At 40.5% G+C, this 288,358-nt stretch overlaps 14 protein-coding genes and 3 long non-coding RNA genes across 33 annotated transcripts; 11 read left to right on the top strand and 6 right to left on the bottom strand.

Annotated features, from left to right (window-relative positions):
- The first annotated feature begins 59,185 nt into the window (after positions 1-59,185).
- On the top strand, positions 59,186-64,214 carry LOC122875346 (zona pellucida sperm-binding protein 3-like). Its single transcript, XM_044194333.1, has 9 exons — positions 59,186-59,364; positions 59,929-60,236; positions 61,353-61,471; positions 61,606-61,709; positions 62,430-62,607; positions 62,939-63,056; positions 63,225-63,307; positions 63,887-63,957; positions 64,115-64,214. The coding sequence occupies exons 1-9, from the start codon at positions 59,202-59,204 to the stop codon at positions 64,174-64,176; spliced, it is 1,206 nt and encodes a 401-aa protein (XP_044050268.1). The 5' UTR covers positions 59,186-59,201; the 3' UTR covers positions 64,177-64,214.
- A 7,786-nt stretch (positions 64,215-72,000) lies between these two features.
- LOC122874805 (ceramide kinase-like) lies at positions 72,001-94,628 on the top strand. Of its 2 annotated transcripts, XM_044193179.1 has the most exons (14): positions 72,001-72,381; positions 77,920-77,958; positions 81,910-82,050; positions 82,512-82,634; positions 82,725-82,850; positions 82,948-83,014; positions 83,251-83,396; positions 84,684-84,758; positions 86,156-86,308; positions 87,612-87,717; positions 88,122-88,201; positions 88,867-89,072; positions 89,299-89,519; positions 89,620-94,628. In XM_044193179.1, exons 1-14 carry the CDS (start codon positions 72,246-72,248, stop codon positions 89,705-89,707), a joined length of 1,707 nt encoding a protein of 568 aa, XP_044049114.1. In that variant the 5' UTR covers positions 72,001-72,245; the 3' UTR covers positions 89,708-94,628. The 2 variants fall into 2 exon arrangements, with proteins under 2 accessions (XP_044049114.1, XP_044049116.1); XM_044193181.1 differs by lacking the exon at positions 77,920-77,958.
- On the bottom strand, positions 76,090-81,901 carry LOC122874806. Of its 2 annotated transcripts, XR_006377684.1 has the most exons (4): positions 81,050-81,901; positions 79,512-80,157; positions 76,453-76,641; positions 76,090-76,342 (listed from the first exon to the last, which is right to left on the bottom strand). It is a non-coding gene; the product is annotated as an uncharacterized LOC122874806 (long non-coding RNA). The 2 variants fall into 2 exon arrangements; XR_006377683.1 differs by lacking the exon at positions 79,512-80,157.
- Positions 94,629-108,977: 14,349 nt separating the features above from the next.
- LOC122874674 (cadherin-related family member 5-like) lies at positions 108,978-125,982 on the top strand. Of its 6 annotated transcripts, none has more exons than XM_044192860.1 (15): positions 108,978-109,136; positions 111,685-111,863; positions 111,968-112,024; positions 112,283-112,372; positions 113,133-113,219; positions 113,442-113,543; positions 114,219-114,404; positions 115,145-115,235; positions 115,353-115,450; positions 116,884-117,087; positions 118,524-118,634; positions 118,723-118,789; positions 120,513-120,629; positions 122,413-122,582; positions 123,317-125,982. In XM_044192860.1, the coding sequence occupies exons 1-15, from the start codon at positions 109,046-109,048 to the stop codon at positions 123,860-123,862; spliced, it is 2,196 nt and encodes a 731-aa protein (XP_044048795.1). In that variant the 5' UTR covers positions 108,978-109,045; the 3' UTR covers positions 123,863-125,982. The 6 variants fall into 6 exon arrangements, with proteins under 6 accessions (XP_044048795.1, XP_044048794.1, XP_044048792.1 ...); XM_044192859.1 differs by having other exon boundaries at positions 120,513-120,707; XM_044192857.1 differs by having other exon boundaries at positions 120,513-120,746.
- Positions 125,983-128,873: 2,891 nt separating this feature from the next.
- On the bottom strand, positions 128,874-149,213 carry LOC122874675 (GRAM domain-containing protein 4-like). The gene is made up of 19 exons (XM_044192863.1): positions 149,075-149,213; positions 145,493-145,736; positions 144,334-144,439; positions 142,350-142,470; positions 142,156-142,229; positions 140,142-140,274; positions 139,922-139,947; positions 139,560-139,651; positions 138,570-138,661; positions 137,641-137,689; positions 137,211-137,282; positions 137,076-137,119; positions 136,875-136,984; positions 136,168-136,322; positions 134,043-134,190; positions 133,390-133,483; positions 131,047-131,137; positions 129,975-130,043; positions 128,874-129,270 (listed from the first exon to the last, which is right to left on the bottom strand). The coding sequence occupies exons 2-19, from the start codon at positions 145,676-145,678 to the stop codon at positions 129,163-129,165; spliced, it is 1,770 nt and encodes a 589-aa protein (XP_044048798.1). The 5' UTR covers positions 145,679-145,736; positions 149,075-149,213; the 3' UTR covers positions 128,874-129,162.
- An 82-nt stretch (positions 149,214-149,295) lies between these two features.
- LOC122874676 (cytosolic 5'-nucleotidase 1B) lies at positions 149,296-154,319 on the top strand. 6 transcript variants are annotated; one of them, XM_044192865.1, is made up of 7 exons: positions 149,296-149,436; positions 149,533-149,589; positions 150,710-150,823; positions 151,502-151,637; positions 151,887-152,009; positions 152,907-153,037; positions 153,177-154,319. In XM_044192865.1, exons 2-7 carry the CDS (start codon positions 149,554-149,556, stop codon positions 153,420-153,422), a joined length of 786 nt encoding a protein of 261 aa, XP_044048800.1. In that variant the 5' UTR covers positions 149,296-149,436; positions 149,533-149,553; the 3' UTR covers positions 153,423-154,319. The 6 variants fall into 6 exon arrangements, with proteins under 6 accessions (XP_044048800.1, XP_044048805.1, XP_044048802.1 ...); XM_044192867.1 differs by having other exon boundaries at positions 149,368-149,436; positions 150,662-150,823; XM_044192870.1 differs by lacking the exon at positions 150,710-150,823.
- Positions 154,320-161,117: 6,798 nt separating this feature from the next.
- On the top strand, positions 161,118-174,197 carry LOC122874666 (D(4) dopamine receptor-like). The gene is made up of 4 exons (XM_044192849.1): positions 161,118-162,028; positions 167,448-167,560; positions 170,243-170,832; positions 173,673-174,197. Exons 1-4 carry the CDS (start codon positions 161,786-161,788, stop codon positions 173,888-173,890), a joined length of 1,164 nt encoding a protein of 387 aa, XP_044048784.1. The 5' UTR covers positions 161,118-161,785; the 3' UTR covers positions 173,891-174,197.
- Positions 162,111-168,823, bottom strand: LOC122874672. The gene is made up of 3 exons (XR_006377654.1): positions 167,924-168,823; positions 167,428-167,572; positions 162,111-164,308 (listed from the first exon to the last, which is right to left on the bottom strand). It is a non-coding gene; the product is annotated as an uncharacterized LOC122874672 (long non-coding RNA).
- A 2,341-nt stretch (positions 174,198-176,538) lies between the features above and the next one.
- deaf1 (DEAF1 transcription factor) lies at positions 176,539-195,247 on the bottom strand. Of its 3 annotated transcripts, none has more exons than XM_044192846.1 (13): positions 194,773-195,240; positions 193,588-193,685; positions 192,319-192,445; positions 191,998-192,147; positions 189,367-189,506; positions 189,144-189,209; positions 187,569-187,613; positions 186,007-186,130; positions 185,399-185,536; positions 179,504-179,778; positions 179,265-179,363; positions 178,366-178,455; positions 176,539-177,233 (listed from the first exon to the last, which is right to left on the bottom strand). In XM_044192846.1, the coding sequence occupies exons 1-13, from the start codon at positions 194,963-194,965 to the stop codon at positions 177,132-177,134; spliced, it is 1,647 nt and encodes a 548-aa protein (XP_044048781.1). In that variant the 5' UTR covers positions 194,966-195,240; the 3' UTR covers positions 176,539-177,131. The 3 variants fall into 3 exon arrangements, with proteins under 3 accessions (XP_044048781.1, XP_044048782.1, XP_044048783.1); XM_044192847.1 differs by lacking the exon at positions 194,773-195,240 and adding an exon at positions 194,543-194,730; XM_044192848.1 differs by lacking the exon at positions 179,265-179,363 and having other exon boundaries at positions 194,773-195,247.
- A 669-nt stretch (positions 195,248-195,916) lies between these two features.
- Positions 195,917-202,192, bottom strand: bet1l (Bet1 golgi vesicular membrane trafficking protein-like). The gene is made up of 4 exons (XM_044192855.1): positions 202,057-202,192; positions 198,731-198,816; positions 198,317-198,373; positions 195,917-197,505 (listed from the first exon to the last, which is right to left on the bottom strand). Exons 1-4 carry the CDS (start codon positions 202,073-202,075, stop codon positions 197,338-197,340), a joined length of 330 nt encoding a protein of 109 aa, XP_044048790.1. The 5' UTR covers positions 202,076-202,192; the 3' UTR covers positions 195,917-197,337.
- Positions 200,447-231,427, top strand: LOC122874663 (plasma membrane calcium-transporting ATPase 1-like). Of its 2 annotated transcripts, none has more exons than XM_044192841.1 (21): positions 200,447-200,603; positions 206,215-206,506; positions 210,329-210,526; positions 212,246-212,503; positions 213,186-213,311; positions 214,421-214,624; positions 215,745-215,771; positions 218,471-218,614; positions 220,302-220,516; positions 220,911-221,153; positions 221,902-222,143; positions 222,221-222,458; positions 223,214-223,393; positions 223,788-223,875; positions 224,254-224,360; positions 225,220-225,411; positions 226,381-226,594; positions 228,033-228,244; positions 228,351-228,458; positions 229,059-229,247; positions 230,506-231,427. In XM_044192841.1, the coding sequence occupies exons 2-21, from the start codon at positions 206,311-206,313 to the stop codon at positions 230,887-230,889; spliced, it is 3,765 nt and encodes a 1,254-aa protein (XP_044048776.1). In that variant the 5' UTR covers positions 200,447-200,603; positions 206,215-206,310; the 3' UTR covers positions 230,890-231,427. The 2 variants fall into 2 exon arrangements, with proteins under 2 accessions (XP_044048776.1, XP_044048777.1); XM_044192842.1 differs by lacking the exon at positions 200,447-200,603 and adding an exon at positions 203,760-204,484.
- LOC122874673 lies at positions 203,697-208,422 on the bottom strand. The gene is made up of 2 exons (XR_006377655.1): positions 208,069-208,422; positions 203,697-203,773 (listed from the first exon to the last, which is right to left on the bottom strand). It is a non-coding gene; the product is annotated as an uncharacterized LOC122874673 (long non-coding RNA).
- Positions 231,428-235,780: 4,353 nt separating the features above from the next.
- On the top strand, positions 235,781-253,936 carry gtse1 (G-2 and S-phase expressed 1). 2 transcript variants are annotated; one of them, XM_044192844.1, is made up of 15 exons: positions 235,781-235,916; positions 236,182-236,251; positions 236,352-236,409; positions 238,328-238,982; positions 240,015-240,176; positions 240,354-240,489; positions 241,456-241,854; positions 242,583-242,637; positions 243,831-244,058; positions 244,198-244,423; positions 246,909-247,025; positions 248,478-251,581; positions 251,825-252,074; positions 252,914-253,051; positions 253,377-253,936. In XM_044192844.1, the coding sequence occupies exons 2-12, from the start codon at positions 236,230-236,232 to the stop codon at positions 248,562-248,564; spliced, it is 2,145 nt and encodes a 714-aa protein (XP_044048779.1). In that variant the 5' UTR covers positions 235,781-235,916; positions 236,182-236,229; the 3' UTR covers positions 248,565-251,581; positions 251,825-252,074; positions 252,914-253,051; positions 253,377-253,936. The 2 variants fall into 2 exon arrangements, with proteins under 2 accessions (XP_044048779.1, XP_044048780.1); XM_044192845.1 differs by having other exon boundaries at positions 235,809-235,916; positions 236,212-236,251.
- Positions 253,937-260,106: 6,170 nt separating this feature from the next.
- On the top strand, positions 260,107-262,765 carry LOC122874667. Its single transcript, XM_044192850.1, has 4 exons — positions 260,107-260,382; positions 260,626-260,875; positions 261,715-261,852; positions 262,206-262,765. The coding sequence occupies exons 1-4, from the start codon at positions 260,210-260,212 to the stop codon at positions 262,473-262,475; spliced, it is 831 nt and encodes a 276-aa protein (XP_044048785.1). The 5' UTR covers positions 260,107-260,209; the 3' UTR covers positions 262,476-262,765.
- A 5,436-nt stretch (positions 262,766-268,201) lies between these two features.
- On the top strand, positions 268,202-270,687 carry LOC122874669. The gene is made up of 4 exons (XM_044192853.1): positions 268,202-268,515; positions 268,759-269,008; positions 269,652-269,789; positions 270,139-270,687. The coding sequence occupies exons 1-4, from the start codon at positions 268,343-268,345 to the stop codon at positions 270,406-270,408; spliced, it is 831 nt and encodes a 276-aa protein (XP_044048788.1). The 5' UTR covers positions 268,202-268,342; the 3' UTR covers positions 270,409-270,687.
- Positions 270,688-278,056: 7,369 nt separating this feature from the next.
- On the top strand, positions 278,057-280,738 carry LOC122874668. Its single transcript, XM_044192852.1, has 4 exons — positions 278,057-278,370; positions 278,614-278,863; positions 279,703-279,840; positions 280,190-280,738. Exons 1-4 carry the CDS (start codon positions 278,198-278,200, stop codon positions 280,457-280,459), a joined length of 831 nt encoding a protein of 276 aa, XP_044048787.1. The 5' UTR covers positions 278,057-278,197; the 3' UTR covers positions 280,460-280,738.
- A 3,430-nt stretch (positions 280,739-284,168) lies between these two features.
- On the top strand, positions 284,169-288,055 carry LOC122874670. The gene is made up of 4 exons (XM_044192854.1): positions 284,169-284,480; positions 284,724-284,973; positions 285,400-285,537; positions 286,249-288,055. Exons 1-4 carry the CDS (start codon positions 284,308-284,310, stop codon positions 286,516-286,518), a joined length of 831 nt encoding a protein of 276 aa, XP_044048789.1. The 5' UTR covers positions 284,169-284,307; the 3' UTR covers positions 286,519-288,055.
- Positions 288,056-288,358: the final 303 nt, after the last annotated feature.

The following is a 288,358-nucleotide window of genomic DNA, read 5'->3' as shown; positions in this document are numbered from 1 at the left end:
GCCAATATATCCATGCAGAAGGAATGAGTCTAGAACTGCAACTCCACAGGCCTTATTGAGGTAGTTTAACGTCATGGAGGAAAGCCTGGTCATTGCTGTGGTCATTCTCTGCCTTTATGACCTGACAACAGACAGCAGACCGCTTGGTTTGTGTAGTTTGGTTTTCATAATTAGTGAAACTGTCCAACAATGGTGACTGTTAAGCATTTTTGTGATCATGAGTGACAAAGCCCCCTGATAATGCTGTGTTTTTGAGGAGAGAAAATGGCATTTTACGTTATAATCAACATCAACAAATAATAAATACATTTTTCTTCGTGGAAAACACAACAAATTATACATTGTATGTCAATGTATGTTGTGTTTTCAACTGGTCTGAATAGAATGGATCAAAGGCTTATATATTTTGTTCAGTGTAATAGTCACAGAAAAATATATAAATAAAAAAATGAGTACATTGTCAAAGTTAGGGGACCTTCGTCGTCATGGTTACAATATTAACCTGAATAATAATAGCTGAAAATATAAAAATTCAAACAACTAGTATGAACCGCACCCTCTCCTGGCTCTGAATACAGATACACATAGTAGCTTTGTACATAATATAATATAAATATAGGTACAGTATATAGGTAAATACAATGTACATAAAAATATGAAAAAATATATAGTGTTATGGGTATATAACACTACATATTCCAAACTTCAGTTTTGTTTCCCAGTACTGTACCCCATAGATACCCAGTATTTATAAAAACTAAAATTTTTAAAAAGTATCATTTATTTCTCCTTTTCACTAAAATGCTCCCTTGTTCCCTATAGTGTTGTTTTCTTCCATTGTACCTACATTTAAGTGCAGGAACCAGTAAGTATTTTATTAGTACCTGATTCATACAACGAAATTATACTATAGATCATGGGCTATATATCATGTGTTACCTTGTTATGTATCATAACATATATAATATATTGTATACCTGTTGGGATCAGTAAAAGGATGTTCTGTATGAACATTAAAGTGAGAGCTATCTGGAAACATTAATTTACCAAATCATTTTTCATTTCTTGAGCACACTTTTTTTCAAACATCACCTCTTTGTTCAGTGTTTGGAGATGAATGATTGCAGATAAAACTGGTTGTTGATGGAGATGTTTGATGATGACAGCAGCAGCAGTGTGTCTCTGCTCTCTGAATGACGGCTGATTGATCGTTCAGCTTTAGGCGAGGCAGCTTTATTTATAGAGCACATTTCATTACAAAGAAACTCAGTGTGCTTTACATTTAAAAAAGAGACATAAAAACATCAAGCATATGCAACACAGTGGTTTAACAATAAAAATAATAAAAAACAACATATATTTATACATACCCACAATACCTACACTAACACAGATTCATAGGACTGAGAAAACAGGAGGGTTTTGAGCTTAGCTTCAAATGTAGATACATTTTTTATAGATCGCACCTTTACCAGCTCCTGATCTTATTCTGGGTACAACCAGAATGCCACTGTCTGAAGACCTGAGAGGTCTGACAGGGGTATATTCTGTGAACTTTAGAGGCTCCAGGTTACGTTCAGACTCTTATCAAAGCTCTCAGCACCTCTTGTCTGTCAGACGGACTCCATCACCGCTGCCCTCCTGCTCGGATGAGGATCTGTCTCCGTCAGGTCACGCTCTCTGGGCCTCTGGCGGCGGTGATTATTGCTGATGTTTTCCTGCCATCGATTGGCTTTCCACAGAGCCGTCAGTCAGCGACCAGAGGGGTCGTATGAGAAAAGTCTGGAGAGAGAGAGATCAACGCAAACGCTGTCAGGACTCATCTGGCGTCTGTAACGGAACAGGAAATGAAAACTGTCTGTTTGACAGGATGGAGAGATGAAGATAGTTCAGTCAAAACAGAAAAGGTCTGAAATTAACACCTCACACATAACTGTGACCACAAACTCCAGCCTACATGGAGGAAGTTGAATCTAAAATATCACTGCATCTGTCTGAAGGTAACCTAAAGCAACAGTCTGGATCTGTACAGCTATCTGGAGATCCAGAGCATGTTTAGCCTAGCTTAGCACAAAGACTGAAAGCAGGGGGAAACTGGTCGCCTAGCTCCATCAAAAAAAGAACAAAGCCACCTTCCAACAACAAGTCTGTCTGATTTACATGTTGTATCTATTTCTTTAACAGGTCTAGAAATAGAAATGTAAAAAGTAGACATTGTGGTTTTAGCAGCAGTTAGTGTTAGCTGGGTGCACTGACTGTACGCAACATCTCAGAGGTCCTGAACTCATAATGGGGTCTGCCAGGCTCTAGAAGTCTCAGAGTTTTTTCACCTGGATATTCTGATTTCACTTCGGCTCTTTATAAGAACCATTGGAGGGTAACAGATGTCACAGCAAGGATGAACAAAATTCATGAACTTAAAACATTTCGGCCATTTCAAGCTTAGGATAGGCCCCTGTTTAAATTAACCAAGACTGTACAACGGATTTCTTAGTAGTGGTGAACCCATAAAATGGTGTCCTTCACTGATTAAGTGGGAAAGTTTTGTTGTAACATAACAGACACAAGGCCGGGTTTCTGATAGACAGTCACAGTCAATCAGCGAGCGCAATAAACACATTTCCAACAGGTTGCGCTAAAAGGTTATCTTCACGAATATTACTGAAACACTACCTGAGCAGAAAGGGTAGTTCTGCTAAGAGGTCAAACCGATTTTAATCTCTATAAACAGATATTTGTAGGCAAGGGACAAGATTTTCGTATCAGAAGTGTTCTGGTTTCCGTTTGTAGTCCAAGTAGTATTGACCAATCACGTTTGAGCGGGCTTTGGTTGGCTGCAGGTAAACAGCCAAAAGAGGCGGAACGCACTGGCCAAAATGCAGCCTGGGAACCCATCAGCTATTGTCTGACGATGATTTAGCTTTTTATCAATCTCAGAACCCTAGAACAGAAAAGATGCAACATTTACATTGAACTGTATGTGAATGCCAAACAAAAGTTAACACCATTAACTGTTTCCTGGTTGGTTTTCAGAACAAACTGAAATTCTGCTGTTTGCAGAACGAACACTGAGGTAGTTTTTTTTTTGGTCCAAATGTGCATGAACGGAGAGAAGTGTGTCATCTTTCTTTCGTGAAGAATAAAGTGTAAAGCCCATTAAAAACCCTCTGGGGGTCTCTGTGTGTATTTCATGGAAATCAGCTCCATGTGTGCTTTGCCATCAAAACTCCTCCAGACTGTGTTCCAAAGATTTTCAGCAGGAGCGAAGGAAGCAGGGGAAACAAATGCAAATTCACACAAAAAAAAACTGCACACAATCAACGAGAACGACACAGCTGGCTTTGAAACGAGGAGCGATTCTCTTCAATGGAGAATCTCCTTCTCTAACTCAGAGCTGAGGATCAGTGTATGTTTGTTTCTTTAGTGGCTGGGTTTCATTTTGTTCCTGCAGGAGCCAAATTAACTCAGCAGCAGGGACAGATTCACTCTGACAAACGCTGTTCATTTGGTGATGAGCAGAAAGCGTGTGGAGCCGGCAGAGAGATTGTACCTGCGATTAATGAGAGTCCTCGATTCACAGCAAAACACAAAGACACACACACACACACACACACGCACATTTTTTTCCTTTCTATACTACTGAGACACCTCATTTAACACACTTTCAAACATCCCCTCAAATGTGCGCGCCTTGGCCAGCCTCGGGGGTTTGTGTAACAATGTCCCCGGTTTTCGTCTGGCCGGGTGCGTTTGTAACTTGTCGTCCCCCTTTTCATGTTCTGCATTGGCCTGTTTTGATGTTTTGTGATCGTTTCGTTAGAGAAGGATAAAGTCTGGTTCCTTTCAGTGTCTGATTATTGAATCATCAGGTCATGATCGAGCCTGATCTGATGAAAGTTCAACTACAAAAAATAAGATTTCTTTTTCTCACTGTGTGTATAAACAAGTCTAAGAGCTACAGCCATGCTAGCAGCTCTGTGAGGCTGTACTTAGTTATAGTAATGCTTTGAGCTAAATGCTATGACAATGTTAACATGCTGATGTTTAGCAGGTGTAATGTTTACCATGTTCACCATCTTAATGTTAGCATGTTTGCTAATTGCTAATTGTATTGGACAAATTCAAATTTTGACCTGATGATGGCACTAGAGGAAAAGTCAGGAGATCATCAAAGTCAGTAGGATTCCTCCTCTAGGGAACATGAATGTCTGTGTAAACTTTCACGACAATCTATCCAATAGTTGTTGAGATATTTCAGTCTGGACCAAAGTGGTTCACCAACCTTTAACCTACATATTTTGGTGCTTTCTTGGTCTGCAGTAGAATTTAAAATATCTGCACTAAAGTCAGGATCCAGAGACACAGAACTTGTCACTATAAGCTGCTATTGATTATTTCCTCTCGAAAGTCTCCAGTCTGAACCTACCGGCTGTCAGACTCCACCTCCTCCGTCTGAAACAGCTTCATCACCTTCAGGATGTTTCTCTGACGCGCAGTGAAGTTCAGCCAGCTGGAAACCTGTTCGATGGCTTTCAGCATGTGACACGTGAAGATGACATTTACTCAAAGCGGACCAACCTCATCTGATGTGGACCTGCTCTGCGTTTTCACTCTGACCTTTAGAAATGTTTGTCACATGTAAACCCTGTGACCATAGACTGAACACACTTTTAGGTTTAGCCCAAAATTATTTGGTAAAAATTGATAATGAGCATTTTTTTCTGAACCAAGAAACCATCTTGACAGTGTCTGACTTTGACACCAGAGACCACTGTTCACATCCTGTCTCCTACCAGCTGTCAAAGTTGGTCTACCATCTTTCTCTAAACTTAACTAAGTAGGTTTTGTGCCTAAACCAAACCAAACCTTAACCATAGAGGTGTCAGATCACAAAACAATAAAATGGGTCGTTTTGAAAGGCCCTGACATATTTGAACCTTCGGGTATAAGGACTTGATGCTTGATGACATCATTAATGTCTGCCTTCTCTTACTGTTATCCAATCAGCAGCACAGGATGGATGTGCAAGAACAAAAGAGATTTCAATGATATTTGAGGAGTGTATGTAGACCCCATGTACACTGAGCCACTTCGTGTGTCTTGAATGTATCACATCATTAAAACAGCCAAGTGTAAATTTGGCCACATACTTTTGAACGACGACTGAGTCATATCCTGTAATTAAGGAGTGTTATATCAGAATCGTGTAACCACATTTGTGTGTGAGTGTGAAATATGAGTCTCTGACAGCAGCAGCCTGATTACACACAGCAGCAGTAAAAACTTAAGTATCAGTGATTAAACACGACACATTTTATCACCGTGTGAGTTAGTGAATCACAGCAGACTGAAACCTGCAGACTGGTCATCTCAGATCTGCAGATCAAATATATTAAACTTCTGCAGGTTTCAGCTGAACGGAAACAAGAAAATCACATCTGCAAACTGCAGCTCAGCCACATGTGGAGGGATGTTCATTACCAGTTTGTTTTGTCTCTCTATTTTGGTCCTACGTCCACACTAAGCCAGCATTTTTCACACCTGACAAGACAGCTTTTCAAAAATCTTAAAATAGGCCTTGCGTGTTCTGTCGTCTGACACAATCAACATAAATACAGGTTAAAGATGACAGCTCTATGCTGACATTTAAAATGAGCTTAAGCTGAAAGATCTGAATGCTTCTTCTCAGTTGCATGGAAGGCCAAAACACATTGCACTTTCAAAATTTAGCCCGCTTGGTATCCAGTGAGTGTTATATTGGACTCCCAGTGGATGCTTTTCTAAAGAGTTTGCCAAGTCAAGACACCACCAGTGTGTTTTGATGCAAAGTATATGCTGTTGGTTACAATACCTTGAGAAGCGAATGGCTCGCGTCTTTGAGGAAATGAATAGTGGTGAACTTTGCGCTGCATCGCACCGCAAGTGCTGCTGTTGCTGGGCCAAGCAAAGGTGAAGTTAGCACTGGTTAAGCTAGTTAAATTTGGGCTACTTCTATGCTGATTTTGCAAGTTCGAGGCTCTGACTGGGTATATTGGTGTGAGTCAAATATGGCGACACTGATCAAGTACAGGTGTGTTTGTCCAGATGGAGCGAAGAGGGAGATGACCAAACACCAACTTGCCAATACTATTGCCAACAGATTTTGTTTTCACACATAAACTGCGTTTTGAGTATGGATGTTGTCCCAGATTAGTCAAGATTTTGTTCTCTTTGTTCATTGTAAAAATCTATTGTTCTTTCATTCTATCATTCTGTGTGTCTATTGAAGATGTAATAACCAGCAAAGTTTAAAAAAAAAACACCTTTTAAAATAAAAATCTTTTATTCTTCTGACCTTTCTGCTTCATATTTGCAAAGAGACGTAACCATGCATTAAAGGATTCATTTCCAGTTCTGCCTGCAGTAAAGATGAGCGATGGATTTTTTAACAAACCATCTTAAAAACAAGCAGAGACAATTCAAAGAGCCATCGCTCCTGCAGATATTGCAGCTGTAAAACAACGCTGGGACGTAAACACCGCCTGGACGGACTGAGAGCGAACACCAGATCAGTTCTTCAGCCGGCGGAAAGAGAGCTGAAACAATAAATGTGCCCATAAAAAGAGGACCACGCAGTGAATGAAACTGGCCTCAGGTCAGCAGTGAGCACATTTCATCCAAATTCAATCTGAAATTTACATTCTGTTTCCGGTCATTGCTATGCAGAGCACAGAGTTTCTCAAGGCAACGCATAAAATATCCGAGAGAACTGAACTCAAACTCGACTGCATGTTTCTTTCTTCAACTCTCACTCAGTTTTTCTCTGCAGAATCCCAGCAGGAAAATGTGCAGAAATTAGAAATATAATTTAAAAATAATCTCTTTTGTTTGTCTTTTAATCTGTCAAGATGCATGTATTCTTAGCAAATATTTGCACTCCAAAATAAAATACATTCCTCCAGCAGTGATGTTGAATTTCAGCCAGCTGATAGTGGAGCTGCAGAATAGATTATCTTTATGATATCAGGAGCCCATTTTAATACAGTAATATAAGGCTGAAAGCTCACACAAAAAAATAAAACAGAACAATTATGATCAATGATCAACCCTGTCTCCTAGTAATTACTTACTAATAATTTGACAGAAAACGTTTGAGAACCACTGGTTTAGGCACAGGATTCAAGAAAGATGGTGGTCTTGGTTAAAGTGCTTTTGTTGCCTAAACCTAAATATTAACATTTATATAAAAACCTGTTCAGATATCTACACACTTTAGAAATCTGCAGTAACGTGATTCTGTACAGATTTTCAAACTACATTTCCCTCAGAGGTTGACGACTGTATTTCAGGTGAATTTCTCTCTCACAGGTTAACTTCAGAGCTGAGGGGAAGCCCCTCGTGCCCTCGTCCTGACCCCGCCCCCTGCTGCGTCCCTCCTTATCATCTAATAGGCACATTATTCAACCGGCATCTCCAAAGGTCCTGCTGCAGCTGGATTTATGGTTCTGCTTTAAGTCAGAGGTAGAGCAGCACATTAGGCAGATCAGAGCGGCCTGTGTGGAATTATTACGCTCACTTTACTGCACAGGAGGAGGATTAATTAAAGGAAACACAGAGGTGATACATCAGCAGGCCGTCACTTCATTTCCCCCCGCAGACACAGACTGTGGTTATACTAAACACTATACTAAACACAGTGTGAGGCTGCTGCACTAAGAGAGTATCAGTAGTACATAAAGAACTGCACCAGAAAGAGTCTTCATTGCAGTACAACAAGGTTTCAAATATCAGGCTTAATTTTTCAATGCAGTCCTGCTGAATAATATCACACAGCTCCTGCTGCCATTGTGAAATGTATTAGACTTAATCAAGAGCAAACTTTATGTTTAGGTTTTATACTTTCATTCACACAGAGTTGGAAATAAGCTACTATAAAATAAGACACTTAGATTTTTGGCATATAAACTTCTGTTAAACTTTGGTGAGGCTCATGATGCCTATTTCAATTTATTTATTTATTTATTTATATAGCACCAATTCATAACAGAAATTATCTCATTGCACTTTTCCTTTAGAGCAGGTCTAGACCGTACTCTTACGTACTACAGAGACCCAACAAATCATGAGCAAGCACTTTGGCACGAGCAACAGTGGCAAGGAAAAACTTCCTTTTAAGAGGCAGAAACCTCGGGCAGAACCAGACTCAGTGGTGGAAATGTGGAGATGGTGTCTGCCTCCTGAACCCAGGGGGGACCTGATTCCACAGGAGAGGACCTTGATAACTGAAGGCTCTGGCTCCCAGTCTACTTTTGGAGACTCTAGGAACAGAAGTAACCCTGCATCCTAGGAGCGCAGTGTTCTAGTCGGGTAATAAGGCATTATGAGATCTTTAAGATACAATGGTGCCTGACCATTAAGAGCTTTGTAGGTGAGGAGAAGGATTTTAAATTCTATTCTGGATTTTACAGGGAGCCAGTGCAGAGGAGCTAATATTGGAAAAATATTATCTCTTTTCCTAGTTCTTGTCAGCACACGTGCCACAGCATTCTGGATCAACTGGAGTGTCTTAAGGAACTTATTCAGGCAGCCTGATAATAAGGAATTGCAATAATCCAGCCTAGAAGTAACAAATGCATGCACTAGTTTTTCGGCATCATTTTGAGACAGGATGTGCCTGATTTTTGCAATGTTATGTAGGTGAAAGAAGGCAGTCCTTGAAGTTTGTTTCATGTGGGAATTAAAGGACAAATCCTGATCAAAGATAACTCCGAGGTTCCTTACGGTGGTGCTGGAGGCCAGGGCAATGTCATCTGGAGTAACTATATCTTAAGATAATGTGTCTCGGAGGTTTTTGAGGCCAAGTACAAAAACTTCAGTTTAACATCAGAAAATTGCAGGTCATCCAGGTTTTTATGTCCTTAAGGCATGCTTAAAGTTTAGCTAACTGATTAGTTTCCTCTGGCTTGATCGATAGATATAATTGGGTATCAGCCGCATAACATTGAAAGTTTATGGAGTGTTTCCTAATAATATTGCCTAGAGGAAGCATATATAAGGTGAACAGAATTGGTCCAAGCACAGAACCTTGCAGAACTCTGTGATTTACTTTGGCGTGCACGGAGGATTCATTGTTAACATGTACAAACTGAGAACGATCTGATAGACAGGACTTAAAGCAGCTTAATGCCAATTAAATGTTCTAGTCTCTGTAATAGGATGTGATGGTCAGTGGTATTGAAGGCAGCACTAAGGTCTAACAAGACAAGTACAGAGACAAGGCCATTGTCTGATGCAATTAAAAGGTCATCTGTAATTTTCACCAGTGCTGTCCTGACTGACAATCCTCAAATAAACTATTGTTATTTAAAACGTCACACAAATGATTGGCGACTGCCTTCTCAAGGATCTTAGAGAGAAAGAAGGTTAGATATACAGTAGGTCTATAGTTGGCTAAAACCCCTGGATCAAGAGCGGGCTTTTTAAGAAGAGGTTTAAGGTTTAACACTGTGCAGTCTAAATATATATCAGGTTTTACAGCTGTTTCTAAGGTTCCTGTGTTTGAAAATAAATCGGTACCAGATGAGGGCAGGATGTGATGAATTTTTTCTCAAATAGTTAAAATGTCATCATTAAAGAAGCTCATAAAGTCGTTACTTCTGAGGGCTATAGGAATACATGCCTCAATAGAGCTGTGACTCTCATCAGTAGCAGAGATGGTTGGTAGTGGGACATCCCACACAGATCATTAGGCTATGTTTAATTAGCTCCACGCTTTCAGTTCTGTTAGCGCTGTACCACACTGCCATAAAACTAGAGTTGTTAACTTGTTAACTGTCCACTTCATCAGCCATTTATAACACAGTGACATCCTGAACACTGAGAAAGAGAGTTTAAAGACAAACTGAGTGTCTTTGTTATTGTGCATTTTCTAAATTTGTTAGCTAGCTAGCTGAGAGCATGCTAGCATTAGCCCACCATTAGCCAAAAAACATTTCTTACTACCAAAAAGAAAGTGAGACAGCAAAAATGCATTTGTGCGTTCTTGTGTAACACGTGGTGCTGGAAGCTTGGTGATGTGGTGACTAATTGGGGCTAGTTGCCTAGTAGCTAACTGCTAGCATGCTAGAGCTGTAGCCAGCCACAGAAGCCAAAAGATAGGTTAGGTTTGCTAGGTTGCTTACTAGAAAAAAGTGCTAGTGTTACAGTAGGTCACCACAATAGTCAAAACAAATGTTGACATTTGAGAGTTCATGTAAAATTGGCTGCAACATCACAACTAGGGCTGCAACTAACAATTATTTTCATTATTATTATTAAGTGTTTATTTTGTCAGACCAACTGTCCAAAACCCAAATACATTCGGTTTATAATCACAGAAGACGAACACAGCAAAAATGTTTATGTGCTTTCATGTGAAACAGGTGGTGCTGAAGGCTTGGTGACCTGCTTATGGGGCTAGTTGGGGAGCTAGCCACTAATATGCTAGTGCCAGCTATAGAAGCCAACACAGAGCTTAGGTTTGCTAGGTTGCAAGCTAAAAGAGAGAACAAGCTAACAAAAGCCAGTCAAGCAAAAGCTAGCTGGCTTGCTAAGCTAGCTAGCTTTCTACTTACCAGGTCTTTGTTTTCGATGGTCAGCGTTGTCCTGATGGTTTGAAATCGAGCGACGACGCAAATTCACGCATTGAACGAAGAGAACGCAAGCGAGTCCCGCAGATTACGACGAGTTCAGATTTCTTTAAACCTCACACACATTCATCACAATCACACTTTGTCACATACCTTTGTCAACCCCAAATGGGGTTCGATCCCACGTCGCCTCGTCGCAGGTCGGTGTCTTTCCCCACTGGACCATTTTCAGCGCTGAGCGGCATAAACAAACAGAGAGAGAAAGAAGATCAGACTGAAGGAGGAATTTGCAGAAAATTCACCTTCATGAATCTAGAGAGAACAAACTGAAGTCCAGTTCAAACTGTCAGCCTGCAGACTAAAATAATGTAGTGTAGTGAGTCAGACTGGATGTTTATTCTGATGTTTCAGATGTGTGTGAGTGCACATTGTGATTGAAAGTCCTAATAACTCCACATGTTAACAAGCGGCGTAATAACCTAGAATTTATGGGTTCAAAACCTGGTTGGAAATGCTAATTTAGTTTTCTCTGTCCAAAATCACATTTTCTACATTAGAATTTAACCAGGAAGCATTTATATCTAGATTATTTAGGCTGATCTGATGATAGGATTTTTAGTTTTATAGCCCATCTGAGCACCATGAGACACTCTCTCTGGCTCCATTGCCTCACATTATTATCAGATTACTCCATTTGTAGTTGAAAATCAAACCATTTCTTCACTGCTGTCATGGCATCCTGTTTTACGATGATGTCATTTGAACTCAAATCTAATTAGTGTGTGTGAGTGCTGATAAACCTGATAAAGGCCTCATAGCTCACTGAGTTAAGCACTAGTCTGAAAGTGTCAAGGTTGTGTGTTCAATTCCTCTCTAGAATTTATGACATGTATCTTGTCAAATAAGGAATGAGGATCCAACAAAGAAAAATTACTCATTTATATCCAGTGTTGTTTTTATTTCTTAAAGATTTTCCATCAGAATTAAAGGTCCAGTGTGTTACATTTAGTGGGAGCTATTGGCAGAAATGGAATATAATATTTATATGTTTTCATTAGTGTATCATCACCTGAAAATAAGAATCGTTGTGTTTTCATTACCTTAGAATAAGCCGTTGTTATCTACGGAGGGAGCGGGTCCCCTTCCTGCCTGCAGTGGCGGTTAAACCCAGAGGAGGAACCTGTGCAGGATGTTGATGATGCTCCCTGGCAGCTAATTTGTCTGAGGATGAGCAATAAACAAAAGAGCAAATGGAGCTCTTCTCTGATAAGACTTTGATTCATCCTGTTCTCTTATCACCTGCTTTTCAGTCTCACCTGCAGCAGGCCTTATTTCCACCGACACACCAAACCTTTGCCGCCGCCATTTATCTGAAGAGTTTACATACAAAGCAGATGGGAAGACAGGCAATGTGTGTCACAGACGATGATATCTGGGGGGAATTACACTGACAGTTATGTGGATAAAAACATACACTTTGAAATGACTTCACACCTGTTGCACAGAGGATTTAAACCCAGTTAGCAAGCATATCTAATGGCCACATGTGAAAAATGTACATGTATTTCTTTAGTTGCACAGTCATCAAAATACTCCAAATAAATTTACAGTATGTCTAATCAAAAGGCCCAAATGAACCAAAGGGAATGTGGATGTCTTTTCATTAAACTGGAAGCAGTTATGCCAGAGAAAAGGATAGAAGGAAAAAAGGCATAACATGTCATTATCATTTTAAATATGTTATTAATAAAGGCTAAAACAACACCTTTGGGCAGGGGATTTACCTGCCACCTACCAAGACACCACTACACCACCGATCGTTATAGTCTTGAATCTGTTCTGCTTCTCAAAATAATGAGGACCAAACAATACTGTCCTCTACTGGAAACGTCCTTTGAATTTACAGTTTTCTGGAAATGATAAGAAATGACTACTGGACACTTAAAGTAAATCTTTGTCAATTTTAATGTGAAGAAAAACTAAACTTTGCTTTCTTTTTCACACTCAGCTGTGATTTGATTTGGTTATGCGAACCAGATTAATCACATCAAAGTTGTGCAAATTTGACATTAGGTGGCACTACAACACATTTTTCCATTAACTCACCAGTGCATTGTTTAAATGTCACCACCAGTAATAATACAAAAAATAAGAAACAAAATAATAAGAAACTTTATTTGTACAGCACAATTCATAGATAAAATGCAACATGCCGTACATAAAAACAAATAATCATGACATTTACTATGAAACAAGGATAAATAGAAAATAAAGTTAAATTAAAAAATAATAATTGGTGGGTAAAAGCACTTTAGCAGAAAGCAATGTTAAAAATATGTCTTTTCTGAGTGGTTTTCTGAGTTAATGAAAAGCTGACTTTTTAGAGATATGTGGTTCTCACAGGACAGCAATGCTACAAACATATGATGATCTTATAGACCATGATGCATTGCTGTAGATTAAACTACCCAACAGTATATATAGCAGCAGTAAAATGCAACATACACATTAATGCAGCAATAATATGAATCCAGAAACATCAGATATAATAGGAAAACACTGACATGGAACATTTTACTGCACAATGAGTACTCTTACTTTTGATACTTTAAGTAAATTCTGATAATACTCACATACTTTTACTTAAGTAAGGTTTTGAATGCAGGACTTTTACTTGTAGTGGAGTATTTTCACATTGTGGTTTTAGTACTTTTACTTTGACAGGTCTCTATCAATGAGATTAACCTCATTAAATAAAGTCAGAGAAGTTGATAATATGACAATGAGAAATAAGACAGTGTTAAAAGGGACAGGTCACCCAAAAATCAAAAATACATATTTTCCCTCTTACCTGTAGTGCTGTTTATCCATCTAGATTGTTTTAGTGTGAGTTGGAGATATTTTAGAGATGTCTGCCTTTTTGGAATATAATGGAACTACATTATATTCAAGCCGAGTGCCATCCAGTTCCAATATATTCGAGAGAAGGCAGACATCTCTACGGCCGATATCTCCAAAACTCCGCAACTCACACCAAAACAATCTAGATGGATAAACAGCACTACGGCAAAGAGGAAAAGTATGTATTTTTGATTTTTGGGTGAACTGTTCCTTTAAACTCTCCAGTCTGACTGAAAGTAGTGGACACACTCAATGACTCAGTCCATACAGCAGCATGGATATTAACTGACTGAACCTGCTCAGTGTTTCAGTGTTCAGCAGCGACTCATCGCTATAATTTAATCAGCTGCAGCTTCATATTTCTTCAGCAGAGAAACTGTAGCAGCAGCTCATTTCACAAATGAATTCATGGGAAGGTTACAAATGAGCTTTATTTCTTATTTCTAAATGGACATACTGGATCCAACAGTACTCCTGTAAATTGAAAACTTGACAGAGACACTGAATTAAAACAAATTCTGCTTTTAAAGGAGAGTTTGCATTTTTACAGATTGAGCCCTCTGAATTTAAAGATAAAATAAGATTGCATTTTTGAAATAGTTTCTAGGAATGTGTCAGCTGTGTGGATAATGTTGATTATTAATATTATATGATTATTATGGGTATGGGAATAGTGGGATATTTAGGAGTGAAAGTGTTCAGCTTACTGGTGTTTACTGGGTTACACTTTATTTGGATAGTCCACCTACAGATAGTGTATAGAGTATTTGTAACATTTCAACAGCTTATTAGTTGAGATTCAGCAATTCAACTGTTTCACAAATAAAACTGTTTTCTAGGTTTGGTTAGGTTTAGGCACAAAAAACATCTTGGTTAGCGTATGTTCATGAATTGTCATATAACTGTTAAACATTTAGTTCAAATTAGCTTTCATCGTATTTATCAAACTGAATGTTCAGAGCAGCTATTAGATCCCACAAGGATCGATACTTATTTGGTCTGTGTATGTGTGAATCTGATTCAGAGAGCCGTGTGTGCAGTGTGTTGTTGAAGGGAAGTGGATTAACAAATATATTTCAAATACATTCCTGCAAACATTCACCCTGAACTCAAACTGTTCAGATTTGTGCTGTAATAAGATTTCAGGATAAATGTCAGCATGGATTAACTTGTCACTTCGAAACAGTAGGAAAAGTTCACGGCCTTGTTCTCTGCTCGGTCAAGGTGTTTCATCTCAGTCAGCCTCTGAGCAAGGCACTGATCCCCACACTGCCTCCAGCAGCAGGTGGAGCTGTACTGGGCAGCTCCCACAGGGAAAGGGTCAAATTAAATGCAGCAAATACTTGTAGTTTTTTAGGTGCACCTGATAGATGGAATATGAACATATGACATCTAATTTGCTGCTTTAATGTTTTATTGTTATGAAAGACAATTTTATGAAATCCAGATTAGACTTGAACCCACCACTTCTGTGTTACAAAACTGCTGTTAATGAAGTGAGCTACCAGGAGTATTCAGATGCTGCTCAGGTGAGAACATCATGAAAGATGATGCCATGACAGTGATCAAGAAATTGTAAGATTTTCAACTGTGGAGGGAGTAATCTCATAATAATAACCAGAGTGGTGCTCAGATGGGCCTATCTCTAAAATTAGAAATCATATCGTCTGATCAACCTAAATAATGTGGATGTAAATGTTTCTTGGTTAGACTCACAGAAAAATGTTTTTGTAAAAGAGAAACCCACATAAAGTATTATACTTGCAAACAGGACTTGAACCCACTATCTCTGTATTTGTAATACTTGCTTATTTGTCATGTGAGTTATTATGATTTTCGGCTGTAGTGGCTCTCACACAGACAATAATTATAACTGAAGTAGGCCATGACAGCAATCAAGACGTGATAATATTTTAAACTGTGGAGCGAAGACTCCACATTGATGATACTGATAATAATGGGAGGCAATGGAGAGTTTCCCACGGTGCTCGGATGGCTTCTCTCTAAACCTATACATCTTATCATCATAGCAACCTAAATAATCTGGATAGAAATGTTTTTTGGTTAGATTCTAATGAAGAAAAATGTTTTTGCAAAAGAGAAAAATTTTAAGAGGAATTGAACCAACAACCTTGGAGTTACAAACCAGTTAATTAAGTAACTAAGCTACCAGATCTAATGCTGACCAGGGCTTTAATCAGAAACATCAGAATAAAGAGTATGACTCTACCATATCTACATTATTTCAGTCTGCAGGCTGACTGCAGTCTGAACTGGACTTCAGTTTGTTATTTTGTCAGTTTGAATGTTTCAGTTTGAATCTCTGTTCAGTCTGAAGTTTGTAAAGTTTTTTCTATCCTTCAGTCTGATCTTTTTCTCTCTCTGGTGTTTTATTTTTTTCATCAGCGCTGAAAATGGTCCAGTGGGGAAAGACCCTGACCTGCGACAAGGAGGCGTGGGATCGAACCCCAGTTGGGGTTAACAAAGGTATGTGACAAAGTGTGATTGTGATGAATGTGTGTGGGGTTTAAAGAAATCTGAACTCATCGTAATCTGCGGGACTCGCTTTCGTTCTCTTCGTTCAATGCGTGAATTTGCATCGTCGCTCGATTTCAAACCATCAGGACAACGCTGACCATCGAGAACAAAGACCTGGTAAGTAGCTAGCTAGCTTAACAAGCCAGCTAGCTATTGTTAACTTTTTCTCTCTTTTAACTTGTAAGCAACCTAGCAAACCTAAGCTATGTTTTGGCTTCTATAGCTGGCTAGCACTGGCCAAGAAGGTCACCAAGCCTTCAGCACTACCTGCTTCACATGAAAGCACAAATACATTTTTGCTGTGTAGTCGTTTAGTAAATTACTCAAATACCAGCAATTTAACCAGCAGCTATTTTGAAAATGTGTGAATTGTTTAAGTCATTTTTTAAGGAAAAATGCCAAAAATTTGTTGGTTCCAGCTTCTAAAATATGAATATTTGCTGGACGTCTTCATCTTCTGTCATTATAATCCGAATGTATTTGGGTTTTGGACTGTTAGTCTGACAAAATAAGCACTTAAAATATGCCAACTTGGGCTTCGGCAAGTTGTGATGGGTGATTTTTAATAATGATTCTTTGTTTACTTTACTTTGACTAGACCTATATGTTATACATTTAGTTTGAGTTGTGTACTTACATCATCCCAAGTGTTTCCAACAATGTTCAAACTTAACTTAACTCTAACTTTATTCAATAATGGTGCGTTTCATTTGGTCGCCTGTCAATGCCCCTTTACCCCCTCTAGTTGCTATAACTTCCGCAACCACAAGATGATACGTCAGAGAGTGAGGAAGGAAGTCAGCGAGCTAGCTAGCCAGCCGCTCTATTGTTCACCAGTGTTTGTTCTGCTGACTTGTGATGGAGCATGATTATTCATTACCGTCTGCTGCGTGTTCTGTCGTCGAAGCTGTCCCTGTAAAACTTTAACACATTACCACGTCCGTGAACATAATTTCGGCAATGGTGGTTGTTTAACAATGAAGACAACAACTCCCATGATCCCACACTACTTCACGACGTCATCAAAGTCCGTCTTTTGTTATTGTTTTGATTGAGAGACCCCTAGCGGCAGAAATTACATACTGTGCGTTTAATTGATAAAATAATCAACAGATTATTCAATAGTGAAAATAATTGTTAGTTGCAGCTTATTTTACATAAACTCTCTGACATCAATGTTGCTTTGTGCTACTGTGACTACTGTAAATGTTCACACATCTCAGAGGGTCCCTCCAAAGTCCTGGTTCATTCTGCCCCTAGGGGGGCGCCACAAGTAAAAGTTTATATCTCATAAGTGACAGCAAGATTTTTTTCTGAAATTGTTTTGACATGATCAATATGGAGGCCTGAAGTCTTCAATATTAAGTAGATAAATAAGACATTATACGACATATAATAATAATAATAAATAATAAAACTTTATTTATAGAGCACTTATCAAAGCAAAGTACAAAGTGCTTCACAAGAAAAATAAAATACCACAGTGAATGACAAAATATAAAGAAATAAAACACATAAAATACACAAAAGCAATAAAGTAAACAGTAAAATAAACAGCCAGTTCAGGTAAAATCAGGATCTGCTTTCAGATAAAAATGTGTTTTGAGACGAGACTTAAACGAAGACACTGACTCAGACAACCTAATTTCTTCGGGCAGGTTGTTCCAGAGCCAGCCATATAATCTGGAGCCAGGCCATGAAGAGCCTTAAAAGTAATCAACAAGATCTTAAAATCAATCCTAAAACCAACAGGGAGCCAATGTAAAGAGGCTGAAACAGGTGTGATGTGGTCGAACCTCTTCGTCCTGGTTAACAGCCGAGCAGCTGAGTTCTGTACAGTCTGCAGTCGTTTCAAAGTTTTTTGATTATGACAAGTGAACAGGCTGTTACAGTAATCGAGGCGTGAGGAGATAAAAGCATGTACAACAGTTTCTGCATCACTAAGATTTAAAATAGATCGTATTTTTGCAATATTTCTGAGGTGATAGAAACATGATTGGACAAGCTTAGTGATATGTTGCTCAAAACATAAATTGCTATCAAACAGGACACCAAGATTTCTTGCAACAGGCTTGATATGTTTTATACATTTCTTCATTTCTAATAGATAAGAGATAAATAAGGAATAAACACAGAAAACAATTTAATATAACCATGAAATTGTGAAATAATCCAATAAATGTTTAAAACTAAGCTCATTTTTCTATCTAACATAAGACAAGTCTTTCACATCCAGTAAAGATTCATCTTTTCAAATCAAAGTTCCGTCCAACCAAAAAATGTTTACATATTGTAAAGGAAGGAGGAGGAAAATAATTGTAGAGAACAAAGAGGAGGAGGAAGGATCAGTAAGAAGAAATTGTGTAAATGTGTTTGATAAGGCAAATTTTTCATCCAATATTTTCTGACTGAATCAGATTACAGACGAAATATTAAAAGAGTGAAAAATGTTTTGTTTCAAAAATAGAGTGAAATGACTGTAATGAGTAGATATTAGGATCAGTGCACATCTGCTGCACAAGACTTAAATAGCTCCAGTCTTTAATAACTCCACCATCACGAACCACCATCACATAAAACTGCTGTACATGAAGGAGCACGCAGCTCTACTCTACATAAAAGAGACAGAAAGTGAGATTATTTGGATGGTTTCTGTCCAGTTGCATCTTTAAGGAAGCATACATTTAAGTGCTCAAGACCACAACTGTGGGCATTGGGACAGACCCATAGGCTGCGATGAAGATCCAGAAGTAAGAAAACCTCATTGAAAATCATACTGACATTTGTAACAACGCTAATAACTAAAAACACAGCCTTGGAGCGGAGCCTTTCTCAACGTGTGTCGCGTGGATCTCTTCTTATGTTTAGATGAGGATGGTAGATTTTTGAAAAAACAATCTAATATCGTTGTATATTAAATATTATTATATTATAATATTATTTTCTTTTTTAGTTGCCTTCAACTAACACCATTTCCCTGAAGCCCTAGACCATGAGATAAAGGGTCACAGCTCAACAAAACTTAGATATGTCTGTAATAACAGCAGGACAGACAGCAGAGATCACAGCGAAAACATTGGGAAAATGACTTTAGAGGAGAGCCTTGGGGAGTTTTATGGATGTGGACGAAACCAAGTTACGATGACTTAAATATCCCCACTGGTAGCCTAAATTTTCATGGGAGCTGTAGTTTTTTCTGTGCTCACAAAGTAATCGCTGTTTAACTTTGAACGTTAAAATCGCAAAGGTTTCAGTTTCTAACAGCAAGCGCTGCAGTGGAGCTGATTTGTGTTCAAATATGGAAAGTAATGTTGAATGAGAGATTGCATTGAGTTACAGGCATGATGTCATGACTTCAATTCTTTTGCTAAGTAAAGAAGAGACTGTTCTTGTAAGTCCGTTATTTCTCATATTTTAATATTTATGTTCATCAAAGAGAAGAGTGTTTTGTTAAAGCAGCATCTGTAGCCTAGCTGCTGCACAGATGACTGTTTATACTGTATCTTGTTAAATTGCCAATGTTGCACTGTATTGATGTTTGATTTGAGTGATGAATCTTGATTTAGTTTTTTGTGTAAAAGGTTGAACTTACAGTGTAGCCTAAGGAATATAAAGCAAGTACTAAATATGTCTTACCTGTTAAATTAAAGCTGTTAACCTGGGAAAATACGGACTTACAGGTCTTTTTTTAGATTATTTTTAAAGCATTTCTGCTTTATTTGAAAGTCACAGCAGGGAAAGACAGGGGAGGTAGGATGACATGCAGCAAGCAGGGGCCTGGATTCGAACCCACACCACTGCGGTAAGAGCTCAGCCGTGATATGTGGTACTCACTCTACCAGGTGAGCTACTGGGGTTTAACTTAAACAAACAATACCTAGTTGACAAAGCTAAGTTGAAACTAGATGGAAATGATTATTTGAACAAACTAAAATAACCTATTGTGACCAAGAAAATGAATTTCAAAAAAGGAGGTTTGAGTGTAACTTTCCCGGCTTCCACCTGGGAATGTATTGCATGTGTATTCTAAGTGTATGTTTTGTTGTTAATTGTCAGTAAACTGCCGGCTTGTTAATTTAAAGGCTCTAGTCTCTTATCAATCACTAACAATATGGGCGATTGAACTAAACAAGATTCATGTTAGCAAAATAGCCTTGCTAGCATCAGAGCACTTTTGTTTGTTTATGTCACCACATGAATCATATTCATGCAACTTTAGGTCAGCTCAACACCTAGTATTTCTGTCTAGACCAACCGACAAACCAACATTGCCATCCCTAGAGCCGCTAGCATGGCTAATAATAAGAAATGATAATTACTGGACAAATTAAGGTAGATTTAACGGATTATCTGAGTTTTTATGGGACAGAGACCACTAACTAGATTAGACTAAAACTGATGGAGACCAAACCAGAGCTAAAAGGAGAGTGAATATCGGACTCATATTCATCAGGTGGACACAAACAGGACTCCAATAGGATGATCATGTTGGTCTGTGTCTGCTGGATGTGGAAATAGGCAGCTGCTTGCTAAAATTTTAGCCACAACTACTTTATTAGCTGATAGTATGTCAGATGTTGTGATAACAGACTGTTCTGCTGCTCCCAAGTGGACTTAAAATCCATTAATGCAGGTTTAAGGATAAAGCATTCTTCCACAAAATCCTGGTGTGTGTGTCATCCTTTTTTCTTTTTTTTTTATCCTTTGAGATTTTGGATTAAAGCGTCCTGCCTCCATGCTGAGCAGCTAAATGAGCCTCTAGATTCAGCAACCAAAAAGCTCTAAGAACTCTCCGCCGTGTTCACGGCAGAGGGAGAAAAAGCTGAGAAATCCTGGCAAAAAAAAAAAAAAAAAACTAAAGGAAATAAAGACACAGACAACTTGTGAAATTCTGATGAATCGCAGGAGGGGGTACTAATGCTCCAAATACTGATTAGCCACTCTGGACGTCTGTGCATGAGCCTGTTTAACATTTAAATTTGATAAAGTTATTGAACTTGTTAGTATAAAAGACGACAGTATCTTTAATTTCCTCTATTTTCACTGACAGATGTTCCTGTGTATCATCAGTCTGATGGTCTGACTGCAGCTGCACCGACACTAATGTTACCAGCAGGAGCTCCATAAATCCATCACTGATACTGACTGATTGGTCTGCCACGTCGCCTCCTGGAGCTCTAAACAGCAGCTTCCAGCAGTCAGATAACAACCGTCATCGTCTCAGCAGCAGCAGAAATAGCAGAACCATTATCCTGCTGTGTGTTATCAGGGACGGATGAGGAGGCAGGATATCAGCTCCTAATCCCCCACACACACACACACACACACACACACACCGCTGTCGCTTGCACCGCCGCCACCAAACACTGCAGAAGGAAGGCAGAGGAAAATGGATTCTTCACGCTCACTGCCAAAACATTCCTCCTCCTCCTGCTCCAGGCCAACAGTTTGGTGAAAAATGAAACCTTGGCAGGAGAGAAAGTAGAAGTGGAGCTCTCTGACCACAAACAAACAATCAGTCTGACTTTTAATTAAAGTAAAGAGAGACAAACTTCTCTGTTTCAAGAAGGCGAGGGAGCTGGAAATGATGTACAGTACTGCCAACCACACACACACACACACACACACACACACACACACACACACAGTATTCACTTTATAGGTGAGTTTAATCTAACTCCCATATCTTCTACTGTAGGAGTCCATTTCTGCCAGCAAAAGTAAAAAATAGATGAAAAGTTAGGAATGACAAAAATACAAATACCCACAGAGTCCACATCATGACTTTTTAAAAACAAATTGTGACTTTTTAAATCAATATTATGAAACGGAGTGTACTTGTACAGCGCCTTTCTAGTCTTCCGACCAGTACTTCACACACTGATGGCAGAAATGCTCATCAGCACAAAGAAACTAATTAATCAGTCACACAGATACAGCCCTTGACATGAGGGGTGGGAGAAGCCACGATGTGATAATCTAAATCTTCTGAGATGAGTATAAATTTACTAAATCACTTTTTATGTCAAAATTATTAAATTACTTCTTAAATCAAGATTATGATATTAAGTCAAAGTTATGAGATAAGTCAGAAACTTGGCTTTCTAAGTAAAAAGTATTTGAAAATGTAAGTTTAATTATTCAAATGATTGCTATCAACACTTTTGGGATAGTAAGTAAGTAAACATTTCTCATATATTCCATAATTTTGACTTTTATTTTTATAATTTAAAAGTTTTCATCTATTGTTTTTCCAAAAATGAGCTTCCGTAGCTACCAAGTATGAAATGAATCATCGGCCTGTGAAATGTTTTGTCATTCTGCAGGTTCAGTTTAGCTTCTTAAATAATGAAAACTGAAAAAAAAAGAGCACAGAGTCTGTGCAGCTGAGGTGGAAAATCCTCCAGAGAGGTTTGTAAAAATGTCAAAGAGGAGGAGACGCAGGAGGTGAAGATAACCAACAATGACACAGATGGCAGCAGGTTTCTGACCTTTGAACGCTTCAGAGAACTTTGCGACATGTGAAACTGTGCAGGAAGGATGGCGTCGCCACGGATACTCCAGACAACTGTGAAAAACAGAGCCGGAGTTGACCAGCCGATTACAGTCAAAACACTTGGAATACTGGAACCAGCAAGTGCTCCGAATTAAATGGATAAAAAATTATAAAAATGCATCGTAGCTGCCCTTCAGAACGACACATAGAACCGCTGATGATGTCACTATCAACAGGACGACATCATTTCTCAGTGCTTTCCAATACCGTTACAAATGACTGTTCTGATCTTACAACGCTGTGATTAAAGCGGCTATAATCGATATTTTTACAACAACAACATATCAAATGACAATATCAACAAACAATGTGAAAGGTGTCACTCATAGTGATGAACCTGCAGAATTATCACCTGAATCTGCAGCTCCCCTCGGCTTTACAGAGCTTTGTAGTGAGTTTCAGCTCAGTTTTGTTTAGCTGATGAAGATGATTCAGCATATTCAAGAGGTCGTCTTAGCTGCAGCGACACGACTGGTGCAATCCGTAGTAGCAGGTAGCAGTTGCCATCACAACTGAAACTGCTTTGTCATGCTTACATGCAGTGTGCTGTGGACTAGCTACATGAACTAACTAAAGAACAAAATGTGTTTGTTAACCTCGGGGTTTCAATGCGGAAGTCCCGCTGCAGGTTTGACCGTTTCCAAGGTTTAACTAGTCAGACTCTGTGCACGAACGTTTAGAGAAGTTAACGCAAAACTTCTCTAAAGTGTTAAAAAAATGGTAAAACATGGTAAATTTGATCATTTTCTTCCAGACTACTCATCAATTCTTTTTTGCCTTATAGCCTATAAAGCATATAAGATTTGATAGCGAGCCCAGCAATAAAAATAAAAAATAAAAAATAAAATACTTACTCACAAACATGGGTAGGAAAACCTTGGAAAATTAGTTTCATCGTTTTACATATTAGCCTAACACAAACATTACAAATTAACAGATTGGGTTTTTTTTAAATGAATGATTCACTGATCGACAAACATGTTGTGTCAGTTCGAATTTGGTTTATCTAATTGGGCCCACTTGACCGCAAATTCCTGGGCTGCTTTCTGTTGCCCGTCCGCCCCTGGGCCGGCTGCAACTTTACTGTTTTGGTTCACTCTCACCGCTCTCACAGCATCGTTTTCAGAGAAAAAGCTGTAAAAAACCCACTGCAAAGTTCCACACGGTGGAACTGGACCTACAACCTTTCATCTTCCGAAGCAGCTGGACACAGGGCGCCTGCAGCTCTAACTCAGGATGTATGGAGACATAACCAAGGATTCTCCATGTAGCACAGTCCCAGAGACGGCCTTACGTCTTGCCAAACTACATCCAGAGAAGGAGAAAACCTTGTAAAGCTCTGCCTCTGTCTTCCCATATCAGTGGCATCATCAGAGAGATTGTTTCTGCAGACATGGATGCACAGAACGATGACTCACAGTGACTTTTTGCACAACTGTAACACACATGCCCTGATGAAGGACTTTATTATCATCACACCAGAGCACAAAAGCAACTACATAAGGGAAACTGCCATCAGCACCTCAAAATGTAGAATAATTGAATTGAGAGTGGTTGTTGACTGGAGTGCTTTTGAAATATCAACTTCCTCATTAGTTAGTCATGTACAATCTGTCGCGATTGTTTTTATTTTTACTCAGTCTGCCCCTCCAGCCACCGTGATTCTGAGGGACTTTCCAGACCTGCCATTCTCCACCGGTCCACCAGATGTCCTCACACTTCCCACCTGACTCCCACATCCACCTGCTCACCTGTTCCCATCCCCACCTGCTCACACACCTGCTTATTAACTCAGCAGTCCTTCAGTGTGTATAAGTGCAGCTCACCAGCCCTTTCCCTTCGCCAGGTGCTCACGTTGTCAGCGCTGTGCAGCCATCCGCTCCTGCTCCTGTTTTCCTGTTTTCCTGCACCTGATATCTGCTGCCTGTTTACGACCTGCCATTTTGTTCGGACTGCCTTCTCGTGACTGTAAGCCTCTTAATTTGAACATCGATTTAGTAAATTCCTTTTTCTTCGACCTGTTCTGTCTCAGTGTCCTCAATCCCATTGCCTCTGTGGCATAATCATACATTTTGAAAAAAATAACAATCGTTAAAGAAGCAATAATACTGACGTTATGTCCACTGTTGAAAAGTTGTTTTTGTTAAGGATTTGTTTCAATTTTGTCATATTTTACGATAATATTAACATAGTAGCTTGAATGACAGTGACATAGTGCTTGTGATATTGCTGTTATTGTGTGGCCTGCCCTGGAGCGACGTTGTGTCTGTCATGACTCGAGTGACTCCGGCTCTCTTACACTGTTATGGGTGCTGTGCCTGTTCATTCTGATTATTAAAGTACTTTAACTATTTTCTTATTGTCAGCAAGTATGACATTATGTCATGGTTTTGTTAAGGTGTGATTTGATAATATAGTAATAGAGAAGCGAAGAGGAAAAAGGTCAAAGTTTGGTCGAAAGTGCTGCGTCGCTGACTCAAAACTATGCAGAAGCCTCCTGTGATAAACACCATCCTCCATGTTGGTCCTCTGACTTCGCTGCTGTTTAATCACTCAGACTGACTGTCACTCAGAATCTTTTCTTCCTGCTGATATGAATCATTTGTAACCCGTCTGCCAACAGCTGATGTATGAATAAAGATTTAATCCCTGCAGTTGACACTTAAAGTGATGATTGTGATTCTGTTTACAAAATTAATGAGGGAACCATTGCTGCCAAACACCAACAGTCTGTCTATGAAGCTGGACTCTGCTCTGATTGATTTATTCATACAGTGGTTTTGAAGTTATTCTGAGTTAATAAATGTTGATCAGTCAGAGCCGACAGGTTGCGTACTTTATTAGGAGAAACACTTAAACTGTATAGATGTTTATCAGTGATTTAAAGTCATGAAGGATTATATGTGGAGCATTTTTACAATGTTGTTGTCATTATCCCTAAGAGTCTGATGAAGATGATTGGTCACCTTTATCTCACACCTCCACATGAAGACTGCATTTCCCATCAAACTGAGACTGAGAAATGTCTGAAGCTTAAACCAAAATTTTAATCCTTCGGTGTCTCTGAAAACCTAAAAATCGCCAAATATGGAGAAATATAATTTTCGCTGGACAGTGCAAAATAATTATTGTAGGTTTTCCTTCATTCCATCTCGTCACCTGTCTGTCTGCGTGTCACTGTTTGCAGCTTTGATGATTTTATTTATGACATTTTAAGTCAAGGCGAGAACATGAATATCAATAGATCAAAGGTGTGTGTGCGTTTGTCTTCTTCTTCTTCTTCTTCTTCTTCTTCTTCTTCTTCTTCTTCTTCTTCCAGCAAGTCACAGGGTGTAAAGACACTCTATCCCAGGACGGATGAGGAATATGTAAGTATTTAATGTTCATTTTGAAATGAAATCCTCCTAACTGAAGCTGCAGTGGAAGAAACCTCACTGATGCAAACTGAATAATCTGCAGCCTCATACGCAGCTTTGCTTCCTCTTCGCTCTGTTTATCATAAACTAAAGAGCCTTAGATGAAGATGATGACTCACCTGTCTCACACATGAAGACTAAGTTTTCCATCTTTTCTATTGCCTCCTGGCATTAGTTGATTATTATTATTTGTCAAAAACATGCCCACACTGTCAGACTTTAGTAGTTTTGTTTCATAACAAAGTCTGAAGATTATTGAAAGTACCATAAATCCTCAAATAAAAGTCAGTATTCAAATAATGAGAATCATTTCAAACAATAGCCAAACAGCAGATGAACAAATAAAGGCAGTAAGTCTATAATAAAATATTTACGGGAATAGAATTTATAATGGCTTAGAAGTGTTTTTTGTATTTAATTATGTATTGCAACTTCTTCATTTTGTCACTTATTTGTATATTGTTTGTATATATATTGTATCTCAGTACAATTTATAGTCACTATTTAGTATTTATTTCATTTTGTATTTAGATACACATAAGTACACATTGTTCAGCTTTTTAAGGTTACTTCTCAATATCTGTTCTTGTATATTATATTTTGCTGCTGTGACAGTTTATTTGCTCTTATCATAAATACATTTTAATGTCCGCTTCCACAGCAGTAATTCCATCAGTGCAACGACATGTCATTGTCACCACTCTGCTGAAAACACATTTTAGCAATAATACTGTTTTTATTTAGTAATTATTTCCAGTTGCTTCTATTGTGCTATGTTTTTCAACTCTATTATTTTACAGGCAATGAAACTCGACACTTCCTGCTGATGTTTCACATTAGACGCCCTCAGGAAAGGGAGGGATTGTGCCCCTTTGAGATGCTGGAAGTGTCAATTTCCCTGAGCGATCACAAAACAGCAAAGTAGAGCTACTGAAATTCAGAGTAGCAGAGTGGTGAGTATGACAGGAGTCTGTTGTACTGATGGAATTAGTTTTGTGGAAATGTACGTTATACTGAATTTATCAAGACAACAGGTAAGCATGGAGGAAATGTTGAGTTTGCATTAACAGCGAGCAGATCAGAAAACAGGGAGACTTCTTACAAAAATATGATCAAATATACTTATAAAACGGTTGAAATTAGAAATAAAGGTCTGTCTTTAACATAAACCTGTTTCCGAACTTGGCGAGTATTTGAAAACTTTTGTTTCTTACTTAATAAAATGGACATTTTTGTCACTTTAAGCACCACCGATTGAAAGACGTTAACCTCCGATGTACTGCTGATTAACTGAGTGAAACCATCTGGATGGACGGCCTCCTGGTTGAGAAGAAACCTGAAACCGTCCCTTTAAACCAGCCGGGCAGAGCTGAACGTCCCTCCTCTGATCCAACCTGAGGTTTTCATTCTCAGAGTTTCCTTGAAATAATCGAAGAGTTTGTTTTGGGAAGTGGAGTGCTGCAGCCGCTGGATGATCCTGTTTCCTGAGAACTCACAGCGTTAAAAATTAAACACTCATCAAAAATTAAAGAGCTGCACTGTGTGTGTGTGTGTGTGTGTGTGTGTGTGTGTGAAGCTCTGCTGATGCTACAGTCTCTGTTACTGCAGCTCACACTGATCCGGATAAAATGTTCAGTTCAAAGCTGCTGTCAACAAAAAATATTCTTCACTAACATTTGATGATAACGCTGAAACTGAAACATCAGCAAATGTTCTTAAAGGAATAGTATGACATTTTGGGAAATACGCTTATTCGCTTTCTTGCCAATAGTTAAATGAGAAGATTGATACCACTTTCATGTCTGTACGATGAAAAACAGCTGGCTAACTTAGCTTAGCATAAAGACTGAAAACAGAGGGAAACAGCTAGCCTGGCTCTGTCTGAAAAGCTCACTAATTAATTAATGTAGCCTATTGCATGTTTGTTTAATCAGTACAAAAAACAAAGTCTAAAAACATCAATATACCTTTTTACGGGGCAGTTATGAGCAGTTGCTAGGCAACCAGCAGTGACTCTAGGAAGTTACTGGTCAGAGCCAAAAAATACTCATAATTGTACATAATCCCCCCGTAAATCAGGAAATTATTGTACTTACACTGTAGTCTTTGTACAAATTAAAGAAACAAGATATACCATGTTAATTAGTGAGTTTTAGTAGTGCTGGTTGGTGGATTTTGTTACCTTTGCACAGAGCCAGGCTAGCTGTTTCCGCCTGTTTCCAGTCTTTGTGCTAAGCTAACCAGCTGCTGGCTGTAGCTTCATCTTTAACAGACATATATGAGAGTGGTATCAATCCTCTCATCTAACTCTCAGAAAGAAAGCGAACAAGACTATTTCCCAAGATGTCAAACCTTTCCTTGAACCCAACCAGTACTTGGATTATAATAATATAAAAGGTGCCAGTACCCTGAACCTTCAGGGCTGTTGGTGGTGGTGGTGGTGGAATGTAACTAAGTGGGGGGTTGAAACACACCTGTAAAATCTGTTAAACTGTGACTGTGTTTCCGTCTTCTTTCTTGTGTTTTAGTATCTGATGACCTGAGACTTTAAACTGCGGTCCGGCTCGGTGTGCACAGATACAACTTGTGTGTTAAGTGAGGAGCTGAGTGAAACGTCATTACTGCGAATAATGACTCGCTGAAGGCGCTCGTGGCCTTCGCCTTATTAGAGCGCTGATGATGACACCTCCAGCAGATAGAACAGAGAGGAGTGACGGGGGGCCAGAGGAAGACCAGGATCCAATTACCGCCAGCGCTGAAAGCTCTCTGTGGGCGAGCAGCAGCCTTTTTTCCAGGCGGCGGTGGTTGTGGAAGGTTTTTGTCATCAAGGTCAGCAGCTCAGAGCTCTGAGACAGAGGGTTTTTCAGTTCAGAGAGGGAAAAAAAACATCTGTATGTTTCATCTCTGTTAGAGGTCAGACATGACATCCTGGTACTGGATACACACATGTAATCCTTTTAAAAGCAGTCCAGCTGCCGTGACCTTTTACCTTGTCTGTCTGTGTGAGAAAGAATACAAGAAGAAGAGAGAGCGAGAAACTACATGCGGAGGATGTCCTTGAAAAAACATGTTACACCACCTTTATTAAACTACCATGAGCCTTCAATTAAAGGCATCTTCATCTTTGAATCTTTGAATCTTGTTTTTCCAAGCTGGACTAATCAATATTTTTGATACTTACACTGAATGAATTTACTAATTAGCAGCTCTATGGTGTGGAATATTAGGCGAAAAAAAGAGAAAGAAGTCAATATTTTACGAATGAGGTCATGATTATATCGTTTGGATTTTGATGATCTAATACTCACATGAGCCAGCTGTCATCCTGCTTCTCACTGTTAGCAGAGACTCCAGTCTGCAGTGTAGTTCATACAAGCCACTGATGAACCAGAGAATTACACTGAATAACTACCAGATAAAAGTTAAGTTTCAGTTTCACCTTTCTCTCTCTTTTCGATGAGTTGGTATACGGTTAAACATTGTATTGTTGAGTTCATTTCCATTCCTACTAACAACGCCAGTTCACCAAAGTCGAGCAGCCTACTGGCGTCCAACCCTGGTCAAGAGGAGGGTCATGAAAGTGGGTCAGCTGACACGCGTTGAACCAATCAGAACCAGAATCAGGATCAGCTTTATTGCCAAGTAGGTTTACACATACAAGGAATTTGCTTTGGTATTTTGGTGCAAAACAATAAACATAGAAAAACTCCTGACGCAGGTTTAACCCGCGTCACTGTGTCGGTCTGAATGGGGAATTATTTCATCGCTCCTCGCTTGACCTGAAAATCGATCCATAACAAAGGCCTCATTTACACTTTCAAGTCAATAAAATCTACATGAAATTTAAGACACTTTCATTTACACTTAGCCACATATATGTGTCTCCGTTGGCCAGATCACAAATGTGATTACAATCCGTCTTTGTTTTCCCTGCGGTACATGCAAATCAGGGTCGTCCCTCCTCCAGTCCTGAAGGAGGGGGTATCACACCTGAAGCTGTTTGGTAACTGACAAAAACACCAAAAGAAGAATAACTTCTGCACTTTGCCAGTTACAATTACAGTTTAGCTAGCTTTAGCCAACAACCATCCATCAACTAACACAAACACGTGAATGAATCGTATTTCTGAATTACGAGCGAGACAAAAGTTTTATCGTCTTCACGGCTCTAACTCACGCTGCTCCCTCAACCCATACAGATCAATGCTCTCTCACCCCACACAGATCAATGCTTCCTCCAGCCTCATATTGATCAGTGGTTGAACTAATCAGGGATCAGATGAAAGCTACAGCAGCTCAATTCGCCTTGTATTTGATCGTAGGCTATGTGTAAAAATGGCCGGAGCAGTATTCCTTGTTGCTTTGATGAGCCAGAGAACTAATTATTTCAGTGTAATTTTACTGTAACTTTAGCTGCCGTTATCACACGGACAGAGGAGACAAACAATGGATGTATGAAGAAAATTAGACAGTGAGTGAATATTTCCACACACTGCTTACTGACATGGTTACATTATGAGAGCAGTAAAGATTACGTATGTGTCTTGGAGAGATGGATGCATTTACACCTTTTCTGGCTATAATGCATCTCAAACCAGCTCCTGAGGTGGTTTTCAGTCTGTTTTGAATGCTTCTTGAATGCGTTTACACTTTTTGAGAGATCAGATAGTTAGTCGATCCGCCCAAGAGTGTAAATGGGATCAATAATAAAATCTGAACTTTGTAACCAGTGACAATTAGTAGTTTTTAAATGCAGCGTGTCCACTGATATCCTCAGTAGGAATCACTATATTAAAGTGTTTCATCACACTTTTAACCTCACAGTTCATTTGTTTTAGCTCCTCTACAGCTTCATCAGCGACATCGTCATCGTCACAGCAGTAAGAAAAAAACACAGATTTCTTTAAAATCTCTATCTGCAGTTGGTTTCTGTGTGCTGGTTTCAGTGTTTCTCTGATAGGAATCTGATGATTTGGTGTCCTCAGAAAACCAAACACAGCACACTAACGGAGAAAAAAATCCAGGAAAAAAATCCAATTCTGCTTCCTTCAAACAACCATTTTTATTTGAGTCAATTCTTTCTTTTCCTTTCCTCCATCTGTTGAAGGAATGAGACGGTTTAACATATTATCATTACAGCTGCAGAGAGATACAGTCACTGTGTTAAAAAGCTGTTTGACCTGCTGGAAGAACAAATGTGATGATAATCTAAGATGGATTTAATTTGGTTTTATCATCAGCCGTTATCCCCCTTACTCTATTACCTAGCTACATCTATTTAAACTGGAACAAGATTTTAAAACTTGAACAATGATAAAAACACTCTTTAAATTATCATTTAAAATTACAGTGAAAGTTTAAAAAGTCCTTATATGTTGTTCAGACTGTAATTACAAGTCGAAGTTGTGAAGTGTACCTTGGGATATTCCAAGGAGGACAGCGCATGCGGTGTGTTAGTTGGGCAGCACACCTGCTACGGACAGATGCCTGTTTCTGAGATCCTGTTTTCCTTGCTGCCTCTCAACTGAAGTATAGCGTTTGTGTTACGTGTGACCTCTGTTTTGCAGAGTATGATAAAATAGTTGCCCAAGGTTGATGTATAAGTTAGTAATAAATGACGAGCATTGTGGAAACCCCAGTACCAGCGTGCTTGTGAGTTTTCTTCCATGCTCTTCAAGCTACCTCAACTAAGAAACACAGACCCAAACTGTTACAACAGCCTGTGACTAGTGATTTTCTAATATTTCTTACAGCTTCGATCTCTCCCATCTGGTGAAAGAAGCTTAAGAAGTGTCACTGAACTGGTGACAAAATGGCTGCCAAGCCTTCATCACTGACAGTTAAATCTAAATAAAATCCAACATTAACGATTGAACTACTTATTAAAATAGGGAGTTTCTTCAGGTTCATTTATAGGGAATCTGAGTTAGTTTCTTAGTTAGTCTAGTTTAACCTGCAAGAGTTTCAGATGGCTCTTGTAATGTGTTTGGAAATAAATTCCTAACCCCATTAGCGTCTAAAAATAGACAGAGTTAACAAGAGTGAGTTTATTCCAGTGTCTGTCCACAAATTAATTCATTCATTTGGGTGATTGTTAACTGAACTTTTGCAACTGCATTCTCTTTTGTCACACAATCCTGAGAGCCATTGAATGCAGCATTGGCCAGTCTGGCCATTGACCTAAAAAGGTCAGCGATGATTTGTTCTGCCTCTCTTTGTCTCCTGGAATCCTTCACTGCGGCAGACGGCCGTGGCTGTCTTCCTCTCGGTTTCTGCTCACCAGCAGACACCCACCTGAACTCTCTCCTCTGGGCTTCGCTGTGTAATCTGCTGGAGGAGAAACACGCAGCAGAACCGAAAGTCTTTGATCTTACTGCAGCGACACGAGAGCCTGCTAGATTTCTGCAACAAAGTTTAGCGCAAACGGCTGCCACACACAAAGCCTGCCAGCTAACTTTAAGAAGCACGAAGCAAGTTAATGCAACACAGTTGGCAACAGAGTAAAGAGTAAAGTCGGACATGCCTCTGATGCCTTTACTGCTGAAACGGACAAAATCGTCTGTCGAACAGCCAAGACACAGGAACAGAAACTGACGTTAGCTTGTTGTGTTTACGTTACCTTAAAATAAGCCGTTTTTATCTACAGAAGGAGCGTGTCCCCTTCCACGGCGGTCGCCATGTTGCACCATCATTTCTTTCTACAGTAGCCCAGAACGGACAAACCAATCACTGGCTCTAGATAGGGCCATTCACGTTTTTCGTGAGTTTCGCGGCCAGCATAGTTTCTTCTACACGCTTGAACAGGAGGATGATCTGTGCGGAATTCAAATGGTTGCAAATTGCAATTTCAACACTAGATGCCACTAAATCCTACATACTGGACCTTTAATGCTTAAAAAAGACTTTAACAACAAACGTGTCTTGGTTAATAATATGTAGACCGTCACTTTAATTTATAGAGAATAACTATACTGTATACTGTAACTATAATCTCAATGTTTGTCAGAAAAGTCAAGATATTTTCCTCAAATCATTCAGACCGTTTCTGCAGTAGAGGTGATTTAGGTTCATTCTTATATTTCATACACTCACACACAGTTGTTTATTTTATGTCCTCAGAGTATCAACTGAGTTTGGGTTGGATGTTGTGAACCAGAAGCTCCTCCATCAGCATCCCGTCGCCTCGTTCAAACAGCTTCAGGCAGCCTGGCGGTGAATCTCTGCTGTTAGAAACAAGCTGCTCTCCTCTGTGTTAACTGAAGTCTGCTGAGTGTTTGTTCCACAGACGAACGCAGCTCAGCGTGAATATGAAGTGGAGAAGAAGACTCACTGATGTCTTAAAGAGCAGTTTTCTGTCAGAGGAAGAGGCAGCAGTGTGAGAGCAGATGCTCAGCAAGAGGCAGGCGACTCTCCGGAGACTGAAAAATAACAAAGAGAAGAACTCAGCGTGTTAAACTCTGGTGTTTAATGCGTCTCTGTGACAGAGGACTCTGAGGTCGTCTGATGCAGAGCAGTTTGAAAATGCTTCAGCGGACGTTAAAGTTACATGCTTCGTGTACATCATGATTTATTCACTAAATCTGTTTCCGTTACATTTTTCTTTCATCAATACAACTTTTCCACCTCAGTCAAGTGAAAAACTTTTTTTAGAGCCGTCTTTTTAGAATTATTTTTGTTTGGTGTCTCTTTATTCTGATGTTTTAGCCACAGATTTGTACAATATTCTCTGTTTTTTAGTCCTGGTTTTGTCCAATACTATGTGGTATTTTAGTCTGTTTTGCCTGATATTCTATGTTTTTTAGCCACAGTTTTATTCGATAGTCTCTGTTTTTAGCCCTGGTTTTGTCAGATATTTTATGTTTTTTTGCCCCAGTTTTTTTTTATATTATCTGGTGTCAGTCCTGTTTTGTTTTTCCCCAGTTTTGTGATATTCTTAGTTGTTTTAGACCTGGTTTTGTCCAATATTCTATGTTTTTAGCCCTGGTTTTATTCGATAGTCTCTTGTGTTTTAGGCCCGGTTTTGTCCAGTACTCAGAAACACTCACACAGAAACACACTGACTCTCCTTCCTCTGTCCACCAATTGATCAATATCTTTCTCCCCCCTCATCCTCCTCTCTCTGACCCCTCTTCATTTGCAGCACTTAATCTTTGACCTCTGTATGGATCCAGACCTCTTCAGTTCATTTTGTCCTCACCGAGAGCCTGTATTGTTCTCTGGCACCAGCAAACATCCAATTTAAACACTCAGAGGACAAAGGTTAATGGGATCAAGAGCTGATCAGAAGTGTCAGATTAACTGTGGGGATATTGATTACTATAGATGTAAAAACACAGAAGGAGAAAACACAGACACACAGCTGACTGTCTCTGGAGACAAATTAACCCAAAAACGTCAATAAAGCTTCAGTTTGTCCTGGATTATCTCTCCCAGTCACTCTGATCAATATCTAAAGATGGTAAGAAATGTTACTGTTGGGACTCCACAGATGAATTCATTAATTTGGGTTATTGTTAACTGAACTTTTGTTAGGAGACTGCATTCTCTTTTGTCACACAATCCAATCCAGAGCCATTGAACGCAGCATTGGCCAGTCTGACCATTGACCTAAAAAGGTCAGCGATGATTTGTTCTGCCTCTCTTTGTCTCCTGGAATCCTTCACTGCGGCAGACGGCCGTGGCTGTCTCCCTCTCAGCGTCTGCTCACCATCAGACACCCACCTGAACTCTCTCCTCCGGGCTTCGCCGTGTAATCTGCTCGGAGCAGAAACGCGCAGCAGAACCGAAAGTCTTTGATGTTACTGCAGCGACACGAGAGCCTGCTAGATCTCTGCAACAAAGTTTAGCGCAAATGGCTGCCACACACAAAGCCTGCCAGCTAAGAAGCATGAAGCAAGTTAATGCTGATCTGTTAACTCTGTAATGACAACCACAGGCGGAGCGACCGGCTTCCTCCGATCTCTACAAGCAGACACTGCACAGCAAAAGACGCTTCCACAGTGGAACCACAATTCTTCCCAGCTTGGCTCGTCCACAACAGACTGACTGCCAGCTAACAGCAATACCAATGCCACCTCTCTTTCCCTCCCACAGATGGGTAAGGTTAACAACTGGGCATGGCATAGAGTAACAGTGTATATAGCTAAGCAAAGGACTGTTTAACTTTTGTACATGTGACATTACTGATGTGTTTTCATTGGTTTTATTGTTGTGATCTTCTCCATGGTTAACGTGAGGTTATTATTATAACTGTAGTTCTCAGCCACCACTAAGTTGATGTTAGTTTATGTTATGCTCCACAGAGACAGAGTCTTTGCATGCTAACTAACGCCTTTTAACTTGGCACTGTTATCCTGAACAGATCATACACATACACCTCTAGTTTGGCCCTTAAAGACAACCACACCCGGCGGAGAGAAACTTTAAAGCTCCCACTTCACATGTTCCTTTGTTTCTGACCACCTGGGTTCATGCTCGTGCACGCGAGACACACACACACACACACACACTTTGTTCTGTAGTTTAGTGTATTTAGAGTTAGTCTTCATATTGTGTGTTTTTGCTTTGTTTATCTTTTTAAATAAATGCTTGTGTATAATTATGCTGGTTTCTTTAATGTTGCACAAGAGTGGGTAATCTGTTGAACTCAAAATCCTTAAACCTACTAGCTATTAATGGTCATTTTGGTTATAGTTATTAATTTAATTATTAATCTGAGTTCCAAATTGATAGTTTAGTGTATTTTATGAGACGCAATCAAATAATTGGCTGTCATTTCTCTTCTTTAGGAAGAGTGGTGCCCCCGAGGAAATTATTCATTAAAGTTATTTATGATTATCTTTGATAATTCTGATAGCCATAATTAATTGATCACACCTACACAAGTGGGTGTAGGTGCATTGTGTAGTAAATCCTAACATTACACTGAACTGAGCCTGAAGCCACAGAGACACCAGTGATCCTACCTGTTAGCTTTTTATATTAGAGTTCATTAATTCAGTATAAACGTAATAACCTGTTTTGGCAGGTTGCATGCTGTCCGTTTGTAGTCTCCAAGCCCACGCCGAGATAACTCTGATGACATCACTATGACATCATCAGAGTTATTTTCTCAGTCTTGAATAAGCTCCTCCAGAGCCACAGAAAACTTTATACATTCGTTTTCACAGACTAAGGAGGCCTGTTATGACGCGTCAAGGGGTGGCCGAGACACAACATCATGTGCGCGTTTACATGCACTTAAGTAACTAGGTTACTCAGAGAAATCTGGTTTCTTCTGGTCTCCAGATACAACCTGGTCTGGACAGAGCGATAAATCTGCAGGTTGAAATCCTGCAGATTTATCCTTGACCAATAAACTGATCAGGTGGAAAGTAAGTGGCGTTCCCATTGAACTCCATCTCCAGCCTCTGCAACACCTGTGCAGGTTAAACGCAGGATGTGCTGCTATTTGTGTCTCGTTGTCTCACCTCGTTGCTCCTGAGCTGCGACACGTCGTCGACACACAGCGGACATACTGAGTATGTCTAATCATGCAGCATTTTCTGCTTAACATCACGGTGAACAACACAGAGGAGGTCTGACTCCACTGGACCAGCTGGAGACAAGACGGCGGCGTCCATTTATAATATATCATCGCTGTCTGTTTAAGAATTCACACCGGCTCATATGTAACAGCTGGTGTGACGTCACAGGGTTCACTTAGCTGCCGGGGGGCAGTTAGCTGAGGTCAGACCAAGGCCAACCAATCAGCTTTCATTATTCACACGTTTGTAAGGAGAAAAGTGTGTTCGTCTGATCGCCGCTGTCACATTGGATTCGACTTTGGTCTCTTCTTCCTGTCAGTTTCCTCCACAGTTATCTCTTTTCCACAGTGACAAAGAAACAGGAAGTACGAACAGATTCACTGAGCTTGAAGCAGCACCTGGAGGGTTTGAAGAGTGAGTTAATGTTCAGGACCAGTGTTTTCATTTCTGGATATGCTCAAGAAAGACTTTCCGAGCATGTCCAAGCAGTTTGACTCTCTGAGAGATAAAACCTGTTCAGCTGCAACTCATGTTGTGGCATGAGAAACTCAAGCAGCCCAAAGTGACCAATCACAGTTCTTTTTACTGAACTACATTTGTCTGACAGCTATAGCTACTAGTTACTTATTAGATTACAATTCATATCAATTCAGTAAAATCAAATCAGTCAGTTTCATACCCTTCCTGTGCAGTGAAAACCATGGATCTCCAAATTTGGTGATTTTGAATTAGAATGAAAAATGAAGTGTTTCCTTCTGGGTTGAGAAAATTCTCCCACTTCTTGAGCTAAATAAACTATTTTAAACACCAAAATGGAAAATGCATCGTCACAAAGCTGAAGACAGGGCTGTCTTTTTAGAGAAACGTGGTTCTCACAGGACAGCAAGGCTACAAACATATGATGATCTTATTGAATATGATGTATTGCTGTAACTACCCAACAGTATATAAAGCAGTTAAACATCTACAGCAGTAAAATGCAACATACACATTAATGCAGCAGTAATATTAATCCAGAAACATCAGATATAATAGGAAAACACTGACAGGGAGCATTTTACTGCACAATGAGTACTTTTACTTTTGATACTTTAAGTACATTTTGCTGATAATACTCACATACTTTTACGTAAGTAAGATTTTGAATGCAGGATTTTTACTTGTAGTGGAGTATTTTCACAGTGTGGTATTAGTACTTTTACTTCAGTATAAAGGATCTGAAAACTTCTTCTACCACTGACCTGTTACATGATTAGATTTCGAGGCATCCTGAGTTTTTGAGTCTTTAAACTCGTGTTTAACTACAGTTACAGGCAGCATTATGTTTCCTCCAAAATATGTTAGCTGGTGGTAAATGGACTGCATTTACAAAGCACTTTTCTACGTTAATGGAAAAAGCACTTTCCATGACTTCTCAGTGATTTTAAACTGTATTAGGGATGTTGATAAGTGTTTCAGTGACTCTAACCCGTCACTGTGTCTGTACATTTCATCTCTGTCTGTCTCAGACCGAGCAGCTTTTTTTCTTTCTCCCAACTCATCCTCATTAGTGCTTCGTACAGGAGTCCTGTTGGCAAGGTCACCGTTGCCCCGGTAACGCTTTGCTAGCAGGACAATGCTGAGAATAATGATGAGGCCTATCAGAGCGACATCAGCAGCATCAGGAGATAAAAAATCCACTGAGAGGAAAAAACAACTTTATCAAGAAGATTAGAGCCTGAAGGAGAGAGGAGGAGAGTTAGTGAGGGGGGATCAGTGTGTTCAGGTCCAGGTCCTGTTCTGTCAGTGTCAGCAGTTTGAGTCTGGACTTTGTCACACTGTGTGTGTCTCTCTGCACACTGAGGTCTTAAGGAGGTGGTCGGGCTCCATGGACAGGCGCGTGATCACTGTTTGTTTCCCGTCTTCGTTTCTTTTAATCATAACCACATGGTTATAAGGAGGGAAATGACAGATGGAGGACTTTTTGACTGTTTTAGTTTCACTCGATTGGAAAAACAGCTTGTACTTGTAATAAATGTAATGAAATTCATTATTGATGAAAATTGCTTAAATGTTTTGATGAAGTCCAATAACAGTAAAGCTTTTAAGAAGTGAAAAATGCAGACTTGTGTCAAATCATTAGCAATCAAATCAGGCCGACTCAGTGATCCACTTCCTGTGGCTGTATTCCTTTCTTTTGTCTTTGAGGTTCATCTCTGCAGCTTCTCTCTGTCTGCTCTGATTTCTGTCACACTGTATGTGTGTTGATTGACTGATCAGTCAGCTTCAGGTAGCTTGGCTCTCTGTAAAGTGCTTCAAAACATATTCCTTCAGGCTGCACTAAGCAATAGCTTCAAGACAAAGAAGCTGAAGTTCGTACAACAGCTGTATCGTTTGTAGTTATCCTGTGTCTCTTTGTGGTCGTTTTGCATCTGTTTGTGGTCGTTGTGTGTCTGTGGTTGTCTTGTGTCTCTTTGTAGTGTGTCTCTGTGGTCCTTTTGCGGTGCTGCAAGGTCATTTTGTGTCTCTGTGGTTGTTTTGCGTCTCTTTGTAATCGTTTTAGATCTCTTTGTAGTCATTTCATGTCTCTTTGTAGTCATTTTTCACCTCTTTGTAGTTTGGATCTTGTCATTTTGTGTCTCTGTGGTTGTTTTGTATCTCTTTGTATCTCTTTTTGCTCATGGTTGTTTTGCTCCTCGTGCAACAAGTCTGTACATGTTTTAAAGTCTTTACAGTGAGCACCATAAACCTGCAGAAGTCACAGAATAACATTTGTACATCAACATTCATGATTACAGTAAATATTAAATATTCTCCTCACACAGGAGCATCTCTTCACTCTGTGAGGTTTACTGTGTGTAATTAACCATGCCGTCATTCATCATTTATCACACACTGACGATACAGCAGCTCCTGTTTGATGCATAAAATCAAACTCCTCCTCTGTAATCTGCTGATCTGCCTGAGTCAACTCTGCTAACAGCCTGTACAAACTCCAACAAACCTCTGAATTATTGATCTGGACCCAGTGTTTCCTCTCATCAGCTGCGGTTCCCTCTGATATCAGATCAGTACGCTTCAGACCACACAGTCGCTCAGCAGCAGCAGAGTGTTCAAACTCAGCTGCTCTGTCTTTTATCACAGAGTTTCACCTGTGAAGGTCACAGCAGCTCAGCAGTTTCAGTGGATGCAGCTGTAGTACAACAGGCTTCTTCTTCTACAGAAAGAGTTAATGTCATCCTTTGATGACTTTGATGTAACGGGTTTATCTGGGGAGCTGCTTTTTTCAGGAGATCATTTGACACAATATTTCAATTTTCAATAAGTGTATTTCCATCCACCTGTTTTAATGTGCTGAGGTGGAAAAGTTGGTGTATCGATAAAAACAAATCTGATCACAACAGATCTGCGAGGGGACTGTAACATTCCACCATATGAGGTTCAACTGGCGCTCTGTTAACTACGTCATCTCATTGCACCTTCTTCTTCTGCAGTGGTTTAATGGCACTAGAACTTTAGCGCCACTAGCTGTTTGTGTCCGTAAATCATCTACTAATTTTCACAGTTTAACATTCACATTTTAACAGTAAAGGACGGAAACGTGCATTCATTTGCGTTTTCTTTTGTTCTGGAAATTTGGTTAAAATTTGTGCTTCATTTGGATGGAAACGTGACTAATGATGCCTGTCTGGTGTGAAAGACACATATCGCAAAAAATCTATGAACTTAAAAAGACTAAAAATGTATTTATTTTATTTTACACAAAGACTTAATAGTCCATCACTTGTCTATAATCTGAGGTCTTGAGGTTGTACTTCTCTTTTTCATCACAAATGCTCACAAAAACGTAAAGATACTCTTTAGATCCAAAAGGTCTGTTTGTATTGTTTATTTATCTGTGTGTACAGATTTTCATGCCATATGTTTTCCTGACCGTCTACACTATATGGGGCTCTGGGAGCAAAAAGTGACCGAAACATGCACTTAATGTTTCTGATTATGTTATTTCCATAAAACACCATTCTACTAGTTTTCTTAAAATGAATGGTTGATGAAAAGTAAATTGGTTCATTCAGAGATGGTGGGGTCCAGTTCATGTACAGGCTGTATTTGTTTCTTTTTTCTTTGAGGTTCATCGCTGCAGCTCCTCTCTGTCTGCTCTGATTTCTGTCAGACAGTATGCGTCGACTGATTCATTATTGATCAGTCAGATTCAGGTTGGCTCCCTGTAAAGTCCTTCAGGCTGCACTAAGCAATAGCTTTAAGACAAAGAAGATGACGTTCATGCAACTTTGTAGCTGTAATTTAAAAACAGAAATGTTTTTCTGCTTACAAAGGAAGGTGACCAAAACTTTAAGGACAGCTGGTTTTAAGATTCACATGTTACGATGTTGGAACTGAACATACTGTATTCCCCCAAATAATAACCTCTCTCGTTGCAGCTCTTCACCGTGTCTAAGTCAATATTTCATCATCTGCTGTTTGATTCATGCTCTGCAGACAGACAGGAAGTGAAGTGTGTGGTTGGTGGCGGTGGCTCACGTTTGTTGACTCGCTGGGGAAACCCGGCGCCCTCAGAGGAGATGATGTGTTTGATGTGTGAGGCTGGTTTGTCATGTCGGCATCTGTGTTCGCGCCTGTTAATGTCACATCAAACACTGATAAGACACAAAGGATGATGGGAGGGGGAAATCGTGCGTTAAATGCTGTGACCGGGGAGGGACGTGCTGACGGTGTCTTCACCTGTCAATAGTCACTCAGGTGATGTTTGATTGACAGGTGGTATTTAAAAACATTTACATCTGACACCAACATGACATCACATTCTGTGTCTACACTGTAAAAAACTTTCCGTCAGCGGCAGCATCTCGCCGTAAACATGTAAACGTCATCAGAAGCTGTGAGTCGTCGTCTGCCGCTGACTCAGAGCGTCTCCTGCTGAAAGTTTAACGCCTGCAGGAGCTACACTCCCCACGTCTCAGCCAATCACAGACGTCCTGCTGAGATTATTAGCTGTCGTCATGCTGTCAGACGGCAGGAAGTGCCGTCTGCCGGCGACGCAGTGTGAGACCCCAGCACGACAGACAGACGTGGAGTCGCCTCGGGCAAAGTCACGACCAGAAGACGACAACACCGCGGTGAGGAGAGGACATGATGATGACATCAGAGCTGAGACAGCTGCAGTGAGGAAACACAGTTGGTTGTCCCTCGGTGACTGAAAACGATGATAATTAATTATTAATTAATGACCTATCAATACAAGACCTACAAAACACTACTTCAGTGCAAGACTTTTGCACAATCCCTACTCACCTTACACGATCATGCAAACACACACACATAGATGCATGCCTGACCTATAAAATGTGTGTGTGCACCAATTTATAGGTCATACTTTCACAATAACATTTCTTACGCACAACAACATAAAGTTAGATAAACTACTGTAATCCTGTAAATAAGCTGTTGAGCTTTTTTGCCGTGTTTTAAACATGATGTTTCCCGGTGGCGATGTGAGGCTGCAGGATCTCAGGACCAGCGGTGTTCAGTACATGTTTGAACGAATCTTTAAACACCAAATCTTCAAAGTGAACTGAGTGTGCTGAACGAATCAGTAGCTTTCAGCAGTGGAGCTGCTCACTGAGCGCTGTTACCCTGCAGTGACACATTGCACGTTACGTCCTTGATGAAAGCTGATTAAAAGACTGCGAAAGCCACAAAAACAATCATGATGCGGCTGCTGACCTATTAACCTTATAAACAGTGGTTGTATTGACTAAACTGAACATAAGAGTCAGAATCTGCGCTGAGCGTCTTGGAAAAGTATAAGAATAATGTAAAAGGTTTTCCACCTGGCTCGAGGACCAAAAAGACTGCTGACAAAACACAAACAGTATGAAAATACTATAATATTATTTCTCTTTACCTTTGATACACGACTGTCATATTTCACATTAAAATATAAATCCTAGGCAGGCACCAAATTAAGCCACGCAACAAAGAAATAATAAAATGTTGGCGAGGCAGTGAATCTGATATCCACACTGTAGTTTGTTCTGTTTAAATGTACTTTGTGGTATGTGCAGGCGTTTCCTCCTCATTCTCCATCAACGGCGTCTTGGATAAAGCAATCAGCCCGACAGCAGCTGCTGATATTTATGATCCTCGTCATCCAGTCAGCAGCAGGAAACACATCACTTTTATGGAGGGGGCATTAATACGACTGTTATTCAGGGATTTATGAGTCCATCCTATAGCGGACGTTTGTCCCAGCAGGCACTAAAATGCACCACAGTGTAATAACCTGCTTAAGATGTTCACCAGCAGACTGTAAAACCTCACTGTATAAGAGACGAGGTGTGGAGGTCAGAGTCTAGAAACATGGTGTTTGTTGATGTTTGAAATAGTGATCATATTGTATCATCACTACAAGCTAAAGGAACAGTTCATCCCAAAATCCAAAATACACATTTTCCCTCTCACCTGTAGTGCTGTTTATCCATCTAGATTGTTTTGGTGTGAGTTGCCGAGTTCTGGAGATATCGGCCGTAGAGATGTCTGCCTTTTTTGAATATAATGGGACTACATGGCACTCGGCTTGTGGTGCTCAAAGCTCCAAAATACATTCGAAAAACTCAACAGCAACGTCTCTTTCCAGACCTCGTGACCCGGTTACTCAAGATAATCCACAGATTTGTTGTGAGCGGTTTCATGTGGGAACTATTTTCTTTCTACGGATAGTTCCTACATGAAACTGCTCACAACAAGCCAAGTGCCATATAGTCCCATTACATTCAAAAAAAGCAGACATCTCTATGGCCGATATCTCACCAAAACAATCTAAATGGATAAACAGCGCTACAGGTAAGAGGAAAAGTATGTATTTCTGATTTTGGGGTGAACTGTCCCTTAAGTAAACATTCAATGGAGGTCTGTCCACCAGGTGTAATGAAGGACTGTAATGTGTTCTGTCAGTTACAACACTGTATGATTCTGTCTCTAGCTGCATCTTTTTTTTTTCTTTAAGGCAAAAGTTGAACATTTTGGGAAATCTGCTTTCCTGCTGAGAGTTAGATGAGAAGTTCAATACCACGCTCATATTTATCCATTAAATATGAAGATACAACCAGCAGCTGGTTAGCGTAGCTTAGCATAAAGACTGGAAACAGTTGGAAAGAGCTCGCCTGGCTCTGTTTAACGGGTTAAAAAAATAATCCGCCCTGAAGCTCACTAATTAACATGTTGTATCTCGTTTGTTTAATCAGTAGAAGTAACAAAATGTACCAGAGTATTTCTTGGCTCTGAGCAGTTGCCAAACAACCAGCAGAGACTCCAGGAAGTTACTGCTCCTGTCCAAGAAATAGTCCGGCACATAACCCCCCGTAAAACAGCAAATTGTGGTTTTAACACAAACGAGATATAACCTGTTAATCGGCGAGCTTTAGAGATGCTGGTAGACATTTTTCTTTTTTTTCAGATAAGAATTGTTTTAAAACAGGACATACTGGTTTTAGAAGGTTTGCATGTAGGTGACGTTTACATTTGTGTGACAGTTTATACACTGAGAAAGCACAGAAGGTTGTGTGGTTGATGGATTCAAACAGAAAGAGAGCAAGCAATTAAAAGATGTCCAGTTTAATCAGCTTCTTATTATGAACTATAACAACACAGACAGTGGGTGTGGGTCACTTTTTGAAATATAACATTGGTCTTTCTGGAAATGGGCTGCTATCAAATGGACAAACCTTTTTTTTTTCTCTAGGTTGTTTTATGTTCACAAGAAATTCAACTGATGAGTTTTTCCCAAAAGAACAGACCTCCAGAATTCGTGACTCAGCATGCAGCTCTGAGTGTTTGCTGTGACTCGGGTAAATATCTGTGTTATTCACCGACTGAGAGAGGTGACATGGATCTAATTGGCCCTCTGAGGATGCGATGCAGACACTCTCATAAACCCTCCTGAGCTCAATTACAGCCACAGATGTCTGCAGGGTCCGACTGCAGCGCTGATCGATAAGTCATAGTGTGAGGGAAGAAGCTCACTGATGGGTCTGTGTATCGATTCACAGGAGCTACTTTTCTCATCATCATGACTCCTCTCGGCATGTATGAACATAAACATGTGAGAATGATCGACACCAGATCTGAGACAGTATCTGAGACAGGACTGAAGACGCTGATTCACCAAACAACAGCCGTGCTAGCAGCTCTGTGAGGCTATATTTGGGCACAGTGGTACTTGAACTAAATACTAACTAGCTTCATGCTAGCATGCTAACAATTGAAATGATAATTACATTGCATAGATGCCTACACTGGGTTTAGACCAGGTTAGACTGGGTTTAGACCAGGTTAGACTGGTTTTAGACCAGGTTAGACTGGGTTTAGACCAGGTTAGACTGGTTTTAGACCAGGGTAGACTGGGTTTAGTCCAGGTTAGACTGGGTTTAGAGCTGATGAGACTCAATTCAAACCAGGTTAGATTGGGTTTAGGCCAGAATACACTGGGATTAGACCAGGGTAGACTGTCTTTAGGACAGATTAGACTGGGTCTAAAACTGAATCCCTGCCTGCTTGCTGTGGATAGTTTGTTGCTGGAAATCTCAGGAAAAGTTTTCAAAACTGCAGCTGGTGTAACCGAGCGTCTCAATACTTCTGAGCAGACAGAGGGCGTCTGAGTTTTCTCAGTGGATGGATCAATATTTATTATAAAATGAGATTCTGCTCAAAGTCTGCAGGTGAGTTTGTCAACTGGAATGAGCTCATTACCTCAGCGGAGTGAGACATCCAATCACTGTCTGTCTGTCTGACTTCTGACTTTGAGAACACACACACAGCAAGGTGAAGATCAGTGTGAGCTTCAATACAACTCTTCTCCAGTACGACGTGCTTTACTTGTCCATTATCAGGCTGGTCACTCCAATGAAGGGCAGGTAGGTGATCTGAATTTTAATCATCTCAATAATGACTCATAATATTCAGTGAGTTCACACACAAACAAAATATTCCTGATTCAGAGAGTTTTCTTCACCTTGTTGTCTCCCTGTTGAAGAGAAATCTCCAACGTCAAACACTCCTCACGTCCAGTTAATTTGTTCATCTCAGGAATCAGTGATTGGTGTTTGGATGTTTGTGTGTGTGTGTGTGTGTGCTAGAAGCTGCTAAATGTGTCCTGTGTGTACGATCACACGGGAGCATCATGGGAAATGTCAGTTTGAATAATGGACTTTGACAGGCGGTTTGGGGTTTTGGAGGTTTGTGTGCAGCCTGTAACAGCAGTGACATCTCTAAACTGCCTTCAAACATTCATTCATCTGTCTGTTGAAGCTGATGTTTGTTTACCCATCAGTGCTGCCTGAGATGAGCCTGCTATCTCCTTACAAAAAAAGCACATGTGAAATTCACACTTTCACATGTAAAATATGTTTTTTCACATGTTCAGTGCTAGTGCTGACTCAAAATTCGTCCAGTATTTGAGAATTAAATGCTGCGTCCCGTATTGAATAAAAAAAATGTGTCCCGTATTTTTATAACAACGTTCCAAACACGTCTGTCACACAAGAACACTGAAAATAACATTCATGAACAAAGTAAAACACAGGAAATAGTGAAACGAGCAAATTCGTAGCAGAACTCCCTGTGCAAACGTCTCAACCAAACCCTATCTGTCCCATCACGGTTGGCCCTAGTTACAGAGCCAGCGCGCCCCATTTGATAATGTCTACCCCTGATACAATACCACCAAAGCGTAAAACGTTTGTAAAAATATAGGCGGGAGTGGGAGCAGGAAAATATGATTCCACAGCCAACTGCAAGCTATGTCTGCGAACGTTTTCTGTCGCTCATGGTGGCCTGGCGGACGTCAGGCAGAGCAACGTTCACGTGATAGCTACTTTTAATGTTTCAATTATGATGTGATTTGTTTATGGATATTAAGTTAAAAAGTCAAATAAATAAACCAATAAATATAGTGCCTGTGTGAAGAAAATAAACAATTGGTCAACCCATGTGGAAAATCCCGCTTCAATACTAATGGGTTAAAAGTAAAGTAAGTTAGTGTTTAGAGAAAACCCAAACTTTTTCACTTAAAAATATATTATTCTCAGATTAGTAAAGTTTTTTGCAGATTTCTGTGTATTCTGCAAATATAATGTGACAGTGTTTATTTTATATTTGAAGAATATGGTGCTACACATTGGTTGATCATTAAACATGTCTTATTTTTATTTTAGCCGAACCAGCATTCACACAACACTCGATACTATTCAATCTCATTAACAATTTGTCCTCCCAGTCCTCCCCTCTAGGTTAACACAGGTGTACCACACCGTTAAGCCCAACCTCAGCTGCAACAGTGCTGACTGTGCACACATGCTCAACCAAAAGCAAATAGCTCTCGGGAGAACAAAGGCAGAAGCTATAGTCAAAGACATCCTTGCTCGGAAGGCATAGCTGATGTTGTCAATCTCTTAACATCAGGCGAACCCCTACCACTCTCCATACAAACAGACGTCTCCAGTAAGCAGAACAGGAAGACGTTTCCCCTTGCTGTCCAAGTCTTCAGGCCAGAAAGTGGGGTCACCAACAAGATGCTCGATTTCACAGAGTCAGCAGCAGGGATTGTAGACAACTTTCTACAATCTCTTGATAAATTTGGTTTATCAATAGATCAGGTGACAGCGTTTAACTCTCTCAACCAGCTCACTGCAGATGTGGAGAATGTTGTGCTGAAGTCATACAGCTTCTTCTCTACATCTGCCAAGAGGAGATAGTCACATGCCAATTCTGTGATGTGAAGTTACAACAAGGTGGCTCTCCCTCAATCCAGCCATCACCCGGGGTGAATTCGCCAGGCTGATCAGAGCATTTTAAAGCTCAGTGAAGATTCAACTGAGGAAGATGGCGACGTTGTGGAGGTTTACCTACTTTTCTGCAATAACATCCTCTCCCTCTTTGAAGATTTGTAAAGAAGCTGGAAAGCGATTCAACCACTTGTGTTGAGTTATATTACATCATGCAGAACTTCAAGCAAAAACTCACACAGAGACAGGACGGCCAGTTCAACGGCTGCATAACGCACGGGAAGCTGCCTTTCTTAACACGGCCATGTGATGGTTTTGGGGTTGTGTATATTCCTGTTTTATTTTGAAATACTCTCCTCTCCATGTGTGTTGTAGTTTTACTTCCTGTCTTTGTTTGTTTTTCCCTCCAGTTTTGTCTGTCTGTCCTGATTCGTTGCACCTGTGTCTAGTTGTCCTTCCCTCAGCGAGTATTTAGTCAGTGTGTCTCTTGCGCTCCTTGTCGGTTCGTCCTTTGTTCCTCGTGTCAAGCGTCCCGGCCTTGTTCTGGTGTTGAGTTCGCCTGATGGTTTTTAATTTTTGCTTTGTGTTTCCTGGACCTTGCTCACTGATTTTTTTTTTTTCTGCCTGCCCTTGGATTTGTTGTGATGATGTCTGGACTGTTTTTGGTTTGTTAGTCTTTTTGGATGTGACGTTTTGCCTGCCTCACCATCCCATAAGCTTTGTCCCTTTTTTGTTTGTTTGATAAGTATTACTGAACTGTACAGCTCTGCTCCTAGCATCTGCACATAGGTCCTATTCCCTGTGTTCCTGAGTACCCTACTTGATACACACCGTAACGGGTAATCTCATACATTGAAAAATGGTTTGACTTTTCGAACAATAAGCCTGCAGCCTCTCTCTCTGCACCATGGCATGCTCCCCTTCAGGGGTATTGAGAGGGTCACTGGTAAACACAAACCTCATCCTTAAAGTCTGAAGTGTTTTTATTAACAATGAACATTAGAAAAAAATAGAAATTTACTGACTTTATGCATGAATCTCTGTGCTTTCTTGAAACGGTGTCATTAATTCTAATTTACTGGCACTAAATACTAAAATAATCCAAGAAATATAATCAGGAAAATAGTTTAAAAACAGTAGGTTGAAAACAATCTTGACGGTTGTGGCCCTGAGGGATGGTGGTGGTGGTGGGGGACATTATTTTTCTGACAACCCTAGGTACAAGTACCCCTGGTTGGAAATCACTGAACTACATGAACTGACGAGCTAACCACTAACATGCTAACCAGCCCGAGAATATGTTAGAGCAAGTCAGTTACAATAGCTCCAGCAGCTTCTTTCTATTTCCTCTGTGTTGATCCGTTTACTGGCATTTCTCTAAACTGTACATTATTTAATTCAATAAAGAGTTATTGAAGAGAGGAAAAAAGCTCTCAGCTTGTTAGTGTGGTTGCTAACGGGATTAGCATTGACTCCTATCTTGTCCACATCTATTCAACCAGGTTTTTATTCACGTCACATGTTCTCGAGGAGTTAAGAAAACAGAAAACATGGTCCTGAGTTTGCTGCACTCAATTTATTGTCTCCGGCTCACAGTGGGACACTCTGAGCCGGAGACAATACATTTAAAAAGTGGAAAAGAAACTGTTTGATCCAATAAATCACAGTGTGGAAGAACCTGAAGTGTTTCTTGTGACAGAGTTTTCAACAAGCGACGCTGCGTTGCAATCACAGCCGAGGCCTTGAAGAAACGTTTGGAGGGCGGACGTGTTTTATTGCAGGTGGAGGACGCACCATCTCCAGGCTGCTCAGACGTCACCATGAACAGACTTCTGATACAAATGTCAACGTTCGTCTCCAACGCTCCACCTTCAATCTGTATCCGGACACCACGCCGCTGTCACCACCTCGCCTCGGCTGTCCATCACACCTTGCAGGGATATTATTGTTCTGACGCAGGTGGAGCGGCGGCCGCTCTGATGACAGATGAGCCTTCCTGCTCAGAGAGGACACCATGGAAAAAACAAAAATCCAGCCCTGGAGAAATGAGAACCTGGAGTGTGGCTGTCAGAGATTAACAGCTGTCCACTGTCAGATAACATGAAATATCATCAGACAGAGAACAGAGAAAACTGTCTGACATTAAATCTGGCTTCTCTGCTGAGGGTCAATGTAAAGGCCCTTTACCTACCTCTCAAAATATTCTCTCTCCACAGAGTTAATGTGGATTTACACTGATGACTTTATTCTCATACCTTTTCTCGTTTTGTGTCTGTAGTCGAACGAAGAGGGTAAAAACTTCAGAATACTTGCGTAGCCCTTCAAAACATGGGTAGAAGGGAAGAAGGGGAAAAACTAATAGAAGAAGAATGGAGAGAGACAGAGTGGTTAAAGCTCCTCGTGGAGTTATCACCAAATAACATTGGGCCTCATGCAGGAACATTTTCTTATTTTTATCTTAAACCTCTCTCACTTTTTACTGTGAGGTTTGTTCATGTGACTGTTTCAAGTCAGATTCCACGAACTTGTCATAAATTGGTTGTTTCAGCCTGACGAGTGCCGCAAGTTCATGAGATCTGATCTGACCTTTTCTGCTCAGTTTGTGGGCAAGTTTCATTCACAAACATTTTACACCGCAGAGCTTCAAGTCGTGTTGTTAAAAATCAGCAGACAAGTTTACAAACAAATTCAGCACCGTCCATATAGTGGTATCAGCGGAAACAAAAAAACTGAAAATATTAATAGTACCGCTGCCAATGATGTGTTATCAGAGCAGCGCTGCACTGTGTGTGTGAGGTAATGGTTTGACATGAAGTTAGATGCTAAAAAACATCTTTCTAAAGCAAAGCGGTCTCTGACTAATAGGAGCGGCAGTGACAGAGTCTCGGAGATATTAGATGAGAGAATATCAAAGCCTACAGTAGGTGAAGTTACACTGTCGGGTGCAACAGAAGATGATGTTGGACGGCGACCTGCATAAAGACCCTGAGGCAGCTGTAATGTGTGTAAGTTTGTGTGCTGAAATATGCCAATAAAAATCACTAAATCTAAAAAGCCTCTTAGGAATGGCAGGCCATGTTGTTGATGTTTGTTTTAGTTGTTCAGATGTAATTCAGATTAAGGCATTATGATTCTTAAACAAGTGTTTTTTTGCTGTGGACAGAAGCAGACTATCTGTACAATAAGTGTCTTTAGTACCTAAGAGAAATTTCTAAATACTAAGAAAATTGGCGAATGCCACAAATTCTTTTAAAACACTCGAACGTTCCACTTAAGAAAAAGTCTATTCTTGTTCAAGGTCTCTTTGCAGAACTTTCTTATACAAGAATTCAGCGACAGAAGAAAAGATAGTGTTGCTGTTACTGTTGCTCTATTTGCTGCTGTTCTGTCCAGGATTTCACTGGTCAAACACTCATTTATAGGAGAGAAATTTCACAGGAAACAACACAACTTTTTACCATCACACAAATTTATATCACATGAAGGTACAGGCAGTGGTGGAGGAAGTATTCAGATCCTTTCCTTAAGTAAAAGCACTGATCCCACACTGTAAAAATACTCTGTTACAAGTAAAAGTCCTGCATTGAAAATGTTACTTAAGTAAAAGTATGTAAGTATAATCAAAATGTACTTAAAGTATTAAAAGTAAAAGCACTCAAACCAGAAAAATGTCCCATGTGACTGTTATACTATTTTATATCATTAGATTATTATTACTCATACATTAAAAGCAGGATTTTATTGCTGTAGCTGGTTGAGGTGGAGGTCATTTTGATTATGGATTCATCTGCTGATTATTTTCTCCATTAATCGATTGATTGTTTGGCTTGTAAAAATTCAGAAAATATTGAGAAATGCCGTCACAATGACCCAGAGCCCAAAGTGACGCCTTCACAATGCTTGTTGTGTCCAACCAGTAGTCCAAACTGGACACGCTGGAACCATGAAATGTTTTTACATGAAAAATGATTATCAAAATAGTTGCCAATATATTTTCTGTCAATTGGCTAATTGATTAATCGACTAATCATTTCAGCTGTACTTGTATATACTGTTATATACTGTAAAAAACAAAACATCACATTTTATAAGCTCTTCATAGGTTTTTATGTAAAACCTGAGCCTGCAAAACAACCAGCTGAGTAGAAGTAGAAAGTAGAAGTAGAAAGGAAAAATGATTTCCCTTGTAGCTCGCTGCCATCGGTGTGTGTGACCTGGTGAATTTGAGTAAATCGCCATATAAATCGATACATTTACCTGCAAATATCTCGCACAAAGCTTCAGATTTGATGTGGAAATACCTGAACACAGCTTCACTGTGTAACACCAGAGAAACCAGTTAACAGGTGAAGTCAGAAGCTCTAACAAACAGGTGCCTCAATATGAGTTAAGGTTGTTTCTCGGCAGTTTGGGGACCGAGGAGCCTCGACAGATAATGAGGTTTGAAGCTCTTTAATAAGAGGCAGATTTCTAATAAATTAGTGCTAATAGCTCACTATTTATATCAGACTAATGTGGCATAATGAGATAGGCCCTCAATTACAGCATGTTTCATTATATAATTGATGTTCATCCTCGTTTCATTTCATTCAGAGACACAGAGAGAGAGGAGGGCTCAGCCTGCAGGATGAAAAATGTTTAAAGTTTAAAGAATCGCCTGAAGAAATGAAAGTTTCACAGAGAGAACACTCACTCTGCTCAGGTTAATGAAACACCAACACAAGGAGTCAAGTGCCTCTATTACGAACTTTAATCTAAAGCGAACAATGAGCTGAACCTCACTGTAAAGCTCCGTAAAGCCGAGCGAAGCTGCAGCTTCAGGTGATAATTCTCGAAAGGTTCATCACTACGATCGACGCCCTTAATACAATGTTTTCACATTGTCATTTGATGCATTGTTAGTATAAAAATATGGATTATAGCCTCTTTAAGTGCATCACTTAAAGAGGATTAAATTAGTTATTTTCCACCACTGGATGTCAGAAGTGTCTTGGCAGTTCAGTGCGTCACCGAGTCACCTTGAAACCGTTGCACATGTCCACCGTCACAGGATACAACACTGCACGTTAACACCGATCAGTCCTGGTGCATCATCATACAGTACAGTAAGTGTTCATAAAGTGCCCATGATTCTGCAGTAGACAGCAGGGATTTATTCTGGCAGAAACATTTCTTCAGACAGACTGCAGCTTTGATGTGCACTAAACCAACAGCAGAAAAGCACTCAGAGCCAGACGAGTCACTCCGTCTCCTCTGAACATCTCTTTTTCAATTAAATCAGCGGCTTCCTCACTGACCAGCCATAACCCTAACCCACAATCCCTCTGCAGCCCTTCCAAACAGGCCAGATTCAGCAGACTGAGATCCGCTGATGTCAGATCGTCTTCCAGCCGACCGCAAAGACGCCAAGAAGATCAGACAGACAGAAGCGCTGGTCTGAGTCCAAGTCCCGTCTGAACCTCCAAATCTGCATTCAAAAAGTCTGAAGGTTCAGACACGGAAATCATCACAGACCAGGACCCTGAAATGCAACAAGAACCTCAAACTGCCTCAGCAGACGGTGACAGAGGTCAGAGGTCAACCAGACAGCAGGTCAGAACACAGGAAGGCTTTTTACTAAAATATGATCATATATACTTATAAAACGGGGAGATTGGGAATACAAGACCTGTTCCGTCCATACAACATGAATTCATTTTCACTGCTCCAAATGAAAAAAAAAAAAAAAAACCCAGCTGTCTTTCTCCACAGTGATGTGATTATCAATGTCATTATCGGCAGTTATCGCTCTGCCAGCTGCAGGTAAACAGGACCACATCACCAACACATGCGTGAATACAAATACGTATTAATGCAGGAGGATATTTACATAAAACTGAGACGCCTCATTTAACAGAGTGTGGAGAGACGGATGAAGCCTGGCAGACAACACACAGGGAGGAAAAAACAAAGAAACTCTCTTTATGAAAATGAAACCCTTAATTTTTATTACCTTAAAAGTACCATTATTTTATCCACGAAACTTCAGATGACTCACATCAGCCACAGTTCTTCAGTCAAAGCCACTAAAAGAACATTGAACAGTCCAGTTCTGAGGATTAAACGATTGAAAATGTTCCCTCTCCGAAGCAGCTCTGAAATCATGATCTTTGTCTTTATTCCCTGTTAAGATATCTTATTAAAGCTGGTCAGCGTGCTGATCAGCCCTGATCATCCTCCGCACATACAGGATGCAGGAGGTTTTCTGGATTTAAAAGCTACGCGGCTTAAACTCAGAGACTGTCAAGAGATCGACTTTTCTCTGTCACTCTGCAGTGTTGACAGTAGATTATATACAGTAATTATTGTGAGTTTTAATTAATCCTGATTGTGATTGATTCCCCTCAGGGGTTCTTTGATTTAGTTTTTGATTAACACAAGTTTGAGTGACGAGGATAATTGATGAAAAGGGATCATTGAAGAGTTTTCTGTCCAAGCTGAGCCGTATATTTTTTTAACGACAATTTATCTGAGAAATGAGCTGATGGGTCATAAACACACGAGGAAATAAGAACCTTTTAAAAATGTTCCAGGAACACTGCAGTTTAACATTCCCACGTAAGTACCAAACAATTTAGAAAAGGTTCCTGTGTGGTCATTTCTAAAAACAATATGAATCAATGTTCTAGGAACTAAATCTGCCCCGAAAGCCCTATTAAGTTCACAGTGTGGCAGTTGGTTTGTGTTAATTTGATGGACTGTAAATTTGGGAGTATGCTCATAATCATATGAAACAATAAGAGCATTAAACCTGCAATAACTGATTTTTTTGTCCACTTGGCGGCAGCAGAAACAAGTTGTCGACACAACATTGAACACTGACAAATGAACTTGTTAGCAATCAAGCTTATTTACACATGCAGCAGTTACAGAGCAACATCATTCATTTGGAGTCGTGTTTGTGTCCACCTGATGTCTTTTTTGGTCTCTACCAACTGCTGAGGGAAATATCTGACTCTAGCAGTCTTGCACTACTACCTGTCTTGTTCCAGCCCAGGATCCAAGGAATTGTGCATTTATATTGGACTCATCACAATTTACATCCAGTACCAACATTCAGTGCCACTACAGGAAGTAGTGTGTTGTAGTAGTGTGTGCAGAAGATGCTGTGTGAAGTCTGATGAATGCCCTCAAGTGATGTCACTTGAGTCAGTGTCAGTTGGGGCTGAAGACTACAAGTTTGAAAGTGAAAACAATCTGTTGGTGTGGAGTTAGAAAGAACTTAGTTTACCAGACCTCTGTAGCCCATTCCTCATCTCTGTTTGAGGCTAGCAGCTCGAGGCTACATTAGCCGCTACTAGCATAAGACAACCAAGTCTTCGAACCTAACAGTCGGCGGCCGAGTTGCACTGTGGGTAATGCAGGTGCCAGGTTTCAACAAGAAAGAACAATGCGTTAAATATAAAAGACGAGTGGAGCACTCTTTTAAACCTTCAGACATTAGAACTTAAATTACTAAAGGATACTTTAAATGTCATTATAAATCCTTCCCTGTCCTCTGAACACCGTGTTGGTTTACTTTTTTTTCTCCCAGTGTCAGTCCTCTTTGTTTCACATGAATAATAAAGTTGAGCTGAAACATGTTTTGACTTCTTCAGGTCCTGAAGGAGCTTCCAGCTCTCAGAGTCGATGATGGAGAGTAAAGAGATGAGGGCCGCTGAGTCATCAGAGGCTAAACATCCCGCTCTTCTTCTTCTGCTCCTCCTGGACTTCCTGTCTCCTTCCATCTGCTCGTCCCGAGCTGCTCTCCAGTTTATCCCAGACATGTCAGACTGTCTGTGTTCTGCTCCACCCTCTGCACTGCAGCAGTGAGGATCTTACAGCGAGGATCTAATGTTAAAAAGCTTTCAGACACAGGAACGTCTGTCTGTCTGTCAGCAGGAAGTTTCTGGAAAAAGCAGCTCCTGGGGTTTCTGGTTTGATGAGACATCAAGATGACGACGATGATGGGAGTCGTGCAGATGTTCAGCAAATGGTCCGCCAGGCGAGAAATTAACAAAAGTTTTTGGGGCAAAGTAGCTTGTTGAGTTTTTCCAAATGTATTTTTTTGGCGCTTTGATCACCAAGTGCCATATAGTCCCATTATATTCAAAAAATGCAGACTCTACGGCGGATATTTCCAAAACTCTGCAACTCATACCAAAACAATCTAGATAGATAAATAGCACTACAGGTAAGGGGAAAAGTATGCGTTTTTGATTTGGGGGTGAACTGTCCCTTTAACAAATCAAACGTCTGATCCAAGTTAGCTGGAATGAGATTTAACGGCCATTTTAGCAAGATAACATCCTGTCAGCCTTGTTAGTTAAACTATGTTTGAAGAACGGGGCCTTATTTTTAATGACATTATGAGTTAAGGTGTGTCCTTCCACACTTTATATAACAAACTGCGCACTACATCTACATGGGAGAAGTTAGTCTTCAAGGCCTTCTGCCACGTGCACTGTGCCTGCTGCTGTTTATTCTGGATTTGATTTACTTTAGTGTTTGGTGGTGAATATGTTCGCAGCTCTGTTTAAAATGGTTCATAAAACCAGACACAAAGTGCCAGTTGGTGTATTTCTGACTCAATGTGACTGTAGGAGTCAGACTGCAGAGGGGGAATGTGATTATGGGATGGATGGTCGAGGTCAGAGGTCAAACAGAAAGTGCGGCGCTCAGCAGATTCCACAACAGCGCTCGCTTGTCTTCTGACGACCTCTGACCTTGTCTGTCCGAGCAGCTACCTCCACACACAAACCGTACACACACAAACACGCAGTACAAAGTATATTAAATGAAAAAGTAAAAGCCTGTCCGTCTGTGTGTCCTATTCCTATTTAAATCTGCACAGATTTTAATGCTAAGCTTCCAATTTCTTTTACCAATCACTGCTGATTTCTTATATTCGTATTTAACTGTTGCTCAGAGGGATCTTTGTCTCTTCCTGCCCTATCAGTTGTCAGTCTGGTTGAACCATTGTTCAGCGTTTTGTTCTCCATGTACAAAACATGACTTTTTTTTGCAAAACATTCACACAAAATAACATCTGTTTGTAAAAAGGACTTTCTACAACCTAAAAGCGTGAAAGACCATTCAAAAATATAGTGTTCCTCTCATCCATCTGACTGTGCCGGATCAAGCTTTTGTGGCAGCCGACTCCAAACATTTGAGCAGTAGTGTATATATAGTTTTATACTTATACTTCATCTATGTGCATAATTTTCACCTTTTTTACAATATTTAAAAGAAGACTTAAAACGCGTATTTTAGAACTTTTTTCTTTTACCTAAATCTTTACTATATTTTACCTCACCCACAGTATTTATTAACTGTTAATTAAAATAATTGTTTGTTGTTAAATGTCTCTTTAATTTGTTGTCTGTTTAAAAAAATCGCTGCTTTGTTTTAAATGGTTCTCTATTCCATCTGTCTTATTATGGATGTTTTTTCATCTTTCATAAATAACATTGTATTGCATCTGTTTGTATGAAATGTGCTATATAAATAAAGTATTATTATTATTATTATTTTTATTATTATTATTATATCATCTTTGTTCCTTTGCCTGTGACCAGCCCCATCACAGCAGAGTTTTGTCGTCTAAAAACTCTCAGCTCCTTCATCAAGGTCGTTCCAAAAACTTGCTGCCATCATCATCATTAACAAACTGCTTCGTTTTCGAGAAAAAAAAAAAAAAAAAAAACAGCCACGTCTGCGTAAAAATAACACGACATTAAACTTAAACGACTGAACCCTTATACACACACACACACACACACACGCACACACACCTCGTTCCTCTGGCTGTTAGCGGTTAATAAATAAAGGAAATGAGCAGAGAGAGCTCATTAATATCAGTGAAGGTGAGCAGCTAACAGCCCCAGGAGGCTGTGGCAGTTTATACAGGAAATGAATTGAAGGAGACGACCAGAGCTAATGCTAATGCTACACACACACACACACACACACACACACACACACACACACACACTGGTTTCCTGGTGGTCAGACTCTCTCCTATAAAGGCTATTCAAACAATACAACATCAAGTCCAAAATATATCTTTCAGACCTTCATTGTCTGCAACAAAATGCATAAACCACAAAACATGTTCTGTATGATATGGAGACATCAGACAAATAATTAATTAGTCCTTCTCACCTTCTTTTCCAGGCTTTAAAGACAAACTTATCAAAATACATTTTTCATCGTCTGTACACCAGAATATTTCAGGGTTTTGTCGAGCCATTTTCTGACACTATTTAATCATCATAGCATGAACGGTACAAAAGAAAATGGGACTTACTTTCAGAAATGTTTACACATATGAACATATATATCAAACATTTGAATATATATGTTTACACATATAAAAATGTCTGTACATTAAGTCATATAAGCATGAACAATATGACTTACAACTACAGTATGTAGCCCACAGGTAACATGAAGTGTCATATGCAATTTTCAGTTTATATTAAAATATTACATGGATGTTTTCTATTTCACAGAGGTAAAGAAAAGAATTACTAATAATATCTCTTGTTTTATTACACCGACTTCTTTATTTAATCAAAATATGGAGACAGTCTGATGCGGTTTTAAATACATGGACAGAGAAGTGTTTGGAATATTTGTCTCTTGTCTCAGCTGGATGGATGTTTAATTAATATTAAGAGCAATATATGTATATATATACCTCATATATCAGAATTTATTTGACACAAATATATACAAAAATATATATAATATATATTTATATTTGTGAAAATACATTGGAGTCTTTTTTTGTAGATTTTGAAATACATGTGGTAAATATATATATGTAGTGCTACATACTATATGTCACTTATATGTGTATATGACAGACATTTACATATATATCAGCCTACTTACAAAAAGTATTTAAAACTTATATTATATATAACTTGCATGTCAGATTTTTCTATGGCCTTTCTCTCTTCACTTTTTCCTCCTCCACCTTCTCTTCCCTCTCAGGACCTCCATCACCAGGAAACCAGTGTGTGTGTGTGTGTGTGTGTGTGTGTGTGTGTGTGTGTGTGTGTGTGTAGCGTTAGCATGAGTGTTAGTGTGACCTTGGCTGGACTAATTATTTATATTGAGGACACAGAGGGAGAGCACATTTTTCTGCCTCTAATGATTCATAAACAATTTTAACAGGATGAACTTGATCAGGACCTTAATTAGTCTGTGACACACACACACACACACACACGCACACACATACACGCACGCATGCACACTACATACTCAAATCTGTTATATGGCCATTTATGTAAATCATATTTCAGTGGAAGTCAGATAAATATCAAGTTACCACTATCTCCATCATATACCACCACCTTGTAATCACATGACTGTTGAAAACTCTGGATAAAACTAGTAAGTGTACCTTTAGCTGCAACTAAAGGTCCAAACATCAGCAGGGTTAGTGCGTTAATATTCCAGATATTTAGACCACATTTAATCAAACTCTTTTGTTAGAATCTTTGAAGGCTCAAAGACCAGTTTCCTTACAATGTTTTATTTTCTGGCTTAAAATAAACTGCATATGGGGAAACGTATGGGGATAAAAGTGTCTGCCTGCTTACTCCATCAAATAGAAATGTTCTACGTCTGCTGCATCATTTTAGATTAATTTCCCCAAAATTCAGCCAGACAGATTCGGCACATCCGGAAACTAGAGTTTAAATGTGTTTGAATGAAGCTCAGGTGAGTCTCTGCAGGTTGGTGCAGGTGAACGAGGCGCACCTGGAGAACCATCAGGTCAATCAGATGGCGGGCGGAGCCAAACTTCAGCTCTACAAAACCACCTGCTGCACGGGTGAGTCCGTATGAAACAGAATAAACTCATCAACATGATGGTGTCCATCCGAGTGGTTTTCTGCCTGTTCTGTGGAGCTTTAGCAGCAGCTCAGGATTTAAACTGGAACAGTTACCCTGCAGTCAGCAGGTTTGGAGACCGGCGTCCAAACTACCCTGTCCGTGAACCAGCAGGTAGACCTGATCCACCCCACAGGAATTACTTCAACACTCACTGTTTTAGTATCTGATGAAAAGTAATGGATTGTTTTATTAATGTGATTGAACATTTTTAACACTCAACTATGATTTAATGCGTTGCTCAGTAGAAACACTGAAACTCAACTGATTCAGTCATTTTTATGTTCCTGGTTCAGTGACTGATGCTCAGATTGGAGTCAATGTTAAAGTTTCAAAACTAAAAACCTGCAAGCTCAACAATGCACTGAATAAGTGTTATTACTTGAGTTTCAGCATTAGATGGAGTGAACTTTAACTGGCTGGTGAGACCGGCAGGTAGTTGGTGGGACAAGCCACACAAAGGTAGATTTATGCTTTAAAGGAAGTGTTTTAAACGGTATGTTTATTTTCTTTACAAGAGAAAAGACCTCAATGATGACGACAAACTGCTTGTTGTTGTCCTGGTAATGATTTTAAAGCTGACTCAATTAATCAATTGACAAACAGTTGTCATACCCATTTAAAAAAAAAAAAAAAAAAAAAAAAACTAATCAAACTGATATCCCTCCCTCCTCCCAGCTGTCTTCCAGGAGAAGCAGAGTTTCCATAAACCGTTGTCTTGGAGGTTTCCGGCTCCACCGGCTGAAGAGGAGCCTCACTTCCCTCCAGGCTTTGAGCTGAAGGCCCCGACAGCAGCCAACAGCGTCAGCGCCGTCTGCGGGGAGCGCTCCATCCGGGTGGTGGCCAAGAAAGACCTGCTGGGGATCGGTAAACCTGTCCAGGCTGCAGACCTCACGCTGGGAGGATGTACTGCCACATGGGAAGATCCCGAAGCTCAGGTCCTGGTCTTTGAGTCAGAGCTGCACGACTGTGGCAGCCAGCTGCTGGTGAGGGTTTTACAGAGCCTGTCCCCCCAAAAATATAGCTGTATAGGTCGTCTGTGTAAGCAGCTTATTAAGACCATGGATGTATTATTAGAACTGGATACCGGACCCAAAGATGGCGCCTATTCATTCCAATGAGGAGTGTTCGCCTGGCACAAACGCCAAAGTTTTCTACCTTCCGGGTTTACTTCTGGGGTATGCGGTCCACTAAAAATGCGCAGTAGTGTTCCCGCTCGGCCCATAGACTTTGACATTGTGATGTCACAGATATTTAAATCGCTTTTCTCAGCTTGAAGAGAATTTTTACAAATATAAAACTGCCATGGCTCAGTCATAATTGACCTTGTTTGCAGTTCAAGGTGTCCTGTCAACAGTTTTACAGACTTCTTTTCTAATGGTGGCCTATGGGGGGGGGAATGCTTTTTGGGCCACAGGGGCAGTTGCAATACTGCAACACCCTGACATATTATCAAATAGTATTTGTGGTTATCATGTTAGCAAAAAGCTGCCTACTTCAACATCCAACAAACTGAGTCGGGTTTGTTTCTACGTGATGAATGTAAGTCCCAAAATCACTCTGATTTTGGTCTCTATCGACTCCTGAGAAATATCGGGCTTTTTAGCAGTTAGATGTTAAACTTTCTTCACCAGCTAAAACCATAACTGTCTATTTGCTGCTGGAAATGCTGAGACTGACTCAAACAGTAAATCTGCTGTAAAACCAAAACTAGAAGCTAAAAGTGGCTTTAAAAAGCTGCAGAGTTGATGACAATTCTGTAGGTTCACAACTACCTGAGACACTTTAACACTAGTTGCAGAATCAGGGAGAATTTTTTTATTTTTTTTAAATCGCTCAATGTTTTTAAAAGCTACTTTCAGTGCTAGCACACTATTGGACAACATGAAGGATGATGTATTGTTGGGTATCTTATTCTTTTTTTAATGTCTTTTATTTGCCTCTTGAAATGTGTTAATCATGGTCCAACCACATAAAGCTGCACTTTGTTTTGGAAAGTGCTGTATAAACGAAGTTTATTTGATTAGTGTTTGTATGATTTTAATAGAACTTTTACTGTCGTCACGCTTGACCCTTAAGGTGTTCAGTAAACTGTGTTTCAGATGTCTGAGGACTCGTTCATCTACACCTTCACGCTGCTCCACACTCCCAGTCCTCTGGGAGACAGTCCCATCATCCGAACCGCAGACGTCACAGTCAGCATCCAGTGTCACTACCAGAGGTCAGTTTACACGACTGAACCTGAACAAGTTGTTTGGGCCTGAGTTTGTCATTTTTAGTGTATGTTGCACTGACTTGGTTTTTGCTTTTAGAAAACACCAAAGTGGGTTAGATTATTGCTGTTTTGTTTTTCAGGAAACATGATGTGAGCAGCGGGGAGTTGAAGCCGACCTGGACTCCGTTCAGTGTCACCAAAACGTCAGAGGAAAATCTCTATTTCTCTTTCAGACTCATGACTGGTGGGTGTCTGTTCCAACTTCACAAATGACTGAAGTTTTTTAGTGTCCTGGTAGTACACATTCATATCCAGTTCTTTTAATAACCAAACTTTTGTGATCCTTTGTAATGTTTTTATGTCAAGTCTGTCAGTTTTAGTTTCAAAATCAGCAGTGGAAGAAGTATTCAAATCATTTACTTAACAGTAGCAATACCAAAGTATTAAAATACTCATTTACAAGTAAGTCTGGCATTCAAAATGTCACTTTTTTTTAAAGTATAGACATTGGCAACAAAATGTACTTAAAGTATCAAAAGTAAATGTATTTATAATGCAGAATGGCTAGTCATTGTTATACTATTGTAGTAGTAAATTATTTATGTATTATGTACATGGTGCTTTAATGGTCTTGACGGAGAGTGCTAATAAGAGCTTCATATACTTTTGGTAGTTGAATCTGTAACAGTGGATCATACTTTATAAGATGTTTCTAAACATGTAAAACCTTAATTTGAAAGGTAACTATATAGCGCTTAAATAAATGTACTGGAGTAGAAGTATAAAGTAGCATAAAATGGAAACACTTATGAGGTGCTTTAATTGATTAAATGTATTGTCAGTCCGTTGGTCTCATAATAGAAAACAGTATTTAGCATCCTGTTGGATTACCTCTAAACTTTAAAATAAAGGTTAGCTTCTGCTCTCAACAGTCCTGTCTTTTTCTTTTTGTCCTTTCTCTCAGACGATTGGCAGTTCTCTCGTCCGTCCGCTCAGTTCGTGCTGGGAGACACGATGAAGTTTGAAGTTTCAGTCAAACAGTTTTATCATGTCCCACTCAGAGTGTTCGTGGACACCTGTGTGGCCACCGTGGTCCCAAACATTGACACCGTCCCTCGATACACTTTCCTGGGAAACAACGGGTCAGTTTAAAAACCACTACAGTACAGTAAACTCCCCCTCCACTCAAATGCCCACCTTAAATCTGTTTTGTGTGATTTTTGTGACATAACTAGTTTGGAAGCCAATCGTGGTCCAATTTTCAACTTGCAAGTGTTACATAAATTTAATATTCAGAGTAGTGTGTGGGGGGGGGGTTTGTTTGATAAATATACATGTCTGGATGGATCTTAAATTAATTTTTTGTGTCCCTTGAACACTATTAATTTATTCACGCCGTAGCCTGTCTTCCCACACATCTTTCCTCGTATCTGTATCGGTCAGTTGTCTGACAGTCCTCTGTGTTGCCTTCAGGTGTCTGTTTGACAGTCAGCTGACAGGCTCTGCCTCTCGGTTCCTGCCTCGGTCTCAGGACGACAGACTGCAGTTTGAGGTGGAGGCGTTCAGGTTCCAGCAGGACGACAGCGGCGTGGTGAGACTCAAACACACACTGCACATTTCATTTTTATTTTATTTTTACTGCTGATTAGAAATTAACTGCTGTTACCATTTCTAATTGGTTTCCTTCCTTCAGTCAGCTGTTGGCTTCAGTTAATTTCTGACAAACTTAGATGAACACCTCTTTGCTTTGTCTCTTTAGATCTACATCACCTGCAATCTGAAAGCCACATCAGCTGCTGCAGCTGTTGATGCCACCAACAAGGCCTGTTCATTCTCCAATGGGTGAGACACCACCAACACTACAACTCCCATCATCCTTTCTGCTGCAAACACTACAAATACAATCATTCTCAGTGGGTTTAAATGACTTGGATTTTTAACTGACTGTTTTGGTGCTGAAATAGTACAAAGCACAGATTTCAGAAGTTAAATTCTTAAATTTTATTTGTGCTTCAGTGAGACATTCTGCACATGTAACAAACATTACCATCATTTAAGATATCTTTAGATTTTCGGCTGAGGTTCCTGTCCAGACAGCTGAATGCATATATATTCCACTTAAATTAGTCAAATATTAAGGACAATGTCATATTCCACTCAGAAATTATATTTCTTTGTAAGAAATATGTACATTTGGAGATGTGTATAGTTTTAAATAGGTGCCAACTTTGATATCAAACAGTCATCGTAAATAAGGTGACAATCAAGTTTTTCAGGTAAAATTGAACTACTTGGCACCTGCTGCAGGGAATATCAAGCACTGACCGCTGAAGGATAAAAGTCTCCTGATGTGAAGAGATGAGAGAATCTGAAACCTTTTTGAGGTTTTTATCTGTAAGAAGCTGAGCTTTTGATTGACAGGTGGCGAGAGGCCAGTGGCAGCCATCACAGCTGTACCTGCTGCAATACAAACTGTCACCTGACTGGAACAGGTAAGTGGGTGCACTCCAAAACCCAGTGGTGGAGGAAGTACTCACATCTTTAATTTTTTTTTATTTAATAAAAAAATAATAATTTAAAGGTACAAATCAAAGGGAACCTCTAATGTGTTAAACATTAAGGGGTTGGTGTCATGTTTCTGTGTTGCAGGTGCTCAGTGGGAACAGGAAACAGCTGTTGGACCAATCACAGTGAAGGAGAGACCTCTATAGTGAGAGAATGAAATGAGATTAAAGCTCTTATGATGAAACTGTTTGTTCTCGTGGTTAAATCAGAAGAAACGCTAAAACATGATTGAAACTACAACTGAGTTTCCAAATTGCTGCTGCAGTAGGTCCATGTTGGAGAAAAGTATTGATTTGTTAATACAAATTATGCTGTCAACAGTTTACTGCACGTAACTGTTAATGACTGACAGCTGTAATCTGATAATTAGATAATAAATGGCCCAACAGAGCAGAATGCAGCCTGCCCATACATCTGACTGGCACACACAGGTACTTCACAAAATGTCATATTGCCTATGCCTATTGCCTATTTTTATTTATTTTTTTTGGGGGGGGGAACCAAAGATTCGACATGTTTGGTTACAATCTTTACAAGTTTATTTACATTCCTTTCATATTAAACAAGCCTTGGTTTTATAGACGCGTCTAATGATTTTTGTGACGTGAAACCTTGGCTTTTAAATTAAGGTCTATCAGCCCTCATGCTCCTTCAGTCTTCCCCATTCCCAACACAGTGGCCAGACGTTGCTTATCCGGACATCTATACATATTTGAATCACCAGGTATCATTAGGCTAAGTGTCTGTAAATAACCAAGCTGTTAATAACAAACTATGATCTGGCCTGAGAGTTAGTGGGACGATGTCATGTTTGCTGCTGCTATACTGTAGCCTGACTGTACTCCAGCAGCCTCCCACTCAATCTATAACGTGAGCTAGCCATCAGTAGTAGGGCCTAACTGTCACAGCAGCATTTCACTATTTATTACACTGAGTTTATATTCACGTACCTCAAATCTCACTGTGAAAGCTTTATTTAGTATTTCTTGTTTCACTGTAGTTTCTCACATTAACACAGTGAAGCACTACTCTTTGCCCCCAAAAGGGGTCGAAGCCTTGCCTCTTGATGACAGCAGCCAAAGTCTGTTGTCAATGTACAGTATTTTAACCCTCGCAGAACAGTGTGGTCATACAATCCTGAGTTGTCTAAATTTTTCTCTACCATCTATCCCGTATGACCTGAACGTGGCACTAACCTGTTAGCAGGCTGGTTCCTGCGGAGTTTGGGGGTTCCCGGCTTCTCGACTGATTGCACTAAATCTCCCAATTACCTAGAAAAATCTGTGGTCTGAGACGATAATTAGTTTATAGATCTGTGTGTGTGATCAATAGCTAGTTCCACCATTGCACTCCTGTTTAATTATAGATTCTTCTGGAGGAGTGAACACACAAAGATTTAAATTAAACTCCAGTGGAAACTTTGTATAGCTAGAACAAATCTTCAACAGAACAAAGAGGACACTGTGAAATGAAAATACAACAGAAGGTTGAGACAATTTTTCTCTGGTAAATAAAACCCACTGCAACTAAATATTGTATTAACATCTTATTAAATAAAGTCAAACCATTTCGTACCACTATGAATCAAGTATTAATCCTTAATTTTCCCCCTGAAAACATCAGATGGAGAGCTGTTAATTTGAAATGGTAAAAACTAAAACCATTAAAATGCTGTATTTTTGCAAGTAAGCCCTTAACACAAAGGGTGCAGAACTTTTCCCTTAATTTACACATTGTAAATATTTGACAAATCATTAATCAGTTAAATGTGTTAAGGTAAAAAGGGCAATTTCCTGAGCCCTTAATTATCTAAGGTCAAATTTCGTTCCCCATAGTTGCTGCTAGCATTAAACTGGTGTTATCTGTTCTGTTTGTCTCCTACACATCAACTCTGAATATGGATTAAAGGGACAGTTCACCCCAAAATCAAATGCATATTTTCCCCCTTACCTGTAGTGCTGTTATCCATCTAGATAGTTTTGGAAGTATTGGAAGAGATGTATGCATTTTTTCTTTTTTAATACAATGGGACCAGCACCACAAGTCGAGTGCCATGTAGTCCCATTTTTATATTCAAAAAATGCAGATATCTCTACGACCGATATCTCAAACTCGGCAACTCGCACCAAAACAATATAGATGGATAAATAGCACTACCATAGACTGTGTATATAAAGATGGATGACATGACAGCCCCCTGTAAGCCAAGCCAAAACATCTGGATCTAGGTCATAAACCCCGCCGCCTCCATGTTAGCGGATGGGACATGAGCCATCGTTCACTCCCGCGAGAGTTGACGATGCTCACGCGTTGTTCTGTTCTACGGCACCTGGCATGCCAGCGTTTTAGGTCTCAGATTTTTGAAACGACACATTAAACTGAAGCATCCGGCCAGTCTTGGGGAAATATCTGAGAGTGAACGATGATCACAAGAAATCATCAACAAAGGGTAAGACCACGAGGCAACGGCCGCAACGTTCCTCCACCCAAGTCAAGCCGCGGCATTTTGTAAAGGAAAAGAAACGGAAGAAAGTGACATGAACTAGTTCATTTTAATGTGTGAACTGAACTTTGAGCTAACTCTTGTGACGTGTACAGTACCTGAGGCCGTATTCACAAAGGATCTTATCTTACCACTAGGAGTCCTAAATGGCCCTGGAAGTTCCTAACTTAGTTACCTCTTAAGAGCTTTTCACAAAGCTGCTGAGAGCAACTTTTTTTTTTTACTGAGAACTGCTGAGATAAGAGAAGAGGCGGAGTTGACCCAGTTACTATGGAAGACGACATGTCTGCAGTGATTGGCTGTCAGTTAATGTGAAATTAAATATTCATTAATACCTAGGAGCGTAAGAAACTAAATAAATTGGACGGACAGACATGTATTATATTTGCTTGCTTTTTAAAAATCAGTTCTCCAAACAAATCTTTTATACTTTGAGATAATAAAGAACTTTATTTATACAGTACATTTCAAAACAAAGTTACAAAGTGTTTTACAGTAAAACATTATATAGATATAAAACAAGATAAAATAGCACCAATTTTACCTCGTAAACCAGCACTGGCCATGAAATCAACTTTATTCTTTGAATTCAGCCGGTGTTGTTCTACACTTGAAACAATTTGTACAAACAAATTGGGGTCTGAAGAGCGCTTTTTTTATTTTTATAAATAAGTGAAGACGTTTGTTGATATTCCAAGTTCATCAGCGCTGGAAACTGATCTTTTTCTAACGTCCAAGCAGTGGAGAGTTGTGCCAACCATCACCTCTGTTATTGGATTGTTTTTCACTTTGTTCATGAGCTGATTGGATCTTTATGAACTTGCCGCCATCCAAATATATTGCTTTTAAAAGTTGTATTTTTCCAAAACGCTGGCATGAACATGCGAATTACCTGCCGCACATCACTGACTGAGCAGCTCTGGACTGCATCTAACTTCTACTTTAACGCTAAAATGTTTTGTGACTTACTCTTAGACCAAAAACCGAGGAGTCTTACAGTTAGGACTGACACGCCCCTGTACTCCGTTAACGTACTGTGACCTTTGACCTTCAGTCTGACCCGTCTGGTCTCTGATCCTGCACATCTCCTCCTCATGCTGTGGTGAGCAGAGTTTACTCGACAGCTGCTCTGCCACTTTGCCCATCGTCCATTTAAGATGACATCACCTGAGTGGACGCCGCTGGAGAGACTGTCATCATTCATCACAGGGAGGGCGGAGCAAAGGGCTCACCATCTATTTTCTATATATAACCCTGACCTACACCCTCCTCGTTCCCTCGCCGCGGCCTGAGCGTCTGAGGCAGCAGCATCCATCACGGGCCGGAGAGGAGCTTCCTGTCGGACTCATCCGTCTCTGCTCTCCATCTCTCGGGAGGAGAGGACAACTTCTGGCTGTGTGACCTGAAACTGAGAGGTCACAGGGTCAAACTCGACGACAAAATAAAACTTCAAAATAATAGTCTTTAACACTCTTCGACGAAAACTCAGTGATGAACCTGAAATCCTGTCACACTGATTATTTTATTTTGTCTTTATTAATTTATTCATTATTTACTCAGACAAATTACATTCAACCAAAACTTATTAGTTCACATTATTTTGTCCACGACCATTCAAAGACGTGTTTCCTTACCTGCAAATGCTTTATTCCTCTGAGGAAAACCTACAGTTCCTTGGTTTTAACCACAGAGAGTAACTACAGAAGTTGAGAAAAGGGTTTCAAGTTTTCAGGTTGGAAACTGTAACAGGATCCCCTTCAGACATGTTTTAAGACATAAAAATACTCTGCTTGGAATAATAATTTGTGTCTGATATGTTTTTTTCCATAAAAAAGGTAACTTGCCTTGTTAAAATTACACCTATTCCTTCACCCTCATTGAAAAATCCAAAATCTATGAATATTTTTCATTTCAAAAGTTTAACTGTGAGCCTCCTGCTTCACTGAAAAGTCCATTCTTAGTTTGAAGTTTCAACATCACACTTGTGTAAGCTGCATATTGGACCATAATTGGTTTCCAACCTAGTTGTAACGTCACAAAGTCATGCTGTTCGTACATGTTTTCAACTCAGATTTACGGTGAGCACAGAGAAACGTTCCTCCTTCGGCAGATGAATGTGAAAACAAACTCTGATCAGCTTCAGCGTCCAGAGATTCAACAGATTCAGTTTCATCAGGACAATGACAGACAGACAAACAGGCTGAATGTCAAGAGGTTTATTTATCAACGTCTCATTGAAGACAGAAAATTACATTTCTAACAATGCAGAGACAAAGAGAGAGCCTCCTGAGAAAATCCAGTTTTAATAATCCGCTGCTGACGCCACACTAATCATCAACAACAGGTTTAAAATGACAATATCCAGCTGCTTTTATACTAAAACCTGGAATATACCATATAGCATCATATGAACCTTCATTTAATGTTTTCCCTGCCTCCTGGACTTGTGGGTAAAATTAATTAAATGTAACACGAGTGAAAACTAAGCCCAGCAGACTGAGTGGACTTATAGGAATATGGTAAAACATCCTCTACAAAAAGGTATGTAGGGAAATTAAAATCAATAGGATTTCATTGAGTTGTTCAGTTCAGATTCAGCTGACGGTTAAAACTGTTGGAGCTGAGATTAACAGCCATTTGGCATTTTATTGGGTCAAAGCTAAACTCATATCAAAGCCATAAAATCTGAAACAGAAAACAGCATCTCAGAGAAACTCAACACACAGAGCGGTGAGTGCAGCAGCAGCTCCCCCTGCTGCCTCTGAATTAAACTTCCTCATTTGAAATGAAACTGGAGTGGCATCCTGGGAAACCTGGAACTGTCTTTCCAATCATGGAAACATCCTGGAAAATAAAGAGCGAGCAGCAGTGAGTTGATGTCAGTCGATGGTGACATCAAGCTTCGTTTGTTTGTCTTGTTACATAAAAGTCACATAAATGTTTTTGTTTTCATCAAATAAATTAAAAGAAAATATATGAAGTTAGTTTTTTTTTTAAGAAAAGCTCCATAGTCAAGTCATTTATTTATAGAGCACCATTAAAACCAACAAATGTTGACCAAGGTGTCAAAGTTCTGGTCGCTGCTCAAGTGGCAGAGCACACTGGCTCTTTTTCACCATAGTTTTATGTTGTTTTTTTATCAATGGTTTTATTTTGCGAATATATATTTAGTGTGTTTTGGTTAACAGCGTTGGTTGATCTGGATGGGAGCATTTCCATGTTTTTATCGATGAATAAATTGGACCTTTGAACCTTTCAATGTGCTGTACAGAGAAAGGTAAAAAAAAAAACAATTGAATAATGAAAACAAAAATAAATAGGTAAATAACAGTAACCAAATTAAAGCGTATTTTATATTCACATTACTAATTAAGGACAGTTGTAAAAAGACGGGTCTTGAGATGGGATTTAAAGTACAAGCTCACATTTTTCCAATTTTATCTTAAAACGATATTAACATGCCCATATGTACATTAAAAGAATTATTGGTTTCTGTAAGCATTCCTCTTGTCCACACAGAGATCCCTTGTTAAGGCAATTTTAATGTAAATGATGGGAGACAAAATCCACAGTCCTCGTTCGTTTCGTGCGAAAGCTAAAATGAGGCTTCAGCAGTCTTACAGTCTTCAGTTTTACAAATCCTGTATGCTGTTGCATGCTGGGGCAGCAGGTTGAGGGTAGCGGACGCCAAAAGACTCAATAAACTGATCCGTAAGGCCGGTGACATTGTGGGGGTGGAGCTGGACTCTCTGGCGGTGGTGTCAGAGAGGAGGATGCTGGCCAAACTACATGCCATCTTGGACAGTGTCTCCCACCCGCTCCATGACGTGCTGGCTAAACAAAGGAGCACCTTCAGCGGAAGACTCATCCCACCAAAAAGCACCACAGAGCGCCACAGGAAGTCATTCCTGCCTGTGGCCATCAAACTATTTAACTCCTCCCTCTAAGAGTTAGTCTGTATGACCTTAAGTCACTAAACTGGACATTGATCATTACATCTCCGCCATAATTAATAATAATTGTGCAATATTCTGTTTACTACTCCCGTGCAATATTAGTTTTCCCTTGTTAGTTTTTTCTTATTTATTGTTACTGATACTATATACCTCAATTACTCTCGACAGTACATGCACCTCCGCGTATTACTATTATTTATTACATAATTAGTGACATTGTATTTTATACTGTACTTTCATCACCAACCAGTAAACCCACTTGGTACTCGACACTTAGTTTATCTTATACTTATACCGACCTGATACTTAATTTATTTCTGACCAGTTTTATAGTGTTTATAGTGTATCATATCGTTTTCTAGTACTTTCTCCTGTGTGCACTGACGTAAAGGCGAGCTACTGTAACAAAGAGTTTCCCTACGGGGATCAATAAAGTATTTCTGATTCTGATTCTGAAATCAGTTTCCAAAGTTTGTCTTTTTGGTACAATATTCCCTCTTTGTGCTTCCACAGACAGTGTTTCCAGAGCCGCAGCAAAGAGGCATAGTAACACAAAGAGGGAATGTTTTACTTCAACACTCAGACTGCTGAAGCCTCATATTATCTTAAGCTGAACTTAAGACTTTTACACACAGAGAGGACTGTGGATTTTGTCCCCCATCACTTACATTGAAATTACTTTAAGAACAGATTTCTTTGCGGCCAGTTTGGACAGCAGGAACAGTTAGCAACCAGTAACTTTGTCAATGTGCACACAGGCATGTCAGTATTGTGTTAAGATAGACTTGAAAAAGTGTGAACCTGTCATTTAAAAGTGATCAGTGGTAAACAGTAAACAATTATGTGATAAACTTGTAAAATAGAATCTAGATTAAAGATTAAACCAGGCGTTTCTAGTTGGGTCTCCTTTTCACACTTCAGATGTCTGTAAGTTGTTAGCAGTTCCAGAAAGAGACATTTCCCCTCCAAACTCCTCACATGGTTTCATTTAAATAACTCTCCTAACATGGTAAGGTTATTCAAGATTTCACAAAAAAGAAAAGGTTATAGAAAAGTAAAAAAGAAAACAGAACTTTTTATTCTTTCCTCTTCCATTAATCATCTCACGACCCCTCAGATTTATCTTGAGACCCTTTATAGGGTTCCGACCCGTAGGTTGGGAACCCCTGGACTTAACTAGCTAACTGCTCGAGCAGCTACCACAGTAAAACAATTTTGGTAAGATATGAACAGCTTAGAAAAAGATTAATGACATACAGTTTCTTGACAAAAATCGCATCAATATTGCGACCGTATACTATCCAAATTGAAATTCAATTTAGAATTTTTGTTGAGTATCTAATTTTCTGATAATAAAGTTGTTAATGCCACACCAAAAGGCTTGAATAACAGTACAATCTCAAAATAGGTGAATTCCGGTAAGAAACCGCTTTCTGTCAGACAAAACTTGAACGCACCACCAGCTCCCTCCTACTTCCGTTATGAAACCGCTTTGTCAGACAAAACTTGAACGCACCACCAGGCCCCTCCTACTTCCGGTAAGAAACCGCTATCTGTCAGACAAAACATCCCGAGCTGAGATCCGCTACACGGACGCACTTTTACTGATACCGCTCCTGTTTGACAGTCGTTTATTTTCGGGTTTTGGAGCCTCTTCGGGCACACACAGAGAGCATGCCCGGACAGAGGTAACCGTACCCGGGCTGTCGCTGCCCCCTCAGCCGGCTGAAGGACGGAGCAGGACGGACAGACGCAGATGGAGAGGCCGGGCAGGCTGCTGCTGCTGTCCGAGCTCCGCGTCAGAAACGCCGCGTACGATGTGAGTTTGAGCCGGTCACTGCTCACCTGGAAGAGACGGATCTCCAGCCCGGTGTACCACCCGTTTAGACCCAGTAAGACCCGGATAATCTGTGTATCTTTACCTCTCTGTCTGTCTGTCGGCCTTAAACTCACCGCGACATCCTGTTAGATAAACAAAGGACATACAGAGGACATGTTGGACATGTTTGGACCTGTAGATAACATACGTGTTAATGTACAAAACATGATGTAGTCCGGACTGCAGTGTGCGAACTACGAACTATACTATAGCTTTAGGGGGAGCTCACTTTTTCTTTTTTTTACGAGAGGGCGCTTTCTTGCTGCTGCTGCTGCAAAAAAAACAAAAAACATTTAAAGCTGCAAGCATATAGGCCTACTTACTTTGTGTCATCAGATATATAATAATCAGCCACGTCCAACCTCCACACGGGTATCAAAATCAAACAAGCCAACTATAGCAGGGCACAGTATCCTCTGCAGGGTTAAAGTTACCCATCACATACAGACGAGCACAGTCATTTCTCGGTACAATTCAGACATCAAATGCGAGGGTCACAACAAACCAACCTGCAACAGCACACACATGCATGAGCATTGAGAATGGCAACAAAGATAGTCCTCATCAACACCCATAGCATACAATAGGCCGCAGTGCTAACAGTGAATAAAGACCACAGAGGCCTGTTTTTTTGCTTGATCTTTACGTTCAAGTTTACAATATTGCGCCGCCACGCTCCGATGGCGATGGCAAGAATAGCACTGTATCTTTTGTTAATTAGCGATGAATCACCCTCGTGCATGAGTCATATACATCAACAGCATAATTTTACTCACGATGCATGCTTATGAAGATACAGAAAAATAGAAATGCATGGCAAAAAAGCATATTGTCAATATTTTAGAGACCCCCCCCCCCAACAAAAAAAAATTATTCACAAGTCACCCTGCTGGACTGTAATAATAAGTGAGACATTATATATGGGGCTTCATAACACACATCTAGTCTGACACTCAATATGTGGAGGCCACACTGAGGCTGCAGGCAAGGAGGAGGAGCAATACAAACCAAACCTCATACGTTTTTTACAGTATTCTAAATACAGGGAAATATGGAGAAATACAGGAGATAAAATGTGTTTTTAAAGAACTAAACAATATCATTTGAAATAGTTCTCACAGCACGGGTGGTTTAGTGGGGGTCCTTGGCAAACCCTCATATATTCTCTAACTGATAATGTAAATTATATTTGGGAGGTTACTTCTGCCCTCTGTTTCTTTGACATGAACTGCCTACTGGACAGATGTGGAATGTAACTAAGTACAATTTTGCTTTTATGCTACAATTCAGAGGCAAATATTGTACTTTTTACTCCACTACATTTATTTGACATTAGTTATTTTACAGATTCAGATTATTAATACATAATATAAATCAGCTAATGAATGATGATGTATTGTTATAGATTAAGCCACCAGGCAGTATATAAAGTAGCTGAAATTAGCCCCAACTTTACCAGCTGCAACGTTAGTGATGCTTACACATTAACGTTACAGTAATTATAATCCAGTGATATAATATGTATTATTCTGAAATGGGCCATTCTGCATAATGAGTACTTTTACTTTTGGTATATTTTAAGCATATTTTAATGCCAATACATAAGCAGTAAGATTTTGAATGCAGGACTTTTACACTGTGGTATTGCTACTTTTACTTAAGTAAAAGATCTGAGTACTTCTTCCACCGCTGTTACTGGACCAGCCAGTGGTGGCAAATAACGGAGTACATTTCCTCATGTACTGTACTTTGAGGTACCAGTTAGTGAAGAAGAAGACTGCTAGAAAGTAAACATGGATGTAAACAATGTAGGTTTTAAAATATTAATAATAATGATGCATGTTTATTAGACCTCAGTGATACACACAATGAGTTTTGGTGAGTAACACTGAACGTAACATAAGTTTGATTACAAGAAAACTCCACAGGGCCCCTTTAAATATAATTTTGAGGTAGCCTACTTGTACCTAATGTGAGTATTTCCATTTTATGCTACTTTATACTTTTTACCACACTACATTTCTCTAACATTGCTAGTTAGTGATTCACAGATTAGGATTTTACATACAAAACATACCAGCAGTTACGAAAGAATGACGCAGTGTTCTTGAATAAACAGTATATAAAGTAGCTTAAATGAGCTCAACCAGCTGCAACATTAAAATGTTGCTTAAATGAAGTAATAATCCAGTAATATAATACACCGACATGTGAATTTCAGTCAGACTCGAGTCGTTAATCTAATGACATTAAACTCAACTTGACAAAATCAAAAAAGACTTTGACTTTAACACCAATAACTGACTTCACGTGGACGTCAGCCTTTTGACTATGAATGACTTGATATCCTCCCAAAACTATGGAATAAAAATGATGGTAATTTTTCTGATTACACATATACAGTACTTTAAATTAGGGATGCACTGATCGGACATGAGGTGCCTGATTCAAACCGAATACAGTTTCTTTGTCCGTGTCTTTATAAAATTCTGTGCTTCTGCTTTCCCTTATATTCGACTGCAGATGAACCTCAGATTATCACATTCATCTGAAAAGACTCTGCTGTAGTTGATAACAGATTCACTATACTAACTGCTTAAAAATATTTATTGGGAGTACATTTGTGGGGGGCGCATAATGACTCATTTAGGACTGGAAACAAAAAGCTGAGGAGCTGGACCTCCTACCCCTGCTAATATATGTAATAATATAATGCTCTTAAAGAGGTCGTTCTGCATTTCAATAAGGAGAGATCAAGTGGAAGTGTATAACAACATTTATAAAAAGACTTTGGCGATTAGACTCCATCAATGTGAAGCATCTTCATTAAGCAGAGGCCCATATGAAGAGAGGAGAGAGGACAGGAGTCTAGCTGCTGCTGGTGGTGCTGGTGGTGGTGGTGGTGGAGTAAAACCAGGTGGTGCTTAATGGAAACTTTCAGCTGAATCTCCCTGGACATCCTGGAGGTCATGGTGGTGATGAAGACAGAATAGCACTGGTATTTAAAGAACAGCATCTAAGGCTTGATTGGCTTGAGGAGCGCAGGCAGAAAGATCATTGGTCAGATATGATGTCGTCATAACCGTGAATTTAGGGACTTCGACAGCGTTGGGAAGCGAAAGTGACGGAGAAGACAAGAACAGGAGGACGTGGCAGAGATTCACCCACAGAGGATTGAAGGCAGAATGTGAGAGAAAGCTTTTCCAGCCAAAGCTTCACGAGTACTTTCACTGTCAATGGAGCACATTTTACTGTTCATTTGTCTTTACTTTTATGTACATTCTTTGACATTTTAGTATTGCTACTTTTCCGTACTGGATGTGATTAAGAAGTGAGGTGGCTGCACCGTCTCGCTCCCTCTGTCTTTAATGTTTGCTTGCATCATAATCTTTGCGGTGAGTCGATGAGGGAAATACCAGTGACTGGTTCTGCTCGTAGTTTCGGGGGGTTCAGCCTTTAAAAGGAGTTTATCTTCAGGTGTTTTGCGATGAATGCTTTATGTTCCCTTTAGTTTTTTCTTTAAGGACGGCCGCTGTGATAACTGTGTTACCTTGTGGCTCCAAAACCAGAGATTCTCAGCAACAAGTGTGTTTTAGGTTCACAGTAACTTTTCAAGTGATGGAGAAAAGTCTGTTAATCTGCAGAGCTTGTGATAAAGTAGGTGCTTTGACGGTATTTTGTAAGATATTGATGAATGGCTCAGTAATAATAATGATAATAATAACATAATAATAATCTTTATTTATCGAGCACACAAGTGTGACAGTCGCTCACTGAGCGACATCGTCTTCATCAGCAGTCCCTGTCTGTTCATCTAGGTGTGTCCTCAGTCAGACAGGGGAGCTGCGTTCAGAAAATGCTAACTGACTTATTTCAATTGTATTCAGAGCTGGAAGGTTTCAGATCAGACCGCCTCAGGGTTCACTGTGACCTGCGGACTGACTGCAGGCTGCTTCATCGGAATTGATCCTAAACTGATCCAGAATCAGAAAGTGACCTTATTTACACTGAATGTGTCAACAGGTACAGATTACACTTTGTAGAAACAACAGGATTTGAAGCTCTGTGATTGGATGTTTCTTACCGAAATGCATTTTGGGAGTTGTAGGCAACTTCTCTCCTTCCGTTTTTATGTCCGCAGGCTTTTGACAGAGTTTGGTGTCAGCAGGTTGAAGCTCCTTCCTGTCTTCTCTGATTCAGCTGTTTATCGTCCACATAGCTTTGTGTTTCTGTTGTTATGGTGACAACAGAAATACCTGCTTTTTGTGTAAACCTGAAACAGACAGCGATATGTGTGTGTCTGACCTGCTTTCCGTCTGCTGCTGCGAGGACCTGCTGCTATTTTCATAACATTTACTAAGTTTTAAACGACATATTAATGTCAACATATAATATGACATTAATTGCACACACTGTAATGACTATATACACACGCACACACACACATATCTATATCACCAGTATATTGAAATTTCCCTGTTTGTGTGTGTATATTTTATAACCTGACTGGATTTTTGAGGCCGATAACGATAAAAACCTAATGTATCGGCCGATAGTAATGTTTAAACATATAACGTAAACGAACAATCTTGATACAGATCCCTTAGATTTGTTTTGTTTTTTAAATTGTGATCAGTATACATACTGCGACATTTCACAGTGTAAAAATAAACGTGTCAGTGCTCTCTGGTGGTCAAACTGTGTAATGGAGACACCGGTTCTAATTGACCTCAAACCTAGTTTGGCATTTCTTTACTGCAATTTCTTGTTCCTTATCGGCCGACAAACACGCATAACTTTTAATATACTGTTGACAGGGCACAGTGCTGAAAACATTTACATTACGTTTATTTTGTTTATCTATGGATGGCAGTGTTTGTTCTGTCGGTGCACCACTTTGGTTCAAACTCATATCTTTATCGCTATTGGATAGATTAACATGAATTTTCACTTTGGTTATCCCTTAACTTTTCATGAGGTCAAAATTTCACTTTGTCCAACACTTTGGTTTATGAACAAAAACCTACGAAACAAATGACATTACCATCAGCGTCAACTGCACTTTGTCTTTAGCGCTAATTAGCAAATGTTAGCGTGCTAACACACTAAACTATGATGGTGAACGTGGTGGCTGGATTAAAAGGCACAAGTTCAAAGAAGGTACGCCATTAATTCCTATGAAAGATGCTCATTGGGCTCATTGAGCATGCTCACTGCAGTCCTTCTCCAGCCGAGCCGGTTCAGACTTCCTGTTGGCTCCCCGCACACATGAATGGGGAAAAATAATTTAATCAAACAGCTCGTCTAGACTTTCCAAATGTTACTGGACAGAAGGGATCTAATTCTGATAATAAGAGTAAAATACTTCATTTTACACTCTATTTTAATGATTTAACTAACTGCTTTATTTTTAACTTATAACCTTTTACTGCCTCTTGTTAGTTTGGGACTCCGTCCTGTGGAGGTCCACCACAGTTGACTCTGGTTCTAACAGTCTCCTGGGTGAACCCTGCTCTGTGGAGTGTTTGGTAACTGTGTGGTTCTCCTGCAGGGTTTTGTGTTCCTTCGTTCCCTCGTCGACCAGACTCAGGTAGGAGACTTTGCTCCCACAATGCAGTGGGGCACCCACACCTGCCGACTGCAGGTTTAGTGATTGTGGTGCTGCTGTTAAAACATGTTTCTGTGTTTGATGGCTGAACTATGAACTCTGTTTGTGTGTTCCCAAACTGAATCTGCAGTTATGTTCCAAAATGATGCAAAAATTAAACTTAAAAAATATTCCTTAAGAAAATCAGGAATCTTAAAACCTTAAAAAAGAAACTGGACTTTCTATCCAAATTCCTACTGCTGTCAAACTACTACCATTAGGTTTTTAGTCTTGATTTCATTAAAGATTCATCAAAAATCACATTTTGGAATAAAACTCATGTTTTCAGAGAAGCATCAAAGTGTCAATTTTGGTGCTGTTTTCCATCAACATCAAACCCAGCAGTTATTGCTCCTCGCTGCTCCTGGTTCAGTGTTTCATGTGTAGTTTGGCTGAATAGTTTCAGTAACTCTGCTGCCGTTTCTTCAGTTTGTAGATTAATGAGCTGCTGCTTTCAGAAAAATCCTGTTTAATAAAATGTTCTTTAAAGGAATATTATTCTGTTTGTTTCCGAGAGTGAGATGTTCAGATGGATATCAACCTCATGTCTGTGTGTTAAGTTTGCAGCTGGAGTCAGGAAGTAGTTAGCTTAGCTTAGCATAGTTCCTAACCCCAACCCTTAAAACCACAAACTTTGGTTTTTACAGTTTGTCCTCTTTATGCTAACTCAAGCTGGCAGTCAGAAAGCTGCAAGTAGTAGTTGGTTTGGATTATTATTTATCATTAGTTATTGTTTTCTCGATTAATCGATTAATCATTTAGTCTATGAAAGGTGAAGAAATAGTTTTTTAAAAATCACAATTTCTCAGAGGCCATGGTAATGCCTTCAATTAGCTTGTTTTGTCAGACGAAGCCTCAATAGCGAATCGTCACTTTTGAGAAGCTGAAGCCAGAGAATGTTTGGCATTCTTGCTTGAAAATTACTGAAACAATTAATCGATTATCAAAATAGTTGCAGATTAATTTCCTGTTGATCAACTAACTGATTAATCGACTAATCGTTGCAGCTCTAGTTGTCTCAAATGTTAGAATTTGCTGCTTTTACTTGCCTTGATATTATTGTAAACTGAATGTCTTTGAGTTTTGGACTGTTGGTCACCCTCATCTCTATGAGACTGTGATGGGCATTTTTCATTGTTTTCTGATGTTTTATAGACTCATTAATCGGTCAAGAAAGCAATCTGCAGATGAATCAAATGTGAAAATAATCTTTAGTCCAAATAATGCAGTCCAAGGTGTTGCATGAAAATACAACCAAATGGTTGCTCCACGCCAGATTGTATCCTGTTACGATGCAATGACTTGGCGTGTAAAGATGTGATAACACACGAGAAAATACACGTCTGTAGCCCACTGACTTTCCGATATGCTTCCCTTCACCTGAGACCTGAAGGTACGTGCCCACGGGGGCGTTTTTGGGCGCATTGGACGCATTGGACGCTTGATAGGTGTGCCACTAGTTGTCACGATAGATGATAGACAGGTGCTCTCCTTACCTGAAACACAACAGGAAGCACTTCCTGGCTGCACCTGATTGGACGAACGCTTTCACTCGTGGGCTGTCTGCTCCCGGATTTCGAACCGGACCAACATGGCGGCTCGTTTGGAAACTTTCTTATATTATGAAAATAATTCACCGAAATGTGTTTCTGAAAACTTTTTTTAGTCTAGTTGCTGAATCTGAATCTGTCTTCATTTTAGATCGACAGTGGTTAGTTTAAACGTTTTTGGGAGTTTTGCAGAGGACGCCCCTAATTTACATAAAGTAGCTTAGATTCAACTTTATGCAAATGAGTTGAAACGCAATGCTACGCTACCAGAAGGCTTTGCAGGGCTTTCTACATAGACAATGAATGGAAAGCGTGGAAATGACGGATCCTGTGGACAAGTACCATCAGCCCCTGTGGTGCCTTCAGGTGGAAACAGAACAGCAGAAAAGCAATGATGCTTGATGACATCACAGCACTGCAGTGTCTCGGGTTCATGTGTCCTCGTTACGTCTCATGCTTCTCAGTTTTCCTCCGGTTATCTCCGTGGAAACGGCAGCAAGATTTTACTTCCGAAAGATGATCTGTAGGGCAGAGTTTCCTCCGTCCGCCTTCAGGGTTAACATTTGGCTATGTAACATGTTCAATCAAACATCTGTGAACATATGACACAGATATGAGAGTCAGGTGATCGACAGGTAACCAAAGACCTCAGGTGGTCAGTTAGTAACACGTTGATTTGAATGTCAGGTAGGGACGTTTGTTTTTTGTCTCAGTGTGTCCTGAAGAGTCACAGAAAAAACTCAGAGAAAATGTAAATGTTTCAGTTAAGTTGTAAACCAGTTCACACTGTAGTTTAGTAAGTGTAAAAGACATTCATTTGTATTAAATATATAGACTGTTAACATAAAGGACGTTTGAGAGAATTAAAAGCCTATAAACATTAAAATGTCTTTTCATGTAAATAACTTTCTTTAGCAAATGGTAAAGCAATAACGGGGTAAATTAATTTCAAAACTGAAATCAGTTTTATGTTTTATAAAAGACATAAAATCAAGCAACATCAGTGTGAAATCAGGCAATATTAATATTGTAATATTGCGATTATAAAACAGTTACCAACAAAATAAAACGTGATAAAAATGTATTCATAATGTGGGGCAATTCGCTCTCAAAATAAAAAAACTTTTTGTTAGTGTTATTTCCGTTTCCCTGGAAATACATGGGGTCTGACTAATAACTGGAAAACAATCAGTCACGTCTGTAGAATCCGATGTAATGAAACCTAGTTTACTACTCCAGCAAGTACGCCGACGCTTAGTAACGACCTAGCAACAGTCAACTTGAACTAACGCTTTCTAGAGATCGTGGGATTTCCCAAACTGAATAAATACCACACACATAAACACAAAACTGCCTTGCTAGCTCAATTTTGTTGTAACTAAGATATCTGCTGAAAAAATCATTTTTCCATGGACAGATTTAATTACTACGTCCACGAACTTCACATGTATTTTTAAGCTAGTAGCGCCGTGTCACCGACTCACCGGCGCAGCTGATGGAGGAAGCCGGAACATCAAGGCGGAACAGTTTCCACGTGAAATATTTCCAATAACTTCAGGGCGCTGTGAAGTCCAAAGGTCGAATTTCCAATTATTTATATAACGAAATGTTCTGCATCAATCCATGTTTGTTGGCGTTTAAATTTCAAAAACAACATTTTCACTGCGATCACAAAACTGCTATCACCCTGGCGGAGTAATATTTTTAGTGATGAGCCCGGTGTTGTGTCATGCTGATTTGAGCACGTTCTAAATGTCTAGTTGACCAATCAGATTGCTTGGTCGGAACTACTTGTTGTACAATAAAATATAAATAAGAATAAATAACAATACAATTTTGCAATAAAAACGATGAATCAAAATCCAGTTCTTATATAATGTGCAGGTCATTGAGATTCCTCCTTGACCCGGTCTTCTCTGGTTTTTAGTCTAGACCTGGGAATTACAAAGAACTACCAGAGGATTTCAGGCTGCAATCAGCCTTGTAGTAGGTCAGAGGCCTTGTAGGTCATATTGTAGGGCTGGAAGAACATGGAAGTTGAACCTGGTTTCACTTCAGTTCTCTGTAACACCCAAGGATATAGTTCAGACATTCAAAACCAAAAACAGCTCTTTCTCAACCCACTCCAGGCGACCGTTGGTTTCAGTTTATTTCTTTAAATATCATGTGAAACTTGCTGCAATCAGCATTTTGTTGGCAATGACGTCATTCCTGGAAGTAAAAGTCAACCAGCTGTCTGATGGTGCGTTCATGTGCTGCAGAGAGGCTCCGAGATATCTGATGTACAAACAACTAACAAACTGTGTGTGTGCGTGTGTGTGTGTGTGTGTGTGTGTGTGGTCAGGTGTGGTTCACAGTGTGTCAGTGTCAGAGATCATCTCTGTCAGAGAGGAAGAGGAGGAGAAAAGCAGCAGCAGAAGAGACAATGGCAATTGGAAAAAGATCAAAGAGAGAGAAGGAAAGGACTGCAGGCAGGCCTTCACAGGTAAACACACCTGGAAACACATCTGTACACACACCTGTGAACAGCTGGAAATGCACCTGGAAACACAATAAACAAACACAGATACAAACAGTTAAAATACCAGGAAACACATTAAATACATGTGGAAACACACCTGAAAACAAAGTAAACACATCCGAAAGCACATAAATAAACTTGGAAATACATTAAACTCACCAGGAAACACATCTGGAAACACAGCTGTATGTTCACTCTGTGGATTGACTCAGTGAGTTCTCAGTGCTAACTGAACGAGGCAGCATGAGAATAAATTCTGGAAATATCTCGATAACTTTGCTGACTAAATCTGTCTCTGTAGTTCCTTCACAATAAAAGCACTCCATTGGCTCACAAGCTAAATGTTTTTAATGTGAAGCAGCAATTCAAAACTTAAATGGTGAATTGTAAAATTAATAGTTTGACTTGTGTCTGTTGTGTTTCAGTGTTGTACGTGGACAGGTGTCAGCAGCACCGCTGGCGGTGTGCTGAGGTCACCTTCACGTGTCCAGACGAGGCGCTGTGTCAACGCTGGGTCAGCAGCATCAGAGAGCAGCTCGCCGCTATCAGTACGACTTTACACCAACACACACACACTGTCCAACACACACGTGATTGTTGCCAGAAACTGTCGGTAACATCATTGTTGTTGTCTACAGCCAGCAGACCCAAACACCTGCTGGTCTACATCAACCCGTACGGCGGGAAGCAACAGGGCAAACGCATCTACGAGGAGAAGGTCGCCCCGCTGTTCGCCCAGGCAGACATCTCCACGCACGTCATTGGTACGTCCCGTATCGCTCACTTCCTGTTCGTGGGCTTTCTGTGTCAGGGATTTACATTTAAAGCACACTGTGTGTGTCTGTGTGTTTGTTGTCATAGTGACGGAGTACGCCAATTATGCAAGGGATCACCTGAGGACGGAGGCGGAGCTGAAGAAGTTTGATGGGTGAGACTTCAGATGAATTATTACACGCTGTAATTACATCACAGAGCACAAAATACCTGCAAGACCGCTAATATAGGTGAACCGCCAAAATAAAAGCACCACAGGCTGCTGTCTTGTGTTTTACTGCAGACTTTTTACACTTGACAGTAAACAAATTGATTGTTCAGAGATATTATCTTTGTTTCTGTTTCACTTTTGTAAGCTCCTGCTAACATTTCACTTTGACGCCGGCTCAGGGTGGTGTGTGTCGGAGGGGACGGCATGTTCAGTGAGATCATCCATGGGCTGATCTGGAGGACACAGATCGACGGTGGCGTAGATCCAAACTGTCCGGATGAAACGCTGCTTCCCTGCTCGCTTCGCATTGGAATCATTCCTGCAGGTCAGAAACAATGATGTGACTCCTGCTGAGAAAGAATCAAAAAATAGCGCTTTCATTTTTAGATTTTTGGTTGATCGGATTAAAATGTAGGCAGTGTTGCCTCCATCCTTCAGTGTGGCAACAAAGTGTAGAGGTTGTACAGGTCCATGAGAGGGTTCATTTGGTCCAATCAGGTTCTAGATGTTTTTGAGGAGGTTGTAGAGGTCCTTGAGGAGGCTCCAGGGGTCCTTGAGTGACGTAACGTAGTATGGTTACCTGCAGTTTAACCCTCAGGGGTCCAGGTTCATTTTGGGAAATTTTTGCAGATTTTTTATGCATTCATTTTTATCTTTAACACTTTTTTTTTTTTCAGCACAAACTCAGCTACAAGTCTGACTTTTCATTTTGTCAATTTAACAAAGTATAAAGCTGCCAGGAACCCAAAATACCAAAAAAAGGACACAGGTGCCTATAAAATAGGCAATATTATCATATTATTACAGTTCAAGGTTGTATGTCTGTAAATCACTGAAAATTTGAAAGATTCGGTTATAAAAAGTTATCTTTTTTATGGTCTACAGACATATGAGTTACTGTGTGAAAGCCCCACATCAGCACTTTCGTGTTCAGTGTATTCACTGATGAGCAGATGGACTCCACAGGGTTAATATAGCTTGAGCTCTTATTTGAGCGGTTAAACTGTTGAACTGAAGTATGTTTGAGGTGATATAATTTTAATAGACAGCTGACAGCCAATCAGAGAGCAGGATTCTCCGTCAACGGGGTATAAATGCAGGTACTGACTGTGGCCTCATTTCTCAGTTTGTTCTGTTGTTTGTGTCCTTTTTGTTTTTCTGTTGTTCTGCTTAAGTGCTCTATAAATACGCACACACACACGCACACACACACACGCACACACACGCACACACACACAGAGTCATCAGGGAGACATTCATTCTCTCTGCAGCAGTAGAGGAGAAGCAGCTCACCTGGTTAATTAATGGCTGCTGTGATTGGTGCAGGTTTGTGTTTGGGCAGCAGTGTTGTTGTTGTAAAAATTAGCAATTTTAAAACGTAATATTTAAACAGGCAACATTTGGGAAAATAATCATATTTGATGTTGTCAGCACCATCAGTCCTGCTCTCCACCTCACTGTTAACCGTTCTACACTGTTAAACGTAAAGTGGTTGTTAATGAGGGCAACTAGGCATGAAAAGGTTGACACAAATCTGGTTGCCCGGGGAAACTGGACCTCCATCACAGTCTGCGTTGTGTTCTGTTAACTTTCATCTGTTTATTTGTTTCAGGTTCAACAGACTGTATCTGCTTCGCCACTGTGGGCACCAACGACCCCGTGACCTCTGCACTGCACATCATTGTGGGTCAGTCACGTTGTATCACTACACATCAGCTATAACATGAATCATTTCAGCACCAGACAGGTTATTTAACATGTTATACATAGGACACACACGCGAATAAAATCTAAAACGATCAGAACTCAGGTCATAGGACAAAGAAGGTCCTCTTATAGTAAAAATAAAATGACCCATGTCTACTATAGTAAAGACAAACACTTTTGGATGCACATTCAAATGCTATATATCCACATGTTTCTCACAAAGAGCTGCATCTACGAGTGTAGCTTATGTCCATTTCCCCATTTAAAACCGTTTGTGCAATTTCACCTGTTATGCAAAACTCAAATTTAGAGCTGTAACGAGAAAAAGAGAAAATTAACCATTTTAATAATCGAGTAATAGTTTAACATTAGCACGGTTTCATGTTGTCAAATGAGAAATGCTGCTTTTCCTGGTCTTGCATTATAGTAAAACTGGACATCTTTGGGTTTTGGACTGTTGGTCGGACAAAACGACACATCAGCAGACGCCACCTTGGGGAAACTGGGATGGACATTTTTCACTATTTTTTGATGCTTTGGAGACCACATGATTCATCAAATAATTGAGAAAATGATCAGAGGATTAATCGATAATGAAAATAATCGTTAATTGCAGTCCTATACAAAATAGTTAAAAATTAGCTCCACCTTAACAAACTACAACCCTATTCTAATTTACACACTAGTCTATTTTTTTAACTTGAGAGATGAAAACAGTGTCACATTTTTGAAAAAATACAGATTTTTTAAAAATAGATTTCTGTGTGTGTGTATATAATATAGATGTTTAATATTGATTATATGACTTTAGTTATACAGTGTCATTTTTGCCATTTTGGAAAAACACATCATTATCTCACCAATAGATTCTCCAAATTACACCAATCCTGGATGTTATCTAACATGCCAAATATGGTGCACATCCAACAATAGGTGGCGCTGTAAAGCCTTTTTCCTATTATTATCTCAGGATTATATTGTTCAAATGTCACCAACATAGTCACAATAAATTTGATGAAAATTCATTGATGTACATTACTTTGCTTTCCATGGTGTCATGCTGCCATCTAGTGTTCTTTCAGAAAACAGGCTCTGATCAGGCACTTGATGCACAGTAGGAAGCTCTCTGTGCATGGCCAAATGTACAAAGAAACGTGTGTTAAACCACCTGTTTGAGCCTTATTTAGCAATACTCTTAGCTTCCCTAATACCTTAGGTAAGTAAGGTGGTGGGGTGATTAGATCCTGGTTTACTTGGTTGCAGGTCTAGTTTTTTTAATTGTGTTTCTTAAAACATAGATTTGAGTCTAACATAAAATCATTCCAGGTTAGTATGTTGATTGTGTGTGTTTATGTGTTTGTTTATGCGTGTGTTCAGGAGACTCTCAGCCGATGGACGTCTCCTCGGTTCACCACAATAACACGTTCCTGCGATACTCCGTCTCCCTGCTTGGATACGGTTTCTACGGCGATGTGCTAACTGACAGTGAGAGGAAGAGATGGATGGGACCGGCCAGATACGACCTCTCAGGTAGAAGTCAGATGTTTTCAGGGAAACTCTGTGATGTGATTAGTTACAATTGTGGGAATTGAACCAGCTGCTGTGGTTTGTTAGTGGCCTGTAAGCTTCCTGTAGACTAAACAGAGAAAAAAACATCTCAACAACACACAACGTTTCCATCATCAGACAGAAGAAAGTCATGGATACAACTACAGCTACAAACAGAAGCACTGAGGCAGATAGAACAGAAACAAGCTGGAAGTCTGTCCAGGCTCTCGAGACATTTCTTCATGTTTCAGACCAGTTCTCGTATCGTCAAGGGTGTAGGTCTGGTTTCTGAGAGGGTGAGGGGGTCAAAAATAGTCAAAAAGTAAAGTAAAAATACTATATAAACTATAAACTATATGTAACAAATAACAAATTATAATGAAATTGGTTATGCTCTTCATAACAATGATAGTCCAACAAAATCATTAGAAATGATTATTTGATACAGACCTGATACTTAATGATATATAACGTTGTATTTGCATCTTGAGGCAGAGCTCTGTCCTTAACTACCTTCTCTTTGATTGATGTTCAAGCCTGTTGTCTTACAGAATATTACAATTACACACTGTCAACTATAAATCAAAACATAATACATTTTTTGCTAAAACAAAATGCAGAGCAGGTAGTTTCCTGAGTAATGTCTTCAGGTCTTCTTCTCAGGCTGTGTGCAGCCCCATAATGCAGCCTGAGAGGTGCAGTGTAAAAAAATGTTTTAAAACATCACATGGTAATAATTGAAGGCAACAAATTTAACATTTATTTTGTCTTTTACATTAAATGTTATTAATGTTCCCTGCTTCCCAAAACACAGCCATATTAACTTCCGACTGCTGTAACTGAAGTCTGTAGACAGCAATGAAGTGAACTGTGTGTGTCTGTTTGCAGCACCAGACCTGACTGCATTATGGGGGAAAAGGGCAAAAAAAATAAAAGACAGCTTTCCAGTCAAAATTCTGAAAATAAAACTCATTCGGGATGTCAAGCTGTTCTCCAAAATAAACATCAGAAGTTCAAATTCAAGTTTATTCATATGTCAAGTGTCATATGTATGCAGAGGCATCCTTCTCCTGATTCATACAAACACAGGGCAGGACGGACCCAACAATACAAGTACTGTATGAAAGACATCAGATATGATTGTGGATGAGTATTAGAGCAGGTATAGTAGCAAGGTGTGATTAGTAGGTGAGGTATATGTTCATATGTATATGAACAGTGTACTGATGATGAGGATGAGAGTAATCCTTGGTCGTCCCATCCATCTCTGCTCTGACTCCTGCAGGTGTGAAGATGTTCCTGACTCATCATTACTATGAAGGAACAGTTTCCTTCCTGCCGGCCAGAGGCATCATAGGAACGCCACGGGACGACATCAGGTGTCGATCTGGGTGAGAGAGATACATACAGCTACACAGATGTGAAAATGTGTTTTAATTTCAAAGAAAAGGTCTGGTTCAAGTTAGCTAACGCTTCAGTACAGCAGAGAAAACAGTTAGGTTCAAGTTAGCTAATGTTTCAGTTTAACAGCTAAGATAGTTTGGTTCAGGTACGGTAAGCTAACAGTTTAATTTAACAGCCAACAATATTTGGTCCACTTCAGGTAAGCTGACGGTTCAAGCTTAATAGCCAAAACAGTCTGGTTCAGTTCAGGTTAGCTAACGGTTCTGTATAGCATCTAAAACAGTTTGGTTCAAGTGAGTTTAGTAGCTAAAACAGTTCTGGTTACGTGATCTGATTATCGTTTTATGCCTTTTTTTTTTAAAATAACATCGGTGTGTCTGTAAATTTCCAGCTGTGTGGTTTGTCAGCACAACGGGCAGCTACTTTCAGAGAGAGCTGAGAGATACAAGATGGATGAAGCATCAGACAGCGGTGAGTCCAACAAATCTTCATCCGACGCTTCCAAAATACAGGCTAGATATCCTGTCAAACATACATTTTTACAGGGGTAAACTGCTAGCCTGACTTCATCAAAAGTGATAAAAATATACCTTCCAACAACTCCAAAGATTGATTGATTGATGTTGTATCTTGTATCTTATACAATATATATTTATACCGTGTTTGGAAATAAAAGTGATCCATAAATGGAGCCCTGGGGAACGCCACTGGATAGTCCTGTACACAAGAAATAAAATCACCAGTGGTAACATGAAAAGACATACCGTGCATATAATACCTTTGTAAAGTTGACAAAATTTTACTTCATCCATTTAGTAGCTGTTCTGGAGGTTTCGATCACATTTCCATGGTCAAGAATAAACTTTGAACCTCACCTTTTTAAAGTTATTCAGTATGTTGTGTGACTGTATTAAGATGGATTTCTTGTCTCTTGTTTTTCCTCGCCATTTTATATGTTGCTGAATGCATTTATTGTTGTACTCCTGAAACCCTTTAGTCAATATTGTTTAAATATCAACCTTTTCCTCAATAGAAGCCAGACTCTTGACAACTTGCACACAACCTGGAGTCACGAAGGTTTGGCAGTAGCAACAGGAAGAAAGGTCTAATCTGTCTTTTGGGGGTTTTGGTTCCAGAGAGTGACGGCGAGTGGAGGACAATCCGAGGGAAGTTTCTGGCTATAAACGCTGCCAGTATGAGCTGTGCTTGTCCTCGCAGCCCTAAAGGCCTCTCACCTGCCGCTCACCTGGCCGACGGCACCACCGACCTCATCCTGGTCCGAAAATGTTCCCGCTTTGACTTCCTCAGACACCTCCTCCGACACACCAGCAAAGACGACCAGGTAATAAATCAGTCTTCTGGTTTATGGTCTTTCCACATAATCATAATAAAAAGACTGAAACCTCAGATTTTCTCAGTAGAAACCCAGAGAAGGAAAACCTCAGTTCTCATTGGACAAATTAAACACAGATTTGATCCAGATCCAGAACACCTGGTACAGTTACACCTGCTTTCGTCCAGACCCCCCTCACTGTCTCCTCCTTCTTCCCTTGTTCTGTCTTGACCAGTTTGACCTGACCTTTGTTGAGGTCCACCGGGTGCGGCGTTTCCGCTTCACACCGCGCCACTGCCAGAGTGACTCGGACCTGGAGCTGGACCTGCGGGAGAGCGGCAAACACCAGATCTTCAGCCAGATCTGCCGAGACCACCCGGCTTGCGGCTGTGCCCCTGCCTACAGCAGCTGGAACTGCGATGGCGAAATCCTGACCCACACGGCCATTGACGTCAGGTACCCCGTCCCTCTGGGAGTTTCTTACTTTGCTAAATGTCAAATATTTTAACCCAGGTTAAATTTCTCCTATTTGTCTCCTTTGTTTGTTTTTTCCCAGAGTGCACTGCCAGCTGATCAAGCTGTTTGCACGCGGGATCGAAGAACCAACGGTGTTCGAGGATCTCACCAACCCCTGTGCACTATAGACCTTCGCCCCCATTATTCCCTGTCAGACACTGGAGTCGACGCTCTGTTTCCAGACTCTGCCTACGTCACTGCTGCTGCCGCCATCGAGTTGTGCTGTTACTCAGCAAAGATCAGCAGTATGGAGAGAAACAAAACTTTACTTTCTGGGTCTGAAAGTCCAAAATGATTTCCTCACAGACAGGTAGCGACGTGTAGTTTCCTTAAAACATCCCGACCAGCTTTAAATCTCTTCTCTGGAAACTAGCAGCTGTTTGTAGGAAATAATCAGGAAATTACTGACCCGGAGAGTAAGGCTTCACCCTCAGATTTTGGATTTGTTCTGGGTGATTTAGTGTTTTGATGTGAACAGTTGAATGGTTGCTGGGTGTCTGGCACCTGATTTATTTTAAATATTCAACTCCAGTCCTGAAACCTGCCCTTTTTGATAATATTTCTTCCCCGTAATCCTCAGATCATGACTTGATGATCTGGTTACCTTGAGGTTACAAATGTTGCCTGTTACAGTAACAAAATGTTTAAACAGATGAAAGCTTCTGTAGGTGGAAAACTCAAGTCTGGTTTTAATCTCAAGTCGGGTCTCTTCTTTCTGTTCGTCTTTCTGTGAACTCAGACTTCTTTGGAGCCACATTGGTGTTTTGACTTGGACTCATCTCTGTCTTGTGGCCGTTCTGACTCGGACTTGTCTCAGTTTCATGGGTGTTTTGAGCTGTCACTCAGCAGTTAGGGGTCTTGACTCGGACTGGAACCCATTTAGTCTTGGCTTTGACTTGATAACGAAACTGCCCGGACTTAGACTTGCGGTCTTGACGTGAACTCGACCCCTATTTGGACTTGAACCGGAACCTGCTTTGACTTGGACTTGTCTTAGACGTGACGCAAATAGTCTGTTGACTAATGTCTATATGAATTTTTTTCTGAAAAAAGTTATCTGACTACCGCTGTAGCCTTGGTCTCGAGTCCGGCCTTAAGACGTTTTTTCTATTATCTGACTTGTCTCTGACTTGTGGATGTTTTGACTCGCACTTGTCTCGACTGCAGCCCTGCAGCAGAGAGTTTTTCTATTTATTCAGCATATAAGATAATTAGAAATTGTTACAGAAATGTTACCTTGTTTGCACTTTTTAAATAGTTTTTAATTATTTTAAATATAAATTATCTTGGATTTGGAATTATCTGTTACATGTTTTAAAGATGCCAGACACCTGCCAGTCATTCCTGTTATTTTCTGCTTCTCAAACAGGTCCATTAGAGTTATCTCCAGTCCTCCGCGTTTCCATCGTCTCTCAGGAAGACCTGAGCGCAATCGTAACTATGAAATTGTATTTTTACATATTTCAATTCCCAGCAATTTAGGAAAGAAAATATGACAAATCTCAAATTTTGATTTTAGTCAAGAAAGATTTGTGCAAGTCAAGCTGGTCGTGGCTGAGCAAGCTGAGCAACGCACACATGAATGTTTTTAATCTTCCATTTCTGCTCAATATGCAAATGAACTAAGTCGGAGCAAACACAGCAAATCACGTGAAGAAGTACTGCTTTACCACCAATGTTTCACACACACTGTGCAGATATATATATGTCTTCAAAATGAGCTGAAGTTGTAGCTGTAACTTCAATTTACTCTGTGTGAGGTGATGTTCTGAACTCGTCTGTCGGGTTAATTTTGTTTTGTAAAACCTCAAGATGATCATCTGAGCCTTCCACCAATCAAATAAGATTCACATACAACAAAAGACCAAAAGAACACTAAAGCAGTGGTTCCCAACCTGGGGTTCGGGACCCCAAGTGGTTGCAAAATAAATCTCATACTGCTACACAAACCTATGTTTCATTGACAATTCCCATCAGCCTCAGCTGTAGCATGCTAACACACTAAACTAAGATGGGGAACATCTCAGGGCTAAACATTAGCTTGTTAGCATTTAGGTCAAAGCTAAATGGGTCATAAGTAGCCTTGTTTTAGGGGGTCACAAGCCAAAAAGGTGGGAATCACTGCAATAAAGGGTATCGACGGGGCTCTCCAAGTACTTTTGGCAATATAGATTTAAAATGTTTATCCACAAATACTTCTACTAAAAATGTTCTCAACTGAGTCCAATAAGAAAACTGTTTGTGTATAAATCCATCTCAGTGTGAAAAATGCAGATTATTTCACTTGTTAGATAAAAAACCCGGTTAGGAATGGTATTGTATTGGTGGAAGGTTCATATTATTGGTTTGAAGTTTTGTGAATTCTGGTTTTGTTAAAGGAAAACACACGTTCAGTCTTTTTAATTTTTAAATCATTGTAGGTTTTTAATTTTAAACATTCACAGTGGACAGCTCTGAGCATGTAGTAGCCTGATGTTAACTGTCTCTGTAGCCGCTGCTCACTGTGTCCACAGGCTTTAATTTTTTTTTACAAAATACAATCTACATGTAGCAGCATCATCTGTAATGTTATTTACTAATATTATTCATAGTGAAGATGCATTTTCTCCACTAAGCCTCAGGATGGTGAAGTCAGTCTGTCCAACAGTTTGGTCCACAGATATTTTCAGATCATCATAAAATGTCCCAATTTCATTCCTGCTTTCAAGAGGATGAACCCTTATGATTTTAATGACCCCATGACTTCTCCACCCTCAGGACAAACTGTACATTTTTTAAGCTCTACTACTAAGAATCTCTAAATCATCAGGATGTTGTTTGCAGACATTGCAGCTTGCATTGCAGGCAGTTGTCATTCAAAACATACATTTAATAGATTTGAAAGAATATAACTGTTTCAATTAAATCCATCCGTCAGTGTTTTGAAAAATAATTTTAACTTTGAGATGAACCGGACAGGAAGTCGAGTATGAGCACTGGACTGTCGGACTGTAGATGCTGTTTGTTTGTTTGTTGACCAGCAGTACTGTTTCCTCTCTGCTGAGGTGGAGCTGGACTCAAACTCACGGAGGAGGGAACCAGTAGCAGCTCACGGTGCTCCAAAACACCAACCAATCAGCTACCAGCTTCCTCCTGATCCTAATCTGACCAAATACCAATACCAATGCTGGGGTTTAATGATGTAGCTGCCCGTCTGTCTGTGACAGTTGTAGCTCAGCTTAAGGGTCTTCACAGGTCCAAACTCTTGGACCCAGTCAAAAAACTACCTGTGGAAAACCTACAGGAACCCTACGTGCGTACATTAATTGTCAAGGAGACACAGACCTGATCCAAAAGGGACCTGAAGACAGTCAGAACTGGTCTGATATAAATCAGAGGATAATTAGACCTGTATGTGGTGGACCTGAACAGAGAGAGAACACCAACAATGACAATGTGAACCCAGCCCGATTCGGGTTGCGGGTCAAACCTCGGTTGGTACGAACCGAGTGGACCTGTGAAGACCTTTAGCTCAGCCGTCTGTCTCATGTTGATTTATAATGTATTGATGTACAATCAGAGTCTGAATGTTTGCTGTAAAACCCCCAAACAACAACAAACCAAATGTGTTAAACATGACCGATGACTGAAGTGAAGTTTTAATTAGGAGAGGATAAAAATATTTATTTACATTTAGCAGGCTGTAATTATTAATTAAATGTGTTAGTGCTTTAGTACTATAGATTTAGTGACCGGTCAAACCAGAAACTGGCAAATTCATTTCCATGTTTCCAGGAAGTAGTCTGTGCTGAGAGCTTGGTGACGTAATAAATGCGAGCTACTGTAGCTGGTGAGCTAACTGCTAACATGCTATTTAGCCAGGAACCTGCTGACGCTAGCCAGCCATAATAGCCCACCTAGCTAGCACAGTTACTGACAGGCAGTAGCTAACCTGTCCAGCCAGAATAGCTAGCTGTCACGCTAGCTGGCTTGCTACTAGCTAATGTCGCGTTACGGTTAGGTCACACCAGAAAGTGGCTCAGCGAAAATCATCTGCGCATCTTTTAAGAAAAAGGCGGTGCTGGAATTTTAGTGACGTAGTGAAAATCAAAAACGTGAGGTTTTCTTGTTCTTCACATTCTGCAGACATGCTTTCTAGCAGTTAGCAAGCTAGCTACATCGACAATAACACACAGCTAATGAAGGGAACCCATTAGTATCATGGACTGGTGGGTGACGGCTGACGGTGCTTCATCTCTTTGTGGAGCAGTTTAGACTCCAGCAAAGGTGTCGTATAAGACTGAATGGTGGCACACAGCTGATATGATAGCCTCCTTAATTTTGGACGCCCCAGCTGGCCATTCCCTCAAAGGTCAACACTTTCAAGACGGTTTGAATGTGTCAGTCAGCGCACATTTGCATGTCAAAGTTGAAGTCTACGCAAAGGCTTCTTACAAATTCAATTCACCCTTATTAGTGAATCCACTGATTGCGGAGATCAGACATTGAAATTAACTGAGTTTGTCATGAAATGTTTCTGATATAAATGCTGTTGGGACCTGGACCTTAACGCAGCACAGAGGGAAATATGTAAAAACCCAGATTATAACTGAACAGGCAGAGTTACAGATGTAACCAAATCATGAGAACATCTCGTGTTGTGTTAGGCATATTGCTATCAGCATGTAGAACATGTAGAATGAAGGATTAGCACTGCAAATAATGATTATTTTTAGTATTGATTTAAATGTCTTTCTAATTAGTTATCTCTAAAATGTCAAATACTCAAATGTCCAGCTTTAGTTATCAAAGTCCAAAGTGATTCTTTAAACTCCTTCTTCAAGTTTTACAGAAGAAATGACAACGTTTAGCTCTGTGAAGCTATTTCTTCCGAATTTAAACCTCTCCAACAGGGAATGTTTTTATTTTCAACACTGTAGTTTAATCTGACGCTGAAAACTAGTTTGATCTAGTGAATCAGTCGACCTCTAGCTGTAATCTGAGCTGTAACTCATCTTTACCTTCTGCTGTAGCTGTTTCATTATCAGGAATTAAAAACTTATTCAACTCTTCCGTCTACACAATGATGATTTTATTCTTAACATCAGACCTCAGTGTTTGTTTCTGCTGCATGTTTGATTTAAATTTAGTCTCATTTATTTATTTTTTAATTAATCATGCTCATTCATTCATTCATTCATTTTTTTATTTCTCTTTTGGACCCTGATACTTTAACACTTGTGAGCAAAAAAACGCAAACATTTGAATTTTTCCAAACATTAGTACATATTTATATAATTATTACATTCAAATCTTAATTTTATCACTTTTCAAACCAGTTAATTAAACAAATCTTGGTTTAATGAGCTTAATTTGAACTGATACATGTAACTATGAAACTGTGTTTCCTTTAAAACCTTCAGGTGCGTGACGCCCCTGCATCACTGTAATTGTTTTGTGTAACACGTTTCTTTAACACCCTCGATTTGAATATTTCCAAGCACTATATAAACATTAAAGTGGTTTATAACAAACTATAACGTAGTTGTACACAGATATAAGACATTTTTTAGTGTTTATTAATGTGCAGTATTTGTCCACAATTATACCTTCTCCTGTGGAAACACATTTTATATTATTACAACTGTGTTTCACTATATTGTCATTCATCATCTGTTTAGCATCCACTTATGTTTATATACCGCTCATAAATGCTAGGGGCGGTTAAAATAAAGTGCTACCCAAAATGGAAAATTACTGTCATTGAATTAGAAAGCCTAAAGTGTTGAATGGTTTCCATAGCAACAACCATCAGTGGACGGGTGCCGTGTCAAAGCAGGTGTGTGTGTGTCTGTGTGAACAGGTTATAAATGTGAAAACATCCTGTTTCTCTACCAACCAAAACCCCCCAAAACTATTTATTCAGAGACCAAAAGTCCAAAAAGTTTTAAGGCATAAATAAATAAATATCAAACACTCGTCGTCTTTTCTACATCTGAATTTCTCCCTTTCATTCGTTCACTACATCTAACTCAAACATCAGAGCAGTGGTGGAGAGAGTAGTTAGATGTCTACTTCAAGGGCGTAACATCGCTTTGAAAGGGGGAGGGGGGGTAAAGCAATACAGCAGGGGTCTGTGGGTCCTCCCCAGGACAAAAAAAAGATTTGAATACCATTTTCTACATTTCTACATGCTTTTATCACATTCTCAGCTACAGTTGTATGCAAAAGTTTAGGAACCCCTGACAATTTCCATGATTTTCATTTATAAATATTTGGGTGTTTGGATCAGCAATTTCATTTTGATCTATCAAATAACTGAAGGACACAGTAATATTTCAGTAGTGAAATGAGATTTATTGGATTAACAGAAAATGTGCAATATGCATCAAAACGAAATTAGACAGGTGCATAAATTTGGGCACCCTTGTCATTTTGTTGATTTGAATACCTGTAACTACTTAGCACTGATTAATTGGAACACACAATTGGTTTGGTGAGCTCATTAAGCCTTGAGCTTCATAGACAGGTGCATCCAATCATGAGAAAAGGTATTTAAGGTGGCCAATTGAAAGTTGTTGTTCTCTTTGACTCTCCTCTGAAGAGTGGCAACATGGGGGCCTCAAAACAACTCTCAAACGACCTGAAAAAAGATTGTTCTACATTATAGTTTAGGGGAGGCTACAAAAGTTATCATGAGAAATATAAGCTGTCAGTGTCCACTGTGAGGAACATAGTGAGGAAATGGAGGACCACAGGCACAGTTCTTGTTAAGGCCAGAAGTGGCAGGCCACATAAAATATTGGAGAGGCAAAGGCGAAGGATGGTGAGAACGGTCAAAAACAGCCCACAGACCACCTCCAAAGACCTACAACATCCACTTGCTGCAGATGGTGTCACTGTGCATCGTTCAACAATTCAGCGCACTTTGCACAAGGAGAAGCTGTATGGGAGAGTGATGTGAAAGAAGCCTTTTCTGCACACACGCCACAAACGGAGTCGCTTGAGGTATGCAAACACACATTTGGACAAGCCAGCTTCATTTTGGAATAAGGTGCTGTGGACTGATGAAACAAAGATTGAGTTATTTGGTCATAACAAGGGGCGTTATGCAAAAGAACACAACGTTCCAAGAAAAACACTTGCTACCCACAGTAAAATTTGGTGGAGGTTCCATCATGCTGTGGGGTTGTGTGGCCAGTGCCGGTACTGGGAATCTGGTTAAAGTTGAGGGTCGCATGGATTCCACTCAATATCAGCAGATTCTTGAGAATAATGTTGAGGAATCAGTCACAAAGTTGAAGTTACGCGGGGCTGGATATTTCAACAAGACAACGACCCAAAACACTGCCCAAAATCTACTCTGGCCTTTATGCAGAGGAACAAGTACAATGTTCTGGAATGGCCATCCCAGTCCCCAGACCTGAATATCATTGAACATCTGTGGGGTGATTTGAAGCGGGCTGTCCATGCTCGGCAACCATCAAACCTAACTGAACTGGAGATGTTTTGTAAGGAGGAATGGTCCAAAATACATTCATCCAGAATCCAGACACTCATTACAGGCTATAGGAAGCGTCTAGAGGCTGTTATTTCTGCTAAAGGAGGCTCTACTAAATATTGATGTGATTTTTCTGTTTGGGTGCTCAAATTTATGCACCTGTCTAATTTCGTTTTGATGCATATTGCACATTTTCTGTTAATCCAATAAATCTCATTTCACTACTGAAATATTACTGTGTCCTTCAGTTATTTGATAGATCAAAATGAAATTGCTGATCCAAACACCCAAATATTTATAAATGAAAATCATGGAAATTGTCAGGGGTTCCTAAACTTTTGCATACAACTGTACTTAAAAGAAACACATTATGATTAAGATGCTATCATGCATAGGTTAATCATTCCGCCAGAAAAGTGGTAAATATACATGAGAAAAAGCCGTCGTACTCTCTGCATGTTCAACCCAGAACCCTACTGAACATCACATGCTGTGGTAGATCTCTGGCACTTTATTTATGGCTCCATCAGCGGATAATGTTAATAATTTTACGAAGTCACACACTGTCAATAGTTTTATCATGATCACTGTAAATGAATGTGTTAGCTTTTGTTTATGTCAATGTCTAGTACTCTTTATTATGAGGAGTACATTATGATTATACCTTCTCACTAACTCAAAATACATGCCTTTTTAAAAAAAATAACATTGTATAGCTACTATCTCATTTGTCTTCAATTTAATGGCTTATATAGGAACATAACCCTTCGTACCTTTATGACACAAAAAGTCCTTTATGAACACATTTTACCTCCTTTTTTAAAAATCCATATAACGGTGATTTGTAATTTTTACACTTTGTTTTTGTACAGATTGAGCAAATGAGATATAACATGTTAATTAGTGAACTTCAGAGGTGCTAGAAGGTGGATTTTATTACTGTGTAAGTACTGATAAGCCTCGGAGCCTTTCAGATTGTTGATCGCTTCACCATCAGTGGTGGAAAGTAACTAAGTACATATACATATACTTTAGACTTCTACTCCACTACATTTCAGAGGGAAATATTGTACATTTTATTTGTTTTACTTGTTTATTTGTTAACTTAAAGGGACAGTTCACCCCAAAATCAAAAATACATACTTTTCCTCCTTCCTGTAGTGCTATTTATCCACCTAGATTGTTTTTGTGTGAGTTGCTGAGTTTTGGAGATATCGGCCGTAGAGATGTCTGCCTTTTTTTGATATAATGGGACTATATGGCACTCAGCCTGTGGTGCTCAAAGCGGCAAAAAAATATATTTGAAAAACTCAGCAGCAACGTCTCTATCCAGACATCATGACCCGGTTACTCAAGATAATCCACAGATTTGTTGTGAGCAGCTTCATGTAGGAACTATTTTCTGTGTGATCTGAGTAGGCTACTTCTTTCACCACTGACCGTCTAAACGTGCTACGTTAACCGAGGCTACTTCTTCAGGTCGTCCTCCCACCCCTCGCTAGAAGGCAGAGTTATGATCACGGTATCCCATTTAAGGTGTAGCAGGCTGTGTTCCCACATCATTTACTTCCCCCAAATCTCTAAGAAAAGGGAAGACACCTTTAGCATACCACTCACTCTCACAGATGCCGGTTCAGGGGAAGGAATAACCGGAAGTTGTGCCCATAATTTACGCAAAATATCATGAAACTAGGAATTAAAACCAAGTAACAAAACAACAAGAATGTTTGCAACCATTGTCATCTAAGTAATAAGATATAGAAGAGGCCTGCACAAAAATTATAGACTATCTGAACCCACAAAGAAGCACAAGTCTTCTAATAATCCTCAGAGGTCAAATTCCCCATTGAGAACAGTTGTGAGCAAACAGAAGCACAAATCACAGTAATAAAAAGATATGAGCGTGTGTTTGTGGATCAATACTCTGTATTGATGTGAGGATGATTTCATGTGAACAAACAGCAGGCAGCTCTCACAGGTGATTAGAGCTCATTAAGGAAGTCAGATCCAATAATTTCATTAAGATTTCAGGAAGCAAACAAACCGACGCTGCGGCTGGAAAATCTGATTCCTGACTCCATGTGTTGACATGGTAAATAATCAGACCAATACAATCAGAGGGAAGTCTGTCGGAGGGTCGATACCTGAGGGGGTACAAAAGGAGGCGACCGGGACCCTAACAGCCAGTCTGTAGGTCTGATCCGGTCTGATCTGGTCTCTGAGCAGGATCTGTCCAGGTGAGTCTCTTCATACATTGACTGGAGATTATTATAATAATAATAATAACAATAAACTTTATTTGTATAGCACCTTTCATACAAGAAATGCAGCTTTACAACAAAGAAAATGACATGTACCGAGTGCTTCACGTGAAAGACAGAATGAACATAAAAACAGGGATGGATGCGATAAAGATGGAAAATAAAACCCACTTGATAATAATAGTAAAAATAAAATTAAAATAAAGATAAAAATAGAATGCATAACATAAGATGGAAAATAAAACCCACTAAATAATAATAATAATATAAATAAAGTTAAAAAATAGAATACATAGAATGCATAAAATCACATAAATACAGTATTTTAAAAGTAGTAAAAGCAGTTCTACTTCGTTTAGTGCAGAGTTTCCGGCTTGTATCAGGAAAGTCACAGCTAATTAAAGGCTAAAGTGAAGAGATATGTTTTTAGCTTGCTTTTTAAAAATATTTAGCGAGCTGGCTTCTCTGATAATAGGTAGTGATGTTCCATAGCTTTGGGGAGTAATTGACAACAATAATAATAATAATTAATAATAATAATAATAATAACGTTACTTGTATAGCATATCTCATGCAAAGATGCAGGCTTCACAAGACTTTAGATCAATATTAAACAACACAGGCAGTAGATCCGTTATAGTGTTCTTTCGCTGAGCTAAACTTTGACCACCTTTTATTACTTTATGCTGTCGTTTCCTTCCAGAAACAAAATTCAACCTCAGAAATGTTTAAAACTGGATGAATATAAAAGCGTAACATGGTTGTATTTGAGTTTTGCCTCTGCTTTGTTTTTTAAATTTGACACAGTTAGTCTGTTAATATCTCTGTTAATATCTGTTTTTCTGATTTACATGTAAATTTTGTATATTTTTGTAAACTTTCAGGTTATCACACTGTTAGAAATGTTCTCATTGTGTTGGTGAGGTTTTAAAAGTATGTGGTTGTCTTTATGAGGTTTTTTAAAAAAAATTAAGAATCACTCTATAGTCCAAAAGTATGTGGACAGATGAACATTTCAGCCATTTATGATCGATGAACAAGTCATTCTAAAACCAATGGCATTAATCTGCTGCTATAACAGCTTCTACTCTTCTGTGAATGCTTTCCACCAGAACCTGGCTATATATAGAAATATTATATCAGTTATAAATGTGTACTAAAAATAGTTTTGTAGAAGTAATCTTAGTTTTATAAGCTTGTACATTAAAGTTTGTACCTGTAAACTCTATTGAAAGATTTAAAAGTCAGGTTTGTGCTTGCAGGTTTAGTTTTTTGGGTTTTGCAAGTTTGTGCATTCAGTTGCAGACGTACAAGCTTACTTTACAAGCTGCAAAGCAATAAGTTGCATCAGGTGTGTTTATCACGTGATTGATCAAATTATGTAGCTAATGCTGCATTCATGTCATATGGGGTGGAAGGCAGAGATAGGAAAGATTCCTGTGTTAACGACTTCACATCATCAAGGCAATTGTATGATTACAGACTTGGTCGTGTTAGGGTTAAAATACAGTGCACTGAGAATATACCACACTATCCATTAACTTTGGGTTTAATTACATTGAACGATGGTCTTTGGCTGATGTGAGGCATCAATGGTTTTGAGGCAATTCCCTATTATTAAATGCCAAGTCGGATATATTGGAGCTTTCAGAAAAGCTTCCCAGTCGTAATTATGACTTGGACGTTGCCGTGAAAAGTTTCAGAAGAAGAAACTTGTAATTATGATAACATTGGTTGTAGCAGCTCCAAGGACACTGATTGGGCAGAATGTCCTGCCCTCTCACTCTTGTGAACGCCCCATTTTATTTATGAAGCTTTGAGCACAAAACTTCCTGATGTAGCAAACCTGTCAGTCTGAAAGGTTCATCCCAAAGGTGTTGGATCGGGTTGAGGTCAGGGCTCTGTGCAGTTCTTCCACCAGTCCTGTATGGACCTGGCTTTGTGTACGGGGGCGTTGTCATGTTGAAACAGGAAAGGGACAAACACAAAATGTTGTCTAAAATGTAATTTTATGCTGCAGCACTAAGATTTCCTTTCACTGGAACTAAGCAGCCTAGACTAAAGAAGCAGACCAAAAGGACACTGAAGGACGTGTTTGAAAAATCAACTTGTCTCCTCAGGAAATCATCATCATCCTCATCTTCGTCATCCTCATGATGCCGTCCATCAGTGTGACTCAGGTGTTCCTGCTGTTGGCCCTCCTCCACCTCACCACATCCCTTCCTGTCAGGTACCCTCACCTGAACACACGTCACAGACACTGCAGAAAAGTCACAAATCTCATTTATCCCTGAAAACCCACAAACCAAAGTGATTTGTATTAAACACTAACAGTATAAAACATTTAGGAATGATTTTATCATCTTGTTTAGTGTCGGATTTCCTCTGCATATGTTCTCCATTAAAAAGAAATCCTCCTTTCATTCTCTTCTAGAGAAAAAGACTTTTTTTCTGATATTGTTCTTTGTATTTGTTTAAATGTTGTGTGTCTTCCTGTCATGTGACCTCAGGGATGACGATGAGGTGCAGAGTTTCCTGACTCAGATCAGACACCTGAACGCACCGTGGTCTCTGTCGGGGATGAACTCTGCAGATGTTCTGCTCGAGGACAGACTCAGGTGAGTTTACACCAAAAGAAGGAAAAACCAAAGAAAACTTTTACACTTTTTTGGTCAAGAAAATGAATCCTCACTTCCCCGTGGAGCTTGTAGCTCTTATAGGCACAAATGCAACAAAGTCAAGGTTTAAATTGTCCCTTAAATCAGCACTAGTCAAAATTTTTTATAATAACAATGCATAAAACAAAGTGACAACAATATGACAATATGAAAGGAGTCGCTCGTAGTGATGAACCTACAGAGAATCATCACCTGAATCTGCAGCTCCCCTCGGCTTTACAGAGCTTTATCATGAGTATTTATCTGTGCGGCTCACAACTTCACTGTTTTGGTTCACTCTCACCGCTCTCATAGCTCGTTTTCAGCTCTGATAAACCCACTGTTCACTACCTGCTCAGCAGCAAACAGCAGACAGACACAGTTAGAGACGAGCTGGTGAACATAGTGGAGCATTTAGCAGCTAAAGAGGCAGATATTTCCCTCAGGAGTTAGTGGAGAGTAAAAACAGCTAAAAGAGGGAGAATATTGAACTTACATTCGTCAAGTGCAGAGACACAACTCCAAATGAATGATCATGTTGCTCTGTAACTGCTGGATGTGTAAATAAGCAACTGTTTGATATCAAGTTCAACATAAAAACTTAAAAGGTGATGCTATGTCAATGTTGTGTTCACAACTTGTTTCTGCTGTCACCAAGTGGTGAAAAAAAGCAGTTACTGCAGGTTTGACCTTATTTAAATTTAGGAAAAAACATATTTCTCCACTCTGTCTTTCAGTATTACATATTTTCAGAACCATGTTGTTGCAGCTTTTCATCGAAGCTCTGTGAAGTTTCCACCGAGTGAAATATTCAAACAGACAAACAAATGGCTGTCTCATTCCATCAGATGTAAATATTATTCACGTCTGCTACATCCTTTTAGACACATTTCTCCAAAATCCAGCCAGACATCTTTGATATCTTTAGAAACTATGGGATCTCCATCAGAGTTTAAAGCAAGACTATGATGCGAGACTTCATGCAAATGAAGTGGTAGTGTATGCTCATCCCAGCAAGATATGAGGTGTGTAGGCAAAAAGGCAAAGACATCTTCAAATGAAGCCATAATATCAAAATGTAGTAATTGTACTTAATAAATTGCCTTATTGGTCGCATCTATTTAGTGTGCGGGCATCTTTTACTCTTGAGCTAAATTTGGATAGACATTGCTATGTCAGTTTCTCTTCTTGTTTTTTGATTGGATTTGATTTCACATTATTATCAGAATATTTTCTGAAATTTGTCTTGCGTCTCAAGACGTACACTGTTTCACATACATAACAAAAACACAACATTTAACCAAAACAAATACCACAAACATATATTACATCAGATATTACAAATAAGTGGCTGCAGTACAATCAACTTAATCGCTCCCTTTTACATTCAGTGCTTAGTCTGTAACACTGAGGCCTACTGAGAACCCAAACTCTGATTTAACAGTTTGACAGACTGAGGAACAAAAGAGTTCTTTAACCAGTCAGTCAAGCCTGTGGGACTCTAAAGCTTCTGTTGTGCAACTGTTAAGTAGGTTTTAGCATTTAGCATTACACCATAATTGTCACTCTTGGCCACAGTGGCTGCTGTTCAGCAGAAGTTACACAATCTACATAATCTTGCTGTAAATAAAGTTTTCTGAGTTTGAACAAACAACCTGAATTTGTTAAGATGGAGACAGCAGAGGGTTAAAAAGTAAATATCAGCATCTGATTGTTGGTCAGCACTGATCAAATACTTGATCACCTTCTGTTTGAGTCTGCAGGCTTCATCATTTCAGACTAGATAGATAGATAGTGTTTCATTTATAAACAAAACCACATGAGGTCAAAGAGATAATTAAGAGAATAGTAATAAAAACATAAATAACTAGAAACTAAAGTTAAACAGAGCTAATTTTCAAGTCTTCAGTAGCAAGCAGATGATTGATGTCATCTTCTTGTCTGTCTTGGACTATGGTGATGTTATCTATTGACACGCCTCTGCCTCCACTCTTAAACCTCTGGATTCAGTTTATCTCTCCGCCCTAAGATTTATAACCTGTGACAATTATTCTACTCATCATTGCATCTTGTATGAAAAGGCTGGGTGGGCATTTCTAACAGTAAGATGTGACAGGCATTGGTTTCTATTTATTTATAAAGCCCTTAATGGCAACTTGCCTCAATATATCACTTCCTTATTAAACTGGTCCCACAGTCATAATTTGACTCGTTCTATTGACTGGCTGATGCTCGGTGTCCCGTATGGAATCACTAAATTTGGGAAACTTTGGGAAAGCTTTTGGTTTTTGTGCTGCACACACTTGGAACATTTTACAACACACACTAAAACAATACAACTCAACACATTTGTACCTATGGGTCAATTTAAAACCATGATTACAAACTGCTCCGCACTTGATTGTAACTCTTTTTAACTGTGTTATGTTGCTGTCTGTTTGTTTTCTCGTTAATTATTTTTGTGTGTATTTATTCTGTTTTGTGCTCCGACATCATTGAAAATGAGGGCATGCCCTCAATGATTCCTCGAGATTTAAAGGTTGAATGAATGTTTATGTGTCTATGCCAATCCATATTGATGATTGCTAATGTGATTGTGTTTCAGGCAGCTGCTGTCTTCAGGTCTGGACCGCAGGAGGCAGTTGGGAGACATCGAGTTCTCCAACAGATACGCAGAGTTCCTGCGATCTAAAGCCAAACACAGCTCCATCTGCGCCTTCCTGCGCCGCATGCAGAGCGTCAAGAAGAGGTGTGTGACTTCAGACACTTCAGACACATTATAACAACAGTCACACATGTTATAGTATAACAACTGTGATAAAACACACAGAAACACTCAAGGGCGTAATTCCCACTGGGGATTGGGGGACTCCTCACCTTTAAGTTTTAATTTTTATTTACTCACTAAAATCTCTAAGATGCCAAAATCCAGAGGAGAGAAGAGAGATGTTGATAAAAAATGTTGATATGTTCATCTAGGTCACTTTCAATTATTACTGTGCATTCATAGTGAACAACAGGTAAACATGGAGGAAATGTTGAGTTTGTATCAACAGCAAATTAGAACAGGAACAGATCAGAAAACAGGGATGCTTCTTACTAAAATGTGATCAAATATACTTGACAATTAGAAATTAAGGCCTGTCTCTAATATAAGACTGTTTCAAACAAAGGCCTGGTTCTCTCTGCAGGTGAGGTGAATAAAAGCCCTGGACACTATTTGAGAATTTACATTATAAAATCTTTCTGTGGTCAGTTTCTCCAAAACTGACCACAGAAACTCCAAATAATAGTTTCCTTTTCTAACCACATATCAACTTATCCTGTTACAACAAGAAAGGTTTCTTCCTATTATTAGTATTAGTATTAAAATATAATTTGGTAGGTTCTAATAATAAGAGAAACATGATAAAAATAGCTTGTTATTACTGAGAAAAATGTCGTTATAATGAGAACATGAGTTATGATGACAGTTAATCTTTCCTCTCCAGCAGTGTTTAACCATCACTGTGTTTTCGTCCACAGCGGGGTGGGAGGAGACACGGAGAGGGTGAACCTGCTGCTGAATCAGTACATGTGTCCGTCTGTCTACAACAACTGGCCGACCGACCTGTAGAAGACACTCAGCGTAGACAGAGAGAGATTAAAGCTGATGTTAGAAGGAAAAACATGTTACTAATGTTCTGAATAAAGCTCTTTATATGCAGCTGTTATCATATTTAATGTGGATATCTTTGTTATTAAAATACGTTTTATGAAGTACTTTAGGTGTTTAGTGTGTTTGATAACTCTGTACTCACACCACTCATACACTACATTCAGTTTGATGAAATGACTGTATTAATTAGGACTGTCATACTGATTTATTGATATCAGTGAAAGAAGCTGACAATTCTGATGCATTGATATTTAAAAAGAGACTAAAAGTGTAACTAAGAACAAAGTTTGTCCTGAGGGTGGGACTAGAAAAAAGATTACAATCAAATAGAGAGAGACATTACAATCTAAAGGGTTCCTACTCAGGGAAGCAGGAATGGGATCAGGACATTTGAGGACAATCTCATCAGTAGTGGTTATTCTGCCTCTGAACAGCTGACAACAGTTACTTGATGGACAACCATCACCATCTCTCATCAACATCATGTTTCCACCGCAGCAACTTTCCCAGGAGACCAAGAACCTTTTGAGGAACTCAAGAACTAAACCAGTATTTCAACTGGAGGAACCAGGGGGTAAATTTAGTTCCTGTAGGATAGTTCCAGGGGGCAAAAAAGTCCCTGCTCTGGCGGTAGTACTTACCAAAGGTTCGGGAACTTCAGGGCTGACAGTCATTGATTGGTCAAACACAGACACCACAGCTGCTTCAACTTGTGTACCGCTTCATTTACAAAACAAGGAAGTAGTTTTGTATCGATATTAGGACAAGGGTCGGACATTTCTTATTGTTTATGGCGGTTACGTTCTAAAGCAGAAATAAATCACCATCAAACACTCAGCAGTTTGTCAACTGTGGAGACAGACGCTCTGGAGTTTTCAGTCTCCTTTTCCACCTCTGCATGTCTCCTTTTCATTCATTCATTACATTCAACTCAAACATCAGAGCTACACAACAGTAAATACAAACAACAACAGGATGACTCTGTATTATATTTTTTTAAATCCGCCACAGGTCTAATTTTCCTAATTGTCATGGTTCTTCAGATGCGATGGAAACGCAAACAGGGAATACTCAAAAGGGACTTTTAGTTCCTAGTTTAGTTCTTTAGATTAGTTCCTCTGATTCCATAGTACCGGGAACTTTTTGGTCTAAAAGGGGCTATCCTCAGACATCTATGAAAACTCTCAGTCATCCAGGTCATGGTAGAACTAGAAGTACTGAGTCAAGGACAACTGGACTTGCTTTAGATCCTTGAAGACATTTGTATTCTCATTCGAAAGTCTTCTTCAATTCAGACCTTGAACGGCGAACGTCAAGAATGTAAAGCAAGTCCAATTACCCTTGACTAGGCGCTTCTAGATAAGCCATCCTCAGACCTGCTGCTGACGGCCAAATATTAAAATAGGTAGTTTTGAGATATATATAATTATAATTTGTGTATGTGTATCTCCCTCCATGCTGCTGAAAACATCAGCATTACAAGACATTGACTCTATTTACACCTGGTATGCAATCTTTATCTGGATATCCTATCTGGATAAAGAAAAGCGCTAATGCTGATCTGTCAGACCACATCTGGAGATGGTCACATGCTCACATTGTGATTGGATCTCAGCCAGGTGTAAATTCAATCCTGACAGCGTGACCATATTCTTTAGGAAAAAATCCGCTTAAAAAGTTTAAAGGTCACCTAACTCTACCTCTTCGTGCTAGCTTAAGCAGGCCCAAATATGTATATTAAAATCAAATCAGATCCACAGCAGAATTGAGATAAGGATGATGCGTATTAATACCAGCTATAAATGGATTGGATATTACTGTCTACATAATGTATCCAGATATAGATCACACGTTAATACCATCCATGAGTTGAAGGTTTATCAGACACCAAAACACTGCACAGAGGTTTATAATACTCTGGAAAGTTATCACAGTGACAATCATTTTATCCTGCGTCTCCACTATCACCAGGTAAACAGTAGAAATACAGTGTTCACGTTACAAAGTAATCTATCTGGATGTGTCCTTGCAGGTGTTTGATTGGCCAACAAGATCCTTTTGGATGGGCAGCCCATCCGCTCAGCCAAGCCCAGAGACACTCCAGCAGCGAAGAGCAGCTCCGGAGGAGAAGTGACCGCGAGAGGAGAAGCAGCAAGCCGGGCAGGAGGGACTGCGACAGCTGAAGAGGTCGGTGTGTTTACCGGGGGAAACTACAGCTCACAATCCGCTGTATCAGCACCGCCGCTGGCTGTTTGTTTTACAAACCAGCCCAAGGAAAACACAGACACAACCAGAGCCACACATAATACAGGCTCTATGCTTGACACAAACTATTAACGATTAACATTTCCCGTTACTCAACACTCTGATTAACAAGGCTGGTCTATTGTGCTGGCTCTCTGTTTATACACTTATCTTGTGCGCACGAATTAATCAAAACGTGGGAACGAATGGTATCCTGTGGGCACGCAATACCATTTCAGGCACTCGATGTAGTAAAACGTGGCCTCAACATATATATATATATATATATATATATATATTTCTCTCTATGGCCACTCTGGGGCTCTGTACAAAATAACTAGAGTTAATGCTGTTAATCTTGAGTTGATTTTGAACGTTTTTGTAACATTAATTAAAAGCCTTTACAGTACGCTTTGCCCTTTAAGAGAGTTGTTCAACAGAAACTCAAATGTTCCCTTTGATGGAGTCCCTGTAGCAATTTGTATGCCCAACCATGCCCTAAAGATTACCCATAAACACCTGCGCTACTGAGGGTTTGATTGGAAAATCTCTGAGTGGCCTAAAAGCTGCAGAGCTCTCACAGAACCAAGGTTACAGTGAAACCACACATAATGGTTTGAGTGGAACAAGTTAACATTTAGGACATTTTAAAGCAGTACTAGTAGTAGTAACAGTAGTAGTAGTTTGGATATTAGCATTTTGGATATGTAAAACCGAAATCTAACCTTCCACATTCAATATATTCATGATGTCTACGTTTTCTTTTCTGTATTTATGTGTTGTGTTTGTTCCATCATTGTTGTCAAACATAAATGGAAACCTGGACACATGAACTCTTGATAAAGGGAGGGTGGAGAAGAGGATCATAGAGGTCATGCTAATATGAAGACATTAGTTGATAGTAAACTTAATTAATGTTATAATAAATTTTTTCCACTTCTGTATATGTGTAATATGATTAATATGTGTAATGATATACCTCAAGTCAAACCAATCAAATAAAAGACAATTAGTCACCAAAAAAAAGATCTTATATGACTTCCCAACAAACAGATGTGTGTGTTATGTTTTTATGATGGGGAAAAGTCCACTGCAGCCATAAAGCCAAGCAGATAAGCAGAAAACAGTGACAGACGAGGATCAGTTCAGACAGGACAGACGGAGACATGGACAGGATTCATCCACACTTCACTGTGAGGACGTCCTTCAGCTTTTTACTTCTGATTCTGCTTCAACCGTCCACTGAGGCCCAGAACAGTGAGTACTGAAATATCCTGGTTCATCTGAGGCTCGTTTGTTATATCTGACTGATGTCACTTTGCAGGAAGTAATGGACAGTAACAGTGTGCTAACTGGTACATGTTGTGTAGACAGACCACTTCTAAGTATTCACAATGTGTAAATTTAGATAAACAATGTACAGGTGGAATAAAACCAGAGGAAGAGCTCAGGTGACTGAAACAGGAAGTAGTTTGACATTGAAACAGCGCAGTGGATAGTATGTGTGTGGAGGCCAGAGAAGTGAGACATTTACCACAAGCACTGATGTCCAATTTTCTTTTTAATATAGGATTATTAATGTTATCAATTTTGTTGATTAGAAAATTCTCAAATAGTGTAAGGGGCCTTTATTAAGCAGCAGCTGAATGTAAGTTTGATAATAAGTATGAGTGTAAAGTCAACAAAACTGCTACTGAACTTTGTTCAGTTACACTGTCTGTACTGACACTGCAATTGAAATAAGTCAACTGAAATCAAAACACTGTTGCAGAAAGTGACGTTTCACCTAGAGCACCATTCAGATACAATGGGAGAATACTTAAGACCTGTAGGCTAATCAAATATGCTCCAAGCTGGCTTGCTGGGCAGTATAGGCAAAAGCTGTCAACGGCCTAAGCTAATAAGTAATTGCAAAAGCACCCTCCATGATTCAGTGGATTATGTAACTTGTGTTTCCTCCTGCTCAGACCAACTCATTAGCAGAGGGTCATACTCAGACCTCTTCAAAATCTGTCGTATTTTCCCACAGCTGGCGCAGTGTGGATACTTTCTTTATTCAAACACTGGGATTTAACAATAACTGGTAATAAATGGTTCACAGTTTATACTGTGAGATCATTTGCATAATATTGGCTGACTAGAAAACCTCTTCTTTATTAGGTTGTTGTGAGATTTAAAGGTGGGGTATACAATTCTAATCCAATGCACGTCTTTTTGTCAAATTCAGCAAATACCTCCTCACGATCCGCTAGCTGTCCGTTCAGTGTGTGCACTGAAAAGAAAATCTGGTGTTTGTACACAGCCCTGGCTCTGTAAATGGGAAATAAACAAAGTGGCTCGGACCGGGCCACACAACACTATTCCAGCCATGATTTGTGTGTCAGGTAACATTAAAAGACTTGCCCACGGACATTCAGCTTACTTTCTAGTTGTGCCAAGATATGCTGTTGTTGTGATGTTAGCTATAGCAGCAGGAGAGTTGTGAGTATCGTTGTCTGGAGCTGCTGTGCTGGCTTCACAGCAGCAACTGTAGCAATAGTTTGCCAACCCACAACCAACCTAGCTAACATTAGTTGCATGCTGTGTCGTTGTTCTATGTCATGGTATTTGTCATAGTATTGAATTTCTCCAGAATTTAAGGACTGTTTAAGAACTTTGTCAGTTGGATAAATAAGGGCTTATATTTTGCATATGGTCTTGTTTAAGTCTATTGGACGTCATTGACATAAATGGTGCTTTTCAAACATGCATAGGAGGAGCAGAACCGCCACGTTTAAATGTATTATTTTGCCAATATTTACCATGTAGCTTGCAGAACTATTACTAACTGTCAAAGTATTTTTCCTACCTGTGTTTCCTGTACCGTTACCCTCTGTGATTGGCTTAGGTTATGTTTAGGCGTTGAATAGTTGCTGGGAATATGGTAAGGTTGGGTTGAGGTTAAGCACAGCAGAAAGCGAGTAGTTGGTGATGTGGATACATTTGGGCTCAAGCTAAGGTAAAGGGAAACACAAAGTCATTGAGAAACAGAATATGGCACTACACAGGTATCCATGCCAGCAATGGTGGCACCAATATACATCAGCTGTCTGTTCACTGTCGGTCACATTTTCTGTGCTGCTCCTTGCCTGTCAACATTTCAACATGAAAATGAGCTTTACAATATAAATACATAGAAAATAATTAGCTTAAATTTGTGAGAGTTTCTGGAGAACTTCCATTTCAGTGAAAACATTCTGCTGACGGCAACACCTGAGCAGTTACGAGTTTCTGTTACGAACAACCAGCAGTAATTTCCATATCAAGTGAACGCAGCATAAAATCACACTCTATATTTAACTTATATGGTGCAACTAGTTTTTACTAAGTTGTAGCATAATTCCTCCACTCTGGTCATACTACGTTTGAACTTACTCATGATGCAACAGTCTGCAGGCATTTAATTCTAATTTCCCTTGGTTTATTAAGCATATTTGATTATATTTTAGTTTGTTAGTTTACTGAGTTTGTCTCAGTACATACTGGGTCTGATACGGAAGCCCTGACGGGCAAGTGAGAAAAAAAAAACCCTCTTGTGATCTATCTTTTTCACTTGCCTCTCAGGGCTTCGGTAGTCTGAATGTATAGAAGTTTTTTGTGTTTTCGAGCATTAAGATAACACTCCGATCTCTGTACTAGACACGCAGAGATGAAACTGCTATGCGTTTTCTAATCTGACTCTGGAGAAGAAAGAGAACAAACAGGATTTACTAAATGTTGGTGTCTCTTTAACTGTGACACCTGTGTTCTTCTTCTCTCCCACCAGTCTGTTCTGCTCCTTCACCTGTGGAGTTTGCAGAAAACAACAGCGTGGGTGACGTTGTGGCGGTGATTACTGTCCAACCAGGAGTGACCATCAAGTTCAGTCCTCCCCCTGCAAACCCCGACAACCCCTTCAGGCTCGAAGGAAACAACCTGATAGCTGAAAGGGTGTTGGACTATGAGGTACTGCAGGTCATGACCAACCAGATCCCAACCCACATCTCAGTTTAGATAATAGTCTGTGAAAAATCCTGACTGTTGAGCATGAAGTTTGTTTGTTTTTTCAGACTGTAAAAAATCACGTAGCCTCTGTCACCTGCACTGAAACAGCCACAGGCCTCCAGGTAAAACTGTCTTCATACACTAAACATATTAAACTGAAATGGGCTTTTAATTTTTCACTCTGTGCTGTAATCAAACTGTCATCACAGAGTCGGGCTCTACATGCATCTCAAAGACAGATGTTCGAATTTTGTGTCTTTGATTTATTTCATATTCTTAATAATTTTAGTCATACAATATTTTGTAATAAATATGCAATAATGGTTACAATAAACAATAATGTAAAATCGATAGCAAAATAAGTTATGTTATGTTTTCAGTTGGGCATCAGCATTATCGTACTTGTCACCAATGTGAATGATAACCCTCCAGTCTTTGATCGGAACCCCTACGATGTCAGTGTCAATGAGGTAAGAGTCTGATAAATACCTTTAACTAAACAGGAATTATTGTTCATCATTGTAGTTTTTTTGTTTGTTTGTTGCCTTACAGAAGCAACATTTTTTGACCTGACCTCCTAACCTCCAAGTTTCTCTGAATTCATGTATTTGCAACCATTATCTCCTGTTTTGATTGCAGATACTCCTGATATTGCGTTTGTAATTAAAGTACACTACATGGCCAGAAGTATGTCGACACCATGTCCATATTTTTTAACGTACTTTGGTCTGGAGCTGATTTTCATGGTTTGGCTCCAATGAAAGAAAATCTGAATGCTACAGCATACAATCATATTTTAGACTCTAGTGCGCTTCCATCGTTGTGTCAACGGTGACTGCGAGCCAGACCTGATCACCCAACATCAGTGTTTGCCCTCACTTATGCTCTTGTGGCTGAATGGGAGCAAATCCCTGCAGCCAGGTTCAACATCTGGTGAAAAGACTGAAACCAGAAGAGTGGAAGCTGTTATAACAGCAGATTATTGCCACAGTTTTGGAATCTGCAATGTTCAGTTGTCCACATACTTTTGGCCATGTAGAGTATGAATAGGAACCTTATAGTATTGGTTTAGTTAGGTCTGTTGATGATGTAAGTGTCAGAGACACAGGACTGATCAGTGTTGTTGCTGCTAATTGAGGGTTGCTCCAGTGAATAATTCATTGAAATGTTGAAAACTGTGTTTCATGTTAATATTTCATCACACTGACTGTTTGCACCGTTTTGTCCCAGATGTCTCCTGTAGGCACAACTGTGGGCCGCTTCTTTGCCACGGACTTAGACGAGCAAGCGATCTACTACACACTGACGCCTGAATCTGTGAGACCTCGTGTTTATTTTTCTTCTCTCTCAGACGTTTAGATAAATCCTCTTGTTGTTTGTCTTCCCCAGAGTCAGATGAGAGATTAATTTAATCTCCAGTACAGGGATGTGTCCAGGACGTGTTTAGCCTAGCCTAGCACAAAGACTGGAAGCAGGGGGAAACTGCTAGCTCAAGAGGCAGATCTAAACAGTTTTTATTGTCCTGTTTGATTTCTGCAGAATGGCTTTAAACTGAAGTCACCCACCAACCCAGATCTCCTCGTTGAGACACCTCTCGACTACGACAAAGTAAAAAATGTCCAACTGATATTATACGCTCAGGTGAGTACTGCTAACTGCTGGTTCTAAACACTGATTTCCTTCTTCCAACTCAATGAAATCAAATATTTCTTTCACTCTTTCGAGGCCAGGCATGCTCTCTTAAACATTAATTCAGACATCAAATGAACATGGGGCGGCTATGGCTCAGCAGGTTGAGCGGGTCGTCCACTAATCACAGGGTTCGATTCCCGTCTTCTCCTGTCCACATGTCGAAGTGTTCAGACACTTAACCCTCCTGAATTGCTTCTGATGATCAGGCCAGTGCCTTGCATGCTAGCTTGCTGCCATTAGTGTGTGAATTAGAGGCTGTAACTGTAAAGTACTTTGGATAAACATGCATATATAAATGTCCACAGTCCAAACAGATATTACTTCAGTAAGGTATGGAATCTTCTTAAGTCGATCAGCATGCTAATTCATTACTTTTAGCTGGAGTAATGGCGTAGTGTCTAACTTTGATAAAAGCAAGTTAGCTGGAAACATTTGGGGAATAAAAGAGTTGTGCGACATGCTTATTTTGATCAAATTTAAAGCCCCCACACACCTATCATCCACCCACACAGATGTTTTTGCCTGTTACACCTCTTCTCAGGACTGTATCCGACATTGGTCTTGACTGACACCCCATTGTACTGAAATAATCAGGTTCTGATTGACGTTTCTTTTTTTTTTAAGGACACCCCATTGGCACTGGCCAATAGCAAGGCTTCGTTCACTGCCAACACCACCATCATGGTCACCATCTTAGACGTGGACAACAGACCGCCGTGGTTCCAGCCCTGCACCAAGCACGAGATGGGGGGGGCTTTGATCTGCCAGAGCGCCGGCTACACCAGCAAGGTCATCTTAAACGAACAAGAGGTGCGACACTTCCGTTGTGACAACTCTTTATCTGGAAAGTCCAGAGAACTGGACTATTTTATCCAAAAGGAGCTAATCAGTGAGCTCCCTGACTGAAGGTCCGGATAGGCTTGAAACAAACTAGTTGGACTGTCATCTCGGTCCGACCACGTCTAAAGTCAAAGTGTTTCTATCTGTTGTAAATATCCACATTGGAAGGTCTGGTGAAAGGCCTGCCATCATGGCCTCCTCCTGGCTGCATCCCTCTGTCTCCCCAATCTCTCTCCAACAACTCTGTGTCTTTTGTGTGTCTTTGTAGACTCGACGCCCTCAATCATACAAATGGGGATAACAGCGCAGACTTTCAGACTGTCCCTCCTCGAAGACATTCATGTTGTTGCACGTAGTTGAACATACGAAAAGAGACAGAAGTAGTTGTGAGAAGAATGAAAAAAGAGAGCTAGAGAGAGAACCCCTACTTTCACACCTCCACACACCTGGCCAATCATTGCATAAAGTGCGCGTGATTGTTGGATTGTCGGTTTCAGACAAAAACTGTCGGATGCAGCCGCAGCCAGTTCTTTCTGTCGGAAAGTAGGTTTTAGATGCTTTTAGACAATCTGACAAGCACTTTGTTTGAAGCACGCTGAGGTCTTAATACATCCCCTAAAGTCTGTTCTCCACTGTGCACATGCTAAGATGACTTTCACCACTGTGTTAGACACATGAGGATGATCATCAGAGTGTTTTCTCCTCTGCAGACCGGAGTGTTACCACTGAAACCAGGACCGCTTTACGCCATTGACGGAGACTCTGGGATAAATGAGGAGATAATGTACTCGTTCCTGAGCGGTAAGCAGCCATGATTATCATAAACAGTGGTTTGTTTTTCAGTCTGCCGTCTATGACCGCAGAAAGAAGTTGTTGATTATTGGCAGGTGGAAGCAGCTCAGTCTGTCTGTGTTTTAGGAAATGGTGACGGTCTGTTTGAGATCGGCCCGAACACGGGGAACATCAGCATGCTGAAGCCAGCCGACGTATTGGGGACGATCAGTCTGACAGTGCTGGTAAAGACAAAACATTCACTTGCTTTTATCCATTTTGTTTAAACGATGACATCTTTGTGTCTCTGTTACTTCTTGATCTGTGTTGTTGCCTAATGTTGCAACCAAATGGTCTTTTGGGTTTGTAATAACTGAAATGAAAGAAACACAGAGTTGTAACATGTATCCTAGACAAACAGCTCGGTTAGCTCGGTTTTAACTTAGACACCTAGAACATCTTTTCACCAAGGCCATAGCTACCGCTGAGGACACTAAGGTCATGTCCTCAGTCATGTTTCTGGGAATTTGAAGGGTTTATAATGACATGAAAAGGAGTTTACATTCTACAATTAATCATGTTACACTTGTTGGGTTTTATAAAGTCTGATCTAATATATTTTAGACTAAATCTCTTCAAGTCCAGCTGAAATTAAATTGCTTTTTTTTTGTCTGCTACAGCAAACAAATCTGCTCTGTAAATCAATAAATGTCCTGTTTTCCCCTTTGAGAAAAAATCTGAAACCAAAAGGGAGACATTTATATTTTTCAAACACACAAACAACCCCTCCAGCCGGTTGAGATAAAAAAGGAGCATTTCCGGCATTTCCGACATTTCCTCATTTTCCTCTTTTAATAATAAAAAATTATTAGGGCTGCAACTAACAATTATTTTCATTATCAATTCATTTGTTGATTATTTTCTTGACTAATCGATTAATCATTTGGTCCATAAAATGTCCTAAAATAGCACAACATGCTCATTACAACTTTGCAAAGTCCAAGTTTCACGTCTTCAGATTGCTTGTTTTGTCCGATCAACAGTCCAAAACCAAACATAATCAGTTTAATATCATAGAAGACTAAGAAAACCAGCATATATTCATATTTTAGATGCTCGTACCGGTGACTTTGGGGCATTTTAACTTAACAAATGACTTAAATGAGTATTTGGTTATGCAAAATAGTAATAGCTCTATTACCAACACATTAAAAAAAAACATGTCAACATTATTTTTGATTGCAAAAAGGGACAACTAAATGTGATTTCACTCGGACTTTAAAATGTAACACTAAGTAACTTTAAATAAAATGGTTTTAGTAGTCTCCATTAAAATTACATACCTGGCAGTATGGAGAAGGTTTTGAAACATCATTTAGACCATAATGCAAGGAGATAATCAAATTAACAGAAAACCTAATTGAATGGTTAAATTAATAAATAATGTAAAGTTTTGTAAGTTGTTTACAAATTTACTGAGTTTGGTTGGTGGGTAGTCAAAAATGTCTTAAATGTCAAATGTGGATTTCTGCTGGGACACCTGACTTAAGTATTTCTAACTGGTTACACTCCTGCTTTTCACCTGTAAAATCACCAAACCTGAGCTCTTTGTTGTTAGAAACAAGACAGTCTGCGTCTGTTTTTTGAGTCTTCCATCAGGAATGTTTTTCTCTCCCAGGCTGCTCAGAAGAGGAACAGTTATCAGTTTGCCACCACCACCGTCACAGTCAGCGTTCAGGTGAAGAGTCTCCACCGTCCAAAGTTTCAGAGGCCTCAGTACGAAGGCATCATCACTGCAGTGGGTACCATGGCGATGGACCCGAAGAACAAGGACGAGCCGCTGCGGATTGTCGCCACAGATGATGACTACGCTGCTACTGGGGTAAAACACTGATTCCAGACTCTGTACACTTCTTTAATTATAGTCTAGTAACAGAGTTTGTTTCCATCCACCTGTTTTTATGCTCATTTTCAATTTGTGCATGAAAAACCTGAGTGGAAACGCTGAAAATTTGAACTGAAAAAAAGTTTTTACGCTTGGCTGAGGTGGAAAAATTGATAAATTAATAAAAGTAAAATGCAATGGAAACAGACTTGGCATGCGACTTAAAGTGAAGGCTCACCCCAAAATCTCCAAAACTCGGCAACTGACACCAAAACAATCTAGATGGATAAATAGCACTACAGGTAAGAGGAAAAATATGTATCTTTGATTTTGGGGTGAACTGTCACTTTAAATGTCCACTGGTGAGACAAAAAATTGAGTCAGACGGAAACTTCAGATCTGTGTGGACCGATGAAGAGGCCATCACCTCGCACGTGAAACATTTGTTATACACGACACAGACAGAAATTTCCATCGTGTTTTCCACATCATTTTCGTTTGTTTGAGGTTTGACTGAAGCTCTTTTAACTACGTCATCTCGTTGCCCCTCTTCTCCTGCAATGGTTCTAATGGCACCCAAGTGGAGAATTAGCGCCACCAACTGTTTATCTCGATAAACCAACTCTTAATATTCACATAATATCTTTTAAATATTTTCCAGAAATTCAGTTCAAATTTACACTAAATTTGGAGAGAAACTTAACTTCAGACATCTGGTTTTTATTAAAGGTAAATTCTGGTTTCAATCTAGTTTTTGTACTTTTGTCAATCATTTCTACCACTAATAATAACATTGTACTCACCAACTTAATAGCTGAGATCTGGGAACACAGTGACAGTCAAGAAAAACGATCAGACAGGCTGCGAACAAACCACAAACGAAAATCAAACACTTTATTTAGAGGTCAAACTGAAAGTGAGCGCACCTGAAATGTCAGGAATAATCCCTCATTGCACAGGAAAACTGTGCCCACAGCTACAGTAAGTACAGTAGTAGGTCAAAGGTGAAGCAGGAAGTCAGTCTGTAAACTGTGATGGATGTTTACTACTGACGGTTTGGATAAACGTTTCACCATTCAACTTCGTTTACTCTTACAAATAAGTGTGGCTAACCGGTGGCTCTGAATACATTTACATTTAATATTAAACCTTTAAACCTTAAACCTGATGGCAGCATATTTAAGATGTGGGCGCTGATTCAGAAGTCTGGTACCAGACTACTTTGCATTGACAGCTCAACGTCTTTGTTAAACCCTCTTAACTTCAGCTAACTGCGCTGCCTGACGCAGCTTCATTGTGAACTAGAAGTGGTGGGCTACTGTTTAACTGAATATTCATTTTGTATCAGTTTTGTGTGTTTGATGACTGAGGAAGCCTTTAGGAGTTTTCTGTCTACTTGATGTGCAGCACTAACCTTTCGTCTGTTCAAACAGGGTCTAAATCCTCACATCACTTACTACATTAATGGGAGCAGTGATTTCTCCATCCTTGACGGCTATCTGTTCATGACTAAGGATCTCCCAGAGGCCACATTATCTCTGCAAGTGAGTTTACAAATTTAGTAAAACGTTTAAAAAGTGACTGATTGATAGATTTCTTACTAAGCACTCAACTTCATCTTCGTACTTCCAGGTGGTGGCAACAGACAAGACTAACGAAGAATCAGCTACAGCTCAGCTCGTAGTGGAGGTGACATCAGGTAGGAATAAAACCTTCACAGAGGGCTCTACTAAAGACTGAAAGGTAGTCAACAAAAACCTTCTGGCTCTTCTTCACCTATGGCTCAATGCAGCATTAACCTCCAATGTACTGCATGACCATCAAATACATGCAAACATGAGTGCCAGAATGAAACATTGTAACACTGTGCAAATTAGCTGCTTACCTCTCCAGACCAAAAACATCCCTGCCTTTTCATTTTTGATCAATTTCTGGTTCACGATTGGCCCATTTCCACCACAGAACTTTTCCAGGAACCTTTTTATGAATTCAGGAAATTTACCGGCATTTCAACCGGAGGAACCAGGGTGGAAATTTAGTACCTGGGTAGCTCGTTGGGACTGTCTCATCCATTGCATGGGAGACAGAGGCTGACTCTTCTCTGTTTCTGAATTGTGTCACATATTGACTGTGACACAGTCCTGTGGTTGGTCTGCTCTGATGTCACTGAAGTTCACTTGGAAGGGGTCAAATACCTTTTTATACAGTCTTGGTGCAGCTGTTTGGAACACAGTGTTTGATAGGCAGCGTCCTCATCAGCTTAACTTAACCAGACTGAATGGGCCAACACACCAGAGTTTGTTTAAACCGCACCAGTTGAGGTGTGAATTGAAAAGTGAATTTCAGAGGCAGCGTGGTCGTGTAAAGTAGTGAACATATGTGACCCAAAGCTGGTTTGCTCCAGGTGGTGTGAGTAGAGGTGAAGCTGTATGATTCCACTTCATGAACGTATACAGAAAAACTAAAGGGAACATCTGAAGTTCCTGCTAAGATTCAAGATCAGTCCAGGGGTCTCATTTATCAACCATTTGTATGCACAGTTTTTGCATAAACTATGAGTGCTGACGTTTCCACATAGAGGATGTCATTTATCAATTTGAGAATGTGCGCTCCTGAACATGCGTATGCAGAAACCCCTGGTGGGAGAAAAGGAGCCTAACTTCAAACAAGCACACAAGAAAATAATATAGGATTGCTGAAGGGCCGCTGGCTGAGGTGTACTGCCCTCGTCCTGTGGCGAGTGACCATTTCCTTTTAACGTCTGCTACAGTTCTAACTTCTAGTATTTACTTAATTTGTTACATGCGGCCAAGCCGTGTCCTTCTCTGTGACAGTACGTCTGTAAAACGTGCCAAATAATATTATTTGGTTTTGTGCTACTTCATCAATTAGTACCTCCCCATCATTGTCAGTAAAGTTTCTCTTCTTGGCCCTTGCTATAGTTCATTATATACACAACAGTTCGGTCTTGAACTTTTGTAGGCATCCAAAGGGAAGATATTAAACATTCATACAGTAGCTGATTTGTAGTGTTCCTTTATGTAAATGCGTACAGCTGTACAAAGTGTGTGGGATTCGTTGATAGCACGTAGCTGTGTGCGCACACATTTGATAAATACCAATTTGTTTGTATATTAACTGTCCTTTCTCACAGCTGTAGAACTCTTTCTACACACTGCTTGATCAATGAGGCCCGAGGTTTGAGCTTCCACCAAACAAATTACACAGGAACTCTTTCAGAGCACATGTCGGTACCGTTGGGTCCATTGGCTGTTTGTGGCCTATTTTTTAAAAACCCTCCAGCAGTCTGGTTTGTGCAAATAAATCATGGTGAAAATTCACTTTGTGTCCACTCTGAAGCACCTTTGAGGTTCAGAGAAAACAGGGACATGAAGTCAAACCAAAGTGTGCTCTCCTCCCAGGTCTCACCACCACCAGTTTGCCTCTGAGCACCACAGACAGTATGACCACGACGTCCATGGGGGAATCCACCACCAACAGCAAGACCACTGAAGATATCGTATCCACCACAAACCCAAGTACGTCCACTGCCAGCACCGTCTCAAGTACCATCCCCAGCACAACCAGTGAAAACATCATCTCCACCACTAACTCCAGTATGTCCACTGAAGGCAGTGTTTCAACCACTAATCCCGGTATGACCAGTGAAGGCAGCATTTCCACCACTAATCCCAGTTTGACCAGTGAAGGCAGCATTTCCACCATTAATCCCAGTTTGACCAGTGAAGGCAGCATTTCCACCACTAATCCCAGTTTGACCAGTGAAGAAAGCATCTCCACAGCCAGCACAGCTCACTCTCACACAGGTGGTCACACTTTTCTCTCAGTGGCTTCAGTCATATCAAATGTTTTTCCGTTGAGGGAAATTAAGCTAAAATGAGAGTGATCCTCACCTGGTTAATAAAAAACACAACCCCACACATTATTAAAAAAACAAAGTGAAGGAGAGGCCATCTGGAAGGCATTTTCTTGTCATATGTAGTGTGAGGTGTAGCTGCCTACTTTGACCAGAAAAGGTGTCTTCTTGTTGACATTCAGAGTGACCAACCACAGAGCTCTGCTTTGTCGTGCAGTGACAGCAGTCAGGTCTGAAAGGGTGCAACCAGATTTAAAAAGACCTACCTGGAACTCATCTTGGAGCTCAATGCTAAGCTAGCTCAAAGTTCTCAAGTAATAATGAAATCTACCTTAAAAAACAAACATGTTTGGAGACTTTGTAGTGAGTCTGTTGTAGACTGTTTCTCAGACTTGAAGTTTATTCACTGGGCAAGTCTAGCCTTACAAAACCTTCGTAATTTGTGTCTACACCAAAGCAACATAACAGCCCAAACCCAAGTAAGTTCCTGTTGAGTAAGCACGCCCTGAAGCAGAGACATGATAATCGTTTAAATTTCTCCTGAGCAGATATCTAGGTTGTCTGGATTTGTTTTGACTTTCCTTAGGAACTCAGTCTTGTGTCCCCTTTAAAATTGTGTTCTCGATTTATACATGAGCTTTATGTTGTGTAATATTATTTCAGAAGTGCTATTATATTTACCTGTGATGTTTGAATCACAAATAGCTACCTTCTGAATGCACTGTTGATGAAAAACCACCCAGTAATGCAAGAGTAGCTAGCTGTTTTTGAATCTGGCACACAGCTTGTAGCACATTTCAGCCCCTTTTCTTTACAAACTGTAGAGTAGAAGTAAAGTAGGTCAGTAAAATTTAACTAAGTAAAGTTTAAAATAAAGTTTCCCCTGGAAGTCATTCTGCGAAATCTAATGGTTGTCGACTATTAGCATTGACGTTAGCTACTAGATTGTTAGCTTTAGCTTTAGCAGCTGGACTGTTAGCTTGTTCTTGGTTAGTTTGACTGTATCTTTAGTTAGCTTATAGATTGTTAGCTTTGATTTTGGTTAGCTAAAAAACTTTTTCAACTTTGGTTAGCAATTACTGTTAGCTTCTTATATATCCTGCCTTAATGGCTTAATTACATAGACTATAGGCTTAAACTTTTGTCAGCTACTATATTGTTAAGTTTGACTTAAGTTAGCTGGATCCATGTTAGCTTTGACCTGTTTAACTTCTAGACTGTTAGCTTGACTTTGGTTAGCTTCTAGACTGTTTGATTCAGATGTTTGAATCAAATGTTTGCATTGTTCATGAGTGGCCTAAATATGGCAATTAATATAGTGTCCAATGTCTAATTTGCTACTCCTTTGTCAAAATGAATTAGATTTTAGTCACATTCAAGATTCACAGTTTCAGAGTTAGCTATTTTTTGGTGACATCTGTATTTAGTGACCTTTGTTCCTGCAGTGATCATACCGTCGGGTGGCTATGGGCCAGCGGACATGGCAGCGCTCGGTGCGACCCTGGGTGTCCTGCTGTTCATCTGTCTGGTGGTCATCGGAGTGCTTGCCTTTTGCTTTTGGAGAGAGAAAGCAGACTGGAGAAAGATTTACGAAGCCAGCATGTTCCAAAGCTCTGTAAGTTCAAAGTTCGAAAGGTTGTTAAGTATTCAGAGTAAGGGCAAGTACAGGAAGTAGAGAAACGTTTTCCCACCATCCACATTGTACGTACCACTTCGCTAAAGTGACACATATGTTTTAACAGATCTAGCTTTTTGGAATCTGTCTGTCTGTCCAACACTTTGGTCCAGAGACAGATATCTCTACAACTACCTGTCAGATTTCCATCAAAGTTTCTGTGGATATTCATGGCTCCCAGAGGATGAGTCCTACTTTTGGTCATCCCGCTTTCCTCTAGGACCATCTTTAGGACAAAACGTCCATTTGCACTCAAGAAATCTGAATCTAATGAGCAGATTCATGTGTGCGGAGAGCCAACATGAAGTCAGCTGGCTCGGCCAGCGGGAGCCTCAGACTCACATGCTCTCAACCCAGTGAGCAACTTTCATAGGACTGAATGGAGTGCTATCTCTGAGCGCGGTATCCAGTTCTCCTTAATACATCCATCAGTACCTTTCTAAAAAGGCACCAAACCTGTTGAGACTTGCTGTCTTAAGGATAAACTCAGGGAACAAACGTTCATTGGAAGCCACAGTACTGCATATAAAGCTTTTTGCAAGGTCCTATCATTTATCATATTGTGAGATGCCTTGTAATGAACACTGCAGCCTCCGGTGTTCACCAGCAAGGCTTTACACTTTTAATCTTGTTTTTAACTGTCTTCTCTCCCTGACTGTGTTGTCCTTCCACAGCTGGGTCAAAGCTCAGGCGGTCATAAGGAGGTCACCGAGTACACCAATGATTCCTTCCAGAACGATGAAGATGGAGACAGCACTGGCTCTGGTGGTCCAGAGGGGGTAAGTGTAACGGATGGTGGAGAGCCACGGAAAGCGGCAAGGGACATTCCGCTCTATCAGGCCATTGTGAAGTCTTCGGTGCCACTGCATGACGACACCAGCGAAGCAGGCTCGGACAAGGCCGACAACGAGAAGGAGGTGAAACCCATCCTGACCAAGGAGAGACGCATGGACGAGGGATACAAGTCAGTCTGGTTTAAGGAGGACATCGACCCTGACGCCAAGGAGGAGGTGGTCATTATCCCAGACAGCAGAGAGGACGACAGCGAGGAGGAAGACGAGGAAGAGTCATCCAGCAGCAGAGAGGAGGATGAAAACGACAACCCACGGATAAAAAAGGTTTTCTTTAACGATGCCGATCTGGACAGTGGACTTGGCGTGAAGATGGAGGATCCAGCGGAGGACTCAGATGGTGACGCAGTGTTGACCGTTGATCTGTGAGAGGTGCCAAAAGGAAAGACAAGAAAAAGAACACACCCATAGTAAAATCTAATGAATTTATCAGCATTCAGTCCTGCAAACACTCGGCCTTATCAGTCCATTACAGAGGACCAGTGACACAGAACCAGGACTGAACACACCTTATGGAAAGATAAAAACAAGTAAATAAAGATCTGAATTAATTTAATTCATAAACCTCAACCTTGTGTGTCAACATTAGATTTTAAGTAAATTGAACCTTTTACGGCTTTTATTCTTTATGTAAATACTTCATGGGTCATAATTAACAGTGTAACCTGATTAAGGATATGTTCGTGTATAAAAGGAGTTTGAGGCTGCTGAGATCGGTGTAGTGGAAATGCCGGAATGACCAACGTTTTTGTGGATCCCCAGTGGTCTCTGCTAGTATTGCAGGGGGTCTGTGGAAGATTTTTGAAATAAATAGGCATCCATGAGTTTTATATTAATATAATAGATGGTAACAGCAGGAGGTATCAGCTCTCACTGTATTTAAACACTGGTTATGTTCATCTTTCTTTTAAATAATTAGGTTTGTTTAGTCTTTTAGCCTTTCCCTCTAGTTTTGTAACACTTATATTTTGCAGTAGAGCTACTAGTAAACATGGTTTGAAACGGAAAAGTCTGGGAAATGAACCTAACTTACCAGAGTTACTAATATTTTGGGTTAATTATTTACTGGTTGTGTCGGTTGCTTAGTGCTGACAGATGAATACATCATGTTGTGTAAAACTAGAAATGTAGAGAGAGAAACATCAGGTGATTAAACAGAAACATCTGCTTTTGCTGTCTGTGATAATAAAACCATCCCTGCTGATACTGAAGACTGTAAAACATTACGACTGAAACAAACTCTGAACTTCCATTTAATAATCCACAGCAGTTATCAGAAACGTTCGTCAGCAGATGAACTGAAAGAATTAACGCTTGTGTTGAAAACTGTAAATAAGTCTGTTGTTTGTCTCAAACCAAGATGAAGAAAATATTGTATATTAATAATAATAATAATAATAATAATAAACCTTAAAACTGAGGAATAAGGTAGTTTAAAATTCCTGTCTTCCAACTTTTGATTGTTTAGTCATCTAAAAAAATAACAACTTAATGAGGCCAACTTTCCTTCTGAAACCACAGAGGAAGAATCCAACCTCCTGGTGGTGATACCAACAGGCTGAAGCAGGTACTGCAGAGAAACAACAACGGGAGACTGAGTTGTTTGACATTTGATTTTACTCAAATAAAAAAAAAAAAAGTACATCACATTTTAACAACAGAAATCATTCATTTCATTTAAAAAATTACACCTGTTTGTACAATGACACAATTTTATAAAACCATTAAATCCGAAAAGACACAACAGGTCGACAGAGAAAAGTTCACAGCGTTAACTTTACAGAACGGAAACAAAACCTGAGAAACCACAAACAAACTCAGGACGATTAGGAGTTAGGAAAGGCGTAAAACAAAAAATGCTGAATGAGGCAACATGGCGTTAAACAACTGGCATCAATATAGCAAAAAATTAAACAGTTCAAACTTTTTTTTAATAAGAAACAAAATGAAAAACTACAAAAGACAAAAGATTTGGCAACGAAAGAGCTTTGTGAGGCCCGATCGCACCAATGAGAAAGATCCATCAAAACTGCGTGTTTGAATAAACAAAAATGTGTTACTGGCTCGAGGAGGAAACAAACTGCTTTCCTTTATGCTGGATGTTTAATGTGCAGGTTAGAAAAAAAAAGGTCAAATTTGTAAGTTTTCATTGAAATGGCGTGAATTTGATGTGAAATAAAAGTGATAAATGCTGGTATGTTAGTACATGCGGTACAAAAACTACATTTACAGACCGGTGGTGACTGGCAGAAACACACTATTTTAAAATCTACATAGCTGCACTTTAGCTGGCTAGCAAACACTTAATCAGGCTGAAAAATTTTGTGTCAAACTTAAAAAGCCTGACAGGTGTTATGGAGAAAAATTAGCTAGGGTTAGAAAAAAAGCTAGTTAAATAGAAGCTAAACGTATCCGGAAAAAATGTCAATATTTCAGCTTTTTTTAAGCCTCTTAGCTTATTGGCTATGAAAGAAAAAACTTGCATTTCAGGGGAATGTGTTGTTTCAATGGTTTAGCTTTAGCTGATTAGCTTCAAGCTAGGAGAAACACTAAAGTTGAGGTTAATCGGGGAAAAAGTCGATATTTAATGTCAGTGTGCTTTTTTTAAAGCTTCTTAGATTATTGATTGTGAAAGAAAACTACTACTTTTCAGCTTTTAGCTAAGACAAAAAAAGCTAATAGCAGAGGTTAATTTTGTGGTTTATATTAAATGTTGCACAGAAACTAGTTTCAAAACATTCATATAGGATACAGTCTCTCAACATACTGTAATATTAACGGACTGTAAGGCTTAGCTGCTAAGGACAATACAGTTATATAATGAAGTTTTCACAATTCCCTGAAGACACTAATGTAAATTAATAAGAGGTTTAAATATGTTTATCTGCTAATAACAACTGATTTCAAATTAAGGATTTGCAGCTCTTTTTTTTTTTTTTTTTTAGACCAAACGATTAAATTCAATTCAATTAAATTCTGAAAATATCAGCCAATCAGTATTATTAGATTAATAAGCTGCAGCTCCAATTTAAAAGTTCAGTTTTGGTGAGTGTTGGCTCTAGGGGGAGCAACCCTAACCCCAGAGAATGATGAAAGGTTTTGTGACTTAAATGATTAATCGACTATCAAAATTGTTGTTAATTTTCTGCTTCATTTTAGCACTAACACATTGTGTAGTAAACCTTCCAGTGTAATTGAGTGCCTATGGGATTTTTCCATTGGATTTTGGATAATTGCAGTAAATAAGCTCTGTGGCAAACAAAAGTTTATGACACATGTTTTGTTCACCAAGATAAGCATAAATGGGATCACCAGAATTAAAGAGCTAACGTTAGGCTACAAACATAATACACCGCGGTCGCATGACTTCAACGTCACTACCACTAAGCTTCCAACTTGTAATTAGATTTTTCACGCTAACCTCTTCTACAAAAGTATTTCCTCTAGGAGTGACCTAGAATAGTTTGCAAGAGTGCGAGTATAAACCATGGATGTATAATACATCACACAAACTTGACAAAACGAGGCTGTAAAGCCGGACTAGTGAGTAGATGAGTTTATGTGTTCGGCGTGATGACATTTAATGTCCCCAATAACCTCTGTAGTGTCATTTAGCCACTTGTTAGCAAACGCCTTTTTTAAGACACGTAAAAGCTTCAAAATGCAAGAGTGAGGTATTTACTTACGTATTTTATGTCATAGAACAAAACGTGAAAATCTCTTAAGCTTCTGTTTTCCACAGACCTAATTTCAGGCAAAAAACCCATTCAAAAAACCCATTGACTTCGAGACGAGAGAACCAGAAGTGCTAAAATGCTAACTCATTTCCGGGTTTTAGGACTCATTCCTGCAACACTCATACTGTATATATCAGTGTAATAAGACGGTGTAGTCCCTCATTCGTCCAGGAGTGTTCTATTGTAGAAAAGGTTTTAGTCGTAGTCATCTGGACACTGTTTTCAGAATCGAGATGTTTCGGCTCCCATCCGGAAGTCATTCTCAATTGTGAAAATGGTCTGAGAACTCAGAAATGTAAGCTACTCTGTGTTGCTTAAGCCCTGCCCTCAGGGAGGAGTTATCCTGAGTGTCTGCTGTTTACCCTGCCTAGTTTCACCTGAAACTGCCCTTCTTTTGTTTCCACTTAGAATCTTCACCTCAATGTCTTCAAATGAGTGGTTTGTAGCTCATTTGAAGATAGTGAGGTGAAGATTCTAAGTAGAGAGAAGAGTTGGTTTGAAAAAGGAGTCAAAGAAGCCATTTTTGTGAAAAAAGAAAACCCCTCTTTAAAACAGAAATGGTGGTCTGAGATTCAACTTGCCAACCGTTTACCACGGTGTATTAACACCATGGTCAAGCCAATCATATGTTAATCAGGTACTTAACAGTGATGAGGGAGGTGCAGCCAGAAAACAATAGGCCTGATTACTGATTACTGGGCCATCATGGAAACAAAAGAAGGGCAGTTTCAGGTGAAACTAGGCAGGGTAATCAGCAGACACTCAGGAAGACTCCTCCCTGAGGGCAGGGCTTAAGCAACACAGAGTAGCTTAAATTTCTGAGTTCTCAGACCATTTTCACAATTGAGAATGACTTCCAGATGGGAGCCGAAACGTCTTGATTCTGAAAACAGTGTCCAGATGACTACGACTGAAACCTTTTCTACAATAGAACTCCAATACACTCCTGGACGAATGAGGGACTACACCGTCTCATATCAGTGTAATATACATTTATGGAAGTAAACTGTAAATTACACAACAAGGTGTTCAGTTGAACAACCTGCAGTGATCAAACTCAAATGTAGCACTTCTTAGATCATAAACCGCTGATTTTTCTCTAAGAACAAAACAACTGTAGTTTGAAAGAAAACTTTTTCAGTTTCCCTGCCGATGTTTCACATTAAAAGCCTACCAAGTATAAGGGAGGGATTGTGCCCTTGGAAGGCTTTTAATATGAAGCATTCGTGCACAGGTTGAGCTTCTCAGGGATAAAATTAAAACAAACCAAAAAAGAAAAACTGCAAAGTAGAAGCAACCATTTTCAGCAGAGTAGTGAGAATGACACGAGTGTTGTTGTACTGATGGAATTAATGCTGTGGAAATGTACATTATACTGAATTCAAGTTATTCTGGAATGAATAAATATCAAGTGAGACATTATAGTACAGGTAACCCCGCCATCCTCAATGTTTTTACCCGGTCATTATTTGTTTATTTGTGCCATTATTTAAAAACCATTAACTTGAGAATTTATGGTAAATCAACACTCAGGAGTGACAAAAAGTGGTCTGTTTTATGGCAACTTTCTGTAAAACTATTTAAGAACAATTGATTGTATTCGTTTGGATGATTCTGACATGAAATCTGTAATTTGTTGGAATCGGCTGATATTAATATAATATTAAACAGTGATTTAATGTCACTGAATCATTTAGTTTGATGACTGAAGAGGTAACCCTAATCATACGAAAGCAGAACTGCAGCGGTTTGAAGATGTCACTGGTGAAAAAAGTGACAGTGTTAATGCCATGGACAGTACTTTTTTCATTCCAGTGTGGAATTTTTGCGGGCACTGTATAGTGCATTTCCACACTCAGACACCCAAATAAAATGGCAGACAGTAAATATAGTGCACTATATAGTAAATAGGGAGTGATTTTTGAACACAGCCTATGGCTCTGGGTTGGTGGCTGTAGCCATGGTAACGATCTTCAGGTACTGAGTGTTGATGACGTCGAAGGCCTCGTCTCTGTGGATCATCGCACCGAACACCATCGGCTGCAACAGAACAGAAGGAAAATCAGCTAAGCTCTGAAATACATGGGGCTCTGACACGGCGCGTCAGCTGCAGCATGCCCGCAGCAGAGTGCGTCCATTATATTCAACTGAAGCTGCTCATCTCTATTTTTACGCAACTGCTCTATTTTTTTTCTCTGAGGCTACGCGGCCCTCCAACAGGTAAAAACTACATCGAACTGTGTAAAAAATGAGTACAATCTGTTTGAAAATGATTAAAACAAATACCTCATTGTACCAGAGGCAATGCGACGCAGCAGCGCAATCTTGGGAGTGTTTTTACATTTCACATTAAAATAAATCAATCAAATCAATGCGTATCCATGATCCTGTAGTTTAAACGATCCAGTTAATCAATTCACTGCATGATCACTTGGCAAAACTCAATATGCACACAGTGAAGCTGGCACGCAACCACACGCTACAAAGACGGAGTCTGTGTAGCAGGTAAAAAACCCAGCTCCTGCCCCGCCATCGTGACGCATGGCCCCATATGTTTCACCCCACACCAGGTGTTCTGTAAGCCGACGCCACCATCACTGTAAATTAATCAGTTTGGCTTTGTGTTCATTTAAACTGCAGTCTGACTCACAGGACTGATGTCACCACAGGTGAAGACATGAACACACATCAGATCAGGTCAGAGTGCCCGCCCCCTGGCGAGGCTCCTCCCCCTGAGCTCTTACCTTCAGGGTGGATGGCGTCGCTATGGAGATACCCATCCCAGAACCAGGAAGCACAGACAGAACTTTGTACTGTGAAGGACAGAGAAGTATATTCAAATAAACTTTATTTGCAAGAATCAACATCAGTTACTGTTGCAAAAGAAAGTTTATAACACAACATTAAAAAAAAAAAACAATATAAAATACAAACAGAAACCAAACACTAATTAATAACAGGAACAAGTCATAAGGAATATACAGTATAATGTATAAAGCTGCCATGTCTGCAGCAGACAGTCCCCCCTTATACGCTCACAGACTTTATGCACACTTTCCATAAGTCCGCAACTCTGCAGACTTTGCAATAGCGTTGTGACGTTAAAGTGGAGGAATTGGGCATTATAAAAAAAGAAAAACATGGAATGAGTCAGTGGATTTTCCTTTTAATTATAAACGCACATGTTGTTTACCATTACAATATGTGTGTGGTTAGACTTCAAATATGTTGATTTGCACTATTATCTTCTTGTTTACAATTTACAGAAACAGTTTGAGTTGTATATAGACCCTGTATGTTGTTGTTCACTGTTTCTTTTCATATATATTTATATACACACATCTATTTTGTTTGGTATGTACGTAATAGTTCTGTTTATTTTTTACCTCTCTTTGTTCAGCTTTGTTGTCTTTGTGTTTAGCTGTATGTCCATTTCTATCTTCCTGTAAATTGTTGTTGGAACTGTGTGTAACACTGAGATTCAAATTGTGTGTGCGTGTTCACACGCTTGGCCAATAAAGCTGATTCTGATTCTTCTGATTCACCAACAAGCAAACAACAAACACTCCAGTTCATTAAACTACAGACAGTGTGATATTTCAGCCTCACATTTTACTGTGCATAGAAACGTCTCTGTCCAGATTACGTGGTTTGCCAAAGTGTTGTCCCGTTCATCAGACAGCGTTTGGAGGCCTCACACCTTCCTGCACTCACACACTTTCAGTGATGTAACAACTGACGTTGATTAAAGTCTGTGACGGTTCAGTGCTCAGGGCTTAGGGAGGACATTGGAACAGAACCAGAGACTCTGCATACCTTCTGGATGTCGGTGATGTCTTTGAGTTTGATGACTTTGTTCCTCTTGGAGGATCCAGACCTGGAGCTGGAGCTCTCGAAACACAGATGCCTGAGGAGACAGAGGAGATTCAGTTAACACTCCTTTTACACAGACTGACTCAAAGACTGGAACAGAGACAGGAAATGAACTAATTGCTGTTTTAATGAAGTCTAACAACCTGCATGCATAATCACACATTGTAGCTCCTGATTGGTTAAACAGCTTTTCTCTCAATCAGAAGTTGATTTAGCTGTTTGACCTTTTGGACTAACGTGATGTAAGCTGCTACAGTCTCACTGAAGATTACACAAGAAGCTTTAACTAAACAGCTGGAACAAACTATGACAACATGCAGAAAAACACAGACATTTACAGTTTTTAGTGACATATTTTAGTATTTTAGTCACTGAAGAAAACTAGATTAAAATACTTTTGACTAAGACTAACAAATTTGAATCAAATATACATTTAATATACATTTTTGGTCAGAAGACCAGCAATAAATCAAAATCAGCAGCCAAATTAACACTGCTGTACGCAAGTTAAACACCAGCAGGAGATGAACTACGTAACCTACTCAGTCAGAGCTGAGTAATGACATGCTCAATAGTAAATGTGACGCACACAGAAGATGTGGACATGTTTTATGTATAAGCAAGAAAAAATACATCAGAAGTGTATGTAAATATATTTTAATGCCGTACAGGCATTTCAGGGGGGCTGTAAGCTAGTTTTGAGTAGTGTTTTGTTTGTTTTTACCTCAGAACTGTCGTCTAGCATCACCTGTAGGTCCTGCTATCAAGGCGGTCGGACAACTTGTTTACTTTGTTTGTACCTGCTCCTTATTTATTTAAAATGGAAAAGTCAGAGCTCCAGGTTTACTAGTTTTACATTGTACAGCAAGCTGATAAACAAAATTTTATGAATACGGAAGTTTTTTTGTTTATTTGGCATATTGAACGTCATTTGCTACAATTGAAAGCCTGAAATGTCATCCAAATTAGTTTTTTGTTTTATAGCTGTTACGTTAGAAAAAGAGAATATGTGGCCATATAAAGTATGAAAATACTGTAATAAATTCTGCAGCGAAGAGTCAATGCAACAACCAATGTTTTCCTGCCTGCTCATTTAACCTTTTTCATCAGATTAATTGACCTAGATGTGGTCGCATGCAACATAAACACAGCCAAAAGTCCCAGAATCATGAAAGATAGACTGTGAATGAGACATCAGACCGTCAACCATCATAACTGCGTCACATGACTTTCAGTACAGCTGTGACAGATGTTTCACAACGACATTCTCAATCTCTGTTCAAATGTGTCCAGACCATAGACTGTATATAAAGATGGACGACCTGACAGCTCCCCAAAAGTGAAGCCAAAACCTCTCGATCGCCCCCTGGTGGCTGGCTGCAGTATAGGTCATAAACCCCGCCCCCTCCATGTTAGCAGATGGGACATGAGCCAAACTAAAAGATTTAAAGTACACGTGACAAATACATTTTTTCCCAAAGATGGTTTCTGTCATTTTAGGTAGTTCTTATCACACTGATGTATGCTCAAGTGTTTGTTTTTCTGATAAGTTTGGTTTTAATTTGTTATTTGATGCTATAGAAACAGGGTTTCATGTCATGATTGACAGCTGAACTCTGCGATTGAGTCAGCCGGGTGCGTGGGCGGGACCTTAATACCGACCCTGATCACTACTGCACAGATTCTGGCTCCAAATGACGTCCCCAGCGCAAGATGGCAGCTCCCGTATCCCGGATTTTTTGGCTTCATTTTTGTCCAGTGGGAGGAAGTGGAGACGCGTCGTCGATCTTTATATACAGTCTGTGGTCCAGACAGAAATTGAAGCGCGAGAAAATGGCTGCTGCACCGTTTGTGACCATTTATTCGTTCCAAACATCAAATGTACCAACTGTACAGACGTTAGCTGTAAGCTAGCTAGAAATGGACGCACTTCTTCCATCGCATCTGTGGTCGGCATTGTCCTCCAGTCCCTCTCTTTTTTTCCCCCCCATCATCTCTGTCCATTTATGAAGTAGATTCATGAAGCCCCGGGATTTCACTCAAGTTGACACATTTCTAACAACACGTCTTCGCCTCAGTTCACGCCGCCCCAGGGCGAATTCACGTCTAACCCTCGCTTCACTCCATTGCCTTTGTATGCGATCACGCCGCCTCTGAAATTCAAGTTCTGTATGAGCAAACCTTTAAAAGGAGTGTAAATTTACTCCATGTAAATCCATATCACATGTAGGTACCTCAGTGAAAAGAGTAACAGTAAAATAACCTGATCTGACGTGAAGGACTTACTTCTCAGTGACGTAGAGGACTCCGTTGCGGATGTAGTCTGTCGGTGTCTTCCTGTCTCTGTTGATGAGGCAGCAGCGCCAGCCGTTCTCACACACTGAGACAATAACACACAAAAAAAAAAAAAAAAAAAAAACAGGGTCAGTTTACGTCACTGGCTGCAGGTAAGGCCATGTCCTTTTTATGGAAATTTGGGGGTTTTAGCGGACTGGGAGGAGTTTACATTACACATGGTGGTTATTACTCAGTATATTTAATTTTGACGTTTTTAAGGACCATAAATTAATAAAGAATTCAGTATTTCCCATCAGAGTTTAATTCCTGACACTGTGAAGACTTCAAAAATTAAACCTTTAAACCTTCATGTTTGGAGATAAAACTTATAATTCAACATTTAACTGAATAAATACTGCATTGGGAGACTTAATTTGACTTAAGACCTCAGTATTCCTAAAATCTTGGCTACGGCCCTGACTGCAACCTGCAGGATCAGTGCAGAATGAGAACCTGATTGGACCTGACAGATAGGTTCAATCTGCTGACGCGCTCTGACGCATGAAGGGTAGTGAAAAAAATCGGGTATAAAATCGTTTTTTTTCTTTCAGTCTGAATCTGAAGCCGAAATAATAACTTGTGACGATGGATTTTGTCTGTACCTGTCAGAGGGCGCTCACTCTCCGGCAGGTTGAAGACTTCGTGAAAAGCTCCTCTCTTGGTGCTGTAGTATCGTCCTCCGTCCTCGTCCCGGCTGACACCCAGAGGAGCTGCAGCGCCTAAGGTGCTTCGGCCCCCGGACACAGGAACCTTAACAGTTGGACAAAAGGGGGGTGGGGCAGATACTGGATTAGCAAATCAGCAGCAGGCGAGGTACTGCAGTGACTGTGACAGTGTTTATTACAGCCACAATGTGAACAAACAACATCCTGATGATTTTGTGAGTCTTACCAGTAGTGGAACTAAAAATGTAAAGTTTGTCCTGAGGGTGGCGCTACAGGAAAGAACCACCATAAACATTCATTCATTCACTCACTACTCACAATATATCTCAATATATTTCTCGCTTTTTCCCTGATGATCTGAATAACTTAAATTTGTTGCTAGTCGCTTTTTAGAAATAAAGTCGCTAAGAGGGTCTAAAAAGTCGCTAAAACTAGTGAGAAAGTCGGCAAGTTGGCAGAAAAGCAGCAATTTTATCACATTCGCTCCCTGATCGACACATGACATGAACTGTTTTTAATGTGTAATGTGACCTTGTCGATGTGTTTGTTTTACTAACTGCTTGTCTGTTTTTTATGTAGTTGTTTCTTGTGTTTGGTGATATATTCTATTCTACTGTACCCCGACTACTTCTGCCTGTACGGTTGCCATGGGCGTCAAATGACGCACTACTCTACATGACAACGCCACTGTGTTTTGCACTTTAAAGGATTTGTTCAGTGAAACTTGAAGCAAAAGTCCAGAAATTTGTACAAGATCCAACTTTGAGTTTAAAATTGAGTTTAAAAATAAAAGAAATTAAAAAACATTTCAGGTAACGCAAAAGTTGGGTAGGAAAACAAATATTTTGGGTAAGACGCAACCCAAATCAAACCTGAAAATTCAGCTACAAGCTCCAAAATTTGGGTAAAACCCTGAAAATTCAAGTAAGATCTGACTGAAGTTTGTCCTGAAGGAGGCGCTAGAGGAAAGGTCATGGGGTCATTAAAATCTAGCGGGAGAGCAGGAAAGAGATCGGGACATTTACTTACAATCTGAGCAGTTGGTGTTGGGATATCTCACTCCAGAATAAAGTTTTAACAGACAGGTCAGACTATCACTATCTCTATTGATCAGTTCTGCCAGAGGAGTAACAGTAGCTGATTGGTTACATTCACTGATGTCAGTGTCAGACATGACCTCTAACTACAGTACACACTACTGTGACTGTAAATACACACAACACACACACACATCAGGATCCTACCTGTTCACACTCAGACAGCTGAGAGAGAAAAACAACAACAGAGAACTGAAACCAGACCAGAGACCACCTACTGGGACCGGTAAGAAGCAGTAACATACTGATCCAGTTTGTGCTGGCTTTGTGATCCTGAAACCAGGACGTATCTGAGCTGATGCTTCCTCTGCGGATCTCAGATGTTTCAGTTACTTCTGAAAATGAGTCTGAGGTTCATAAAAAACTGTAAACATTTCACATTTTGTTCTATGAAACAATTTAACTTTCTATTCAAGTTTACACACTTAGCTTACTTGAGTATTTTATCTTCAACAAAACGTCTACTGGATACTGTATTATCAAAAGCCCAATGCAGAACTTCCATTGAAAATCTGCTGCATTAACCCTGAGTGGAGCTGACCTCTGGGTTGTCTACAAAAAGACGACATCAGTGGACTGAACTTGTTGAGTTTTGAGTTGTGGCTCACACTGTAACATTCATGATGATATCAAACTCCTCAGGATTTTTTTTTTATTTTAATGTAAAATATCAGAATTTTTGTATTTTATGTCTTGAATTTGTGCCTGAAGCTTTGACGCTGAAGTTGATCAGTTTTAAAATCAGCATAATCAGAGTTTGTATGTAAACGATTGAAACTGACCACCTTGTGTAAAACTAATTAATTTACACATTCCTAGTTTACAGAGTAGCTCTACCCAGGGTAATAATCCTGCTGCGCTGCCATCTAGTGGTTACTACATGCTCTGTTTTCGTGCTTCTGTTTGCTCATTTTTGGGGCATTTTTTGCCTTAATTAGAGCTGTGTGTCTGGAGTTTGGACTGACCCGTCTGCTGGTGGTGTTGCTGCTGCGCTCCTTCAGCTGCAGGTCGGTGGGTAAATTGGTCCAGATGATGTAGGGGGTGTCATAGCGTTGCCTCAGCTTGGGACAACTCTTAAAGATGAAGTCGATGATGAAGAACTTTATACCTGCGTATACACCTGAGGAGGAGGAGGAGGAAGACTCTAATCAGAGACACTCAGCAGTACTGAATCTCACTCGGTGAAATGCAAACGGGACTCTTCAGGGAATATTGGACTTACATTCATCAGATGGACACAAACATCACTCTAATGGGATGATCATGTTGCTCTGTGTCTGCTGGATGCGGAAGTAAGCAGCTGTTTGCTAACATTTTAGCCACAGCTACTATATAAGCTGATAATATGTCAGAGCTGTGTGTCTGTCAGCTTGTTTTTGAGTCTTTTACCATATTTTAGTAACAGTGTGAAGGTGAGGAGCAACAACTAATATAAATCTACTATGTAGACTACAGAACGAAGCAATGAGATATAAATAAGTGGAACAGACTTTATCAAGTCACAGGTAACACAGAATTAAAAACGCTGTTTGTTTTGTTTGAAAGACTGAAAAAGATTAGAAGAAGAATTCATTCATAAGAATTTCATTTTAAAACTCAGTGTGTAGAGTTAAAGCAGATATGCATGTGTATTTCAGGGTGTGTGGTGTCAAGGTCATCAGGTATGATGTACCTATGAAGAATCCCAGCAGTTTGTACGGCAGCAGGCAGGAGGAGATGAAGGCCACCAACAGACCAACGTACAGCTTCTGAGTCAACTCTGGCTGAACCCACATGAACAGACTGCGCACGCACACACACACACACACAGTATTAAAGATCTGGACCATCAGTTCTCTCTGACCTGGAACAAACTGTGTGCAGACAAACTCACTTCTTTATTTTCTCCAGGATGTTGGCCATCTTCCCAAACAGATTCTGTGAGGACGAAACAAAGAACAGTTGTTGTGAAATCTGTCGGCAGGTGTCGGCTCTGACGTGGAGCCTCTGACCGTCCGTCACGTCTCACCTGAGCTTTCTGAGCGACGTCCAGAACCAGCTGGAACTTCTCCGACACAGTCAGGTCTTCTTTAGGAGGCTCCTGGAAAACAGAGGAGACAGTAATGTCGTAAACACTGACACCTGCCGATCACCTGACGTCACCTGCACAGCATCCTGAACAGCTGATATAAAAAGGCACAGTCTGTGATCCAAACGTTAAATGTTCATTAATCTCAATTATTCACCAATCACGTCAATCAAAACAATCATTTTGAATCATTAAACGTAATTTTACAGTGCATGTAATGTGTCAGATCAGCTGTATCCTCCTGTTCACCTGTCCAGGTAGGATGTCAGGTCACTTTTACATTCATCTTTTTCATGTTTAAAGGCAGATTCACGTTTTAAAAACACCGGCTGTGGTAAAGTGCCTGCAGGTGTGAAGAGAGATTTCTCACCACGGGCTCTGAGACTTCAGGTACGATGCTCCACTGGATCCTCCAGCCTCTGAGAGCAGTGCATCATGGGAACATACGGGTACATATGAGATCATTTCAAACTCACTACATATTTAAATTTAAACTGTCAGCCAGTCAGAATACAAACTGATCAAAATCATCAGGTGGTTATAAAACACAGTGAAGGCTCTGTGTGTCAGTACTGAAATAAAAAAACTTTTCTGTGTAACCGAGTTGTTTTTTAAATCCATTCCCTTCCCTGACTGAAGTACTTAACCCCTTAAACTACAAATTTTCCCTGAAACTGAAACTTAACTTTTAGCTGGTAATTACTGGATGTGATTTAGTGTAACAGACCTTTTTGACAGCAGATATTAATGCATGTCATAGCAGGAAAAGCACAGGTTTAATTAATAACACTAAAAACAACCTGCTACTTCCAGGGCCCTGATATTGTGCATGCTGGCTCACTGTCACGGCTTACTGGGAAACTTGATGGAACTGAAACATCGTTAAATTAGTCTCACCTGTGTGTTTCCTGCTATGACAAGTCAAAATGTCTGCCGTGAAAAAGGTCTATTCTCTGGTTCGTCAGTGTATGTGTATATGTAGAAGCAGGGCAACAGCTGTCTCATATCAGTAGACCCACGTCACATGCGCATCTGCTGTCTGAAAGGGGTATTGGTTGAAAAAACGGGCACAAGCCACCAAACTACAAAAAATATTTAAATGGGCGGGGCCTATACCAGGAGATGCATGTCACTGTTGGAAAGATATGATTTAAAAAAAAAAAAAAAACACTCATTGCATTATTATAGCAAAGAATCTGTACTGAACATGGACCTGACGTCAGACCTGATACAAACAGACAAGTTTCTGATCCTGGCTGTGTGATTGGCTGACTGAGAGCGGGCGGGGCTTGCACTGACCTGGCGATGAGGTAATTCAAGGACAAGCGGATGATGGCGAGGAACAGGAACATGGGGATGGCCCAGCCATGCCACGCTGCATACATGTAGACCTGTGGAGAACACACATTTTAACTATTTATTTATGTTCACATAGAAGAGAACAATACAAGGACACAAATATTGGAGGTGCAGTAGAGTACATTCACAAGACCATGGACCAGTGGCTTAGGTCTTCACAATACAAAACATACAGCAGTCCTCAGAGGTATAAGTAGCAGCATCTACGCCGTATATGACGACTACCAATGATAATGGAGACAGCACAGTATTTTGCAAGCTGTTTGGCCCCCTTTTTGGGCATCCCAAGTTGTTGAAGCCCTCTTACAACCAACCTGTGAGTACTGTACGTCCAAGGTTGCCAAATAATTTATGTACAAATAGAAGAGAACACACACACACACACACACACACGAAGCAGTGTGTCTTTATATAGGTAATGAAAAGATGTGAATGGAAACACATGACGGTGAATTCAGTTAAGGTGGCACAGATCAAGATGTATATATATATATATATATATATATATATATATATCATATATATATATATATATAAGATACATTATATATATACATATATATATATATATATATATATATATATATATATATATATATATATATATATATATATATATACATATATATATATATATTACACAATTCAAAAGATGGGAGAGATTTAGAAAATATGGACATGGACTTGAAATTAACCAAATAAAATGAGTATATTGACAATAAGTTGCATTTCCAAAATACCATTATTTGTCTGATGTGCAAAGCGATCCAGAAAAAAACGGTTTCTAATTGTATGAACAATCATATAAAATGTTTTATTGTTCCTTCATCACATTTGTTATCGCTGCGTTGTCGCCCTGTTGGACTGAAACTGAGCTGTTTCTGGTCCGTTCATTACCAACATCAACACACTGTCTATGTGTGGACTCACAATGAAGGCAATGGCCGATGTGTAGACGGAGTACCAGCTGGATAAGGCAGTAAGGTTCCTCTTGAAGTTGGTCACAGGTTTGAATCCTCGTTCTGGAAACACAACAACAGACCAGATGACCAATCACAGACTGAGAATTCATCATGACAGGTAAACCTCAGCTCTGCGTCTTCTGTATGTTTTAAATAAACTATTAAAGAATCTAAAGTGCTTTCCCTAAGTACACAATGTGGCCAAAAGTATGTGGACACCCCTGTTTTCCCTGGTTTTGGTTTATTTGATGCATCAGAACTGTGAATGTGACGTTTTGTGTTGGATGAGCCTCCCACAGCCTTAAAGCTCAATCAGAAAGAAATACTCACTGAGCCGTCTCATGTTTTCAGTCAACCTGTGGATCAGAAACCAGATGTTTTTTTTTAGATTTAAGACAAATGCAGCTCTAACACAATAAAAGAACATACAGTACGTTACAGCTTCAGTTGCTTTAAGTCATTGTGTTAGTAAAAATTTCTATCTGCTGTGTTTTCAAGAAATTACTCCAAAAGTAAGTGTCCTGAATGATTTCTGGATTTCCCTCCTCACCTCTTGGCACTCAGCGGCTCCTCCGTCTCCACCGTCTGCTCCTCCGGTTGGAAGCGGAAGTCCTCGATATAAACGCCAAAACGATCATAAAGCCATTTCAGGAAGCTGTTGGACAGAGTGTCCTTCTGTTTGTCTGAGGATGGGAAAAAGAAAAGAGTCTGATGGAGGTAACCAAGATGTTCATTAATATTTTAAACACATTTATTTATTTATTTCTAAGTTTGTAACCTGGACGAATGAAACCAAAACTCCAATCTCTCTGACTGGAGAGAAACCAGTAGAGGTAAGAAAGGAAATCTGTTTTTTTTACATCACAAAATGTTGCAATGCTAAAACAGAATGACTTGCTAATGAAGGAACGACACTCCTAAATATTTATAAATTCAACTCTGGATGTGTGTTGCACAATAAATTATAAAAATTATCTTGAACTGTAGAACACACACCAGAGACCTGCTACCACATGTGGCAGGTGTTGTGCTCTGTCAAAGCAAAAAGCTGCAGTCTAATTTTTTCAGTTCTATCTTATCTCATGTGTAGAACAACTACCACGTGGTTATTTAAGACTACCTGCAACCGATGAAAACACAGGGTTATTTATGTGAGTTTCCAAGTAGGCGAGCTGAAGCTCTGTTGAGAACTGACGATACAATCTGCAGCTTAAATCAATTTACTTTTGGATTCTGGGTCAGTTTTAGATTCATTCAGCAACTATGGTGAAGTGTTTTGTTCCCCACTGCAACAACGAAGCATTTCACATTTGCTACTGCTCTGATTCACGCCTCTGACTGGCATCACCATGGCAACAGCAGCTGAGGCTCATGGGTGTAATATTTTGAGCCAAAATGACGGACAGGTCATGATGAGTAATTAAAGCTGGTGGACATAACATAAACTATAGGATTGTTACATTATCCATGAGAGTCCCATGCTTCTACACTCAGTGGCCACTTTGTTAGGTACACCTGTAAAATCTAACTGAACCCAATACAACAGCTCCGCCGTAAATTATACCTTTACAAAGATAATAATGTTTTAATTGACACTGTCAGAGACTATTTATTTATTATTGAGGTTGCAGTTTGCAGTGGTGTTGAACTGGACCACATTATTCTGAGAGGTGTTTCTAATGTTTTTCTCACCCCATTTACAAACATGAGGGGGAAAAAATATTAGAAACACATTTTAATATAATGTAGTCCAGCACAACACCACAAACTACAACCTCAATATCAAACATCTAGTCGGAGAGTTTTACCAAAAACTGAACATTATAAGCTTTGTAAAGGAAGAATATGAGGTTTTGTACTGGATTGCATTAGATTGTATAGATGTACCTAATAAAGCGGCCACTGAGTGTAAGTTAAAGGTGGGTTCGGCAATTCTGGAGAAATCCAGTACCTTGACAAATACCATGATATAGAGCGAACAACGACACAGCAGGTAATGTAACTAACGTTAGCTAGGTTGTGGGTTAGCAAACTGTCGCTACAGTTGCTGCTGCGAAGCTAACAGCCAGCACAGCAGCTCCAGACAGCGATACTCACAACTCTCCTGCTACTATAGCTAACATCACAACAACAGCATATCTTGGCAAACTAGAAAGTAAGCTGAATGTCTGTGGGCAAGTCATTTAACGTCACCTGACACACAAATCATGGCTGGAATAGTGTTGTGTGGCCCAGTCTGAACCACTATATTTGTTTCCAATTTACAGAGCCAGGGCTGTGTACAAACACAGAATGGACAGCTAGCGGGCTGTGAGGAAATATTCGCTGAATTTGACAAAAATACATGTACTGGATTAGAATTGCATCCCCCACCTTTAAGTAACATCGAGGAGATCGTTTAAAGACAAGAGAATGGGGGAAAAACACTTCCTGGACCAGCAGCCCCTCCCACTTTACAACTGATTTCTATTGTTCCTACTTAAAACAATTCCTCTTGAGCATGGAGCACACATGAACTCAAAGGCAGAACTTCTGCTAAAAGCGAATGAGTTTTTGCAGCTCACCTGTACCGCTGACTGCCGGTGGGGGAGCGGGTGGGGGCGGGGCTTTAGGTGTCTGAGAAGGTGAGTCTTCAAGACTGTGAAGTGACCAGCAGACAGAAACAACCAGTCAGTCCAGGCATAAAACCACAGGAACAAGCTGCTCTGTCTGATGTCTCAAAGCAGCTCATTAAATAAAGTTTTTTTTTAAAAACAACCTGGATCTCAAGATGTCGTTGATCTTCTGCTCCAGCTCGTTGCATCTGCTGCGCTCCCTCTCCAGCTCCTGTCTCATTGAATCCACGTTGGACTCCTCTTTAAGTTTCCTCAGCTCCTCCTCTGAAACAGATGGACGGTCACATGATCAGGTCTCTGAGAGGAGACTAACTGAGTCCTCTGAGCAGACTGCTGTCAGTGTTGTGAGGCAAAAATAAAGCAGAGAGAGGCGTTTTCAGACTTTTACCGGTCATTTAGAACAGCTCAGTGACATGTTTCCCCTCTACCTGGTGATGTCTACCTTTGGCATCCTTCAGGTGCTTTTTCTTATCTGATTTCCATCCAAGGATTCAAAGTGAACAGATTAAGCGCAGCTGCAAAGTCAGTACACAAGTCAGAGCATTGAAGCATAGATTCACATTTGTCTTAAAACAATACTCCCATGCCCATATGTGCATTTAAACAGTTTTTGGTCGCTGTGATAGTTCATGCCCATACTGGTTGTGCAGAGATCTTCTAACACGGTTCCAGTGTAAGTGATGGGGGACAAAATACTCTTTTTTTTTTTTGGTTAAAAATACATTCTAAACTTCAGCTGAAGCTACTATGAGGCTTCAGCATTTTCAGTTAGCCAATAAAGTGGATATCTTCCAAATGCATGGTCTCTTTAATATGAAATACTTCCCCAGACTGTTTCCTTGCTGAGCTGCAGTGGAGGGATATTGACACAAAGAGAATTTGGTTCTAAAAGCATCAGAACTTTTGAAGATATCCACTTGATTTGACTAACTCAGGCTGCTGATGTCTCATATTAACTTCAGACGATCATGGTAACCACACAATACAGGAGCTGATTTTACTTGGATGCAAGTTCCCTGAATTATATGCCTCTTTATCAGCAGTGAACAAACAGATCAATTAAGAGAAACGGCATTGGAGCAACATGAGCTTCAAAGCTTGATTATCAGGTCTGGGCCAATAAATCACATTTATGATATTAGTTGGCAAAACCTGATATATTAATCGTGTTTTCAGCTGCTATAATTTTAAGCTGCAACCCGCTCGATTTAGCTGTGTGATGAGATTATAGTAGGTGGACAGCGGCAGCCTGTAGCAAATGAGAGTATCCCAGAGTACGGGAGGCAGCGGGAGGCGGGGTAGTTGCACCCTGTTGCCGCCTACTCAAAATACCGAACAGCGACGTGGCTGGGCAGCAGACGCAGCGGTCACCCCTTCCTGTCTAAAAGCACCTTTACAATGTATTTTTACCCAGAGGGAGGACTGTGGATTTTTTCCCCAATCACTTACATTATGAGGGGATCTCTTTATAGACAGTATTGGGAGGAGGGACAATTACAGCGACAAAAAACAGTCTCAATGTGGACATGTGAATATTGTTTTAAGATAGACTAGACCTGTCCTTTAATGGCTGCAGAGCTCATGAATTTAAAATGCAGCCTCTGCAACAGCGATGGATTTTAAAACTTATTTTGAGGTGAAGTCTTAATTAATGACCATCATCCTCTTCTCACAGTCAATCCACAGAAACATTTTAGTTTCATCACTTATTGGAGAACTCTGCTGCCTGTTTTATGACGTCTAACAGTGACCGAGCAGAGTCTGACAAGACATTAAGTTCGGACTCTCGTTTAATTCCTATAAATATTATTAATATTTTTATGGAAGGAAAAACAAGGTCCTTATTCACCACTGTGTCTGTGTGTGTCAGATGAGGTCAGCAGGGTTATTAATAGCTGTGTGTGTGTTTGTGTGTGTGTGAGAGAGTGTGTTACATAAAGCAGACGGGCAGATATTGACGGATTACCCAGCATGCTGTTGTCCTGTGGGGTGTTTGACTTCAGACTGATGTGAGGTTTTTTTATTTTTGAATGCCAAAGTGAAAGACAGTGGTTAATATTATTTATTTGAATCTTTATGAAACCAAAGAAACCCCGCACAGATTGCAGTTCAGGTCAGAATACTCACGTAAGAAGTGTTTCTCTAACAAGGCGATTTCTAGGTGACCTTTGACCTCGTTGAGATCTGTCCTCTGGTCTTCTTGGAGAGCTGCAGAAAATGATCCTGGACCAGCCTGAGAGACAAACACACAGACAGAAATATGAAATAACCAGACAACATAGAAAAGATTATGCAAAAACAGTGAAATAAAATCAGTTACAAATAACTAAACTGAATTAAGATCGTTGAAGCAGGTAATCATCTTTGATAAATGTCAGCCGGTTGGTTCACAGACGTGACAGTGACCTGGGACATGGTTTTTCCTCTATGTGGGGTGCCACAGGGTTCAATCCTGGGTCCTCATTTATTCACACTCTATTAACCTTTACTTAACCAGGGAAGAAGTTATAAATCTCAACAGTAGATGATGGGCCTCCTTCACAAATATTTTTCATATTTTTTCTCCTCAATTTGTTCATAAAAACGGAGTAAGAGAAAGATACGAAACTCTAGGTTTGATTCATGAACTATGTAGATAGATCCCTGATTATTCTTACCCACATAAAAATCAAAAAATAGTGGGTTATGTTGTGTCATGCGGCATCATCTAAAATCAAGCCAATTGTGAAACGTGAAAAATGTGGAAAATACTAACTCTGTTTGAATATTTTATATCTTTGTATAGAACTCACCACAAACCATCACACAAGATTTGAGTGTGCCAGTTATGTTAGGAGTTCAGTTGAGGAGTCCCGACAAATGTTTCTTAATTTCAGATCAAATCTGGGTGAATGAGGCCCAGTATCACACAAAACTTACTTTAAATAAAAGAAAATATAAAAACACCAAGTCACTTTCAAGGCGGCATCATCTCTGTTTATACAAAATCAACAGCTTCATCACAGCGACACAGAGACAACTGGTAGGTTGGTAACAAACCTGCAGTTCAACCCAGTTATTGATAACCCTTATCGGAACAGAAAAAAGCAAACACACTGAAAATACCTGTTGAAATTCTACCAAAATACCTGTTGAAATTCTACCCAGTGTTCAGGCTCGGACAAACCAGCATTTATGACAGAATTTTGTTGATTTTACGGATCAAGATGAGAAAAACATGTTTCTTTTTAAACTCCTGGTTGATATATTTCTCTCCGTCACAGATCAGACAGGTGTGTTTGTGTACCTGAGCGTCACTCTGCTGCTCTCCCTCCGCCTCCCTCAGCTCCTCCAACTCTCTGACAGAGACGCGGGGTTTAATCACAAACTCCTCAGTGCATTCTGTGTCAGACGTGTTGGGCGACTCGGCCAGATCCAGGAACTCGTCTCGTCTCTGGCCCCGGAACCGGATCCTGTCCAGATGCTTCCGCATGGTGGGCGCCGTGGAGCCGGTCTCTACCGGAACATGACTGACGACAGTGCTGCAGAGACTTGAAGAGGAGAGGAACACTGAGAAATGATCCACAAAACATTCAATAATAACCTGTTTTCAATAACCTGATAAATGACTTGTGTTTCCACGGTGAGCATCAGTCAGGTTTTTAGCCACGCTAACAGCACGGCTCTATGGATGAATAAGGAAATATCTCAACAACTATTTCATGGATCGCTATGAACTTTTGTACAGATATTCATGGTTCCCAGATGATGTATCCTAATAACTTTGGTGATTCCCTGACTTTTCCTCTAGCGCCACCAGCAGGTCAAAGTTTTGACTTATCCTGCAAAATATCTCAACATCTACTGGATGGATCGGGGCAAAATTTGGTTCAGACATTCACGGTTCCCAGACAATGTATTTAAATGACTGGTGACTTCCTGACTTTTCCCTCTAGCGCCACCACGAGATTGAAATTTTTGTTTTTTTATTGAAATATCTCAACAACTATTTGATGGGTTGTTGTTGTGAAATTTAGTTCAGACATTCATGATCCCCAGAGGATGAATTGTAACTTTGTTCTCCTGACTTTTCCTCGAGCACCATCATCAGGTCAGAATTTTAATTTGTCCAATATTTTGTTTTGTGACCAAATACCTGCAAAACTATCCTCAGCTGTACTTTGTGTTTAGTGCTATTAGCAAATGTTAGCATGCTAACACATTAAACTAAGATGGAGAACGCTGAACATCAGCATGTTAGCATTGTCATTGTGAGCATGCTAGCATGCTGACATTAGCATTTAGCTCAAAGCATCCCTGGGTACAGCCTCACAGAGCTGCTTGCATGGCTGTAGACTCTTAGCCTTGTTGATAAACTAATAACTGATGTGTTTCCATGAACATCAGACAGATTTTTAATTTCAGTTACACAAACGCATTTGTGTTTATGTAGCAAATTGACAAATTACTCTGATTATCAGTCTACACTAAATGTACTGTGTACACTGTGATTAGTTTTATTTTTCCTAGGTTGCATACTTTGGTCCACATTTTTTTAACAATAGAATGCGTTTTCAGTTTAGCCTATAATTAGCATTCAAGCTATTTTTACTGAAAGCCCGCACAGCAGTACTTTGAGCTAAATGCTAACATGCTCACAAAGACAATGATTACCAAAGTCATTAGGCTTCATCCTCTGGGAACCATGAATGTCTTTACAACATTTTATGACAATCTCTGACAGTTGTTGAAACATTTCAGTCTGGACCAAAGTACTGGACAGACCAAATGACCCATCCCCAGCGCCATGCCGCTAGCAGGGCTAAGGACATTTAAGTTTCCAGGATACATTTTGACATACATCAGATGAATACAAATTTTGCAAGTAACTACATTTACAAGAAATTAATTGAACGAAACCAAAATGAATCAAATCAGGAGTTTTTGATTCTGACATCAGTTCTAACATCTGACACAAGCTGCTGTTCATTTAGATCCCGTGAGATAGTTCAACACATTAACATTGACAGAGACGAAAGCAGAAATCTGACAGTGAGGAGACACTGAACCTGAAACTGGAGTTGGATAAAAAGCAGAAACAACAGACAAAATATAAAAAGTCTGAAAATGGACACACATGTCTTCTGCTTCTAATGAATTTTATGACTGACCTGAATGTGAGGCTCCTTCAACAATAAGTGATCATAAGCTTTGTTTAAACAGGGAGAGTCAGCACTCAATACTACGGCCCACTCCCATCAAGACAAACAGCTGAAGCAGCCAACTGGACGCTCCACTGTGACTTCATCATACTGTTTGTTCAGGGAGGAGGAAATATTTCATCATCTGCTTAATATCCCCCCTGTTCATATTTCATCCTCTGCTCTCCAAACAAAAGACCAAAGAAACATGACTGTAGAGTCTAAAACCTGGACTCTGGGTTTATCACTCACCACCATCTCAGTGTCAGATACTGGATCTCATTATGTGGGACACCTGTCAGTCAACACAGTTTGACATTTTGGGAAATACGCTTATTTGCTTTCTGCCGGAGTGTTAGATGAAAAGATCAATACCACTCTCATATCAGTCTGGTAAATATAATGCCACAGCCAGCAGCCGGTTAGCGTAGCTTAGCATTAAGACTGGAAAGGCAAGCCTGGCTATGTCCAAAGGAAACAAAATCCACCTAGTAGTACCTTTAGAGCTCACTACTAGACGTAGCATCTCATTAGTTTAATCCGTACAAAAACCGAGGTGTAAAAACAACAACTTCCTGTTTTATGGGGGTTATGTGCCGGACTATTTCTTAGCTGGGACCAGTAACTTCCTTGAGTCTCCGCTGGTTGCCTGGCAACTGCTCAGAGGCAAGTCTGGCACATAACCCCAGTAAAATGGTAAATTGTTGTTTTTACATTTCAGTGTTTTTACAGATTAAACAAATAAGATGTATCGTATTTAGAGGTGCTGGTAGGTGGGTTTTGTTACCTTTAGACAGAGCCAGGCTAGCTGTTTCCCCCTGTTTCCAGTCTTTATGCTAAGCTAAGCTAACCAGATGTAGCCTTGTATTTATTGTACAGACATGAGAGTGGTCTAACTCTCCGCCAGGAAAGCAAATAAGCGTACACTGTACTTCACAAAATATTGAACTATTCCTTTAAGCCTAAATATCTTGTGTGAAAACTGTATTGACTTTGTATTCATAGAGAGAAGCTGGGGGTTTTCTCCATTCACTTCAATACAGTCCTCAGTGATAGTGATAGACCGAAGCCGTCTGACTGGTCTGACTGCTCCTAACTATTACTGCCTGATTCTATATCTGTACGACTCCGACACTGTCTGAACATGTAGGACTGACTGCCTACTGACTGCCTGAAAACAGTCAGTTTAATCACGCACTGTCTACTGGCTGACTGACAGACAGACAAAGGGACGGACTGGTCCGACTGCTTCTAATGATTACTGTCTCTGCACACACTCCAGCTCTGTCTGTACAGGTGAGACTGACTGAATTGGTGACTGATTTTAAACTGACTGACAGAGAGTCTTACAGACTGACTGTTGATTAATTGCCACTGACTTTTACCTTTAAATGATTGACTGACTGCTTCACTTGCAGACTGACTGTTTTACTTACTGACTGCTTCTGATCTGAGGCTGTTTTGGGTCTCTGATAACAGAAAATAGCCTCCTTCTGTTCCTGTTCACCACCTGAAGCCGGTGACAGCCAATCAGCTGCTGTTTACCTGCGGACCTCAAGAAGGATCTACAGGAACCCGACCGGTCCGCGGGGTGCAGGTTGTACACACCTAGACACCTCAGAGGACCCCAGATGTAGGAAGTGATGAAGGAAGGGGGGGAAAGAGGGGGCATAGGAGGAGTTTCTCACCGTGAACCGAAGCTGAAGCAAACTTTCACTCCTTCTTTCTTTCCCAGCGGTCCACACCCGTTACAAACCAGCTCCAAACCGGGACAAATCCGCTCCAAACCAGAGCCAGGCTCCTCTCAGACCCGCTCCAGACCAGCCTCCCTCCTCTGACCCGACAGTTAGTCCAGATGTGGTGGTTTTAGGGGGGGGTAAAACCGGACCGTGTTTCTCTACCTGACACAAGAAGCACTGCTGTGGGCGGGGTGGCCGGCGGTAGACAAACAAGGAAGTGACGCCATCACGTTGCGTTCTTAAAGCGAACGTCGGACTTCAGGCAGGCGGAACACAAACAGGCAGTTGTCTGTTTCTGGAGGAACTTTAAAGTAAGTTAGTTTGACAGCTAGTTCGGTGCTAGTTATTGTGTTGTGACGGTGAACAGGTCGATAGAGTCACCTGTTAAGACTGTTTATAACCTGCAGAATTTCAGCTGAGAGGCGGACATGGTCTCCACGATCCGGAACACAGACGTGAAGCAGGTAAGACTCACCTGAGGCAAGTTACTTAGGACTGTCGCACCCCGAAAGACAGTGAGACAGGTGAGATCACATACCTGCAGAAACACTGCCAGCCAGCCCTGACAAACGTTAGAGATATCACACTGTATTTTGTGTCAATTCTCCACCAGATTACATTGAAATAATCAGGTATTTTAATGTCACGTTTCTCATTTCCAATAAAACATCGCGTAAATCTTATAACTCGAGACGCCAGTGTTCTCTGGCAAATTCAGCTAAAACATTATTTACCATGCAGCCCGCTATTGCACTAAAGTTTGAACTCTTTAAGCTTACAAACGCCCAGTCAGAGTGGGAGAAAATTGAATGTGTCAAACATATTTTAAAAGTTAAAATTATATGAAACAATGGCTGTATAGTGTATGTAATGTATGCCGAATTGATGAGCGGGGCCTAATAATTTAAAACACACCGTAAGTCATGTTTTAACTGTGACATACCTTCACCAGTTAGCGACGCAAAGCTAAAATTACATATTTTGAAAATGGATTCGGACCGGAGAATATGAGGCTAAAATTGGGGCAGTGTCTGCAAAGACTCAAGAGAAGATGGCTGCACAGAACAAAACTATTCTTTAAGACGGTGAGAAAATGTACAGTAGCAAAAATCTGTGTACGAATACTTAAAGCTAGGGTTGGAGAAACTAGCAAGAGACAGCTAGATTTTGAAAGTATCCAACCGAAAAAATCCCACCCGGCCTCCGTCCCAAGACACTCCCCAAAAAAACATTTTCACGCGCAATGAAAATGTGTTTTGAGTGCACGTGCGGAGTGCGCGCAGGTAGGTTGGATGGGTTTATCACCAAGTTACAGGCCTGCAACAGCCACAGATCCGGATTTGTTTCTTTGATTGCTGTCGGGATGTAAAGAACATTTAAACAAATATAATAAAACATGTAACCAACTTTAGCTTTAAGTTAAAATGTCTGTATGATGTCAAAGGCCAGGTTTCACTTCAAATTCTGTTATTTTAATTATACTGTAACTGTTCCATGTTGGTTGCCTGTTGGTTCTGTGTCCTGTCTGATTTAAAGGTCAGATAGAAAGTGCAGGTGAAGATGCAGGATCTGTCTCCTCTGCAGAAAGATGCTGATCGCGCAGTGGTTGTCGCGGTAACGTCTCGTGCACTGTTTAAATGTGGAGCTGATGATGGTGGTGAAGTGTACGGCGAGGGCGTGGCTTTCCCGCTGCTGCAGGTCAGAATTAAAAACTGAAAGACATCAATTTAAAACTTTTAGCAACTGTTTGTGTGTAAAGTAGTGATAATCATTCATGCCAAATGGTTTCTATTAACAAAATCCTGTCATTTTGAAGAAGTCTCTGCTGTAAGTCTGCCGATATTCTATATTTTTCTAATTGTCAACAAATCCCATGTGCAGACCCAAACCGACAATGAATTGATCCGGCTGTTTATCCGAAGCCTGATGTATCATACTCCTCTGTGCCATAGAGCTCCATTGTTGTCCGAAATACTCACTGGAGCACCAAATGTGGATTAATCCGCTGCTGAAAATAGTCCCCAACAAATGCGCTATTTCCTCCAGTTTGAGTAATGTTTGCTAAAAACTACAGTGACCAGCTGGAAATTACTGAACTTTTTTTTTTTTTTTTTTTTTTTTTTTTTATATATATATATATAATATATATATATATATATATATATATATATATATATATATATATATATATATATATATATATATATATATATATATATATTTATTTGTGAGCCGTTTTTAGAGATTCACGTCTTCACTCAGAGCCAATGGGCTTGAAGCTCAGAGCCACAGACAGGGTAGGGAAGTCAAAACGTACTGAGAGATTGACTGTGTTAACAAGGTAATCTTAATTCATATACATGTTTTACTCTTCAGGCGCTACAGAGAGTGAATGAACGTCTGCTGGAGGAGAATCCTGCTGAGTCGCTGCTGTTTGATGTCATCCTGATCACCACCAACAGCCAGCAACAGCAGCAGAGCTCCCGCATCATCTCCAGCACCCGACATTACGGTAATCTCACTTTAACCTTCATCTCCAGCACCCGACATTACGGTAATCTCACTTTAACCTTCATCTCCAGCACCCGACATTACGGTAATCTCACTTTAACCTTGATCTCCAGCACCCGACATTACGGTAATCTCACTTTAACCTTCATCTGACAGATTACAGTCAGCAGCAGATCAGTGTTAGAGTTTGTAGTCTTATTGATGACAGCGTTGACTTCCTGTCACGATGTCACCGCCGCCCTGTTTGCAGGTCTCGAAGTCGGCAGGTTCTGTTTTTCCAGCGAGGAGGATTTCATCAAGAGTTTACTGAAAAATAACGTGCAGCTCTTCCTGTCAACAGACAGAAACGAGGCGCAGCGGGCATCACAGAAAGGTCAGGAAGTTTCTTCTTCTCTGTAATTTATTACAGCTGATGTGTGATGGATATGAACCTCTTTGTGAAATCTTTGTGCACGGTTTAGCGGACATTTTTAAGTAAGGCTTCCAGAATATATGCCTGGCATTCAGAATAAAAGCGGTTAATTAAGATAAGTTTAGTCTACAGCCATGCTAGCTGCTCTGAGAGGTTGTACCTAGGTAAAGCGTTGCTTTGAGCTAAATGCTAACATCAGCATGCTAACATGCTCACAGTGACAACACTGTCATGCTGATGTTTAAGGAGGTAAAATGTTTACCATGTTCACCATCTTAGTTTAGCTTGTTAGCATGCTAACATTTGCTTTTTAGCACTGAGCATAAAGCACTATTGAGGCTAATGGGAATGTTATCAGTTTTGCGTAAACTAAAGTATTGGACAAATAAAATTTTGGATCCACCAAAGTTATTACAATTCATCCTGAAGTGAACATGAATGTCTGAACCAAATCCAGTAGTTGAGAAATTTCACTCAAAACCACGAATGTGAGTCTCGTGGTGGCACTAGAGGAAAAGTCACGTGATCACCAAAGTCAGAGGGATTCATCTTCTGGGGAACATGAATTTGTGTACAAAATGTCATGGCAATCCATCAACAAGTTGCTGAGATATTTAAGTTAGGACCAAAGAAATATTACGACTTTCTTTCTCCAAACATTTTTCTCATAAATTTTCTCAAAACCTCAAATTTCTTTTTGCTTAACAGTGGCCCCAATAGTCAATTTATACAGCCCGATATCACAATACTTTATTTTCATGATGTTGAAGTATTGATCTTAAAAAATATTATTAGCAACTTTGGTCGCAACTTGTGTAGTTTCCCGAAGGTGAATCAGTCTCCTTGTCATTGGTCCAGGTGTTCTCTCGGCGCTGCTGGACCAGCAGACGGCTTTCTGTCCGTCAGAGCAGCTCAGAGTCATGTTCTGCGGGGACGCCGTCATCCGGCCCGACACTGGCCCAATGCCGGCGAGCCGTCAGGCTGCTCAGGTGCTCACAGCAACATGCTGCTGATACGTCACCTTTACTTTATAATTCATGCAGAAGATTTTTCCAAAGCTGAGCGTCCTTGAACGTACGCTCAAACCTCTGAGATTTTTAAAGGATAATTTACATTCTTCTTCTGCAGAGTTTCTCGGCTCAGCTGGGCAAGATGCGGGGGAGGTTCAGCATGTTGGAGAGCCCCCTCAGCATCGTCCTGGTGACGTCGCGCGGCGGCAGGGAAAGCTGCGGCGGCGCCCTGCGAGCTCTGCGGTCCCGCGGCTTGAGCGTGGACGAAGCGTACAGCCTGGCCGGGGCCCCACGGGGCCCCATCCTGTCCGTGCTCCGACCTCACTTCCTGCTCAGTGATGGCTTCAGCAGCCTGGAGGAGTGATGACGTCATGAAGGGTTGTACTGTCACATGACCTCACAAAAAACTTCCCTGTGTCTTTGAAACAAGCTGCCAAATCCTCAAACTGAACTCAAAGTAAAAAAGCTGGGGGGGTTTTCAGCTCATTGAGCGTTAAAGAGCCAATCAGTGCTCCAAAGTGAAGCCCCGCCCACCACCAGATTTCTAACCACACGATTGGATGCTGTTACACAGCAGTAAACTGGAGTTTTTGTTGACAAACATGCTTTTTTATTTTTCCTTTCAGAAAAATGTAGCTTTCAAATTGGATGATATAAATAAATCTGGACCAATCATGTGTGTAACTATTACAGTCCAATAGTTTGTAAATTCTACATTAAAAACTCTGTTATTGTGTTTGACCTTTGACCCTTAATGCTGCTGAGCAGAGGCTGTTTGTCTTCTTCAGTTTCATCATTTCAACTTATTTCAAAGAAACTTTCAGCTGTTACTTTGTGTTTTGTGTCTTTGCTTATTGTCTGTATTTAAGACTGTCCACGTCCTCTGCTGCTCCATCACTTCGTTTAACCCCTCATGTCCACAGGATGTGTCCCTGTCTCGTCTACGTCACGGTTCAAACGTCATCTGGAAGTGTTTCAGTCTTTCAGTAGTCTGTTCGTCAGCAGACACATTTCTATGTAGCTCAGAATTGTTTTAAAGACATTTGTTGTGTTTTAAAGCAGACTGATAACAGTGATTTTTTTTTTCTGAAGCACTGTATGTTTAAACAGTGAGATATTACGGGGCCCCAGAGGTCTCAAAAGATAATATTTTTTTGGTGGTAGGTGGCAGAACTTCTGTCTCAGTATACACCTGTGGTCTTGATATATGGATTTGGAAGATATCCAAATATAAAACATTAAAAAGAAAAAGGGAAATACAGTTGTGTGTGTGTGTGTGTGTGTGGTGTGTTTTTGTTGCTGTGATGTTTAAAGAAGACCAGCAGGTGGCAGCAGAGGACTTCAGTCAGTCAATAGTAATTGAGGAGCCTTAATGAGGTGCCCCTGTAGTCTTAGATGCTACAGAGGTCTTTGAGGTTCCAGGGGTCCTTGGGGAGGTTCTAGGGGTCCGGGGACTTGAGAAGGTTCCAGGGGTTGTTCAGGAAGTTGTAGGGTGTCTTGTTGTCCCACAATGCAACACACAGCAGAAATGGAGGAGCTGCACACAGCTGGTCACATGTTGGTGAAACTGATAAACTCAGAAAGAAAAACATCAGCTGTTTGGGAAATTAAGTTATTGGTGACTAACAAAACAAAAATAAATATAACAAAACACAATAACACTCTGTGCTTTACACACATATTTGTACCAAAATAAAAGTCCACTCACATCATGTGACTGGACACAGGAAGTACATGCTATTTACTTGGGGTGTTCTTGTTATGCAGCTGATTTACGCTCTATCCTGAGAAGTCTGTACGATTTGTTTTACGGAGATTTAAAATTTTGTCTGTTGTAATATTTAGTTTTTAATGACTAGTACAGTAGGCGATACGAGGGGGGATGCCATCCCCCTTGTTAAAAATGAACAAATTACCTACTGGGCATAGAGGTCCTTGAGTAGGTTCCAGGAGTCCTTGAGGAGGTCTAGTACTCTTTGAGGATACTCCTGGGGTCCTTGAAAACATTTTATAGATAATAAATGTAATCAAATATAATAGTAAGAGAATCCAGCAGGTTCATGTGATCAGTTCATGTGAGGAGAAGGAGGCTGAGCTGATGTCTTCAGGAGCTGCCGTCTCATCTCTGTTGCCACAAATTAAAACATGTTCAGTGAAATGAAACAGCCCGGTGCGGTGGTCTATTTCTGACAGTCTCATATTGTCTAAATGATCTGGAGCAGAAAACATTTTGTTATCATAATCCTGAGTGAGGTTTTGATGAACGCTGCCATCATCAGCTCTGCCTCCTGAACATTTCTGCTGCTGAAACAGCTGCATGCAGGACGTGTCTGTTCAAAACTTCATAAACTAATTCAGTCTGTTAATGAACACTTTAGATTTTGTTATTTTTCTGAAAGGAGGAGTAGTTTTATTTATTTATTTAGGAATTATCGGTAGAAAGAAAATAGTTCCTACATGAAACTGCTCACAACAAATCTGTGGATTATCTTGAGTATCCGGGTCATGATGTCTGGAAAGAGACGTTGCTGTTGAGTTTTTCAAATGTATTTTTTTTGGCGCTTTGAACACTACAAGCTCAGTTGCATATAGTCCCATTATATTAAAAAAATGCAGACATCTCAACGGCCGATATCTCCACAACTTGGCAACTCACACTTAAACAATCTAGATGAATAAATAGCACTACAGGTAAGAGGAAAAATATGTGTTTTTGATTTTGGGGTGAACTGTCCCTTTAAGGAGTTTGTAGTTTTCTGTGAGGAGCCTTTCAGGAGGTTCCACTGGTCCTTGAGGAGGTTCTAGTTATCACTGAGAAGTATCCACTGGTCCTTGAGGTGGGGCCAGGGGTCCTTCAGCGGGTTCAGTGGCCTTAAAGAAAAATTGGCCTGTTTTCTATAAAGTTCCATAACTTTGCACCCGCCACCTGTTGTAGTGATTCGCGGTAACGAGGACTCGTGCAAAACAACACATATTGAGGCGAGCTGCACAAGCCTCCTTCAGCTTTCCAAACAAACATTATTTTTTCATGAATCATTTCAAATGCTTTTTCTCCAAGTCCGACTGAAAGTAGATGCCATGTTAGCTAACTGCATAGTGATCTTCTTTAGGGGCAACTTACAACGGAGTGCAAAGTCACAATAGTCACATTTATGGGAAATATGCCAAGTTTAAATCCATTTTTCCTTTAAAGCATGAGGGGTCCATTAGGATGATAAGAACATTTGTGGTTTACATGTCTGATTTTTTTTGTTAAATGTCACCAGCAGTCAAAAACAGATGCAACATCAAACTGGTTCACAGCTGCTGGAAGGTAAACTAAACTATACTGTAACTGAATCAAAAATGCAGTTGTGTTTTATTTCTGAAGTCAGACAGGAGGTGTGTCCAGTGTTGCGCCTTGGTCCCTGGAGGTTTGGATGACATCACTGCTCAGCTGATGCAAACAACAAGGCCTCAAAATTAAAAACTCTAATTAAAAATCACCTCGTCGCCTTCAGACCAGAGAGGTGACAAGAGAAAGTCCAGGCCCTCATCAGGCTGCTCAGAGTTGGCTGGAGTCAGCGGGTAGAAACCAGAAAAGTTCTTAGACATTTAACACGAAGCCAAAGAGAGCAAGATTATAGAAAAATAAAGGATCTCAGTGCAAGTGACTCAACCACCAACCAGCTTGTGGCGGTCTCAGGAGGGACCTGGATTCAGAGTAAACCTGATACAAAATCAATAACAACATCAGCTCCACTTCTTTCATTGTCGTCTGTACACAATCGCTGACTTCACTCTCCTACCAAACAGAAATTTTGGTGGTCCCATTGTCGCCTTTTCAGTGACGTATATCTGAAATGTCCAGATTTGTAAAATAAAGTGGAAACACAAGAAGAACCTCATACCAAAAGTTCCTTAAAGTTCAGGTTCTGGGAAGAACCGTGTTTCAAATTGGTGGGTTACTGCAGTCGAGAAGAACTAAAAGTGAACAATGAAGCTTACATTGTAGCTGCTTACGTGTTGGTAAAAAGGAAGTCACTTATATCATGAGACTAACTGCTCCTTCTGCTCTCAGCCACAGGCAGGACGGTCAGGATGGGGGGATGTGATGAAGGAGGAGGAGGAGGAGGAGGATGTTGAAGCATCTGTTGGATCCTGAAGCAAACTAGAGGGCAGCGGCGGTGGGAAAATGATAAAACATGTGAAAACAGTCTGAAAATACTGACTGACTGAGCAACACTGTGAAGGAAACAGTAACAGTTTTTTTACACAAATTGTGGAGAAAAATGTTTTGATCCTGTCTTAACACAGAAGTCTGTCAGAAAAATCTGGCATTTATGACTATTTCATCACATTTTTTATTCATAAAAAACATGAAAATCAAAATCATATCAAAGTTAGTTTCCTTCTTAGCATTGCTCGATCCCATCAGGCAGGATTTTAGAAATACTGAGGTGATGAGTCTAAACTTCCCCACCTGCATAAGAGCTTTGTGATTAGCCACTAACCACACTCTGTACAATTTTTGGAGGATTAAAATTTTATTTATTAATTTACCTGTTCAATTACATTTTCTGTAAATTGTATTTTCCTGCATGATGGTCTAAATGTTATTTTTAATTTTTTCCTAATATTTGTAATTGCATTTGATATTCTTGGACTGAAAATGGTCAAATTTAAAGATACTTTGTCTAAAATATGTATTGGATCTAGCCCTAAAAACCTCATCTCATCAGATCATACACTTAACTTGACAGTACTCATTATTGCACTATTACTTGTATTACTTGTATTATACCGTACATACTTATTAGCCTCTAAATCCACTTGGTACTTACACTTATTTTACCTTTTATACTTATATCCCCTTTGTACTTAATTTATCTTAGCTGTATTATAGTGTATTATATTTTGATTTGCTTAGTACTTCTATTCCAAGTGTGCATCGACGTGATAGTGAGCAGCTGTAACAAAAGAGTTTCCCCTCGGGGATCAATAAAGTATTTCTGATTCTGATTCTGATTAAAACCCTCAAATTCCCAGAAACAACAAGTGGTCGTTCATGTAACAGCCGTAAAAGCACAATTTCTGTAACATCTCGTTGAACTCAGGGCTCACTCGCAGTGACGACACTGCGAGGAAAAACTTTTTTTAGACTGACTGGTTCCTGGAAAATAATTTCAGATTTCCACTGAAGCAGAAAGTCAACTCCACTGATGGATAAAAACATGAAAAACACGTGTATTTTTCTTTAATAACTCAATTTATCAATGAGATGATATTCCGATTCTATAATTTATGAATGTGTGTATATAGGTTCTGTATGTTTGAACAGTGTGTGTAATAATGTGGAGTTTAACAGGTTAAAGAAGATCTCTGTACCAAGACAATGATAAAATAAAAACACTAGACTGAGAACAGTGTCACCTGAAAACAGGTGAGGTCATGTGACTGCATCATCTCATTTGATCTCAGCTCATATTTCCTGAGAGGCAGACTGATGTTCAGATGTTTAGTCTGACCGGCGGCGGTGATTTCTGACTGACTGAGTGAAAACAGCAGCTGAGCTCTGACGTCATGACAGACACTCTGGATCTGAATCATTCATCAATCATCAAACTCATTCATACCTGCTCATACGTCTAATTAACATAAAACACAGAGTGGAAGAGACCGACAGCCTGTCTGCCTGATCAGTACAGTTTCCCTCAGCGACTCAGTGTGACCTCCCTCACTCCGAGGACTATTTTTAGCCACTTGTTAGACAACTTGAGGAGACCCTTATTTTTTATTTAAAGGAACTACAAAATGTGTGAGCCTTTACATTGATACAGTTAAAACTTTTCACATTCCTGTGTGTAGTGAACCAACTCCACTCTTTTATTCTTTGATGCTAATGCTATAAATACAGCAGTGGCCACATGCTAAACCTAAACTACAAGTTAGTGGCCACCTGGCAACACCATGGCAACCACCCGATAACAATGTGGCAACCACCCCAAAAATTCCAGGAACCACTCAGTTACTACCCCCATCCATATATCAACACCATAGCAACCACTCAACAACCACCCCATCAATGTATCAACACCATAGCAACTGCTGTGCAATCGCTCCATCAATGTATCAACACTATAGCAACCACTCAGCAACCACCCCAGCCATATATTGACACCATAGCAACCACTGAGCAACCACCCTAACCATGTATTAACGCCATAGCAACCACTCAGCAACCACCCCAGCCATATATTGACACCATAGCAATCCCACTGCAACCACCTGAGTCATGAGTCATATAATGACACCATAGCAACCACTCTGCAATCACCCTAGCCATTTATCAACGCCACAGTAACCACTCAGCAGTCACCTCAGCCACGTATCAACACCATAGCAACCACTTAGCAATCACTCTAACCATGTATCAACACCATAGCAACCACTCGGCAGCCACCATGGCAACCACTGAACAACCACCCTAGCTATGTTTCAGCACCATAACAACCACTGAGCAACCATCCTAACCATGTATTAACACCATAGTAACCACTCGGCAGCCACCTATAAACACCAGCAACCACCTAGCAACGCCTTAGTAACCATGTACTCCGCACTTTGAAAATGTAAGCAATGACATTCTCAATAACATATTTGGTATTGACAAAAAACAATAGCGACTTTTGCTTAATTGTTCATATTGTTTGTTTATTTTGTGGCTGTAATGAACATTGCAGCCTGTAGGGGGCGAGCACTTTAAACTGGTACTCTGGTTGACCTGTTGCATGTATGATGTCTTTAAGACTTGCTTTAATATGTTTAGTGTTCTTATAAAAAGTGTGCAGTGATTGAGTATGAACATGTGACAGAAGAAAATGGTTTATAATTTCGGTCTGGTTTTAATCTGAGTCTCTTGATTTAAATAAATCCAGATGTTGGGACTAAACAGCAGCAGAGGATTCCTGCAGTTTGCTGTCTGAGTGGGGGATTCCTCCTCTCTGCCTCAGTTTAACCCACAGTCCTTCACTCTACACTGCAGAAAATGTCCCGCCAGCATGTTTTAGCCTCCAAATCTCTCAGAGGCTTTTACTCTGAAACTCTTTAATCCCCACAGACACTTTGGTTCCAGCAAAACTTTATTTAAAATTCAGTAGAGATCACAAAGTTTCCAAAGGTACCAAATCTGTCAAGCTGAATTTTAGGGAAATGTGACTAAAATGTCTTTAATCTGACTGCTGTGTCCTGAATTTAAACACTAGAGATTATGTTTAATTTACATGTTAATTTGTTGCTACTAACACCAGCATTAGATTTATGTCATCTCTTGTTCTCTGTCTTTTATACACAAAATCTGCAAAAACACCGGCTCAATCCATTAATTAATTGATAAATGAATGGATTATTAAATATTAATGTGTCACCTGCATTTAAGGGGTTTTGAATGGGTGAAAAAATTTGAATGAACCAAATAGCATTATAAGAATACCTGAATTTTCACCTTGATTGAGAAATTAAGGCCCTTTTAGGTCATTTAAGGGGCGGCTTTCATATTATTTGGCCCATTATAAAGAATTTTTGCCTTTTTTTAAACTTTAACCGTACAGATAATACATTTAAAAAAAAAACCTAATCCATTAATTGATTGATTAATTACTGGATTGAGCTGGTGTTGCTGCAGATTTAAAATATAATTTATTTACACATAAGATAGAATAATTAAAGGTATTTTAATGGGATGTCCAGTGGATAACTGATGGATAAATCCATGTATTGTAATAGCCTATATAAGGGGTTTTATCTGCACGATTTTAGGATTTTTTTAAGGTGTAAAAATCCCTGACAAGCCACTGATCAGCTGGCCAATTAAGGTGAAAAGTCAGTTCCCTTCATAATACCTTATTCCATTCATATATCCATTAATTTAAACAAAAAAGCAATTTAAATACATTCATTAACATGAAATAATTAAATAATCCAATTAGGCCTAACTGTTAAATAAAGTTGTGGATATTTTTTGCAGCGGTCGCTCCTCTCCTCACACACACACACACACACACGCACACGGACAGATGAACAGACAGACAGACAGTCAGACAGATGGACAAACTATGTCTCCTGCTGGAGCTCAAGGACTGAAGGACACCGCAAAGCGCAGCTGATAAGCGGCTTTAATCGGCTAATTTGGCCGCGGTGGCCTTTGCTGCAGGTGAACACACCGGAGCCGAAAACACCCGCAGTCCGACACACTCACCGCGGTCTGACCGCAGAGACGCTGCGGCCGGTCGTCTCTCAACAACCGGAGCTTTTAACCGAGGAGACATGGAATTCCTCCTCAACTTTCTAATGCATTGAGGATTTGAATGCGCTTTGGATCAACTCCGCCCGAGTGTTTTCATCTTCACGACACAAAATGTTCTGTCTTAAGAAGGCACGCGGAACTTTATCAGCATCTGTTCAATAATTATGAGTTAACGGTGTAAACGCGTTTTCTTTTGTGAATTAGACCAAACTCCACCGGTTTCCATCCTGTGTTTGGCGGAGGGTTTGTTTTTTTGTTGGTTGGTTTGCGTAAATTGCGCACCGGAGCGCTCTGGAGCTCCACGGTACAGTCTGAGTCTCAGTGACACCATGATGAGACCACAGTGCGGAGACCAGAGTCCGGCCCGGCCTTCATGAGAGCCCGCTTGCCGCGCTGCTGCGGCTCGGACCGGCACGGAGCGGAGCGGAGGAGCCGCGGCGGAGATGGAGGCCAACCTGAGCGCGGCGGTGGCGGCCCCGGAGGCGGCCGCGAGGGGACACAACGTGCCGGCGCTGCTGTTCGGGGTGCTGCTGATCGTGGTGATCATCTGCGGGAACCTGCTGGTGTGTCTGAGCGTGTTCACCGAGAAGGCGCTGAAGACCACCACCAACTACTTCATCGTCAGTCTCGCGGTGGCGGATCTGATGCTCGCGGTGCTCGTGCTGCCGCTCTTCGTCTACTCCGAGGTGAGAACACCTGAACCACGCTGTCTGTGGAAATATTAGCTACACTTTACACTTGCTTACAGTTAAATGTTCAAACCTCACAGCTGCAACCAGACCTCCAGGGGCCCCCGACTCTTTTAGGGGCCCCACAGAGCTGCTTGACTTCAGAGTCCAGATGCAGGTCTGTCTGGTCTCGGCACAGCAGGTGTTATGGATTCCAGCATTTTCCTTTCAAATCTGTTTTAAAGAGCCGCTCTCTGCATGGAACATTTAACCATGTAACAAAAAACCCTTAAAACACCCAAATAACCTTAATTTATCCCTGAAAACACCCCAAACACCGTAATTTAGATTAAGGTGGTAACCAGAGATTCTTTAATTTGTCCATTAATTTGGAAAAGCAATAACCAAGCCCCTTAAAAACACTTTTATTTGAAAAGTCCTTAATTTACAAGTTAAGTAGATTTTAAGTAGTAGCCTACTTGACTTTCCCCTTAATTGACATATTAATTAACTGCTGCTGACAGGAATTAGACTGATGTTACCTCTGTTGTTACCTCTTCTACACACCAAATCTGCAGCAACACCAGCTCAATCTATTAATTAATGCACCAATTAATGGATTATAATATATTAAGGGTGTTTTAATTGATTATATGCTTGGTTTAAAGGGTTTTCAGTTATTTAAAAAAAACTCTTAAAATGAACCACAAAGCATGAAAGTCATCACAAAATGTTCACGTTAACTGAAAATTTGAGGATATGTTAAGGCATAAGGGATGGCTGTCATGTCATTTGGTCAGGAGTTGGTAAAGAGTTTTTACACCTTAAAAATCCATTAAACCATGCCTCACCTTAATACATCCATTAATTATCCCCTTAAAATCTCATTAAAAGTATCTTAATTACATCATTATTGTATTGTATGGGTAAATGAATGGGGTTCAGTTTCATAGTGTTCATAAAACAGAGAGAAACAACAGATACATTTTCACACTAGATATTTGTTGCTCAAATCTCGTGACCGTTTGTTCTCACAGTTCAGTTCTTTATTGTCCCACAAGAGGAATGTCTTTTTGCAGCAAAGCAAACATAAACACGGTAAGACAATAAAAGACATTAAAAGTGCTGAGGGATAAGAGAAAGTGCTGAGCTGATGAGGAACCAAGAGAGTTTATGGTATATATGAATTAAGAGCTCTTATTGCACATGGGATAAATAATATCCAGAAACCGTTATCTCTCAAATTCCTGAAAGAGACGATGGTCTGCATTCGCTGTGATGGATTTGTGTTAATAAAAGTGAGATTAAACATTAAGAAACAAGTAAACACAGTAATATACAAATAAAATATACAGATACAATAAATAACATTGTGGTAACATGAGTAAAAGTACCACAGTGTACAAATGGTACAAGTAACGTGGCAGCTGGTAAAGTCCTATCTTAGCCTTTAATAATACATCGTAATTAATCTGAATCAGCAAAGTAACTAAAGTTTGCAAATAAACGAAATGGTGTAAAAAGCACAATATTGTTCTCTGAATTGCAGTGGAGTAGAAGTAGAAGTACCTCAAAATTGTACTTACATGCAGTACTTGAGTAAATGTACTTATGTACAGTGACACCTGCCGATCACAAAATACAGACCAAACATGGCTCATAATTTGTGGATTTCTAACATGTTGCAGAGTGCGTAAAGAGAAGGGAAGAGTTGTTGGAAAGATACAGCTGTGAGGACGTCGGCAGTCGTGTTTGTTTGCAGAAATAAACGATCCTGCACTGCGCTGAGCTTTTACGCTTTTGGAAGGTTTTTCTATTGTTACACTCTTTGCTGAATTTGTGGAAACCTAGAGTATGTTTAGCAATCGCCAAAAACATCATCAGCCCCCTAAAGTTATACAGGAAACTAGTCATCAGCTGAGTCATCGTGAGTATTTAACATGGCCTGAGAGATAAAATGATTAGTCTCCCCGTTAGACCTGGACTTTGGTCGTCTAAATCTCCGCCCGGAGGGGAGAAGCTCTAACTCTCCACACAGAGGATGAAGAGGACACTGCGAAGCACGTCTCTTACGTAAAAATGTGACACAGATCAGGCAGTTTAACACCAGTGATCTTACCGGCCACTTTGACTACATGCCGCAACCTGTTCCTGTCGCCCGTTGAGAGATCACCAAACCAAGTAATAACAGAGGAGGTGATGACTGACTCCACCACGGAGCTGTAGAAGAGCGGAGCTGAACCACGCGCACCTCAAACCAGCTGAGCTTCCGAAGACGTGCAGTCGTTTTTCTTGTAACTGTGGAATAAAAGGAGCAGAGCGGTTTGCAGAGGTGGACGAAGTACTCGGCTCCTTTACTGAAATAAAAGTACTAATACCACAGTGTAGAAAGTTACAAGTAAAAGTCCTGCAGTCAAAAGTAAAAGTACTAACATGAAAGTACTTATATACCAAAAGTAAAAGTACTCATCAGGCAGAATGGCCCATTTCAGAATAATATATATTACATTATTGGATTATAATTATTGATGCATTAATGTGTTCATCACTTTAATGTTGCAGCTGCTAAAGGTGGAGCTCATTCCAGTTACTTTATATACTGCTGGGTAGCTTGTGAATTTCCCCCCTGAGGATCAATAAAGTTGTATCTTTATCTATAATAATACATCATCATTTATTTGTTGAATATATTTTGTATTAAGTTTAAGCAGTTTGACGCGGTTGCAGGAGGAGTTAAAGTTGACATTTATAACGTTTATTATATCTGGTAATAAACCATTTATTACATGTTTATATTCTGCTTATAAATGCTAAATGGGGGGGGGGCACAGCTGTACAAAACCTGCTGCAAGTTGAACCTCTTCAGCTGTCACAGGAAATACAAACATTTTAAAAATGGACGTTTTTCTCCTCAGATCAGGACGTTGGTGTTTTTATTCATTTAAAGCCAAAAACAGCATTTTTGTACTCCTTCCATTTCTCAGCCTCTCAAAGTCTCGTAGCAGCTTAACCAGGTTTCCTAGAAAAATGAAGATTTATTTGAAGTGACTAGGTGCATTTAAGATTTATAATGGATTATATAACATGTAGAATTTAGGTTCGCCTAGAAAAAGTAGTCGCAAAATGCATTTTATTAGATTTTTGAAGGTGTAAAATATGAGAGCTCATCACAGAACAGTAACACAACTACTCAGTGACATCCGGGAGGTTTTTGGTGAAACTGACATCAGCTATGAGCTCACAGCAGCCTCACAACTAATAAATAAAACAGGCGAGAAGATGAACTCAAAGTAGTCAGATCAAACCATGTCACTAATCTTTCTGACTTCACAGGGCTCGAGGGTCAACACCTAGAATGTGACTAGTTCACTAAAGCATCATAAACAATAAATAACATCTATTTAGTGAAGTATTTTACAGCCTCATTTCTCATTAGGGAGAATGTTACTTGGATCATTATAACACCACAGAAGGAGGAGTTACAACTAAGTATGAGCGCTCATTTTGCTTATAATGAACAGGGCTATTGATATGTTGATTGACAGCGAGATACACCAATCGATTCATGTGCAAGCCGCACTTTTAACAGGAGGCGGGACGCCAGCGTTTGAATCAGCTCCCAACCTTTTCTTGTGTGACCCCTGAATACAAAGCAGTGTCTCATCCTAAGTTGCACGTCGTAAAACAGGGAACTGAGTGAACTGTCCCTTTGACCAACCAGTCAGCTCTGAACTCGGGCTGACCTTCTGATGAAGCCCCGCCCCCTGATACCGTTAGCCCCGCCCTTCATGTGACATCACTGAGCAGACTCCAAACACAGAGAAGAAGAGTCTGAAAACTTATTTAATATTATTTACTGTGATTTTATTTGTTCTTTAGAGTCTTGAATGTCTCTTTCACCTGTTTTATTTTACTCTCATTAATTAATTTCACTTTTTTTAATCTTTTCTTTAACTTAATGGTTTCCCAGCGATCACAACTGACAGATAGAGGCAGAAAATTCTCTTCCAGGCAGTCTTTGTCTATCACAGCTCGGCTCTGCTCCAGGGGTCAGAGGTCAGCCGAAGGGGCCCCACAATAACAATGGATTTTAGGTGTTCTTTTTTTGTCCTCTCCCTCTTGTCTTCTTTGTGTCTGTTTATTTATCCTTTCATCAAATGTTTCCTGTTGTTTCCTCCTGACAGTTTATCTTTGTGTGGTTTTTCATCTAAACTTTTTTTGTATCAAAAGTAAAAGCACCAGTGGTGGAATGTACATTTACTCAAATACTTTAGAAATTTGAGGTACTTGTTCTTTACTTGAGTCTTTTCTTTTTTTATGCCACTTTCTACTTCTACTACATTTCAGAGGGAAATACTGGACTTTTTACTGAATTACATTTATCTGACAGCTTTAGTTACTTTAAATTAAGATTTTTTTTTACACAGAACATATGCAGAGCTCATAAAATATGATGCTTTGTTATGAATTAAATTACCCAACAGATTATAGTACAGCTGAAACAATTATGTCGATTAATCAGTTAGTCAAATGTGAAGATTTGCTGCTTTTCCTTTTAATTATTTTAATATTGTTAATAAAGTTGAGGTTTGGACTGTTAGTTGGACACAACAAGCGTTGTCAGGGTGTCACTTTGGGCTCTGGGTCATTGTGACGGCATTTCTCACTATTTTCTGAATTTTTACAAACCAAACAATCAATCGATTAATGGAGAAAATAATCAGCAGATGAATCCATAATGAAAATAATTATTAGTTGCAGTCCGATAAAAAATAGTTCAATATGAGCTCCACCTCAACCAGCTACAGCAGTAAAATCCTGCTTTTACATTAATGCATGAGTAATAATAATCTAATGATATAATATATAATAGTATAACAGTCACATGGGACATTTTTCTGCATTGAGTACTTTTACTTTCAATACTTTAAGTACATTTTCCTGATTATACTTACATACTTTTACTTAAGTAACATTTTCAATGCACTTTTACTTGTAACCGAGAATTTTTACAGTGTGGTATCAGTGCTTTTACTTCAGTAAAGGATCTGAATACTTCCTCCACCACTGAAAAGCACTCATGCAGAAAAAATGTTATATGATATAGCATATAATTGCAATAATTCTTACTGGTGCATTAGTGTGTAAGCAGCGTTTCAATGCAGTAGCAGGATCGCGGATGAGCTCATTTTAATCGTTTTAATGTTTGCAGATGCTTTATTCTGTAACAATGTGTCACATTTTATAAGGTGATCTTAAAATATTCATCTGCAAAGTAACTATGTCAGATAAATGTAGTGGAGTAGAAGTATAAAGTAGTTTAAAGTACTTCAAAGTTACATGATGTATATATGGTATGTCTATGTCTGTACAGTAAATACAGCTGGTATGTTAATGTTGAGTATGAGTGAACGTACTGAGCGTGTTTGTGTCTCAGTTCCAGGACGGCGTGTGGACCCTCAGCACCACCATCTGTGACGGTCTGATGACCATGGACGTGATGCTGTGCACTTCCTCCATCTTCAACCTCTGCGCCATCAGCATCGACAGGTCAGTGCTCACCTGCACAGGTACACACAACAGACAGACTACACTGCAAGGAAGCAACATGTAAACAGTAGGTCAGTCTATGGGGAAATATGATTTAAATGTTGGTATCAGAAGTTAACTCTTTAACTGTGAGGTTTAAACACAGATTTTACACTTTAAAGTCTGTTTCCAGGTGTTGAGGAGTCCTACTGCATATGTGGAAAAAGTTGTTTTAAGCCTTTAGTGTCTCCAGAGGGAGCCGTGTGAAGTCTGATAAATGGCCTCAAGTGATGTCACTTGAGTCAGCGTCGCTTGGTGCTGAAGACGAAAGTTTGTAAATGAAAAAAATGTGTTGGTGTGACAGACAGAAAGAAGTGAGCTCACCAGACCTCTGCGGCCCGCTTTTTATCACGGTAAATTATCTTCAGCTGTAGTGAGGAAGATGCAGATGATTGCAGCCGAACAAACCCTGAAACTCCTGCAGGAATATCAGAGGAGGAGAAGAGGTCAAAGTTCAGCCATAATTCACAGACTCCGTGTCATAGCCAGAGCTTTAATCAGCCCCAGGTCAGGGTCATCCAGCAATAAGCAGCTGATTCATCAAACCAGAACCCTGGGCGGTCTGTCAGAGACACAGAGGACACCTCGCTGAAAGTTTCAACCCTCCATCTGAAGGTCGTCAGGGTCAGACAGTCACGCCACAGTTCACTCTGATGTAGAAATATGATGATGACCTTTTGTCTGTTTCCTGTAAAAATCCCCAAAGAAGAAAACTCAGAGCAGACTGAACAATTTAAAGCCCCAAATGAAGGATGCGTCTGCGGTGATGAACTGCCAGCTTCGCTCTGCGTTCGTTAGTTTGACCCAATGAGATTATTTGAACTCGCGGCTGATATTGAAGGATGAAAATTGGGGCTGCTCCTCAAATCTAACGTCCCAACTCCAGAAAACATGATTACATCAGAGACTGATGGAGGCAGTGAGGCTAATGTGGACTGATGGTGATGATCTTAAGCTTTTTGAAGCAGCTGGCAGCCGTTAGAGGTTGAACTGGATGACAGAGTCTGAATAATTCAACAAGACTGGGCAGGAAACAGATCCGAAAGGTCTGCAGAGAGTCCACCTGCTGCTGCTGTCCACAGGCTGAAGGGGGAAATCTTCTGGTCTCTCTGCAGGTTTGATGGTTTTAACCGCAAACTGACTGATGACCTGCTGTCATTCATGACTTGAACAGGACCAGGGGCCCGAGGGCTGAGAGGGCCCCTGAGCCAGAAGAGCCTCTGAAGTTAGTGTTATAATCTTTTATCCACATCACATGTTTTTCCTCCTGATCATGATCCTCTTTTGACTTGAGGAAATACGATTATTCGCTTTTAGCAGAGAGTTAGATGAGAAGATTGATCCCACCCATGTCTGGCCATTACATATGAAGCTACAGCCAGCAGCCGGTTAGCTTAGCATAAAGACTGGAAACGGTGGGAAACAACTGGTCACAGGACTTTTTTAACATCATCTGTACCACATGTTCAAACAGAACTTGGAAAAACTGTTTTTAAAAACTGTTACAAGTTTTGAGTCATTTCTTTTGAAGATTTTAAAATATTATATTCAAGCATTTTCAATGCTACATGTCATTTTTTTTGTTAGTGTGTAACCACTGTTCAGTGTTTTGGTCCATGCTCATACTGTATATGTTCTGTTGTGCTCAGGTCTCTTGAAAAAGATATTTTGATCTCAATGAGATTACTTAAAGGACATTATGACCTGTCAATCACAAGTGTAACTAATAATTTTATTAATTGCTGCATTGCAATTCTTGCTGGAGGGAAGCATTATTAATGTTATTAGTTCCACCTGTTATTTTCTAGCTGTGAAAGGTTCAATTGTCTGCTGTAAAAAGATTTTTAAAAATTGGTCTGTGAATCTGATTCATTTTGGGACGATAAAGAAACAAGAAGAGTGCACTGATTCTGCAGTAAAACAACCTTCTGCTCAGTCTTAAAGGATTGCAATTATTAATGGAGTCCATGAAGTTTACAGAGCACATTCATGCTCCTCAGAAGATTTAAACAACATATTTATCTCTGTGAGGGAAAGTCAGTTGGCAGCAAGAGGGGGATTGGTATAAAAAATACTGTACTGTTCTCAGTAGAAGCCAAGAAATTCTGACATCAAAAAACATCTAAGATGATCAAATAATAATGAAAACAAATTGCCAGGATAAGTCCACTATATAACCTGTTGAAATGAGGTGTTACCACAAAGAAATCTCTTCAGTAGCGCCACCTGCTGAGAAAATATTAGTATTTCAGCCAACATATCTTAAACTACCTGAAATATAGTTTCAGTCATTCCTGCTCCCCAGAGGATGAACCCTTTAGATTTGAATGACCCTGTGACCTTTCCCTCTAGCACCACCTTCAGGACAAACTTTACATTTTTACCTCCACTACCGGTAAGACCCTAACAACCGTTAAATCATCAAGATGTTCATATTGTGGCTGTAATGAACACTGCAGCCTCTAGGGAACATTAGTAGGATGTCAGAAAGTGCCATCAACTCTAACATGACAAACATTATAAATGAATATCGTGAATAAAACGTTTCCATGAATAATGATGTGGCAGCTCTCAGTTTGTTCAGGCTGTCAGTGATGTCATTTCAGGTGCAGCAGATTGTCAAACTTCTCTCACTTGCTGCAGGTTCATCGCCGTGTTAATCCCTCTCAACTACAACAGGAAGCACGTGGACCTGCGGCAGACAGTGCTGCTGTCGGCCACCTGGATCCTGGCCCTGGCCGTGGCCTCGCCCGTCATGTTCGGCATCAACAACGTGCCGGGCCGCGACCCCAGTGAGTGTAAACTAGAGAACGACGACTACGTCCTGTACTCGTCCGTGTGCTCCTTTTTCATCCCCTGTCCCATCATGCTGCTGCTGTACTTCGGCATGTTCCGCGGCCTGCGGCGCTGGGAGGAGGCTCGTAAAGCCAAGCTGAAGAACAGCATCCAGGCCTGCCGCAAGCTGCAGGAGGCCGCTGCCTCGCTGCCACCACTGGCCTCACTGCCGCCACCGCTGCCGCCCATCATAGAGAGGGAGCTGACGGATACTCCGGATGAGCCGTCCACCTTCCCGTCCCCAGACCGGCCCTTCCACTCGTCAGAGTACAAAGACGGCCCCTTGCGGACGGTCAGCTTCGCAGAGATCAAGTTCAACCCCGACCCTCGCAGGAAGAAGACGGCCAAGATCAACAGCCGGGAGAGGAAGGCCATGAAGGTGCTTCCTGTCGTTGTTGGTGAGTTAGCTTCCTGTTAGTTACATCATCACTACCAGACAAGGCTGGATTACCAACAAACCGAGCAACTAGCCCACAGATTAAGGGCTCCAAAATTCAACAACACTTGTAGTTTTAAGAACAATTTTATTGTGAGCCTGATGAATGCCACCAGCCGAAACTCATCTGTCTCACAAGTTGTGAGTTCTGGGCCTTGGCTGCTGTAGAGTCGGGGGTTTCTGGCACAACTTCACCTGCTTCCAAGGTGCATGGAGCAAGGGTAAAAATTCGTCCAACACTGGTGGCATTTTGGCTTGTGTAGCCTTCGATGGCCACAGACCTGCTGCCCCGGGAAACCACAACTCCAGGTTTACTTTTTGTCGACTGTTTTGTGCTCATTTAAATAGTTTATTTTCAATAAATCAGTACAAACGCTCGGAGCAGCTGCACTTTATTGTAAGCAGTGTTGGGTAAGTTACATGAAAAATGTAATCAACCAACATGTTATACCTGTATTTAACAGATGCAGAAACAGCCCCCAGCCCCTGAACCAACGCCCCTAAAACTGAATATCAAACGATGGCCGACGTGGAAATTTTGCCCGATTCTAAAATTAGTTAGGCGGCAACCAATTCAGGTTTAAAGTCAGGCTTAATCAGTACATTATCTGCCTGGCTTAACACATCCTGGACAAGTTTGTCCACTGAACTCACTGATACGAAACTGTTATCAACCCTCCCTTCCAACTCCTGGTAAAACAGCGAACAAGGCAACCCCCCAAAAAGAGTTTCTGGGATTGGTAACTGTAATGTAATCGCTGAATTTCTCATTGTAATCAATTACACAACTGTTTCAGCCCACAATGTGTTACAGCCCAACACTGATTGTCACACCAACATGTTTCAGCTTGTGGCCTTCATCAGAAAGAACCTGGACCCTGATGAAGACCACAGGCCAAAATGTGTTAGTCTCACAATAAAATTGTTCTTTATACTACTAAGTGCTGTGGAAAGTTTTGACTCCCTACTTTGTTTGACCTCCAGAGAAACAAAGAGGGACTGAAAAGCCATCTGCCAACAGCAACATGTTGGAACAAGGTCACACATGGAACAAACAGTACTCACATGTTAGTTCACAAACATTTAAATGAGGTTTTACAAAGTTACAAAAGATTTAGTAAAAAGTTATCTATCCATCCACCCATACGCTTACATGAATAGTGATATAATGGGCACTGCAGGTACCTAAACGCCTCACCGCCACCTCTGATGTCTGCTCGGAGGCTGCAGGTACCTGAACGCCACACCTCCACCTCTGATGTCTGTTCAGAGGCACGAACACATCAGTTAGAAAAGGTCAGCCTATTAATAGCAGCTAGTGATGGTCCACAGCAGCTAATCCTGCAGCTTCTTAATCTGAAATCCAATTATTACGTAAGCTTGGTCAGACACGATTTTCAGTGTGCAGGTAGTTCTCACGAATCTCTGCTTCATTAACTCACTTGACAGTTCCAGTGGCAGCCTGACAGTAGAGGTTAACGATATAAAGAAAATAACTAATTCTAAATTGTCTGACCAATAAATTATTTTGTATAAATTTAACTCCAGGCCTGTATCGGTGATCTACATAGTTTTAAACATTTAACTACCACTGAGCTACCTGCTGCTACTTGTGTGAAACTGACGTGAGGTGATCACCTACATTAGAAGGTCGCTACTCTTTTGGTTGGTAGGTAGGTAGATGTGGAGGTAGGAAGGTAGACTGGCAGGTCATTGGTAGAGAAATAGGTATGTAGATTTGGACGTAGGTTGGGAGGCATGTAGATGGGTAGGTAGGTGAATTAGTGCAGAGATAGCAAGTTGGCAGACTGGTAGGTAAATTAGGCTGGTTGGTAGGTAGATATGTAGGTCAGTTGGTAGATTGGTAAATAAGTAAGTTGGTAGGTTGGAAGGTGAAGCTCTCCTTCATTAGCTCATCTGACAATTAAGGTGACATCCTGACAGTAGGGCTGAATGCAAGTTGGTAGATTAGTAGACAGGTCATTATAAAAATAAAGCATTCAGCCCAACCTGAGAGCAACGTTCTTACAGATTATCTCAAGATTTAGTGATTTAGTGACCCAACGGCGAGTTGGTAGATCGCTTGGTAGGTTTGTAGGTAGATAGGTATGATGGTTGGTAGGTGTAGGTTGCTAAGTATGATGGCAGGTAGGTAAATTGGTAAGTAAATGATAAGTAGGTAGACTGCTAGGTAAGTTTGTAGGTAAATTGGTAGGTTGGTAGTTAGGTAGGTCAGTTGGTAGGAGGATAGGTGGGTTGGTAATTTGGTAAGTAAGTAAATTAGTTCGTAGGTAGCTAATCTGACTATTCAGGTGGCAACCCTACCAGCAGTCAATTGGTAGATTGGTAGGTAGGTTTTTAGGTAGTTAGGTAAATTAGTAGGTTTGTGAAGTATGTAAGTCATTTGGTGGGTAGGTAGGTGAAGCTTTCCTTCATTAGCTCATCTGACAATTAAGGTGACATCCTGAGAGTAGGGCTGAATGCAAGCTGGTAGATTAGTAGACAGGTCATCATAAAAATAAAGCCTTCAGCCCAACCTGAGAGCAACGTTCTTACAGATTATCTCAAGATTTTCTTTTTGATGGAGCTAGGCTAGCATTTCCCCCTGCTTCTTATCTTTGTGCTACGCTAGGCTAAACATGTCCTGTACTGGTCGCACAGAGATTAAATTGATATCCATCTGAAACATCTGACTCTGGGTAGAAAGGGTTTTACCTAAATGCTGGTAAAATCAAAGTGAGGTTCTTGGTGTTTCTGTCTGACTGTAGACAAACTCTTCTGATTCTTCTTCTTCTCCTGCAGGTGCCTTCCTGTTCTGCTGGACTCCCTTCTTTGTCCTCCACACGATGCGAGCTCGCTGTAAGGACTGCTACGTCCCACCAGCCCTGATGAGCGTGGTGACGTGGCTCGGCTACGTCAACAGCGCTCTCAACCCCGTCATCTACACAGTCTTTAACACCGAGTTCAGAAACTTCTTCAAAAAGTTCCTGCACCGCCTCTTCTCCATGAACGCCCGATGAGGACGCCGCTGCTGCATGGGCGATTTTTAAATGCACAATAGCTGCAAGAGTCACTACTGACTGTTGATTTATTGTCTGTAGTCTGTGTATGTTTCTATCATTTCCTTCCTCTGTGAGGTTTTTATTTTTCTACATGTGACGACAGCAAAGTTTGTTTGAGCTTCATGTTTCCTGTGAAGAAGCTTCAGTCTGAGGAACAAACTGTTCAGAGGATCAGCGACACATCTACATCACACAACCGACAAGAACTGATTTTATATGTTGAAATTCATCATTTCAGAATAAAGGTTTTCACACAAAAAAGCTGGTTGTTAAACTGTGCGTTTGTGGAGCGACGCAGACAGAACAACTGTGGTCTGTAGCTGATTTTAAAGATCAGGTCGAGTTCGAGCTTGAGAAACTTCTGTTTGTGGTCACATCAACCAGATGATCAGATATTTGGAAAATGGTGCTAATACGCAGGTATAACGTGTGTACTCACCTCTGTGCAGGGGTATTCACCATTTATCTACCTAAAATACCAAATATATGAGTCAGTATCCTGCAGAGTAAGGCTGCAGCCAATCATGTTACCATCTTTCATATAACCTGAATTCAGTTTTTAAGGTAGTGCCTCCTCCAAGGCAAAATGTGTACCTCCCTAACAAAGCAGCAAACCCCACTAGGAAGTGCTGTCTGAAGGATAAACTCAGAGAACTAAAGTCTCTTCGGTTACTGACGGTCTGTAACTGGCAAACTTCATGTAGGAGGACGAAATGAATGAGTAGCTAGTTTATTGTCCACACACACACACAACTTAACGAACACACCAAAGCTCATTATTAAACTACGTCAGAGCTGCTCAGCATATTCCAGACAGAGTCCAGAGTGACCAGGGTCCCTGCAGGATCTGCACCTCCACAATGTCATCTAAAGGTCATTAAAGTTTGATGATGTAAAGTCTGAGACAACAAACAGACGTGAAGCTTTAAAAGCTTCTCAGCAGATTTAATCAGATTCAAAAGAGCTGAAATCTCAGAGGACAGACTGACAGCAACACACACACACACACACACACAGAGCGTGTGATGCCCATGGTGTTTCTTTCAGATCTTTTTAAAACTCCTGACCCCACCCCCTGCAGAGGTGGGTGGAGCTTTGGGCTTTTGTCTGTAATGCTTTGCAATGTTAAAGGATAGGTTCACCATTTTTTTCTAGTCTGTCTTAAAACAGTACTCACATGCCCGCCGTAGCTACATTGAAACATCATTCCTCCTGTTCATACTGGCCGTTAAGCAGTGGTGAAAGAAGTACTCAAAGTAAGCAATCCCACAGAAATACTCTGTTACAAGTAAAAGTCATTCGAAATTCTACTTGAGTAAAAGTACATACGTTTTACCAGCAAAATGTATTCAAAGTATCAAAAGTACTCACTATGTCTTCAAGGTCTTGAAAGATGATATATCCTAAAGTTTTATCCAAAAGTAAAAGTACCCAATGTGCAGAATGGCCCCTTTCAGTGGATTATAAATAGTGATGCATTATATGTAAGTATCACTTTGATGAAGCAGCTGGTAAAGGTGGAGCTGATGTCAACTGATTACTGGGTAGTTTAAAGTAATCGATAAAAATACGTCGTAATTTATTAGTTGATTATATTTTGTACTATTAATCTGAATCTACAAAGTGCCTAGTAACTAATGTTATCAAATAAATGTAGTGGAGGAAAAAGTTCAATATTTCCCTCTGAAATGTAGTGGAGTAGAAGTATAGAAGTAGCACAAAATGGAAATACTTAAGTACAAGTACCTCAAAATTGTAGTTAAGTACAGCATTTAAATATACTTAGTTACATTCCACCTCTGCCATTAAGAGACACTTTCCTAACACGCTTCCAGTTGAAGAGATGGGGGACTAAATCCACATTCCTCCTTCAAAAATGAGACTTCAGCAGTCTGAGTTACAAAAAGGGAGAATTTCGTACTAAAATAACTTTGGAAGATACTCACTTGATTTGTCTACACAGCATGTTAGCAGAGCAGAAGCAACACAGGATGCATTTAGGTGCAGTATTGAGGTCACCCATCACTTACACTGAAATCGCTTTGGGAAGTGATGTCTTCAGGGCCAGTATGAACAGGAGGAATGATTAGAACACGCAAAACCTGTTTCAATGTTCACATGAGCACCTGACTACCGTTTGAAGAGAGAAGATTTGAAATTTGAATAATTGTGAACTTATCCTTTAAAGGAGACGTTAGAAGAAGCTGCAGCTTCCTTCTGTTAAGGTTCCCTACATTTACAGTTCAGGTGACGTGACCGTTAATGTAGGAAATGTCCCCTTCACTGTCAGCGAGCAGCAGCAGACACCTGAGCGCCGCTGGGACTGAAACGCAGCGGAATCAAATGTCATCATTCATCAGGAGTCGCTCTGTCAGAGCACCTGACTGCTGACTGTCAGAAATATTAAAACTCTCGCTTCAGCTGTTACACATATGAAAATAAAAGATAAACGTGAAACAGAAAACACACATCTGTCTGCTTTTTTTTTTACCTCTGAAACTCCAGTAGGATAAAAATAAACCTGAAATTTGGATTTCATTAATAAATTAACTTATTAAATAAACATCTGAGGAGATGAGGGAAGAAAAGATGTCATGAACACACAGTCAGACAGGAAGCATAGCTGATTTAATGTCCAGTTTGTAATGATTATAGATCAGTGAAGAAGCTGATTTAAAATCTTAAAAAACATCTTGATACCTCAAAGAAAACCTTCCATGTTTTTCATTTATCATCTGTTAGTGATTGGTTGTTTTTTATTTATTTTGTTCTGGTTTACTGGAGGGAAAACTTGTCAGAATGAAAATTTAAACTGGATTTGATACACTACATGGCCAAAAGTATGTGGACAGCCAAACCTTCCAGCCATGTATGTAGCCCTGCAGAGGGCATTGATATATACAGTATATTCCTTAGCAGATGAAGTGTATTGGAGGTTATGAGGGAAAACACCCAACTTCTCTGTACAAATATAAAGTCCGTGCAGTTTTTATAAATAAAGTTCAGCTCTCAGGAGATCCGAGACCTTCTTTTCATGTCGTTCTAAGGGGAAACTTTCACAATAAAAGTTCCAGAGAGGAGATTTTAAGTCTTCAGAACAGATGTGTTTAGAATAATCTCCTATTTGCCCCACGAGGACTTCCTGTCCGATGACCTCACTGACACACCGCTCATGTTTTCATGCAGACTGAGGACACCTTCATTTCACTTTATCCATGTCGATGGTTGTGACTGGCTCCTCCTCCTGAACAGCCACGCCCCCTGCTGACTGACAGCAGGTGTGCTGATGATCCTTCCAGTCCTGCAGTGAAAAAACAAACTGATTTAGATTACAGATCGTTTATATTCATACATTTCTTTTTACTGTCATCCTGATTAAGTCTCCATAACAGCTGATTATCAGGGCCCGTATTTATCAACCATCTCAGAGAAGGAAATCAGTCCTAACTGTCAGAGTGACGCATTTTTGGTCCTAGTACTATCTCGGCTAATATTTAGGGGAGCTCCAAATGTGTCCTGAGCTGTTAGGAGTCGCCAGGAGATGGTGTTCAGGCAGAGCTTTTAATAAATGCTTGATGACATTGTGCTTAGTAAAAGATACTGTTTTGATGAAGACTTATATAACAGATTTATTTTTGTACCTCATAATGTGCACTATGAGGTTCTGCATGTGCAATACTGCACAATATATGTAAGATGCACTAATAAAGGCATTGGGACGTGACTGGACAGGGATGGAGTCAAATTACCTATAGGCTATTATTTTAATTAATATTTATTTTCCAATGTTTGCTTAAAGTCTATTATGTAAATGGTGTATTGGTAAATATCATTATAAGATTAAGCTATTTATAAATTTTGGCATCATACTGTTGCATATATAATCATGGTAACTAATTACCTACGTTTGCTTATACACATAAAACCTACTCAAAAAGTGGTGCAATTGTCTGAATTCCCATTTGTACCCTCGTGTAATACTCCAAACCGTAACTGTCACACACACACACACACACACATTTACAAAACACAGCAGACTATGTAAAGACCTGGCTCCAAACAGCTAACAGCTGCTAATGGCTAATAAATAAAGCTAATGTAATTTGTGCCTGTGAAAGAAATGTACAAAAAACATTGCGTTTTTCATTTACATACTTTAATTACATTTCATCTTTTTCCATGTGAGTTTCTTAACAAATCAATGTCTGTCAAATTGTGTTAAAAATGTTATTTGTGATTTTAGAATCACACTTTTGTGTTTATTTCTGATTTTGTGGCGTAGCTTATGATATCTGTCGTATGATGTTTGTCTCTTAGTGTTATAGCTGCTATAGTGTTTTGTCAGTGTAAAAAAAAAAAAGAAAAAAAAAAGAGAGGTTAAATTAAATTAAAAACATGACTGTACTCCAGAGGATCGTTCAGGTGAGTCTTACCTTCCTCTGACAGAAGGTGGAGCAGTAGTTGACCTTGTGACAGCCTGTACACTCACTCATTGCCACCCGACCACAGTTCACACACATTTGCTGCAGAGCAAAAACAGGAGAACACATAAGAACCCGTGAGGACACGGGAGAACAGAACAGATAACAGGAAAATAAGTAATAATAAGATTAACTCAGAAAAGTGGATTTAGATTTGAGTTACTCTTTAAAAGAGATTTGACAGGCAGATTTGACCTGATATTAGTTCTGACAAAGAAACGTAGAATCTGATAAATGTTTATGTTATGGGCAGTGGTAGCCTAAAAGTTAGAGAAGCGGCCTCGTGACTGTTTCCGATCCCCCTGATGATGTCACAGTGATGTCATCAGTGTTATCTCAGCTTGGGCTTGGAGACTACAAATCTATCCTGCGCTACAAACTGGGGGTGTGGCGTTTAAAAGACGTGGCTGTTTACCAGGCAGGGAAGGGGTAATGAAAGAGTTGCATTATGGGAAATGTAGGATCCAGTGATTTTGGAGCTTGAGCTATAGATACTAGGGACTAAAAGTCAGGATATCTCAGGTGGGAGTACTGCTTTAAGGTTTGCTATTCGTAAAATTTAAGGAATTTTAAGACGTGTGTGCGTGTATGGACATGTATTACTCATGTTGTGGGGACATACATCTGTTTACACGGTGACATTGTGGGGACTCGACTTCCTTTTGGGGAGAAAACACAAGTCCCCATAATGTAAATAATTAAATATTAGGGTGAAGACTTGATTTAAAGTTAGGGTAAGGTTAGGTTTAGGTTAAGGGTAGGTCTCCAGGAAATTAATGCAAGCCAATGTAATGTCCTCTGAAGTGACGTAAATACGACTGTGTGTGTGTGTGTGTGTGTGTGTGTCATACGTTAATGATGATCTCAGTGATGTCAGAGCTCCTCTTGGTCTCTGAGTCGTCCGGCTGCTGAAACGAGATCTGGTTCTGAAACGGCTGACTGAGACCACACTGCACACACACACACACACACACACACAGTCAGTAACTCAGTAATAAAGTCATCGCCTCATTTCTATTTGTATTATTATTGTCTTTTATCATGTGTAATAATTTAATTTCTGATTGAGGCTATTGGTGTGTGTTCTCACCTCCTTCCTGCCTCCCTGACCTTTGACCCCTGCAGACTCTCCTCCAGAGTTTTTGGCCTGTTCGATCAGAGCCTTCAGCTGCTGGACGTTGCTCAGCAGCGTGTTGGCCATCTCCTCCAGGTACAGCCAGGTGTTCTTCTGCCCCTCGCTTACCGCCGGCCCCGCCCCCCCTACAGGCCCCACCTCCAGCCCGGCCGACGGAGACGCCGCCGCCACAGTCATCTTGGCCTGAACCGGCTGAGGAGACACGGCCAGCGCCGGCAACGCCGTCAGCACTGAGAGAGAAGAGAGATTTGTTTTAATATTCTTTTGGTCCTTTTTTTGTTGATACAGGACAGTAGAGCTGACAGGAAATGAGAGGAGAAAGAACAGGCAAAACAAAAGTGAATGGTCAGATTAAAACTAGAGACGCTGAGATTACATGGTCTTAAACTCCACAACTACAGACACCATAATACACTAGCACACTACACTGTTTCACACCAAGAAACGACTGCTGTCTGTGGACTTGTACTACTGTAGTAAAGAAAGACACTATAATAAACATTATTAGGGATGCATCTAATGATTATTTTCAGTATCAATTAAGCTGTCAAAGATTTTTTTTATTAATCGTTTTGTTTATAAAATGTCAGTAATAGTAGTAGTAAAAAATGTCCATCCCAGTTTCCCAGTCGAAGGTGACATCTTCAGATGTTTTGTTTTGTCCGACCAACAGTCCAAAACCCAAAAACATTTACTTTAAAGCAAAAAAGCAGCAAATCCTCTGAAAAAGTGATACCAGAGAAGGGTTGGAGTTTATGATGAAGATTAATCGATTTAGAGACTGAACAAAAAGTTCCCCAGTGCATCCCTGAACAGGCTCACTTTTCTGGGGCCTTTCTGATTCAGTATTTGAAATAACATTTAGTCAATACAGACATTTTTTTTACACTTTAAACTGCAAATTCAAAAATTGCAGGTAAAATGTATTGTTACATATGTATTTGTATCATTCTTGTAGCCGATGGTGGACTGTGGATCTACACACGTATCGAATCATCTGACTACAGAGTAATTTAACAGTTTAATCTTGTCTTTGCTGACTTACAGTGGTTTAACTTCTGACCTTGCTGCAGTGATGTAAAGGTGTACTTCAGGACTCCATGACATCACTATTGGGTGTGGTTACAGGGGCAGCAAAGCATACTTCTGACCACACCCGACCACAGAAACCTGGTTACTGTTGGCTTCCTGCAGTAATCTGATTTCTGAAATGTCACGTAAACCACGAACCTGGTTTATATCCTATCCACCCAAGACACACGCAGTGGCTCGGTGTAAATGTGGTAGATGATACCAACTCGTGAACATTTGCTTGAACATTAGAAAACCTGGTCCACATGTTGAGTGTGTGCAGAAGCAGTTCGCAGACCAACAGAAGGCCCCACAAACATCTATGTAGAATCAAACAGAGCAGGTGGTCTGAACAGATCCAGGTCAATGTCTGTGCGTCCTCTATACATTTACTCCTGACCTACATACACAATATATTCCTGCGGCGGTGGAGTCACCGACAGCTGGGAGCTCCGCTGCGAACAGACGAGTCCAGAAATAACTGCACATCCATCTCAACATGTCCTGGGGAAAGCGTGTGTGTGTGTATGTGTGTTCTCACAGGTAAATGGAGGTATGTTGTTCTCATCAGTGTTCAGAGAATATTCAGTAACATTTGCACTGGACTCCTATTTTCCTACTAATCTGCTGGAAAATGTTTTCTAGAAAGAAGCTGCTGTGTGACTGTTAAATTTTAGGTCATTTGGTAGGATTATAAAAGTTTTCAGTTGGTACAGTTGGTAGCAAGGGTACAATTTCCACTGGGGATGGGGGAACAAAAAACCCTATTTTTGTCCTCCTCACTTTTATAGTTTCAGGTTGATTTTCTTACTAAAATCTCTCTCAACACTGTTCTCTTACTGACCTGCCACTATAATGCAGATGGGATGAGAGAGGAGCTGTTGATGTGTTCATCTGAGTAGCCTTCAATTATTACCATGCGCTTAACGAGCAGCAGCGAGTGCTTTGCAGACTTTTTCTGCCCTGAGGTTTGCCTCTCAGGCTTACCCTACCTTACTGGTGGAGCTCGTGTCCTCCTCCTTAACGAACTGTGCAAGGGTTTCCCCCGCATCGCTGCTGACCTGCAGCCTATCCATCATCATCATCATCATCATCAGCTAGCCTGGGCTGAAAAGGTGAGCAGTACTACCCAGGGCTGAAAAGAATACTTCAAAAGAGTACTGTACCTGTTTTTGGCACATTTTCCAGTTAAAATAATTTAAAATGTATTTTTATTTACTGTTAATACTCTTTGTTGTAAAGGTGCAAATACAACATTATCAGAAAGTATCAGGTCTCGATCAAGGAAACTAAACATGATTTAAGTAGGGTTAGTGAATTAATAATAAAGAAATGTATTCATATATTTATTTTGTTATACTACCATTATTAGTTCTACTTCTGAGCAAACAAACGCCCTTGGTTGGTGGAGTGTTTTTAAAAAAGGAACCTCAGATGTTTTATTATCAGATTACCTGCACTTTACAACCACAATGGAAACTTTTAGTTAAACAACAGTTACATATGAAGCTTTACTTGGTTACCAGGTGAATCTGTCAGTTTCACTTTATATTCACTCTCCAGGTCATATTCCTAAAAATGAATGCAGTTCTTTCTCTCCTGGATATTAATGTTGCTTATTCGTTAACTCCACCAACCTGTGCGACGTGGTTCTGTCCTGAATTAAAGCGTCTTGTCTGTCCAAACATTCTGTCTGCTGGTTTTTATTCTTTATCTTGTGGTCGGTCTACGGCAGCAGACACTTTACGTCCCCTATTGTTTCGCTGCTGAAAATAAATAAAGGACGAGGAACAGATCCAACAGCTTCATTTGTTTATTTTAAAAATCATGGAGTTATTTAAAATCTGACATCAGTTTTAGACCGTCATGTGGATTTTTGACAGATTCATCACTGAATTCAGTTTGAATCTGTGCATTCAAATTGACGTACCTGAATCTTTCAATTATTTTCTGACGCACATCTCTTCATCTGACACACACACACACACACACACACACACACACACACACAGGGTGCTTCATTAACCTCAGGGTGAAGGACAGAGAGACACTGCTGACAGCTGGATCCCCCTGTGTGTGTGTGTGTGTGTGTGTGTGTGTGTGTGGGTGTGTGTGTGTGTGTGTGTGTGTGTGTGTGTGTGTGTTTCCCAGCAGTCATGAAGACATCAGCTGCCTTCCGGCCAATCAGAACAGTCCCAGTGATAATTAAAGTTCCAATCAGTAACCGTTTCTAACATTTAAATTACAGATATTTTCATATTTCTAATAGTTTGAGTTCTGGATGAAATATCACCAGTTTGTGTGTTTTGTCAGCATATCATAACAGAAAATATCAGCCTTAGAAAACATTAATAACTCAGATTTTAACAGAGGAGTGAAGAGATGTGGGAGATCTCTGATTGGTCCTTTAAAGAGGAGGTTAGGATCGGACAGAGAAATCAGTCACACAGCGCTCACACACACACACTGAGCTGGCCTCTCCTGAGAGCTCATTACAGCAGCACGACAGCCAATCAGAAAGCAGCTGCGGTGCTTCCCTGATGTCTGATAGGATGAATGATGGGCTGCAGGCCAGCGGCAGTGCGGGAGATTGTGGGGGAGACCCCTCCACAGATCATTAAGGAGGAGGACACATAAAACATCCTGGACAACTGAGAGACGCAAAAACAGAAACCAAACACAGAGACGCAACCCTACTGCTGTTACAGTTCAATATAGTTTTTTATTTCATACTTTTTGTTTTATTTGTGGTGCTGGCACTTAATTTTGAATTTCAGTGAAGTTTACTGTCCAAGATGTACTGTTATATTAGCTGTAAAGTTTATTTTTACACTGTAGAATAGTAACTGTACATATCTCGGTCAGTATTCTTTAACAACCACATATACGGATCTTTATCAGAAATGTTTGTTACAAATGTAATATCGACAGATATATTACCAGTTTTTGAACTCTCACGCAGTTTATCTTAACACTCCTAGTAATTAACTGATAAGTTATAATTTAGCTGTTAGTTTAGTTTAAATTCTGTTCAGAGCTGAAACAAGTAGTCCACTATTTCAGCTATTTTAATCATTGATGAATCTTTTCAATTATTTATAAACAAACTCCAAACATTATCTGCTGTCGGTCTCAATGAGTGGAATTCCTGCTTTCCCCTATTTAAATAATTGTAAACTGAATTTCTTTGGGTTTTGGACCGTTGGTCGAATAAAATAAGACATCTGACAAAACCAAATATAAAGATCGTTTTCACAAATGTTTCTTATGTGTTTATGGTAAAAAAAAATTAATATCAGCTGCCTGTGGCATCCTGGTTAAAGGATAGGTTCACATTTTTTAAGTCTAACTTAAAACAATACTGACATGCCGATATGTACATTTAAATAGTTTTTGGTCTCTGTAATTCAAGTCAATTAAGTCAAGTCAATTTTATTTATATAGCCCGATATCACAAATCGGCCTCAGGGGGCTTCGCAATCTGTACAGCATACGACACCCTCTGTCCTTAAACCCTCGACCCTAATCATTCCTCCCGTCCATACTGGCCGCAAAGAGGTGCCTTCTTAAAGTGATGTAAGTGACGGGGGACAAAATCCACAGTCCTCATTCTAGGCACCTCGTTCTAAGTTAAGCTGAAGCTAACACAAGGCTTCAGCAGTCCAAAGTTACAGTTGGTGGATTTCACCGTTTCGGGTTTGACTGGCGCTCATTTAATTACGCCATCTTATTGTGCCCTCTTCTTCTGTAGTGTTTTAATGGCACCGGACTGGAGAATTAGCGCCACCAGATGTTTATCTCGACAAACTCTTAATAATCGCATAACGGTAGTGGATGGAAACACGCATTAATTTGCATTTACTTTTGCTGATTTTCTCAAAATACGGTTAAAATTTGCACTACATTTGGATGGAAACCTGGCTAGTGTTTTCTTACTGAGCCGTAGGGGAGGGATAATAACACTAGCAGGAATTTGGTACTTAAAAGACTTCAAAGATTTTCAAAGACACCCAAAGTATTTGTCTAACTCAAACTGCTGAAGCCTCATATCAGCCTTAGCTTAACTTTTTAATGCATTTTTGCAAAAGAAGGACTGTGTATTTTGCTCCCCATCACTTACACTGAAATCGCTTTAAGAACGTGATCTTCAACTGTACATATGGACATGTCAGTATTGTTTTAAGACTTAACCTAACCAGGGACCATTGTTGCATGATGCATGGTATACACTGTCTCTCTCCCCATGTTTCCTCTCTCTGTATTAAAACTATATTATTATAATTTTATCAGATTTTTAATCTCTCCAATATCAATATTGGTATTGGTCTCAAAGATCTGGTATCAGTCAGGCTCTACCTGTTCACACAGGTGAACTTACCTGACCTGGCAGTTCATTGTTAAACTGCCAGTTGAGATCACTGGGTTGTTGTTGCATCACCGTGTCTCAGCAAGGAAGCTGCTGATTCAAATATCACGAACCACCGACGTAAAAGCCAGGTCGTCACTAAAACTACAAAAAACTACTAATCTCGTAATTATGACTTACTATCTTCATAATAATAAGAATACTATCTTATAATTACGAGATTATTGTGAGATAGTTTTCTTGTCATTTATGAGATTTGGATCTCCTTGTTATGAGATTTTTTGGTCATAATTATGAGATTTTTTCTTTGGTGAATGCAATGGGCTTCTGTAAAAAAAAAAAAAACTTTGGTTTGATGAAACCTGAACAGATAATGGACAGACGGACAGTATGATAACAGTGATGGACGGTACCTGCTGTGCTGGCAAACACCTCGCTCTGCGCTGAGCCTTCTGAGATGATGGCAGCGGCAGCGCCGGCGTCGCCCGTTGGAGTGCGGTCAAAGGTCAAGGTGCCGGAGGTGGTGAACTGTCCTGACGGGGACACTGTGACTGTTAGTGGAGGACAGACGTGTCAGCCATGTTTGGACAGTCAGACACTTCTAAAGTCAAAGTTTAAATATTCATACCACAGATCTGATGGAAACTCCAGGACATTCAATAACTTTCAATGACTGTTCATGTCTTATTCAGAGGACCACCAACTACTGAACAGGCAGTATGTTCATCAATATTTCATCTCAATATTCGCATTTCAGTATTTGAATTTACTTCAGAGGTGCTTTACAGGATGATGTGACTAGAATTTTAGGGGCATTTTCAAGGGGTCAAAGGTCTAGAAATGAAAACTAATCTGAAGGATATTTTTCCTCCTTAACCCTGAATCTATAAAATCACGTGATTTAACAGACATAAACCTGCTGATCCTGAACCACAAACTATCTTTTCTCTTCTTCTGCTGTGTGACAACAAGGCTCCACCGCTCCTCCAATCACACATCAGACTGAGGTCACCTGACGTACATGTGGTCCCCGGGGCCAGTGTGATGTTTTTGGTGGCAGGAAGTTCCTTTTTGGGGGGGATGACCGGAGGCTCGGTGTCCTTCTTCCGTCTCTTGTACGGGACGAAGAGGCGGACTGGACCAGTCTGAACCGAGCAGCGAGGACACAGAGAGACGGATGAAATCAACACAACGTCCAACAAACAGTGACGATGCTTTCAATCAGAGACGGTGACATGAAAAACAAGAGTCTCAATCCTGATTCAAAATCATAGATGGAAAATCATGGATAAAAGAAAGGCTGTTTGCTGACAGTCTTACCATAATGTTACCATGACAACAAGAAGTCAGCTGAAGTCGGCTGTTAACGCAAACGAATAGAACATCAATTTTACAAAGTAGTTTAGGATTGGGCTACGTGGGATATGTTTGTATTTTAATTAATTAATTAATAATTTTAATTGAGTGTTAGTTGAAGTTCGTTTGAACTTTTTTGAAAGAATGACGGCCTTCACAGCAATCCCGCTCCATAAATGACTTAAATGGCGGCTATGGCTTGGAGGTAGAGCGGGTCGTCCACTATATAAATGCAGTCCATTTAGCATTTAAATTATTTTTCTTTTACCAAATGTGTTGTTTTTATTTTCTGTTGATTAACTAATCAATTCATCAGCACCACTTAATGGTTTTTAACACATGGTGTTCCAGGAATATTTCAGTCCTATAAGGTTTGAGCCTTTTTTCTACAAAAACTGTTTAAGTGAAGCTCTGGGGCCGGTTTCACAAAGATATACTTTGACCGTGGCATAGATCAAACTAATAGACTTTTTTCCAAACTTTCAAATAGTCAGCAAAGAGTGTAACAATACAAAAACTTCCAGTAGCATAAAATCTCTGCACAGTGCCGACTTCTGTAGCAGAGCTGAGATGCTGCGTCCTCTTAATGTGCTTCTGCTAACTCGTCAGTCAGGCTCAGGATAGTTTTTTTGGGCAAACAATAAACAACTAACGACGTCCTCACTGCTGTATATTTCCAACTAAAAAAACTCCTTCCCTTCTCTTTACGCGCTCCACAAAATGTTAGCAAATGTAAAACAAATTATGAGCCATGTTTTGCTCTTGTTTGCCATGTTATTTGGTACCACAGGTCAGCAGCCGTCACTGACTGTTACCATGGAAACAAGGCTCTTAGTTAGCCTGGGGGTAAAAAAAAAAGTCTTTACTTTTGTGAAACTATCTAACTTGTATTAATCTGAAGCAAAATCAAGACTGGCCCAACGCTACAGACCGGTCTAAAATATATTTGTGAAACCGGCCCCTGGAGTTTCAGCAGGGTCGGGTCTCTCTGCTGTATTTGAACTGGGGACTGTAAGGAGGTGTAAGGGACTAGTAGTGGCCTTGTTTGTTGACAAGTCCTTCAGAATTCCTGACCTAATTGGTTATTAAGATTTCATTACAATGCAACTTGAGATGACGAGAAGGCTTATTAATACCAGGTAATGAAACCAAATACAGATCACAGGTTAAAATCAGGTGGAGATAATGAGGTCAGAGCTACAGAAAAAAATACTAAATTAAATTTACCATACTGATGTTTTCTTCTACCAGAGTGTCTGCTTCCTTTGGACACTGAAGAGAGAGAAGCAGAGTAAGACAGAGACCAACACAAACTGAGTTCTGCTGTCTGACTGAACTGATCAGGTTAATTCTAGGTTTATGACAATTGTACAATTATTTCTTCAATTTATCAATTAACCCTTTAGTTTACCAGATGTCCAAAATGACAGCAAACATCCATCTTTTGTCTCCAAAGTGATTCTTCAACCTGTTTGTTCAGTCTGACAACACAAACGTTCAGGTCATAACAAAACACAAAACCATCACAGAAACTGGAACCAGACACCAGCCCAATCATCAAAAAAGAAGCCTAATTTTTTATTTCGGCTGTCAGGCAGGTTTTTTCTTCTTTCCTAGCACCACAGGATAAAGCCAAAAATTGTCACAATGCCCTGTGGCTTTGTCCTGTGCTGCTGGGAAAGAAGAAAATTATATAATTTGGCCTCTCAAAGTTTTCCCATTATGTTTTGTGGCTGAGGGCAGGAAGAAAACTAAGGCATCTGGTTAAGATGAACCTCCAGTCTCCTTTAGGTGACCCCAAACCCCCCCAGGTACAATAATGAAAAAGGATCTCCACCAAGTCTTTTGAAAAATGCTACGTTAAACAAAAAAGTATTCACTTGTATGAACAGATGTAGCTTTTACAAGGACTTTATCACATAACTATGACATTGTAACCAAATAATAATTTGAATAGGGAAAAAGGTTTTACCCTGTTTGTACTAAACTGAAATTACTTTTAGTCATCAGTTGTTATGTGTCACTGTGTCAAGTCTACTGAACTCAGACCATTTACAGCCAGCCTCATAGAATGTGGCCTATAACCTTTATTCAGAGGAAACAGTCCAAATGCCACCAAAAGTAACCTGAATTACCGTCCCAATCAAATAAAAAGCAGCCCGGATGGAAACACTGAGCAGATCATGTTACTGGAAAATCATTCAGATATTATCAACACTGCCACTGATAACTAGCTAACTAACTAACTGATGACTTGTTTCATCACTGACTGATAAACATGATCTTCTTCCTGTTTGTTCGTTTCTCCTCCCTGTGTGAATGCTGTTGTCCTCTTCTGTGTTTGTGTGGCCTGTCCTCTTTCCAGGTCTCTGTGGTGGAGGTGAGGTGGTGTGGCTCAGATCCTACTTAGTGGGCGACACCTGAAGCTGCTCAAATGTCCTACTGGATCCCTCCTCTTCACTTATGTTTTACACTTTGTCATCATAATTGTATAAACTATGATTTTCTGTGAGGAATCTATTCTGTACACACGACATCTATTGTATGTCTGTCCGTCCTGGGAGAGGGATCCCTCCTCTGTTGCTCTTTCTTAGGTTTTTTTTGGGGGAATCAAAGGTTTAAGGACAGAGGGTGTTGTATGCTGTACAGATTGTAAAGCCCCTTGAGGCAAATGGTGATATTGGGCTATATAAATAAAATTGACTTGACTTCCTTCACTCTGCTTCCTGATTTAAGCTGTTCCCTGATCCTGCAGGTTCTTCAGGACCAGGACCAGGACCAGGACTAGTACTGCTGACTCACCCCTGTCAGGTCATCACAGCAGGCTGCACAGGTACAGGAAGCAGCGTGGGGGTTCAGTATACGCTCCTGCACACACACACAAGGTTAAATTGCAAACAGAATTTAACTCAGCTGATCTGCATGCAAATTGTAAAAGTTCATTGTATAGTGTAACACAGTGTAGTACTGCAGTGGTACAGCAGTAGTACAGTGTAGTAATACAGAAGTATTGGCGCAGTAGTACCTGTATGAGGCAGAGCAGAGGTCTGCCAGCGTATCTGATACTCCTCTTCCAGTCTTTGCTGCTCGCTCTTCCCGCCAGACCTTCGAACTCAGTGGGAGTGAACCACTGCTGGTTGTGCCTGATGCAGCGACCTTTGCCCCCTGAACACAACACAGCGCTGTCAGAGTGGGTAAATTACTCAAGAACACAGTACAATAGAGTAGTGAAGTGAGTTGTTCCAGCAACAGTCTGATTCATGTTCTCTTAGACAATTGGAGCTGTTCAAGTCTTGGATGGACATGAAACTCTCCCGATTGAATCACCAGCACTAAAGATGAACAACTTTCCCAGAAAATATCTGGTTCTTTGATAAAAAGTCAAAGCTACAACGACATAAAACTAAAGGAGAGAAGTCAACTACAATTCCCAAGTTGCATTTCAGTAAGAAACGTCCAATCGTAGAGCTTCAAATTCTGTTAAAATTATACTGTCAAGAAAAAAACATATTTAGATCAGTTTGGAAAAGAAATTCAGTAACCACAGCGACAAGTTTAAGCGTTCTGAAATCCCCACCGCTCTGACTCACAGACTTTATATAAAGATGGACGACGCGTCTCCACTTCCTCCCACTGTACAAAAATTAAGCCAAAATATCCTGGATACGGGAGCTGACATCTTGCGCTGGTGACGTCATTTGGAGCCAGAGTCTGCGCAGTAGTGATCGGAGTTGGAGCCGCGGTATCGAAGTCCCGCCCATGCACCCGGCTGACTCAATCACGAGCCGGCCTCAGCTGTCCATCATGATGTGAAACCCCCTTTTACAGCATCAAATAACTAATTAGAACCAAACACTTGAACATACATCAGCGTGATAAGAACTACCAAAATTGACAGAAACCATCTTTGGGAAAAAAATATATTTGACACGTGTACGTTGATTTTTTAGTTTGGCTCATGTCCCATCCGCTAACATGGAGGGGGCGGGGTTTATGACCTATACTGCAGCCAGCCACCAGGAGGCGATCCAGATGTTTTGGCTTCACTTTTGGGGAGCTGTCATATCGTCCATCTTTATCTACAGTCTATGCTCACACCACTCACTGGCTTCTTCTCCACAGCAACAGCAGCTGAGGCTCTCGGTATTGTAGTATTTAGAGCGGTCCGCCAAACTGACAGAAACAAAGTTGAAATAATTCAAACTGATGGTGAGAACATAAACCTGTAGCATGGTTACATTATGTTGAGCAACACTGAGGAGATCATTAAGAAAAAGAAAACTGTGGAAGTGGGAATTTACAGAGAGGAGAAACACTCCTCACACTTCTCTACTCAATATACACTCACTCGTTTGTGATATTAAAAAGGTGCAGTCAGTGATATTTAACTGATTCTTTGCACTAAATGACCAGCAGGTTCTCAACTGTTGCTGATCAGGGTACCGCTCTATATCACAACGCTGAACTACTGCGTGTTGTGCAGCTGGTTCTTATTTTTGTAAAACCTCAGTGAACACTGATGCAGCATGAAGAGAAAACTGCACACCGAAAGAACCATGAGATCTCAACCAGAACATCACATTCGGTTTGTTAAACACTAAACTCTGTTCTGACCTGCAGCCTCAGCTCTAACAGGAGGTCAGAGTCAAACTGAACTGTTACAGAATTGTGTAACAAAATGGTGTTTGTGGAGAACATGTGCTCATGTTGTTGTAGTTCCTCATTGCTGCCACCAGATGACAGTAAAGAGTCCTGTGCACCTGAGGGCTCTTTCACAAAGACGGCTCAGAAAAGGCATCACTTACAAGGTAGTCAACACTGATCTTCACCTTAAAAAAATATTAATATTAAATATTTTAAAACAAAAGTGAACTCTTTAAACTACAATAGCCTGGAAGATTGACATGATAACTTGGTGAGGAAATCAGGCTTAACAGGACCATCGTTTTTTCTTTCTTACTGGTCCTTAATTTCAGCGACCTGAACAATGCCTGTTGTCCGACATTAATTAATGCATCAGTAATAATAATCTAATAAAAATCCATTTTCTGCATGTACTTAAAGTACATTTTGCTGATAATACCTCTGTACCTTAATTTCTGTAACATTTTGAATGCAAGACTTTTACTTGTAATTAGTGATTTTTTGTACTTCTGCTACTAAAGTAATCTGATTACTTTTTTCTTCTCTTATACTTTAAGTACAATGATTTGTGGGTGTCTTTCTTCAGTTTTATCGAAAGTGAGAGCAAATGGTGAACATACTGCTTTCACTATGACGCCATGTCACATTTTATTTAGCCTGAAGCAAATATACGCACATTATTTTCCCAATGAATTTAAAAGCACATGTGGACTGCTGCGTTTTGTATTGAGAAACACATGAGCTCTACATTTTAATTTGCCTAGAGTTTGTCAAAATGTGATAAATCAGACATGGACTATAAACACGTTCACAGTGCAGCAGTTTTTCGTTCAGCCTGAGATAAAGCTAAGCTTGAAAACTAACCTGACCAGGACCAGGCTGGTCTGGTGGGTTAAGTTTCCCCGGTAACTTCAGTCAGACTTATTGCATACTTTTTATGAAACAGAAAATACTTTTGTTTACTGGTAGTCTATCTGTATGTTACAGCCCTCAGTACAGGTGTGTTGATCACCTGATCCCAGTCGATTCTTGTAGAGGACTCCACTAGTGTTCCTGCAGCGGACCGGCAGCTCGTTGTTGTAGACTGAGGGGTCCCAGTTGTACTTGGAGCAGGAGTCTTTGTCCTGGGGCGGAGTCAGTGGGGTGGGTGGAGTCTGTGGGCCTGAGGGGCGCACAGAAGGACGAAACAAACAAACACCGATCAGTCTGAGAGAGTGATGGACCTCACTGTCCTTCAAGATTTTATATTTGTTTTTTAACAACCTGGTTCAATATGGACACCTCAGAGACAGCGGGACCTTCTCAGTACTGTAACACACACACACACACGCACCTGATGTGATGGCAGCAGCAGACTTGAGGCCAGCAGCCTCCACGATGCTGCCATCAGTGTGAACCACGATCAAAGTGGCCTTCTGGGTGCTGAGACCTTCACCCAGCTGGAGGGTCGTCCTCCCACTCTGTGAAACACACACACACACACACACACACACACACAGTAAAAACACTTGCAAAGATGGTGCAGTATAGGAGGAGGCTCAGCTGACTGTTTGCCAGCAGAGGACACTCGAAGGACAGCAAGGACAATGACCGAGGTTCTAGTTCGCCTTCAGGAGTATTTTTTTTTTGTTCCTTTAAGAGGTTGAACATCTTTATGAGATTTTAGAGTGACAATTTAGACAACACTCTCCACCACAATTATGAAGGAGTGAAATTAAATTAGAATAAAATAGTTTCTAGTTCTCCAAACCATCAACCTGTAGCATTTGGGAGCATGAATTATGCACAAGAATGATTCCTTTGAGGGTAAAAATAATAGTAATTAATGTACACAAATTACCAAAAATAATGTACCCCTGATACCTGCTGCTCTGTGCAGACTGACTGTAATGGATTCTGGAAGTAGGAGCAGAGAGCTGAGCTTTTATGAGCATTTAACCCATTTCCTGCAGTGTGTCGGGAACCCTTAATGTTTCAGAAAGCCTAATTTCACCATTACTATTTTTGACTCAACTAAACCACATATTGAACATAACACAGGTGCATGTTGTTCCTCCTCGCAGCTTGTTTGACACTAAGAGTTTTTATAATTTATCAGAAAGTGGTCAATACTCATCTGGACAGAAATGTAATGTACTGGTGTTCAAGCTCTGGTTTCTCTCACTCACTCTCTCTTTATTAAAATGTTTGAACAGTCTGGTAGTTATTTCATAGTTTTTCACTTTAATCGTGCCTCCAAACACATCATCTTGTAGAAAACAGAAGCTCAGTTTCAGTTTTTACTAACATTAATGTGCACCACTCCGGTTTAAAGAGTGAAAGTGTAACCAAGAGAACTTCCTGTTTTCGAACAGCTGACTGTTCCTGCTGTCTGCAGGTCTGATTGCTCTGTTGGACAAGACAGAGTACGATGAGACACTGAGGTTGTTCATGATTATTAATGATATGAAACATCAGTTTAATAACGTCTGGAATGAAAACAGTGAAGCTGGCCTTTGACCTGACTATTGCTCTTTGAAGCTGATCTGATCTGACAGCACAGACTGTATATACAGAGCGACACTGAGCATGTGCAGTAGCTTGACCATGTGTGTTGATCTACCAGCATGTGTTCTGGGAGACTTCCTGACGTGGCAACCGTCGTGGTAAAAACGTTGTCCTCTGCAGAATGAACATCTGCCACCGTCACAGCCGTCACCTCTGATCAACAACAAGAGATTCAAATATTTTATCATCACATACATCTTCAGATCAGTAAGGATAAAATTATATCACAGCCAAACTGGAGTGTTATGCTACACAGGGCAATATGGGAAATGATCAATATCGGCAGAATCAGAAGACCTGTTCTATAGATCTTCCATATAATGCCAGAATATGTTTATGTAAGGAAAATCACTACTTTTTAGCTGATGTTCCTGACCGGTGATGGAAGTTACAATGACCAGCTCTCATTTTCAGCTGCATTATCAATATTTCAGACATCTCTCTGGGAGTCGGAGAAATCTAACATTATTATTAAAACCTATATAAGTTATTATTTTTCACAGCTGTTTGGCAACAACTCATCCAGCCTGTCCACTGGTGACACACACAGCCTGGCCAGCCGAGGAAGTCCCGACACGCAACTTACTCTCACCAAACTACATTCAATTTCTGACATTTTTTTATCCTAAAGAACCGGGGGGAAATGCATAGCCTATAAGCTCATGAGTCAGCACGTTTAGTTCGGCAAATGCAATTCATCAAGCAAACCTGGTGTAAGTAAAATATAGACTTAAGTAAAGCACGGTTAATCTTATCCAATAAACTATTAAGCCACCACGCACTGGTGGGCGGTGGGCTAACGTTAGCCGTGTAAACCAACTCTAAAAATAGGAATTTTAGGAAGGTTAGTGGGTTACTTAATGATGTATGTCATTGCCGAATTTGGTAACACTTGCTAAATTAGTAAATGAAATATGTGCGCGATAATATAGGTAAGGTATATGCAATCGATAGGCTGCAAATCTTTAAATTGAACGGAGTTTGGCAACGTATGTGTTGTTGCTGTGTACCACAAGCCCGCAGAAGCTGCAACGGTTGTTTAGTTATTGAAGAGCTGTGCAGTTTCACGTCAGAATCGCTACTGATTCTCTTCTTTAATCGATAATAAGGCATACATTCTCCGGGCATCTGTGTTCTCCCCGTTAAACACAGAGTGAACTAGCTAACGTCATCATCACTTTTTGTGTTTTAGCGCAACCCCGCACAGCAGCGGCCTGCTGCTAGCTAAAGCCCGCCTTGCCTGCGAATGCCGCCTCGGCCTCGTCTGGGTTCGGTAGGGACTCGGCTCCCATGTCGATGTTTCCCGGTTCGTCCATGACGGCCATCGTGGTGACTTCGGCCTCCGACTCGGTATCCGAGCCCTCCACCGGCGGCATGCCGATGGGCGGTTCATCCAGCCCGAGTGCCTTCGTGGCCGAGTCCGCTTCGTCCATTTTTCCGCCGAACGACAAGAGCCGAATATGAACGAGCGGTCGCGGGACACAGCGCGGTCCGAAAGCAGCCGAGGCTGTTACGAACCAGAGAAGAACCGCAAACACGGAACCCGTTAACGATAATCGGTAAAAAAAAATTAAAAAAATCAGCAATACTTTATATGAAATTAGCGGTAACGTCAAAGAATTTGGCGAGCAAATCCGGAGAGAGGACGGCCGCTCGACTGTTTGTTTTTCACGAAGTCTCAGGAAAGAGATGCACCGAAGACTTCCGAAAGAACACGAGCCGATGCGAAGTGACACAGCGGCCAATACACACACACACACACACACACACACACACACACACACACACACACACACACACACACACACACACACACACACAAAGAAAATAACGGGACAGAAATAGGTCTAAATTCTAAATTTATAGACAATTTATTACTAGTTCAATTTCATATCAACGAACCAACGTTTCCATTCTTTACATTTATATTCTGTTGTGTTTGAATATTATATTTTTTATGTAAAAACTCCAGCAGCAAACACTGCAGAGCTGACTTACTTCTGATGGAGTTTGTGTGTTTTCACGTGAATACACCATGGTGCAAAACGTGTCAGTTAGTCTGAAACTTTCACGTCTGAAAGGAAGTAGTAAATAGAAAAACATGTGTGAATGATCTGTGGTGAAATAAAATCTGTAGTACTCTGTGTGTCTGTCTAATATAAACCCAGGGGTTTTTGAAAGCAGCTGCTGATGCTTGTGCAGGCAGCTGATTCAGGTTGCAAATTCATATAATATAAAATGAGTTAGAGCTCTCTCTCATTTGGTTATCAAAATAAAATCTTTATCATTTTCTCAGAGTCATACTACGACTGTATTATAAAAATGCAGTACACCTCAAATAATGCCCTGAACCTAAATAAAATCATGTAAAAAGAAGCAAATTCCACAATTAAAACGATTTATTGCATGTGTATTAATAATAATTTTGACTGTGGCTGATTAGCAGTCCTGACAGCTGGAATGTAAACATAAAGAACACTTTTAACCCTCTTAAATCTCCCCCAGTCTCTTTTAGCAGGGATCTGCTGTGCAGACACTGACTGACTGAATGTGGAATAAAAAAGACAAACTATATATAATTATACAAAATGTCCATGTAAACTATAAACAGAACAGGTCCCAACATTTAATATTAATTATTAGAAGGAAATGGGCTTAACCGCAAATACACACAAAACCTGCTCATCAAACTAAAGTAACACACAACTGAACACACGTTTAAAAAAAATTTCTTAGAAAAAAAAAATATAATCATGCTACAGTATGTGGTGTGAGTATTTACCTGTAGCTTTGTCTCATGTCAATCAACTGCAATAAAATGTCATTAGATGCTAACAAGAGCTATCTGCTAACACGTACGTTTGTTAACATACTTCATTAAGATGTCAATAGCAGAAGGTGGTGTCACTTCCTGCTCTCACCAGCAGATTGTCACCTGCTGTGTCCCAATTCCACAATCCATACAAATTGTCAGACAGTGCATATTATATATTAATTGCCAAATAATGGTGTTTTAAAAAAAGATCTTTAAAAACTTCTGTTTTGTTCTGACAAGAAATAATAAAATATGCACGCCAACCAAACCTTTTTTCCCCTTTGACCTTTTTGTGGCTGTCTCACTACCAAACTTGCACTTTAGATTTTTTGCAGCTGTGAGTCATTCCTTCATGCATTGATATATGAGACAATAGTGTACATCAACAGCACACTCAAAAATCTGTTTTTAGTCTGTCATATATATATTTTTGAGTAATTTTGTCACTTTTGCAGTTTGAACAGACTAGTTACAACTCATAACCTGCTTTAAAATTATTGTGTAGTCTGGAACTGAGACACAGCTACACTTTAATGAAACTTTTGTTTTGGGGCAAGATTGTCTTGACTGACAGGTTCATTAGCCTATCACACTCAGCTGTGGTGGGTGCCACTCCCACCTGAGCTGCATTCAGGCTCCACCTTCTCACGATATTAGGACTTCCTGGCTGCAGCAGGAAGGGACAAAAAGTGGTGCCCAGTGGAAAAGCGTCAAAGTCCAGGGATGTTGTTTTGTTTTTTTATAGGCACCAGCATCTTCGGTATGACCACGCCCACTACCATTTCCCCCGGTGAGCTGGTCGACACCTCCTGCTGGGCAGTTCAAGGATTCAACAAAATGTTTTCAGTCTACTTCCTTTTTGTTTTGTCACGTTTTTGCTTTCCTGTGCACGAGAACCTCAGAGATGATTTAAACCTATCACATATGACGTGAGAGTCTACAGTCTCAGCTCCACATAAGGACCAGCTCCTGGCTGATCTGGTTTTCCTATCAGCGTTGAATCCTGGAGACCAGGTAGTAAAGCAGGAAGAAGACCAGGACTAGGCCCACAGAGACGTAGCAGAGGATGCGGCGGTTGTCTCTGCCGGACCGGACCATAGTGGAGAAACGCTTCACGCTGCCGCTCAGCAGGCCCGTCGCACTCAGGAAGTTTGAGTCCTGAAAGGAAAAGAGGAAGGAAAAAGATAATGAAGGGTCTCTTTATAAACCTTAACTGAAGAGAGAAGCAGGCCTATATTTGAGACAACCTGTTATTTCACACCCCATTTTTAGCTAGAACATACCCCCTTCACATATTGAAAAATGCATTCAAACCCAGAGGAGTTGTGTGGATGTGTCTGAAGGTCAATTCACACCAGCAGCCTTTTCTGAAGCCTTTTTGACGCCAGTCACTTGTCCGTCTCACAGAACAGATGCACTTGTATTTTAATCAAATGTAATAATCCACACAGACTCTGAGAGACACGCCACTACGTTATCACACTCAGTCTCTTAGTAAAGTGAAACTCTGGTGTCAATTTCAGGGCCCCGGTGAGATCTACTGTAAGACCACAATTTTGGATTGATTGAAGATTTCCTCACATTGTTAACGTCTCTCTAGGACAGCCCAAGCATCACACAGTAGAGGGGCCTTTACGAAGATAAAACAATGATCATTTTGTTGCCATTCGACAACTACAGCTCCCATGAGGCTTTAAAAGTGTACTGTTGGCTCAGAATCATGGGATATGTTGTTGTTGTTGAATGCAAAAAAAAAAAAACAAAGTCAGCCTTTCACAAAGACAGATGGAAGAAATCCTCTCAGAGAAAGTACAGAACCTAGAGGGGTGGGACTTACGCCGTGCATATGATTTAAATGGACATCTGCCAGCCATTTAGAAACCAGCTCTCTCCAAGGACAAGGAATGTAAATTTAAAAAAACAAAGGCTAATTATACTTTTCTATATTTCTTCATTGACCAGGACTCACCATGCCGTCCAGGTACTCGTTCTGATCATCAGCCTCTCTGTCAATGTCGTACGCAAGCTGTCAGACGCAGAGACACGACAGATGATCCAGTTAAAATGGCAGGCCTTACGCTTAAGTTCATAGTAGTAGTATTATTATTTATTATTATTATTAGAAAAGGAACGATTAATGACATGAAATTAATCTCTACATCATCTCAGGATCAAACTACAGACAGAAGGGAGAACACAATAGCAGATTTTGAGAAAGGAACATACAACAGTGTGAAGTCAATTTTTATTTATATAGCCCAATACCACAAACTTTCCTGAATCAACAGTCTGAAGATTCACTTCTGACTAAAAGCCATTGACGCATTTATTAGAAAGAATTAAAAGTGGTAGATGAAGAGAGTAATTGTTGGTTGTGACTCACAGATTTCAGTCTGGAGACTTTGGTGGCCAGGTTCTCAGCCAGCCGCTTGTTTTCAGCATCCAGCATGTCGTCCACAGAGCCATGACCTGGAAACACACAAACACACTGGATTAGAAATTAAACAGTGGTTAAAGTACTGACTTTGTGTAGCAGACACTATGATTCTGTGTAATGTCCTCAGTAGGATTTGTAGTTAGATGCATACTATTCATTTACAAATGTGAAATAGATTATTAAATAAATTAAGCAGTCTTGAGCCTTCTGTAATGTTTCAATCAGTCGCTAAACCTGTAACACTCCCATATTATTCTAATAATCTCCTAAAAAATGAAATTATATGTAATTAGTTCCTTAGGAAAGTTCACTGAAAGAACTATATAATCTGGTACCAATTATAAGGAAAATGGAAGAATTAATTCCAATTAATTGGATGCTACTCCAATAAGCTGCAGATCAGCTGAACATGCGAAAATGTAGAATTTGTCTTTCTGTGTGGTACATTACAGGTAAACATGTGATTATAGAAATAGAGAATACAGTTTTGAACAAATAAATTTATATTTAACTGGGTTTAAATTGATTTGTCAGTTTTTCCAATCAATATGGATTTAACAGTTATTTTTTTCGTCTTATAATGAACAACTGCTAATGAACTCTACATAACTATGTAAGTGCTGTATCATTTCCTGGTTCTGTCTTAATACATCAAATAATTGAGAAGGTATTTACTGATCTGTCTCAAATGTTAGTCTCCATTCTCCTTGTAATTAGTATGGTATATGAATATTGATATTATATTGTACATTTTCTGGGAATTTAATTGAGAATCTGAGAAGGGAATGTCTGTTTTTGGCTAAACCAGTGAATTAATAAAACATCACATTGAGCAAAGGTGCAGTGAATTCAATATTGTCATTAATTAGTCCTCCTTATTGATTTGATAGATCGCCCAAAGCTTCTCATGAAAAATGTTACCATCTCGACAGATCACAGAAACCTACAAGAAACTATTAAACACATAGCAACAAAGCGTTAGCCCTGAATGATCTTCACATTTTTCTCAATGTATGAAAAATCATACAAACCTCATCTTTAGCAGATGGTTCTCATTATCATTGTGTCACGTCAGTTAGTTTAATCTTAAATATTATGCAGTAGTTTGACATTCTAGACAGTAGTTACTCTAGCTAGATATTCACAGTATGTAATGTAAAATAATGTATTAAGTAGAGAAAGGTACGGGGCCCCCTAAAGGTCCGGTCACAGAAAGAGCAGACAACATTGAACCACTTGCAGAGATACATCAGGAATGCAGACTAACGCAAGTTGGAAAGCTTTTTGCGTTTTTGCACAGGGTCCTCTGTTCTTTGCACAAAACAAATTAAAGTAACCTTTATTGCTGAAACAGGTTTTGGTAGAAAGCCTGTTGCTATAAGCGTGGAGCAATACTTGCTGTTCCTTATAGGCCTACATACAGATAATGTTCTATCTGATAACTTCTTCGCATTGGACATCGTATAAAGGTGAGGGGTCCATAAACAATGCTAAATGCATCAACTTGAGAATCTCCGCACTACCTTCCATTACAAATAGACATATGGCTCAGAAGTAATGGAAGAAGAAAAGTATTGCGAAATAACGCAAAACATATTGCGACAGAATGCTAAAGTAATCCTCAAAAAAAAAAAAAAATCTCGCTATGACCTTTAGGGGGCTCCGTAGAAATATGAATCAAGAAAATTGCGGTCTTAATTTCATGACGCCATTTTATAATATCTTTCTTGTGAGCGTGGCCTTTTGGTCCAACGGCCGGGGGTTTCTCGATATCTCGTCCTCCTCGGCAGCAGGGTTTTACATTAAAAGGCGGTTAAAGGTGAATATAAACTTTACGCATCTGTATGTTTTTTTTCCCAGATGAATTCCTTAAGTAATAAGTGTATTTAAGAGAGATAGTCAAACAGCCCGCTACTCCAACAGCGCAACCTAACGTCATTGGCTCTGTCAGTAAACTAGCTAACGTCAATCTGTCGTTAATTACTGTTGCCGCGCAGATAAGATAACGTTATATGACAATCATAAAATGTGTGTTATCAAACGCCACTGAACTTGAATTACAAAAGTTTGCTGACATTAGGCTGATTAAAAATACTTAAGTGAATTTTAACTAGAGATATACCGTGTGAAAGTCCAGAATCCAGAAAATTAACGTTAGCTAGGTTAACGTATAACGCTAGTTAACGTTCAAAAACGCCGTAAAACAGTCTGTTGGCTGTCTATTTGATGAAGACGTGGCTATATAACAATACATAGGAATTCCTAGTGCAATAATTTGTTAGTCTACTATTCAACAATGGTTTTGTAACGTTACGTTTCCCCGAATTGACGTACAGAGTATGTTAACGCTAAGTGACGCAGATTATTACATTTCAACCTAACGGTCGGGTACTTGTTTTAGTGTGAAATGCGGATTCTCAGTTAACCAACGTTATATAACCCGGTTACGGCACTTCCTACCAACAGTTTTACCGCTGCATTGTACCACTGATGACTGTTATGATGTGATACCACCTTTCGCCGGTGTTACCGTGTACTGGTAGCGTATACAGTTGTCAAAGTCTGTTCCCCCTTCGAGCGTCTCCCTCCCGCTAAAATTACGTTTCCCATAGCGCCCCCCACTGTGGTTGGGGTTAGGGTTAGGATTTAGGTTAGGCGTATCAGGGATAACTTGTTGGGGTCAAGTTAATAATCTAAGAAGACGACTGGTTGATTTGGGGACACGGTTTAGTACAGATTTAGGTAAGGGAAAACACATATCCGCATGGAAACAGTCTTCGTTGGAGTGTTACCACAGAGTGTGACGGAATACTGTGTCCTGTTAACATTTCATGTTTTATTTTCTGTATGTTAATAAACAGTAAGTAACAGTCAGTCCCATACACAAGGGTTCACTGCTTCCTCGTATTGTTAGATGGTAACTATGTGCACATATTAAGCAAGGACATACCTCTTATCTCTAACTTGAGGGGGGAAAAAATAATGTTAGAATTTTGTGGACAAAGTAGACCTTTCCGTTCATAGTTTGTTATTCAAGACAGCTGAGCTAACCTATAACTCCTAAGCTATACTAGTTAGCCTACTAGCTAATCTCCAGGCTTTTTTCCCCCGGCTCTAAGTGAACTACAGATCCAGACACTAAACACACAACCGATCTGATCTGTCATTTATGATATACACTCCATCACACCGGCTGTATCATTAGCTCTGTACTGCTGAAGACGGTCAATGGCTGAACATTTAGAAGTGAATACGTGTCAAAAAAACAATACCTCTATTCCAGTCCGCCATGTTGATGAGTGACGCCACGATCAGCTGTGTACAAGTTTTAATTCACGTGACCATCCAATAGGGGAAGTGGCTACTCCCCCTTCTAGGATGTCCTCATGTCCAGTCAGCATCAGTTTTTCTGAAAGATTAATCCCCGATGATGTTGGTTTAAAGACACTAACTTCAGCTCCAAAGGTTTTTCTTGATTAAAAAAATAAATAAATAACCTGTATCCCAAATTGTGATTCTGTTTCCTAATCCAAACAAACATAATGTTTTTTTACATACATATGTCCCTGCTTGATTTGTATGACCCAGGAAGGAAATAAATGCATTATTGTGCATAAAAATAAAAAGAAATAATGGAAATTTCAAATTATAATGAATATAACTGATGATAAAATGTGTTCATTTTGAGGCATGACGTACAAATCAAGCGAAGAGGTATGTGGTTTTTAAGAAAAACTGATGCTGAGCTCTATGACTACAATACAATAATAATAATAATAATACATGAAAGACCAAATGGGGCTAAGGCAACAACAAAACTGTCAGCATCTGCATTGTGCAGCCTAATGAAACAATAACAAAATTAAACTGTGGTAAAATGCTAAAGAGCTGCTGTACAAACACATTCAGTAAGAATTCAGATGGGGTTGTACAGAAGGTCGAAGGATTAAAAGAAGAAAAAAAGATGGATGTGTAGTTTGCCTTTTGTGTCCAGTGTGTTACATTTTCCAGTAACCTTTCAGTTTCTGTATGGCTGTTTTCTGTATCTCCACAGACAGGTGACTACGTCATACAGATCATTGCTGTTTCTGATACCCTGAAGTTTTTTACTTACTTGGTATTTTGTTTTGCTGTTGTTATTACAAAATTATTTCAGCTCTCCCCAATCATAGCACCCAGTTCTTGGTTTGACCATGGAATAACAGTATAATGTGGTAGATAGAAGGTCTCCTCCAACAGTCACAACAGTAAAATGCAGGAGATGGGAGATATTCCTAGACTCAAAGGTGGCTCGAGTGTGTGCTGTGTGTTGACTATGTGTGACCACTGGGTAGCAGCACACACACACACACACACACACACACACACTGTACAGACTGGTGAGCTGATCCCAGGTCAACTTGCAGTGCTGACTGAACCAATTCACCCAGAATGAATTTATCAAGCAAGTTTATTTCACAGACTTCAATCTTCTTTATGAGATTATTATTATTAGTTTTATGACTGTAACAATCGCTGTCTTAATCACTGTCAGATCTGATTTGTAACGTGCAGTTTGTACTAGATCAAGAATGTGTATCAGAAATTAGTTTCAATTATGATTTGTGGCAGCATGAATCCAGAGCTCTGATAGGCTGGTGCATTTGTGGGGGCGTGGCCAATCCCTGACCGCTCTGTCCAATGAGTCCTTAAACTACTGCTGTGGTAGTCCTATTTAGAGTGTGGAGTCAAAGTTCATGCTAGCTCAGTGTGAAAACACTATCATGCAAATGTGAAACAGTGATATCAACCTGTGTGTGTGTGTGTGTCTGTGTGTGTGTGTGTGTGTGTGTGTTCAGTTAATCCTCCCTGTCTCTATGTGCTGTAATCCACCTGTGTGTGTGTGTGTGTGTCACGTGTGTGTGTGTGCCACCTGACGTCAGCCTGCATCACTGCTGCTCAGAGGGTGGGGGGAAGGGAAGTGTGCGTGAGTTTTGTGTGCGTATGTGTCTGTAAGAAAACAAAACAACGGTAGTGAACAATAACTAATGCAGTCAGAGCACAGAGAACAGGATATACATTACAGTTAGCAAGTTGTTCGGCTGTTTCTTGGTGGTTGCTAGGATATGCTAGCTGGTTACTAGGGGTTTTCTTAGTGGTTGCTAAGGGATGCTAACTGGTTGCTAGGGTGTTTAGGGTGGTTGCTTCCTTAGTTGTACACTCTGACCCCCCTGGCTTCAGTTTTACATCTTCTCCTCAAATCTGTTGTGTTGTGCCGGTGTGTTCCTCTCAGCAGGAGCAGCAGCAGCAGCAGCAGGTTTACATCTGGTGTGTGTAGACCCGGTCTGTGACTCTGTGTAGACCTGGTGTGTCTCACTCAGCAGGAGGAGCTGCAGCAGCAGTCTCTCTGGTGCTCACTGAAGCCACAGATTGTCTAATTAGATTAAGCGAGGCTTTCCTCAGATAATCATTTAGCCAGCTCCTGTTTTTTTCCTCCGATGGAGCGCTGCTTGTGACTGTGAGCTTGCTGAAGGTCAAACTAAATTTCTGAATAACAGGCTGGTTTTGGGAGTAAATTGTGGTCTTGGAGCAGGTCTGCAGACTGCCGGCTGTGGCCGGGTTATGGGCTGTTTCTGGAGCTGTGAGTGTGACGCTGCTCAGAGTAATCGGACTGCCACTAATACCTGCTGCTGCTAACAGGAGGCGATGGGGGAAGTTTCTGTAAGTAAAGCCTTTCTTCTTCTCAGTGCTGCAGTAATGAAGTGACAATAATGTTTTATCATAAATTACTGTCTCTGAATAGTGTTTGTTTTTTTTATTTATTTATTTATTTATTTCAAAAAGCCTGAATGTGTTTCCTCAGTGTGGCAGGCTGGCTGCTGAGTTTATTTAACTCTTTCACACAGCTATAGTTTGTGTTGTTTCATGTACTGCTGCGATGATTAGTTAGTTAGTAACTGATCAACAGAGAATTTCCCCAAAACAAATCTAAATGATCTTTTTGCAGCTTCTCTAATATGAATATTTACAGCCCCTCTGTGTTTCCTGTTGTAAACTGAATCTCTGTTTTTGGACCGTTGGTTGGAATCACTAACAGAACTCTAGTTTTGTACAGTGAGCAGCAAAGCTTTATCCACCAATCATGACTTCTATTCAGCCTGTTCGCCTCTCAGTAGCTCTTTTATTTCTCTCCTTCAGCCTTAAACAGGCTGCTTCTCTCTTGCTCAGATTAAGCTTCGGCTGACTGATTGACACAGATTACAGCTGAAGGCACAGAGGTCAGAACCTGTGAAAAACAAATATAAAGGCTTTCAGTTCATATACCAGGCAGCAGGCACAATATTGTACACCACACACAGATATCTATCCAGACTCTGTTCAGAGTGAATCAACAGTTAAAACAGTACAATTTTTGTGTTAACTGGGGGTGGAGAACAGAGCAGTTTGCTAGATAGAGGTTTGATTAGGTCTGTCAGGTCTCGGCTGTCTTGCTTCACAGTTACCTGGTTGATTGAGGGCTTTTCACTCATACAGCTGGTTACTAACAGTAATGAGGTGAGACAATATAACGAGCATGATGCTAGGAGATTCCAAAACTGAACAAACTCTAAATGTTGTTTTCATTATATTTTTCATCCTCCTGAGTATCTTTGTCATCAAGGTTGTTCTTGCCTTGATCTAATGTGTGCTCCTGCTGCTGCCCTTGAGCAAGGTGCTGTGCTTAGAGCTGGAGTTGGTTCTCGGGCTAGGATGGGTTAGATATGGAGTATGGAATAGTTATTTATTTACACATTCCTCTGTCACACAGTTTCTTTCCTAACGGTCTTGGTTATATTTGAATATTATTATTATTTTTATTATATCAACTTTAAGCTGAATCACACTATGGTCATATGATCTTATTTTCTTATTGTTCTACAATCATACAATCATTTGTTGTTCAAATAAATTATTCTGTGCAAGCTGTAATTTAAAAAATGAAGAAAATGGTTATTGACTATTTACACATTTTGTCTGACGTAACTGACGTAATGCATAACACTGGAACACAGTGGTTTGTTGCTTTGAATATTATTGACTTTATGATCTACATGCTAGTTCAAAAGCTCCTCAATCCCAGGAATATAATTATAATATAATAAGAGAAGTACTAATTCCCTCTTACTTGATGTACATCATCAAAGACAAATTTAAATATGTTGAGTCATAAAAAATATCAGAATCAGTCTTTAAAAACCCCTCGTGTAATTTGTACGTAATTATAGAGTGAAAACCTCCACATTCACAGAAACAATACCAAAGACATGACCTTGTTGTCCTGCGCCCAGCCCTAAATTTTAAGTCCAATCACGCCCTTTGTGTGGATATATTTCAAAATCTTTCCCCTAGAGTTACTTATTTGCTTTCCCACGAGACCTCTGAAATGACCTGATCTATTTATCCCCCTACAGTCACAGAGTCCCCGTCAGGCCAGATCTGGACCTCAGGCCGACCACTGAGTCTGTGTTTTTCGGGAAGGCCTCTGTCGAGTCCCAGAGGAAAGAGACATGGCCACCAACTCGTTTCGTGGGTCGAAACATGGCAGACGTGGTGAGGCCAACCACGAGGCGGAGTTCAGCTGCTCACTGCTGGAGCTGCGCTCGCTGATGGAGCTGAGAGGAGCAGAGTCTATAGCCAGGATCCAGGAGTGTTATGGCGATGTTAATGGACTGTGTGCCAAACTAAGGACGTCACCAGTCGAAGGTAAATATGTTCAAAAACTCTGGGTCTGTGTTTAGTTTCTGTCTGCACAGACAGTCTTTCTAAAACTACAGGCTGGAGCATCACAACACCAGAAATGTGAATCTAAAACTAAACTTAAGTTCAGCCACAAGCAGTGTGACGCTCTACTCTAAATACAGTTTGGTGTTTTCATTCAGAGCCACTATGGTATGTAATGATGTTTTAGGCCCCTTCACCAGTGACTCACAGACCCCTTCCCCTGGCGTGGACACCATTAAAACAATGGAGGACATATTAGGTTTAGTCCAGCTTGAGGGACTGTGTGATGGCCAAAGTCGACTGTGACCCGCAGCCTCTGTTGACCCTGCTCTGCTCTCTGTCAGCTTCAGGACAATATGAGACAAACACAGCGTGTTCCAGTCTGGAAATACTGCATTTGAATTAAGAAAAATTCAAATGGAGTATTCACAGCAGCGAGGGCAATATGATTTATCTTGTTGTTTCTGAGGCAGTTTTAGTGATGTGAAGTGGTCCAAAGTTTGACCAAAAAGGCTTTAAAGATGTTTTTAGAAGGAAGTCATTTAGCACTTTATTGGGATTGTCCAACATCAACAGCAAGCTAAAAGGAAACGTTTGGGGATACTGTAAGAAAATGTGTGTCTTTAACTAAGGATGCACTAAACATTTGATCATTCAGTCATTTGATTGGTATTGGTCGTGATAGTGACCTTATTAAGCGGATCAGATATCGGCCAGATATCACCGATCCACATTAAATGCAGTGTCAATGTAATTTTAAAATTTTGTGTTTCTGCTATCAGTTGCATTCATTTCATCACAGTGGACTGCACACACTCAGTAAAGTGACCATAACTCATCACTTCTGCACATGTAGTGGGAGGCCTTTACTTGTATCGGTAGATACCTTGAGCTTGGGTATCAAAATCTGTATCAAGAGAGAAAAGGTCAGATTAGTGCATCCCTAAATTTAACCAAAATCTGTGGTAAATTCATTTTACAAAAAGGCTGGGTGAAGTGGAATAGAAATTGGCGGGTGTAGTCATTAATAAGTGCACTCTCAGCCAGTCACATTACTGCTCTCCTACCTCTGAAACAGCTGTGCCAATCACTGTAAGCATGAGGACAATCACCACAAATGAAAAGAAGCTTCTTTAGTATTGCTGCAAGAATTTAGTTTACACTTGTTGATAAAATCACCAAAGTGACTTTGCACCAGATACAGACATGGTTTTGAGACTTTCCTCAGCATCTAAGACCCATTTTCCACCAAAATACCAACAACTCCCTTTGTGCTGCCTCATTTGAATGAACCTTCCACCTGTGTCCGTTTCTCCTCCCTCCTGTGTACAGCACTGGGCACGAAAATACCACACAGATGGGCAAGGGCGAATTTCAAGGTCAGGAAAATACCAACCTTCGGCGGTGCAAGCGCACAACGAAAATAGGGCCCTAAATGTCATAATAAACTGAAGCAATGTGTCGCTGTCATTTGCAGACCAGCATGAAATAAAAATGTCCCATACTGACCTGCAGACAGGGAATTCAGTGTGTCTCATACTGACCTGCAGACAGGGAATTCAGTCTGTCTCAGTGGACTCAGTGTGTCTCATACAACTGCCCTTTGACATTTTCCTCCTCATCATTAATTCATTTAGTCTGTCCATCTTGCACTCGCTCAGTAAACACCTTCAGCGTTTCGACTCCTGCTGACAGAGAGAGGTAAAATGTCAGCAGCAGCTTGAAATCAGTGGAAAATCCATCACACTGCTTTACTCCTCTGTGGTGACAGCTGGGGGGCAGATCCATTAACTTTCAGTGTAATCCCACATGCTCAGTGCTCTGCTTGCTGAGTTTCATTTTCAGACAACATGAAGAGAAGTGCTGGGTTAAAAACCTGTTCAGACTGACTGAGTCTTCTTCAGTCGTGCAGCAGCTGCAGTGTGTCCAAAGGGATCTGAGCATGTCCCAACGTGTTCTGCTCCACAGAGGAAACCAGTCTGCTCTCTGCTCTCACACAACTCCACACTACTGCAGAGAGACACAAACACCAGACATAATAAACCATGTGTCATTTCAAAAAATCAAGTTTGAATGATTAGAATTAACACTTTTGTTCATACTAATTTTGATGCAACCCACGTAGCCTAATCCTAAACTACGTTGCATTCAGTGTCTCCATTGCCTCACTGAGTGACAAGCTACTGTTGCTCACGGTTTAGCTAAGCTACTTTATGGCAATTGCAGGTAGTTGTGTTTTACAAAGTCTGCACACAGTGCTGATTTATTACCTTCTATGTTGTTGAATCCAAAATGTTTCTTCACATTACTTCTCAGTTGTTCTGATGTCATGATTATCTGTACAGCACAGCACACTAGATTGTTTTAAAGAAGAGCACAACAGTCTGGTTTTACAGAAGACATGCAATGCCCCCCCATTGGAGTACATGACACGGCCTGTTGAGCTAATAATCCAGCTTTGACTGTCTTCTGGACTAATAACTGACTGGACTTTTTCTCTGTTGTCTCTGATATTAAACTTTTTAAGGTCAAAACAAAGAGGGTGGGCAGTGTGCACGTCAGCCTCAGCAGGATTCAGCTGCAGGATAAAAGCAACACACAAAGGCAACAGATGTAGTCCTCATACTGAGTACTGCATGCTTTCAAAAATGTAATGACGCAACAATGCAATTCAATGCAATTTTTCACATGGATGTTTGTCTGACAAACACCTTAAAGATCAAAACGTTGCCTCATTACATTTGTGGGAGCTTGTAAAAGATGTGTGCATACTACCTTTCTTTTTTTTCTTTTTTTAGGTCAAATCAGTTCACATCCTTCAGTTCAGCTTCTTTCTGAAGGCAAATATGAACTGTGCGGAGGTTCAGATCATCATCAGTGAGCCAGAGCACATGTGGAGTGCTATAAAAGAGTATATGTTTAAGAGACAAATCAGATCAGAAAACATTAATGGCACAGTGTGATTCTGATTTTGTAATAACATATACTCGCAGTAGTTTTCCACCCCATCACAAGGCAACAGATCTGTCAGTTATATCCATTTTAATTTATCCTTCTAGTAAAAAATTTCAAAACTTCATTTTTTTACTGAATGACACTCTTACATTATAAGACGGTGTAGTCCCTCATTCGTCCAGGAGTGTTCTATCGTAGAAAAGGTTTCAGTCGTAGTCATCTGGACACTGTTTTCAGAATCAAGACGTTTCGGCTCCCATCCGGAAGTCATTCTCAATTGTGAAAAAATTGGATGGGAACTGGAAATTTAAAATTTAAATTAAAATTAAAACAGTGTCCAGATGACTACTCTTACATTATATTACATATGTTCTAGCTCTTTATTGAAGCTAGCAGATGGAAACATTCTACATGTCTGCTGTATCATTTTAGACACATTTCCCCAAAATATAGCCCGACAGATTTGGGATCTTTGGAAACTTTGCAATCTCCCCTAGAATTTAAAATTAACTTCTGTGAGTTTCAGCAAAGTTTGGACAAACAATATGAGTTTATAAAGATGGAGACACTGGAGGGTCGTTGGGGTTAAATAAGGTTCAGTATAATCAGATTATTTAACTCAAGTTCATCCTGCAAGTGTGAGCCTAATAACTATATGACTCATATGTTAAATCATCATGACTTATAATGTTGGGTTTGTTCTTCAGAGTTAAGACATGTGAAGGGGTTAGGATAAAGCATTATCTTGGATCAACAGATGTTAGATTAAATATAAACTCAGTCTAGTGGTGTAAGCCAGGATCAGAGGAAGACATGTCTCTGATGTTGTCTTTGTGTCTCCTGCTGCAGGTTTAGATGGAAACTCGGAGGACATCGACAGAAGGAAACAGGAGTTTGGACAGAACGTCATCCCTCCTAAAAAGCCAAAAACCTTTGTGCAGTTAGTGTGGGAAGCCCTGCAGGATGTCACGCTGATCATCCTGGAGGTGGCAGCCATAATTTCATTAGGCCTTTCTTTCTACAGACCGCCTGATGCTGAGAGAAAGAGTGAGTTTATCTTATTTTTATTATTATTATTTTTTGCTTTAACTTATCATTATGAAGTAAATATTGATTGCACAGTGAAATGGCTATAGAATAATTATGCCATCCATGTTTAGATTGGTTCCCTATAAGCCTTGCTTTCACTATGCTAGTCTGTCTGCCACCGGACATGATTTTCCCAGAAAAATGAAGGCTCATTTTGCGGTGCAAAGGAAATGCGTCAACCATTGCACAACCAAAAGAGGAAGAGGATAGGTTTTCCCCGAAGCTATCGTTAGCGATCCCCAGTAGCGGAAATGGCGGGTGGTGGAACAACCGAAGTTACAGTAGCAACTCTACCCTGCAAGAGAAAAAGCACCCCGTTAACAGGGAACAAAATAAGCTGAAGAGGGAGAGTAATAGAAACAGAGATAAAACAAGAGTGAACCTCAGACGGGCATTCACTTGATGGAGAGAGCTCCAGAATTTGAGAGGGTTCAAAACCGACATTCAGTTGGCATTCTTTCTACTGGATCAGTAAGTAACACAACCTGCCTACTTGTTAATACTACCGGATGTCTTGCTCTGATTGAAAAGTTGTCTGTTTCCACTTTAAACAGTCACTCTGTTTGTTCAAATGAAACCTTTACATCTTCAGATTAGTTTACAGGGACATTGTGATGAGACGTTAGCAGAGCTGTCAGGTGATCAGATGGTCCAAATGTGTTTTCTGTTGTCTCATCATCGGGCTTCAGTCTGTGAGGGTCAATGTACTTCCTGTGACTTCCTGTGGCCTCTGCTTAGTTACACTGTTACAGTTAATAGACTTTTTGTTTCTCCTTTTTCTGTTAGTCAGTTATATGACGTGTAAATGTTGGTATCAACTAATAACGAACAAATTAGTTTCCATCCCTGATAGAAAGGTCAGTTCACCAAAGCCAGGCTGCTTCTGACCCTGATCGGGAGGAGCGTTGAGAAGAAGAGTCGGCTGACGTGCTTTGACCTATTCAGATGCGGGTTTGGTCCGCGTCACTGTGTTGATCTGAATGGGGTTTTAGCCGGATAGACCAAATATATCCAGCCATATGCAGGACAGGGTATCAAATATGTCTAAAATGAGGTGACATCAAAATCACCAATAAATTACTTCTTCTTCAAGTGTTTTAAATGATCGTTTTCATTCAAGCTGCCTCCTCATCTGACAGTCCCACAGGACTCCACGTCTCATCACCATCACATCACTGCAGAGTTTACTCTGTGAACATGTGGAGACAACTACACAGCTTACATCTCCATTTATAAGGTTGTACCTGGTTTATCTGTCAGCCTGCATCATTATGGTCATGATCATGATGATTGTCATTGTTGTTAGAACAAGCTGCTGTTTCCTAGAATTCACTCTGAACTTTGTGTACAGCTCCCTGGAGGGGTCCTTTGCTGTGATTCTGATAACCTGTAGGGTTTATAAGACAGTGCTGTCTTGTCTGGGTCCCCCTTAAAAAACAGATTTTTAGCAGGGAGCCACTGGGCCCAGCTGAGGTTTTTGCATCACAGCAGCAGTGTGTCATGTCTTCTCTAAGTTAGACTTGTCCTTAGAAACCTGTATCCTCCTGTACGGGAAGGTCAGAGGTCACTTCCTGTCAGGCTGCACTGTTTGTGTGTGTAAAGAAGCAGGGGAAAATTTAACTAACGTTGACACGCGTTCAAAAAACTAAAACTCCAGCCTGTGTTGTCTCTGTTCAGACTGTGGCAGAGCGGCTGGCGGAGTGGAGGACGAGGGTGAGGCGGAGGCTGGATGGATCGAAGGCGCTGCCATCTTGCTGTCGGTGGTGTGTGTGGTCCTGGTGACTGCCTTCAATGACTGGAGCAAAGAGAAGCAGTTCCGTGGCCTCCAGAGCCGAATCGAGCAGGAGCAGAAGTTCACCGTGGTCCGAGGGGGGCAGATGATCCAGATCAAAGTGTCTGAGATTGTCGTTGGAGACATTGCACAAGTCAAATATGGTGAGAGAACAAAAAGCATGCACTTATCGATAGCCGAGCTATAGATGTATCATTGGTTGTGGTTGAAGTTGAGCTAAGTTTACCCAGAGTCATGATTAGAGCTGGATATCAAACCTCAGTACTTTTGTGGTACTGACTGAAATGTGTTTTTAGAACTGAGGATAAAAAACTATCAGGTACTGAAAGTTAACATCAAATGTCTGGTCAGTTACATAATCTTGTTGATTTATTCTTTGATCAGATAGTTTCTGATTTAAATAATAATTTTTGCCAGTTTTGACAACTTTGGCTTTTTTTTCCCAATGAAAAAAAATATTTTGTAGACAAACATGTTTATATTTTATATATATATTTAATATGTGAATATATTTAATAACAGTCTATAAAATATTCCTGTAGTATTCCTGTAGATAGCGATATTGTGTCTGTGGTGGTCAACACTTTAGTGACTGAGGTTAAAAATGACAGCAGTATGTTGATGTTTTTTAATGATAATGAGCTAATTTCTAGAAAACAAAACTTATTTTACAAAAATATTTCCACCCTTCCACTGCTGCATCGGTTAATTTTGTTCCTCCTCCAGTCGTCATATGACAGACAGATGATGTAATGATGATGTAACATAATGGCTTGATGAGGGTGAGCTGTTGTTACAGTGTACCTGTGTGTGTTGGTGTTCTAGGTGACCTCCTCCCTACTGACGGCATCCTGATTCAGGGCAACGATCTGAAGATTGATGAGAGCTCTCTGACCGGAGAGTCAGATCATGTCAAGAAGAGTCTCGACAAAGACCCCACATTGCTGTCAGGTGCTTCATTCACATCAAATTACAGCCAAGTTCAGCGTGACCTGAGCTGTCATTTTCAGCTCTTACCAGCCAGTTTCTGCTGCTGATTTTTCCAGTTAAATCTGATCATGTCTGGTTTTCACACCTACAGACTGAACACTAAACCTCTTCCTACACTGAAATAATACAACTTTGACCCACCTAAAATACTAAAGAAATGACTTTATTGATTCAGTGGGGGGAAAAAGACCATGACCAAAAACCAATTTCATGACTATTACTTTAGGGAGAGTCACCACAGTAACAATAAAGTGAGGATTTAAAAATATAGCATTTTGGGAGGCATCCTATTGGACCAGAACTCTAATGCGTGTCGTATGTTCTGCACAGACAGGCACACATACCCGTAAAGGGTGCTCGGACCCGGTGAGTGCCTCTCGAATTTCGAAACATCACAGTCTGCAGCCACGCCGACTGTACTTGACTCCTTTTTGATGACGGGCTCATTGGTCTGTGCTCTGTGGTACCATCGGCCCAATCACGTCCTCTTCCTCGTCCTCCTTTCAAACAACACAGGCAATCACATAACCGATGTAGTTTTAAAGATGAGAAAGAACATGGAGGCAAGTAGAAAACAACATGCATACTGTACAACAGGACATACAGCCACTGAAAAGTTTTAACTAAGAACCTTCTTCTACAGTGGTCTCCCTGTGTGCTTGCAGTAGATCTGTCCACAGCTCCCGCTAAAGTGTCTTGGAGCAATGGCAACTACCACACAGACAGCATACTCGCGCGAGTATGTACAAAATAATTGTTGTGGAGAGGGCGCACACAGCTGAGGAGTTGGTACGCAGGTTGCCGCAGTGACCATGCTGAGAGCTTAAGATGTTACAGTCATGTCACAGGTTTGAATTCAGCCCGTGATTTTGTCACATGTCATCCCCCTCTGTCTCTCTCTTAAAGGAACTGGATGTTGTAGTTTTTCAGGGGGCTCAACATGATGTCATCAGGTTGCTCACTGACTCCTACTATCAAGTCAGTTTTATTTTTAGATGCAATAGATGTAGTGGGACCAGAGACAGAAATAACACTGGTAAAATTCCTTGGCCTCTCTCTCTCTCTCTTAGGTACCCATGTGATGGAGGGCTCTGGCAAGATGGTGGTCACCGCTGTAGGTGTGAACTCTCAGACTGGAATCATCTTCACACTGCTTGGTGCTAGTGAGGAAGGTGACGGTGATGCTGAGGAAAAGGCTGAGAAGGAGAAAAAGAAGAAAGAGACTGAGAAGAAGAAAGAGGAGCGTAAAAAGAAAGAGAAGAAGGACAAGAAAAGTAAGTTTAGCGTATAAGGGGGCTGTTTCACCTCAGCTGGTGCAGTAGCATAGAGTTCAGATTTCACTCCAATAAATCTGTGTCTGACTGTTAGAGGGAACCTTTTAAAGGTCAGTCCACGTCGACAGTGTGGCAGTTTTTGATTTCTGACACTGATCCGTTTCACACAGCAGACACACTTCTATTTTAACAAAAGGACTGAAATGGACTGCATTTATATAGCGCTTTTATCCAAAGCGCTTTACAGTTTTCCTCTCATTCACCCTCAAACACATATATCAATTGTGGCAACCCCCCATGCAAGGCACCAGCCTAACCATCAGGAGCAATTGGGGTTCACTGTCTTGCTCAAGACCACTTTGGCATGTGGACAGAAGAAGCTGAGGATCAAAGCTCAACTCGCTCTACCTGCTGAGCCACAGCCAACCCCACAATTTTACTGCTCCACGCTGACTCTGAGAGATGCGACCCCCCTCCTTTAGTGGTAGTCACATGTAGGTTTGTTGTCTGAAAAAAACACCAACAATAAACTTAAACACGACTGCCAGGACGTAGATACCCTCTGATGAGAATGGTGATAGATAAAAAGTCAAGGGATCAGCAAAGTTATTGCAATTCATCCTGTGGGGAACATGAATGTCTGTACTGAACTTCATGACAATCCATTCAATAGTTGTTCAGATTTTTCAGTCTCTTTGACCAAAGTGGCGGACTGACCAAACAACATCATCTGCTTTTGGGTTAATACAGTTGTAGAGACAAATAGCTCAGTCAGACACAATCAGGTAGGGATGTGTGAGGAAAAACTCACACATTACCCAACAGAGTCTGCATGGAGCCTCATCATATTTTCTTGTCTTTGTTTTTGTACCTGTGATGTTTGTAGCAGTCGGAATTCGATCAATATTTGCATAACTTTGACTTGACTGTCCTTTCATTTGCCATCCTTTGATTGATGCCTTTGATCTTAGTGTAGTACCAAAATATTCTTAATCAGGGACAGCTTTTGTATGTATTTGGTTATAATAGATTTATTGTTTTTGGCATTTTTAATGTTTTATTACTGTTTCTTTCCATATGCATGACTAACAAATGGCTGTTGCATGTTTTCCCTTTACAGGTAAAAAAGATGACAAAGGCAAGAAAGGTGAGCAGCACATCAGTGCCTCAGTACTGTGAGTTACCGTATATGACAGAGTGGATGTGAAGGTTGTATTGAACAGCAGCAGCTTCAGTTACCTGAGGCTGGGTGATTTATTTACAGCTGTAGTGGTCACTGTGGACTCTGGTTCCTGGTTTGTTGGGGTTCTGAGCTGTAGAACAACAGCTGTCAACATTAGTTTTGTCCATGGAGCTTCCTGATCAGTACTCTGTATCAGCGGGAAGTTTCGATGTTGGAATTCAGCGAGTTGGATCGGTGCATCACGAGATATAAGCCAGACTCGTACAATTTTGGTCTGCAGCTGTTATTGTGTCACTAAATTTTGTTTTGATCATTTTGAATATGTGGTCGTTTTATCAAAATAATGCCTACTTGAAAATTTGCTTCAACATTACAATGTAAAGGTGTGCACAACCCAGCTGAGCTACAGTACTGATGTCAACCAGAACTCTGTTGTCGCAAATTGAAATATAATGTGCTACGGCCTCTCATTCTTAGGTGTTTGATCTCCAGAGTTCAACTTTACAAACTCCCAGGGACATGAGTTTGAACTCGGTGTAAAGGCACCGAATCTCAAACAGCCCTCTAAGCTGTGGGCCCCACTGGTACCTTTAACTAGCTGAAGAAAAAGCTGTTTTTGGGAGCCGATTGTCCAGTCTCAGCTAAACTTATACACAAGGTGAACCCACTGGCAATAGCCCTAAAGGGCTGCGCCTATATTCATAGAATCTGGAGTTACAGTACGTAACTAACATTAATGCCTAAGAGCAATGGCCAATGAGGAAACTCCAACAATCACTCAGTAAGTCATAGACTGTCACGTTTATAGGGCTGGCACCATCTTGCTGCGGTCCAGCCAAAAATATCTGTTGGTTTACAAGACGTGGTTCTGATCAGACTGGTCAAAGATCCTGCAGGAGATCAGGGGTCTGAGGTGGATCTCAGTTTCTGAAGTCAGTCAGACCCCGCGTTCAGACTCTGCTCATGTCCCTGGCAGGCCCTCCTGGTTTCTTGTGGACCCTGTGGTCCCACATGGTGTAGTGTATGTCCCTGTGGTCTGAGCAGCAGCAGCAGCAGGTGCTCCTGACTCTGTTGATGGTGATTAGGACCAAGCAGATTATCTGCCTTAAGCTCGGCAGCTGCTTTCTTCTACTGCCTGCTGCTGCTACCTGCCTGTCCACTAATAACCTCATTACTGAGCTGGGATCAACATGCTCACACACACACACACACACACACACACACACACACAAACACACACACCTGCAGATACCCTCACTCTCTGTCACAGAGCTACAGTGTCAGTTGACTCTGTTTGAAAAGCTGTTTATTGTTACCGGATCCATCTCAGACTCTGAGATGATGTAGTCTGGTTAGTTAGTTAGTTGGTTAGTTTGTTAGTACATTAGTTTGGAGGTCTGCTCTGACTCATATATTAAGTTAATCAATACAGCACAATAAACCCAGACTGGGATTAAACGATAACCACCTAAACTTCATGGCCCGTCCTCCACTGGTCGTCCCACTGTCACACACTCTGACTGACTGTTCACTCTGTTAACACAGACTTTTAATAAAACTGATGATTTGTCCTGATGACAAAATGTCAACATAGTTGTGTGATGTGGACAGTATGACCCACATACTGACATCATCATCCTCAGGTCCTGCTGTGTGATTCATAGAAAAAGTGTACCAAATGTTGATGAAGGAAATGATAGTATACTGTAGTGTATGGTAGGACAGCCTGTTTTTTGTGGTTTTTTTGGCTGCCATAGTTGCTGAGATAGTTGTCAGGGCCTCAAATGCAGAGAGACCCAGGCCTTTAGCTGAAACAGATACCTGACTTTTACTTCTAATTTCTAATTTTTACAAGCATATTTGATCATATTTTAGTAAGGATCGTGTTTTCTGATCTGCTCCTTTTTTAATTTGCTGTTGATGCAAACTCAACACTCCATGTTTACCTGTTGTCTTAATAAATTCAGTATAAAGTACATTTCCACAGTGCAACAACAGAGTCATGTCATTCTCACCACTCTGCTGAAAACACATTATCTGTTTAACACTAATACGGTTCTACTTTTCCTATTTTGAATCACTGTTAGGTTACCGTCAGTGCAATCTCAGAACCCATCGGCGACGACGTTTTAGCCTCTGGGGGCAACGGCCAATATTTTGGGACTTCCTCTTCGATGCGCCAGTCATTGTTTACCGTCCGATTAGCAATCTTGGAACCCATCGGCTATCGTTTCACGACGATTTGGACTACAAATGGAAACCAGAACACTTCCGATACCAAAATCTTTTCCCTTGCCTACAGATTCTGCATTCATATGCAGATATCTGTTTATAGAGATTACCGTCAATGAGACTCACCTCTTCCTGCCGATGTTTCACATTAAAAGCCTTCCAGTGGCTCAAATGGAATAATCCCTCGCTTTCCCAGTAGGCTTTTTCATTGATTTCTTTGACAGCAGCTTAACAGCAATTGAAAAAAGCGCAAAGTAGAAGCAATTGTTTCAACCATTTTTTTTGTAAGACATTATTTTAATTTTTATTTGAGAATTTATTGTAGACCTATGTAAATATAATTTGCTTGACTTGACTTGAAGTCTCAGTAGCAGTTTTGATGGTTTGTGTCCGAACACCTGAACATTTCATTAACTTCCTGTCCTCTGTAGGAAAAAACAAGGATGGAGGCACTGTGGAGATGCAGCCACTCAATGAGGATGAAGAACCAGAGAAGAAGAAAAACCTACCAAAGAAGGAAAAGTCAGTCCTCCAGGGGAAGCTGACCAAAATGGCTGTGCAGATCGGAAAAGCAGGTACGAACAGAGAATCAGATCATAATGATAAGTGTAAATATCACAGTGATGTAGACCACATCTGAGGGCTGAACACCACCTCCCTGGTGGGTGGAGTCCACATGTTACTGTGCACTTCCACAATGAAACAATCCACTGGACTTTTATTGTGAAGGTAAAGCCGCCACATCTGGTGGACATGAGGGATTAACTGACTCATAACAGGAAACATGCTGTTATTCACCGCCACCTCGTTCATAGTATATTACTGCTTACTCCTTGATGTGTGCTGATCTTTACCTGATGTGTTTGTACAGACCAGGGCCAGTATATATCAAGCATCTCAAAGTAGGAAATCAGTCCTATCTGTCTAAAAATTCTAGAGTGACATACAGGATTAGAAGTAAAATCATTTTATCACGTGTGTTGATAAGTGCTGTGCTGATATTTAAAAGCGTTCCAGAGGTGTCCTAACTTGAAGTTGCAGGAGACGTTCTGTGGGAAGAGAGATGTTCATTGATGAAAAAGAGCTTATTAAAAGATACTGTTTTGACTGATCTTGTGCGGGATGCAAAAGAGAGCACATGTTCTCTTGAACCAAGGTCCTTGCAGTCTTGCGCTTTTTGGCAGAAAATGCAGCTTTGCAACAGTGATGATTCTATGACAGCCAAAAATTCCAGCATCAATAAATCTATCTTTGATCACTTTTACAGTGCAGATTTATTTTCCCCTCCACTCAGTGTGAAGCTTTGGAAAAACAAGCTGCATTCATGCAAATCTCGTATTTATTTACTTATTTCAATTTGCCAATGGTGAGGCTATCATGTTTGAGAGAGATGTTTGTATTGCTACAGTGTATTTCCCAAGACTGGGTAACTTTACAGAAATAACTAATTTTCCCCACCTGTAAGGACACATCAGTAACAAGGAGGTGCAGTTGAAAGGTGAATTGGACAGTGGAAGAGAAGACTCCATATTCTCCATGGAGAAGTGACCACAGCCCACAGAGGGTTTGTGACATCATTGTGCACGTGTGATATTACAAATATATATATCAAAAATGTGCTGCACTAGGCACTGTAAAACAATGCGATTGTATAGGACTGACTTAGATATGTTTCACAGCTGAGTCAGGTTAACTACTATTTTAAATTACATTTATTTTCTAAGCCTCACAAGTGTCACTATACAAGTGACATGTCAGTAAATATGAGATTGAAGATGGGCTATGTATTAATTTTGGCATTATATTTTAGCATTTGACCTAGATAACTTAGTCACCTATATTATTTGCCTACTGGTGAAGAAGTTCTGCAGCTTTTTTCAGAATTTTGTCTGATACAAATCACAACTGTCAAAAAACTACAACACAGCATCATAATTTCCACTTTGTGTCTGAGAGGGTGGTAAAACAGTGATGTCTCACTCTCTCCCAAGGGTTGTCCATCTTCTTGCTGAAAGTCAGTGTAGAACGCTTCATCAATAAATCTCAGTCCTACTCTGAGGTAGGACTGGTCTTAGGTTAACTCTCAGCATGATACCTAGGAGGGAGTTTGAAACACTTGATAAATACAGGCCCAGAACACGTCACTGTTCCTCACTGTTCACAACATCTGTTGTGCTCATGATCAGGTTTATAACTGAACTAAACTCTCTATGTCTCTGTGTCTCTCTCTGTGTCTGTCTCTCTGTCTTTCTGTGTCTTCAGGTCTGTTCATGTCGGCTCTCACTGTCTTGATCCTCTTCACTCGCTTCCTGATCGATACCTTCTGGGTGCAAGGGGTTCCCTGGACTAAAGAGTGTACGCCCATCTACGTGCAGTTCTTTGTCAAGTTCTTCATCATCGGTGTGACGGTGCTGGTGGTGGCCGTGCCTGAGGGTCTCCCTCTGGCCGTCACCATCTCTCTGGCCTATTCAGTCAAGGTCTGTTTGTATACAGCATTATACAGCGTGCCAGCCTGAACACATTCAGTCAGATCATGTTCTTTTCCCTTTCCTATTTTACATATGATTTTATGATTTACAAATAATTGACATTAGTTTAATCAAAACTGGCATTAGTTATGTGTCTCATATAATATGTCAAATAACATTTCTCTTATCATTTTAATATTATTTTTAGCACTCAGTAGGTGTACAGTTTTTACAGTTTCGGTTATGGTCCCCCGTGGTTGGAGCAGTGACCCCCTAGAAAAATACTAATGGGCCCATGAGTCCAGACAATCCTGGATCAAACACTGTTCATTCTGTGAATGTCTTTTGTAAATTCAGAATAAAGCACTCAGATTGAGGTAACGCTGCTTTCGTCCTTTGTCAGAAAATGATGAAGGACAACAACCTGGTCCGCCACCTGGATGCCTGTGAGACGATGGGCAACGCCACGGCCATCTGCTCCGACAAGACGGGCACACTCACTATGAACCGCATGACAGTGGTGCAGACCTACATCGCAGGGGGCTACTACAAAAAGGTGCCGGATCCGGACCTGATTCCTGCAAAGATCCTGGACCTGCTCGTCCTGGGCATCGGGGTCAACTGCGCCTACACCACCAAGATTATGGTGAGCTGTAAAAATAGGCGTCCATTCAGGAAGTTCTGTGAGTTAAGCATTTAGCAGGTTGCTTTGGAGAGCTGCCACAGCAGCTCAGGACTCAACTGATCACTGCCTCCTGGATCCATTGCGCAGATCACAGAACAGATGAGACAAACAAGTTCAGCTACAAGAGTTAAGAATTACCAACAAGTATTTATCATCAGTTTCCTTTCTGTCTGTTCACTGCTCAGATTGTCACTAGGAATTATTTTCATTATCAATTAGTCTGACGAGAGACGTTGGCAGACCCGGCTCTTCAGGCAGGTCATTCTAGAGCCGTGGTGCCAACAAAATCTTCTAGCCTTTAGTCTAGTCACAGGAACAGCAAGCAGGGTCTTGTCTGAGGCTTTGCACAGGTTGTTGAGGGGAGAGTAACTGAAATATAATCTGGGACCATAAAGAGCTAAAAAGCAATCAGTAAAATCTTCTACATTTCACGCACAAAGGAACCTAAGTGTGTAGCAGTTAGTGGTCTGTTGTGAAGTCTATTAAAGATAAACCTTACTTTGTTGCCATTTAACCTTTAACACTGAACAGTTACCTGTTTTGTGTTTGTTGAAAGTTGTGTGTCGTTGGTGCTATTGGATTGATATTATTGTTATGTGCTGCTGCAGTTGTGATTTTAATCCCCACACCATGTAAAGAAGCTGATTTGTCATTAAAAACTAGAACGTATGCTGTGAATTAACGTCCTCTCTGTTGCTGCTTCCTGCAGCCTCCAGAGAAGGAGGGCGGGCTGGCTCGCCAGGTGGGAAACAAGACTGAATGTGCCTTACTGGGACTGTCCCTCAACCTGCACCGAGACTACCAGACCATCCGCAATGAAATCCCAGAAGAGAAACTGTTCAAAGTCTACACCTTCAACTCTGTGAGGAAGTCCATGAGCACCGTGCTAAAGAACCATGATGGCAGCTACCGAATGTTCAGCAAGGGGGCCTCTGAGATCCTGCTCAGGAAGTAAGTTTACTGCTGCTGCTCACACAGCTCTGTGCTCAGTTAGATCATGATCATATGACTCTTTCCTGTGGTTCCAGGTGCTGTAAGATCCTGACAGCCAGCGGCGAGGCCAAAGCCTTCAAACCTCGGGACCGAGATGACCTGGTGAAGAATGTGGTTGAGCCAATGGCGTCGGAGGGCCTAAGGACCATCTGCCTCGCCTACAAAGACTTCCCCGCTACTGAGGGAGAGCCTGATTGGGACGATGAGGCCCACATCCTCTCCGGCCTCACCTGCATCGCCGTGGTCGGCATTGAGGACCCTGTACGACCTGAGGTACGTCAGACCTGTCTTTACATAGAGATATATGGAGTTACTACTCACAGAACATCTGAAGAGGAGCTCCCTAAAACACTATGGTCCGTTCTTATTTTAAGACTCTTTAGTGTTTGATCTAAAAGTACTTCATGAGGCTTTTTCACTAGTAAAATCATGGCTGGTATTTTATTTAAGCGTCTCAGAGTAAGGAAATCAATCAGACTATCTTATCTGTGCTGATATTTAGGAGAGCTCCAGATGTATTCTAACTTGTTAGGAGCTGTAGGAGATGGAGGTCAGGCAGAGACATTCTGTTGGAGGAGAGATGTTTTGGGAATGATGGGAATTGATGACATTGAGCGTATTAAAATAAATGATTTTCACAAAAATGTAATACATTTTTGACTGCCCTGGATAAGGATGTAAAGAGACCACATGCTCTCTCTGCAGAAACTGAGGTCCTCAAAACCTCAAAGCAACAGGGGAAATGCAGCTTTGCAAGAGTGATGATTCTGTCACAAGACAAGGAAAGTTTATTGATATCTCGTACAGCTCCTGAGATAATGTGCGTATTCATCCATCTCCTCAAACCTCAGAGTGAAGTTAATCTAGTAAAACAAACTGCAGCCCACAGTGTGACATCATCGTTGCATCATTTTTGGTTCTTTCCATCATCTGTTATTTTACCTTTATTTCTTCATTGTCATCTGTCCAGAGCACTCCGTAAATGTGTATCACTCTTTACTTGTTTTTGATTCTGTTGTTCTCATCAGGTACCAGAAGCCATCAGGAAGTGCCAGCGGGCCGGGATCACTGTCCGCATGGTGACTGGAGACAACATCAATACTGCCCGGGCCATTTCCACCAAATGTGGCATCCTGCAACCTGGAGACGACTTCCTGTGTATGGAGGGTAAAGAGTTCAACCGACGGATCCGCAACGAGCTGGGCGAGGTCAGACAATCATTGACTGGACCAAAAGACAGCAGTGTCTGTCCTAAACCGGACCTAAAGTCCTTTGTCAGTCTAACACTCTAGATTTAATGACCCCATGACATTTTCATTCATTCATTCTTGAGCTCTTTAATTAAAGAGTTTAATTAAAGAGTTTTGCCAAGAGATTTCCTTCTCACAGATTTCCTTCTCACAGTTTCATTTGAATAGTTTTAGGTTTTTTAGGTTTTTATATTTCCTGCCCTGGAAATTTTTCCACCCCTTTGTTCTCTTGTGACCCCTTGGGTGCCCCATCCACCACTGCTTTAGGGGACACTAGCAGCACCTTAGTCTGATAAACTGATTTAAATTAATGTTTTGCAACTAAAACTCTGTATTTATGTCTTCTCTGCAGATTGAGCAGGAGCGTATTGATAAGATATGGCCAAAGCTGAGAGTCCTCGCCAGATCGTCTCCAACGGACAAACACACTCTGGTCAAAGGTTAGACACACTTTAACCAGGTTAACCAGGGCGGGAGGGGGTAGGCAGTCAGATAGACGTAGGGGTTTGACAGACGGGGGGATTGAGACAGGTAAGGCAAAGGCACATTTATTTATACAGAACAATTTATACATGAGGCAGTTTTACATTCCTTTACATACGTGTAAACATTGAAATGAATAGAAAACTATTTTAGCATATGTACAAATTCAGTGGCCACCCTGATACAAAATTAAAACAAAGACATAAAAACAGAATAAAAGTGAGAAACAAGACAGCGAAAAACAGAGTGATTTTAAAAGTGGTCAGGGCACACCTTAGATCCTCATTTTGTCCATAAGTGTGTCTCAGCTGTGTGTCTGTCTGTCGTCATCTCAGGTATCATCGACAGCACTGTGATGGAGCAGAGGCAGGTTGTCGCGGTAACTGGAGACGGAACAAACGACGGTCCCGCCCTCAAGAAAGCAGATGTTGGCTTCGCCATGGTAACGATTGTCGCCGATGTCATCAAACTGCTGCTTCTAGTTCACTAGTTAACCTCTTGTAACATTTAAGACAGTTTTTGTAAACAGTCATCAGTGTGTTTATAAAACAGTAAAAAATAGTAATCAGTACATAAATGATAAAAATCCATATTAATCAATTAACTTCATATGAGCTGAGCTGAAGAGACAAGGTGTGAACTTATTTGTAAAAATTCGTAATAAAATATTCAGATATCAGATTAATATTAATTTGCCACATTTATATCAAGTTTTTTTTTTTTTTTTAAAGAAATAAACAAAACAAAAGTCCACATGAACGTTAAACTTCCTGCTGTCTTCTGTTGTTGCCCCGCCCCCTCAGACCTTAAGGTTATTCTGACGTTTTTTTATATTTCTATCAGTTTCTGATCCAGAGCAGCCAGGAGGTTAAAGGACAAACAACTGATTATTCTATCAATTCAGATTTGATGATTGATTTTGCTTATTGGTCTTTAGTATCATCATCCATTTTATCGATTCCTCCCAGATAGATTTAATTGATAAATTAAAGATCCATTCTCCTAAATCCTTGAATATCCCACCCTCTTACTGTGTGCTGAGTGTCAGAACATGTGGGAATCCACTGAGAGTCAAATGATCCTGACAGATGTGTGTCGGACCATCAGAGATGTGTGAGGAGCATTTAGATGATCGCATCATGTCCTTCAGTCATCAGCATCCCTCACATGTAGACTAACAGCACAAAGGTTCAGAAAAAGAAGAGTCCTGCCCCTGTGGATCAGCCTTGGTCTAAACCCAGGCTCACGGCCAGGTTTAGTGTAAGGTTTATGTAAGCTAACCTACATACTGTGTTCTGCAGGGTATTGCGGGGACGGACGTGGCGAAGGAGGCGTCGGACATCATCCTGACAGACGATAACTTCAGCAGCATCGTGAAGGCTGTGATGTGGGGCAGGAATGTCTACGACAGCATCTCCAAGTTCCTACAGTTCCAGCTCACCGTGAATGTGGTCGCCGTCATCGTGGCCTTCACCGGAGCCTGCATCACCCAGGTCAGAGCCACCTGACACTGCTGCTGCCTACATCAGTGGTGGACAAAATAACAGTAATGTTTGACAGCCTAATAGTCCAGTCCAACTGACAGTGGTGACTCAGAGAAGTGTCGATTCATGCTGGAGTTCATTTGTGTTGTCAGGTGTTTCCACCCCTACAACCAGATCCCCAGGATTCAGATTTTCTGCCTCTTAGACAAATTAAATTCAGAGCAACATTTGAATAAAAAGTAATGTCATGTGGTTGTTTGCTTATGACATCATGGTAAATGGACTGTACTTGTATAGCGCCTTTCTAGTCTTCCGACTCAAAGCGCTTTACACTACATGTCACATTCACCCCATTCACATACTGATGGCAGAAGCTACCATGCAAGGTGCCAACTGCTCATCAGAAAGAATCTAATCATTCACACACCGATCGCACAGCCTTCGGGAGCAACTTGGGGTTCAGTATCTTGCCCAAGGACACTTCGACATGTAGGCTGGGGGATGCCAGGGATCAAACTGCTGATCTTCCCATTAGTGGGCGACCCACTCTACCTCTAAGTCACAGCCGCCCCTCAAGCCATTCTGATCATACTCCCACACAGTCCTAATGAAGCAGATTAGCTAATTAGAAATCTCTTTTTCAAGATTGTCCAGGCTGCAGCTGGCAGCAGTGACTCTATGCTGATGACAAACAACATAACATATAACATATAAAATTGATGACATACAATCAGTATAACCTCTAAAAGTCAAATACTGTATAAAGTCAATAAAAAATATCAAAAAAATAAAGATTCATCAAACACTAAATTCAGAAGGTAGAGTAAATATATTCAAAGTAAATATTGCAAAATCCAGTGTTTTAAATTTACATGAAAAAGTTCTGAAACTCCAGGTTGATTGTGGTTTCTCTGCTGACAGACACTGACTGTAGATCTGTGTGTGTGTGTGTGCGCGTGTTTGTGTGTCTGTTTTCAGGACTCTCCACTGAAAGCCGTGCAGATGTTGTGGGTCAACCTCATCATGGACACCTTCGCTTCGCTGGCTCTCGCCACTGAGCCGCCAACAGAAGCGCTGCTGCTCAGGAACCCGTACGGCCGCACGAAGCCACTCATCTCCCGCACCATGATGAAGAACATCCTGGGACACGCCGTCTACCAGCTGACCGTAATCTTCACCCTACTCTTCCTTGGTCAGTGAACGCACCACAGCTTCATGGGCTGAAACAGACACACTGTGTGTTTGAGTTCAGAAACACAGATCCACACAGTTCTGTATCTTAACACATTTAGATGAGCTGAAATTGCTGTCCACTGAGATACAGATAAGGATGTGCTAATATCATGTTTTATTCAGGCTGTACAGAAGAGTATTGATTAGAGCAGGTCTTAGACATAAACCATACCTAGGTTACTGTCATTCTCTTAAGAGTGATCCTATACAACACAATGAGGCAGGGACACCTTCATTGCATATCTCATTTATATGAGATGCAATTTGTGCTAATACTAAATCAAAAATATGATAATACATAAAACAACACAGTTCACAAATTGAAATCTAAAAATCACACTAGAAGATGGAGGAGCTAATAGCAGGCTGGAAGTTGTGAACATGAAAATACTTCTTTTGAAAGTTCACACTGGAGTGGAGGCCTGAGTTCCTTCGGTGAAGTGATCCAAAGCCAGGGAGCCTTCACAGCGAAGACTCTGTCCCCATAGTTACTAACCTGGACCTAAGAACAACCTGGAGACTTCTGTCTGAGGACCTCAGGCTGTGATTCAGCAGGGGGCAGGAGTTTACAGATGTATTTTGCGGCCAGACCTAATTTGGGCTTGTTCATAATCAGTGAAATGAACTGGTCGCCAGTGGCGAAGGGAGCCTAACATAGAGGTGATGTGATTGAGGTTCAGGTGTGGCTTTGTTACTTGGTAAATGTCACGGGGTTGACCACTGATTTGGGATTGATGGATAAAGTAATGGTTTGTAATATATTAGCCTGTAAATCTAAGCAGGCTGTATATGTGTGTATACATGCATATACTGCATATAACTACCTACTGTAAGTATATAAAGTAACTTATTACATTACCGATTCAATATTTAATCCAGCACTCCTTGCACTCTTACACATCTTTGCACTATATATCCTTGTTTACAATTTACATAAACTAACCTGTATATAGACATTGTATGTTGTTTAAATATGTATACATTTTTTCACCGACTTGCATATACATAATAGTTACATGTTTGTGTTTGCTCATCTTTGTTAAGCTTTGTTGTCCTTGTTTTGGCTATATAATACTGTTGTTAGAACTGAGGGGAAAGGACATAGAGAGTCACATTCCTTGTATCTGTAAACATACTGAGCCAATAATGCTGATTCTGATTCTAATGTTAAGGGGGTTTTAATGGATGTTCTGCATGGATTAAGGGGCAAAAACCTCTTGAATTTGGTTTAAAAGAATTCCCCTTGGAAAAAACATCAACAATCTATTAATATATTACAGTGCTCTATTTATTTATTAATTGTCCTCCTAAAATGAATGGAATTTTAATGTAAAAACAAGGAGTGATTGGGTTGATTACACCTGTTTAGTAGTCTTTGATTGCCCCCCCCAACACAGGTGAGAGGCTATTTGACATCGACAATGGCAGGAACGCCCCCCTCCACGCCCCGCCCTCTGAGCACTACACCATCGTGTTCAACACGTTTGTCCTGATGCAGATCTTTAACGAGCTCAATGCCCGCAAGATTCACGGCGAGAGGAACGTCTTTGAGGGTGTCTTCAAAAACCCCATCTTCTGCTCCATCGTCCTGGGAACCTTCTTCATACAGGTAACCTGTGAGGGATAAGGCAATCGTCACACCTGGTCAGGTTCACACAAAGACACAAAAAGATAAAAGATTTCCTGTATGATGTCGTCTTTCTTTCCTCCTGTAGGTCATCATTGTGCAATTTGGTGGTAAACCGTTCAGCTGTGTGAAGCTGAACATCGAGCAGTGGCTGTGGTGTGTCTTCCTGGGCCTCGGCAGCCTCCTGTGGGGACAGGTGAGATACTTTTGCCATTATTTTGATAGTAGATAGATATGCAACAAAGGTTTTTGGTTTGCTACCAGGCCGCGAAGAAACAGCATGATTCGGCACAAGTGCTGAATAATAATTCTAACTTTATAGGCTTTTTGTGCAGCAATTACTTTGAACTTGGCAGCCTGCATCTTTCTTCATCACTCCCTCTCATGCCCACAACAACAGGGTGCTGGTTTTGAACTAAACATTTGTCACTGAAACTCAACACTTCCAACAGGTTGATGGGCATAATTCCTCCCTTTCCTAGAAGGCTTTATCAGTGATCAAAAAAAACAAAAGTAGAAGTGATGGGAGTCAGTGAGAGAGTTTACATCAACAGCAAATTAAAACAGGAGCAGATCAGAAAGCATGGAGGCTTCTTAACAAATTATGATCAAATATACTAAATATACTTATTTAAATAAATTAGAAATAACGGCCTGGTTCTCTCTTCAGCTGATCATCATCATTAGACAACAAAAACTCTCCAAACCTTCAGGTGGTCACAGAGGTGTTGTGGAACAGGAAGCGCTGCTGTTGTGTCTGACATGGGTGTAATATTTGTGTCTGTCCCGCTCTCAGCTGGTGTCCAGTGTCCCCACTAGCTGGCTGAAGTTCCTGAAGACAGCAGGTCACGGCACGCAGCAGGAGGAGATCCCTGAGGAAGAGCTGGAGGAAATGAAGGACCAGAATGAGATCGACCATGCTGAGATGGAGCTGAAGAGGGGCCAGATGCTCTGGTGCCGTGGCCTCAACCGCCTCCAGACGCAGGTATGGTTTCACGATTAAAGGGAAATTCCACCTGTGTCCTATTCTCATAACAGTGTCCATTCTGACTAAGGGTTATTTTAACTTTGGACTCACCACTTCGGTTGAAGAGATTCAGGAAATGACGAGGGATCTACTTCTAACCAAACAGCTGCCTGTTCATCGGTTTGTTTCTATCTGTGAGGCAGAGGGGTTGCTGCAGATTCATCTCGTGGTCATGCTAGAGAAGTAGTAGCAAACGACCATTCAAGAAAACTAACTGCAGTGGCTGGTCATCCGGTGGACTGTTAGGAGACGATCGTCGGCCATTTCACTTGGATGGTTAAATTAGAGCCAGAGTTCACAGACGGTCTTGCGCTGATGTCTAATTTGTTGAAATTTGACCCGAGCTCTTTGTGACTTTCGGCTGCTGCCTATGCTGCAAATAAATATGGAGAACAAATTAATAAGTTAATGAGCATTTCTAAATATAACTATGCAATAAGAAATCATGATCATATTGAGACCAAACTGAAAATGTTTGTTTGATTATCAGTCTTCAGATTCTTTTACAAGGTTTGTTACTAAAACACAGTTTGAGTCTGTATAGTGATCCAGCTAGTGTACGTTTACATTATGACCTGCAGGTCTTTGAAAAAATAATTTCACCTTGTAATCAGAACAGATAGTTTCTAACTATTTGTTGGTCTAGCATATTTGAAGCCTTTATTGTTAAAGCACAAGAGCCTCATTTGTCTTCTCTAATGTGATCTGTGTGGATAAAACGTTGCTGTGGAGTGGGACTAGAGATCAGATCTCTTTATCAACTGTCAGCTCTGCATGCCTTAAGCAAAAGTGATAACCACCACTACAGAGAAACCAAAATCTCTCAGGACACTTTTGTAATATGTGTTTACCTCTGTTGGAATAGAATCATGCTATATATGAAACAGTAAGTAATAAATGTTTGTTTGTTTGGTAAACTGGCTGTTTTTTCTCTGAAGTAGATTTCAATGCAGTTAGCTACTGTGGCTAATCCAGGAGGCACATTTATGTTTACTTTAGTTTGGACTAAGAGTCAAATTCTTTCTGTAAAACTGAAGTTTATTTGGAAAGCATTAGGACGCATGTGCTGCTTGCTCAGAGTTATTATTATGATCCATAGTCAGAACAAGAATAAGACCCAGGTAGAAAAACACCAGAATTTTCCTTTAACATCCTTCGACACACTCGAGTCGTCCATTAAACCCTGAGACCCTAACTGTTTTCTCTCGTCTTTCAGATTCGTGTAGTGAACGCCTTCAGAGACAGCGTGTCTCCCTACGAAGGTCTGGAGACGCCCGAGTCTCGCAGCTCCATCCACAACTTCATGAGCCATCCTGAGTTCCGCATCGAGGACTCAGAGCCTCAGATACCCCTGATCGATGAGGCAGAGGGCGAGGACGACACCCCCACCAAACGCAACTCCATCTTCATCCCACCGCCGCTGACTGGACTGGCCGCCCTGCCGCCTCACCCGTCCTCACCCAACCAGAACAACAACGCCATGGACCACATCGTCCCACTGCATAAGGACACCTCCAGGTCCGGTCTGATCCCGCCCAACTCAGCGGGTCTGCCGCCTTGTCCGGGGAGCCCCCTGCATAGCCTGGAGACCTCACTCTGAAGCACCACACCCAGACCTGACCACTTCCTGTTAAAATGGTCTGTTCGTACTGTGTTTGTTACGCAGAGAGTTCTGGTTTTTCTGAGAGCCAAGGAACGAAAAAACATTTTAAAAACAGACTCTTGGTTCTCGGCAGGACTTCACCTGCTGGTTTTTAGAATCCAGGAAGCAGAAATGTTTCCAGCTGTGTTTGTGGTTGTGTATTGTTGATCAATAATCTGTAAATATTCATGTTGATGTTCAGATGTAGTCAGAGCTCGTTTTAATGTGCAGTTTGTCAGCAAACAAGCTGATGTGAGCTGACAGTGACGAGTTCAGGTTAGTTTGGTGTCAAGGTTTAACTTTAAGGATCTGTGACTGAAATGTTTAGTCTGTCAGCTTAAATGGGGGGCGTTATTCTTACAGAAACGTGTTTGTAGACAGAAAAGTTTAAAGTAAATGTCTAACGTTGGATTTTATTCTAGTATTTTTGTAAAAAATGTTTTAGGTTGTCGTTTCAAAAGATGTAAAACCAAAAGTTATTAAAAGTTAAAAAACCTTCCAGAGCAGGATGTTTGTGACGCAGCTTCGCATCAGACAGAAGAAGAAATGTTATGGTTTGATAGACGACCTGATGATTCTTATATTTTCCTTCATATCAGATGTATAAAATAACTTTAAAGGCATTCTTCACCTCCAGCAGGATAACAATAAGTCAAACTGTCTGTCTGACACACTGTTTCTGTGAAGAGTTAGGAGAAGCGTCACTGTTGTGACCTGTAAAAGCTCCGCCTCCTTCATGATGAACTTACGACATCATAGATCCTTCCTGTTTCAGGCTCCGCCTTATTCAGTACATCTGCTAGGTCCACAGCAGCTGTCCCACTGCAGGACAGGAACAGGCTGTCTGAAATCATTCACACTATAATATTGAATATCCAATAACCTGTATATTGGACTCGTGTTATCCCACAGTCCGTCATAAGATTGAAGATTGAATTAATAGAGTAAATCAGGTCATCATTATTCACACTTATATATTTGAATGCATCCATAATATTGTTTTTTATATACATCTCTTAGGCTTTACTAAACATAGGATCTGACAGAAATTCAGTACAAAAAACTCCATGAAATGTTAACCTTACTAAATAATAATATAAGGATGGAAGTCCTTATTTTTCAGTCATGGTTTGGAGGGAAAAGACTGACAGGCCTGAGAGTGTCTGATCAGGAGTGGCAGTCTGGTGGTTAAAGATAAAACTAGACAGGAGGATTGTGATTTTACAGATATAACAACCATCAGAGCCGACATGGAAAGTAAAGACAAATTCAGTGGCTTCAGGTGCTGAATGAGAGGAACACAGTGACGGCAGAGTATCAGGGCCACTGTAAGGGGGAAAAAATATGGAACATTTTGAGAATAAAGTTGAAATATTTTGAGAAAATGCAATGAATTAAGTAGTTCTGAGGAAAAAATTAATAACTTTCTGAGAATAATTTTCATAATTTAACAAGAAAAAGTTGTAATATTATGAAAATAAGTTGTGGTTTTCAAAGAAAAAACAACAATATTAAAAGTCAAGACATAATTTTACAAGAAAAGAAGTTTCCGAATTATTTTTAGAATAAAGTCGTTTTATTCACAATTTTAACATTGTGACAATCTGTGGCCAGTTTTTTCGTATTTCCAGAATGAAGTTGTAATATTTTTATAATTTTACAAGAAAAAAAAGTCATAATATTACAAGAATAACAAGGTGTGATATTTTCAGAATAAAGTGGTAACTTTTAAGGTAATAATTTTACCAGAAAATAGTTATAAGATTACAAAAAAGAATATATAGAAAAAGTTTAAGAATATAAAGAAAAAGTTGTATTGTGAGAATAAAGTCAGGATAAAAAACAATTTTAACAATATTGTAATTGTCTATAGAAAATTATAGAACAGAATAGAAAATAAGAACAAACATTGAGATGTTTCCAGTATACAGTAAAGGAAAACAGTATATATGAAATGCTAAAACGTGCGGAATCTAATGTAAACAATCCAATCAATCAACCTGTGTTTGATCGGAAATAGATTTTTGGTGGAATTTGACTTTAACTGGTTGGTTTTCAGGCTGAATGAGGCTCAGCAGTTGCCTGGTCCAGTTCTGGTGGTTAATGTTCCTCTGATGGGACACAGTGACAGTGAACACACCTGTACTGTACCTGTGCTGTTCTTTGTCCTCACTGTTGATGGAGGATGTTAAATGACATCCAGTAAAGCTGCCTGACAGGTAACAACAGCTCCCCCTGGTGGAGCATTTGCAGAATGTGAGTTCCTGCTTCACACTGGAAGCTGCCCAGTACAACCAGGCTGAAACCAGTGGTCGTCTCCCTGTTGATGAGTGTGAGCTGTTTGTTCTTCAGCTCCTCACTGCTGCTCAAACACACTGAGAGTAAAGGTAAAGAGAACAGGTGATCGAACACCTGTGTGAGCGTTTGTTACTGCGGTCAGTATGGCGGGGAGGTGATGATGGACCCCCACAGCCATGTTGGATGACCTCAAGTACCCGTTCATCGACACCACCCGGCATGTTCAAATGTGTTCATTTGAACTGATTTTAAACTGCTGTTTAACACTATTAATTATATAAATAGTGGATGTTGTTATATTAATTTCTTTCTACAAGTGAACTGTCAAAGTTTAGGCCGGTTTGGTCAAGCTTGCTTTTATACTACCACCACTTGGAGAGGCAGAACCTGTAACTATATAAGTATAACTAAGTACGTTTACTCAAGTTCTGTACTTACTCCACTACATCTCAGAGGCAAATATTGTACTTTCTACTCCACTGTATTTGTCTGACAGCTTTAGTTACTTTTCAGATTACAATTTTCAAACCCTTCCTGCCCAGTGAAAACCACATATCTCCAAATTTTGTGATTTTTAATTAGAAATTTTCTGATAAACTGAAGGATGAAGTGTTTCCTTATGGGCTGAGAAAACTCTCCCACTTAAGATAAATAAACTATTTAAATCCCCCCATTGGATTAGCTGGAAAACAGGACAAACATATGATGATCTTATAGAATATGAATATTGCTGTAGATTATGTACTGTTTGGGTATCTTAAGATTAGTGCAACCTTAAACATCTACAGCAGTAAAATGCAACATACACATTAATGCAGCAATAATATTAATCCAGAAACATCAGGTATAATAGGAAAACACTGACACGGAGCATTTTACTGAACCATGAGTACTTTTACTTTTGATACTTTAAGTAAATTATGCTGATAATACTTAGATACTTTACTTAAGTAAGGTTTTAAATGCAGGACTTTTACTTGTAGTGGAATATTTTCACAGTGTGGTATTAGTACTTTTACTTTCAGTTCAATTTATTTATATAGCGCCAATTCATAACAGAAGTTATCTCAATGCACTTTTCCTATAGAGCAGGTGTAGACCGTACTCTTTAAAATATTATTTACAGAGACCCAACAAATCCCACCATGAGCAAGCACTTGGCAACAGTGGCAAGGAAAAACTTCCCTTTTTTTTTTTTTTTTTTACTTAAGTAAAGGATCTGAGTACCTCTCCCATCACTGAGTATCTAGCCATTACTTTTAGCTAACTATGTCAACCATTTATCCATGAGCCTACTTTGAGCTTTTATCCATTACTTTCAACTTGTTATATTTGACTTTTAGCATTTGATCCATTTTACCTAACTATTTCAACCATTTTTCTCAGTTTACTCTTCTCTGCTCGCTTGATAACTAGTTTTCACACACTCCCAATCGCAACATGGTTCAGGTGTCTCAACATGTGAACATATATCTATTTTTTAATCAGATCATCATTTCCATTTTGTCAAATTAGTTGAGCTAATTTTTCCTGGTCAGTATTGCAGAGGGTCTATGGAAGATTTTTGTAATAAATATGTGAATTTTTACAAAAACATTTATTTTGCCCATTAAAAGTATCATCATTAGATTACAAAAGACACTCGGTGTGTGCCTCCTGAGCCGACACTTCATCCACAGCGGCCGTGAAGTTACAGCACCCTCAGTCCTCTCCAGACACACCGGGAAATTTCAACATCTACATTTCCATGACAACAGGCTAAAGTTCATATGCTGTGGAAGATCATGTGATACGACTGAAAGCTCCAGAACAGCTTCTAAATGGACCTTGTGGTGGGATTGTTTTGTCAACCTCTTCAGACGTGTTTCTGTGACACAAAATGTCCTCTTAGCTTTAAGTCTATTCTACATTTAAACCTGTTGTGTTTCCATAAGGTCTGTCAATGTATTTTTTTGTTTGCCTGTTTTGTTTTATTTATTTTATTTTATTTTATTTAAGGAACAATAATATTACACAAAAACAACAGTACAGGGAGTACAGGAAAACAACAATTAAAATGTAACAAATGGATGCACGTAAATATGAATACATAAATATATTTTGAACTATAAAATAATATCAAAATGCATTAATGAATTTATTAAATTCTGAACCTAAACCCAAATAATCCGACTATCGTGCTCACAGTATTCCTCAGAGATGTTTAGTGACTGTTCCTTTTTCTACTTTCTTTCTTTTGCTCTTTTCTTCTTTCTTCCTTCAGTCTATCCCTTCATAAACGATCCCCAAACTCAGAAAGGTCAGGTTTTACTTACTAAATAGCTACAGTTGTAGAAAATCAATGGGATGTTGCTGTAAAGGAATTATATTAATTTATTTATGGACGTTATTATTATTATTATTTCATTAATTATCTGTTTTGTTAATGTGAAAGTTAATTTAAAGTTTATTGGAATTAGATTTAAGTCGGATTCAAACCCGGAAACCAGTTTTTATTTCTTTGGACTACAATCCCCATAACTCTGCTCACGCTTCCGTCATACACTGCCAACCAATGGCTGAGTGCGTCGGTGTCACGTGACCAACAGCGCAGAAGATTTGAATTGTTTGTGTGGTTATGTGTTTTCGTGTCGCAGTTTGAATGCGGAGCAGAAAAGAAAATTTGTGAGTTTTCAGAGGAACTTGAGGTTTGTAGTTTGTTTTTGTTTTTGACTTTAATTAAACAGTGACTCTGTGCAATGTGAACCAAACTTCATGTTTAAATTCTCAGTTTTAAATCTCATATCAGCAAACGTTTGATTTAACATTAGCAGGTTAACTAACGGGCTAGCAGGCTAACGTTAAAGTTAGCATGGCGATTAAAGTTCGTGTTTCTCCGCTGTTTGTCAGAGTGTTAGTGTACAACATTATATATATTATAGTTTAATGTCAGAGCTGAATGTGCCGCTGCAGGTCTGATCCGGATCAATCTGTTTCCAACAGAGAAGAACCAACAGCGGGATGGACTGTCGAGCTAACAGCGGTAAGTTAACACTCACTCACCCTGAGTCAGCATTTGTAACTTACACACAGTTAACACCGTGTTGGTGTGTTTTATGAACCGTGTTTGTGTCTCTTAACAGATCTGTTCTTTCTGCCTGATGAGAAGTTTGACTTCGATGTTTCTCTGTCACCTGCCAGGTAGGAAACACATGACGGTTGCTGTTAAACTCGGTTTCGGGTACTGCGGGCCAGAATCACCAATACTCACACTGATACCAATACTTTTTATAAAAATGTACTGTCATGTAACTCATCAGGTGAAATCATTATTAACATATAGGTTCCGCTTTACTGTCAATATACAGTACAGGATTGCACAATGAAATGCAGTTGTAGCCCCCTCCACGCTACACACACACACACAACATTTATAAACAAATATTTTAAATTAAATAGAATAAAACAATAAAATAGAACAAAGTGTGTGTGAAAGTAGCACTAAAGGAAGAAATAATAAAGGAAAACTAAATCACATTTACAATGAAGATATACAGTTATTTATATACATATGTGTTCGTATACAGATGCACAATATGTGCAATATCTGTGTACTTTGCAAGTTATATTGCAAAATATTTAGGTAGCAATTCTTCTGTATGGCTTGCTAGATGGCAGCAGGGTGATCAGTCTTTTAGTATTGTCTTTTAGTATCCTTTGGGCTCTGCGCAGGCACCTCATCTCGCCAGTGTTGCTGATGCTCGGTAGATCGGTACCAATGACATTGTTGGCGGTTTTAATCACCCGCTGCAGAGCCCACTGGTCCTGGGCCTACACAAGAGAGGGGCTCATCTGACGCAGCCTCCCAGGCTAAACCTCTGTCTGGGTCACAGTACCAGACTTCACACAAATTCTCAGCTGCTTTACAATCTGTGGTGTGTTCACAGTATAAAAGTGAAAAAATGAAGTCTACTCTTAAAAGTCAGTGTGCACATTTAGAACAGCTTGGTTTTTGGTACCCCCATCTGTGACCTCAGCACTCTTTGTTTTCTGTGATTTGGTCACATATCTTATGCAAACCTTGAGGGGAAGTCAATTGTTTGTTTATTTATGTTTTACCTGTAATCCAGCAGTTTGTATCTTCAGTGGTAATTCTTATGATCTCATCGATATCTATTGTCTGCCAAGAATGATAAAATGTCTGCCAGGGGCAAAACCAACCTTTTTCAAATCCAATAATTCCACAGACTGAGCTTCTCCACTCTGCTCCTCTTCTTCACTACGCTGCCTATGGCAGGCTGGGGCTGTGAGTGGCACTGTGAAAATATTGGATTTAAAAGTTGGTTTTGGCCCAAGCAAATCTTTTTATTATTAAAATAAGGAAAATACCTTTTTTTTGAAGATAAAAACCTATTTCTGGGAAAAAAACATACACTCGTGATTTTGTCCCCTAAGGTTTGCATAGAATATGCAGTAAGCAACGTAAGGAGTGCTGAGGCCTCAAATGGGTGCACAATGGAAACGGAGGAGCTGCTCACAATTGGAAAAATATTAAAATACATTTCAGATGGTTTTGAGAAAGCTCCAAAAAATTCTTGGGGAAAACAAAAAACCAAGCGTTAAGCATTTTGCTTTCCGGGTTTAATCGGCAGTAGCTTTAAAGTCTGTTGGCCCACAACATTATTTAACATATAATATCAGGTTAATCGTTAATGGTTTCTATTAATTGTGAAAGTAGACATGATTATAGATTAGTAAATAATCACACAGAGATTTAGCCTACATTGCATGCATTCTTTTTGTTATATTACAATTATGATGGAAAGCTTATTGTTCTGAACAGTCAAAATGGTGAAATCTGCTGGTCAACTACTGGTACTACATTAAATGTAAGACTTCATGACAGGTCTCATCTTTTTGTTTGACTTAACAAATATTATATTATTAAAAAAACTGAAATGTGAACATTTACGTGTTAAAACTGTAAAACATTGAGCTCAGTTTTGGAGCTGTCAAGGTCTTCATCCTTCTTGAGTTTGCAGGTCTGAGTCCCTTGAATCATCACTGCTGTGAGCTGTTTGTGTTCGTTTCAGCCATGATGTCTCTCTCTGCTCTGCAGCTCCAAAGGTGACGATGATGAAGATGAGGTGTTCGTGGGTCCGGTCAGCCGTAAAGAGAGGTGTGTCTCTAATAACACGGTGTCTCTGCTCGAGGACGGCAGTGGCGTGCGAGCGAGCTGGAGTCCGCTGACCGGCGATCAGCTAGAGGCTGTGTGTCAGGAAGCCCACAGACTAGCCGACCAGCTGCAGAGTGGCGAACTGAGCCGGCCACACGGCGAGGACGACGAGACCACCAACATGACCACTGACAACACAAACGACAGGGAGGAGTTTGTCCAGGACGCTGAGTCCAAACTGGGTGTGCTCGGTCAGACCGTCAGTGCACTCAGCCCCATCAAACGCCAGACCTTCTGCGTGCAGGACAGTCCCATGATGCAGCTGCCGCCTGCTGTCCAGCACAGCCTGCTGAGAGGAAGCTGCTCCAGTGCAGCTTCATCCACCCGACATGTCTCCGCCAACGCAGCTTCATCCACCTCCAGACTCAGCACCTCCAGCCCTGTGGTCGGGGTCAAACCTCAGCCCAGGACGGGGCTGCGAGGGAAAGCCACGCTGGGCGTCGGCATTGTGCTGCCGAGCAAACCGGCTGCCCCAAAAACTTCCTGTTTAGCCACCAAGAGCAGAGTGGAGAAAACCAGACTGCAACCACCGAGCAAAGTAGGAGAGAAGTTTGTTTTTTACTTTAGAATTCACAGGTGAAGCATTCAGTCTATAACACCAAAAGTTTGGGAAACAGGCTTATTCAGTTTCTTGTGGACAGTTATATAAGAAGATGAATACCGCTCATGTCTGTACGGTAAAAACTGCATCCAGCAGCTCTTAGCTTAGCACAAAGACTGGAAATGGGGAAACAGCCTGTGTCAAAGGTAACAAAAATCCGGTTCCCAGCATCTCTAAAGCTAATTAACACGTTATATCTCGTATGTTTAATTGTTACAAAATCTGAAGTGTAAAAATGACAATTTGTTGTTTTACAGGAGATTATGTATGTACCATTTCATGGCTGGAGGAGTTGCCAGGCAACCAGTGGAAAATCCAGTAACTTGTTGCTCCTGGCCAAGAAATAGGAACTATTTTTTTGTTTTTTTACATTTAGGTTTTTGTACAGGTACCCAATATGATCGGTAGGGTTGAAGGTTTTCCAGTGATTTTGAAATGATCAATATATCACTCTTTTCCCAGATTTACTTATTAATGAAGTTGGATATTAAACACATAAATAATTATCCATAAAATAGTGTTTATTTAATTTTTCTGATGCTATTCTTTAGTTTATGTGGTAGTAGAACAACAGCTCCTTTTTATAAGTTCACTGGTGGAAAAATACACTGCCACTACTACACAGACTTGAGAATTTCAGTACCACAGTTGTGCGGTAGAATTAATGAGGCTTGGACAGAAGTCGTCTTTGTTTCAGTTCATGCTGTTACCAGCTAACAGGCACACGCATGTTAAAAATTCCAGGATCCCACAGGGAAATTTTATTTATGTTTTTGTGAGGATACAGGTTTGTGTTACAGAACTTTGTCTTTTTCTTCTCCCACTGATCATCTATGACCCCTCAGTTATCTGGCGACCCATTACAGGGATCCCGACCCCCAGTTTGGATACTACTGTGTTAATAGATGAATGAAGATGTGTTGATGTCATCTGTTGGCTCTTTTTTTTTTTTTTTTTTTCCTGTTTCAGGCAGTGGGGGGGTGGAAACGTAGCCCATCCCCTCATCCCGCCTGCAGGGCAGAGTCATATGAGGATCTGCTCTCTGATTCGGCGAGCGTGGCTTCTGACATCAGCGACTCCTCCCTCAACTCCAGCCTGCTGGGAAAACGCATGCTAGCTCCGCCCACCAAGGTAACTCACCTGTTCAAAACTGATTCTGGTTTTTATCATGGAAATCCGGTCAAGCAGTTGAGGAGAGTCAGTCACACCAGCCAAACACATTTAATGTAATGGTGATATTGATTTATGTATATTATTATAAACATCCTGACACCGTGTGGAAATAACTGATCATTTTTTGTCCGTCAGAGTGTTGTGAGAAACCTGTCAGGTGTGAAAGCTCCGCCCATTCAGAGCAGGAGGGTGACAGACAGGAAGAACACGTCATCATCCTCGTCCTCAGTGTCCAGCTTCAACTCCAGCCTCTCTCTGTCCCCTGCTAAAGGTACTCTAACTGCTAACAGCTAACTAATACCCAAACATCTACCATTTGTCTGTGTCTCCCCCCCACTAAAGGTATGCTAGTAACTGCTAATGGCTACCAGCTTCCAAAAGCTGGTCTTCCAAAACACAATAGGCCTACATCAGTCACACGTTAACTAACAATTATCCATCCGATGTGATGTGAACTATTACAACATGTTAGTAAAAACATTTAGAAAAATGTCCTTTACAGTTCCAGTTTGCAAACCTGTACCCGCACCGGCAAATCTCCTAACCAACTGACCAAACACAAACCGGTCTGGGTCCGGTCATAAACAAATTCTGGAGCGGTTAGTTTGTGGTGGGAACGTGATTTGACCTCAGTCTGACCCAACTCCAAGGCATACTCTGCACGTTTGAGCAACATGGCTCCCATAGCCCGGTGCGCTTTGCAAAATCAACAGGTGCTAGCAGCTAGCCGGAGAATGAATTGAGGTCTCGACTTGCTATGAAGTACGTTGTCGTCTTGATATTTGGGCAGGTGACTACATCTACCAGCTTCTACAAACAACACATAAAAACACTGTTCACTGTCAGTCACATTTTATGTGCTGCTTGTCACCTTTCAACATTTCAACACAAAAGTACACTTTGCAGTATAGATAAACAGTATAATGAGCTGGAATTTTGAGACTCACCCAAAATTAGATTGTCAGGGGGTCCTAGGTGTTAATTAAGGGGTCCCAGATCCCCTGTATTTTGTACAATGCTAACAGCTAATAGTTACCTGCTGACTGAGCAGCTGCTTCTAACTAAACATTCACCAGCTAACTGCTAAATGCTAACTTAACAACAACCAGCTAACTGGCTAACAGCTAACTAACCAGCTGACTACAAACTAACCAGCTAACTACCCTGCTTCCCTCTGCTCTCATCATTCAATCAGAACAGTACAGTGCAGCAGTACAGGTGTTGTGTCTCCTCATAGGGAAACTGAACTCTTCTCTGAACCGGAGTCTGAGTGGCTCCACTGGCCCCGCCCCCAGCAACATCAGCAGACAGGCCAATCACAGCAGGCCGCGCCGCTGCACCGTTTACGCCACCGCAGAGCCAGTGTCCTCTGCCGCCGGCCGCCGCTCACTGTCCGCCCAGGCCAGGAAGCTGTCTGAGGTGGAACGCGCCAAAGCCACAAGATCCACACCGCTGAAGAGGGCTGAGGCCACGCCCCTCCAGGCAACACCTGCCAAGAGAGTTTTGGAGAGGGCAGCCTCCATCCCCACCACAGCCTTAGTGCGGCCGCAGAGCGGATTGAAGAACAAATCCAAACCTGAGGCTCTGGTCCCACCGACGTCCAGTGGAGGAGTCAGAGGAGTCCCCCACGGAGATGGTAAGGGGCACTGATGATGTAAGAGCTGTCAGTTTTAATGTCTGTTTTTCAGTCATCGGATCAATTTTACATCAGTTTGTTTCATCGTGGAGTTTATTCAGAAAACTGTTATTCTGTTTGTGTTCAGAAAACATCAGACCAAACCCCAGAGACCCCAGAAGTGTTAATTTTGCTCCTGAAGACTGAACTCAGCCACAGCAGCCAATCTTCAGCTGCACCACATGGTGGCGCTGTGACAAACACAACTCTGTGGGGAATATTTACAGGCCTTGTTGCATATTATTGTCAGGGGTGATTGTGCATTTTTTCAATTTAGAGAGATAATTACTAAGAATAGATCTGCTACGTTAGACTTTATGCTGGACACCAGCAGATATATGTATACATTTCCATACCCTCCTCCTGTATGTGGTGCCTCTAAACAGGAAAGCCTTAAAATACATACTGCATAAGACCAAATGCACAATTTTCAGCTGTGCCACTTTTCTTCCATATTACCTTTACAGAACCTCAGTGTGGTTCTTTGGTAAATAAGGACAAACTTAATTTGAGACTTTCAGTGCCTAAAGGAATGCAGATTCTGGTCTTCACCTTCAGGACTGAACTGATGAATTTTAATCTTTTTGTTCAAACTAAATTAAGTCTTCGGTTTCTGTATTTGATTTTCTGATACACCTGTCTGTCTCTCTCTCACTCACTCTGTCTCTTTCTTTGTGTTTCGTCTCCAGACGTCTCAAAGATGTTGAAGCCAAAGAGGCTGATGTCAACGAGCAGTGTGGACAGGTAGATGATCTCACATTCCACCACTACACTACACCACCGTCACTGTAAACATGTAGTCAGCTGTATTTTGTTTTAGTCAGCTGTACATTTACATTCTTCATGTGTATGAAAATACCTCAGACTTACTGACACTGCTGAAATTGTTCCACGCTTCAAGCTCTACAGTGTGAAATTCTCATTTTTACTATTGGGTAATTTGTTTTGAATGAAACATGCCCACAAACAGAGCAGAACAGGTTGTCTTATGTAGCAATTTGGGGGGCGTAGAGTTTGTAAGCAATCAAATCTCACAAGTGTGCGCATACTCCTGAACAGGTGGCATTGATCTTGCTGAAATGAGCAATGAGTTAAGAGAGTTTGGTGACTTGTTACTAAAAAGTAAGAAAGTTTTAGGATAAGGATACAAAAATGTTCTTACTTGAGGACTAGTGTGTTTGGTGAGAAACACTAAATGTAAAAATAACTTTGTTTTAGGGCTGGGGGATATACCGAATATATCCGATATAGGGCCGCACGATATTTTCACTGAAAAAACTATTAAAATCACGACAACGTGACATTTGTTGGTGTCTGTACCAAACAAACATGTTTTCTTACATCTGGAGAACAAGATTTGAAGGCCAGGGCATCTCTGCAGCACTTCAGTACTTCATTATAATGCTGTTTTGTCACACATTTTACCTTTATTAAAAAATTGTTGCTTTCAACAGCATAATGCAGTAAATTTAACACTGCAAAACGGGAGCAGATCAGAAAACAAGGAGGCTAAACATACAGACAGAGGGAATTAGGAATAAAGACCTGGTATCCTCGGGCCCCTGCAAGTGAGATGTATGTTGTTTTGGAGAAAATGGGAAAATATCAAGATGTATAGCCTAAAAAAATTGGGATATTTTTCATAAGCCATATTGCCCAGCCCTCCTTTGTTTACAAGAGAACTCCACAGAGAGCTTTAATTCTAGTAAAACAAAAGAACTGATTATCTGCTCTGAACACTTGATCACTCAGCCCGTCATAATCAATGACAGCCAGGTGTAACTGGAGATAACTTTAAGTCCTGAGGGATATTGCTAGATAATAAACATGTCATCCAGGTAAAAGAGGTGTCATGTCGCTCTGTGCTGCGTTTTAAGTCTAAAGTTAAATTCTGACAGATCAGTGATGTCATCAGTAAACTCCTTCCTCTCCTGTAGTCTTCCTCAGAAGCCCTCTGCTGGTCCTTTAACGCCCTCTGCTGGCGGCTGCAGGTCGCTGCAGGTGAAGGCACGCCGTCCCTCCGCCCTCCCCACTCCAGTGAGGCGCAGGATGTCTGCCATCCCTGTAGCCACGCCCACCAACCAGACCCGGCTCACCAGGCCGCCTCCCTCTAACTGTGACCCCGCCCCCGGCTCCACCTCGGCCAGGAGAGAGAGAAGCTGCAGGTGAAATGCTTTAAACTTCTGTCGACCAATAGGAACGCTGGTCTGGGCGGTCCTACTGCGACAGTTCACCTGCCGGTTACTATGACAACACATGCAGAGGTCTCACTTTGTTGTTTATCACTGTGTTGTTTCTGTGTAGCCCCGCCCCCTCAGGCACACAGGAGGCAGAGCCTGCTGATGCTCCCGACATCCAGCCCTTCTGTCTGGAGGAGGAGGAGCCCCATGCTGCCCCGCCCTCTAGCCCTCCACAGCCTGACCAATCAGAGAGCACATGTCCTGGAGCACTGAGTCAGGGCGAATCAGAGCCCAGCAGAAACCTGATCGAACTGGAAACTACAGAGGAAAGCAACAGCAAGACACAGGAGGTCAGAGGTCACACACATAAACACACACACAAGTTGTACATTTGCGTGACGTCAGTGTTTATCATCTGCCTGTGGATTAGGGTTTGATCGATAAACGGTCGAGTAAAATCTTGTCATTGAAAATGCAATAAAAGCTTTGCGAGTAAAAAGCTAATAAGAGTAGTTTATCACTGTGACTAGTAATTAAAATATTTTTTTTATAGTCATGATCTGCTTAATAAGGTAACTTAAGCATAGTGTTAACCGTTCCTGCCGCAGCTTTCAGACCGTGGTTGGGAAGCACAGGGAAGACTTTGTTTTCCTCCAGGGCTAAAGTTGATGCTGACCACCTTCGCTTTTACCCAGGGGCTGGGAAGCAAGACACGGGAACGTCTTGGGTATTGAGGAGCTGCAGCGTTTATTCATGGGCAAACTGTAACCTACACTGTACATTTATTGTCACTAGACAACTTCACTGCTACCCTTTCCCTCTGCTCCGATCGTCAATACACTTACTGCGCACTGCCCTGTTCCCTAAAGGAGCCACGCTAATGGGCTCAAATTAAAATCTTTGATGAACCTCCAACTAGAGTCCTGCGTCTCACCCCGCAGGTTTGCGTCTTGTTGCAGTTTGTGGTCTCGTCAGAAATTTTAGTCTCAAAGCAGTTTTTGGTCTTGTCAGTTTGTGGTTTCGTCGCAGCTTTCGATCCTGGTGATGTGTAAAATCTTTGACTGCTGAACATGACAGTGTCACTTTTGTCTCTTCACTGATTGTAAATAAACTTTATGAAACAAATAAGGTTTTTCCAGGCAGGTGGGCCCAGGCAGGTCCGCTTTAGCCGCGCTGTGCCAAGCCGTGATTACATGCGTTTCCATGACAGCCTCACAGCAGGGGATGGGGGATTTTCTGCAAATTCAATGAATAAATATGACCACATCACACCTGTTTAAGCCTCTTTACATTGGCTCCCTGTTTGTTTTAGGATTTATTTTTAAGATCTTATTGATTACTTTTAAGGCTCTTCATGGCTCCAGACTATATTTTAGACCTTGTAATCCCTTATGAACCTTCACGTACTTTGAGATCTTCGGGCAGGGGTCTGTTCCTGAGTCCAGGATGAAAACTAAGGGGGACAGAGCTTTTGACATCAGGGCCCCGAGGCTCTGGAACAACTTGCCCGAAGAAATTAGGTTGTCTGAGTCAGTGTCTTCGTTTAAGTCTCTTCTCAAAACACATTTTTATCTGAAAGCAGATCCTGATTTTACCTGAACTGGCTGTTTATTTTATTGGTTTTTATGTATTTTATCATTCACTGTGGTATTTTATTTTTCTCTGTGAAGCACTTTGTACTTTGTTTTGATAAGTGCTCTATAAATAAAGTTTTATAATAATAATAATAATAATAATAATAATAATAATAATAAAAAATAGTTTATATAAAATGACCCCATGGAAAGGCCTATTCCTTATTACATTTTGAATTAGATGCTCGACAAATAAAAGGTATTTACTCATATTTGATTATTTTTCTCGTTTTATTTTATAACCTTTTCTGCAGATTTTCAATTAAGCATGTAACAAAATCTAAAATACTATATATATCACTCGACTGTACTTTTTGTGGCCCTCGTCCAGAGACATTCGCCGTACTGTTTGACATGATTCTTGCGTAGGTGGTAAGAGTTAGTGGTGTTTAAGTCTGTTGTGGTGGACTGTTCTGCGGCATAATTTGCAGTAAGTGCGGTTTCTGGTCCGTGTCAGACTTTTCATATCCAAACCACGTCCATGCGACAGAAGTAGCCCCTCTTCTAGGTACAAGCTGGTCGGAGTCCTTCCCCTGTTCGGAATTAGCCCGTTTTGTGTCAGGTTCACTCTCCTCTATGGTTGTTTGTGTTGCCTTCATGCAAAATTCCTGCCTGCAGCCATGCGGAAGAACGCAAAGCGACGTCCAAATGACGAAAAATATTGCCGTATGGAGTGTGATTTGCGAATAAGAATAAAATGTAATAAGATATCGTTTCATTTTATGCTCTATCGCGCACGATATATATCGTCATAACACACAGCCCTAGTCTCCTCCCCTTAGCTGTATCTTCTGTGGCTAAACTTGTGTGTTGTGAGAAAAGCGCTATAAGTCTGTCTGTGTTCAGCTCTCAGGACTTTTGAAGCTTCTACCTGAATCTCTGGAGTTTAGTTTCACTCCTGTGTTCCTGTTTGTACTTTCAGATATCTGCCTTATTTTACTGTTTACTGATTGCTTTCAGCCGTATTGGAGCTGTCAAGTTACTGCTTAACATTTCCTGCTATTTGCGCCTTCACAATAAAAGCTTTCCACTGGCAGGATGGCCCCAACCCCATTATGAAAAACCCTAAAAGATTTTCATCAAATTCAGAGCTGATTCTGCAGTCACAGACTGAAACTACAGGTTCATGATCTGTTCAGTCTGATCAGCTGCTTCCTCACAGATCTTCATCACTCTGACGCGTTCTCTGTTCTCTCTTCAGGTTCTCCTGTTGGATCTTCCAGCCCCGACTCTGCAGCCTCAAGAGAAACTGCTCATCGACTTGACCAACACCCCCGACCTGATCCGGACCAGTAACAAGACCTGCACCACAACTCAGGTAACTGACACCTCACCTGCTTATATCCACAAACACAGACGATATGTTGTTAAAATATTACAGCATTCATATGTGAAGTTGCATTACACGTCCAAAAGTATGTGGACGGCCCTGCCCATGACCTTCAGTGTACTTTTTGTCTGGGTCTGTTTTTATACAATAACTAATATTTTAAACAGTAGTGTTCTTCCAACCTGTATTAAACAGAATCCCTTAACTTTATACCTCAAAGGTTTCATTTTTAAATTAATGTAAAAATTCATTCAATGTTATTTGGTACATTTTATGGTGTATTTGCCCTATATTCTCGATTAAATGATTGATTAATTAATGGATGGATGCTGGTGTTGCTCTAGATTTGGTGTGTAGGAGACGAGCAGAGATGACATCAGTCTAATGTTCTAGCTGCAGCAAATGAATGTTAATTGATAATTAATGGATTTGTCAAATATTTCAAATTGATGTGTAAATTAAGTCATGCATAGTTTGTTAATAAGGGCTTTTTACATTTAGAGGTGTTTTTAAAGAGTTTAGTTTTTTGTTTTGTTTTTGTTTTTTTTTCAAATGAATTGCTAAATTAAGGGATCTTTGGCTAACACACCAAACTGCTTATGTCTTTGGGGTTAAATAAAGGACACATTCTTGTTTCAAAGTGCAGCTCTGTGGCAACAGTTTGTGTTTGGCCCTTTCCTGTTTCAACATGACAACGCCCTGTGCACAAAGCCAAGTTCATAAAGAATTGATTTTCCCAGTTTGGTGTGGAAGAACTTGACTGACCTGCACAGAGCTCTGACCTCAACTCCATCCAGTAACTTTGGGATGAACTGAAACGCTGACTGCGAGCCAGACCTTATCGCCCAACATTAGTGTTTGGCCTCACTAATGCTCTTGTGTCTGAATGGGAGCAAATCCCTGCAGCCAGGTTCCAAAAGCTGGTGTAGAGCCTGAAACCTGAATAGTGGAGGCTGTTAAAGCAGCAGGTGTTGGAATGAGATGTTCAACTATCACACATGGAGGGAATATTTGACAGTGCACATACTTTTGGGCATATAGTGAACATCGTGTGTAGTCTTCAGCTATCGTATAAATATTCCCTCCACCTTTTCATCATGTTGGTTTTATTGTTTTACATCAGAGTCACAGATGATCCTGTCTAGATGGTAACCCTGGATTTGCGCAAACTCGCAAGATTTAGCTTTAGGCAACAAAACTACTTGTTTAGGTTCAGGAGCGCACAACATGAAGAAACGTGTACAAATCTCGCTAGAGTTTCGCAAATCAAGGGTTACCATCTAGACACGACCAAACTAGATTTATGAGTCTACAGAACAGGGAAAAAAAATTACTTAAAGTGAAAAAATTATTTAATATGAAAGCGAAAATGGACTTCTACAAATTTGAATTGAGTAGTGGTGGTGTTTTCAACAGTTTTTTTTTTATTTGTTTCATCAGCTGATCGACCTGAGCTCCCCGCTCATCAAGTGGAGTCCAGAAGACAAGAGGGAGAACAACGCTCCACTCATCAACCTGTCCTTCTGATCCGGATCCTCCTGAAGACCTGGATCTGATGGTCTCTGCAGTAAACTGGACTCGGCAGGTTTCTGTCTTCAGAAACTCCAAATAATCCAGTTAAATTAACTACAGTTTTGGTGTTTTTTTTCAGTGAGTATTATGTTTTAAATGATGAAAATATTCGCAAGTTGCACCTGATTGTACTTTTATTTGTCTCCGTCTTGCTGCTCTTATTGATGTCTAAATAAATGTTGTTAATGTCACTACTGGAAAGGTTCATGCTCCGTGTGTTTGTGCTGCTGATCTCAGTCCATCAACATGGAAGCCTGATTGTTCCTGAATATTTCTGAGCCTCACTCATGACCAAACTAAAAAGAAGAATTTTAATTTGACAGTTACAAATAAAAACTATGTAAAATGTAACAGTTCAGTCAGCAGTTGTTTTTGTTTTTTAAATTTTTTATTTTATTTATTTATTTACTAAGTTGATCAGCAGTCTGACACCATCTTAGCATTTAGATGCTTTTGGAAATGGAGCCCAGGAGCTGCTGGTATGTATAAAGCCAGTCAAAGTAAAACTTTGGTCTTAAATGTGTCAAAAGATGAAAAACAAGGGTCTTGCATCTTCTGTATTGGTCGGCGCAGTATTTATCGCTTCAGAACGCCTGGTGGCGCTGTACTAGTAGCGAAAATGCAGAGGTCGGTTGATCGGTCGGTCCGCCACTTTGGTCCGGACTAAAATGTCTCAACGACTATTGGATGGATTGTCATGAAATTTAGTACAGACAATCATGGTTCCCAGAGGGTGAATCCTGCCGATTTTGGTGATCCCCTGACTGTAACGCCACCATGAGGTTCACATATAAGGTTTTGAGTGAATGTCTGAACAACTATTGGATGGACTGTCATGAAATTTGGTAAAGACATTCATGTTATTCTCATGATCAGGTCAAAATTAAATTCTGTCCAATACTTTGGTTTATGACCCAAATACCTGCAAAACTAATGACATTCCCATCAGCCTCAGCTGTACTTTGTGCTTAGTGCTAGTTTGGCAAGTGCTAACACGCTAAACATAGATGGTGAACAATTAATATAAACAGTAATTAGACATTATACCTGCTTAACATCAGCATATTAGCATGTTGACGCCTCAAAGTCGCTAGCACGGCTGTAGACTTTTAGTCGTGTTCGGTCTAAGGAGCACATTTCACAGAAATACAGATCTCAGCTTCTTGCGTGTTCCTGTACTAAAGAAGCGGACATTCATCAATGAGAGTTTGCCTTATTAAATTATACTGCAATCTGTGTGGAAAAGGGAGGGAAAATGCTAAATTTGGATGAGATGGTGGATGGAGAGAGTGTAAACGCTACAGAGAGAACTTCATCACAGTGAGGTGGACTTTATTTGAGCTGTGGCTCTGCACTAAAACTTGAAATGGATGATAAAATAATCGCCACTCCCTTACTCATAGGTGCACATTATGTGGGTGTTTGGGAGCTCAGACACCTACAGAGAATTGTGAGCATCGACAGGGGAATCCTATTGTGAGGTGACCATTATGGGAGAGTAGTAACGTCCAGTGAAGAGAAATAGAGGACTGGACACAGTGTCTAAGCAGTGAGTTTTAAAGACAACTGCCATAGAGTCGGTTAGTTAACTGTAAGCTACAACTTGAGCCCCATTTTTTATTTAGCCATTAATAGTTGGTTACGTGTTTGCAAATTTGCACCATTAACAGTATGCAAAATGAGCTATTAGCAGTTTGCATTTGTAATGTACCCATGGGTGTACAGACAACTATCACTGGATTACTTTGATACTGAAGGAAACTTAAAAACATCATGATTCTCAGGCAAGTTCTGGAGTTATAAGGAGCATCTTTCTTGGATGGGCATAGATAATAACCAGAAGGATGTTAAAACAAACACAGAATGACTCAATAACTAAGATAAATGAAAAGTGAGTTAAAGGATAGGTACACATTTTTAAAGTATTTCTTAAAACAATACAAACATGTCCAAATGTACATTGAAAGAGTGTATTACTCTGGTGTATTAAACTGGGCTGGAACGATGCTGATGAACCATTCTCAGATTCTTCTTCCTCTTTTCTGCCCAAATAAAAAGGGCTGTCATGTTTTGTCATGCATGCAAGAATTCCTTGTAATTGCATTTCCAATGAAAAACAAATCTCAAACTGGTTAAAGCAGAAACGTTATAAGAAGCAGGGTGTGTTCTTTTTCTGAAATACTTCAGAATCATACTGCAGTTGTGCCAGAGAGGTGTGGCAGTCCTGTTCTTGTTTATTCCTGGAGTTGGTTGGATGTGTTTTGTAAATTTGCTACTCAAGCGCAACACACTGTAAATCTGTATTTGAGGGGGTGTCCAAACTTTTCATGCCAAGGGCCACATGGAGAAAAAACATATATTCCTGGGTGATGAACCTTTTAATTGATCTTAATGAGCGAGTTTTAGACACTTTGTGCTGTACAATGTTTCTCTTGTTCAGTGTCATAAGAGAAAATGTTTTCTCACATATGTATATATGTATGCATGTATGCATGCAGAGCCAAATAAACTGAGCACGTCCCTTGCATACTGTGTTTGTGTGCCTGCAGTACTTGCCCGTAACTGTGTAAAAAGTAACTTAAAAAAAAAAGGATGCAAGCTGATTCACTACACCCAAAGCAGAAGTTATTATGAAACCTTGACCTTTGTTCTTTTCTCTGGTATTTGCACAATTTTTGTAAATGATTGCTCATAATGTGAAGAGATGTCTGCTTATAAATATGTGCTTTAGTTCTTCAGTCAGTTTATTTTTCCATATCGCATCCAGAAAGAAGACAGACGCTATAACTAATTGTAAAGATGATCGATAGAGAAGTTGCACTAGAAGCTTTGTGCACACTCTGCAATGCCAATGTAACTTCTGTTCAAACACAAGCTGTTTTTCCCAGAGCTGCCCGTTGTGGAGGAGCACCACAGCAGCAGCTGCTCATCAAGAATTTCATCACTACAATCTTGGATGCAGATGAAACCTGGTAACTATTGGAGATGAGATTTTTTGTTACTATCTATGCTGAGAAGATATTTCTGAAAATGTTACACACTACAGATTTAAACAGATTTTAATCTACAGCAGCCATGAGAGAGTTTGTAAATGCATTTTCCTGTTTGCAGAATGAGTTGTGAACAAACAGTTTTGATATAATTCAGATGTGACTGACTGCAAGAAGAGACCACTAATGTGCTTTGAAATTGCATCTCCTCCTCTTACATTACAGCCAGGTGTCAAGATCCAACTTTGTCCACCTCCGAAGCGTCTTGCAAGGTGATGATCAGGCAGCAGGCTGTGCCCGAGGGAACCATGTGGACATTAGTACAGTAACAGGAAGGAATCACATCATCGACGAGAATGAATTCTTTGACCCAAGATTCGACTATGATTTCACCAAGTTGAAAGACATCGAGACTTATTACAGAGGTGGAGAGGTGTATGAACGCCCATGTGGTTGGCAGCGTTTTGCCCTCAAGGTAAATATGCTTTTGTTTTACTTGACTTTAAATCCCAATATGTCCTTCCAACTCATTTGTGAAATGCAACTGCAAATTTTGTTAAATGTAAGCAAGTGAGCTGGTGGGACATTTGGGGGTTTGTGGAGTGTAACTGTGCTGTACACAAAATCAGGGATTTTACTTTTGAACTTCATTGACCCCAGAAAGCAAAGTTATGGGGCATACAGTCCTTGAAACAAGCTGACAGATAAACATGAACCATATCACTGTCTTATTAATTTGGTATGGTCAACATATTAGGAAACAATCAGTCTTGTGGCACTTTTGCTGATGCTAAAAAGCTCAGTAGGCTGGAATTTCTCTCGTGATTTTTGGCACAATGAATGAATCAATATTGAAAAATATTGATAATGCAACTTAAATATTACTGCATGTTTTTAAAGTAGCATGAATTGATGTCTTTAGAAAAAGCTGTAAAAAAACATTGTCATATTATCACTATAAATAGTTGTTATGGTGAATGCAGCCCATTCACACATCCAGCAGACATGGAGCAACATTAGTGTCACATTACACATAGTCATTTGAGTTCATTTGAAATTTCAGTTAGTGCAGTTTCAAAGTTATGCATGATATCTTTTGCTCAAACCCATTTTTCCAGCTGTTACCCTTGTTGAAGATATCAAGGGTCAGTTTTACTTTGATATTTTTCCATTGCAAATCTTGTGGACTTTACACCCACATATGGTCGACTGCACACCTTCATGACAATTAATGTCACTGCTTCATCTTTACAATCACAAACAAGCAGAGACCAACAAAAACTTCTGATGTCACATATAAATATTTTGTCACAGATCCTGGATAAATATGATGGAAATACCTGGCTGGGAACTTCATACCGTAGCACACAGTCAGTGCCTGGGGAGTGGCCTGTGTCATACCATGGGACATCTAAGATGGGTGCTGACGGCATCATCGAAGGATACTACAAGGTTCGATTATATATCATTTATTATCAGTGGTAAATTTTTGTAACTGCATTACTGAGTTACACATACAGTTTTAACATAATTAAGGTATGGCACATCTATGTAGTTTGGTATTTCCCAGACCTTGAAATTTGTCTTACGTCAGAGAAGATGAGAAAGAAAAAGATCATGATGTGGTTTCTATTTTCTGTACAACCATAAAGAAATACTATATTTAACTGTTTGTATTTCATTAATTACTGCATATCTACAAACTATAATCAAAGAGTTAAAGACAATATACTACGACCGTTAATAAATTCTAATTCTAATTATTTGTTTTTAACAGCCAGGCTCAGGTCAGTATTATGGCAGGGGGATTTATTCTACTCCATACATCTCTGAGGCGATCCAATACGCCAAAACATTCACCTCCAACAAGACGGGCAAGAAGTACCGAGTGATTCTGCAGAATCGTATCAACCCCACGTACAGGCAGAAACACAACAACGACAAGTACTGGCTGGTTCCCATCCCAAAAGGAACATCAGCAACAGAAGAGCAGAAGATAGTTGAAAGTGCCATCCGTCCTTATGGCCTTCTGTTGAAAGAGGTCTAACAGGGTGAAAAAGTTCACAAGAAAACCCACAAATTTGATCACATATTTGTTTCCTGAGCTTTATTTTGAAAAGCCAGTGGGTGTGTTGTCTGAAGCATCAACTTTGTCTTTAGTAGTCAATGCAAAATACTCTCTGATGATGTCAAATGTAATGATGTCTCATTTGCATATATAGATGAGTGTGGAAAATTTATATCACAGCTATATGTAGTGTGAACTTTCTGCACTGAAATTCTTCTTTCTTTGTTCCATTTCCCAGTAAGCATTTAATAAACACAATCTGAAACAAATTTGTTATCAGTGTCTCTCCATACCAGAGAATACAGTGGGTAAATGTTTCATTATATTATGCTTGTTTATTTTTCTATTTAGCATGCAACCACAAGGGGGCACAAGCCAGTGTCTTCTTGTGCCAGTCCCAAGTCTGGATAAATGCAGTAGTAGGAGTTATCCTGAAAGAGAAGTTTGTGAGGAATGTTCTGGAGGTGAAAAGAGTATCAGACAGGTTGATGAGTCTGAAGCTGGAAATTGAAGGGGTGATGTTCAATATTGTGAGTGGTTATGCCCCACAGGTAGGATGTAAGTTAGAAGAGAAGGAGAAATTCTGGAGTGAGTTAGATGAAGTGATGCAGAGCATCCCCAGAGGTGAGAGAGTGGCGATTGGTGCAGATTTCAATGGGCATGTAGGTGAAGGGAATAGAGGTGATGAGAATGTGATGGGCAGGTTTGGTCTTCAGGACAGGAACGCAGGACAGATGGTGGTAGACTTTGCAAAAAGGATGGAAATGGCTGTAGTGAATACTTTCTTCCAGAAAAGGCAGGAACATAGGGTGACATATAAGAGCGGAGGTAGAAGCACTCAGGTGGACTACATCTTGTGTAGACGTTGTAATCTGAAAGAGACCAGTGACTGTAAAGTAGTGGTAGGGGAGAGTGTAGCCAGACAACACAGGATGGTAGTGTGTAAAATGACTCTGGTGATGAGGAAGATGAAGAGGACAAAGGCAGAGCAGAGGACGAAGTGGTGGAAGTTGAAAAAGGAAGAATGTTGTGTAGTTTTCAGGGAGGAGCTGAGACAGACTCTGGGTGGTCAGGAAGTGCTCCCAGATGACTGGACCACTACAGCTACTGTGATCAGGGAGACAGGTAGGAGGGTACTCGGTGTGTCATCTGGAAAGAGGAAAGCGGACAAGGAGACTTGGTGGTGGAACGAGGAAGTTCAAGAGTGTATACAGAGAAAGAGGTTAGCTAAGAAGAAGTGGGACACAGAGGACTGAAGAGAGTAGACAGGAGTACAGGGAGATGCAGCGTAAGGTGAAGGTAGAGGTGGCAAAGGCCAAACAAAGAGCATATGAGGACTTGTATGCTAGGTTGGACACTAAAGAGGGGGAGAGGTGGATTTGTACAGGTTGGCCAGACAAAGAGATAGAGATGGGAAGGATGTGCAACAGGTTAGGGTGATTAAAGATAAGGATGTAAATGTATTGACAGGTGCCAGGAGTGTGATGGGAAGATGGAAGGAGTACTTTGAAGAGTTGATGAATGAGGAAAATGAAAGGAAACAAAGAGTAGAAGAGGTGACTGGTGTGGAGCAGGAAGTAGCAAAGATTAGCAAGAGTGAAGTGAGGAGGACATTGAAGGATGAAGAGTGGAAAGGCAGTTGGTCCTGATGACATACCTGTGGAGGTATGGAAGTGTCTAGGAGAGGTGGCAGTAGAGTTTCTGACTAGTTTGTTTAACAAGATCTTGGAGAGTGAGAGGATGCCCGAGGAATGGAGGAGAAGTGTACTGGTGCCAATTTTTAAGAACAAGGGAGATGTGCAGAGCTGTGGCAACTACAGAGGAATAAAGCTGATGAGCCATGCAATGAAGTTGTGGGAAAGAGTAGTGGAAGCTAGGCTAAGGGCAGAGGTGAGCATTTGTGAGCAGCAATATGGTTTCATGCCTGGAAAGAGTACAACAGATGCAGTATTTGCCTTGAGGATGCTGATGGAGAAGTACAGAGAAGGTCATAGAGAGTTGCATTGTGTCTTCGTAGATTTAGAGAAAGCGTATGACAGGGTGCCGAGAGAGGAGCTGTGGTATTGTATGAGGAAGTCTGGAGTGGCAGAGAAGTATGTTAGAGTGGTGCAGGACATGTATGAGAGCTGTAAGTCCGTGGTGAGGTGTGCTGTAGGTGTGACAGAGGAGTTCAAGGTGGAGGTGGGTCTGCATCAAGGATCGGCTCTGAGCCCCTTCTTGTTTGCTCTGGTGATGGACAGGCTGACAGATGAGGTTAGACAGGAATCTCCATGGACTATGATGTTTGCGGATGACATTGTGATTTGTAGTGAGAGCAGGGAGCAGGTGGAGGAAAATCTAGAGAGATGGAGGTCTGCTCTGGAAAACAGAGGAATGAAGCTTAGCCGCAGTAAGACAGAATACATGTGTGTCAATGAGAGGGACCCAGGTGGAACGGTGAGGTTACAGGGAGCAGAGGTGAAGAAGGTGCAGGACTTTAAGTACTTAGGGTCAACGGCTCAGAGCGATGGAGACTGTGGAAAAGAGGTGAAGAGGCGAGTGCGAGCAGGTTGGAGCGGGTGGAGAAAAGTGTCAGGTGTGTTGTGTGATAAAAGAGTCTCAGCAAGAATGAAAGGAAAGGTGTTGGAAACGGCGGTGAGACCAGCGATGTTGTACAGCTTAGAGACAGTGGCACTGAAGAAAAGACAAGAGGCAGAGCTGGAGGTAGCAGAGCTTAAGAGCTCTTTGGGAGTGACGAGGACGGACAGGATCAGGAATGAGTACATCAGAGGGACAGCTCATGTTAGATGTTTCGGAGATAAAGTCAGAGAGGCCAGACTGAGGTGGTTTGGACATGTCCAGAGTAGAGACTGTGAATATATTGGTAGAAGGATGCTGAGGTTGGAGCTGCCAGGCAGGAGGTCTAGAGGAAGACCAAAGAGGAGATTTATGGATGTAGTGAGAGAGGACATGAAGTTAATTGGTGTGAGTGAAGAGGATGCAGAGGACAGGGTTAGATGGAGGCACATGATTCGCTCTGGCGACCCCTGAAACGGAACAGCCGAAAGGAAAAGAAGAAGATTTTTCTATTTAGCAAAAGCATTACATTTGAAATGCAGATGAAAAAGCTAACTTGTCCTTTAAAAGTATATCAATTATATCAGGCTTTTTGTATTTTCTAGGTTTGATAGTGTAAGATTTGCATTTAAAGGTGGGCAATGCGATTCTGGAGAAATCCAATACCATGACAAATACCATGATATAGAGCGAACAACAACACTCTGTCCGAGCCACTTTGTTTGTTTCCCATTTACAGAGCCAGGGCTGTGTACAAACAACAGATTTTCTTTTCAGCGCAGACACTGAACGGACAGCTAGCGGACCGTGAGGATATATTTGCTGAATTTGACAAAAAAAGACGTGTATTGGATTAGAATCACATGCCCCACCTTTAAGTCAAAAGAAGTTTGATTAATAGCTTTTATTCTTACATTTGTGTGTAAGATTAAAATTTCACTTTGACAAATACAGACCCAGACTACCTCAGAGTGTTCAGTTGCCATTCAGTTGACGCTCCAATGTGATAGAGATCAGCAGCATCGAAAGTGAAACAATCTACTTCCATTTTAAATGTTGCTGTTTATATAATGGACACTGTTTATGGCTGTGTAACCTGATCCTATCAGTATGCTGTTCTGTGTGGCAATAGATATCATAGATTGTATATAAAGTTGGACGACATGACAGCTCCCCAAAAGTGAAGCCAAAACATCTGGATCGCCCCTGGTGGCTGGCTGCAGTATAGGTCATAAACCCTGCCCCCTCCATGTTAGCAGATGGGACATGAGCCAAACTAAAAGATTTAAAGTACATGTGACAAATACATTTTTTCCCAAAGATGGTTTCTGTCATTTTAGGTAGTTCTTATCACGCTGATGTATGCTCAAGTGTTTGTTTTTCTGATAAGTTTGGTTTTAATTAGTTATTTGATGCTATAATAAGGGGGTTTCATGTCATGATTGACAGCTGAGGCCGGCTCGTGATTGAGTCAGCCGGGATTGTGGGCGGGACCACGATACCGCGGCTCCAACTCCGATCACTACTGCGCAGACTCTGGCTCCAAATGACGTCACCAGCGCAAGATGGCAGCTCCCGTATCCGGGATATTTTGGCTTCATTTTTGTCCAGTGGGAGGAAGTGGAGATGCGTCGTCCATCTTTATATAAAGTCTATGACAGAAATAAAGAATCCAGTTCAAAATTCTCCTCATCACCTACAAAGCCCTCCACAACCTAGCCCCCTCCTACCTCACTGGCCCCCTGCACTGACATAATCCTGTCTACAACCTCAGATCCGCCGACGCCAACCTTCTCACCCCTCTCACCCGGTCCAAGCACCGGACCTGGGGGGACAGGGCCTTCTCCACTGCTGCTCCCTCCCTCTGGAACACCTCAGACATTCTCCCTCACTCCCCTCTTTCAAAACTGCACTCAAAACCCAACTATTTAAATCCACTTTCAATCAGTGATCTATTAGTCCCCCATCCCCCCTTCTCCTTTTTCACTATTGTAGTTTGTTTTTATACTGATTTTGCTTTTACTGTCTCTGTTATTGTCTTGTAAAGTGCCCTTGTGTACCTTTTAAAGCACTATTCAAATAAAATGTATTATTATTATAAATCCCACCCTGAACTTCAGGCCAGGACGCAGTCAGAACAGAAGCTCTCCTTAAATTCCCTCCATGAGAGGTTTTGCTTTTTACTTTTATTTTTGACTTCCCTACATTTTCAGACTTGGTCTCAGCTCCTGAATTAGAGAGAGCTCCAGAAGTCTCCTAACCTACTGAAATTTGGAACACACCTGAAGATTTGACTTGACAAACCTCTTACTGTTTCCACCAACTTGCACAGGTTTTTAGCCATGATAGTGGCATGGCTTTAGGGATGGCAAGGTCGGTCGGTCTGTCTACCACTTTGGTCCGGACTAAAATGTCTCAACAACTTTTGGATGGATTGTCATGAAATTTGGTACAGACACTCATGGTCCCCAGAGGATGAATCCTACGGATTTTGGTGATCCCCTGACTGTAACGCCACCATGAGGTTCACATATAAGGTTTTGAATGAATGTCTGAAAAGCTATTGGATGGACTGTCATGAAATTTGATTCAGACATTCATGTCATCCTCATGATGAAGTGTAACATTTAGCACCGTCAGGTCAAAATTAAATTATGTCCAATATTATTTCAGTTTATGACCTAAATACCTGCAAAACTAATAACATTCCCATCAGCCTCAGATGTACATTGTGCTAAGTGCTAGTCATTCTCAATTGTGGTCACAATGACTCCAAATGACTTCCAGATGGGAGCCGAAACGTCTTGATTCTGAAAACAGTGTCCAGATGACTACGACTGAAACCTTTTCTACGATAGAACACTCCTGGACGAATGAGGGACTACACCGTCCTTAGTGCTAGTTAGCATGCTATCTCAAAATAATACACAGCTGCCTAAATGTACATTGAAAGAGTTATTAATAATAATAATACAACTTTATTTATAGAGCACTTATCAAAACAAAGTGCTTCACAACAAGAGAAATAAAATACCACAGTGAATGATGAAATATTAAGAAATAAAATACATAAAATAAACAAAAGCAATAAAATAAACAGCCAGTTCGGGGAAGATCAGGATATGCTTTCCGATAAAAATGTGTTTTGAGAAGAGACTTAAACGAAGACACTGACTCAGACAACCTAATTTCTTCGGGCAGGTTGTTCCAGAGCCTCGGGGCCCTAATGTCAAAAGCTCTGTCCCCCTTAGTTTTCATCCTGGACTCAGGAACAGACAGGAGACCTCTGCCCGAAGATCTCAAACTACGTGAAGGTTCATAAGGGATTGCAAGGTCTAAAATATAGTCTGGAGCCAGGCCATGGAGAGCTTTAAAAGTAATCAATAAGATCTTAAAGTCAATCCTAAAACCAACAGGGAGCCAATGTAAAGAGGCAACAGATGTGATGTGGTCGAACCTCTTCGTCCTGGTTAACAGCCGAGCAGCTGAGATCTGTACAGTCTGCAGTCGTTTCAAAGTTTTTTGATTAAGACAAGTGAACAGGCTGTTACAATAATCGAGGCGTGAGGAGATAAAAGCATGTACAACAGTTTCTGCATCACTAAGATTTAAAATAGATTGAATTTTTGCAAAGTTTCTGAGGTGATAAAAACATGATTGGACAAGCTTAGTGATATGTTGCTCAAAACATAAATTGCTATCAAACAGGACACCAAGATTTATTGCAACAGGCTTGATATGTTGACATGTAGCCAGTAGTAGTAAACAGGATTCAACCTGCAAGTTGATTGACAGCACCTAAAGCAGAAGGTATTGTGAAATCTTGACCTGTTTGTTCTTTTCTCTGGTAGTTGCATAATTTTTGTAAATGATTGCTCATAATGTGAGGAGGTGTCTGCTTATAAATATGTGCTTTAGTTCTTCAGTCAGTTTATTTTTCCATATCGTATCCAGAAAGAAGACAGACGCTATAACTAATTGTAAAGATGATCGAGAGAGAAGTTGCACTAGAAGCTTTGTGCACACTCTGCAATGCCAATGTAACTTCTGTTCAAACACAAGCTGTTTTTCCCAGAGCTGCCCGTTGTGGAGGAGCACCACAGCAGCAGCTGCTCATCAAGAATTTCATCACTACAATCTTGGATGCAGATGAAACCTGGTAACTATTGGAGATGAGATTTTTTGTTACCATCTATGCTGAGAAGATATTTCTGAAAATGTTACACACTACAGATTTAAACAGATTTTAATCTACAGCAGCCATGAGAGAGTTTGTAAATGCATTTTCCTGTTTGCAGAATGAGTTGTGAACAAACAGTTTTGATATAATTCAGATGTGACTGACTGCAAGAAGAGACCACTAATGTGCTTTGAAATTGCATCTCCTCCTCTTACATTACAGCCAGGTGTCAAGATCCAACTTTGTCCACCTCCGAAGCGTCTTGCAAGGTGTTGATCAGGCAGCAGGCTGTGCCCGAGGGAACCATGTGGACATTAGTACAGTAACAGGAAAGAATCACATCATCGATGAGAATGAATTCTTTGACCCAAGATTCGACTATGATTTCACCAAGTTGAAAGACACCGAGACTTATTACAGAGGTGGAGAGGTGTATGAACGCCCATGTGGTTGGCAGCGTTTTGGCCTCAAGGTAAATATGCTTTTGTTTTACTTGACTTTAAATCCCAGAATTTCCTTCCAACTCATTTGTGAAATGCAACTGCAAATTTTGTTAAATGTAAGCAAGTGAGCTGGGGGGACATTTGGGGGTTTGTGGAGTGTAACTGTGCTGTACACAAAATCAGGGATTTTACTTTTGAACTTCATTGACCCCAGAAAGCAAAGTTATGGGGCATACAGTCCTCCAAACAAGCTGACAGATAAACATGAATCATATCACTGTCTTATTAATTTGGTATGGTCAACATATTAGGAAAGAATCAGTCTTGTGGCACTTTTGCTGATGCTAAAAAGCTCAGTAGGCTGGAATTTCTCTCGTGATTTTTGGCACAATGAATGAATCAATATTGAAAAATATTGATAATGCAACTTAAATATTACTGCATGTTTTTAAAGTAGCATGAATTGATGTCTTCAGAAAAAGCTGTAAAAAAACATTGTCATATTATCACTATATAAAGTTGTTATGGTGAATGCAGCCCATTCACACATCCAGCAGACATGGAGCAACATTAGTGTCACATTACACATAGTCATTTGAGTTCATTTGAAATTTCAGTTAGTGCAGTTTCAAAGTTATGCCTGATATCTTTTGCTCTAACCTATTTTTCCAGCTGTTACCCTTCTTAAAGATATCAAGGGTCAGTTTTACTTTGATATTTTTCCATTGCAAATCTTGTGGACTTTACACCCACATATGGTCGACTGCACACCTTCATAACAATTAATGTCACTGCTTCATCTTTACAATCACAAAATAGGACAGACCAACAAAAACTTCTGATGTCACATATAAATATTTTGTCACAGGTCCTGGATAAATATGATGGAAATACCTGGCTGGGAACTTCATACCGTAGCACACAGTCAGTGCCTGGGGAGTGGCCTGTGTCATACCATGGGACATCTAAGTCGGGTGCTGACGGCATCATCGCAGGATACTACAAGGTTCGATTATATATCATTTATTATCAGTGGTAAATGTTAATCCAGTAGGATGTAACACCTTTGTAACTGCATTACTGAGTTACACATACAGTTTTAACATAATTAAGGTATGGCACATCTGTGTAGTTTGGTATTTCCCAGACCTTGAAATTCGTCTTACGTCAGAGAAGATGAGAAAGAAAAAGATCATGATGTGGTTTCTATTTGCTAACCTGTATAACCATAAAGAAATACTATATTAAACTGTTTCTATGTCATTAATTACTGCATATCTACAAACTATATTCAAAGAGTTAAAGACAATATACTACGACCGTTAATAAATTCTAATTCTAATTATTTGTTTTTAACAGCCAGGTTCAGGTCAGTATTATGGCAGGGGGATTTATTCTACTCCATACATCTCTGAGGCGATCCAATACGCCAAAACATTCACCTCCAACAAGACGGGCAAGAAGTACCGAGTGATTCTGCAGAATCGTATCAACCCCACGTACAGGAAGAAACACAACAAAGACAAGTACTGGCTGGTTCGCATCCCGAAAGGAACATCAGCGACAGAGGAGCAGAAGATGGTAGAAAGGGCCATCCGTCCTTATGGCCTTCTGTTGAAAGAGGTCTAACAGGGTGAAAAAGTTCACAAGAAAACCCACAAATTTGATCACATATTTGTTTCCTGAGCTTTATTTTGAAAAGCCAGCGGGTGTGTTGTCTGAAGCATCAACTTTGTCTTTAGTAGTCAATGCAAAATACTCTCTGATGGTGTCAAATGTAATGATGTCTCATTTGCATATATAGATGAGTGTGGAAAATTTATATCACAGCTATATGTAGTGTGAACTTTCTGCACTGAAATTCTTCTTTCTTTGTTCCATTTTCCAGTAAGCATTTAATAAACAAAATCTGAAACAAATTTGTTATCAATGTCTCCCCATACCAGAGAACACAGTGGGTAAATGTTTCATTATATTATGCTTGTTTATTTTTCTATTTAGCAAAAGCATTACATTTGAAATGCAGATGAAAAAGCTAACTTGTGCTTCAGAAATGTGTCAATCATCCAATTTGACTATATCAGGCTTTTTGTATTTTCTAGGTTTGATAGTGTAAGATTTGCATTTAAAGGTGGGCAATGCGATTCTGGAGAAATCCAATACCATGACAAATACCATGATATAGAGCGACCAACAACACTCTGTCCGAGCCACTTTGTTTGTTTCCCATTTACAGAGCCAGGGCTGTGTACAAGCAACAGATTTTCTTTTCAGCGCACACACTGAACGGACAGCTAGCGGACCGTGAGGATATATTTGCTGAATTTGACAAAAAAAAGACGTGTATTGGATTAGAATCGCATGCCCCACCTTTAAGTCAAAAGAAGTTTGATTAATAGCTTTTATTCTTACGTTTGTGTGTAAGATTAAAATTTCACTTTGACAAAGACAGACCCAGACTACCTCAGAGTGTTCAGGTGCCATTCGGTTGACGCTCCAATGTGATAGAGATCAGCAGCATCGAAAGTGAAATAATCTACTTCCATTTTAAATGTTGCTGTTTATATAATGGACACTGTTTATGGCTGTGTAACCTGATCCTATCAGTATGCTGTTCTGTGTGGCAATAGATATCATAGACTGTATATAAAGATGGTCGACATGACAGCTCCCCAAAAGTGAAGCCAAAACATCTGGATCGCCCCCTGGTGGCTGGCTGCAGTATAGGTCATAAACCCTGCCCCCTCCATGTTAGCAGATGGGACATGAGCCAAACTAAAAGATTTAAAGTACATGTGACAAATACATTTTTTCCCAAAGATGGTTTCTGTCATTTTAGGTAGTTCTTATCACGCTGATGTATGCTCAAGTGTTTGTTTTTCTGATAAGTTTGGTTTTAATTAGTTATTTGATGCTATAATAAGGGGGTTTCATGTCATGATTGACAGCTGAGGCCGGCTCGTGATTGAGTCAGCCGGGATTGTGGGCGGGACCACGATACCGCGGCTCCAACTCCGATCACTACTGCGCAGACTCTGGCTCCAAATGACGTCACCAGCGCAAGATGGCAGCTCCTATATCCGGGATATTTTGGCTTCATTTTTGTCCAGTGGGAGGAAGTGGAGACGCGTCGTCCATCTTTATATAAAGTCTATGACAGAAATAAAGAATCCAGTTCAAAATTCTCCTCATCACCTACAAAGCCCTCCACAACCTAGCCCCCTCCTACCTCACTGGCCCCCTGCACTGACATAATCCTGTCTACAACCTCAGATCCGCCGACGCCAACCTTCTCACCCCTCTCACCCCTCTCACCCGGTCCAAGCACCGGACCTGGGGGGACAGGGCCTTCTCCACTGCTGCTTCCTCCCTCTGGAACTCTCTCCCCCAACACCTCAGACATTCTCCCTCACTCCCCTCTTTCAAAACTGCACTCAAAACCCAACTATTTAAATCCACTTTCAATCAGTGATCTATTAGTCCCCCATCCCCCCTTCTCCTTTTTCACTATTGTAGTTTGTTTTTATACTGATTTTGCTTTTACTGTCTCTGTTATTGTCTTGTAAAGTGCCCTTGTGTACCTTTTAAAGCACTATTCAAATAAAATGTATTATTATTATAAATCCCACCCTGAACTTCAGGCCAGGACGCAGTCAGAACAGAAGCTCTCCTTAAATTCCCTCCATGAGAGGTTTTGCTTTTACTTTTATTTTTGACTTCCCTACATTTTCAGACTTGGTCTCAGCTCCTGAATTAGAGAGAGCTCCAGAAGTCTCCTAACCTACTGAAATTTGGAACACACCTGAAGATTTGACTTGACAAACCTCTGACTGTTTCCACCAACTTGCACAGGTTTTTAGCCATGATAGTGGCATGGCTTTAGGGATGGCAAGGTCGGTCGGTCTGTCTACCACTTTGGTCCGGACTAAAATGTCTCAACAACTTTTGGATGGACTGTCATGAAATTTGGTTCAGACACTCATGTTATCCTGATGATGAAGTGTAACATTGAGGACCATCAGGTCAAAATTAAATTATGTCCAATATTTCGGTTTATGACCGAAATACCTGCAAAACTAATAACATTCCCATCAGCCTCAGCTGTACTTTTGTCGCTCGAAACCAGTGGTCAATAGCTGGGACTTCCGATGGTTCCTCAGTCCAGGGGAAAAACGGGGGTTGGTAGCCGAGTACGCTCTGGAACGGGGTGAGACCCGTGGTGTTCTGTTTTAGGGAGTTCTGTGCGTACTCTGCCCACGGAAGGAAGCGGTTCCAGCTGGTTTGGTTGTTGTGACAGTAGGTCCGAAGATATCTCCCTATCTCCTGTATCTTCCGCTCAGTCTGGCCGTTGGTCTGAGGGTGATAACCCCAGGAGAGCTTGACTGCTACTTGGAGGTGTTTGAAGAAGGCCTTCCACACATGTGAGATGAACTGTGATCCACGGTCGGAGACGATTTCTTCCGGGGTCCCAAAGTTGCGGAATACATGTTGGAAAAGGACCTCTGCGGTTTCTAGAGCGGTACGCAGACCCCGCAAGGGAATGAGCCTGCAGGCCTTGGAGAAACGGTCCACCGCTACGAGTATGCAGGTGAAACCATCTGATTTGGGTAAGTCTGTGAGGACCAGGGTCTACGTGGTATAGGAAGGGGTACCAGTTTGCCAGCAGGAAGTTGACGTGGCGTGCGGGAGATGGCGCAGACTGAGCATCCTTCCATGAATTGGGAGACATCCCAGACCATAATGGGCCACCAGTAACGAGCCTGGAGGAGCGAGAGAGGAGATACAGCTGGAGAGATGTCTTCAGGAGATACTGCCGTCGGGTTGAATCTCATAATAGGTTTGAGACCAGACAGTGAGTGAACCGGGGGAGTGTGATTTTATAGTGTGGGGTTGGTGATTGGTGGCAGGTGTGTGATCAGTACTCAGGTGAGTGAGATCTGTTGATTGCAGTGGGTGGAGCTGGTGGTGTCTGTGTTGGCTCTCTGACAACTTTGTGCTTAGTGCTAGTTAGCATGCTATCTCAAAATAATACACAGCTGCCTAAATGTATATTGAAAGAGTTATTAATAATAATAATACAACTTTATTTATAGAGCACTTATCAAAACAAAGTGCTTCACAACAAGAGAAATAAAATACCACAGTGAATGATGAAATATAGAGAAATAAAATACATAAAATACACAAAAGCAATAAAATAAACAGCCAGTTCGGGTAAGATCAGGATATGCTTTCAGATAAAAATGTGTTTTGAGAAGAGACTTAAAAGAAGACACTGACTCAGACAACCTAATTTCTTCGGGCAAGTTGTTCCAGAGTCTCGGGGCCCTGATGTCAAAAGCTCTGTCCCCCTTAGTTTTCAACCTGGACTCAGGAACAGACAGGAGACCTCTGCCCGAAGATCTCAAACTATGTGAAGGTTCATAAGGGATTACAAGGTCTAAAATATAGTCTGGAGCCAGGCCATGGAGAGCTTTAAAAGTAATCAATAAGATCTTAAAATCAATCCTAAAACAAACAGGGAGCCAATGTAAAGAGGCTAAAACAGGTGTGATGTGGTCGAACCTCTTCGTCCTGGTTAACAGCCGAGCAGCTGAGTTCTGTACAGTCTGCAGTCATTTCAAAGTTTTTTGATTAAGACAAGTGAACAGGCTGATGTGACTGAGTCAAGTGACCATTTGATCAGAGATGAAAGTCAGTCTGATTCCTGTAAAGACCATTAAGTTGCTGAAAGTACAGAGTGGTGCATTAAACTGGGCTAGAACAATGCTGATTGTCATCTTCAGGTTTAGAACATCTTTTGCTCTTACCCATTTTCCAGCTGTAAAAGCTGTAAAAAAAACAAAACATTGTCATATTATCACTATATAAAGTTGTTATGGTGAATGCAGCCTATTCACACATCCAGCAGACATGGAGCAACATTAGTGTCACATTACAAATAGTCATTTGGGTTCATTTGAAATTTCAGTTAGATCAGTTTCAAAGTTATGCCTGATATCTTTTGCTCTAACCTATTTTTCCAGCTGTTACCCTTGTTGAAGATATCAAGGGTCAGTTGTACTTTGATATTTTTCCATTGCAAATCTTGTGGACTTTACACCCACATATGGTCGACTGCACACCTTCATAACAATGTCACTGCTTCATCTTTACAATCACAAAAAAGCAGAGACCAACAAAAACTTCTGATGTAAATATTTTGTCACAGGTCCTGGATAAATATGGTAAAAATTCCTGGCTACATCTGCTTTTTTGTTTCTGAAATGTAGCCTAGCGTGCAACACATCATTGTCTCACTGCAAAAAAAAAAAAAATCTCAAACAGGATAAAGCAGAAATGTGATAAGAAGCAGGGTGTGTTCTTTTCCAAAGAAAAAGCAATACAATAACAAATCCAGGAAGATACTGCAGTTGTGCCAGAGAGGTGTGGCAGTCCTGTTCTTGTTTCTTCCTGGAGTTGGTTGGATGTGTTTTGTAAATTTGCTACTCAAGCGCAACACACTGTAAATCTATATTTCAGGGGGGTCCAAACTTATCATGCCAAGGGCCACATGGAAAAAAAATATATATTCCTGGGTGATGAACCTTTTAATTGATCTTAATGAGCGAGTTTTAGACACTTTGTGCTGTACAATTTCCCCTTGTTCAGTGTCATAAGAAAATGTTTGCTCACATATGCATGTATGTATGTAGAGCCAAATAAACTGAGCAGCCTTTTGGCACGTCGCCCTGGACTTTACCAAACCCCTGTACATCTCTGACAGTGGGAGCTGCTGGTGGCAGCTTTTGAATATTTGGTCTTTGGCTCTCACAAATTCTTCAAAATCAATAAATTCAGTCACTGGGATGAAATATAACCCAAAAGGGTTTTTGCCACGATACCATGTTGCCCTTCTTTGCAATAAAATTAAACACGATCTGCTCTTGCACGATGTAGATCCACAGCGATCAATTTTTGAAGCAGGAATGACAGTGCTCATTTTGGTCAGTACTTCAGTCTTGCGATCTTTTCAGCTGCTGGATAACTATGTCCCATGCATAGCTGTGTGCCCGCACGTAGATCCCAGTAACTTGCATTTCCATATCGCACCCAGCAAGAAGACAGGACTTTACAAACCTCAGATATTCCTTTCAAAGAAAACAGTTTTTTGCTGTGGAGGAAATTTCTTTAATAAAGAGTCTTTCTGAGTTTCATTATTATACTTGCAATTTAAGCAGGGGGCAACCACACAGAGTACCGCCTATGTGTCTGGTCTGCTTCAAAACAGGAACTTAGCTCTCATAGCATGTACATACAGGAAACAATACCATATATGGCTTTCTCTTCACAACTCTAGTCAGCATTGGTACTCAGCATCTAGTAGGCTACATTTCCACTCGCCTGGTTCAGTGGTATCTCTGTAGCAAGGAAACACATAACAGAAAAAATAAGTATATACAAAATTGTATTTTCCCACTACAATAACTTTTTTAATGCTATAACTAATTGTAAAGATGATCGAGAGAGAAGTTGCACTAGAAGCTTTGTGCACACTCTGCAATGCCAATGTAACTTCTATTCAAACACAAGCTGTTTTTCCCAGAGCTGCCCGTGTTGGAGGAGCACCACAGCAGCAGCTGCTCATCAAGAATTTCATCACTACAATCTTGGATGCAGATGAAACCTGGTGACTATTGGAGATGAGATTTTTTGTTACCATCTATGCTGAGAAGATATTTCTGAAAATGTTACACACTACAGATTTAAACAGATTTTAATCTACAGCAGCCATGAGAGAGTTTGTAAATGCATTTTCCTGTTTGCAGAATGAGTTGTGAACAAACAGTTTTGATATAATTCAGATGTGACTGACTGCAAGAAGAGACCACTAATGTGCTTTGAAATTGCATCTCCTCCTCTTACATTACAGCCAGGTGTCAAGATCCAACTTTGTCCACCTCCAAAGCGTCTTGCAAGGTGTTGATCAGGCAGCAGGCTTTGCCCGAGGGAACCATGTGGACATTAGAACAGTAACAGGAAGGAATCACATCATCGACGAGAATGAATTCTTTGACCCACGATTCGACTATGATTTCACCAAGTTGAAAGACATCGAGACTTATTACAGAGGTGGAGAGGTATATGAACGCCCATGTGGTTGGCAGCGTTTTGCCCTCAAGGTAAATATGCTTTTGTTTTACTTGACTTTAAATCCCAGAATTTCCTTCCAACTCATTTGTGAAACGCAACTGCAAATTTTGTTAAATGTAAGCAAGTGAGCTGGGGGGACATTTGGGGGTTTGTGGAGTGTAACTGTGCTGTACACAAAATCAGGGATTTTACAATGAATGAATCAATATTGAAAAATATTGATAATGCAACTTAAATATTACTGCATGTTTTTAAAGTAGCATGAATTGATGTCTTCAGAAAAAGCTGTAAAAAAACATTGTCATATTATCACTATATAAAGTTGTTATGGTGAATGCAGCCTATTTACACATCCAGCAGACATGGAGCAACATTAGTGTCACATTACACATAGTCATTTGAGTTCATTTGAAATTTCAGTTAGTGCAGTTTCAAAGTTATGCCTGATATCTTTTGCTCTAACCTATTTTTCCAGCTGTTACCCTTCTTAAAGATATCAAGGGTCAGTTTTACTTTGATATTTTTCCATTGCAAATCTTGTGGACTTTACACCCACATATGGTCGACTGCACACCTTCATAACAATTAATGTCACTGCTTCATCTTTACAATCACAAAAAAAGCAGAGACCAACAAAAACTTCTGATGTCACATATAAATATTTTGTCACAGATCCTGGATAAATATGATGGAAATACCTGGCTGGGAACTTCATACCGTAGCACACAGTCAGTGCCTGGGGAGTGGCCTGTGTCATACCATGGGACATCTAAGATGGGTGCTGACGGCATCATCGATGGATACTACAAGGTTCGATTATATATCATTTATTATCAGTGGTAAATGTTAATCCAGTAGGATGTAACACCTTTGTAACTGCATTACTGAGTTACACATACAGTTTTAACATAATTAAGGTATGGCACATCTGTGTAGTTTGGTATTTCCCAGACCTTGAAATTCGTCTTACGTCAGAGAAGATGAGAAAGATGTCATGTCATGATGTGGTTTCTATTTGCTGTATAACCATAAAGAAATACTATATTTAACTGTTTGTATTTCATTAATTACTGCATATCTACAAACTATATTCAAAGAGTTAAAGACAATATACTACGAACGTTAATAAATTCTAATTCTAATTATTTGTTTTTAACAGCCAGGCTCAGGTCAGGTTTATGGCAGGGGGATTTATTCTACTCCATACATCTCTGAGGCGATCCAATACGCCAAAACATTCACCTCCAACAAGACGGGCAAGAAGTACCGAGTGATTCTGCAGAATCGTATCAACCCCACGTACAGGCAGAAACACAACAACGACAAGTACTGGCTGGTTCCCATCCCAAAAGGAACATCAGCGACAGAGGAGCAGAAGATGGTAGAAAGGGCCATCCGTCCTTATGGCCTTCTGTTGAAAGAGGTCTAACAGGGTGAAAAAGTTCACAAGAAAACCCACAAATTTGATCACATATTTGTTTCCTGAGCTTTATTTTGAAAAGCCAGTGGGTGTGTTGTCTGAAGCATCAACTTTGTCTTTAGTAGTCAATGCAAAATACTCTCTGATGATGTCAAATGTAATGATGTCTCATTTGCATATAGGAAAATTTATATCACAGCTGTATATAGTGTGAACTTTCTGCACTGAAATTCTTCTTTCTTTGTTCCATTTTCCAGTAAGCATTTAATAAACACAATCTGAAACAAATTTGTTATCAATGTCTCTCCATACCAGAGAACACAGTGGGTAAATGTTTCATTATATTATGCTTGTTTATTTTTCTATTTAGCAAAAGCATTACATTTGAAATGCAGATGAAAAAGCTTGTGCTTTAGAATTGTGTCAATCATCCAATTTGACTATATCAGGCTTTTTGTATTTTCTAGGTTTGATAGTGTAAGGTTTGCATTTAAAGGTGGGGAATGCGATTCTGGAGAAATCCAATACCATGACAAATACCATGAAATAGAGCGAACAACGACACTCTGTCCGAGCCACTTTGTTTGTTTCCCATTTACAGAGCCAGGGCTGTGTACAAGTAACAGATTTTCTTTTCAGCGCACACACTGAACGGACAGCTAGCGGACCGTGAGGAGATATTTGCTGAATTTGACAAAAAAAGACGTGTATTGGATTAGAATCACATGCCCCACCTTTAAGTCAAAAGAAGTTTGATTAATAGCTTTTATTCTTACGTTTGTGTGTAAGATTAAAATTTCACTTTGACAAATACAGACCCAGACTACCTCAGAGTTTTCAGTTGCCATTCGGTTGACGCTCCAATGTGATAGAGATCAGCGGCATCGAAAGTGAAACAATCTACTTCCATTTTAAAAGTTGCTGTTTATATAATGGACACTGTTTATGGCTGTGCAACCTGATCCTATCAGTGGGCTGTTCTGTGTGGCAATAGATATCATAGACTGGACAAGCCGGCAAGCACGGTGAGGATCATGTTTTTTGACTTCTCCGGTGCTTTCAACACCATCCGGCCTGCCCTGCTGGGTGAGAAGCTGGCAGCAATGCAGGTGGATGCCCCCCTCGTGTCCTGGATTGTTGACTACCTGACTTTCAGACCACAGCACGTGCGCCTGCAGCACTGTGTGTCGGACAGCGTGGTCAGCAACACTGGGGCCCCTCAGGGGACTGTCCTCTCTCCCTTCCTCTTCACCATCTACATCACAGACTTCAGCTACCACACAGAGTCCTGCCACCTTCCGAAGTTTTCTGATGACTCTGCTGTGGTGGGAAGTATCAGCGGTGGTGAGGAGTCTGAGTACAGGGCTGTGGTGGGTAACTTTGTCTCATGGTGTAAGCAGAACCATCTGCTCAATGCGACAAAGTCTAAGGATCTGGTAGTGGATCTACGGAGGGCCAAGGCACCAGTGACCCCGGTTTCCATCCAGGGGGTCAGTGTGGACATTGTGGAGGATTACAAGTACCTGGGAGTACACATGGACAATAAACTGGACTGGACCAAGAACACTCAAGCTCTTTAGAGGAAGGGCCAGAGCCGCCTCTATTTTCTGAGGAGGCTGAGGTCCTTCAACATCTGCCGGACAATGCTGAAGATGTTTTATGAGTCTGTGGTGGCCAGTGCTATCCTGTATGCTGTTGCATGCTGGGGCAGCAGGTTGAGGGTAGCGGACGCCAACAGACTCAACAAACTGATCCGTAAGGCCAGTGACATTGTTGGGGTGGAGCTGGACTCTCTGGCGGTGGTGTCAGAAAGGAGGATGCTGGCCAAACTACACGCCATCTTGGATAGTGTCTCCCACCCACTCCATGACGTGCTGGTCAAGCAAAGGAGCACCTTCAGCGGAAGACTCATCCCCCCAAAATGCACCACAGAGCGCCACAGGACGTCATTCCTGCCTGTGGCCATCAGACTCTTAAACTCCTCCCTCTAAATGTTAGTCTATATGACCCTAGGTCACTAAACTGGACATTGATCATTACATCTCTGCCATACTTGAATAACTGTGCAATATTCTGTGTATTACTCCCGTGCAATATTTAGTTTTCCTATGTTAGTTTTTCCTATTTATGGATATTATATACCTCCATTACTGCTGTGCAATATCTTAATAATCTCAATAAGCTACACTTAACTCGACAGTACTTGCACCACTACTTATTACTTATTTAATTACATTGTATTATTATACTGTATTATCATCATCCACCGGTAAACCCACTTGGTACCTCACACTTATTTTATCTTATACTTATACCCACCTGGTACTTAATTTATTTTCTGACCTGTTTTTTTGTGTATTGTATTATATTTTTTGCTAGTACTTTCTCCTGTGTGCACTGATGTAAAGGCGAGCTGCTGTAACAAAGAGTTTCCCTTCGGGGATCAATAAAGTATTTCTGATTCTGATTCTGATATAAAGATGGACGACATGACAGCTCCCCAAAAGTGAAGCCAAAACATCTGGATCGCCCCCTGGTGGCTGGCTGCAGTATAGGTCATAAACCCCGCCCCTTCCATGTTAGCAGATGGGACATGAGCCAAACTAAAAGATTTAAAGTACCCGTGACAAAAACATTTTTTCCCAAAGATGGTTTCTGTCATTTTAGGTAGTTCTTATCACGCTGATGTATGCTCAAGTGTTTGTTTTTCTGATAAGTTTGGTTTTAATTAGTTATTTGATGCTATAATAAGGGGGTTTCATGTCATGATTGACAGCTGAGGCCGGCTCGTGTTTGAGTCAGCCGGGTGTGTGGGTGGGACCACGATACCGCGGCTCCAACTCCGATCACTACTGCGCAGACTCTGGCTCCAAATGACGTCACCAGCGCAAGATGGCAGCTCCCGTATCCGGGATATTTTGGCTTCATTTTTGTCCATATAATCTATGACAAAAATAAAGAATCCAGTTCAAAATTCTCCTCGCCGACGCCAACCTTCTCACCCCTCTCACCCGGTCCAAGCACCGGACCTGGGGGGACAGGGCCTTCTCCACTGCTGCTCCCTCCCTCTGGAACTCTCTCTCCCAACACCTCAGACATTCTCCCTCACTCCCCTCTTTCAAAACTGCACTCAAAACCCAACTATTTAAATCCACTTTCAATCAGTGATCTATTAGTCCCCCGTCCCCCCTTCTCCTTTTTCACTATTGTAGTTTGTTTTTATACTGATTTTGCTTTTACTGTCTCTGTTATTGTCTTGTAAAGTGCCCTTGAGTACTTTTTAAAGCACTATTCAAATAAAATGTATTATTATTATAAATCCCACCCTGAACTTCAGGCCAGGACGCAGTCAGAACAGAAGCACTCCTTAAATCCTTAAGTGCAGTTTCAAAGTTATGCCTGATATCTTTTGCTCTAACTCATTTTTCCAGCTGTTACCCTTGTTGAAGATATCAAGGGTCAATTTTACTTTACACCCACATATGGTCGACTGCACACCTTCATAACAATTAATGTCACTGTTTCATCATTACAATCACAAAAAAGCAGAGACCAACAAAAACTTCTGATATAAATATTTTGTCACAGGTCCTGGATAAATATGGTAAAAATTCCTGGCTACATCTGCTTCTTTGTTTCTGTCAGAGAGCCAACACGGACACCGGCTGACAGAAGACCAGACCCCATGCAGGTTGACTCCCACCGGCTCTCTCCCCGGGAATGTGCACTCCGTCTGAACCAGGGCCGGTGCCTGTATTGCGGGGCCTCTGGGCATCAGATCAGGGCATGCCCAACCCGTCCTCCACGTCCTGCGGTGAGTACAATTCCCAGTTCTCCTGCAATTTCTAAATTAACCCCTCTAGAAATTCAATTACTCACCCCTCATTCTGTCGTTTCAGTACGAGCCCTCCTCGACTCGGGCTCTTCTGGCAACTTCATCTCCCCATCATTATTAAAACGACTAGAGTTACCGTTTCTGCCTCATGCTGAACTTAAGGTAGAAACCATCCAGGGAAAACCGCTGGGACGTGGTAGAGTGAAATATCAAACACCACATCCTATGTGTCGGTTGCTTGCACAGAGAACAGATCTCCTTCCTGGTACTGGAGGAACCCACCGTAGACGTCATGCTGGGACGCCCATGGCTCGCTCAACACTCTCCGGAAGTCAGATGGGAGTCCAGCGAGATTCTATGGTGGAGTCCAGCCTGCCTTCGACAGTGTATCTCCTTGGTTCCCAAACCTCCGGTCAGTCACTCTCCCGTCCAGGTACGTTCCACAGGTACTTGCTCCGTCGTAAACCCAAGTCACTGTCCTGGAACCCCGAAGCTCGAGCCGCTTTCGAAAAGTTAAAGAGAGCCTTCTGCACTGCTCCCGTGCTCACCCATCCAAACCCAGATCTCCCCTTTGTGGTGGAAGTGGACGCCTCAACTACCGGTGCGGAAGCGGTGCTATCCCAACACCACGGAGAGCCTCCTCAACTCCATCCGTGTGCTTTCTTCTCCAAGAAGCTGTCCCCGGCGGAGCAGAATTATGACATCGGCAACCGGGAGGTGCTGGCGATAAAATTGGCACTGGAAGAGTGGAGGCATTGGCTGGAGGGAGCTAATTACCCGTTCTCCGTCATCACTGACCATAAGAACCTGGAATACCTCCGTTCCGCCAAAAGATTGAACCTGCACCAAGCCCGCTGGTCTCTCTTCTTCACCCGTTTTCACTTCACCATCACCTATAGACCCGGAGACAAGAACATAAAAGCAGATTCCCTCTCCCGAATCCATTCTCCCGAGGAACCTCCCACACCAGAACCCATCCTCCCTCCAGCCATACTCGTCAACCCTATCCAATGGGACCTGAATGATCAAATACAGGCCGCCACAGTTTCGGAACCCGCTCTGCCGGGAGGCCCGGAGGGTAAGGTCTACGTTCCTACCAACCTACGTAAGGATCTTCTGGGCTCAGCGCATGCTTCCCCGGGCTCTGGACACCCAGGCAGCCAGCTTACTCTCTCGCTCCTCCAGGCTCGTTACTGGTGGCCCAGTATGGTCCGGGATGTCTCCCAATTTGTGGAAGGATGCTCAGTCTGCGCCATCGCCCGCACACCACGTCAACTTCCTGCTGGCAAACTGGTACCCCTTCCTATACCACGTAGGCCCTGGTCCCACGACGGAGTCGATTTCGTCACAGACTTACCCAAATCAGATGGTTTCACCTGCATACTCGTAGCGGTGGACCGTTTCTCCAAGGCCTGCAGGCTCATTCCCTTGCGGGGCCTGCCCACCGCTCTAGAAACCGCAGAGGTCCTTTTCCAACATGTATTCCGCAACTTTGGGACCCCGGAAGAAATCGTCTCCGACCGTGGACCACAGTTCACCTCACGTGTATGGAAGGCCTTCTTCAAACTCCTCCAAGTAGCAGTCAAGCTCTCCTCCGGTTATCACCCTCAGACCAACGGCCAGACTGAGCGGAAGATACAGGAGATAGAGAGATATCTTCGGACCTATTGTCATAACAACCAAACCAGCTGGAATCGTTTCCTTCCGTGGGCCGAGTACGCACAGAACTCCCAAAGACAGAACACCACAGGTCTCATCCCGTTCCAGTGCGTACTCGGCTACCAACCCCCGTTGTTCCCCTGGACTGAGGAACCATCGGAAGTCCCAGCTATTGACCACAGGTTTCAAACGAGCGAGAGAGTGTGGGACTCAGCCCATATCCACCTGCAGCATGCTGTACGGAGACACAAGCAATTTGCAGATGCCCGACGATCCCCTACCCCGGTATATCATCCAGGGGATTGCGTCTGGCTCTCTACTCAGGATCTGCGTCTCCGTCAGCCCTGCTGTAAGCTGAGCCCCTACATAGGTCCCTTCCCCATAGAGAGGCAGATTAATGACGTCCCCTACCGGCTCCAGCTCCCCCCAAGTTACCGTGTCTCCATCTTCCACAGAACCCGAGGAGCTACCCATAACTCCTCCTCCAGATGTGATCGAGGAACCCCTAATCTACCGGGTGGAGGCTATTCTGGATTCCAGGCGATGGGGCGGCCGGCTCGAGTACCTGGTAGACTGGGAAGGATACGGGCCCGAAGAAAGATCCTGGGTTCCGCGAGATGACATCCTCGGCCCTGCTCTACTGACGAACTTCCAAAGGGCTCGTCCAGATCGTCCTGCACCCAGAGGCCGAGGCCGACCCTGTCACTGTCAGCGGGCGTCAGGAGCCCCCCCTGGAGGAGGGGGTACTGTCAGAGAGCCAACACGGACACCATCAGCTCCACCCACTGCAATCAACAGATCTCACTCACCTGAGTACTGATCACACACCTGCCACTAATCACAAACCCCACACTATATAGTCACACTCCCCCGGTTCACTCACTGTCTGGTCTCAAACCTCTTACGAGATTCTACCCGACAGCAGTATCTCATGACAACTCCCTAAGGACTTTGGACTCCACTCCTCCGTTGTGTGTGTGTTGTCTACTCCTGGCTCTCCTGTTTCCCGTCTCCTCCAGTGGATTGAACTACCTTCTCTACATCAGATAAGACTCATAGACTTTCCTAGCTCCAGCTCCTCGTATTAACCGTCATTGCTTTACCCAGTACTCTGTCTTGCTGTTTAATAAACTCCATCGTCATTGTACTAACCTCCGTGTCCTGTGTCTACCAGCTGACAGTTTCTGAAATGTAGCCTAGCGTGCAACATATAATTGTCTCGCTGCAAAAAAAAAAATCTCAAACAGGATCAAGCAGAAACGTGACAAGAAGCAAGGTGTGTTCTTTTCCAAAGAAAAAGCAATACAATAACAAAGCTTTCTTTGTGGTTCATTCCGGTATCTGTCTGAATGGTTTATTTACATAATCCAGGAAGATATTGCAGTTGTGCCAGAGAGGTGTGGCAGTCCTGTTCTTGTTTCTTCCTGGAGTTGGTTGGATGTGTTTTGTAAATTTGCTACTCAAGTTCAACACACTGTAAATCTATATTTCAGGGGTGTCCAAACTTTTCATGCCAAGGGCCACATGGAGAAAAAGAAAAAAATATTCCTGGGTGATGATCCTTTTAATTTAAGAGAATATCTTAATGAGCGAGTTTTAGACACTTTGTGCTGTACAATGTTTCTCTTTGTTCAGTGTCATAAGAGAACATGTTTGCTCACATATGCATGTATGTATGTATGCAGAGCCAAATAAACTGAGCAGCCTTTTGGCATGTCGCCCCATCTGGGGAAATCTGGACTTTTCCAAACCCCTGTACAACTCTGACAGTGGGAGCTGCTGGTGGCAGCTTCTGAATATTTGGTCTTTGGCTCTCACAAATTCTTCAAAATCAATAAATTCAGTCACTGGGATGAAATATAACCCAAAAGGGGTTTTGCCACGATACCACGTTGCCCTTCTTTGCAATAAAATGAAACACGATCTGCTCTTACATGATGTACATCCACAGCGATCAGTTTTTGAATCAGAACTGGCTGTGTTCATTTTGGTTAGTAATATCAATATTTTCAGCTGCTGGATTATCATGCCCCTTGCATACTGTATTTGTGTGCCTGCAATACTTGCCAGTAACTGAAAAGTAACTAAAGAAAAAAACAGGATTCAACCTGCAAGTTAACTGACAGCACCCAAAGCAGATGGTATTATGAAATCTTAACCTGTTTGTATTTGCATAATTTTTGTAAATGATTGCTCATAATGTGAGGAGGTGTCTGCTTATAAATATGTGCTTTAGTTCTTCAGTCAGTTTATTTTTCCATATCGCATCCAGAAAGAAGACAGACGCTATAACTAATTGTAAAGATGATCGATAGAGAAGTTGCACTAGAAGCTTTGTGCACACTCTGCAATGCCAATGTAACTTCTGTTCAAACACAAGCTGTTTTTCCCAGAGCTGCCCGTGGTAGAGGAGCACCACAGCAGCAGCTGCTCATCAAGAATTTCATCACTACAATCTTGGATGCAGATGAAACCTGGTATCTATTGGAGATGAGAGTTTTTGTTACCATCTATGCTGAGAAGATATTTCTGAAAATGTTACACACTACGGATTTAAACAGATTTTAATCTACAGCAGCCATAAGAGAGTTTGTAAATGCATTTTCCTGTTTGCAGAATGAGTTGTGAACAAACAGTTTTGATATAATTCAGATGTGACTGACTGCAAGAAGAGACCACTAATGTGCTTTGAAATTGCATCTCCTCCTCTTACATTACAGCCAGGTGTCAAGATCCAACTTTGTCCACCTCCAAAGCGTCTTGCAAGGTGTTGATCAGGCAGCAGGCTTTGCCCGAGGGAACCATGTGGACATTAGAACAGTAACAGGAAGGAATCACATCATCGACGAGAATGAATTCTTTGACCCACGATTCGACTATGATTTCACCAAGTTGAAAGACACCGAGACTTATTACAGAGGTGGAGAGGTGTATGAACGCCCATGTGGTTGGCAGCGTTTTGCCCTCAAGGTAAATATGCTTTTGTTTTACTTGACTTTAAATCCCAAAATTTCCTTCCAACTCATTTGTGAAACGCAACTGCAATTTTTGTTAAATGTAAGCAAGTGAGCTGGGGGGACATTTGGGGGTTTGTGGAGTGTAACTGTGCTGTACACAAAATCAGGGATTTTACTTTTGAACTTCACTGATCCCAGAAAGCAAAGTTATGGGGCATACAGTCCTTGAAACAAGCTGACAGATAAACATGAACCATATCACTGTCTTATTAATTTGGTATGGTCAACATATTAGGAAACAATCAGTCTTGTGGCACTTTTGCTGATGCTAAAAAGCTCAGTAGGCTGGAATTTCTCTCGTGATTTTTGGCACAATGAATGAATCAATATTGAAAAATATTGATAATGCAACTTAAATATTACTGCATGTTTTCAAAGTAGCATGAATTGATGTCTTCAGAAAAAGCTGTAAAAAAACATTGTCATATTATCACTATATAAAGTTGTTATGGTGAATGCAGCCTATTTACACATCCAGCAGACATGGAGCAACATTAGTGTCACATTACACATAGTCATTTGAGTTCATTTGAAATTTCAGTTAGTGCAGTTTCAAAGTTATGCCTGATATCTTTTGCTCTAACCTATTTTTCCAGCTGTTACCCTTCTTAAAGATATCAAGGGTCAGTTTTACTTTGATATTTTTCCATTGCAAATCTTGTGGACTTTACACCCACATATGGTCGACTGCACACCTTCATAACAATTAATGTCACTGCTTCATCTTTACAATCACAAAAAAGCAGAGACCAACAAAAACTTCTGATGTCACATATAAATATTTTGTCACAGATCCTGGATAAATATGATGGAAATACCTGGCTGGGAACTTCATACCGTAGCACACAGTCAGTGCCTGGGGAGTGGCCTGTGTCATACCATGGGACATCTAAGATGGGTGCTGACGGCATCATCGATGGATACTACAAGGTTCGATTATATATCATTTATTATCAGTGGTAAATGTTAATCCAGTAGGATGTAACACCTTTGTAACTGCATTACTGAGTTACACATACAGTTTTAACATAATTAAGGTATGGCACATCTGTGTAGTTTGGTATTTCCCAGACCTTGAAATTCGTCTTACGTCAGAGAAGATGAGAAAGATGTCATGTCATGATGTGGTTTCTATTTGCTGTACAACCATAAAGAAATACTATATTTAACTGTTTGTATTTCATTAATTACTGCATATCTACAAACTATATTCAAAGAGTTAAAGACAATATACTACGAACGTTAATAAATTCTAATTCTAATTATTTGTTTTTAACAGCCAGGCTCAGGTCAGGTTTATGGCAGGGGGATTTATTCTACTCCATACATCTCTGAGGCGATCCAATACGCCAAAACATTCACCTCCAACAAGACGGGCAAGAAGTATCAAGTGATTCTGCAGAATCGTATCAACCCCACGTACAGGCAGAAACACAACAACGACAAGTACTGGCTGGTTCCCATTCCGGAAGAAACATCAACGACAGAAGAGCAGAAGATGGTAGAAAGGGCCATCCGTCCTTATGGCCTTCTGTTGAAAGAGGTCTAACAGGGTGAAAAAGTTCACAAGAAAACCCACAAATTTGATCACATATTTGTTTCCTGAGCTTTATTTTGAAAAGCCAGTGGGTGTGTTGTCTGAAGCATCAACTTTGTCTTTAGTAGTCAATGCAAAATACTCTCTGATGATGTCAAATGTAATGATGTCTCATTTGCATATAGGAAAATTTATATCACAGCTGTATATAGTGTGAACTTTCTGCACTGAAATTCTTCTTTCTTTGTTCCATTTTCCAGTAAGCATTTAATAAACACAATCTGAAACAAATTTGTTATCAATGTCTCTCCATACCAGAGAACACAGTGGGTAAATGTTTCATCATATTATGCTTGTTTATTTTTCTATTTAGCAAAAGCATTACATTTGAAATGCAGATGAAAAAGCTTGTGCTTTAGAATTGTGTCAATCATCCAATTTGACTATATCAGGCTTTTTGTATTTTCTAGGTTTGATAGTGTAAGATTTGCATTTAAAGGTGGGGAATGCGATTCTGGAGAAATCCAATACCATGACAAATACCATGATATAGAGCGAACAACGACACTCTGTCCGAGCCACTTTGTTTGTTTCCCATTTACAGAGCCAGGGCTGTGTACGCACAACAGATTTTCTTTTCAGCGCACACACTGAACGGACAGCTAGCGGACCGTGAGGATATATTTGCTGAATTTGACAAAAAAAAGACGTGTATTGGATTAGAATCACATGCCCCACCTTTAAGTCAAAAGAAGTTTGATTAATAGCTTTTATTCTTACGTTTGTGTGTAAGATTAAAATTTCACTTTGACAAATACAGACCCAGACTACCTCAGAGTTTTCAGGTGCCATTCGGTTGACGCTCCAATGTGATAGAGATCAGCGGCATCGAAAGTGAAACAATCTACTTCCATTTTAAAAGTTGCTGTTTATATAATGGACACTGTTTATGGCTGTGTAACCTGATCCTATCAGTATGCTGTTCTGTGTGGCAATAGATATCATAGACTGTATATAAAGTTGGACGACATGACAGCTCCCCAAAAGTGAAGCCAAAACATCTGGATAGGTCATAAACCCCGCCCCTTCCATGTTAGCAGATGGGACATGAGCCAAACTAAAAGATTTAAAGTACACGTGACAAATACATTTTTTCCCAAAGATGGTTTCTGTCATTTTAGGTAGTTCTTATCACGCTGATGTATGCTCAAGTGTTTGTTTTTCTGTTAAGTTTGGTTTTAATTAGTTATTTGATGGTATAATAAGGGGGTTTCACATCATGATTGACAGCTGAGGCCGGCTCGTGATTGAGTCAGCCGGGTGCGTGGGCGGGACCACGATACCACGACCCCAACTCCGATCACTACTGCGCAGACTCTGGCTCCAAATGACGTCACCAGCGCAAGATGGCAGCTCCTATATCCGGGATATTTTGGCTTCATTTTTGTCCAGTGGGAGGAAGTGGAGACGCGTCGTCCATCTTTATATAAAGTCTATGACAGAAATAAAGAATCCAGTTCAAAATTCTCCTCATCACCTACAAAGCCCTCCACAACCTAGCCCCCTCCTACCTCACTGGCCCCCTGCACCAACATAATCCTTCAACAGTCGGTTCAAAGTTTTTTGATTAAGACAAGTGAACAGGCTGTTACAATAATCGAGGCGTGAGGAGATAAAAGCATGTACAACAGTTTCTGCATCACTAAGATTTAAAATAGATTGAATTTTTGCAAAGTTTCTGAGGTGATAAAAACATGATTGGACAAGCTTAGTGATATGTTGCTCAAAACATAAATTGCTATCAAACTGGACACCAAGATTTCTTGCAACAGGCTTGATATGTTGACAGGTAGCCAGTAGATGGCAGTAAAGTAAGTTATTGGTCTGTAATCAGTCCTCCACTCCACTCCTGGCTGTGAAGCGATCCCTTCCTAAGGTGATTTCAAGGTAAATGATGGGGGACAAAATGTGACTGAGTCAAGTGACCATTTGATCAGAGATGAAAGTCAGTCTGATTCCTGTAAAGACCATTAAGTTGCTGAAAGTACAGAGTGGTGCATTAAACTGGGCTAGAACAATGCTGATTGTCAACTTCAGGTTTAGAACATCTTTTGCTCTAACCCATTTTTCCAGCTGTAAAAACTGTGAAAAAAAACATTGTCATATTATCACTATATAAGTTTTTATGGTGAATGCAGCCTATTTACAAATCCAGCAGACATGGAGCAACATTAGTGTCACATTACAAATAGTCATTTGGGTTCATTTGAAATTTCAGTTAGATCAGTTTCAAAGTTATGCCTGATATCTTTTGCTCTAACCTATTTTTCCAGCTGTTACCCTTGTTGAAGATATCAAGGGTCAGTTGTACTTTGATATTTTTCCATTGCAAATCTTGTGGACTTTACACCCACATATGGTCGACTGCACACCTTCATAACAATGTCACTGCTTCATCTTTACAATCACAAAAAAGCAGAGACCAACAAAAACTTCTGATGTAAATATTTAATATATCACAGGTCCTGGATAAATATGGTAAAAATTCCTGGCTACATCGGCTTCTTTGTTTCTGAAATGTAGCCTAGTGTGCAACATAGCATTGTCTCACTGCAAAAAAAAATCTCAAACAGGATAAAGCAGAAACGTGATAAGGTTCATTCTGGTATCTGTCTGAATGGTTTATTTACATAATCCAGGAAGATACTGCAGTTGTGCCAGAGAGGTGTGGCAGTCCTGTTCTTGTTTCTTCCTGGAGTTGGATGGATGTGTTTTGTAAATTTGCTACTCAAGCGCAACACACTGTAAATCTATATTTCAGGGGGGTCCAAACTTTTCATGCTAAGGGCCACATGGAGAAAAACATATATTCCTGGGTGATGAACCTTTTAATTGATCTTAAGAGCGGGTTTTAGACACTTTGTGCTGTACAATTTCCCCTTGTTCAGTGTCATAAGAGAAAATGTTTTCTCACATATGTATGTATGTATGTATGCATGTATGCATGTATGTATGTATGTATGCATGTATGTATGTATGCATGCATGCCAAATAAACTGAGCAGCCTTTTGGCACGTCGCCCCATCTGGGGAAATCTGGACTTTTCCAAACCCCTGTACAACTCTGACAGTGGGAGCTGCTGGTGGCAGCTTTTGAATTTTTGGTTTTTAGCTCTCACAAATTCTTCAAAATCAATAAATTCAGTCACTGGGATGAAGTGTAACCCAAAAGGGTTTTTGCCACGATACCATGTTGCCCTTCTTTGCAATAAAATGAAACACGATCTGCTCTTGCACGAAGTACATCCACAACGATCAATTTTTGAAGCAGGAATGACAGTGCTCATTTTGGTCAGTACTTCAGTCTTGCAATCTTTTCAGCTGCTGGATAACTATGTCCCATGCATAGCTGTGTGCCCGCACGTAGATCCCAGTAACTTGCATTTCCATATCGCACCCAGCAAGAAGACAGGACTTTACAAACCTCAGATATTCCTTTCAAAGAAAACAGTTTATTACTGTGGAGGGAATTTCTTTAATAAAGAGTCTTTCTGAGTTTCATTATTATACTTGCAATTTAAGCAGGGGGCAACCACACAGAGTACCGCCTATGTGTCTGGTCTGCTTCAAAACAGGAACTTAGCTCTCATAGCATGTACATACAGGAAACAATACCATATATGGCTTTCTCTTCACAACTCTAGTCAGCATTGGTACTCAGCATCTAGTAGGCTACATTTCCACTCGCCTGGCTCAGTGGTATCTCTGTAGCAAGGAAACACATAACAGAAAAAATAAGTATATACAAAATTGTATTTTCCCACTACAATAACTTTTTTAACGCTATAACTAATTGTAAAGATGATCGATAGAGAAGTTGCACGAGAAGCTTTGTGCACACTCTGCAATGCCAATGTAACTTCTATTCAAACACAAGCTGTTTTTCCCAGAGCTGCTCGTGTTGGAGAAGCACCACAGCAGTCGCTGCTCATCAAGAATTTCATCACTACAATCTTGGATGCAGATGAAACCTGGTAATTATTGTAGATGAGATTTTTTGTTACCATCTATGCTGAGAAGATATTTCTGAAAATGTTACACACTACGGATTTAAACAGATTTTAATCTACAGCAGCCATGAGAGAGTTTGTAAATGCATTTTCCTGTTTGCAGAATGAGTTGTGAACAAACAGTTTTGATATAATTCAGATGTGACTGACTGCAAGAAGAGACCACTAATGTGCTTTGAAATTGCATCTCCTCCTCTTACATTACAGCCAGGTGTCAAGATCCAACTTTGTCCACCTCCGAAGCGTCTTGCAAGGTGATGATCAGGCAGCAGGCTTTGCCCAAGGGAACCATGTGGACATTAGTACAGTAATAGGAAAGAATCACATCATTGACGAGAATGAATTCTTTGACCCACGATTCGACTATGATTTCACCAAGTTGAAAGACATCGAGACTTATTACAGAGGTGGAGAGGTGTATGAACGCCCATGTGGTTGGCAGCGTTTTGCCCTCAAGGTAAATATGCTTTTGTTTTACTTGACTTTAAATCCCAGAATTTCCTTCCAACTCATTTGTGAAACGCAACTGCAAATTTTGTTAAATGTAAGCAAGTGAGCTGGGGGGACATTTGGGGGTTTGTGGAGTGTAACTGTGCTGTACACAAAATCAGGGATTTTACTTTTGAACTTCAATGACCCCAGAAAGCAAAGTTAAATAGAAATAATCAATAATATCGCAAATCAGCTGCATTAATCAATTTTCCAGTAAGTATGGGGCATATAATCCTTGAAACAAGCTGACAGATAAACATGAACCATATCACTGTCTTAATTTGGTATGGTCAACATATTAGGAAACAATTTGCTACTTACACACCTAGCAGAAACAAAACAACATTATCACTAAAGTCGTGTTGGTTTGTTTGGTGTTTTTTTGTCACAGGTCCTGGATAAATATGATGGAAATACCTGGCTGGGAACTTCATACCGTAGCACACAGTCAGTGCCTGGGGAGTGGCCTGTGTCATACCATGGGACATCTAAGATGGGTGCTGACAGCATCATCGAAGGATACTACAAGGTTCGATTATATATCATTTATTATCAGTGGTAAATGTTAATCCAGTAGGATGTAACACCTTTGTAACTGCATTACTGAGTTACACATACAGTTTTAACGTAATTACGGTATGGCACATCTATGTAGTTTGGTATTTCCCAGACCTTGAAATTTGCTTTGCCCATCTGTGTGATATTTTGAGCGCATGGTGCAAACAGGTGGGAGGTTCATTCAAATTAGGTATTTTGGTGGAAAATGGGTCTTAGATGTTACGCTGAGAATAGGCATCTCAGAACCACATCTCGCAGCGAACGCCAATCTGCTGCCAACCTGTTGATTTTGTCGACAAGAGCAAACTAAAGTTAAGTTGAAGTAAATGCGCAGCAACAGAATAATGCTCAAAACAGCAACATCAGTAAAGCAGTCTGCATTTATCTATAAATTAATCTGAGTAATTGTAGCTGTTATCTATACTTAGGTATACTACTCAATAAATATGCTTTTTAAAACTAAAAATGATTTGCAAACCATCACAAAAAGTCTTACATCAGAGAAGATGAAGAAGAAGATCATGATGTGGTTTCTATTTACTGTACAACCACAAAGAAACACTGTATTTAGCAATTGTATTGTGTTAGAAATACTGCATATCTACAAACTATAATCAAAGAGTTAAAGACAATATACTACGAACTTTAATAAATTCTAATTCTAATTATTTGTTTTTAACAGCCAGGCTCACGTCAGAAATATGGCAGGGGGATTTATTCTACTCCATACATCTCTGAGGCGATGGAATACGGCAAAACATTCACCTCCAACAAGACGGGCAAGGAGTACCAAGTGATTCTGCAGAATCGTATCAACCCCACGTACAGGCAGAAACACAACAAGGACAAGTACTGGCTGGTTCCCATCCCGGAAGGAACATCAGCGACAGAAGAGCAGAAGATGGTAGAAAGGGCCATCCGTCCTTATGGCCTTCTGTTGAAAGAGTCTTAAACCCTGATCAGATACACTTCTGCACTATTCATTGAAGCCTAGTCTACAATTTGAAAGAAAAAGCAGTGCGGTGCGTTTTTTTTTATTGTTGCTAGGCAACCACCGAATCACCTGTCCTTTGCCTAACCCTGATTTTGCTGTGACGTAAACAGATCTGTACCTTTTCATTTAAATATATATTTAAATAGACAGGCGGAGGGCAATCTGCTGTCAGTCGTCAGGCCTAGCATCACAAACATTACCACTAACTACATGGAGTCCATTGGTCCTGCTGAGTTTTAACGTCAACGCTATATTTTGGGTTAGACCAGGGGCGGACGGGCAACAAAAAGCAGCCCAGGAATTTGCAGTCAAGTGGCCCCAATTTGATAAACCAAATTCGAACTGAAACAACATGTTTGTCGTTCAGTGAATCGTTAATTTAAAAAAACCACAATCTGTGAAACTAATGAAATGAAACAAATTTTTTCCTACCCATGTTTGTGAGTAAGTATTTAACAAATCATTTTAATTGCTGGGCTTGCTATCAAATCTTGTATGCTTTATAGGCTATAATGCGAAAAAGAATTGATGAGTAGTCTAGAAGAAAATGATCAAATTTACATGTTTATTTAACCCATTTACAATCGAACTTGATGACCATTTTAAAGAACACTTTAGAGAAATTTAGCGTTAATGTTTGTGCACGGAGTCTGACTAGTTAAACCTTGGACCCTGCAGCGGGACCCCCACATTGAAACCCAGAGGTTAACAAACACATTTTGTTCTTTAGCTAGTCCACAGATGCATGTAACCATGACAACGCACCTGCTCCCTGCTCATTCCTCTTTGATGTTTCTGCCTCTTCGCCATAGTCCTCATCATCACCTGCAGACTGCTTAAATAAATCCGTTATCTTGGCACACTTTGCCAGCAAAGCTTTTTTATTTTTTTGGCGCACCACCGGCCACAGGTTTCACTTTCTATCCATGTTTCAGCAAAGAGCAGAGACGGCCCTGACCAATTTGGTGCCCTAGGCAAGATTTTAGCTGCTGCAGGGGTGGGATTCAAATATTTCAGAAGTGCATCTGAAGAGAGAAGAGGAGAATATATGACCATTGGGAGTTACATTACATTAATAAAAAAGCTGGTGATGATGAAACCCAGCCAATAAAAGCACCTACGACACATTAAACAGCTAGAGTAATTACACCCAGCCCAAAACATGTATTCAATTTGCACTTATCTCACATGATGCATGCTGTTTGCAATACATAATAAGACTAATTAATAATGAAAATGCAAAGGCTTACAACCATTAATTACAAAAGGGGATGGAAAAAGGAAAAGCATTTTAATTGACTATTACAAGCAGGGCTGATGTTGCCTAACTACACTAAGATGTCAATAGCCTGGTTTCTTGAGGCAGACAGTGGATGGTTTGTGCAGCAGACTTAATTAAGAAAAAGTGTATTTCTCTAAACAAGACGGTGTAGTCCCTCATTCGTCCAGGAGTGTTCCATCGTAGAAAAGGTTTTAGTTGTAGTTATCTGGACAATGTTTTCAAATTCAAGACGTTTCGGCTCCCATCCGGAAGTCATTCTCAATTTAAATGAGAATTTAATTAATTGAGAATGACTTCCGGATGGGAGCCGAAACGTCTTGATTCTGAAAACAGTGTCCAGATGACTACGACTGAAACCTTTTCTACGATATATTTCTCTAAATTATGTTGTAGGTTATTCACCCAAAACCTGAATAGTCTTTCAAACTTTCCCTAATGAATTATGGTGGGAGTAAACCCACGTTAACTTTTTATCAAATTTGCGAACATTACTATCCTCCAAAGCTCCTGCAAAAA

The sequence above is a fragment of the Siniperca chuatsi genome, linkage group LG4 (assembly GCF_020085105.1).
Source record: "Siniperca chuatsi isolate FFG_IHB_CAS linkage group LG4, ASM2008510v1, whole genome shotgun sequence".
Taxonomy (NCBI): Eukaryota; Metazoa; Chordata; class Actinopteri; order Centrarchiformes; family Sinipercidae; genus Siniperca; species Siniperca chuatsi.
This window is presented reverse-complemented; position numbering and strand designations above follow the sequence as displayed.

Excerpts from the sequence above, each read along its gene's own strand:
- LOC122875346 (XM_044194333.1), top strand. The coding sequence starts at position 59,202 with ATGAAACAGAATAAACTCATCAACATGATGGTGTCCATCCGAGTGGTT. Across the intron at positions 62,608-62,938 it reads ACTTTCCTGGGAAACAACGG|GTGTCTGTTTGACAGTCAGC; the intron begins GTCAGTTTAAAA and ends TGTTGCCTTCAG. Across the intron at positions 63,308-63,886 it reads GCCTGTTCATTCTCCAATGG|GTGGCGAGAGGCCAGTGGCA; the intron begins GTGAGACACCAC and ends TTTGATTGACAG.
- LOC122874805 (XM_044193179.1), top strand. The coding sequence starts at position 72,246 with ATGGAGAGGCCGGGCAGGCTGCTGCTGCTGTCCGAGCTCCGCGTCAGA. Across the intron at positions 82,635-82,724 it reads AGAGCAGCTCGCCGCTATCA|CCAGCAGACCCAAACACCTG; the intron begins GTACGACTTTAC and ends TGTTGTCTACAG. Across the intron at positions 83,015-83,250 it reads GAGCTGAAGAAGTTTGATGG|GGTGGTGTGTGTCGGAGGGG; the intron begins GTGAGACTTCAG and ends ACGCCGGCTCAG.
- LOC122874674 (XM_044192856.1), top strand. The coding sequence starts at position 109,046 with ATGGACAGGATTCATCCACACTTCACTGTGAGGACGTCCTTCAGCTTT. Across the intron at positions 113,544-114,218 it reads AACTGATATTATACGCTCAG|GACACCCCATTGGCACTGGC; the intron begins GTGAGTACTGCT and ends TTTTTTTTTAAG. Across the intron at positions 122,583-123,316 it reads CCAGCATGTTCCAAAGCTCT|CTGGGTCAAAGCTCAGGCGG; the intron begins GTAAGTTCAAAG and ends GTCCTTCCACAG.
- LOC122874675 (XM_044192863.1), bottom strand. The coding sequence starts at position 145,678 with ATGCGGAAGCATCTGGACAGGATCCGGTTCCGGGGCCAGAGACGAGAC. Across the intron at positions 131,138-133,389 it reads GTCCTCTACGTCACTGAGAA|GCATCTGTGTTTCGAGAGCT; the intron begins GTAAGTCCTTCA and ends CTGTCTCCTCAG. Across the intron at positions 130,044-131,046 it reads ACATCACCGACATCCAGAAG|TACAAAGTTCTGTCTGTGCT; the intron begins GTATGCAGAGTC and ends TGTCCTTCACAG.
- LOC122874676 (XM_044192865.1), top strand. The coding sequence starts at position 149,554 with ATGGTCTCCACGATCCGGAACACAGACGTGAAGCAG. Across the intron at positions 150,824-151,501 it reads TGGCTTTCCCGCTGCTGCAG|GCGCTACAGAGAGTGAATGA; the intron begins GTCAGAATTAAA and ends TTTACTCTTCAG. Across the intron at positions 153,038-153,176 it reads CGAGCCGTCAGGCTGCTCAG|AGTTTCTCGGCTCAGCTGGG; the intron begins GTGCTCACAGCA and ends CTTCTTCTGCAG.
- LOC122874666 (XM_044192849.1), top strand. The coding sequence starts at position 161,786 with ATGGAGGCCAACCTGAGCGCGGCGGTGGCGGCCCCGGAGGCGGCCGCG. Across the intron at positions 162,029-167,447 it reads CGCTCTTCGTCTACTCCGAG|TTCCAGGACGGCGTGTGGAC; the intron begins GTGAGAACACCT and ends TTTGTGTCTCAG. Across the intron at positions 167,561-170,242 it reads TGCGCCATCAGCATCGACAG|GTTCATCGCCGTGTTAATCC; the intron begins GTCAGTGCTCAC and ends CACTTGCTGCAG.
- deaf1 (XM_044192846.1), bottom strand. The coding sequence starts at position 194,965 with ATGGACGAAGCGGACTCGGCCACGAAGGCACTCGGGCTGGATGAACCG. Across the intron at positions 187,614-189,143 it reads GCTGTGATGACCTGACAGGG|TGTCCAAAGGAAGCAGACAC; the intron begins GTGAGTCAGCAG and ends CTCTCTCTTCAG. Across the intron at positions 177,234-178,365 it reads CCACCTTCTGTCAGAGGAAG|GACTGGAAGGATCATCAGCA; the intron begins GTAAGACTCACC and ends TTTTCACTGCAG.
- bet1l (XM_044192855.1), bottom strand. Across the intron at positions 198,374-198,730 it reads AAGTCTCCAGACTGAAATCT|CTTGCGTACGACATTGACAG; the intron begins GTGAGTCACAAC and ends TGCGTCTGACAG. Across the intron at positions 197,506-198,316 it reads ACGAGTACCTGGACGGCATG|GACTCAAACTTCCTGAGTGC; the intron begins GTGAGTCCTGGT and ends TTTTCCTTTCAG.
- LOC122874663 (XM_044192841.1), top strand. The coding sequence starts at position 206,311 with ATGGCCACCAACTCGTTTCGTGGGTCGAAACATGGCAGACGTGGTGAG. Across the intron at positions 214,625-215,744 it reads AGAGAAGAAGGACAAGAAAA|GTAAAAAAGATGACAAAGGC; the intron begins GTAAGTTTAGCG and ends TTCCCTTTACAG. Across the intron at positions 218,615-220,301 it reads TGTGCAGATCGGAAAAGCAG|GTCTGTTCATGTCGGCTCTC; the intron begins GTACGAACAGAG and ends CTGTGTCTTCAG.
- gtse1 (XM_044192844.1), top strand. The coding sequence starts at position 236,230 with ATGGACTGTCGAGCTAACAGCG. Across the intron at positions 236,252-236,351 it reads GGACTGTCGAGCTAACAGCG|ATCTGTTCTTTCTGCCTGAT; the intron begins GTAAGTTAACAC and ends GTCTCTTAACAG. Across the intron at positions 236,410-238,327 it reads GTTTCTCTGTCACCTGCCAG|CTCCAAAGGTGACGATGATG; the intron begins GTAGGAAACACA and ends TCTGCTCTGCAG.
- LOC122874667 (XM_044192850.1), top strand. The coding sequence starts at position 260,210 with ATGATCGAGAGAGAAGTTGCACTAGAAGCTTTGTGCACACTCTGCAAT. Across the intron at positions 260,383-260,625 it reads TTGGATGCAGATGAAACCTG|CCAGGTGTCAAGATCCAACT; the intron begins GTAACTATTGGA and ends CTTACATTACAG. Across the intron at positions 260,876-261,714 it reads GGCAGCGTTTTGGCCTCAAG|GTCCTGGATAAATATGATGG; the intron begins GTAAATATGCTT and ends ATTTTGTCACAG.
- LOC122874669 (XM_044192853.1), top strand. The coding sequence starts at position 268,343 with ATGATCGAGAGAGAAGTTGCACTAGAAGCTTTGTGCACACTCTGCAAT. Across the intron at positions 268,516-268,758 it reads TTGGATGCAGATGAAACCTG|CCAGGTGTCAAGATCCAACT; the intron begins GTGACTATTGGA and ends CTTACATTACAG. Across the intron at positions 269,009-269,651 it reads GGCAGCGTTTTGCCCTCAAG|ATCCTGGATAAATATGATGG; the intron begins GTAAATATGCTT and ends ATTTTGTCACAG.
- LOC122874668 (XM_044192852.1), top strand. The coding sequence starts at position 278,198 with ATGATCGATAGAGAAGTTGCACTAGAAGCTTTGTGCACACTCTGCAAT. Across the intron at positions 278,371-278,613 it reads TTGGATGCAGATGAAACCTG|CCAGGTGTCAAGATCCAACT; the intron begins GTATCTATTGGA and ends CTTACATTACAG. Across the intron at positions 279,841-280,189 it reads TCATCGATGGATACTACAAG|CCAGGCTCAGGTCAGGTTTA; the intron begins GTTCGATTATAT and ends TGTTTTTAACAG.
- LOC122874670 (XM_044192854.1), top strand. The coding sequence starts at position 284,308 with ATGATCGATAGAGAAGTTGCACGAGAAGCTTTGTGCACACTCTGCAAT. Across the intron at positions 284,481-284,723 it reads TTGGATGCAGATGAAACCTG|CCAGGTGTCAAGATCCAACT; the intron begins GTAATTATTGTA and ends CTTACATTACAG. Across the intron at positions 284,974-285,399 it reads GGCAGCGTTTTGCCCTCAAG|GTCCTGGATAAATATGATGG; the intron begins GTAAATATGCTT and ends TTTTTGTCACAG.